Source organism: Phyllostomus discolor, chromosome 4, assembly GCF_004126475.2.
Source record: "Phyllostomus discolor isolate MPI-MPIP mPhyDis1 chromosome 4, mPhyDis1.pri.v3, whole genome shotgun sequence".
NCBI lineage: Eukaryota > Metazoa > Chordata > Mammalia > Chiroptera > Phyllostomidae > Phyllostomus > Phyllostomus discolor.
Window position 1 is genome coordinate 52,956,259 of NC_040906.2, and position 288,358 is coordinate 53,244,616.

The 288,358-nt window shown below is 38.0% G+C and overlaps 7 protein-coding genes, 1 non-coding gene and 1 pseudogene across 21 annotated transcripts; 3 read left to right on the forward strand and 6 right to left on the reverse strand.

The window, feature by feature from the left end:
- Positions 1-13,156: 13,156 nt before the first annotated feature.
- Positions 13,157-46,859, reverse strand: LOC114494737 (kelch-like protein 23). 3 transcript variants are annotated; one of them, XM_036023335.1, is made up of 4 exons: positions 46,772-46,859; positions 24,936-26,150; positions 21,204-21,356; positions 13,157-14,282 (listed from the first exon to the last, which is right to left on the reverse strand). In XM_036023335.1, the coding sequence occupies exons 2-4, from the start codon at positions 26,146-26,148 to the stop codon at positions 13,972-13,974; spliced, it is 1,677 nt and encodes a 558-aa protein (XP_035879228.1). In that variant the 5' UTR covers positions 26,149-26,150; positions 46,772-46,859; the 3' UTR covers positions 13,157-13,971. The 3 variants fall into 3 exon arrangements, with proteins under 3 accessions (XP_035879228.1, XP_028365853.1, XP_035879229.1); XM_028510052.2 differs by lacking the exon at positions 46,772-46,859 and adding an exon at positions 27,010-27,272; XM_036023336.1 differs by lacking the exon at positions 46,772-46,859 and adding an exon at positions 27,006-27,273 and having other exon boundaries at positions 13,972-14,282.
- PHOSPHO2 (phosphatase, orphan 2) lies at positions 42,600-48,716 on the reverse strand. Of its 3 annotated transcripts, XM_028510703.2 has the most exons (4): positions 48,424-48,716; positions 47,945-47,978; positions 46,772-46,947; positions 42,600-43,361 (listed from the first exon to the last, which is right to left on the reverse strand). In XM_028510703.2, exon 4 carries the CDS (start codon positions 43,334-43,336, stop codon positions 42,611-42,613), a length of 726 nt encoding a protein of 241 aa, XP_028366504.1. In that variant the 5' UTR covers positions 43,337-43,361; positions 46,772-46,947; positions 47,945-47,978; positions 48,424-48,716; the 3' UTR covers positions 42,600-42,610. The 3 variants fall into 3 exon arrangements, with proteins under 3 accessions (XP_028366504.1, XP_035879235.1, XP_035879234.1); XM_036023342.1 differs by lacking the exon at positions 46,772-46,947 and having other exon boundaries at positions 48,488-48,592; XM_036023341.1 differs by lacking the exons at positions 47,945-47,978; positions 48,424-48,716 and having other exon boundaries at positions 46,805-46,934.
- On the forward strand, positions 48,717-84,691 carry CCDC173 (coiled-coil domain containing 173). Of its 5 annotated transcripts, none has more exons than XM_028509937.2 (9): positions 48,807-48,961; positions 58,254-58,480; positions 61,293-61,466; positions 61,568-61,761; positions 64,747-64,903; positions 69,520-69,659; positions 71,935-72,127; positions 73,448-73,612; positions 80,118-84,691. In XM_028509937.2, the coding sequence occupies exons 1-9, from the start codon at positions 48,913-48,915 to the stop codon at positions 80,460-80,462; spliced, it is 1,644 nt and encodes a 547-aa protein (XP_028365738.1). In that variant the 5' UTR covers positions 48,807-48,912; the 3' UTR covers positions 80,463-84,691. The 5 variants fall into 5 exon arrangements, with proteins under 5 accessions (XP_035879230.1, XP_035879231.1, XP_028365738.1 ...); XM_036023339.1 differs by having other exon boundaries at positions 48,878-49,131; XM_036023340.1 differs by lacking the exon at positions 48,807-48,961 and adding an exon at positions 49,281-49,394.
- A 2,709-nt stretch (positions 84,692-87,400) lies between these two features.
- Positions 87,401-133,258, reverse strand: PPIG (peptidylprolyl isomerase G). Its single transcript, XM_028508603.2, is given in 17 exon segments — positions 87,401-89,167; positions 89,170-89,486; positions 89,675-89,709; positions 89,711-89,816; positions 94,354-94,417; positions 94,420-94,436; positions 96,041-96,208; positions 97,075-97,285; positions 109,530-109,669; positions 109,757-109,786; positions 112,626-112,713; positions 116,269-116,313; positions 116,968-117,075; positions 117,664-117,738; positions 117,827-117,904; positions 118,185-118,232; positions 133,136-133,258. Coding segments are annotated over 15 exon segments (2,241 nt in total). The 5' UTR covers positions 117,888-117,904; positions 118,185-118,232; positions 133,136-133,258; the 3' UTR covers positions 87,401-88,391.
- LOC114495765 lies at positions 113,101-113,207 on the reverse strand. The gene has a single exon (XR_003684442.1). It is a non-coding gene; the product is annotated as a U6 spliceosomal RNA (small nuclear RNA).
- Positions 133,259-190,090, forward strand: FASTKD1 (FAST kinase domains 1). 6 transcript variants are annotated; one of them, XM_036023332.1, is made up of 15 exons: positions 133,259-133,341; positions 151,753-152,268; positions 155,496-155,564; positions 162,981-163,106; positions 165,254-165,652; positions 167,367-167,477; positions 168,976-169,107; positions 173,321-173,807; positions 175,101-175,215; positions 178,186-178,314; positions 179,081-179,212; positions 179,574-179,687; positions 184,809-184,947; positions 185,546-185,660; positions 186,179-190,090. In XM_036023332.1, the coding sequence occupies exons 2-15, from the start codon at positions 151,934-151,936 to the stop codon at positions 186,272-186,274; spliced, it is 2,499 nt and encodes an 832-aa protein (XP_035879225.1). In that variant the 5' UTR covers positions 133,259-133,341; positions 151,753-151,933; the 3' UTR covers positions 186,275-190,090. The 6 variants fall into 6 exon arrangements, with proteins under 6 accessions (XP_035879225.1, XP_035879226.1, XP_035879224.1 ...); XM_036023331.1 differs by lacking the exon at positions 133,259-133,341 and adding an exon at positions 149,321-149,623; XM_036023330.1 differs by lacking the exon at positions 133,259-133,341 and adding an exon at positions 149,321-149,609.
- Positions 189,935-204,149, reverse strand: KLHL41 (kelch like family member 41). Its single transcript, XM_028511038.2, has 6 exons — positions 202,799-204,149; positions 199,265-199,422; positions 199,034-199,141; positions 195,794-195,979; positions 194,323-194,469; positions 189,935-190,276 (listed from the first exon to the last, which is right to left on the reverse strand). The coding sequence occupies exons 1-6, from the start codon at positions 203,906-203,908 to the stop codon at positions 190,165-190,167; spliced, it is 1,821 nt and encodes a 606-aa protein (XP_028366839.1). The 5' UTR covers positions 203,909-204,149; the 3' UTR covers positions 189,935-190,164.
- Positions 204,150-206,160: 2,011 nt separating this feature from the next.
- On the reverse strand, positions 206,161-235,603 carry BBS5 (Bardet-Biedl syndrome 5). The gene is made up of 12 exons (XM_028509390.2): positions 235,413-235,603; positions 233,104-233,186; positions 225,797-225,862; positions 225,018-225,067; positions 224,759-224,886; positions 218,498-218,633; positions 215,748-215,843; positions 213,101-213,163; positions 211,432-211,566; positions 208,703-208,786; positions 207,737-207,760; positions 206,161-207,587 (listed from the first exon to the last, which is right to left on the reverse strand). The coding sequence occupies exons 1-12, from the start codon at positions 235,517-235,519 to the stop codon at positions 207,486-207,488; spliced, it is 1,074 nt and encodes a 357-aa protein (XP_028365191.1). The 5' UTR covers positions 235,520-235,603; the 3' UTR covers positions 206,161-207,485.
- Positions 235,604-273,736: 38,133 nt separating this feature from the next.
- LOC114494833 lies at positions 273,737-275,257 on the forward strand (annotated as a pseudogene).
- Positions 275,258-288,358: the final 13,101 nt, after the last annotated feature.

Below are 288,358 nucleotides of genomic sequence, written 5' to 3' on the forward strand. Positions count from 1 at the left end.
AAAAACTCAAAAAGGGAATACAAAGTCACAAAATGCACTTGAAGACTAAAGTTATGTCCAGCTAAGAGAATAATGATAATTTACATTGGGTGCAATTTTGGTTTAAATTTTCCAGCCATTTCATAAGCCAAATGTTTTCTGTGATTTTTGGTGAGCTTGGACTAATGGGGCTTCTGAACAGTGTGCAATTCCTAAACTTAGAGAAGTTTTTTGTTGTTGTTATTCAAAGAGACAAAGGTTGTAGACTACATCAAGTTGCCTCCTTAATTTCTTTTATAAGCAGAGGTATCAAGAGAATATATACATTTTAAAATCAATAACTTTGGGTTTCTATACTGACTTACAAACACTGGGAAATTGTTTTGTGTGTCTTTGCATTCAATGGACACCCTAATGTGTTGACAAGGAGTAAATGTTATCTTGAAGAGTCCCCCTGTAAAAGCTTGGCCAGGCTCCCCAAGAATAAATGCCTTATGCTAGAAATTGAAGGACAGAAAAGCACAAAAATGGTCTATGACTTTTTCAAGGACCTTCAGAAATTATGGAGAATATACTCCTATAAAACTATCCTATTTTTTATGTTAGTTTAGAGTTCCTGGGGGAAATTCATTACCATTATCTCCTTCCACCTGACTAAAAACCCAAGTCCCAGTAAGGCAGGTTAATAAGAATCTAGGAAAATTCTCTGGCAAGTGGAGTGAGAAAACTGAGACAAGTGGCTGAACCAATGGCCCGAATGGTTGAACAATTAACAGCAAGCTGATACACCCAGAAGACTCTGTCCCCCTAACTAAAGATACCTAAGAGCAGGTAGTTTAAACCTGTCTGTGCCAACCAAAGATACCTATGAACAGGTGGTTTAAATCACCTTCTTCAGGAAGATAGATAATGAAGAAAAAAAACAATTAGAGCCAGACTAATTCAAGATAGAGGTGAAACTAAATGGAGAATGACCCCAAACTTTATTATATGAGGGGAACCCCCCCCCAAAACTGGAATAATCTTTTGGAGGGTGGGCCCCTCGTAGTAAAAGTTTCTCCTGCTAGGTGAGGGATCTGGGAACCTATCTGTATCAGTGTACAAGCTGGTGTTGTTGTGAGAGTCTGCATTCAGCTTCAGTGAATTATTTTGAAGAGTCTTTCAACGTATTTGCCCATTTCATGATGAGAGACTTATAAGCACACCTGCCCACACCACACTGAGTGTTCAGCAGTTTTTGACCCAAAAATGCCATGAGCCTCATGTCCCAACCTCCCTCCCTATTCACCCGATCTCACCCCCAAGCAACTTTTTCTTTTATTTACCCTGATGGAAAAATCCTAGAACTGAAACAAACAAACAAAAAAAGGCAGAGGCATTAAAAGGCATCAAAATTGATGAACTCAAAAACTGTTTTGAGCAGTGGAAGAAAATGTCTTGATAGGTGAATTGTATCAAATGGAGAGTACTTTGAAGGTAAATGAAGTTTAAACATGTAAGAATAAATACACACTTTTTATAAATAAATTCGATTTTTTTTGGTTCCCCCTCGTATGCTCATTTTAGTACATGAGCATGCTAAACAACACAACCAGAAATCTAATGACTATTCTGTTGAGATCCTCCCCTGGCAACTCCTCTAAAATTCCCACCCATAGAAAATAGATAAAACCCTCAGGAGAAAGGACACCAACGCCTTCTCTTCTTTGAGCACACCCACACCCCCTTTCCTCAGGCGTGCACTGTGCTTCTTCTATCCCAAGCTCGAAGGGTCCGAAGAGACTTGCTCACAGGGGAGCCATGGGCAGCGGCCCCTCAGTCAGGCTCACCAACTAACCCTGCTTCCGCGGGCCCTTCTCTTACCTCACCGTCCTGAGCTTTAATAAACTTACTCTCACTTTCACCTGGACTCAAGCTTCACCTAGACTCCTGCCTTGAAATTGCTTTTTCACAGTCAAAACCTGGAGGTTTTGTCACAGGCCAAGGCCCCAGACCAGGCTGAGGCAGGGCCAGCCCCTGGTGTGGAAGCAGTTCAATAACACCAAGATGTGGTTCACCAGTGTCAACCCCACTTTCCCTTTTGCTCTTTGTTTGGAATTTTGAAGATGTCCAAAATTATTAAAAATTCATACCCAAACTGCGTGTTGTATTGTTATTCTGAGACTGGGATGTGTGTGAGAGAGAGTTGGGTTAAAGCAAATGAGTTATAAGATGATAATCTAATTCTGTTATCCTAGCTGACATTGAGAGGCCAGTAGTTTCTATGGGCAAAGGGGCTACAAATGTTAGGAGAGAGGAAGTTGGGTAAACACCCTGTGGTGCTTTTACCATTTCCCTGATAATGTCAGGACCTTAGAAAGTTTTAACTCTAATCACCCTTCTGCCTTTGTGTTATGATTATGCATTTTGATTTCAGCCTTGAGATTTAATGTCAATAAGCATCCCTGGAGCCTAAAGGTCTTGCAATACCATTTCCCACTAACAGACACCCAAGCTGCTTGGAGAAATGGTTGATCCTAATACCACAGGTAGTTATTTAATTATTAATGTGGAAGGGAGCAAAAGGAATTGGACATTGTTGAGCCTAATGGGCTAGGGAGCATAAGGCTATGGCTTCACCAGGAAGCTTCACCAGAAAGCTACAACGTCACACGCTCCAGTGATCATAGCATGGCCCTGCCAGGGATTAACAACCCTCCGTTCTGCTCCAGTACCAGACTGTTGGGGAAAGGAAGGGGAGGTAAACACATGCTCAACAGAAGTCAAATAGCACAGGGGGAGGTGCTTGACCATGGAGGCCTGCCAATCTATCCTGGGAAAGGGATCAGTTGCCTAGACAGGTGGAACCATCAGAAGCCCACAAAAGCTTGGGAAGTTACTTTGAAAAAGTTCCTGGTCCCTCCCAAACCCAAGATACTCTAACCCCAGGAAATAAAGAAGAGCTCTTTCTCAGTGACCCACACTCCCCTGTGCACTTGCGTGTTCTTTCTCCATAACCATGTGGCCCTAGCAGCCACGTGGCTGACAGCTGCGTGGGCTCCAAATGCAGGCTCCAGGTGAGAACCTGGGTACCACAGCATAGCAATGGATTGCAGCCAGAACACAAGCTAAGCTAGCTGGATGGTGAGAAAGGCTGGAACGGACGACGCTTTAATGTAGCACAGAAACTCTGGACACTGGCCTTTGTTTTAGCCTTGCTGAAGACTTGGTTGGACTTTTTCCATGGTGGTATGGACAGATATGGGACATTGGGAACCCGGGAAGGGCACTATTGTGATTTTGCATCTGATGCTACAAATAAATCTTGCCACATCTCATGCTTCCTTGTAGGTCTCCTGGAATGTTTTCCTCGTGACATCCCAAGAGGCCCACTTCTACCAGCAAATATTCCAGGTGTAGGTGCTAAAAAAGATATTAATACTTTTCCTCCTGCACGCAAAGTTCTTCTGGCTGGGCTAATATATTAAGAGACAGGTTAACAGGAGAAAAATCAAAGTTTAATACATGCGCATGGGGAATTCACATAGGCATAAAAATTCCAAAGGCAGGGAGGCAACATTGGGTATATAAGACATTTTTAGACAAAGGAGAAAGGAAGGTGGATGGGGCATTAGATTCAGAAGTGAGAATGGGCAACTTGCTGGAAGCTGAGGAAACGGTGAACCTGCAGAGCAGGAAAATTCCTGTTAGGCTCCTCAGAGACAATGGAGCCCAGGGGGTATCTAGCTAACAGGCACTCTATTGTTTACCACAGTTAATTCAAATTAGGCTAAGGTAAATATCCTAAGACTTCCTTCCTGGGGCCGGTCTTTCCGTCTGACCGTTTTTTATGCAGAAAGTTTCTCTTAATAGAAATATTTTTAACAAATACATCAAGTAGAAATGACAGCCTGGTGAATCACTACTTTGTAATCCCTAAGAAATTAGGATCTGGGTATTGAGCATCTGGCTGCTAACATGAGAAAGGAGCGATTACGCGTCTTTCTGTTACCAGACCTCTCCCGCACCGGCGGCTGCTTCGGCCCTGGCATGTCCAGGACGTTTCACTTGTAAGACAACCTCCAGGTTCTTGACTCGCGCAGGAAAAATTTTAAGACACCAGTCCAGGTGAAAGTGAGAGTACGTTTATTCAGGTAGAGAAAAAGAAAGAGGCCAGGGCCTGGCATTGCTATAAAAGAAGCAAAAAGTCCAGGTCCAAGTGGATTCCGGCCAACTCCCCAAAGAATGCATGTGGCTGGTTCTAGAAATTTTGTGTTTCCAAGGGGTGGAGGGTTGTCTCTAAGCTTTGTGGCGCCAAATTCTGACTCCGCCTTCTGACTGGGAGAGGGTCTTTTTCCTAATAGGGTCCATTCTGGAAGTGTCACGGCTTTTGTTGCCCTCAGCCTCCCTGCTACTTGTGGTGGCAATTTTCATTATGATGATAGTGTAATGAGCTTTGGGGATGTTCTCTGGTTAGTTTCATCTCTGTCTTGGATTAGTTTGGCTCTAATTGTTTTTTTGATATCCATCTCCCTGACTAAGGTGATTTAAACCATCTGCTCTTAGGCATCCTTAGTTAGGGAGGGCAGGGTCTTGTTATTTTTTAGCTGGACGTTAATTCCTTGACCGTTTGCTTGGCCATTTGTCTCTGTTTCCTCATTCCCCTCACCAGGGAATGTTTCTAGCTTCTTACTCACCTGCCTCATTTTGATCAACACACCACCACCTATGAAGTAGTTTTGACAAACAAACTTGAATCTGATTAAGTGTCTGGATGTTACTATCAATGTATAGGAAACACAGAGGACAGAGGAACATGCTAAATAAATACACTACACAACAGGAACACAGTCAGTACAATCCCAGCTTTGGGGAACCAGGATAAATGATCCAGCTTCCTTGACAAAAAAATTACAAGGGGTTAAAAAAAAGAAGAAAAAAATGTTACAGAACAACAAGGGCGGGGGGCGCTGGGACGATATACTATTACGGAAAGGAACCCCCCAGGTTTGTTATGTCCATCGCCAGAGGAAAGATGTCTTTCAATGCCAGAGATTTGTGAAAAGGAAAGGAAATGTTTATTTAATGCTATACAGACTTCAAGTAGTGACCTAATGTCTTCATCAAAATCCCAAAGTACCTTAAAACACCCACAAACACACACAGTCCTTCCTTCCCCCTTTGCCCAGTCTGGGGTACCATATCTCAGGAAAAGAAATGGAAGTCCGAGGCTCAGGCAGCCCCCAGTTCTTCCCAGTAATCTATCTCGGCTGGGAGACCTCCCTCGGTTCCCGGCACCCTCAGCTGTGTCGCCGGAATCTCTGCTAAAGCCGGGTGGTGATTCCCCCTTCTAAAGCTGCAGGGGTCCCCACTCTGTCAAAGCCACATGATTCTCCCTGCACAATGGCTGCCACATCTGGGTTTAAATCCCCATGTCAATCTTCCTCTGCAGCCCCATTTCTGACTCCTCCTATAATCAGTTATACCTGCCAGCACTCATATCCTTCCAGCTTTACTGGGCTGCCATCATGAGTCCGGGTAGGCAAGGCCCCATGTCATGGAGCCAATCTTCTCCAAGCTCGCACTCAGGCGCTGTAACTCGGCGGGGGTGGGGGGGGAGACCTGCCTCCCAGTTACATCTTGGTGGGGAAATTACTTGTATCCCCCTGGCTCAGAGCATGGCCACAGCTATTTAACATATCTATGTAACCAGTTGAAGGTTATAGATGTGTTAAATGATCACACCAGAGGTTAGCTGCAAAGCTGTTGCTATTCAAAACAGCTCTCAAAGGCCCTGCTCCATTTGTCCTTTCCTCCAACCCACACCTGTGGGGGGTGGGGGCAGTGGTGAGGACATCCTAATATTTCCTGAACACCTTGAGTTCTGGACCCCATTCCAAATCCCTATTTGGGGTCCCCCTCTTGGCTGCACCCTGTTACAAAAAGAAACTAGCCCTTCCTTGTGTGGCTCAGCTGGTTGGAGCATCATCCCATAACCTAAAGGTTGCAGGTTGGTTTCCCAGTCAGGGTACATGCCTAGGTTGTAGGTTCCATTTCTGGTCAGGGCACATACTGGAGGCAGCCAACTGATGTTTCTCTCGTGCATAAATATCTGTCTCTCCCTTCCTTCCTCTCTCTCTAAAAGCAACTAAAAAATGTTGGGTGAGGATAAAAGAGAAGAAATTTAAAGAAAAGAAAATATAGGTGGGGAATTTATTGATTAAGAGACCTGAAAGCAAAATAAATGCACAGTTAAGTACAGTGTATAGAGATTTACACTCGGGTGATGTAGTGTGTGAAATGGTGACCCCTCCAGAAATATGTCCACATCCTATTCTCTGGAGCAGGTGAATGTTACCTTAATTGGAAAAAAGGGGTCTTTGCAGGTGTAATGAAGGATTTTTGAGATGAGGAAGTCATCCTTGATTATCCAGGCAGGCCCTAAAGCCAGTGTCCATGTAAAGAGTTGGGCAGAAGCAGATTGGACACAGAAGACGAGACAATCTGACCAGGGAGGTGGACACTGGGTAGTTGTGGCCCCAGGGTAAGTAAGGAATGCTCGCAGCCGCTGGAAGCCGGAGAAGGCCGAATTCTCCCCTAGAGGCTTCAAAGGGAGAGCAGCCCTGCAGGTGCCTTGGTCCTGGATGTCTGGCCTCCAGGGCTTTGAGGGGAAATAATTTCTGTTGTCTTAAGCCACCCAGTTGGTGGTGATTTTTTGATAGCAGCCACAGGAAACTAGTTGTACAGGTGATGCTAGCCAGAAGGAGAAAGAAAATCATCACAGCGGTGAGGACAGAGTTGTCCACAGAGGTGGGTGTCTGTGGCGTTTGGCAGGTTCTCTCATCTGACAGAGATGTTGGTTACAAGAGGATTTGCCTTTTATTTATCTTTTAAATGAGTTTACTTACTTATTTTTAGACAGAGGGGAAGGGAGGGAGAGAGGGAAAGAAACATCAATATGTGATTGCCTCTCACGCAGCCCCCTACAGGGGGACCTGGCCCGAGACCCAGGAACATGCTCTGACCGGGAATAGAACTGCTGACCCTTCGGTGCGCAGGCCAGTGTTTGAGCCACTGAGCCACACCAGCCAGGGCAGATTTGCCTTTTAATGACTCAGACTATATATGTGTTTCATGTGTCTTATACATGTGTTTGATAGTTTAAAAAATCATACCCAGCACTAGCGAAGCTGTTATCTCAAACGTCTGTCTGTGCACACAACACTATAATCTCTTGGCTGGGAAGGTGTGTCACACTTCCTGGATGAGGAAGGTATGAGGAAGAAAAAGCTAAAGCACGGAAGAGGGCTGTCACATTCAGGAGATGACAGATGCCTCTTTTGTTTACTCATCTTTCCAGAAAAGAATCAGAAAGTTTCTATATGTATAGTGAGAGTCGTATTTAGCAAGTTTCAGTGTCTGGCAGGGTTGGCTACGTGTTCACAGATTGCACGAGCCCAGCAGCCTTACAAACGTCGGTGAACGAAGGTGGTGAGGGGTGATAGGCGGGTACGAAGCATTAAGAACATTTGGCTCCCCTCTTATTAAGTACACAGAGCTGATGTTTCCCTTTCTCCAGTGTAACCTCTGTAGCACTTGCAGTCCTACACAGGTAAAATCTTGTAGTCTGCTTTGGGTTTCCAAGGTAAAGATAGAAATAACTGTCAGTCTTGTGCATACAACAAGGCACAATTTGCAATAACTCTGCCTAAACCAGCACGGAATACCCCAAAACTGCGGCTAATTGGAATCCTAGCAAGAAGTTCATCACCACCCCAGGGAAGGCCCAAAGAGAATACCAACTCGGAGGGCTGGAGTAGGAATTCAGTTTATGACTCTCAACTGCAAAATAGCTTTGGAACTCAAACTCGGAGTTCAAAGCTGTATGATAATGCCTTTGGGTGATGAGGAGACAGTCCCACTGCTAACAGTTTTATGTTCATTGCCACCACGTATTCCATGAAATTCATGTCATGTCAAAAGTGCTCTCTCACTTTTTAAATTTTTATAATTTATGTATCACTGATTTCACTAGGCTACTGCAAGTTGTTAGGTGACACTTTATGACCTTCAGTAAAAATTAAAATTAACTTCTTGACAATGGAATTAATTTCATATTGAAACTTCAATAAGTATTGGTAAGTTATGTTCTTGACTATTGTTAATGCTTATGCTGCTCTACTTTTTAGCTGTTCAACTGTTTCCACTATAGCTAAAAAACTTACGAAATGAGGAAACTTGATATGAGGAAGTACTTTGGGGTTGTCCTATATGTATTGACATTTAATAATAATTAATGAATAAATTATATTAAAAGACTTTGTAAATGAACCTCAAGAAAGACCAAATATTTCCCATGTTCAGTGTTCCTATCCATTTCCCAGGAGCAGCAATCAATCAATTGATCTTCCCTGCTGGAAAACCCCCAGCAGAATTCTCCTGTCTTCCGGGATAGAACTGCTTCACACACATTCCCAAGCCAAGGACTGATAAGGGGGGAATAGCCATAATTGTCTTAGACTTGACTTAGACATGTCTTCCTAATATACAGAAGAACTGGGAGCGCTTTCCTACCAGCAAAGAAGGGTTGTAGGATAGACAATCCACATCTCTGAATTAGTTGGTGATTTCCTTGCAATATATTTTATTTCCAGGCTAGAAAGGCCAGCCCTTCACAGAACGGTCTAATGGTCAATGATACCATCACTAATTCCTTTCTCTCTCTCTCTTTTTTAGTGCATCATCTTCCCTCCAGTCCTGGGGGTCCCAGGAGCCCATCATGTTTTATTCTTTTTCCTTCTATCAGAACCTCCTCTCAAAGTAAGATCAATTCAGCCATATGGAATTGCAAGTCAGGGTAAGACTTAATATATTACTATCTATAGCAGGCAGAATAATGGCCCTCTAAAAATGTCCATGTTGTAATGTCCAGAAACTGTGAATTTGTTATGGTACATGACAAAGGCTGCAGACTGAACTAAGGTTGTTAAAACTGAAACAGAAACTCAACTCAAAACACAAAAGGACCTGCCTGGCTGGTGTGGTTCCCATTGGTTGTCATCATACAGATCGAAAGGTCACAAGTTCAATTCCCAGTCAGGGCATTTACCTGAGTTTCAGGTTCCTGGCCCAGTTGGGGCGTATATGGAATCAGTCTCTCTCTCTCTCTCTTTCTCCCTCTAAAGTTAAAATTAAAATAAAAACAAAAAGGGACCTATTTGTTCACATAATCAAACTGTGGAAAAGACAGGAATTGAGCTACATCAAGAAGGCCTGGAGATAAGACACCAGTATCATCCTCCCCCAAACCCTGCCCCGTCACTGTGCATTTAATGTATCAATTCTCTTCACTCATATCAGCTTAGTCTCCATAGCAGGGAACTTGCCTACCATGTATCTGGACTGATGATCTCTGTGGCTGGGGATGAGATGCTGCAATAGCCCAAGTGTAAGTGTTCCCAGGGAGAGAGTTAGGGCATCAGTACAGACATGGTCTTTGGGAGAACAGGGCAGATAGAAACCCTAGCTCAGTGATTTTCAACTGGTATGCCACAAGAATTTTTAAATTTTTGTTTATTGATGAGAGAGAAACACCAATTTGCCATTCCACTTAGTTATGTATTCATTGGTTGGTTCTTGTACGTGCCCTAACTGGAGATCGAGCCTGCAACCTTGGTGTATCAGGACAACACTCTAACCAACTAGACTACCCTGCCAGGGCTGTGCCATAAGAATTTTTAAAGCATGCCATACTTGACTATTTAGTCAGGGGCACCGACCTCTTTTCCCTTAGATTGTCAAATAAAAAATAACAATAGCCAATGTAATAGTTGTCCAGTATGAATGAATTAAAATTATACATATTTTTTTGTCAGAGCAGCAAAAAATATATTTTTGGGTGTGCTGTAAAATTTTAGTGGTTTATGTGTGCCATAAGATGAAAAGGGTTGAAAATCACTACCCTAGCTGCATCTACTATAAAACCTAAAAAATGAAGCTGTATTTATAGAGTTCTAGACATTTTTCAGACTAACACAACAGGTGTTTTTGGTTGCTTTATGTGGGAGGAGGGCTGGGGGAGGAAAGGGAAACTAGGGAACAGATGTAGCTGATCCAGCACCTAAACTGCATCACATAAAGGGCGATCTCCTTGCAGGCTGTATTAGTCAGCCCAGACTGCCATAACAAAACACCATGGGCTGCATGCTAAAACTATAGGAATTTTTCTCACATTCTCATGTGGGAAGTCTGAGATCAGGGTGCCAGCGTGGCCGGCTTCTGGCGAGAGCTCTCTTCCTGGCTTGCAGAAGCCTACCTTGCCAACTCGTCCCCATAGTGGGGAGAGAGAGAATGCTCTCTGGTTTGTCTTATAAGGATGCTAATACTGCTGGGATCAGGGTCCTACCCTCATGGCCTCATTTCACTTTAATTACTTCCACATGGGCCCTATCTCCAACTATATTTGCATTGGGAGTAAGGGCTTTAACCTATAAATTTCAGGGGACACAACGTTCAGTCCATCACCGCATGTATTGACATAAAGGTGACAATAGAGGCTAATGTGCCTTAAAAAGTGCCCTAGATGTTGATCCTCTATCAGTTAAAGCTAAAATTTAAAAATATTAATTGTGAGAAACAGCAGATTTTAAAATTTGGATACTTAGAGCTCTCAAGTAATGCTTAAAATTGCCTCCACAATTTTAATCACTTGGTAAAATAGTGTTTGCCTTGCAACAGCAATGGCTTGCATTCAATTATAGTAAAATAGTGTTCATTCATACCACAGTGACTTGGAACTTGGGATAATTCTGACAGAAATGTTTACCTTCTTTAATCCTTTTTTGGGGGGGGGAGAGAAACATCAATTTGTTGTTATACTTACTTAGGCATCATTGGTTGATTCTTGTATGTGCCCTGATGGGGGATCAATCCCACCAACCTGGCTTATCAGATAGATGCTCTTACCAACTGAGCCACATGGCCAGGGCCCTTAATATTTTCTTGAGTGCACAAATCAATAGTGGAAAGAATTTTACAGAAAACCAGAGCTGCAAATTAAATACCTCAGATCAATAGGAACAAATATAAAAGACACATGGACAAAAACTAGGGGGGGTGGAAATGGGAGGGAGGTGGAGACAGTGGGGGTTGGCTGGAATGGGAGTAAAAGACAGAAAACTGTACTTGAACAACAACCAAAATAAAAATAAAAAATTAAAAAATAAATGTTAGACTAATAAATAAAAAAACACCTCAGATCACAAACTATTTTCAAGATCCTCCAAGTACCTCTGAATACTTTTCTGTAAAAATAATACCATCATCCTTCAAAAAAAGTATGCTCTCAATAAAATTTTTAAAAATACATTTTAAGAATTAAAGAAAAAGTACATTGGAGCCTGGCTGGGGTGGCTCAGTGGGTTAAGCATCATCCCAGACTGAAAGGTTGCAGGCTGGATTCCTGGTTGATCCAGGCATGAATGCTTGGGTTGTGGGCCAGGTCCACAGTTGGGGGTGTGGAAGAGGTAAACAATCGATGCTTCTCTCCCCCTCTTTCTCCTTCCCTTGCCCTCTCTCTAAAAATAAATAAATAAAATCTCTTTAAAAAAAAAAAGAAAGAAAAGTATGCTGGATATACAAATGAAATGCTAAACTTTGAGAATACTAAGAAGAATAAGATGTGATCCGTGATCTTAAAATTAGCTAAGAGACATACTATGCATATGTAAATGATGAATCCTTTAAATGTGACAATGGGAGTTTACTGTGGCTGAAACAGCCAGGAAGCATTCCAGAGGTTGGACTTGAACCAGAATTGTATAGCGTCTACACAAGCTGAAAGGAAGGAGGTGAGAGCAACTATTCTCATCTGTCCCATAAACCAGGTCTCTAAAGCATGACCGGGCAACATATTGGTCCAGAATTAATTGCTTAATGTTCTTGAGAGCAATAAAGTAGTCTGAATTCAGTTATAGGTTGAAATATTCTATAATTCAGTTGTTTCACTAACTCAAACTGCCCTTCAACTCAACTGGCGCAAATTCAAAGTTTTACCACATATACAGTGATTGACTTATTTTTATTGAAAATACAAAGTAGTATTAGAGAAAGGCATTGAAATAAATTAAAAATCATTCCACATCCCCCTACACTAACACAATGAATTTCAGTTTTGCATATTATCTCCCACATGCATAAACATTTTCAAAGTCACAATCATAGTGTGCATACTTATTTTACATTGTGCTTATCTTACTTACTGTATTACAGACACATCCATGTTTCTACAGTCTTCCAAATAATTATTTTAATGGCAGTATAACATTTCACTATTTTTATTAGCTCACTTTCTCCTTTGACATGTATATTATTTCCAATTTTTCTGTTATAATACAAACAAACATTCTCATGAATTTACCTTTTTTGTTTGTTTGTTTGTTTTGTTTTGATAGTATTCTTTAGGAGTAGAGTTTATGGGCAAAGGAATGGTCTTGTTTTTCTCTTTAAACATATGCGCCCTGACCAGCATTGAACCTACAATCCAGGTACATGCCCTGACCAGAAACCAAACCTCCAACTTTTTGGTGTATAGGACAATGCTCCAATTAACTGAGCCACACTGGCCAGAGCGATGCAGTCATATTTAAGGCTCTTTCTTTGCAGTACCATGTTGCAATGGCAAGAATTGCACCTATTTAAAATGTTATCTAAAGTGAATGCATTAAACAGTTTCTAAAATTTTAAAAAAGAAGCATTAGATAATTTTAAACTTCTGTATTTAAATTTTAAAATAATTGCTATCTCTTTTTTTAAAAAAGGAAGGGTGTGGATAGATAGTTTAACAGATTACTAAAAGTTTAGAGGAGTTAACTGGAGCAATGCTTCCCAACTTTTCTCAGGTTATGGCACACACTGACAGTCATAAAAATGGGCAGAGGTGTTTCTGGCCCAGAAGCTCCAGCCACCCAGGCCACCTCTGACTGCCCCAAGGGTTATAAGGATCCCTTGGACCCAAAGGACCCAAAGGACCCGAAGTGCCAGTGTGTGTGGGTTGGGAACCTCTTAATTGAGGGGAGCTTAAGTGACTCAATCCAAGTCACAAAATCTTGTTAGTGGCCGAGCTGGAAAATGAATGCAAACATCTTCTCATCAGGGTATTTTCTACTGTATCATAACTGTTCTACCTTCTTTCTGGCTTTATGCAGATGTGTCTACATTTATGAATAAAGAGGACTTTCTAACATACTTAAACTAAAAATACCTAATTGAGTAATTTACAACAAAGCTAAAAATTAAAAATAATTCTTACCATCAGCAAATGTTTGACTATTTTCTCTGACATTTTTCAGATCTGTCATTCTTTTACTTTGTAAACTCTCAAAAGTACTTATACTTTGCACAGTATTTACTCTCAATAGTAATAATAATCATTTGCACAGTATCCTGTATATCTGTTAGTCAGTAAATAAAGGATAACAATAAATTATACACACAAGGGGAAAAAGTAAACTTAAATCTACACTCTAAATAATCCTAAAGGTGATTTAAAAAAATTTTAGTGTTGATTTTGTAGAGGTAGAGAAGATTCCCTCCTTAAATTTCAAATTCCACACAGCTAAATGGAACCTTAATGTGCACTGTCTATTACATTGCAGGGTCATAAGAGACATTTCATTCCAAAGAATAATTCTGACCTATACCCAGTGTTCGTGCTACCAGGAGAAAAAAATCACTACAAAGGCATTTCACATTTACCAAGCATCCAATATTCCAGACAATCTTCGAAAAGCAGAGATTTTAAGATGTTAACCCCACTGATGCAACTGTAAATATATATATACACACCAGATTTCTCTGGATCATTAATCACTGGGTTAGGGTGTAGAGTGGGGTTTAGGAATGAGAATTTACCTGTTATGTGCCAGGTCACAAGAACAGGCAAGGGACTCCAAACCGTGCATTTTTTTACTATACCCCAAAACAGTGATTACTTGGCCATTTCTACAAAGTCAGTCAGACATTGTACACACAAACGCATCCGTGGGACCGCATGGCACTTGGAAGATTACCCACTATCTCCCACTTATTAAGATCTGGGTCATACTTTTCAATGCTCTGAAGGTATGTTCCCTTCGAATAGGAATATCCCCCAGTGACATAAATACACCCATTCATGATGACAGCACCACACTCCATCCTTCTTTCCATCATGGGTGCTATCTCTCTCCACTCATTTTGTTCCGGGTCATAGCATTCCGTGATTGTCGTCTGTCCACCAACTAGATAGAGCTTACTTTCAAATGGAACTGAACACAATCCATATTCTGTTAGAAAGAAAAAAAGCAAATTTTATTAGGACACCAGACAAAAGAGATACCTTAGGGTGGTGATGCACTGATCCTTTACAACCGAACATACACAAGTAGAATGAGTAGTCAGGACATTCTGATTCCGCACACATAACTACATCACTGAGCCATGAAACCCATCACCGGTCCCCTGCTGTTCTCTCAGCCAACACTCGGCTGCCTTTCAGACCACTACCCTTCTGAAAACTCTCCAGCACATACACCTTTTATTCTCCTCCCATGTGTAAAAGATGGCAGCAGTAGTCTCCCTCTGACATGAAGACATTCTAGGCAGCTGGTGTAGGTCCCTTCGGGTCTTAGCTGCTCTCCCTGTAACCAGTGATAGGCGATCTGTAGTGTCTGTTGCCACAGCTGTCACACAGATTACCTTGCTTGTCAAGTCTCACACTGCTGGCCAAGTTGAGGACCCAAGCAGTTAGAAAAACACACAACCAGATCAGTGGGGAACTACAGTCTATCATCTGAAGAAGCTGGGAAAGGTTGTCAAAGGCAGAGGGCTGCTGGGTGAGGTCTGGGTCCTAAGGCTCAGTGTTTGCCTTCCAGCTGTTTTAATTTTTCCCATTATTTATCTCCCCCGTACATCCAAACCTGCCGGCTCTTCAAAGCACCAGGATCTTTTGCAATTTCACTCCCACGCCTTCCTTGCCAGGGCTGTGCCCAGGGCGAGGCAAGTGAGGCGCTAGGTATAAAAACATAGGAAGGCTCTCCCTCTGAGCGGCTTCCTCAATTTTGTGCCTCAAGAGTCTTCTTCCCTTCCTCACCCCAGTCCCAGCCCAGCGTTTCCTCCACGCCTCCACTTCCAGCTTCACTATTCGCCCATGAGTTCCTTCTTTGGGAATATCAACCATAAAATCACACTTCTAGCTGCAGACCTGAGAAAAGAGCAGGACTTGTCAGAGGCACTAATATCACAGCAAATGAATGAAAATTTACTTCTTCATTTATGTGCCATTGTTTGCCATCACTGAACTGTTCTTTCCAGCTGAAAGTCTCGTCTTTTTCCAGGGCTTTCCATAGCGGCCACCTTCTTGCCATTCAGGTCTCATCCTACTGTCACCCCCTTTGAGGAACCTTCTCTGATTATCTAACCTGAAGCAGCTAGCTAGGCATCTCTACCACATTACCCTATTTTAATTCTCTTCACAGCGCTGTTTATCCCCAGGTGTGTTTGTTTACCGGCTCTCTCCCTCAGTTAACAGTGCAGGAACTGAGTCCTGCCCTCTGCCCCACTCCCCACCTTGAAAGGACCCAATAAATCTTTGCCGGATCAATGAATAAATTGTACCTTATACCCTCTGCGCCTAATATGCACTCCCATTATTTTGTGGAAGAAAAGCTTTATAAGCACCTCTTTAGAAAGAGAGAATATAAGATCAGAAATGTAATTTCCCCTTTAAGAATGGAAGACAAATTCTTATCAGTCAAGTTCTTGCTATCTAGCTTTTGAGGGCTAAAAAAGTCTCAGAAGATGGGCGTTTCTGCTTTGAATCCCCATTCTGTTGTTTCCAAGTATCTGATGAGAAAATAAGAATTCTCCCACCTTGAATAAATCCATTGGTTACTTTCCAGTTACATACATGTAGAATTTCTATAGCATTTAGTTGTTTAAGATACTTGTGCAACATTGTTTATATAAACTATATGAATTATTCCGTTAAATATTTATTGTGAAAATTCATGGTAATGCAAAATTTTTATGAGTTCACGTGATTCAACAATGAGTTTCCTAGGCTTTCCTTAAATTCAAAGTTTACCCCCAAATCCTCAATTTGAGATTCTTATGTGAAAAGAGATATCTCAACATTCCTATATCAGTAAAAATGTTTCAAATAAAGTGATTCCTGAGCATTTCTCCCGTTAGCCAAATACAACTTAACGTTCTGTGACTATTCACGGAAACTGCTTCTCCTTCAGCTGTAACTGCCTTTTTTCCTGTTGGTTGCTCTGTGAAGTTACTGAGGCTAGCGGACTGGATCTGGTTAACTGAGCTCCTCGCACTATACCTAGCACGTAGAAAGCACTCAGCAAACATCTGTTGCACAAATGAGTGAAAGAACAATTTGAAACCAACATGGGAATGGCACCACCTCTCACGGCTCTGAGCTTACACATATATTCACTACAAATTCATGGCACTCTGTAATCAGTATTACATGAGTGACATGAAGAAACCCACACAGGGATTTACAGACCACCACAATATTTTCATGTATTAAATATCCATTGAAATGATTAAAAAACTTTTTCTTAAGAGTTTTCTGACTGGCAAACTCTGTAAAGCTTATCTAATGTAACTTCCTTATTTTACAGGAAAGTAAGAACCTAGAGCTTAAGCTGTTGCCCAGTCTGAGGCAAGTAAGTAAACGAGGGAGCCAGGAGAGAGCTCTCTTCCCACAGGACACAGCCCTCCCCAGGTGTTCCTCCTTTATCACTTACAGCTAGCTTTCCCCCTGTGCTCCGTGCTCTTCTTTCGCAGCTCACCCCTTAACTCACGCTGTTTCCCAAGGTTCTGCCCATGGCTGTCCTTGGTCTCACCCTCCTGAGACATCTCAATCATCCCCACACCCACAGCCACCATCTCCAAGCAAACCACCCCCAGATCTACGTGGGGCTGCGTTCTTCCTCCTGAGTTGCACACCTGCAACTCCTATTGCTTTCTGGACTGCTCCTCTGGGTTGTCCAATTAGTTTTTCACATTTATCTATAAAACTGAGCTCATCATCTCTCTACTTCTCCCTTCTTATTGGCTGCTCCTTCAATGCTCCCTGTTCTCCCAGTCAACCAGCCAGAGACCTTGGAATGAACTGTCAACTCCTTTCTCTCTCATCTCCTGTATCTAACCATTCAAGATCGCAATCTCTACCAATTCAATCAATGTTGACTCTATAACATTCCTCACATCCGCCCGTTTTCCACTCCTACCACTTGAGGCTTTCAGCATTTCCTACCTGGTTTATTACCAATAGTTTTAGTAGATTTTGCTGCTGTCTTTTCTCCCAATCTATTCTAAAAGGAGCTCTCTTCTTAAAGCTAGAACTGATCACACCTCATTCTCTTGCTTTGAAATCTCTGACAGTTCTCCATTTTAAAAACTCGTCTGCCTGCCATTCAAAGCCCTCCATGATACGCGCCTCAGTTGAACTCTCCCATCTAGAGTCTCATCCTATCCCCTTATATCATCTCATTCATATACATCTACTCCCAGGTACTGAAATAAACCTGGAACTTTCCCTTCTGCCTTCTTTCATTGGCTATCTTTCCGCCAGAAAACCGTTTCTCAAAAACTACCTTCCTTAACTGAGCCATTCTTTAAGGCCTACATCATAACTACCTACTCCTGGAGGCTTCTAGGTTCTCCTTAATTAGACTTAAGCTCTCTCTGGCCTCAGTTTCAATAGCACTTATTTGTAAGATTCTTGTGTTCCCAATTATGAATGTATATTTGCTACTAGAGTCTGAGTTCCTATGGTAGTAAAGACTATTACTACCCTGGCTGGTGTGGTGCAGTGGATTGATCACCTGCCTGGGAACCACAGGGTCACTGGTTCAATTCCCAGTCAGGGCACATGCCTGGGTGGCAGGCCAGGTCCCCAGTAGGGGGTACATAAGAGGCATCCACACACTGATGTTACTTTCTATCTCTTTTTCTCTCCCTTCCCTTCTGTCTAAAAATAAAATAAATAAAATCTTTTTTTAAAAAAGACTATCACTTAACTATATCTGTGTCTTTTTAATTTTTTTTAATTTACTAATTTTAGAGAGAGAAGAGGGAAGGGAGAGCAAGAGAAACATCAATCTGTTGTCCCACTTATTTATGCATTCATTGGTTGATTCTTGTATGTGCCCTGCCCAGGGATCAAACCTGCAACCTTGGCATATTGGGATGACGCTCTAACCAACTGAGCTACCAGACCAGATCCACCTTTGCATCTTACATAATAACTAGAATTCATTTTTCCCAAGGTAAAATCTCAATAAATATTATCTTCAGTTTAATGGAATTATAGTCCCCTGTTTTTCAACTATACAAAACTTAAAGGCATTAAGTAAAAAAGATAACCCTTATATTGTTTTAAAAATAAGTCATTTATTTGTATTCTAAGCCATTTATCCATTCAGTAAACTCAACACTGACATTTTATGTTCTTCAGGAGATGCTCCTAAAAAGCTAAGAAGCACACCTTGCAATAACTCTGAGAGTGTAGATCCAAATGCCTCAGGGACGAGGAGTCAACAGACTAGGGAATGAAGCGGCCTAGGGGTGAAACCAGCAAAGGGCACGGCCCCAGGCCTGTGACATGATGAGAACGGGAGCGACTGTGGTGGCCCGGAGTACACACCGTCTCATCTACAGGCCACAACCACTACCTGGCCCCTGTGACTGCTGTCAGGGAAGAATGTGATCCCAGGTCCCCAGGTCTGCCAATTTCTCTAAGGCCAGAAATCATGATTTTTATTGGAAATCTCCTGAATTTTAACTATTGGTAACAAGTCCTTTAAAAAATATTTTAAACACTGCACAAACTAAACAGAAGATACAGTGCAGGGTGCTAATTTGATGACTTTGTTTCCTTTATTACTTCAGAGAAAAGTCCAATGTAAATTAAATCTCTATAAGTGGATTTATCCTGTAATTTAATACTGTAATACTGATTTATACTGTAATTTAATATTTATTTCTGATTGATTTTTCCATTTGTCATACTTTGGCTTAAATCTCATTGACTTTTAGACTCTCTTTCAAGCAGTAAACAAGTTATATGTAATTTGAACATGCTATGGGATATTTTTTTAAAGATTTTATTTATTGTTAGAGAGAGGGGAAGGGAGGGAGAAAGAAAGGGAGAGACACGTGGATGTGAGAGAGACACATCACTCAGTTGCCTTGGGGACAAGGCTGCAACCCAGGCATGTGCCCTGAGAGGGAATCAACTGGTGACCTTCTCTTTGCAGAACGGGGCCCAGCCAACTGAGCCCTGCTGGCCAGGGAAGGATATTTATTTGTAAAAGAACCCCTTTATGAAATACATTTTACTTACAATGTAAATAACTGCCCTCTACTTTGTTAGTCTGACTTCTCCTACACTGGATTTTCTTTGTAAAGCTAAATCATGGTTCATACCTAACTCAGAAGGTTCAGTGAGGCTCCAAGGAGACAACAGCCCAGTTGTTCCGAGTGCAGCATTCCCAGGCAGACGGCCTGGGTTTAAACCCTTAACAAGCACTGGCTGGCTGACCTGGGGCTATTTATTCACTATCTGCATGCCTCACAGGATTGCTGCGAGGTTTGAATAGATGAATACAAGTAAAACTATTAGAATAGTTAGTGCCTGGCACATAACTGCTGAATAAATGTTTGCTATTACTCAATGTGAGCTGTTATTATTTTCCATTATAACTTCGGTGGTCAAACCGAAAGTGGTGGGAGTTGGAATAAACACACTTGGGCTACTAGGAAAGACAGCCTAGCCAGCCCACGCTGTCTTCAGAGCCAGGACGGCCCGCGCTGCAGTCTCTTTTCATGCAAAGCCCATGTCCTATGGAGATGCAGCACCTGGTTCGAGTGTGCTCTACCTGGACTGTGAGATGACACGCATGACAAGTGGGCATTAGTAGCTGCGCTGGTCAAAACCAGGAGAGTTTGCTCCTGAAGGAGAGGCAGATTGCTGGGTAGTTACAGCACTGTTTATGCAGTCAGACTCCTGAACTGAATCCTGGTCTATCACTTTTAGACTGTGTGACCTTGGCAAGGTTACTTACCCTTTCTAAGCCTCCATTTCCAAATATGTAACAGGGGTAAACAACACCTACTGACAGGGTTGTACTTAGAGTTTAAGGTAACATTACAAGCAAAGTGCTTAGTCAATACTTAGCCTATGAAAAGTGCTCCAGGTTAGCTGTTACTCCTACTCTCAGATGGTTCGAGCTTGTGAATTTTAGTTATGCTCTCTAGTAACCCACAGAGAAGCCTTATGCCATAAGGAAAATGACTCAAAGTAATGTGGTGATTTGGTGATATGAATCTTCCCTAATGAAAAACTGAAACATAAGGAATGACTGTAACAGGATGTAGCTTATGTTTTCCCAGAGCTCTTCAAGGAGACATGCCAAAAAACAAGACACCACAGAAAGCAGGTTATTCCCAGTGAACAGACAACACGTTTCCTTTATGACTGTTAAAGTTAAGGCCAACATAAGGCTCTGCACATTGTAGGAGTGAGTACTTCCTAGTTACTGAAACCCAAACAGAGCATGCTTCTGAAAGAGAAAACCATCTCCTGCTAAACTGCATCAGTAGGTGCCCTCCCCAACTATTGGATAGACCAGTGCTTCCCACCTAGCTATAAAAACTGTTTTATATAATGCAAGTAAATGAAAGAAAGCGCATAACAAAGGAATAGGAAATAAAAAAAGAATCTAAGTGAAAACATTTTTTAAAAGAAACCACCTCTAGCCCTGGCTGGTATAGCTCAGTGGATTGAGCGCAGGCTGCGAACCCAAGTGTCACAGGTTCGATTCCCAGCCAGGGCACATACCTGGGTTGTAGGCCACAGCCCCCAGCAACCGCACATTGATGTTTCTCTCTCTCTCTCTCTTTCTCCCTCCCTTCCCTCTCTAAAAATAAATAAATAAAATCTTTAAAAAAAAAGAAAACACTTCTTTTAATCACAACAGCTTAAAATGTATGTTGTGTAAAGACATGAGGGAAAGAATTTGCAGACATGACCTAATCTGAATAACGTAAACTGTGATTATTGTTCCATGGACGCATGAATATTTTGAGCCTTTTCTATTTCCAGCCCATTTTTAGCCATCTCTGCAATCATACTGATAAGCTGTGTCACAACATGTGCTGCGAAGACATTGTGTTGTTACCTGGGTGTGGACTGGAGGTGATGAGGCTCCACTCGTTGATGTCTGAATTGTAGCTCTGGACCTTGTCATAGGTGCAGCTTCCTCTGTAGCCACAGTGTCCGCCAATGACGTAGATAACTTCATGTAGGACACAGGCAGTAGCATTTCCCACGCCTGTGTGTTAATTAAAATCACAGCTTCAGATTGATCTTTCATTCTGCTTTGCAATGAATATTGTATTGTTTTTGTTATTACTGTTTAGTAGATGTAAGGCACTGTGCTAGGTGCTATGAGGGATGGAAGAATGAAAAAGAAAGTCTCCCTGCACTCTTTTAAAAGAGGATGAGCCCTGGCTGGCGTAGCTCAGTGGATTGAGTGCGGGCTGCAAACCAAAGTGTCGCAGGTTCAATTCCCAGCCAGGGCACAAGCCTGGGTTGCAGGCCATAACCCCCAGCAACCGCACATTGATGTTTCTCTCTCTGTCTCTCTCTATCTCCCTCCCTTCCCCCTCTAAAAATAAATAAATAAAATCTTAAAAAAAAATAGAGGATGAGACATTTACACAAATCGCTGTTACATAGGGTATAGCACTACCGTGGATGTGCAGAGCAAGATGTTGCTTTTGACTAGGAAAATCATGCAAGAGGTGGCAAAAGTTGACTTGGGCCTTAGCAGATAGGACTTTGGAAGGGAGAGGTGAGAGGAAGCCACCTTGAGTGAGGGCAGGGTAAGTGCAAAGGCTTCCTGGCCAATTCAAGTAGCTGTTTTGATTTTGCCACCCTGGGTTGTCCTGTGGAAATTAACACTGGCAAGGTGAGACAGAACCATGTGGCAAAGTATCCTGATGCCCGACTAAGAAATCTGGACTTAATTCAGCAGGAATTTTAAAGGTTTTTAAACAAAGGAAGGGAGGGACTACAAAGGCAGGAGGGTAGAACGGGTCCAGGTGCAGAGAGTTCAGTGCCTGAGTTAGAAGGGTCGTGGGTACAAGGGGGAGACGCACGGAGTCTGGAGAGACCAGTAAAACAGAAGGGCCTTGACGGCTGACTGAGCTGGAGACAAGACGGATTCTGGGGTCCTAATCTCAGAAAACTGGGAAACGCTCATGCCACAGAAAAATGAGGAGGAAGAGAAAATGGTTTTAGCAGGGGACAAGAATGATGATGAGGCTCATTTTATTTGAAATGTCAGTTTAGTCTTCAAACCACCTTTTACTTAGCACTCTTACACTGTGGGTTCAGTTCAATTTCCTTGTTTATTTCTACTCCAAAACAAAAGTGAGTTCATAAGCAGGGCAGTTATGATGGGGGGGAGGGGAGGAGTTCCTAAACAGCTATCTATTTATTTCTTCTCTGTAGCTCCCTCAACCAAAAAAGGAAATAAAATTGAAATTTGACTCTACCCAATTTAAGTTCTCATTACCAGGAAAAGTAACTAGTTCACTTCAAGGCTACAAAGCAAAACAGACTTGGAAACATAATGTTATCCTTTCGACATGAAAACGGGAAACTAAGAGTTCAGCGTGAGTCTGATCATCAGAACTAGCCACAGGTGCACATAACTGACAAAGTGTTACCATTCCTGACATGATTAGATGTAACCAGGAATCAAACCTTCAGGTTAAAGTATAAACCTTTGAAATTTCAGACCCAGCTGTTAGGCGGGGGAGAATTTTGGCAAATGAGGGTCTCCCATTGCTCTTAAGGCTCAGTCAAGAACACATTCAGCTTCCTTTCACAGTGGATATACCATTGTAGCATTTTATTTTCAGCAACCATTGCTTCAAATGATTTAACAAAATTTTAGTAAAGTAATACATTTTCATCCTCAAAAAAATATACTGTTAGCTACAAAACCACTGAAACTTATCTCATCATTAAGAAACAGAGGTTGCCCTGACTGGTGTGGCTCAGCTGGTTGAATCATCTTCTCGTAGACTGAAAGGTCATGAGTTTGATTTCCAGTCAGGGCACATGATCATGTTGCAGGTTTGGTCCCTGGTTGGGGTGCATATGGGAGGCAAAAGATCAATGTTTCTCACATCAATGTTTCTCTTTCTCTCTCTGTCTCGCTTCCTCTCTCTCTAAAAGCAATGACCTTGGGTGAGGATGAAAGAAAAAAGGAAGGAAGAAAGGAAGGAAGGAAGGAAGAAAGGAAGGAAGGAAGGAAGGTAGCAAGGAAGCAAGGAAAGAAACAAGCAGAGGCAGCCCTGGCTTGGCAGCTCAATGGGTTGGGGCATCATTCCATACACCAAAAGTTTGCGGGTTCAATTCCTGGTCATGGCACATACCTAGGTTGCAGGTTTGTAAACGAGACAGACAGGACACTGAGAACCTCCTTGGAGATGGGACTGGGAATCAGTAAGTGGAAGTCATGTTCAGGTAGAGTTAAAAAAAAAAAAAAAAAGAGCAACAACAGCTGTGGGCTTTAAGCTACCTTCTCCCACCCTACCAACCAACCACTAACGAGCCTTGGGGCACTCAGAAAAGTGGTAATGATTTAATATGAAAAATTCTGCCCTACCAAAGCTGATATGTTCTATGACGTACATGGCAACATGCCTAACACCAAGTACTTACCACTGTTTTGCACACTTCATATGCATAAATTCATTTAATCCTCTCAAAACCCTCAACTACTTAATGTCACCCCCATTGTACGGATGGCAAAACTGGAGCTTGAGGAGAGTAAACAATCCGCTCAAGCTCTCCAGTGAGTAAAAGGGAGGCTGGGATCGGAGCCCAGGCAGCTTGACTTCAGGAGCAGTGTGCCGGGTCACAAGCCTACTCTGCCCGTCAGGCTTCCTGCTTGTCGTCCAGGGATCACGCTAGGTCAGATTCCCGGACCAGGTCAGATTCCCACACCCTGGCCAGTGTTAAAAAAGAAACAGAAAGGCCTGGGAAGAAACATTTGGGATAAAATGACACAAATTTGGTAACAATGTACCAATTGTTTTTGTGCAACTTCCCAGCACCAGTGAATAAATGTAATTAAGTACGATTCCAATTTAACTTTTTTGCCCCCAGTGGGAGGGAGGGAGAGCAAGGCTAATCTAGTACCAAACAGCAGAAAATACAGTGTTTATCAGACAGATACTGAAAGCCAATAGTATGCCTGGCTCTGGGGCCACACGAGGGGAGGGTATGGGATCTGCCCCTCTCTTTAACACTATGAGATAAGACTTGAACCAAAAAAGCAGAGGTTACTTGTCCCTAGTTTCTGAAAGAATGTAATCTGTTACACCCCACAGGGACCAAACCTTTCAAGGTTTTAATGAAAGACCTTTTAAAAGAGAGAAAATCAGATGATGAGAGGAAAAAGCAGAATATTTAAAAGCACAATAAAAAGGGGCTCAATTTCAAGAGCAAACCAATATAAATAAATAAGCACAAACTAATAAAACTTTCTCTATTTAGCCTTTGACTTAAATGTAAATTTTTAAGACTTCAGTAAGATCTAGGCTCAAAACAGGTTGTAGAGTAAGAAGAACAAATTATACTGGTTTCCAATGTAAATATTTCTTTTCTAGCCTGAGTATTCTAAGCACACAAATCTCAGACAAATTAGGGACTGCTATACTGTGTTTTTACTTGGTACATTCTGCAGGATATTATTTGTATAATCCACTATAGTTCCTAGATACCATTCCAAAGTGATAGATTCCTTTTCTAATCTATTAGATTTCTATTAGTTGAGGATAGATTTCTAACCACAAACACCTAAAAACACAGAATAAGCATAACCCACACTTACCTTTAATCATGTTTGCAATGGGAATCCATTTCTCTTTTAATGGATCATAGAACTCAGCCTCTTCTGCTGGAGCCCCTTTTCTGTAACCGCCTAAAGCATAGACACAGCCACCTAAGGTGACTGCGCAGTGGTAATACCTGGCATTGAGCATTGGCAAACCTTCTGTCCATTCATCGCTTTCACTGTTATAGATCCACACGGTGTCAAGAGCTTCTATGTTATCTGTCCTATAACCCCCAGTTACATAAACGTTGGGTCCCAAACAGGTAACACCATAGCTCTCCCTGGTATAATCTGGTATTTCTGCTCCCTGAATCCAAACATTTGTCAAAGGATCCCATATATGAACCTCTGACAAAGGGTGCCAGTAATAGCCTCCAATGATATACATGGTGGCTGTGGACCTCTGGGAAATCTCTTTATGCATGGGATTCAGGGCATTATATATTAGAGATCGTATCTTATTTTCTGTTAGCAGGCAGCTTCTTTGAAGGCCTAAAGCTGTTTTTAAATACACTGGGTCTATGTCTATGTTGATATAGCTCAGTAGATTGTACAGGCATTCAATTCGATTTTCTACATCATAAGCAGTCCACTTAATTACTGGCTCTATGATGGCTTCTTCTTTCCAAACGCTGAGATTCTTCCTGGACAAGATAAAGACAAACTTTTCAAGGCTGATTTCCAGAAACTCTTCTTGTTGCCATACTTCCTTAAACCTTGAGCACAGAATTCTTTGAGATTCCTTCTCTAGTTCTGGACACATGTGAAATTCTGCAAAGGAGTGCATTCCAATACAGTTATCTATATCCAGGTGCCTCACCAGAAACTGCTCACAAGCTTTCTTTACTGAAAGGAACTGTAGCAGATCTGCTGCTTCAAGCAGGCTTTGAACGTTTCTTTTAGTTATTTCAATTTGGGAAGTGTATGCATAATTGACAAGACCTTCCAAAATATCATGGTGGATGCCAGAGATTTTTATTTTATTTTTAAACTTTTCTTTCATGTCAGCTGTGAACATTGCCTTAAAATAATTGCTGCAAGCAGCTAAAACAGCCCGGTGACAATGGAAGATTATGCCTGAAGGACACTGAAGGGTAATATCAGTAAATAATCCATCCAAGTAAAATGTTTTGAATGCATCCAGAAAATCCACTGGATGTGCTGAATCCTTGAAAAGGTAAATATAATCTTCTTGTCCTTTTAGAGCCATGGCTGCAATAAATATGAAATAAACGTGTTTCAATTTTGCTTGTTACTTCAAATAATCAATACTATCTATTCTAATCATTAGAATGATTGATTACTATCAAATATACTCCAAAACTAGACTAAGCTCAGCATTCTAAATGCAAAATGTGGATGGACTATTTCGTAAATGATGGTCAACTTAAATTCGGGGTAGCTCGGGGCCTTCAAGCCCCCGAATTTTTCAACAGTCCTTTCTAGAAAAAAAAGTAAGTGTTGATTTCCTACTCCAATTACTCTGTGTCCAGTCGGTCCTGAGTCGGCGGCCCGAGAGGCATCCCACACTTGGCAAACCCAGCGGCCCAGGGGTCACCCGATTCCACCGAAGGGGCCGGCCTCTGTTCGATCCCCATTCAGTCTTTCCCCTTTCAAGAGGCTTCGAGATGCCAAGACATAGATGAACGAAATACATGGGACTAGAAGCAGTCTCGGAACAGGGAAACCCTGTGTCTTTCCGCCGAAGGAAAAAGATACAGGAAAACCCCGTGGCCGCGGCTCCCCAACTCCAGGCCCCCTCCTCCGCGGTGCCGCAGGGGTTCCCGCCCGTGGACCGCCCGGCCCCGGGGCCTGGAGCGGGGACTGGACTCCAGGGCGCCGCGAGCCTCCCCCCGGGCAAGGTGCCCAGGTCCCTCGGTCCCCGGGACGCCCCACAGGTGCGGGGAGGGCGCCGCGGGCGGCCCCATGCTCAGCCCGGCCCCCGCGCCCGCGCAGCCATTGTCTCCGCGCCTCTGCCGCAGGCGGGCTCAGAGCGCGGTGCGGCCTCCCTCTCCCGCGCTCAATCCGGCTCTCCCACCGCCCGCGGGCAATGGGGCAGCAGCTCACCAACCTCCGGCGGTGGCGGCTTCGGGACGCGGCGCGGGCCGGCGGGTTAGCAGCTAGCGGAGGCAGAGGCGCCTCGGGACCCTCTGACCATCTTTGGAAGAGGCGCGGCTTAGGCTGCCTGCTAGTGCAGCTCCAGCCCACAACGGCTCCTATTTTGGTGCCCCAGCTGCTCCCGCCTCCAAACGTACAGCCCCCCGCGCGCTCCGGAGCTCCCGGCGCGGGGCCACTCGCGGGAACTCCAGGGCGGCGGGGCCACTCTGTGGGCAGGGGCGGGGCCGGGCAGGCCGAAGGCGCAGGGCTGCAGCCCCTCCTGGCGGTGCCCCCCACGGCAGGTGGGACAGCTTCCCGGAGGACCCCGCCTGGGCCACCCCCTTTCCCCTCTGCTGGGGTCTGCCTCTCAAGCACATACACCCCTTGAGCATTTGCTCTCTAGACAAACTCTGTAGATCAGAATTAATGGCATAAAGCGGGCTGGGAGGGGGGTGCCCTTTACCCTCCCTTCAGGAGCTCTCGCCAGACCCAGCAACTTACGGGGGAGGAGAAGTGGAGAGGAAAATGTGAAGAGAATGCACCAAACTGAAGGCGTCGAGGTTGTCTTTAAAATGCCCGAAGTAGCTGCGGCTTTCCTACGAACGCCACCCTGTCCCTAGCAGAACACTCAGGAGGGAGCCCCTGGGGTTGATTTGCACCATGTGGGTTAGGTAACCGGGAAGCTTTGAGCAGCTTACACGGAGCAGCCGGGGCCAAGGATTCAGGTTTCCGTACGCGGAGCTGAGCAGCTGGAGTCACCAGTCTTTCTTCCTGGTGACAGCCAGTCCAATCACATAAAGATAGATATCCATGTGCTACAGAAGGCAGTTCATCTTAAAAAAATTAGATTTTAAAATTTATTTATTGATTTTAGAGGGAGAGGAAGAGACACACAGAGAGAAACATTGATTTATTGTTCCACTTCATTCATTTATTGGTTGATTCTTATACGTGCCCTGAACAGGGATGGAACCTGCAACCTCGTGTATGGGGAGAACACTCGAACCATCCGAGCTACTTGGCCAGGGCAGAAAGTTCATTGTTCCAACAAAAGCCAGTATCCAATATTTTCATTTCTCATTCATTCTTTTATTTGTAGGATTTTATCAAGTGCCTGATAGGGCTAGGAACTGGTAGTAGAGTGGTGAATACAGCTGTCATGGAGCTGAGAGTCTAGCCATCTTAAGGGAGGAAGGACACTTGAATAAGAGGACCACCACACACCCAGCGTGTTTCTCAGAGTACTGTCTGAAAGACAGGATATGCAAATGGACAATGGCCAGATTGTATATGACAACAGACCTCCAAAAGACATAAGCAGTCCAGGAAGCGAGACCACAACCTCTGCAGCAACTGGAGCAGAACGGCACCATTGGTCAAGACTGCCAACTTCCCTATTTTTACCCCTGCTTCCAACTCAGGACCACCAGAGAAAGCCAAATAGGCTTCTTAAACCGACATAACATAGCTGCTGCTTCTAGCAGCCCTGCCTCCAGATTTCCCCGGGCCAGCAACCTCCAATTAGAACAGACCTAAGACCTTCCCCTTTTATTCTCTCTCATGTAAAACTTTCCCACTCCCCTGCCTGTCTTTGCGCCTTTGCCAAAGGCAAGTGTAGGTGGCTGACTCTCGCTATAGCAAGATCTGAAAAAAAAAAAACAAAAAAACCCCACTGTTTGTCTCATTTGGGTGATTTTAGCTTAATTTCACACTAGTTAGGCAGCACCCCACACCCGCTACCCCACATCCACCACCACCATCTTCTTGGGAAAGGAGACCTAGGAATCTGCATTCTCATCAAGGCCATCATGTGATTTTTTTTTTTTTGTTGCAGTTAGAAGAGTGTATGTTGGACCCAAAATGGAAGGAAAAATAAACATTTAAAATCCCAACATCTGGTAAAGAGTTTAGTGGAGAAGGAAAGTAAATGAGATTTAGTTTCAGTCTTAAAAGTTCATCTCTGCCATTTATCTAGCATGTAACTTTAAACAAGTTATTAACCCTCTCTGATCCTTAGTTTTCTGGTCTGTAAAACACCCCCAAAATTCAATACTTTTTCAACCTAGCATAAGGTTTTTGGAAAGATAAAATTACAAATGGGAAAGCACTTAGGATGTGGCATATAAATGTTAGCTATTATAATGAAAGGATATTTGCAACCTCAATTTGGAAATTAGCATATTAACATTTCTTCAAAAATTTATGAACTTTGTAGTTAATTGTAATTGTGGAGTTTGTCTTGTCACTCAAGGACAAGATTGTGACTGAAGATAAGGCATTCTTTCCATGTTTATCACTGAAGTGTGGTGATGGCCGTTTGTGGCTATGATGATGTTTGATGTGCAGAAAGTATTATAAGTTCTGGCTAACTCAGAGTAGGGGCTTCTGGAATCATAGTTGCATGTGATAAATGATTCTTGAATAATAGAATTCACTGTTTTCATTTGTGCAGAGTTATTTCAGATTGCAGCAGAGACCGATTAAAACTTTTGCTTCCTTTGCCTAATGTTGCCTAGTTGTGAATTATTGCTTCATAGTGTGTATCGGTTGTATGTCAACTTTTTAAAAAGACCCCCCAAATGAATATCTGTATACATTAGACTGCTTCAACTTGCCGAGAGAAGAGCAGGTCCTCAAGGGTATTGCCAGTGGCTCCTCCTTCCCACATGCTTTATTAGAGACACCATTGCAAATGCTAATATATTTGATGCACTCAGAAACATAAAATTAGCATTCATAAGTTAAATAAATGACACTGTTCAAGAAAACAACTCTGCCATCTGTGAATCCAAGTCTGAAGGAGATAAAACATAAGCAACTCTTGGCAGATATTAAGCTTGGCGTGGAGTTAGATGCTATTTGACATCACACTTGGCTTTTCAAAAGACTCTCGGTTTCTAAAAATAACAATTTTATTTATTTGTTCATTGTTTTTACCTGATTAGTACAGCTGTGTCTTTAAATGTTTGATATGCTAATTGTGTATAATTATCGGTGTGTGTAAATGACAGATACATACAGGAAATTTTGTATGCTTCATTTACATACTGAATTAAACAAGTTGCTGTTAAGTAAAAAAATAGTGAGTATAATTTATAAGGCCACAACATACAGCTGTGTAGGTCATGCACGGCACGACTCCAGCTCACTCCACTCAAGCAGAGTGCAATATGAACTCCAAACAGTACCCAACCAGCACAGGTATATGTGGCCGTCCAGGAGCTGATATGTCCCGGAAAAGCCTTTTTGGTATGCTTCCTGGAAAATTTTCATTTTTTTAAATATAAATGAGTCTAGTACCCTGATGCGGACTCTGGCCAGTGGGGTCTGTGTGTTGTGGCTGTGATGAACAAATTCACTTGGGCTACAGCAGTCCTGTGGAGAAAAAGGGACGGCATGGCTGATCTCTAAGTGAGAGAGAGGGCCCCGACCCCTGCGTGGACAGGCTTTTTCTTTTCTGGGTGTATCATATGGAGGATGGTCCTCATTTACTATGCACAGGTTTGCTTTAGGTGATTACCTTTTACAGATTACAAAGGAAAGGATGTTGCTAATTACTTCAAAGAAGGGATGTTTGCAAATCAAGGGGCAACATAGTAGAACTGGTTACACTCCATACTTGGGAGGTTTTAGCACAGATTTTAGGAAGTTGCTTTAAATATATGCAGTAAATATTTGCTGCCTCAATTCAGGGTGAGGGAGTTTTAGCAAAAAGCAAGCCTTACAGCAGCATAGGTACAATGCAGGCCTGATTCCACACGGGAAAACCGATCCATGGGCTCAGGTCCTGTGTGCTCACTCACTCCCCACCAGTTTTCCGAATCAGGGGCTGGGCTACATTCACCATGCCACGCAGATAGTTTCCGTATATTACCCACTTGGCACCATGCATATTTATTACAATATCATTGGCTATATTCCCTATGCTATACTCTACATTCCCATGACTATTTAGTAACTACCAACTTCTACTTCTTAATCCCTTTGTCTTTATCACTCAGCCCCCCAAACATTCTCCCCACGGCATCCATCAGTCTGTTCTCTGAATCTGAGTCTGTTTCTGTTTTGTCATTTATTTTGTACCTTAGATTCCACATACAAGTGAAATCATATGGTATTTGTCCATAATACCCTCTAGGCCCACCCATGTTGTTGTAAATAATAAGATTTCATTCTTTTTAATGGTCAAGTAATATTCCATTGTAATATGTATCAATTCTTTATCCAATCATGTACTGAGGACCACATAGGTTGCTTCCATATCTTGGGTATTGAAAACAATGCTGCAATGAACATAGGGGTGCACTTATCTTTTCAAAATAGTGTTTTGGATTTCTTTGGTTAAATACCCAGAAGTGGAATTGTTCAGTCATAAGGTAGCTCTATTTTTAATTTTTTGAAGAACCTCCATATTGCTTTTCATGGTGGCTATACCAATTTGCAATCTCACCAACAGTACATGAGGGTTCTCTTTCCTCCACATCCTCACCAACACTTGTTGTTTGTGGATTTATTGATAGCCATTCTGTAAGGTATGAGGTGATATCGCATTATATTTTTAATTTGCATTTCTCTGATTATTAGTGATGTTGAGCAATTTTCATGTTTGTTGGCCATCTGAATGTGCTCTTTGTGAAGTGTCTATTCAGATCCTCTGCCCACTTTTCAATTGGATTGTGTTTTTGGTGTTGAATTGTATGAGTTCTTCATAAATTTTAGATATTAACCTCTTGTCAGATATATCATTGGCAAATATTTTCTTCCATTCAGTAGGTTATCTTTTTGTGTTGTTGATGGTTTCCTTTGTTGTGCAAAACTTTTAGTTTGATGTAGTCCCATTTGTTATTTTTTTTTGTTTCCCTTGACTTGAGTAAATATATAAGAAAAAAATACTACTACAAGCAATGCTAGAGAGTTTACTGCTTATATTTTCTTTCAGGAGTTTTATAGTGTTGGGTCTTACATTTAAGTCTATAATCCATTTTTAATTTATTCTTGTATATGATGTAAGACAGTGGTCCAATTTCATTTTTTGCATGTATCTGTCCAATTTTCCCAACACCACTGATTTAATATACTGTCTTTACCCCATTGTACAGTATGTTCTTGCATCCTTTGTCATATATCAATTGACCATATAGGCACCAGTTTATTTCTGGGCTCTCTATTCTGTTCCATTGATCTATGTATCTGTGTTTATGCCAGTGCCATGCTGTTTTGATTACTATAGCCTTGTAGAATTATTTGGTATCAGTGTGATACCTCTAACTTTGTTCTTATTTCTCATAATTGCTGTGGCTATTCAGGGTCTTTTGTGGTTCCATATAAATTGTAGGATTATTTGTTCTAGTTCTGTGAAAATGTCATTGGTATTTTGATAGGGATTATATTGGATTTATGGATTGATTTGGCTAGCATGGACTTTTTTTAAAAGATTTTAATTTATTTTTAGAGAGGGAAGGGAGGGAGGGAGGGAGGGAGGGAGGGAGGGAGAGAGAGAGAGAGAGAAACACATCAATGTGCGGTTGCTGGGGGTTATGGCCTGCAACCCAGGAATGTACCCTGGCTGGGAATCGAACCTGAGACACTTTGGTTCCCAGCCGGCATTCAATCCACTGAGCTACGCCAGCCAGGGCCTAGTATGGACATTTTAATGATGTTAATTCTTCCTCTCCATGAGCACTGTATGTGCTTCTATTTATTTGTATCTAATTCAATTTCTAAAAAAGTAGATATTCTAGTGACTGGGTAGAAAGTACTTTTACAAGTCAGAAGGCTTCCAATTCCCTGTTTTCAATAAAAGTCAAAGAGCATTTTGGACAAATAATTTGGAAAGAGTCCATGAAATGATTGGCATTTCTGTAATAAAATTTCTCTCATTATCATCTACTTATGTGTGTGCACACTTCTCAGGGATTACATTTATAGAAATTAAAAACAGGAATATCATTGATCCAAAACTCTCATTCCAACAGTAGGCAATACTCAGCCAAAGATATGTAGTCTAAAGCAGCAATATTCCATGAGTGTGCCACAAGAAATTTTAAAGCATGTGCTGCCTGACTATTGAGTCAGGGCACTGACCTCTTTTTCCTACATTTTCAAATAAAAAAATGACAACAGCCAACACAACAACAGCTATCCAGCTTGAATGAATAAAAGTTATTATACCCATTCTTGGCAAAAAATATATGTTTTGGTGTGCTGCAGAATTTTAGTAATTAGTTTATGTGTTACATGAGATTTTTAAAAAGTTGAAAAATGCTAGTCTAAATGAAAAGAAAATAGCTGAATTCATCAGGTTGAAATAACTTTTGATAAATTTTTACTTGATTTAATTTATGTTTAATAAATTATAGTAATTGCAACATTAATAAGCCCACACATTTTTTTACTACTTAAGAATCAAGGCACTGGGCCAGGTTGCTCATTTGGTTAAAGTGCTGTCCCTAACACCTAGGTTAGGTTGTGGGTTTGATCTCCGGTCAGGGCACATACAAGAAGCAACCAATGAATACATAAATAAGTGGAACAAAATAATTGATGTTTCTCTTACTCTTTCTCTGTAAAATCAGTAAATTTTTTTATTTAAAATGCATAAAGGACATAAAGTAATTAAAATTTTAATTTATGTACATTTTTGTTGTAAAGGAGTTTAAGAGATGATTAATACAAGATTTTCAAGTATAAAAATATTTAGACAATCCTTTCTTTGAATGATTCCAACATAAATGAATTTCAGTTACCATGGTTAGGTTATATAACACCAATCCCTAAATACGGTACAAATTTCAATGACTATGGCATATTAACTGTAATTTCATAAAACACACATTTTTTCCCATAGCTCTTCAGTCCACAGATCACTACATAAATAACAGATAAGCACCATGATCAGCGACCAATCATGCCTCTTCTTTCAAAATTGCTGGTGTCAGGTCACTGTACATTTGCTATTCAGTTCACAAAGAGAGCAAAGCTTATAGCTGTGTTACGTTCTTATCCACCAGTGATAAGTGTAAGTACACTTTACAAAAACAGATCACTGGTAGAGAGCATTGACCAACAAAAATGAAAGTTAGCAAAGAAATGAAAAGTGGCAATGCTGCAAGAGAAATTTGAATTGAACACAATGATGTCCTACAGGATGACGCTGCCGCCATTGGCGGGGCTGGACAGGCAGCCAGCAGAACTTGGTGCAGGTGGACGACAAGGCTTAAGTGAGGAAGGTAGTTACCAAAAGCGATCAAATATTCCAGAAGAAGCAATGCTGGCAAAGAACACTAAAGGAACTCTTAGAGATACTTCATGACATTGAGAGTACAAAAGATAAAATGTTGGAAGTTGATCCAAACTTAGGAGTATGGCAATTCACCAGGGCATAGAAAGACAGTTGCTCCATAATGTAAATTATATGACAAAAAGAAGGTAAAAACTGTTCTTATTGCAGTGGTACCTCAGTTCTCAAACTTAGTTTGTTCTGGAAAATTGTTCAAGAAGCAACTTGTTTGAAAATCGAATCTCCTTTGTCAGTCACCTGAGAGACGCGTGGCTGGTCATACAGGTGTCAGCATGGAAGGGTTGTCAGGTAGAGGACTGAGACCCACAGTTTTGCCAGACAAAGACGTTTTTGTCCATGAACAACTTGGTCAAGAAGTGAATTGTTCGAGAACCAACATTCGACTGTACTCCTATTAAGTTTTTTACAAAGAGATAAAATACTTTAATTCCCAATATTTATAATAGCAGTACTCTAAGTGAATATGGTCTATGTTTTTCCTTTTCCTATACATTTATAACTGACAGTAGTAGAGTTTTTAGTGTTCCAACAAAAAAATTTAAGTGCTACAGGACAATTATAATTTTTCCCACTGATTATTAAGATTACTTTGCATGGCAATCTTGCATGATCATTTTTATGGTCCTGCATTACCATGCAAAGTGAAGACTGCCTGTATTTTCAATATGACAACATTTTCTTGGAGAAATGGAACAGAAATATGAGATTAAAAAGAAAAGGGAATGAGATAAAAATTTCCCGCTGTTAAAGAACAATTTGTTTATGTATTTTCATGTATTTTTAATGAATGATGGTCAGTTTCAAATTACTACAGTTAGCTTTTACTAAATAGATTTAATAGAGTTATTTTAAAACCTATTAAAGAGCCTATTAATTACAATATGTTAGAAATTACAGCTTTGGCAAATGTTTGAACTTATGGTGAAAAGTTTTCAATATCGATCTGAAAGTGTGGAAGTGAGTGCACTTTTTTAAAGTTATTTTGGGGGTACTTGTTCAAAAAACATGAAAGACCACTGGTCTAGTCTCAAAACAGGGACTAGCCTACTACTCTTTGGTGGAGGGAGGGTCATTTAAAAAATAGCCATTTACTGAGAATGTTTTTGTGTGCCTCAATTAACATTAAATTCCAGATAAAAATTAATACAAGACAGAGGATCATAAGCTAGGATTTTTTTCAACTTCAAGCAATAGAAACCCAATTCTTTCAGTGAGAAAAGAATAACTTTGACTTAAATAAACCCAGAAAGCTTGATATTCTTAAATGAGTTAACGGTTAAAACTCTCAAAGACTCTCTTTCCCTGACTTGTGTGGTCAGTTGGTTGGGCATCATCCTGCAAAGCAAAAGGTTGCTGATTCAATTCCCCATCAGGGCACATGCCTGGGTTGTGGGTTCAGTCCCCCATGACGGTGCGTGCAAGAGGCAACCAATTGGTTTATCTTTCACATCTATGTTTCTCTCCCTCTCTTCCTCTTTACTCTCTTCCACTCTCTCTCTAAAAATAAATAAATAAATAAATTTAAAAAACTCTCAAAGACTCCCTATCACATTCAGTAAAAGCTGTAGTACTTACAATAAATAGCCTGCCCCCTGGAGCCCCACCCCAGCCCTGCTTCTGTCTTACCAGGAACTATGCCGACTCTGGTCTTACTACTAGCTGTTACTTTTGCCTGCACTGCTCTTTTACCAGCTACTACTACCTGACCTGCTTGCTCACCTCCATCAAGTTTTTTTTTCCTCAAATGCCAGCTTCCTAGTGAGGTCTTCTTTTATCAATCTGTTTTAAATGATCTCCCTACCACACCTGCTATTCACTATCCCCCTTCCCTATAACTGTTTTGATCTCTAGTACTTATTAACATCTGTAATTTGATATATTTTGCTTGTTTATCAGTTTATTGTGTGATTTCTCCCACTAGAATGTAAGCTCCATGATAGCAGTGATTTTTATGTTTTGTGCATGGTTATATCCCTAGTTCATTCCTGTATCCCCAGAACACTGTCTGCCACATAGGTGCTCAATAAATAAGATTTGTGGTATAAATGAAAACGTGAATGGATTATATGTAAGACTTTCAGAATTTTCTTTAAAAATGTGTTCTATTTTGCCCTACCCAGTGTGGCTCAGTTGGTTGGGCATTGTCCTGTAAACTGAAAAGTCACAGGTTCGATTCCCGGTCAGGGCACATGCCCAGGTTGCGTGTGGGTTCCATCCCTGGTACAGATGGATGTTTCTGTCTTACACTCATGTTTCTCTCCCTCTCTGTCTCCCTCCCTTCCCTTCTCTCTAAAATCAATAAGCACGTCCTTGGGTGAGGATTTAAAAAATGCTCAGTTTCCTTAAATTATATATATGACTTAATCTGCAGATATTGCCCTTCTGCAGCATGTGGTTTGAAATTTTGTGCTTTTTAAAAAATTTTTGTTTTTTATTTCAAATTCAAATCATCTGGTTTATCTATTCTTTCTTTTTGTTCTGACATCACTCTTTTCAGGACTTTATCACTTCTCACGTGGCTTACTGAAAGATTTTTCTGTTAGTCACCCTTTTTCTCCCAAGCTGTTCACCACATTTATCCTCCCTAAACACCACTTTCTTCACATCACTCCCCTTTTACTCAACTGATTAGCTTTCATACCTGTCCATAAATTAGCCAAATCCCACTTGCAAAGCTTTATTCCACTATTTCCGAATTTCAATCCTTAATTTATTTCATCTGGCCAGCTACCTCATCACTACCTTATGAATCTGCTGTGCTCCCTCCCACTTTATTCCCTTTCACCTGGGAAGCTCTATCAAGTCCTTCATCTTTCTCCGAATCCTTTCAATCCTTCAAGGTGTAGATCACAATCCACCTCTTTCAAAAATCTTCTCTGATGTCACATCAATCAATCGACTGAGTACAAAACACAGTTCTTGCTATATGGTCATCTAATTCTTCCTTGACCTAAGTACCTTCTGTTTATGCTGATCACTGAGATGCTTTATGAAACATGCACTGGTATTATAAGTTACATATGTACATTTCCCACTACCGTTTCAATCAAATTGTAAGTTCTTTGAAGGGCATCATTCTTTGTAAGACATAGTCCTACACTTCTCATCCTTCCATAGGTTTCTGTTTTGTTTTGATCTTTCCCCCTAGTATCCCCAAATATTTTTAACTTGATTTTATTTTTATTTATTTTTATAAAAACCAAAAATATTTGTTGAATGAAGTATTTTAACTCTCAAAATTGTGCAATAAGATCTTTCTTTGGACTTAAATGTGAAAAGGGCTAAGTTGTTCATAGATCCCTGAAAAAATATACTTTCATATTGAATAGAGGATAATAAAATGTTAGTATTTTTACTGGTTGTTTAGGTATATAACTGAAAATTTGTTAATTAAATACAAAAGACAAACTAATGTTTCACTAAGTAGTATCTTCCATAAATGGGAGTTTCTAAGAATTTCTGCATCAGGAAACATCTGTGTTAGTATTTGGTTTCCATATGAACCATCATCACACAGACATTGGTCTCCATGACATAAACAAGTAGGATAGATTTGGCTTTTGGCCTAGAATGTACTACTCCATAAGCCTTATAAAGCATATCAAAAAGATCTGTCTACAACAGAACTATCATACTGTCTACCTAAAAAAGAAACTCAACAGAGTGTACAAAGTGACATGGGATTAGATGAAAGAGTTGAGTCGATTCCCTACAACTGGTCTCTTCTGAAGGTGTGCTGTGGGGTTATTAGGTCAGTAAAGAACTCTCCCTCTTATCCTCTGAATAAAAGCGCATCTGATAATTGGGAGAGTGAAGTGGCTATAAATTCCAGTCTCACTCACAGTACTAATAGAGCTCCTCTGCCCTGTACAGTGCCAGCCTGCAGTTGCCCTATTGCTGTATGAGTGGTGTCTTGAAGCAGCTTATGAGACCATAAGGGAAAATATTCTCTAACATTTCTTCAGGGCTGGTATAACCCAGGAGCTAAAAAAAAAAATCCAAAAAATGTTGTGAAAGTATGTGGGCATATTAGAGATAACATTTTTAAAAAGTAGAATTAAGATGTATTATAATTTGCACCACAGAAGATTTGAACTAAAAGATGTGTGCCACAATACGTGTAACACCTAAGTAGGAAAAAAGCCTAATATGTATCTTATACAGGAAGGATGTGTAAGTTAGGCATCAAAAATATGTTAAACATTCAGATGGTGATTGCTGTTCTGTGACCAGGCTATGGACTTGCTGATAAGAAAATTTTTATATGGGGAAAAATATTCTGGATCTGTAGCTCTAAGAGTAGCGGTATTTAGTATGTACAATTGCTATATCTTCACTTGATCCCCATTTTCTCTGCGTTCTGAGCCTGACAAATTATGCTGTCAGTCTTGTCTGGGCTACTCAGCTCTGGCCCATTCACTAGTAGAGAGTTGTGGGGTGTGCTCTGTCTCTCAGGAAGTTTGCTTTATTTCTTTAAATTTGTTTATCTTTTTTTTAAAAAAGTACAATCATATTATAAAAATTATAAAATAGGTTACCAGAAAAATTAAATCACCCTGAAAACTCTCAAAAGCAGAAACATTTTAATTAGCATCTCTTTATACATCATAAGCTGTTTGGTGTCTAGTCAGAAGAATAAAAAGCAGGCCCTGGCTGAACAGTTCAGTTGGTTAGAACATTGCCCTCATACTCCAAGGTTATAGGTTTGATCCCTGCTCAGAGCACACACAGGAATCAACCAATGAATGCATAAATAAGTGGAACAACAAATCAGTGTCTCTCTCTGTGTCTCTAAAAACCAATAATAAATTTTTAAAAATGATTCATTATTAGTATGGTATAAATTGTCAAACATGTGATTAAAAAAGCTGTGCACGTGAAAGTAGACTATTACTTGAGAGATGGTGTTAGCTACTGTATTAATTTCCTATTGCTATATATAACAAATCATCACAAATTTAGCAATTTAAAACAACACAAATAACATATTTTTTGGACTATAAGACACACCGGACCATAAGACACACATAGGTTTTAGAGGAGAAAAACAGGAAAAAAATTTTTGAAGCAAAAAATGTGGTAAAATATTTAATTACATAAATAATATAGGCCGCTGCCCCCTCCACAGCAAGCCAGGTAAGCTACAATAGGACTATAAGATGCACCCCTCCCTTTCTTCCCAAATTGGGGAATGTGTCTTATGGTCCGAAAATTATAGTAAATTATCTCACAGTTCCTGCAGGTCAGAAATCTGGGCATAGTGCGACTGGGTTCTCTGCTCAGGGTCTTACTGGGCTGAAATTCAGCTGTCAGCCTGGGCTGTGTTTCTCACCTAGGTCCTATCCAAGCTTACATGATTGTTGGTAGAATTCATTTCGTTGCCGTTATTGTAGGATTGAAGTGCCTGATTTTTTGTTTGCTGTCAAGCAGGGGCCGTTCTAGGCTCCTAGAGGCTGTCCACATTCCTTACTACACACCTCCTTCCATCTTGAAACCAGCAAGGGCATGCTGAGTCTTCCTTTGTGCTGTGAATCACTGACTTCCTCTTCTGCTACCAGCCAGGAAAACTTTCTTGCTTTTAAAGGGGTCATGTGCTTAGGTCTGGTCTACCCAGATAATCTCCCTACTGTAAAGCATAACCTGATCACAGCATTAAAATACATCAAGCTCACAGTACTGGGGATGAGCCATAGCATGTACACCAGGGAGTGGGAAATTTCAGGGGCCATTTAGAATTCCACCTACCAGCACAGGAGATTCCTCCGTCTCTGTTCAATCCTATTATGACTTTAATACTTAAGTCTTTTTCAATTCACATTTAACTCTACCATATTTATTTTATAAGCTCACATTTCAGTACCATAAAAAATAGCCATGAATAATTTGCTTATCATTGGGGGAAACATAAGGATTTTTTCATTCACAAAGGAAAAATTTTAGAGAACAAGAATCTTAAATTTTAATAAGCCTAGTTAGCATGTATCAATATATTTGTTTCATTAAATCTAATACAATCTAATGAAATTAATATCTTAGATGCTTATATATAAAGATTAGGACCAGATTATCTAGAAATAAGCAAACATAAGATTTGGAAAAAATTAACACAATGCAAACAATGTCATAAATATGGCACTATTATATCCTCCATATATGTACTCAGAAAAATAAATAAGAACACAAGACTCTGTAGATAAATGAGAAAACAACATTCCCAGACTTTTTAAAAGGAAATAGAAATGACTAAGTTGGACCTCCCTAAGTTAACATTTATTGAGTGCATATAACTTTTGTGAGGGGCTCGCACATATGACAAGTGCAGGGCTGCTGTTTGGGTATAAGCACTTCCAGGTTTGTGGCCAGATCCATTCTTATTGTTTGGTAATTGTGTTCTTGCAACTGTGCAGCTGCTTGTCACTGCACATAAGACCTGCAGATTTGTGTTAGCAATTGTTCATTGTTATCAGGTCTCTCATATCCTTAGGCAGATGTTTTAAAACTCTTGTTTACCTATCAACTTTTTTAGATATGATTATTAGAATATCTGGTCCAAATTATTGGGTCTACTATCACAATAAATGAAAGTTTTAGTTTTTTACTTCCATAATTTGTCATTTGTTACTGGCCTCCACAAGTAGAAAAATGATTAATATATAAGACTAAATGTGTTTAAACATAATCCAACCTATTTAAAGATTTACTTTTTCAGCCTGAAAAAACAAATTAGAAAGTACCAAGTTTTTCACCGCCTGGCTTATTTTGCTTAGCATAATGCTTTCCAGTTGCATCCATGCTGTTGCAAAGGATAGGAGCTCCTTCTTTCTTTCTGCTGCATAGAATTCCATTGTGTAAATGTACCATAGTTTTTTGATCCATTCATTTACTGATGGGCACCTAGGTTGCTTCCAACACTTGGCTATTGTAAATTGTGGGAAAGTTTTTTCCCATTAAATTATATTGATCATTTCTATTTCTGGAGCTGTTCATAATGAAAAGAAAATCCTGATATTATTATATAATGGATATATATGCCTAAAACATGAGCCTAGAAATTAGCATGAAATTATAATACATTTTTTAAAAGATTTACTTGTTTATTTTTAGAGAGGGAAAGGGAGGGAACCATCAAGGGATGTGGTCCACAGACCAGGCATATGTTTTAGACTGGGAATCGAACCAGAGACCCTTTGGTTCATAGGTCAGCACTTGGTCCACTGAGCCACACAAGCCACAGTAAAACTATAAAACTTTTTACATCATTTGATATTTTGCTAATATCTCTACATTAAAAAGTATTTCAAGCATTGAGTATTCCTACAAATTACATATCACTCAAGACTTCACTGCCAAGTATAATATACGTATTAAACCAGTGTAATGGAGTTATAGTTGTGATACTGATATAAATTTGAAATATTTGAGAACATTAAGTTGTATTTAATTTCAAAAGGAAAGTCTGAAATAGATACTGCATTCCTATCTTTAAAATACACTGACTTGGGAATAGACCATTATATGTATATAATTGGGCTTCTGTTCATAAAACATCAGGCTTATTTTTAAGATCTTTAACTACTGGACATGATTTTGAAATATCTAATAAAGTAAAATATAAGACTACTCTCTCTGAGAATAAAAACAGTATAACCTATCAACCACCTTTGGTAGAGACAACTAGTTGCACTTACCTTCATTCTGTACTCCTCTTTTATCCAAGCTTTCCTAAGCATATGACCATCTGGAATAAAAAGCTGTATTTTTCATCCTGCCTTGCAATTAGGTGGAGACATTGTGACTAAATTTTGGCCAATGCAATTGAAATGAATATACAACTCACTGCGTCCCTTCTTGCTAGCCAGAATGTTGCTGTGAGGGTTGGAGCCTAAACAACAATCTTTAAACATTTTTTTTAAAGATTTTATTTTTAGAGAGGGAAAGGGAGAGAGGGAGAGAAACATCAATGTGTGGTTGCCTCTCACACACTCCCTACTGGGGACCTGGCCTGCAACCCAGGCATGTGCCCTGAGTGAGAATTGAACCGGCAACCCTTTAGTTCGCAGGCCAGCACTCAATCCACTGAGCCACACCTTGTATCATGAGCTGGTAGCCAAGTGCTGAAATTGGTAGAGCAACATAGCAGCCTTGAGAGATACCTATGGAATTCTTTTAAGGGAGAGGAAAAAAGTCTTTTTTTTAAAGCCACCGGTATTTGGGGGTCTTGGTTTTATGCTACTGTACCTAATCTTAATTGATACACATTTCCATTGTTGGCATATTATTCCTTTATTAGAAATTGTAAGTGAGAAATTATTTCAACACCTGAAGACCAAGCTACAACACAACATTCCATGGGCTCCAGATTTTGAGACATTCTGGAAAGCGTTTTCTGTAAAGCATATCCTTTCCGTGGCATGGCAACATCATTCTTCTTTAAAAAGGTTACTGGGCAAAGATCATTTCCACCATCACCTACGTAAACAATTTGTGTATAATTCACTCCCTGTTGTAATTGTTTATCTATAAATTCTACCAAAACTACATTTTTGCAAAGATTTTTGGGACACCTATTGCAAGAATGAGCATGATAATTTTTCACAGTGAGATGACCACTGCCATCAAAAGCTGCTGGATTTGTAAACACTTTATCAAACACATCATGAAAACTGGCAGCTTCTAAAATCCAATCTATGAAGACTGAATTTGAATCTGAAATAATGATGCAATCAAATTTATCCTTGTTCTTACTTATAAAGTTTAAAAGCTCCACCATCCCTGGAGTAAAAGGCATTGATGTCACTGTTCTTTTCATCTCATCTTCTCTTACACCTTCATCTCCCAAATACTGAAAGACTCTGCCCATAAACTCTGTCCAAAATCCTTTTTCATAAGAATCTTGTAGTTCAATAGGAAGCTTTTTCTCTGGAGCACACCGTACAATCCAGGTGTCGCTATTGTCATCTATGATTGTATTGTCAAAGTCAAAAGCGAGCAAAATTTTCATGGTTGTAAAACAGATTTGGGTTATCCTGAAAAAGAAGAAATATTCCCTAAACACTTTTTTGTAAACATATCTAGTTAATACTTAACAAACATTACTAAGTGTTAATCTGCTAAACAAATTATAACAAATTAAATAAATTAATATAAACAAATTAAAATAATTGAGCATTTTAGGACAACCATTTAAGCATTTTTCCTAAGAATCAAAGCTCGTATTTGAGTATTTTACGTGAATCAAAAGCAGAGTATCTAGAAAGCATATCTGCAGTGTCATCACGTCCATGTGGGGACTCCTCCTTAAGCACCTCAAATTACCCACTGAGAGAGGGAATGACACAGTTATTCTCTTACAGTCTGAGAAAAGTTTTGAGTAATACAGAAAAAAGTGTAGGCTAATCACTCTTAGTGTTCTTATCAATCACAGCCACATTCGTTTTTTATTTTTATTTTTAAAGATTTTATTTATTTATTTTTAGAGTGAGGAGAAGAGAGGGAAAAAGAGAAGGAGAGAAACATCAATTGGTTGCTTCTTTTAGGCACCCCAACTGGGGACCAAATCCACAACCCAGGCATGTACCCTGACTGGGAACCTAACCAGTGACCTTTCTGCTTTTCAGGATGATACCCAACCAACCGAGCCACACCAGTCAGGACACAGCCAGACTTATTAGTTTGAAATATTTACAATAATCTTCATATTAAACAGGTCTCTGTGTATTAACCAAAATTCAGATAAAATTTAACATATCATGAAATCTTGCAAACTTTAAATTTTTAAGAAGGTGTTTAGCTTGAAATCAATTTCTAACATCAATGCCAATGTTATAACTAAATGGTTGCATGATGCTATACTTGAAATTCTAAACTAATTACTTGAAGTGGAGGTCAGTTCAGTTCTCCTAGACTAGTAGTAACTTTTGACAATAATTTTACATTTCTTTATATTTTCTCCAAATAGTTTAGCTCTGGACTGACAAATAATCTGGATATACTTGAATAATCACATTACTTATGAAATAACAATTACTTAAGTCTTTTTACATTAAAAGATATGTATGTCATTAATTATAAATCTCAAGAGAAAAGAATAAATTGATCAACATGGTACAGATAAAAATTATGTTAAAATGATAAATAATTATAGATTACCCAAATAAAAGCTGTAATTAATATGTGTAGACAATTAATTTTTTTTCTTTTTATAAAAGATTTTATTTATTTATTTTTCATGGGAAGGGAGGGAGAAAGAGAGAAACATCAATGTGTGGTTGTCTCTCCCATGTCCCGCACTGGGAACCTGGCCTGCCACCCAGGCATGTGCCCTGACTGGGAATTGAACGAGTGACCCTTTAGTTCGCAGGTTGGCACTCAATCCACTGAGCCACACCAGGCACGGCTCAAGAGTAATATTTTTAGAGAGATCATTATACACAAGACACTGAACTAAGAACTTTATAATTATCTCATTTAACTGTCATAATCCTATTAAATAGGAATTATTATTATCCTCATCTTAAAGATATATAAACTGGTGCTTAAATATTAGTTAGGTTGGTTAATATTAGTTAAGTGGCAGAGCTAGAATTTGGAGTCAGGTCAGTTTGACTTCAAAGTTCATGCTTTTAAGCACCACACTCTAGTATCTAAGAAATGGAATATTTTTAAAGACTATTCATCAGTTAAAAATACTAAGGTCATTTTGTCAAAAAGATGTTTAATTACAAGAAAACATTCATTAGTCTCAAAGTAAATTACTAACTATAACACTAAATCTGTAATCTATTTCATAACCATTTTGAGGTTTTAGCAAGAAATTCAAACAAGTGAAGAACCCCACAACCAAGAAAAAAGAAGAGACCAGCCCTGGCTGGTGTGGCTCAGGGCCTGAGTGCCAACCTGTGAACCAAAGGGTCACTGGTTCAATTCCCAGTCAGGGCACATGCCTGAACTGTGGGCCAGGTTCCCAATAGAGGGTGCAGGAGAGGCAACCACACATTGACATTTCTCTCCCTCTCTTTCTCTCTCCCTTCCCCTATATCTAAAATAAATACATACATAAATAAATAAAGATAAAACTAAATAAATAAATAAAAATAAAATCTTTAAAAAAAAGAAAGAAAAAGAAGAGACCAATTAAAAGTGGAAAACATGTTATTAACCAATGTTACCCCAATAAGTTGAATTACATTTTAAAAATAAAATGCAAAACAGGGTGCGTAAGCACATGCATTCTCTAGTTTATAACAATTGACAGCCAGAAGGTGAAGCTAAGAACAGAGTTCATTACTCATGTAAGTATTCCATCTCTAAATTTAGAATATATGGAGAATAATTCATCTTAAGGGTAGCTCCTGTTGTGTGAATTTAGACATATACAAGGTGGAGTGAAAGTAGGTTTCCAGTTGTTCATATCAAAAATACAATAATTAGTAAATAATAATATAAGCTTAACCTCTGTATAAACCTAATTTCACACTATCCTGTAACATCCTGATACTCTGTATCTTCATTAAGTATCTCTGTATCTCTAAATGCCTAATCTAGGTGTCTCTGACTGGCTCTCAGAGATTTAAGTACAGAATTCACTTTCCCATAGAAATAATGTGATAAATAGCAATAAGGCATAGTTGACAATCACATTAGGACTGTACCTGGGCATATTTTATTTTATTTTTTATTATTGTTCAATTACAGTTTTCCTCTTTTTTCCCCATCACTCTCCCCCTGCCCTATCCACCCTCCACCTCCCAGGTTCAATCCTCCCTTCCCCTCCACCCATTGTCTTTGTCCATGGGTCCTTTATATGTGTTCCTTGATGACCCTTCCCCTTCTTTCCCCCCTTATCTCCCTCCCCACTATGTACCTGAGCATATTTTAAATTAAACACACCTTTTTAAGGATTTAATTTAAATATTTTAATTTAAATTTAAAAATCTGAATTTAAATTAAAAATCTGACTTTAATTAAAATTTTTTTTCAAATATAACTCATTGTTGGTTAAAAACTGCTTCAAGTCTAGATTTACTTAGCTATGACTTACTAAATTCCTGAACTATTAACCTAAAAATAAAGATGTGTCATAAGCTTGAAGTTAATCTAGTTCTACTGTTGACTATTAATTTCTATCTAAAAGTGGACTTTTCTTTATTTCATATCTTTTTATATTAGTTTTTCTCACCACTCAACATAAATCTTTATTAAAAATACTTACCCCCCCTAGCTTGTGTGGCTCTGTGGATTGAGCACAAACCTGGGAACAAAAGGGCTACTGGTTCAATTCCCAGTCAGGGCGCATGCCTGGGCTACAGGCCAGGGTAGGCCCCCAGTAGGGGCTGAGCAAGAGACAAGCACACAGTGATGATTCTCTCCTTCTCCTCCTTCCTTTCCACTCTCTCTAAAAGTAAATAAATAAAATATTAATTAAAAAAATACTTACCCAACTTAGTATTTCCAAGATAATTGAACTTACTTCAGCATACAGCTTTGGTTAAATAGTCAATGACAATCTTCAGTTTTCAATGACAACCAGTTTCTCACCAGTACTATTCCTATTCTATATGTGGGGAACAAAGCCTTCTGGTTCGGAGCAAAGGAACAGAGACTTCTTAACTCCTAAAATGAATAAAAGTTCATTTAAGATATTTTAAAATTCATGTTTATAATGATGCTATTTTCTCTTACATGAGAAAAGCACCTATTGGCAACAAGAGAAACTAAATTTTGGTGAAACAAAAACCTTAAATACAAAACAGGGAGTGTTATATAAACATAAGTTTGTATCAGTGGATAAAATCACAAGCGTTAGACTGATTATGTTGAGAATTACAGATTCTACTTTTTCTTCTTATTAAATAATAGACAAATATCACATTCTGCCATCAATAAACATTAAAAGATTTGGCGTACTTGAAGTAAAAGTTTCAAACAATAAGGATGTGCACAAAGATTCAGTTTTAAGAATGTGAAGCTATTCTGAAACCAAGTTATTAAGATACCCAAAGTAGTTATTAACCATCATCTCCAAAAGCAGTAGCATTCTATATTTGGTATATCTGCAATGATTCCATCATCTAACAATAACCTATATGCTTTTAACAATCATGGAAATGAAAAACTACATGGACATCCAAGAATCAGGGACTGGTTAAATAAGATATGCGGCCTTGAAGTTCTTATTCATTATAATAAAGATTTGGGTTCCTTAGCTTAACTCTATGTGCAGGTGACTTCTGGCCCTGTGTGGACTGGGATGAAATTGTTGATATTCTGACTACTGCTACTGCTGTAATTCATCTCTGACCTAGGGGTCTGCATCTTCTACAAAACTGTAGCAGGCAAAGTTGTTAGCTTGCAAGTAGGGTGAAATCTCTTTCCCAGTTATTGACATTTTAAAAACATATACTTTGTAAAGTGTATGACTGTCTAACCACTATGTTGTACACCTGAAACTAATACAAAATAATATTAAACATATACTGTAATTGAAAAATAAAATTTAAGTTAAAATAAAAACTGTGCTTCCTCCCTTCCCCCAAAACCCCTCACCAATACTGTGTGTGCAAAAACTAATTTTTGTTAAAAAAATTTTTATTAATCCTTTCATACTTACCAGCATTATTATGGTAGAACATCTGATAGAAAACCTGAAGAAAAACAGTACAACTATGAGTTAAAACTTTAGTGATTGAAAATCTTACCTCCTTCCATTCTAAGTGACTCCAATTTAGCGCCTACTAAGTAGTGTTGTAGCCAACTAACTTGTAATAAAGTCATTTGTACCTCCGTGTGTTAGAAAAATGTCTTTAGAAACCAACCCCCCATCTAATCTTAACAGATTTTTGGTGTTTTTTATAGGTCTGGTTGGTCCTCCAAATACATTTACTTTACCGTATTTACCAAGCAATTTAAAATATCTAAAAGGTCCTAATACTAATGTTCTGAGATAACATTCAAGTTTTAACATTACTATGTTTAAAAAATTAAGCCCTATCTACCCCGGATCATGCCTGAGAAACTAATTTAAAAATCGATTTGCTGTGAACTAATAATCCCTGGGTTTCTATAGTTAAGGGAGAGCTTTGCCCTTACCTTCCACCCGCAAGGAAGTCTGTGGGCCGCACGCACCAAGCCTAGGCCCCGCTCTTGCACACACCTGCCGAGTCCCCCGGGAAGGTAGGCGCAGGAACCTAGTTGGGGTCATCCGGGGTAGGGCATGCGATGAATGAGGATGGAGGCACCAGGCTGGGGCGGGTCCCCAGACCTCTCCACTGCCGGAGGCCAGTAGTCAGCAGTGGCCCTAGCCTCCGTCCAGCTCCCGCGGAGTGTCCCTTCGCCAGAGCCTGGGGACTTCCCATTTGCACACTAAGCTCGTCCTCCCGCGCAGGCGCAGCCTATGGGCGGCAACATCACAGCCGACAGCTTAGTGTTCTCGGTTCCACAGCTACAGCAGCCGTCACTTCCGGCGGCGTTGCCAAGCAACTGCGCGTTGTGTCAAACACGCCACTGGTTGGAGGCTGCAGCGCTCTGCATCCGAGTAGCCTATCCAAATCTTAGAGCTCCAAGGGCACTTCGTCAAAGATGCTGGTGCGGTTCGGAAGGCGCAGTGGACAGACCAAGGAAAGCACGGGTGAGCTAAACTGACCCATACCCACGTGAAGATTGTTTCTGACCCCTGGGCATGGGGTGAGTAGCGAGAGTACCACGTGAGGGTGCCTAGTTCAGGTGAAGTGGAGTCCACCAAGTCGAAAGCAGCTTGGGGTCTGTATGAATTAGACAGTTTTTCCCTCCAGTGAATTGGTAGGTGAAAAATGTTTACATAAATAGAGATGGAGAAAAAATATATAAGAAATAGGCTGACCCAATTGACCTGCACGGTTGCAGTTCCAAGAGTCTGGTGTTTGCTGAATTTTCTTGTGCTTAAACTTTGTTATTCATTGAGTGAATTGGAACATCTTTTGGAAATACCGGTATCCTCCTTAGAGTCTTGGCTGAACCTAGTGAGAGCTTTTTATGAAAGTCTCTGAAGTAAGTGCCTCAGTTTTCTCATATCTGAAGTGAAGGTAAAGTCTCACCCTAAGACAAATGCTTTGATAAAATGTAAAAAATAATGCTACTTAAGGTACTGTATTCAGGTGACCTATTATAAAATTTAGATTTTGGAATAGAGATAGCATAATGGAACATCTAAAGAGCTCTTTATCAATTCCTACTATTTTAGTTTCTTAGTCTGTAAATTCCCAATTAATGTAGTCATGGTGACAATGAGAACCTTGGGAATTTGGAATATCTTCATGTCAGTGCCTGAGCTTCTGTCACAGAGGAGCCCCTTGTGATATGTGCAGAGAGCCATCCATTCTCCACTAGTGGATTCTTATGCAGTGTAGGGTTTATGAAGAAGCAACAGAGGGTCATGATATGTAGGAGAGTGACAGTACCCATGTGGCATGTACTGGAGAGACACAATTACTCCAGTATATTAACTTCCCTATACGAGGCCTGTCTGGAAAAAGTCCAGCCATTGTTAATATAACAAGAACAGTTTGTGTGATATCGATGTAACCTAGCAGCCAAGAAGAGTAGATTGGAATGCACATGCGTGAAATATGATGCCTTCACTGTACTAGTGTACTACCAGAGTGGGGGTGGTAGGCACCATTGAGTGAACATGTGTACTGTATGGTCATCACATTTAAAATGACTGAATCTGCATCAAATTTTGCATTAAGCTTGAACATTCCTCTGAGGAAACTATTCAGATGATTCAGAAGACCACAACTATGGGCAACTGGTGATTGGCAGCTTCACCACAACAACTCGCCCACTCATGTATCACATCTCATGCACTATTTTTTGGTGAAACATCAAATCACCCAGGTGACTCAGCCCCCCCTAGAGCCCAGATTTTCTACCCTGTGACTTCTGGCTTTTCCCAGAACTAAAATCATCTTGAAAAGAGAAAGATTTCAGACCATCAGTGAGATTCAGGAAAATACAACAGGGCAGCTGATGGCAATTGGGAGAACTGTGTGAGGTCCCAACGTGCCTACCTTGAAGGGGACTGAGACATCCTTGTCCTATGTACAATGTTTCCTGTATCTTGTTCAATAAATATCTCTATTTTTCATAGTGCACGGCTGGATACTTTCTGGACAGAACTTGTATATGCAGTACTGAACTAAAAGACTTAGATTTACCAGATAGGTGTTTTGTAGCATTGGTCTAAAAGTTCCATCTGCACTCACTGCTCAATGTAATCTCTGTTTGGAAGAGGGTGAAGTGAGAGAGGAATTCAGATATGTAAACAGCTATCTCTGTAAAACAAATAATTCTATAAAGATTTAGTGGGGTGATATCAGCCAGAGTGGTGGAATAAGGATCTCTAAAAATCCTCTCCTCCATTAAGTTAAAGAAAAGCAGTGGCAAAATAGTCAAAATCAACTTTTTGAAAAAAATATTGGTTTTAGGGAGAGAGAGGAAGGGGGGCAGAGAAAGAGAGAAACATCAATTTGTTGTTCCACTTATTTATGCATTCATTGGTTGATTCTTGTTATGTGCCTTGACTGGAAATCAAACACCCAACATTGGCATATCGGGCCGATGCTCTAATAACTGAACTACCCAGCCAAGGCCAGAATCAAGTTTTTGAGAGCTCAGGAAATTAACCAAAGGCTTGCAACAGTTGGGGCGTTTGTCAAGAAAAATAGCTGAATCTTGACAACAGCAGGGAGGTTTTTTCCATTTTAATTTGCTCTAGTCCCATACTTTTCTCCCAGCTTTATGGTAATCTAGTTCCACTGCAATCACAGTGAAATCTAGTGGCTTACCAACCTGTGGTGAGGGAAGAACAGGGTTGGATCCCCTTGAAAGCCCATTTCCCAGGTAACTTATTACTTGACCTGTTGGGCCCTGGAAATGCCTGCTTACAAAGTTTGTGTTTATTTGACCTGACTCAGAACTTACCAGGTATGTTTGTTAAAACAGTCTGTCCTTTTTGCTCTGACTTCTGTGGCTTGGTTGGGCATCATCCTACAAACTGAAAGGTCACCAGTTCAATTCCTGGTCAGGGCACATGCCTCGGTTGCAGGTTCAGTCCCCAATCGGGGCATACATAAAACAATCAACTGATATTTCTCTTTCACATCAATGTTTTTCTCCCTCTCTTTCTCCCTCCCTTCCCCTCTTTTTAAAAGTAAATAAATAAAATCTCTTAAGAAACAATCAGTGCCAGTTTTTAAACATCACAGCTGGCTGCCTAAGGCAGTTAAAACATTTGGGTACAAACAACAAGATGACCAAGAAACTTAAAAGGAATACCTGGGATATGAGATGCCCACTGGGGACTCTGAAGAGATCCTTATATATTTCTGAGAATCCAGAAGGTCAAATGCATGCATAGGGCTATGCACATGCCCAGAAAAATACCTAAGAATGCCTGAAGGTTTCACTTCTGGCTGACTTTAAGTCTCTATTCAAGAAAGAAATAGGAGCTAACAGAGTTGTAAACTGCGTGTCTGAGCACTGAGGTTAAGCTCTACCACTCACAGAGAGTTCCTTGACAGAGAGTACCTTATTTAAGAAATTTAAGGAGGCCTGGCCAGTGTGGCTGAGTTGGTTGGAGCATTGTCCTGTAACTGAAAATTTACAGGTCAGGGCATGTACCTGGGTTACGGGTTTGATCTCTGGTCTGGCTGCATATAATCATAGGTCTGGGTGTGTACAGGAGGCAACCAATCAAAGTTTCTCTCTCTTATATCAATGTTTCTTTCTTTCCCTTCCTCTCTCTAAAAGCAATAAAAAAAAAAGTCCTTGGATGGGGATTAAAAAGAAAAATAAACTTAAGGAAACTCTATCCAGTCATTACCTGACAACTGAGATAACCAAGCTGACATTCCAATAGCCATATACGACAAAGAATATAGACTTTACAGATTTAGTTCAAGAAATTTAAACAAAAAGTAATAGCAACAGCAAACTGGGTGTGGGAAGAATCTGACATCTAGAGTTACCACATATTATTTAAAATGTACAGTTTTCAACAAAAATGACAAAATATGCAGGAAATAAGCATGGTCCAAACACAAGGAAAAATTTTTAATAGAAACTGTTCCTGAAGAAGCCCAGATGTTAAATTTAAATTTAAACAGCTAACTTTTTATAAATTTACAGCTATTATAAATATGTTCAACAGACTTAAAAAAAAGTCAAAGGAACTATAGAAAAGTATTAAGAATGCTGTGAGACTTCTGGCCAAAATGAAGGTGTAGACAGACACATGGTGCCTCCTTGTGCAAGCAAAAGAAGGACAACAACAAATTTAAAAACAAAAAACAACGAGAACTGCCAGAAAATTGAACTGTAAGGAAGTCTGACAACCAAGGAGTTAAAGAAGAAACATTCATACACACCAGTAGGAGGAGTAGAGACCAGCAGCCAGGTGGAGAGGACTCTCGAGGCAAGCTGGACAACAGGGTGAATTGGTAGCTGGTGGACTGGGTGGTTCCACATTTGCATGCAGATAAACCAGGAGCAACAACTGGGGAGCAAGATGGACCGCACAACCCAGGGTCCCAGCATGGGGAAATAAAGCCTCAAATCCTTTGACTCAAAAAGCCTTTGGGGTTGAGGTGGCAGTGGGACAAACCCCCAGCCTCACAGGAGAGCTTGTCAGAGTGATCCATGGGGTCCTAGAATGTACACAAACCCACCCACCTGGGAATCAACACCAGAAGGGCCCAATTTTCTTGTGGGTAGCCGGGGAACTGACTGAAAGGTGGCCCAGAGCCCAGCAAGTAGCACTGTTCCCTCTTGGACCCCTCCCCAATATACAACATCACAAATAAGTGACATGGGTTGCCCTGCCATGGTGAACACTTAAGGCTCCACCCCTTACTACATAATAGGTGCAGCAAGATGAAAAATTGTCCCAAATGAAAGAACAGATCAAAGCTCCAGAAAAAATACAACTAAGCGATGAAGAGGTACCCAACCTATCAGATGAATAGTTCAAAACACTGGTCATCAGGATACACACAGAATTGGTTGAGTTTGGTTGCAAAATAGAGGAAAAAGTGAAAGCTATAAAAAGTGAAATAAAGGAAAATGTACAGGGGACCAAGAGTGATGGGAAAGAAACTGGGACTGAAATCAACAATTTGGACCAGAAAGAAGAAAGAAATATTCAATGAGAACAGAATGAAGAAACAAGAATTCAAAACAATGAGGAGAGGCTTAGGAACCTCCAGGACAACTTTAAACATTCCAACATCTGAACCTAGGAATGCCAGAAGGAGAAGAGAAAGAGCAAGAAATTGAAAACTTGTTTGAAAAAATAATGACGAGAACTTCCCTAATCTCGCAAAGGAAATAGACTTTCAGGTAGTCCAAGAAGCTCAGAGTCCCAAAGAAGTTGGATCTAAGGAAACACACACGAAGGCACATTATAATTACATTGTCCAAGATTAAAGCTAAGGAGAGAATCTTAAAAGCAGCTAGAGGAAGGGAGAGAGTTAACTTCAAAGGAGTTCCCATAAGACTATGAGCTGATTTCTCAAAAGAGGCCTTACATGCAAGAAGGGGCTGGAAAGAAGTATTCTAACTCTTGAAAGGCGAGGACCTCCATGCAAGATTACTGTATCCAGCAAAGCTATCATTTAGAATGGAAGGGCAGATGAAGTGCTTCCCAGTTAATGTAAAGTTAAAGGAGTTTATCATCACCAAGCCCTTATTATATGAAATGTTAAAGGGACTTAACTAAGAAAAAGAAGATGAAAATATGAACAGTAAAATGGTAACAGACTCACAGCTATTAACAACCGAACTTAAAAAAAACAACACAAAAACAAAAACAAACTAAGCAAACAAGAACAGGAACAGAATCACAGAAATGGAGATCACATGGACGGTTATCAGTGGAGGAGTTGGGGAGGCAGGAGGGGGGAAAGGTACAGAGAATAAGTAGCACAAATGGTAGGTAGAAAATAGACAGGGGGAGGTTAAGAATAGTATAAGAAATGGAGAAGCCAAAGAACTTATATGAATGACCCATGGACCTGAACTAAAGAGGTGGAATGCGGGTGAGAGGGGTTGTGCAGGCTGGAGGTGAGTGAAGGGGGGAAAATGGGACAACTGTAATAGCATAATCAATGAAATATATTTTAAAAAAGATTTTTGAGTGAATATTCATTTTAAGTTCCCTGTTACAATAAAATGTTTGCTGTAAAAAAGGGTATTGAGACTTCCGGCCAAGATGGAGGCATAGGTAGACACACTGTGCCTCCTCACACAACCAGGATAAGGACAATAACAATTTAGAAACAAAATAACAACCAGAACTGACAGAAAACTGAACTGTATGGAAGTCTGACACCCAAGGAGTTAAAGAAGAAACATTCATCCAGACTGGTAGTGGGGGCAGAGATGGGCAGCTGGGCAGAAACGGCAAAGTGGCGGTAGAGGACTGGGGCGGGCAAGGCAGCGGCTGGTGGACCCAGCGAGATGGCGGATTGTGGAGTGAGGTGTGCACAGCTGCAGCTAGCTGGCAAGGCAGCAGAGGGTGGACCAGCCACGTGGTAGGTTGTGGACTAGGCAGTCCCCCATTCCCATTCAGATAAACCGGGAGAAACAACTGGGGAGCGAGACAGACCACGTAACCCAGGGCTCCTGTGTGGGGAAATAAAGCCTCAAGCCACTAACTGAAAACACCTGTGAGGGTTGAGGTGGCAGTGGGAGAAACTCCCAGCCTCACAGGAGCATTCCTTGGAGAGACCCACAGGGTCCTAGAATGCACCAAACCCACCCACCTGTGAATCAGCACCAGAAGGGCCCAATTTGCTTGGGGGAAGCAACAGAAGTGAATGAAATCCGCAGAGAGCAGAACAAACGCTATTGTTCCCCCTCTCGGACCCCACCCACACAGACAGTGTCACAACCCAGCCATGTAGGTTGACCCTCCTGGGGGAACACCTAAAGCTCTGCCCCTCACTATGCAACAGGAGCAGTAAGACAAGAGAAAAAATGGCCCAAACAGAAGAACAGATTAAAGCTCCAGAAAAAATGCAACTAAGCGACAAAGAGATAGCCAACCTGTGAGATGCACAGTTCAAAGCACTGGTGATCAGGATGCTCACAGAACTGGTTGAATTTGGTCACAAATCAGATGAAAAAATGAAGGCTGCGCTAAGTGAAATGAAAGAAAATGCATAGGGAACCAATAGTGATGGGAAGAAAACTGGGACTCAAATCAACAATGTGGACCAGAAGGAAGAAACATCCAACCAGAAAATAATGAAGAAGCAAGGGTTCAGAAAAAATGAGGAGAGGCTTAGGAGCCTCCAGGACATCTTTAAACATTACAACATCCGAATTATAGGGTACCAGAAGGAGAAGAGGAAGAGCCAGAAATTGAAAACTTATTTGAACAAATAAGAAAGGAGAACTTCCCCATTCTGGCAAGGGAAATAGACTTCCAGGGAGTCCAGGAAGCTCAGAGAGTCCCAAAGAAGTTGGACCCAAGGAGAAACACACCAAAGCACATCATAATTACATTAGCCAAGATTAAAATTAAGGAGAGAATCCTAGGATCAGCAAGAGAAAAGGAGACAGTTACCTACAAAGGAGTTCCCATCAGACTTTCAGCTGATTTCTCAAAAGAGACCTTGCAGGCAAGAAAGGGCTGGAAAGTATTCCAAGCCACGCAAGGCAAGGACCTATATCCAAGATTGCTCTATCCAGCAAAGCTATTATTTAGAATGGAAGGGCAGATAAAGTGCTTCCCAGATAAGGTCAAGTTAAAGGAGTTCATTATCACCAAGCCTTTATTTTATGAAATGTGAAAGGAACTTATCTAAGAAAAAGAAGATAAAAATATGAACAGTAAAATGACAACAAACTCACAGTTATTAACAACCACACCTAAAACAAAAACAAAACCCCCCAAAACTAAGCAAACAACTAGAGCAGGAACAGAATCATAGAAATGGAGATCACATGGAGGGTTAGCAACAGGGGAGCGGGAGGAGGAGAGAGGGGGAAAAGGTATAGAGAATAAGTAACATAGATGGTAGGTAGAAAATAGACAGGAAGAGGGCAAGAATAGTATGGGAAATGTGGAAGCTAAAGAACTTATGACACATGGACATGAACTAAATGGGGGGAATGTGGGTGGGAGAGGGTGTACAGGGTGGAGGGGAGTGAAAGGGGGAAATGGGACAACTGTAATAGCATAATCAATAAAATATATTAAAAAAATAATAAAAAATCTTTTTAAAAAAGTGTACCAATTTTGGCAGCAACATTGGTGAAGGTTCAGATATATAGTATCCTGTGAACAAGTTTTAAGTGGGGCAAATTAAGGTGTCTACCCATTGCCACTTACCATGAGCCTTCACTGGAACCCCATGATGTTATCTGTATGATGTTTCACATGTATAGCTTCCAAAGATTACACTCTGGTCTCTCTGAGAATTTCAGTAGACTACTTAGTATCCCTTAGTGAATCCCTTTTCTGTTTAAACTAGCTAGAGTGGCCCTAGCTGGTGTGTCTCAGTGGATTGAATGCCAGCCTGTGAACTGAAGTGTTGCAGGTTTGATTCTCTGTCTAGGTCACATGCCTGGGTTGTGGGCCAGGTCCCTAGTAGGGGGCATGCCAGAGGCAACCACACATTGCTGTTTCTTTCCCTCCCCTCCCCTCTCTAAAATAAATAAATTAAATCTTTTAAAAGAAAACTAGCTAGGGTGACTTTGGTTATTTATAATTAGGAACCTCAGTTGATGAAAAGGGTATTTCTCAGAGAGGAGCTGTTATCAGCTTCACCGTGTTAAGATGTGTTTGAATTCATATAACAGAATGCCCAACTCAGTCATGCTTAAAAGTAAGGAAATATATTTGCTCATACAGGGTGAGGCAAAAGTAGGTTTACAGTACCTTGTATGGAAAATAATACAATAATTAATAAATAATGGTACAAGAAGGGACTCCAGGCTTCAGGTCTGCTTGATCTGACTGATCTCAGCATAATGAGATCTTCGTTGCCCCAGGTGCCTCCTTTGTTTACTCTTTGTGGCCCACAGGAAGAACTTCATATAAGGTTGCTTCCTCCTACGGTCAGAGGATGGCTGCCTGTCTAGCCTTTCTTCTTTCTTGTTCATTTCTAGCTTGAGAGTCACTCTCAGATGTCCTTATCAGAAGAACAAAGAACTTTTTAAAAAGTTTCAAATAAACCTCTCCTATTTATTTCCTTATTACAAAAATAATTATTGGCAAGGGAGATGTAAGTATTAAACTAATGAGGCCCGCCCTCAGAACTGCATTCAGTTCTCCAAATCACATTGCTGGCACTCAGTTAGGAAGGGGTTGAATAGAATCAACAACAATGTCTACAACCCCCAAAGATAATCATCCCCCAATTTCTCCATCTATAAACTTCTACCCGCTTACATTTGAGAAATGCTCTTACATCAACCTGTTTCGGTATGTAAAATTGATCTTGACTTTAAAGATGTTGGTACCAAGCCTCCAAGAAGTTAAATGACTTGCCTAAGTTTACACAGTAAGGAAATGACCAAGCAAGGACTCAAATCTATGTCTTCTGATTTCAAATATATGATATTTATTGGGAACATATTGTATGCCAGTCACTCCAGGTTAGGGCAAAAGTAGATTTACAGTTGTTAGTATGGAAAATAATACAATAATTAATAAGTGACATAAGAATAAACTCTGTGTTTCATGTACTCACAATGGTAAACCTACTTTTGCCCCACCCTGTATTATTTACTTTCCCAGCTGTTCTTAAAATAACAAGAATAAAATTATTATTTGAAACGATTCCTAGATATCATGCCAATGTAGAAATGTCTGAGAAAAAGTATCACACATTCATCTTGAAAGTCTTTAATATTTATTTTTTAAACATTATTAGAAATAAAGAACTCTGAAGAAGATCAAGCTCTCTATCCACCTCTCCTGCCTAGCAACGTAGATCTCCATCAGGTCACTGTAATTCCACACAACGAGTGGAAAAGGATTCGAGACAGCCTTGACAGTTTGACGAGAAAAGCAGCATGCCTTCGTGCAGAAAGAAAAGCAAAGAAAGAAATGCACCTCAGATCCCAAGAAGTGGTAAAACACTGGACTAATACATATGCAGTAAGTATGAACCACCCAGGAGTACAGAAACACTGAAGGCTAACTCTTTTCTCTTAGCACTCATAAATGTTTTTTACATGTAAAGTATAAAAATGCATTGAAACACATTTTCAACAGCTTTATTTAGGTATAAGTAATATACAGTAAAATGGACATAGCTAAAGTGTACAATATATGTTTTGACATATCAAATGTCAAACCATCATTGTAATTGAGATAATGAACATACTCATCACCCCAGGAAAGTTTAGTCATAGCCCATTATACTCCCTCTCACTTGTCCCTGCCCCTCCTCTCCTGGCTCTAGGCAGTCACTGATCTGCTTTCTGTTCATAATTATACTCAACATGAAATTCTGTCATGTTGTTGTAAGTATAAATTATTTGTTCATTGTTGCTGTTGAATGGTATTCCATTGTATGGATATACCACAAGTAGTTTATCTGTTCAATTGTTGATAGTTTGACATCAACCAAATGTTGATATTTGAGCTGTTTCCAGGTTTTGGCTACTACAAATAAAGTTGCTTATGAACATTCATGTGTAAGTCTATGCCTGGACATATTCTTTCATTTCTCTTGGGTAAATATATTGGTGTAGAATAGCTGAATGATACGATGGATGTATGTTTAACTTTGTAAGACGCTTCCAGACTGTTTTAGAAAGTAGTTTTTATATTCCCACCGGGAGGGTATGAGAGTTCTGTTGCCTCCACATTCTTACCAACTTACTATGGTCAGACATTCTAATATAATTTTTAATTGTAGACATTCTAATAGGTATGAAGTAGTATGTCATTGTAGTTTTAATTTGAATTTGTTTGTTTCTATGTATTAGGTGGAGCTGCTATGACTCACTGTCTTGGCAGTGTGGTCCAATGTAGTAGGTGTCCTGTATGGTCCAGTGGCATAGCCTCCCCTATCACCCAAGCTGGACACTTGATGTGCACCCTTCATGTGGGCTGAGTACACCCTCCTCTTGTAGTTGAGCCTTGATTACTATTGGCAGGTTAAAGGGAAGGATTTATCAGGGCCAGTCAGCTGCAAGGACTGGCTGTGACCACTGACACCCCAATCTCCACAGCTAACCCTCTGTGAAGGATTAGCTGTGCCCCAGGGGCAGGGTGGTAGCACTTTGTCCTGGTCTGTAGCTGTCCACAGGGTGTGTAGGCTCTGGAGTTTCCCAGGCCAAGGTCAGCCCCCACCTGTGTTTTGCCTGGGGCCACGCTGCAGGAGCTTTAAAGCAGTCTCACGTGGCTGCTACTTGTGCTGGGCTTGGAGATTCCCAGGAGAAGCCAAATTGTGAATGTAGACTCCTTGCTGCTAGTGCTGGTCCTGGGGCCTCTTAGCAAGAGGTATGGGGGCTGGGGACTCACTGAGGCTTAGCTCTTGCTTGTTTGTTTGCAAGGATTTAGGAAGTTGTGAAGCAGGAGCCAAGACCAGCCTTTCGTATGGAAAAGCAGCTTGGGTGGGCCAGTAAATTGGGTGGGGTGGAGTCTCTGGGGATCTCCAAGGTGGGGCAATGTTAGCGAGGATGATGGAGTCTCAGATTTCTGGAAAGAGACATAGAATGCTTGTGATACCTTGCTTTAGGGATAATGTTCATAATTTATTTTTATCCAGAAGAGGGAAGAATTCTGTCATGACTGATATCACACTTGTAATATAACATTCTGAAAAAGGCAAAACCGTAGGGAAAGAAAACAGATCAGTGGTGGCAGAGGCTGCAGGTGGGGGAAGCGATTCACCACAAACAGAGGCTGAGGCAGTATTTTTGGAGGATGAAACTGTTAGAAGTGACTGAACGCATTTTTAAAACTATGTATCAAAAGGGTGTATGTAAATTATACCCTAAAAAAATCTCTGGTCTGTAAAAGAATAGGGGAGTGGAATATACCCTCTATTTTTTTATGCAGAAGTAGCACACTATACATAATACTCTACATTTCATGGTTATTAAAGGAAAAAAAGAAGAAATGTACTAAATGTAGTAGAAATGTAGTAATAAAAAACTGCAATATAGGTACAGAAATTGACAGAACACTAGATCAGAAGAGAGAGCCTGGTAACAATCCCATGTTCTGTATGGGAACTGGACCTAAGACAGAAGGGTCATTGCAATTTAGAAGGGAAAGGACAGGAATTCGGTAACTGATACTGAGATAATTGGCCTATGAAAAAGATAAAATTACAACCCTAAGGCACAGAACACACAAAAATGAACTTCAGCTGGATTAAAGACCTAAATGTGAGAAGCAAACCAGTGAAACTCTTAAAATAAATTACAGAATATTATCAGGATGTCAGGGTAAGGTTTTCTTAAGACATAGCAAGCATGACCCGTGAAGGAGAAGAAAGCCTGCCTCTGACGTGAGACATGGGGGAGACCCCGCGGAGGGGTAGGAGAGCCATGTAAAATATAATACTGTTGTTTCTTCTAAAGAAGCAAAAGCAGTAACATCTATTTATTAGGTAGATATATAAAGGAACTTGGGAAGTAAACACAAGAAACTAATAATAGCTGTTATCTTAGAGATTGCAGATAGAAATTAGTATTGGAGAGTTTTACTGTATACATTTATAATATTTTAGGGTTTTCCACCATGTAAATGTGTTACCTACCTTAAAAATTCAATGAAAAAAATTAACTTATGAGTGTAACATCCTATTTGATTCATTAATGATAAATGCAAATAAAATAAATGAAAGCTTAAATGATCACAATGTAATGAGATCATTACATTTGTAATGTTTAATTTTGTAAAGTTTAATGGAAAAATGAAAACAGGAGACTGCTTTTGTCTTTTTTTACAGGGTATGAGAAAACAGAAACTTGAAGCCAAAAAGAAGCGTGATGAAGAAATAGAGGCAGAAAGACAAATTCTTGATGTGGAAGAAGAAATATACAAACAGGGAGAAAGAAAAAAGGCCATCGAATATGCAAAGCAATATCAATTTTACCAGACAGACAGAGTGAAAAACTTTCATGTACTACTTGGGTTTTCTTGTGTTTATATCTATATATATATTTGACGTATTTATAGATAATTAGACTTCGTTTTCTTAAAATGTTGCAATTTTTTTTGTAGTCAGGACTTCTTCTTAGTAGAGTTATGAAGGAACGTGATGCACAGATTGAATCCCAAAAGAGTAGAATAAAATCGGATAACAAATGGGACGAACAATCGAAACTCAGCATTGAAAAAGCTATTAAAGAAGAACAAGAAAAAGCAGAAAAACGATACAAAGATAGATTGGCTCTTGCCAATGATCATTTAAAACAGTATGTATTTATAAATTACCTTTTTTGTACCTTCCTTTTTATCTTGTAATGGATATAACTTTTTTAAAAAAAATTATAAAAGTAAGACCAGTGCGGCTCAGGTGGTTAGGCATCATCCCACAAAGCGAAAGGTCGCAGGTTTGATTCCTGGTCAGGGCCTCGGTTGTGGGTTTGGTCCCAGTTGTGGGTTTGGTCCCGGGTTGGGGCATGTTCCGTTCGAGAGGCAACCAGCCCATGTTTCTCTCTGACAATGATGTTTCTCTCCCTCCCTTTCTCCCTTCCTTCCCCTCTCTCTAAAAATAAGTAAGTAAAATCTTTAAAAAAAAAAGTAATACATGCAAAAATACCTAATAAATAGAAAAATACAAGGAAAGAGGTTAAAAATCATTATTACTTCCTTACTCAAAGTTAATGTATTGGTTAATAATGCTGCAAAAAAAACACAACCACACAATCTAGTGATATTCACCAATAAGTATTTATTTCTCATGTAACTGTGGGTTGCTTGGGCTTGGCTGGAAGCTTATCTTCAAACTGTAGGACTGGCTGGGTTTACTTGTTGGCAGGGCCCTGGTCTGCTCCATGTGTATTCATTCTAACGGATGAAGGGACAGCAGCCATCTGGGGAAGCTTTCCTTATGGTATTGACAGAGATGCAAGAGAATGAGCCCAAACTTGAAAGAACATGGCTAAACTCAAAATCAAAGGCCAAGGAAATACATGATTTATCATGAGTCTAAAGCAAGTCACATGGCTCAGCCTAACAACAGTGGAACAGAGAGCTAGATCCCCATGGAAGTGGGGAGTGAGAGAGTGAGCCATTTTGAATAATCAACCACAATAATCTGTTATTGTTTTGGCTTTAGCCGTACAGACCTTCTTTGATGGTGGTGGTGGAGGGGGTTGGATCCATTCAGATTAATTTACATTCAATAACATTCACCTTTTTAAAAGCATAGAGCTGTATAACCACCCCCAAATCAGGGTATAGGACATTGCCACTACCTGAAATATGTTCCCTCATGCCCCTTTGCACTAAATTCTAACCCTGACCCTCAGCCCATGGAAATCACTGATCCACTGATACAGACTTTTTTTTCCTGAGCATATATATTCACATTTTATACAATGAAATTGGATTACCCTGACCAATGTGGCTTAATTGGTGGGGCGTAATCCCCTAAAGCAAAATGTCATCAGTCTGATTCCTGGTCAGGGCACATGCCCACGTTATGGGCTTGGTCCCCAGTTGGGGCTCGTTTGAGAGGCAACCGATTGATGTTGCTCTCTCATGCTGATGTTTCTCTCCCTCTCTTTCTCCTTCCCTTTTCCTCTCTCTAAAAATAAATAAATAAATGAAATTGGATCAAGTATCATTTTATTAAATGTTTCTTTTTTCATTTACCAGAATGTCATGAGCTCTTGTGTCAGTAAATTGAAATAAAACCTGATCTTTTTTAAAAAAAGTAGTGTATGTAGGGGATTCTATTTTTATACAATTATACTTACTTTTGTAAATAGCTGATACATTCAAATAGTAAAAGGCACAAAAGGGATTCAATAAAAAGCCTCTTCTATGTCCACTGGCCACTGTTTCTCCAGTGTGAGATTTAACAATTTCTTTACACTGCAGCTTAAATGTGCATAAATTGCATAAATGTATCAACAATTTTAAACAATACCCTATTGGTTGACATTTTGCCATTTTTAAAGAATAATATTTTTTGTAGTTAAACATTATATCATCACTGGGTGATCATTATAGCATTACAAAATATAGTTAAACAAAATAAAAAGTAAGTTACAAATCACCAGAAACTATGGAATCCAGAGTAGGCACTGGGCGTACATTTAGGTGTATATTGGTCTACTCTTAAAAATTATTTTTGCAAATAAATGCATATATGCTTTTATTTAAGTAATAAATTCAAGTAATACAGAAAAATATGGAGTAAAATTTAATTTAAAAATTATAGGATTTTACTTATTTTTCAAGAAAGGGCAAGGGAGGGAGAAAGAGGAGAGAAACGTCAATGTATGGTTGCCTCCTATGCGCTCCCGACTGGGGATATGGCCCGCAACCCAGGTATGTGCCAACTGGGAATTGAACCAGGGACCCTTTGGTTCACAGATCAGTGTGCAATTCACTGAGCCACACCAGCCAGGGATGGAGTGCAATTTGAAAGCTCTTCTTCATATCCACCTTATTCAATGTCTGTCTCTTTTATTTCCATTTTCCTCTTCCCAAATAGCCATTATAAAAAGTCTTGTAACTATCCTTTCAGAATGTTTTATTGAAGTTACTAATAATTATATAAGAACATATTTAAGTATGTATATTTTTAACATGGATGTTATACAATATATTTTTCTGTGACTTCAGTCTTTCACTCAACATTATACCTTGAATATCTTTTGATGTCAGAATATATGAATTGGTCACATCTTTTAAAATCATATTGTGTACTAAGCATGTACTATTATTTATTTAACTATATTATTATTGGATAATAATTTGGAAATTTAGATTTTGGATTTTGGATTTGGAATCCAAAATCCAAATTTGGATTTGGAAATTTGGATTTTGTTCTTCCCCCATTTCACACAATGCTACAGTGAACATTGCTGCAGGACTTTTCTGAAAAATAATGTCACCATTCTACCATACAGTCCTTCAGTTGACTGGTTCTTTCTCAAGGAAAGGAATATTTGAAGTCACAGTGTAGGACTTAATTTTGGTGAGGGATGAAACAAATTTCAAAATAAGGGAAATACTGGCAATTGTGGGCTAGCCATTTTGGATTTGACTTAACCACTGCCCTCTGTATATCTGTCTTGTCCCCGTGCCCCTAAATCCACAAGTTCTTCCTATAGCTTCAAATCATCCCTGGTTAGAATCTAACTCATTTCTTTAAAATATAAACTTTTCTTTTTTTTGCTTTGCTCTCAATTATAATTATGAGTTTGGTTTTTTTTTCTCTTTAGAATAGAGGAACATAAACAGGAAGAAGAAAGAAGGAGGAAAAGTGAAGAAAAGGATGCTGAGGAAATAAAGCGACAGAATTTATTATATGAAATAGAAAAAAGAGAAAAACAAGAAAAGAAAAAAGAAGAGATAAATGAACGAAGGAAACTGTTTTTTGTAAGTTGGAAATACATTATCTCTTTAAAATATACAAAGGCCAATGCTTAAATTTTAATATATTTTTATAAATAGTAGTGAAATAGAAAAAAAGATGCCATTAAATTGGGTTTTTAAGTATACTGTGGGGTGCTATATTTGCTATGGGTTTATGTGGATATGCTGTCATGCATGAGCAAGAAAGAGAATGAGACTTTTTTCAAATAATTTTCCTATTAAAATGAGAGTTATCGTATATACAACATTAACTTGTAAAGATATAGTATATCTTGATATCTCAATTCTAGACATTTTCTATGTCTTTGCCCTAGTAATTGAGTATTTAGCTCAACTGAGATAGCTTCTCTGTGTTTTAAAAAATATTTTGTTTATTTTAAAGAGAGGGGAAGGGTGGGAGAAAGAGAGGGAGAGGAACACTGATATGAGAGAGAATGATCAATCGGTTGCCTCTCCTGTGCACCAAGACCAGGGACCAAACCTCAACCCAGTCACATGACCAGGAGTTGAACCAGTGATCCTTTAGTTTGCAGTGATCCTTTAGTTTGCAGGCTCAACTGATTGAGCCACACTGGTCAGGGCTGAGATAGCTCCTCTTTTTCTGCTTTGCTGTTCTTGGAACATAGATGGCTTCTGTCCTCAGGGTTGCCTTATGGCCCTGAATAGCAGCTGCTGGAACTCCTGCCTCATGTCCACCTTCAATGCAGCAAGAAAGAAGAAAAGATGAAAGAAAAAAAAATGCCCTGTCTATTCTCCTTTTAAGGAACTTTTCTGGAAGTACCTCTTAACAATTTCCATTAAATCTCACTGATCATAATTTAGTTACACCTAGCTGAACCGAAAGCTTGGAAACAGAGTCTTTTTACTGAACAGATTGCCACCCTGAACAAAAGTGGGGTCATGCTACTAGTGCAGAATACAAGAAAGAATCTTGGGTAGGCAATTAATTATTCCTGCCTTTTTTGTTTGATGTTGAGAGTTTCCTCAACTTTGTCTTTAAACCTTCTGTTGAATTAAAAAAAGACTTTATTTATTTTTAGAGAGAGGGGAAGGGAGAGAGAATGAGAAGGAGAGACACATTGACATGTGAGACAAAATCAATCAGTTGCCTTTCTCATGCACTCCAATACACCCCTGCAACAGACCCAAAACCCAGGCAGATGCCCTGACTGGGAATCAACCAGCAACCATTCACTTTGTGGGACAACGCTCAACCAAATGAGCCATGCCAGTCAGGGCACCTTCTATTGAATTTTTAATTTTAGCTATCAAAGTTTTAATTTCTAAGAGTTTTACCTGTAATCTGATTGTTCTTTTTGCACAAAATGTTATTCCAGGTTCGTAGATGCAATATTTTCATATCTTTGAGTCACTTTGGAATGGGACAGACCTTGGTTTGAATGCTAACTCTGCCACTCACTCCTTTTATGATCTTAAGCTGAGGCTTTCAATTTTTAAAAACGAGAATTAACTTTATGTTAATTAACTCTATACTTTTCTTATTATAAAAATATATATAAACATTGCAATAAGCTTTGAAAAAATAAATCTTTTAAGAAATAATTCAAAACAATCATTTTAACAATTTCGTATTTTCATTAACTTTTCATGTTGACTAATGCATCTCCTTAACCATATTACAGGCTTATAAAAGTAACGACTCATAAAATAGAAGAGTAATTAAGAGTGCTAGGTATATAGTAGACCCTGAGTTATAAATATATTGGAGATTTAATGGTAAACCTAATAACTTTTACCTTGAATTGGTATCTAAGTATAGTAACAGAATACACTAATGTATGTATATATCCAGGCTATAGTGTTCAAAGGCATCTATTTTTATGATGAATAACTCAGGCTGGATCATGGAATATATGCTGATATAAACAGATTTTTATATTTTGTTTTTAAAAATACCTATTTAAAAAAATTTTGTTAGAATATACATCTGTGTACTTTTAAAATATATATTTTATTGATTATGCTATTACAGTTGTCCTATTACCCCCCTTCATTCCTCTCCACCCTGCACACCCCCTTTCACCACATTCCCCCCCTTTAGTTCGTGTCCATGTGTCATAAGTTCTTTAGCTTCTACATTACCCATACTATTCTTGCCCTCCCCCTATTTTCTACGTACCATCTATGCTACTTATTCTCTGTACCTTTCTCCCCTCTTTCCTCCTCCCACTCCCCTGTTGCTAACCCTCCATGTGATCTCCCTTTCTGTGGTTCTGTTCCTATTCTAGTTGTTTGCTTAGTTTGTTTTTGTTTTTGTTTTAGGTGTGGTTGTTAATAATTGTGAGTTTGTTGTCATTTTACTATACATGTTTTTTATCTTCTTTTTCTTAAATAAGTCCCTTTAACATTTCATATAATAAGGGCTTGGTGATGATGAACTCCTTTAACTTGACCTTATCTGAGAAGCACTTGATCTGCCCTTCCATTCTAAATGAGAGCTTTGCTGGATAGAGCAATCTTGGATACAGGTCCTTGCCTTTCATGGCTTGGAATACTTCTTTCCAGCCCTTTCTGCCTGCAAGGTCTCTTCTGAGAAATCAGCTGAAAGTCAGATGGGAACTCCTTTGCAGGTGACTGTCTCCTTATCTTTTGCTGCTCCTAGGATTCTCTCCTTCATTTTTACCATGGCTAATGTAATTATGATGTGCCTTGGTGTGTTTCTCCTTGGGTCCAAGTTCTTTGGGACTCTCTGAGCTTCCTGGACTTCCTGGAAGTCTATTTCCTTTGCCAGATTGGGGAAGTTCTCCTTTATTATTTGTTCAAATAACTTTCCCACTTGTTGCTCTTCCTCTTCTCCTTCTGGTACCCCTATCATTTGAATGTTGGAACATTTAAAGATGTCCTGGGGGTTCCTAAGCCTCTCCTCATTGTTTTGAATTTTTGTTTCTTCATTCTTTTCTGTTTGATTGTTTCTTCCTTCTGGTCCACATTGTTGATTTGAGTCCCAGTTTTCTTCCCATCACTATTGGTTCCCTATGCATTTTCTTTCATTTCACTTAGCGTAGCCTTCATTTTTTCATCTAATTTGTGACCAAATTCAACCAATTCTGTGAGCATCCTGATCACCAGTGCTTTGAACTGTGCATCTGATAGGTTGACTATCTCTTTGTCACTTAATTGTATTTGCTGTGGAGCTTTGATCTTTTCTTCTGTTTGGACCATTTTTTTTTGTCTTGTTGTGCCTGTTACGTATGAGGGGCAGAGCCTTAGGTATTCACCAGGGTGGGGCAACCCACATAGCTGGGTTGTGATGTTGTATGTGGGAGTGGGGTCTGAGAGGGAACAATGGCACTTTCTGTGCTCTCTGTCAGACTTCATTCCCTCCTGCCACTTCCCCTAAGTAAACTGGGCCTTTCTGGTGCTAATTTCTGTGTGGGTGGGCTTGTACATGTTCCAGGACCCCGTGGATCTCTCCAACGAATACTCCTGTGAGGCTGGGAGTATCTCCCTGTGCGTCAGCTCCCACAGGTGTTTTCATTCAGTGCCCCGAGGCTCTATTTCCTGGTGCTGGGACCCTGAGTTGCACGCAGTGGCTCACTTCACTATTGCCACCTCGCTGGGTTTGCTGTTTGCCACCCTGCACCCGGGGTCTGCCAACCACTGCCTGCACACCCAGGGTCTGCCCACTGCGGTCTTGTGTGCCCTGGATGCCCTCTCTGCCTGGCTGCCCAACTCCGCCCCTCCTACCGGTCTGGATGAACGTGTCTATTTTAACTCCTTGGTTGTCTGACTTCCATACAGTTCAATTTTCTGTCAGTTCTGGTTGCTATTCTATTTCCAAATAGTTGTTGTCCCTATCTTGGTTGTGCAAGGAAGCACAGTGTATCCACCTACGCTTCCATCTTGGCCAGAAGGTCCACATCTGTGTATTTTCTTATATATGTGTGAAAACCAAGTCTGGGCTAGGAACTAGTTTCTCAGAGAGTCAATCCGAGGGGCAGAGTCAGCAATGGGCAAGTAGGTAGTGGGTGCGGTAGGTGTCTGTTAAATATTTTTAATGTGTGTTCCATGTGACTATATTAACTATTTAAACATTAAATTAAAATTGTATGTGTTTAATATATTCTTCTGATTACAGAATTATTTTAATTATACATTTTAAAGAGATGAGATATTTGAAAAGAAATACAGAAGAGCATTAAGAAGATGTAAAAGTCACCTACAGTCTCATACCCCAGAGATAACCAATGTTAACATTTGATACCTTTCTTCCAGTTACATATACATTATAAACTTGTCTTTGTATATATTTGCTAAAGTATGCTATGTAGTGTTTATATTCTGTTCCCCCCCGCCCCCACTCACTGGGGGATATTATTTGTATTCTTCCTGTGTCACTGAGGGTATAATTTATTTAACCATTTCTCCATTATTGAATATTTAGGGGTTGTTTCCAACTTGTCACCATTATAAATAACTTTGAGATGAAGTACATGGTACATAAAAGTTCATGCATAATTTTGATGATCTCTTTAGGATAAATTTCCAAGAGAGAAATAACTGGGTCAGAAGCTATGGCCATTTGTTAGGTTCTTGTTAGATATTTATATATTGAAAGATATTTTTCTTGATCCATAATACATAATTTTTCCCTCAAGGAATATATGAATGATAAAAATATCATCAAAGCTGTAGAACAGCAGCAGCAAGAGGAAGAAGATGAAAAGATTAGAAAATTTATCAAAGCAAAAAAGCGTCTGACACAAATGAGGAAAGAAAAAGAAGCTGAAACACACAGGTAAGCTTTTAAAATAACTTACGTTATTAATAAAGTACTATCTGAAATTATTTCATTATAAATCAGAAGTTGTGATGTGATAGGAGTCGTTAGAATACAGGTCTCATTATTTTATGCATGACTAGGGCATTTAGTAACATGACGATTTCAGTCAGGGCATGTGAGCTGGGGCTTCCTTGGAGTACCAAGGGCATCTGTCTGGTAGATAGACAGATGATAAACAGCTGGAAACACTGGAGACATCTGCTCTAGAAGAGGGCTATGAGGTGGAGATGGCTTTGTGTGTCATTGGTATATTAGTGGTTGTTGGAACTGTAGACACAGGTGAGCCACCTAGGGTGAATGGGTAAGAAATGAAGGGACATGCCTACGGACATCCACACTTAAGGATCAAATAGAGAAAGAAGGTGATGAGAAGACCACAGAATCGTTTCTAGAGGTTGGAGGAAACCAGAGAAATAGTAAGGGAGGAGAGTTTTAGTAAGAAAAGAGCAGTGATCACTGTTAAATAAATAAAGGGATTAAATGAGATTTTTCAAATTGTTTATTAGATTTAGCAATCAGTTTACTGAGCAGTTTGGGGTGAGGTGAGTGGAGGGTGAGAAACCAGTTGCAGTACCTTGTGCTTCTGTCTGGAAATCATGCTTTTCCCTTGTGCCAAATCCTCTGACGTCAGGCCCCCTTTGCTGTGGCGCCCGAGGATCTACACCCATCCTAGATCCCAGTTGCCTCCAGCCTCACCTCTCAGACCTCATCTTACTGTTCTCTCCTTCCTTCCCTCTTCCTCACTCACACTGGACTTCTCCTGTACCCTGTCTGGGGAATGCTCACCTCCCTTAACTCTCTCAGATCACTCACTACTCGCATACTGCCTTCTCACTGAGGCTTTCCCTGACTACCTTATTTAAAATTATAACCCCACCCCCCAACATGGCTTATCCCTTTAACTGATCCCTTTTTCTTCATTGCATGATATAGCCCTGTTTTAATTATTTATGTTGTTTCTTGTCCCCCTACCCCAGTTATAAGGAAAGCTCCATGAGGGTAGAGACTGAATGTTGTTGTTTACTGTTATGTCTCCAGTACCTGCAATAGTGTCTGCCACACAGCAGACAATCAAACAAGGGTTTAAAAGAGTGTTTTTGAAAGCCTACATGAAATGTCACCTTTTCTATGAAGCCTGCCTGCCTGCCTCCCTCTTTCCCTCCCTCCCTCCCATCCCTTCTTCGTTTGCTCATGTTATTTTCTAGCTTTCTCATGGCATTTATCACCCTTCGCCGAGAAGTGTCTTTTCTCCAGTTTAGATTGTAATTTCCTTGGGACATGCACTGTGTCCTTTCTAATCATTTCTCCTACATTGCTTTGCAAATTCACTCAGTAATGTACTGAATCTGTCACATTTAAATTTAAAAGTATTTTTTGCCCAATTTCCCAAATAAAAATGCCCCATTTCTTTAAAAAAAAAAAAAGGTAGTCCCCCCTTTTATCCACAGTTTTGCAGAGAGTAAGAGGATGGATTTATTCAGAATTTTATAAATTTTACCAAATCTTTTTGAGATTTTATTTAAAGAAAGGCCTTTGATTTATTTTATAACCCAAGCCTCCAATGTTCGAGTAAACATGGTAGTATAATAAAATATTTAAAATATTTTTCACTGTGGAGAATTTTAACACTTTATTTCCTATACATATTGTACACACATATACATGAGATCCTATTGTATGCATTCCTCCCTTTGGATTTTTAGAATACATTACTATTCTTATATGATAGTATTTGATCTGGAACTAAAGTGGCCACTAAGTGACTAACAGGCAGGTATACAGCATGTATATGCTGGACAAAGGGATAATTGATGTCTCCGGTGAGACAGAGTGAGATTTCATTACACTACTCAGAATGACGTGCAATTCAAAACTTAACTGTTTACTTCTGGAATTTTTCATTTAATATTGTTGGACTGTGGTTGACCATGGGAAACTGAAACTACAGAATGCAAAACCACAAATAAGGGGGGGACCACTGCATACTTTATTCTAAGAATGAATTATTAAAAAATAATTTCCACTTAAAACAACATATACTTAAAATACATACTATATTTTATTATTATATTATATATTATATAATGTATATTATATATAATATATATGGAGCAATGGGGCTCCTTTCAGTTTTGTAAAAAACTGTAAAAGATCTTGTCTCTTCAAATTGTATTTGGCTCCATTGCAGATCTATTCCTGAAAATTTGACATGATGTTTATTTTGTTATAGGCTAATGGAAGAACGTCGAGAAAGAATAAATAACTTCCTGAGTGACCTAATAAAACAGAAACTTGACAATGAAGATTTGATTACTGCTAGAGATATTACAGAAGCTGAGGCTACAATGGAAAAAAGAGAAAGAGAGAAATATGAAAAAAACAAAGCAGAATTAAAAGCAATCGAAGAATATAGAAGCATTGTGGTAAGCAATTCAATTTTGACAAATTAAACAATAAACCCTGGCTGGTATAGATCAGTGGATTAAGTGTGGGCTGCAAACCAAAGGGTCGCTGGTTCAATTCCCAGTCAGGGCACATGCCTGGACTGCAGGCCAGGTCTCCAGTTGGGAGCATGTGAGAGGCAAGCACACATCAATGTTTCTCTCCCTCTCTTTCTCCTTCCCTTCCCCTCTCTCTAAAAATAAATAAGTAAAATATTTTAAAATAAGTTAATTGATTCAACAACAAAAAAATTTAAGCCCTGGCTGGTGTAGCTTAGTGGATTTTGAGCACTGGACTGCAAAGCAAAGGGTCACCTGTTCGATTCCCAGTCTAGATTCAATCTAGGTTTTATTTATTTATTTTTAGAGAGAGGGGAAGGTAAGAGAAAGAGACGGAGAGAAACATCAGTGTGTGGTTGTATCTCATGTGCCCCCTACCAAGGACCTGGCTAGCAACTCAGGCATGTGCCCTGACTGGGAATTGAACTGGCGACCCTTTGGTTTGCAGGCCCACACTCAAGCCACTGAGCTACACCAGCCAGGGCTAAATAAAACCTTTTAATAAATAAATAAATAAATAAATAAATAAATAAATAAATAAATAAATAAAGTTGCTCTTTCTTTAACAAAAAAAGTTAAGTTCTTTCACTATAGTTTACAGTTCCTCTGCATCTCTGACCAAAAAAAATAAAATATCTGAAAAACAATATATGAATTAGCCTTCTATACTCCTGAAATCAGACCATGTTTACTTTCTAATAGAAGATAAAATGACAATCAGCTACAAATGATATATTTACAGATGCAAAGTAATAATCTCGTCTGTTTCAGAACCATCTGAAATGCAAAAATTTTTATTCATTTAATATATTTTTAATTTGAATGTTTTCAAGACATCAAGTAAAAATTACCCTATTGAATTTCTGTATTTCTTAGTCTTTCAGACTTTATTTCCTATATGACTATCCTAACATTTAAATTGGATAATTTTATAAACATTGTAACAATTAATTTTTTTACCTACAAATAATCTCCTTACCTTGAGAAGATCTTGCTTTTTTCTGTTTCTGTATTTTCTTTTTAAACAAATATTCAAGCTTTCATTGTGTGTTTCCTGATATTCAGGAAATAAAACCAAAGTAGATTGTCGGCATGGGGATCAGCCCAGGTTCATACAGTGTTCTACTCTTGCATTGCTCCTGGCTGACTTTCTGCGTGGAGCTTTCTGAATCCGTTCCTCATCTGGAGAGCACTGACTGCTAAAAATGGCTTTAAAACTTTTCTTTGCCTTTTAACATCTAGATGAAAAATAAAGAGGAAGAAGAAATACAAAGAAAAATAGAGGCTAAAGAACAATTGCTGGCTGTCATGAAAGCAGACCAGATTTACTGGGAGCATGAAGAGGAGAAAAAACGCAAAACTGATAAAGAACGTCATGAAGTTCAAGATGCCCACATTCATCAAATGGTAATGATCACTAAATGTCTGTACTTACTTTAACAACAAATATGTATATAGTGTTCCTGCTAGTTTTCTTTCCCAAGCAGCTTCTTTTGTCAGGTAAGATCAGCTGGTCATTATGCTTACAACACAATGAAATATGTAAGAAATGTAAAGAATTAGTTTCTGTTTTTATCTGTGTTGAAGTTCTCATACTAAATTTATGTATTTTACAGAAATACTTGCCCTTCTTTAGTGTCCATTGTGCTTTAGTAAATGTAAAAAAGAATGCACAGACATACGGCAGGCTGTGAGGTCTATCTTCTTTGTTTCACTTTCCCCTCTTTGTAAGTGTAACCCAGAAACTATACTCATCAGGATCTCACAGGTCTTGTATCTCAGGTGAGTAGGGGTGCAGGAAACCTCAGAACATGTATTAAGGGCCTGGCATTCAATCATTTGTAACTAAACACTGTTTTCCAAAATGGCTGTACCATTTCCATCACTCCCAGCAACCGATATGAGGACAAGTTGCTCCATATCCTCACTAACACTTGGTATTGTTGTTCTTTGATTTCAACTGTTCTAGCGTACTGATAGCTTACATTGTTATTTTGATTTCCCTAATAACTAAAAATATTGGGTATGTTTTCATGTTCTTCTTAGTCATTTGTGTGTCTTCTTTAGTGAACTGTCTACTCAAATCTTTAGGTAATTATTTGATTGGGTTGTTTGGTCTCTTATTGTTGAGTTTTAACTTATTTTTTTAATGTGGTAAAATATATATAACATAAATTTTACCATTTTATCCATTTAGTTTAGGGCATTAAGTATATTCACTGCAGTGTGCCACTACCACCACTGCCCGTATCCATAACCCTTTTTTCCTCCTGCACTGAAACCCTCCACGTACCAAACTGTAACTCTCTGTTCTCCCCCCTCCCTGCCCCTGGTCACTCTGGTTCTGCTTTCTGTCTCTATGAGTCTGATTATTCCAGGGGACTCATATTGGTGGAACCGTACAATGCTCGTCCTTTTGGTCTCTTCTCTCACTTAGCATAATGTCCTCAAGCTCCATCCATGTTGCCGCATGTGTCAGTTTCATTCCTCATTAAGGCTGAGTACTATTCCATTGTACATGTACGCCACATTTTGTTTATTCATATGTCCATGAATGGATCTGAGTTGTTTCCATTTTTTGGCTATTGCAAATAATGCTTCTGTGCACATTGGTATACAAATATCTGCTAAATTTCTCCTTTGTTTCCTTTGTTTATATACGTAGAAGTGGAATTGTTTTTTTCCTTAGAACTACGTAACACTTACCCATTTCTCTGCAAGTCTAGTAATTGTTAATTGAATGAAAACCTGACATTATATAGAATATGTTGTAGATTCTGTTTTGTTCTAAGGGTTATTGCTTGTTGTTTTAGTAGGCAATTACTTTCCCTGGATGCAGGCTATGAAATTTGACTTCACCACAATAGGTAGTCTTTGATGTTACTGCTAATGTTTTTTTTTCTTTGCTTCTTTTTTTATTGTTGTTCAATTACAGTTGTTCAATTTTCCCCCATTAGTCTCCCCTGCCCCGTCCACCCTCTACCTCCTACATTTAATCAATGTCCCCCCCACCGTTGTCCTTGTCCATGGGTCCTTTGTATATGTTCCTTAACTTGACCCTTTCCCTTCTTTCCCCCCTTATCACCCTCTCCCATCCTCTCTGGCCACTGTCAGTTTGTTCTTTATTTCCATGTCTCTGGTTCCATTTTGCTTGCTTGTTTGTTTTGTTCATCTGGCTCCACTTATAGGTGAGATCATATGGTATTTGTCTTTCACAGCCTGGCTTATTTCACTTAATATAATGCTCTCCAGTTCCATCCATGCTGTCACAAATGGTAGGAGTTCCTTCTTTCTTTACGCTGCATAGTATTCCATTGTGTAGATGTACCACAGTTTTAATGTTTGTTTTTTTAAGCCTGGCCCTCTAGGTCTCTAGGGTTCTTCACTGTACTGGCACTGACAGTCAACCAATAATGTGGGTAGAGTTTATCTTCAGACAACTTAAGCCAGCAATGCTTTTACCTGCTGCACAAGCTGTGTGTGGGTTGAGATAGAATTCCAAAGAACAGCAAGTTCACAATTTCCTCCAGGCTTTTAATTTTTGCTAGGATCCTTGTGATCGCCTGTGTGAATATGTAGTCTATCAGGCAGGGATGTCTGAAGGTTTATTATCTTATTCTTCTATAACTATCTTGCTTCCAGAATCTCCCACTTAAATTTCTAGCTCCTTTGCTACCCAGCCTGAGTGGAATCTGCCATTATTGTCCAGTAAATCTGCAGGTTTCACCACCTAAGCTGAAGGGATAACAATGCCCTAAGACAACAATGCCATCAGTTGCAGGCAGTTCTTCAGCGGAAATTTTTCATGAAGACACTTCTCAAGTATTTGCCTGCACATGATCACTTTCTAGTGCTCTGAAATATTTGATTTTAATAATTTTTAATAATAAACTTGATATCTGTGGAGGGAAATTGGCCAACCTCCTTATGCAGCCATTACCAGAAGTAGGACCTGCTATATTATTTTGGAGCAAATTCCAGAGATCATATAATTTTATTAATATATACTTCAGAATGCATCTCTAAAACTCAGGGACTCTTTAGAAATTAACATAATCACAATGACATCATCACATCTAAGACAGTTATCATTCAGTGTTTTTTATTGCATTTTTCCCACTACCATGTAGTCCACTTATATACACCCCCAGCAATTACCACACTGCTGTCCATGTCCCTGAGTCCTTTTCCCTTTTTGCTCCATCCCTCCACCTCTAACCTCCCCACACTCCTTAGTTGTCATCTGCTCTCTAAGAGTCCATCCCCGTTTTCCTTGTTAGTTCGTTCATTAGATTCCACATTTGAGTGAAACCATATAGTGTTTGTCTTTCTCTGGCTTATTTCACTTAGCATAATGTTCTCCAGGTCCATCCATACTGTTGCAAAAGGGTAGAATTTCCTTTTTTTTTGTGGCCTAGTAGAATTCCAATGTATAAATGTCCCATAGTTGTTTTATCCACTCATCCACTGATGGACACTTGGGCTGCTTCCATATCTTGGCAATTGTAAATAATGCTGGAATGGATGCAGGAGTGCTTATATACTTTTGAATCAGTGTTTTGGGTTCCTTCAGATCTAATCCCAGAAGTGGGATCACTGGGTCAAAAGGCAGATTCATTTTTAATTTTTTGAGACATGTCCACATTGCTTTCCACAGTGGCTGCACCAATCTACATTCCCACCAATAATGCAAAAGTGTTCCGCTTTCTCCACATCCTTGCCAGCACTTGCTATTTGTTGATTTATTGAGGATAGCCATTCTGACAAAAACAGTTAAGTGTTTAAATTCCCCCGAATTGTCTCATTAGTACTTTCTAAATTGTGTTGTTTGAATTGGGATCAAATAAGGTCCATGTATTCTATCTGGTTGGTATGTCTTTGAAGTCTCCTTTAATCTGTAACTGCTCTTCCACCTCTATCCCCTCTTTTTGTCCTAAGTTCTCCCTCCTGGTCTTTATTGTGTTTGTCTTGTAATTTTATTTGCTAAACAAACTGGGTTCCTTGTCTTTTAGATTATAGTCTGACTTTTGCTTTTTGGATCCATATGGTGTAGTTTAATGTGTTCCCTGAATTTTATGTGAAATCTAGTTTAGATTGGACTCAGGCTCAAATATTGTTTTAATCCTCACCTGAGGACACGTAGACATGTTTATTGCTTTTGCCGGGGTGGGGGGAGAGAGAAGTGAGAAAGAAATATTGATTGTACGTGACCTGACTGGGGATGAAACCCACAACCTAGGTATTATGTACCCTGACTGGGAATCGAACCTGCAACTTTTTGGTTTATGGCACAACACTCCAACAAACTAAGCTACCTGGCCAGGGCTTAGGTTCAATTTTTTTGGTAAAATTCCTTATAGCTGGTATTGTGTACTTTCATTAAAAGGCATATAATGACTGTTGTCTCACTTTCTGTGGTATAAACAGCCTTTGATGATTATTGCCTTAATCTCTTAATTTATGAGGTGGCAAAATATCGATATTCTCTCATTCCTTCTTATTCCTTTGTCAATGTCTTCAAAAAACTTTTCATGATCAGCAATTTGGTTTCTCTGAGGTACAATTTTTAAAGAAAAGACAGGATACTTGATTCTTTAACTTTATTTTCCAGTTTCCAAAGTATGAGCTCTTTTTCATCTTTCACATGTGTGCTTGTTACTTTACACCCCGTTATAATTTTTTAAAAAATATTAGTTTTTTTAGGTGTTTTTATTTATTTTTAGAGAGGGAAAGGAAGGGAGAAAGACAGAGAGAAACATCAATGTGTGGTTGCCTCTCGCACCCCTCCAACTGGGGACCTGGCTCACAACCCAGGCATGTGCCCTGATAGGGAATCGAACTGGCAACTTTTTGGTTCGCAGGTCAGCACTCAATCCACTGAGTCACAGAAGCCAGGGCTAAATTTTAAATAAATATTTTAAGTTTTTTCATGAGTCTGTATTCATGCTTAATGCATATCAAATTTGAGGCACCAGTCATATGATCCATTATGTAATCCTTCCCCTCCATTGTCACTTCTTTTTGTACACTACTTAATGTTTCTCCCTGTTCCCTCAATATCTTTCTACGAACTACCACCAAATCAACATATCCCAATTGCTTCTTGTTAACATCCCACATTATAGTACATATTTTACCTTTGATGAGATAAGTTTATGGCTTTTCAACTTTTTAAAAATATTATTGAATGTCATTTTCTATTTTTTTTCAAACTAATGGTACTCTATCACCAATTCAACAAATAGCATGCAAGCCTTAAGCGGACCTAACATATGATGACAGAAGATGGTTTGACTTTGGGCAGTGGGCACACAGTGCAATATACAGAGCTAATATCATAGAAATGTACACTTGAAACCTCTATGATCCTATTAACCAGTGTTAATAAGATCACAAAAAAATTGAAAAAAAAGATTTCCCTTTATTGCCAAACCATATATTTATAACTCTTGAACTTAATGAAGATTCTAAACCAGATAGAAAGCTTAACAATTAGATAAAGCAGTATAACTATAACTAAAATGAACCATGGAAGATGACGTGATAGAAATATGATTTGATACCTAGTAAATGTTTATTAAAATTTGGTATTCCTATGGTTGCTTTATTTCCTCATAAATTTTAATTTGTATTAGATACCAGGTTTGGGCTACTAGTTTATACAGAAATGTTGGTCACTGACTTTGGAAACAATTTTATGACTATTAAAATATATTCATGAGTATACAAAATCACTGAAGTTTTTACAAACTCGGCATTTAAAAAATTGCCATTGAGAAGACAAAATGAAAAAATTGTTAACCAGAACCTCATAGTAATTTTTAAAAGTCATGGAAATCCCACCATGGCTAGTGTGGCAATTGGTTGGAGTGTCGTCTGTAACCAAAAGGTTGCAGGTTTGATTCCCTGTCAGGGCACATGCCTAGGTTACATGTTCAATCCCTGGTCTGGGTGCATATGAGAGGCAACTGATGTGTCTCTCTCATATTGATGTTTGTCTCTCTCCCTTCTTTTCTTTCTGAAAGCAGTGGAAAAATGTCCTGGGATGAGGATTAAAGGGAAAAAAATAGTTAAAATCCTTTAGCCCTGTTTGTTAGGCATCGTCCCACAAAACAGAAGGTTGCCGGTTTGCTTCCCAATCAGGGCACATTTTGGGTTGCAGTTTCTGTCCCGTCAGGATGCATAAGAAGCAACTGATTGATATTTCTCTCATATCCATGTTTCTATCACTCTTTCCCCTCTCTTAAAAAAATAAACAACTCATATAAACGAACGATCTTTTGTGTAAATATCAACTGTTAAAATTTTTTATGAAATGTTGATAAATCAACTTTTTGTAGACTGTTTTGTGTACTACTATTCCACCCAGCTCCCGATTGATCTACATTGATAAATGCCACTTGTTCCAACTTCAGATTAGGAAACAGAGAATGTAGTTGGTTTAATTTAGTTCAGTCACTGGTAGTTTAATCTTACGTGCCAGGGGCCTGTGGTATATCAGGGTGACTTAGGACAATGGGTTTGAGTGAGTTCCTTCAGAACAGTGAGTGGACTGGGACAGTGATTGATGTGTCTTCTACATCTGCCGTGGTATACACATTGGTAGAAAGAGGATTCTAAACTTGGTTATTTGGTTTTGTCTAAATTTCATTCTTTTAATTATTTTGCTGTATTGTCTGAAGGCATATTAAGTTTCGCTTACCTTAATAGTCATGACTTTTGAGCATGATGATACTGTGAGAAGCATGGGAAAGTTTCTGAAACAAATTACAGTGTACAGCTTTTAAGTCAGAACTTGGTCAAGTATCAGTGAGTTTAGAAAATCATATTTACAACTTCAAATGCTATATATATTTAGAAAATTGGCCTTGTTTGCTAATCTGAAATTGTATTTTCTTTCTTTCCCTATTAGGCCAAAAATAAGTTTAATGCAAAACAAGCAAAACAAGCACAATTAGAATATTGCAGACTTACTGAAGATCTTGTGGAAGAAAAGGAGCAAGAATTTCAGGATTATGCCAGAGAAGTAATTGAACTTGAGTCTGAATCAACAAATAAATATATTTATCCTCTTGTGAAAGCTGTCCAGGCAGGCCCTGGAGGTGGCCATGGACCAGTTCTTAAGGACAGAGGTGGAGTAAGACCTAGTTACCAGGCAAATGATTGCTCTGGAGTCCAGCTCCCTTCTTATAGCTGTCAGGGATCAAAATGTAATAATTTTCAAAAGTCTAAGGGAAGGCTAGGTTTTACATGGTAGAAAAGTTTATTTGTAAGATTGAGTCTAAACTGTAACTAATATTGTAAGCTACAAATGTGAGTGAATTTCAGGTTCATAATTTAATAAAGCTGCTCTTCACCTAAGTATAATCATGTGTGATCTTCACCACTGAAGGTTAATTCAATTTTAAAATTTTAATATACATATACAACATGAAATGTATAATTTTAGCCACTAAAAAAATGTGCTCAGTTGCATTTCATTTAGCATAGTTTCAGAGTTTATCCATATTACTTTAATCAGAACTTCATTCTTTCTTATAGCTGGATAATATTCCAATGAAAGTTGTTCTTTTCTCTTCAGAAAATTATCATCCAATTCTTAAATTTTAGTTTCTAATAACACTACCAATATTACTAACAATGATTACTGAATGCAATTTATGGCTTCTTTGTGATTTTAGAGTGTATCTCACTAGATATGCAAATTACCATGTTTTAAAGTCAATGGAAATAATTCCTCTACATGGAGTTTGGTAACCAAGTTGATACAGACTCTGGTTATGAATTACATTCCCCTCCTCTTTTTTTTATCTTGATATAAAATGCAGAACACAAATGTTACCATCTTAGCCATTTTTAAGAGTACAGTTCACTAGTGTAACTCACTCACATGGTATACCTGATCTCCTGAACTTGATCATCTCGGGAAACTGAGACTATACACCCATTAAACAACTCTCCATTTCCACCTCCGGTCAGCTCCTGGGATCTACCACTCTATTTTCTATTTCTCATGAATTTGACCACTCTAGATACCTCATTAAATAGAATTATACAGTTTGTCTTTCTTTGACCGGTTTATTTCCATTAACATAACGTCCTCCAAGTTCACCTAATGTTGTAGTGTCAGAATCCTTTCATTTTATAAGACTAATACTAAATTATGTATGTGCCAAATTTCCTTTATCCATTCCTTCATCAGTGGACACTTTGGCTACTTCTACCTCTGGTCTGTGGTGAATAATGCTACTGTAAATACTGGCGTGCAGGTCTCTTTGAGACACTGCTTTAAAATCTTTTCAATATATGGTCAAAAGTAGAATTGGTGGATGACATTGTTTACAATTTTTTGAGGAATCATCATACTGTCTCCCATGAACTGCACCACTTTACATTCCCAAGATTGCACGAGGGTGCACTCTTCACTAGCCCCTTTGATGGTAGCCATCCTAATGAATGAGGTGGTATCTCATTGTGGTTCGGATTTGCATTTCCCAAACTGTTGATGTTGCAATTTATTATCACTGGATAAATGTCTACTTGAGTCTTTCTTTTCTCCTCCCACTGCTTTTGCTGTTCTTTACATAATGTGGATATTAACCCCTTATCAGCTATGACTTGCAAACATTTTCTCCCCATTTCCTCAGAAAAGTTACCTTTTCACTGCTGTCCTTTGTAGGTTACCTATTGCTTCTTAATATAAGCAAATATATACACACATTTGCATTTTATTCTTGCACGAAATCTTGTTTTCATTTACTACACCCTATACATTACAGTCCAGTATATAGCCCCCCTCCCCAACCCAATCTGGCATGGCATTTTGTTACACATTATGTACTAGTTTATTCAACCAGTGGTATACCAATTTAACGATCTCCAGTTTTGGCTATTAGAAATTTCTGCAATGAACAGCTTTGTTTCATATTTCCATCAGTGTACCTCTGAGATAGACTTCTACAAATGGGAATGCTGAGTATAGGTATAACTTACACAGACTGTCTTTCTCTCAGGGGTCAAATCTTATAGCAAAAGTATTTGATGTCATGATCTCTGAGAAGCCTTGAGCAATAAAATGTACTCTCCCCCCATGCCCAATTTTGCATGTAACTTCAGGACTTCTGCACCACCCTCTCACAGGCTGTACAGGGCAGTGGCTCGCCATACCCAGGACTGTGATTAAGTATATCTGGGGTGAGGACAGCCTCCTATACTTTTTAAAAATGGTATAGATGATTCTGTAAGCTAAGCTATTATTCTTACCCATAATTTCAGGGTTTAAAGACCCTGGGTTAAACAATTTCTGTTAAAAGACTAATGCAGCTGAATATTAAAAATACTACAGATTCCCAAATTGTGTGCCAAGGTGATCTAAGGGACCCTAGTGAATTCACAAATGTAGAGCTGGTAAGTTATTTTAAAAACTCGGAAGGGAAACAATATTTGCCATCTATTGGACTCTATAGGTTTTACTAGTTTTAGTTCAGTTTCAACGTATTAAACATGCCATCCCTTTAATGACATCCTATCTGTAAACCTGGGTGTTCAGTAGTTGCTGGAAAAAAATTGAAGTATGACACAAAAATGTAAAAGAAGACGGTGATCGCATCCAGTCTGATTCCAAGGTTTTAGTGCAATGACTTAAGTTGCATACATCCCATTAGTAACTAACTGTTTTGGAGGCTTAGGGTTGCCATGCAAAGGCACAATGAACTAATCAAGTCTGGGAACCTGTTACATATCCTTTCCTTTAAATTGTTTTAGGGAGTATATTACATAGCAGTAATGACTAGATTTGGATAAAGTTATCTTCATATTATAAAACAGAAAACAAGTTTCTACAAAATGGTAAGTTGTATAAATGTTTTATAACCAACTTACTTCAATGAAAGATAAAATAAAAGACCAGACATTACTAGCTTTTCTCCTTTACACAATTTGACTCAACTGGGCTAGGCTTTCTACTAGAGTTAAGCACACTAAAGAGTCTATGCAGCTTGAAAATTAATCATAAACAATTCAGTGTAAGGAATGAAATGGCAACACACACTAAGCAGTGGAAACATAACTGCTCTGCTATTTAACAAACCAAGAACTACAGTTTGTGGCAAAATGTAAACTACAACCAACACAATTTGGGTATTGAGGACTTTGAGGGGGAAAAAGCCTTTAAATTATGAACCAGCACTTACAAATAAAAAGGATATATATTATTGGATTAGGAAATGTTTAGGATAGAAACATTCTTAGAAAGCAATAAAAATAGGAAAAGCAAATTGATACTAAAAGTATTTTAATACACAATTTGCACAGTCCAAGCACTCAACATTTTACATATTCTCCTGGCTAAATAAAGCATTAAAAAACCCCAAAACACTCCAGAATTTCAAAGTTCAGTAATATTCATGTCAATACATACAAATAACTGGATGGTCAGAACGTTCTTACCTAAGCATATGTATTTTCCACGACTAACTCTCAAGTTAGGTAGGTGCATTTTCCTTACATATGTCTAATTTAAATTTAAAAAGAAAAAGGGAAACTAAGCAAAAATCCAAAAACTAGAATCGATTTTTCTTACAAGTCAATCAACATTTATATGGCTTTACAACAGTTTTAAAACTGGCAGGCAAAGGATATAATACAGTGTTCCCAATGCTGAGAAAATTTGGAGGAATTAAAAAGCAAGTGGGCTTTTCTACTAGATAGTAATGCAAATTCCAAGTGTAAACTTAAAAGTTTGCTGAGGCAAAGACACATTGCAATAGAAAGCATCATGATTAAACATTTATACTAGGACTTATTCCCAAACCTTCTGGAAATTGTCACTGCTGGCTAAATTCTTAAGCTCAGTACTGTTCAACTCTGCTCAGTTTTTGCCTAATACAAACTCTATATCCCTGTGGGTAAAATAAAAGTATATTTTAGTTGATTTATCTTCATTATTTAGCTTTTAATAAAAATAAACGTTAACTAATACAATAATTTTAAAAATACAGAAGCAAACTGTTACCATAGCATAGTTTATTTAATACAATGTTTAACTATAAAAGTTGATAGTCTGAGTTTATATTCTGTACAATGCAGTTTGCAGAAAACAGTTCAAGTTACCAGACTAATGATAAAAGAAGCAGCATTTTGAAACATTTTACAATTGTGACAAGAGCTTTATTCCTAAATTTCATTAAAAAAATATACATCACAGTGACTTTGAGCTTGGAAAAGAAGTGCATTAACTTCATTTGTTTTTCCCTTCCACAGAGAGCAGCCACAACTTTTAACATCCCCACATACAAATACCCAATTCATTTATCAATCCTTCAAAACACTATAAACACAGAAAGGAGAACAATATACAGCATGTGCTTTTGATAAACAGGAATTTGCTTTAAGCAAGAAAAAAAAGGAGGGGGGGAGAAAACGCAATTCAAATCCACCACTTACTCCCGTGCCTGAACAACTCCCTTCTACCTTGCTGATGGAATTTTTAAAATTTATGATTTTTTAAAAAATATTTACTTCTTGTGTCATGTCACAGCCCAGAATCTACCATTGCCCGAATCCTTTAAAGGCAGCTGGAAAGCCCATTATGGGCATGAGTCAGCCAATACTGTACTTTCTAGAGTTTATTTTTAAATATTTGTAATACATCTTTTCACAATTAACATTATAAACCTACAGTCCTTGGAGACTTTATTCAATTCTAAGTGTATAAATACTAAACTGAATAATTTTAGTAAACACGACCAAAAGGAGACAGAAAAATACCCATTTTTGTTCCTTTATAATTATCAACTATATGGTATATATTTAAAGTACTTCTGGTGAAGGTAAAGGCTTGGAACAAGTTTCTGTAGAAACTTGCTAAAGGTTCAAAGTATGAATGATGAAAAAAATTGCCACCCAAGTTGGAGCACAATGAACTTACAAAAAAAATTACTATGTTCCATATACTAACTTGAAAAGAAATTAGAATTGTCAATACCACTACTCAAAATACGAGAAACCTAATATGCTCTTATCTGTAATATTATTAATATTTTACTTTTCAGGTTCCTATCTACCACTGGGTATAAGAATCAAAGGTGCCCTGGCTGTGTAGGTCAATTGGTTAGAGCATCGTCCTGATACACCAAGGTTGGGGGTTCGATCCCTGGTCAGGACACATAAAAAGTAACCAGTGAATGCATAAATAAATGAAGCAACAAATAGATGTCTCTTTCTCTCAAACAAACTAAAATCTAAGGCAATTCAGCAAACCCAGTATGAATCAGTATCACACTTGTGTAGAGAAATACTGATTAAATTCTTTGAAACTTCTGTGAAGGCTTTGATTTAAGGAGTTTAGAAACTACAATGGTCTATGTATGAGCTCTTTAACTATATACTTTTAAAATGTTTTAAATCAACCAAGCAGCTTCTCTACTGCTCACTTAGCATCAGTCTATTTCTTGGGTATTGCCAATCAAACAATAAGGACAAACCAATTTAAATATCTTTAAGAAGGCATTAAGTCAAAGACAGTTTGAGCTAAACTATAAGCTCAGGCATAACAACAAAAATCAATGACAAGAGGTATCAGAAGGCTGACTTTTAGGGAAACTGAGTGTGTTTAAAGTAACAACTAAAGGTAGTTCAACTATTAAAAATGCAGTGGGAGAAAAGGACCATTTGTGCCATTTTGCTATTCAGATGCAAAGGAAGGTATAGTAAATGCTGCTTATTCATTTTCTAAATGTTGTTTATATTCTGAATATAAAATCTAGCTGACTGTCACCTCTCATTTCCTTTGCCATTATATGCTCCATTGTTAAAAATAGCTAACAAAGCTTAAAAAAAAAAAAAGGACCTATAGCCCTGGCTGGGTGGTTCAGTTGGTTGGAGTACTGTTCCATACACCAAAAGGTTGCAGATTTGATCCCCAGTCATGGCACATACCTAGGTTATGGGTTCGATCCCCAGTAGGGACACATATGGGAGGCAACTGATCGATGTTTCTCACACTGATGTTTTCTTTTCCTTCTCTCTCCCAAATCAATACACCCTCCGGTCAGTATTAAAAAAAATAAAAAGAAAAATACATGTAAATAATGCTTAGCATGGGGCTGCTCTTCTGATAACCAAAATAAAAGACTATTACTTACAGAAATTACTAAAATTTTCCCCCCAATTGTTACTTGCCTATAATTCTCAGTAGATAAAGCTCTGGGTCATCAGACAACATAGAAATATGTTTACCTATCATGTGTTTTTTAAAATATAACTGTTTAATAGAAATCCTTTCTTAAATAGCACCTCTCTCAAAGCTCCAATAATTTATAACAAAGATTTTAAAAATGCAATTTACTGAATTTAAAACAAACATTAACCAATTTAAAATACGTAACAGATTATACAGCTTGGGCACTCAAGACTCAACTATTCCTAAGGTAGGTGTGTGGTCAAATTTTCAAAGGAATCAATCATTCTAAATTATCATAAATATCTACTTTATAATCAGGAAAACAATCTGGAAAGACTCCATTGTGGATATTTGTTTCAATATATTCTGAACAATTGTATAATGATTACCCTATTCATTATGCAAACAGCTACCATAATATCATCAATATATTAATCAATAATGGGAAATATGTTAAGCATTGCTTTGCTCAGTACAAACAGCACTGAGTAGCTACTGTTTTACCAAGAAGCTGCCCTGGTAATAGACTTGACACTATACCGACAAATATTAAATTACAAAACACTGTAGAAGCTACTTATTCATTGGAATTCTGAAATTTCTTTTCAAATGAGGCAGGTTTTGTGTTTGCTGGATGTTCAATATTTTATTTAGAAGAGAAATTACAGAATAAAAGGCCACACATCACAAAAATAGCAATATACAACACATAAAATTCTAAATGGACTTTAGATATCATTAACGTTTAACTTTGTAAGCTATAAAATTTTGCAACTTTCTACTCTATGTGGCAATGTTATACATGCCCAGTTAAAATAATTTTAACAGTACTGCTATAAACCACCTGAAAAGAAAGAAACCAGAGTCATAAACATGCTGAAGCCTACTGTGATACATATATAGAAAAGATGCATTTTTCTTGTCATTTGAATCTCACAGCTACGAGAATTAGAGAAGTCAGTTTAAAAAAAAACAAACAAAAACCAAAACAAAACAGAAAAACACATGCCGAGTTAACACTCAACTTTATATAGGTCAGTGGCCAAAAAGAAATCTTGGAAGTTAATGTGGCAATACTAACAACTTTTAAAATCTGTCTAATGTATAAAGAGTTGCACAAGTGGTATGCTTTAGTAAGAAAAGGGGTTTTTTCCCCACTTGGGAGAAGGATAATAAAACAATGTTCTCAAAAAGCAAAAGTTTAATCTCTTTAGAGCAAAAGCATCACAGATTGAGAATCACAGTCTGATCTTCCAAGGTTAACTTGTCAGATGCTGTATAACAGCAAGTCAAGCTCACTCAGTACATCAACTGAAAAAAATACTCAACTATTTTACAGACAGTTAAGTAAAACAAGAGTAGACATGAAAAATATTGATATGAAACAAGCTACATGTGGAGCTATAAAGAACAGCATATGAAGTACAATATAAATAAGTATTTTAAAGCACAAATTACTATAAAATCAAAAGTGATGACTTCAGATCTCAAGCTATTAGAATCCTGCTTCTGCATACTTAAAAGCTGCTGCCTCTATTATAAATCAATCAGAAAATCTTTACAAGATTTTGTCTATCTAGTGGCTTCTAAAGTTCCTTTAATCATGAGAAACACAGGCTTTTGTAACAATATATTCCAACAATCAGTTATGCTTGTTTTCAAATGATGATTACACAAGTTAGGGTACAGAATAGCATGTTTGCCATGGGCTGATTGTTGCAACACAGAAATGTATACAGGAAATAGTGAAACACAGCACACAGTATTACACCAAAGTTTTTCTCATTTCAAGTTTATTAAAACTTTAGCAGTACAAATTATCCAGGTTGCAGATTATCAAAAGATCAACTCAAGGAAGTCCACATTTAAAAAAAAGGACAAACATAAACCAAAAACAACGAAAAAGGGAAAACAACATAAAGATCCATCAGCAAAAGTCTCTAAAACTTAAAATTCAAGACAGAATGGAAATAAGTTTATACAACTCACTCATCCACTTTGTCTTCATCTGTTTCCAGGGCTTGATTCATGATCAAATTTTTTATTTTTATCATGTACATGGTCATTTTCTTGACCCTTTGATTTTTGGTTTTCTTTTTCCACTGAGGATCTGGTCTTCCCATCCTCCTTATTTTTCAATGTGGAAAACTTTAATTCATTGTCCTGACTACTTTGTTTTATTTTTGAGAATGGACTTTGATCTCTATCAGCCTTTTTATCCCTGTTATTATTTGAACTACTATAATCACGATTTTTAGAGTACATTCTCTTTTCACCTTCAGAATTTTCTTTTCTGTGTGAACTCTTACTTTCTTGGTTTCTGTATTTTTCTTTGTTTCTGCTTTGACTTTCTTCTCTCTCTGAGCTCCGTGAATCTCTCCTCCTTCTCTTTCTATCTTTACTTCTTGATCTTCCTGGTGTTGCTCTTCTCTCTCGGCTTCGTGACCTTCCTCTTCTCCTGTACTCCTGTTCTCTGTACCTATGGTACTCCTTGCTCCTGCTACGATCACGGTCATGGCTTCTGGATCGCACTCTCCTGCTCCTGTCCCTACTTCTGCTTCGTTCCCTTGTTCTACTATTGTAACTGTGTTTGCCTTTAGTTGCATCACGTTCTCTACTCCTAGACTGTGCATGTCTTTCCTTTTCCTTACTTTTATTATGATCATGCTCATTACTTTTTGATTCTAACTGTTTAGACTTCTCTTTACTTCTACTCCTTTCCTGATCTTTTCCTTTAGAATCAGATTTTTCCTTTTCTTTAGCATTCTCATGATCCTTCTCTTACTCCTTGACCTCATCCTCTTTTCTTCATGTCTACTATGCTTTGTATCTCTTTCCTTGCTCTTTGATTTCTCTTTGCTTTTACTCCTACTTTTAGATTTGGCTCTTTTCTTCACCTTGTTTTTATTATACTTATCATCTTTTTCTGAATTTCTTCTGACATCTCTCTCTTTGCTGTTAGATTTATGGTCTTTAACTTTCTTTTCCTTTTCACTTTTTCTATTTGGACTCTCAGACACATGCCTGTGATCAGTTACTTTCTTCTCTTTTACTCTAACTGGGCTTCTCTGATTTTCTTTTATTTCATTTAACTCACTCCTAAAAAATAAGAAAAGAAGTTTTGAAATTTTATTAAGACTGGTATCCATCATAAGCTAAAATGATATTCTACTTTCATTAAGATATTCAGAAACTTTATGTGTAATAGTAAAAAAAAGAAAGAAAAAGCAAAAACAAAACAAAAAACAACTTGTCACTACATTTGAAACAATACAGTTAAATCTTACTTATCCCCTTTGATCCATCTTTCACCACTTGATACTCCTCATTCTTTGAGCTCTTTGCATCTCTTGCCTCCAATGTGGAGGAGTCTCACTACGTCTGAAACGATCCCTTGATCTGGATCTAGATGGAGTTCGATAACGCTTAAGAAAATAAAAAGGGAAAAAATTAACATAAAAATATAAAGGCATTATGTCACAGCTAAAGTGTATGTATTTCTAGGTTCCAATAAAATGTCTGATATTTCAATGCCTGATAAAAATGTCCCAATTTTCAGATAGGAAATCAATGAGGCAGAAATACTTTAAAATAGTTATACTGTAAGTTCCAAATAAAAAGCATTAACCATAGAAACTCCAGCCACCCACGTCTTTTCTATGGAACTGTCCTATTTAAGTGATGCTAAAGCATAATAGGTGCAAGGAACCCTTACAAGTTGCCAAGTTCCAATTTGAAAATATGTACGAGTACTCTTGATGTCTTAAAGCAAATAGTTCCATATTATGAAAAAACTGAGTAAGTGCAGAGATGCTCGTTTTTTCAATCAGTATTTACTCAACTCTTAGGATAGCCAACCCCTCTACCACATACTGAGGAAACATCAGGAAGCCAAGACACACCTGATTTTGCTCTGTTGGAACTTATATTCTACAAGGCTAGGAAAACACAGGGACAGGCATATTATCACACATGTCAAGATATATAAAGCCACAATTAGAATGAATGTAAAGCAGCAAAAGACATTCAGATAATACATAAAAAAGTTGTCTGATCTAGTATGGGTTAAACAATTAAAAGCTGAGAACTAAAGAATATACATGAGCAGTTTCCTAGGCAAGGGTGAAAAAAAAGAGGCAAAGGTAGTGAGGATAGATGCATGAGAAAGAACATGTGAGGAATATGAAACATACCACGTTGAAGGTCCTGAGATAGGAAGAAACAGCATGTTTTAGAAATGATCAGAAGACAGATCAAGTGTGGGCTAAAGACAAAAACTAAAAACTAAAAGGGAAGGTAATACTTGATAATACTGATGATGAGGTAAGAACTAGATTTTGTGAGGTCTTGTAGGCCATGGTAACAATTTTGGATTTATCAAAAGGTCAATGACAACAGAGTGACATATTAGATTTCCATTTTAAATAAATAACTACTCTGAATATAACTGAGAAAGGGTTATAGTGATTCTCGAAGTGTGGTCTAGGGATCTCAAGACTTGGGGTCAAGGGGGAAGGTGGGAATCTGTGAGGTCAAACTATTTCCATAAGGGAGCTGCTGCGGAGCTCTGCAGCAGTTATGGTGCAGCAGCTTTCCTGGGAGGAGGTGTCACCCTGTGTGGGAGTGCCAACATCGAGGCTGAGTTCTTCTCGTTTGTCACCAACAGCATTTTATATCAGCGTGGCATTTATCCACCTGAAAACTTGCCTTAATGTAGAAATATGACTCATCCTGCTTAACTACGGATCCTGAGCTCATGAAATACCTAAATACTAATGTGGTAGAACAACTAAAAAGATTGGTTATACAAGTGTTCTAAAAGATTGGTTATACAAGTGTTCAGTTTAGAAACTGGTGGTAGTCATCTCGAATGTTCAAAGTGGTGAAGTCCTGGAAACATGGTAGTTTGATATTGAGTGTGACAAGGCTGCCAAAGATGACAGTACGCTCAGAGAAAGTCTCAGAAAGCTATCAAAGATGAAATCTGCTCAGCAATCAGACATATCACAGCTACGGTGACATTTCTGCCACCGTTGGAACTTTCTTGTTCATTTGATCTGATCTATAAAAATTTGATTGTACCTGAAAAGTGGGAAGAATTGGGAGCACAGTTCATGACCAATTCTGAGCAAGTCTATCTGCGTTCATTCACTACTACAGTCCACAAAGTAACAGTGCAGTGGGTGGCCTACAAACCTCTATCCTTGACTGAAGATAAGAAACCTAATGTAATTTTCAAATGTGTGGTTTACTGAACAAAGTCAAGTGTAGTTCATGTTGTATTTCACTGATTAGCTTTTAGAGGGAGAAAACTTAACATTGTACTTTACTGAACTGGGCATAATTGTTCCATTTTCTGGTACCTGTTTAACTTTCCATAGTGTTGACATACCGTATTTTTTGGACCATAAGAAGCACCTAGGTTTTAGAGGAGGGAAATAGGGAAAACATTTTTAGGCAAAAAATGGGGTGAAATATTTACTAACATAAATAATATTTTACCAATGTAAATGGCATTAACCACCATTATTCCTCCCAAACTGGGGGTGGGGGGGTACATCTTATAGTCCAAAAATATGGTAATTTTTTGCACACCGTTCTAAAGGGAGCCAACAGGGTATATCAGCACTGTAATGTCAATTCCTTTGAAGGTGGAAACTGTAGGTGGAAAAACTTTGCTATAGAGCTAAATACGGTCTTAAAGCTATAAAGGTCTTCCTAAATATGACCTTTTGGTCAAGTAGCTTTGACTCAGAATATTGGTAAATATGGCACATGCCAAAGGAAGTCTGAATGAATATCAGAATGTTTGTTTAGATCCTAAGTAACTGCTAATCCACAATAACAAAATACTGCTATAAGGTCCTTTTGCCATTTATTTTATTTGTGCAGTTTCCATGTTGAAAAAAATCTTCAATTATTTGACTTAATGTGTATAAGTTATACTTACAAAGCTATCATTATTTCTGCTGTTTAAATTCTGGTGAAACAGAACTCTTACAAATGTCTTTTTGTATTTTATAAAATCAAACTTTGAATAAAAATGATCAAGTTAAATGTGTATGTTTAAAAATAACTGTTTTCATAATATCACATTATTTGTCTTTTCCACATTCATTTTTTCATTATACAGTGGAATTTTTTAGAGACATGACATGTTTTGATATCTTTGTTTTCATAACTGAAGGAATATGAGCTTATATACAGGGTTGGGCAAAAGTAGTAGTAGGTTTAAAGTTGTTTGTCTGGAAAATAATACAATAGTTAAGTAATAATAATACAAGAATAAACTCTTTCATATACTGACCACTGCAAACCTACTTTTGCCAACCCCTGTAGTCTGTTTTAAATACTTCTTGTTTTAATTTCCAGAAGAGTACATATTGATAGATACAATCCACATCAGAAAAAACTCTTTTGAATCCTTGATAACTTTTAAGAGTGTAAAGAGGTCTTAAAACAAAAAAGTTTAAGAACTGACATGAGAACAGTTTTGGAAGCTATTTGTAGTTCTGAGACTATACAGTGAATTGAACTAAGATGACTGGAGCTTGAAAGAAGCAGATGGGATTCAGAGTATTTAGGAGGTTAAGCTGAGAGAATTTGGTGATAAGTAAGATATATAATACAGGAGCCCTGGCTAGTGGTGGCTTAGGTTGGTTGGAGCATCATCCCAGAAACTGGAAGGCCACAGATTCGATTATTGGTCAGCCCACATACCTAGGTTGCAGGCTTGGTCCCACTCAGGGAGCATGCGAGAGGAAATTGATTGATGTTCTCTCACATCAATGTTTCTCTCCCTTTCTAAAAATCAGTAAGCATGACCTCAAGTGAGGATAAAAAAAAACAGATATATAATATAGGAAAGAAGGAGAAAACAAAATGCTGCTTTTTATAAAAGGTTTATTTATTTATTTTGAGAGAGAGGGGAAGGGAGGGAGACAAACATCGATGTGACTGGGAATCAAACTGGTGACCTTGTGGTTTGCAGGCTGTGCTCAATCCACTGAGCCACACCAGCCAGGATGATTCTTGAGCTTTAGGTTTCAGTAACAGCATAGGTGGTAGTGTTTGTCATAAGACCAGGAAACTAAAGGAGGATCAGCAAAAGTGCTTATGCTCACCATTATATATAGTGAATCTGAAGTGCCCATTAAACAACTAAATGACTGTCAAATAAGCCTTGATGAGAGTAGAGTAGATGAAAATTTGGAAGTTATCAGCATATAGGTAGCCACTGAAGCCGCAGAAGTGATAAGATTGTCCAAGGAGCATAGGCGGGGTGAGAAGAGTTGGAACACTGAAGTACTATAAATATTTAAAAGTGGGATAGAACAGTATAAACCGATGCTGGAAATTCAAGATAGACTGGTCAGAGATAGGAAGAAAATATGGTGGAAACAGGCAAAATGACTATTACAAGGAGGGAGATTAAGTAAGACAAGGAATGAAGGGATCCCTGGATTTGTGACATGAAGCTGATCACATGGCAACTGCTATGTTTCAGCAGAATGGCAGAAGACAAATGGAAATGGTTGAGGAATGAGTAGGAAGTAAATAGTTAATATATTAAGTACAGCTAAGTTTCTAAAATTCTGAAAACACAGTAGACATTTAAATTCTGATGAGGACAGTCTAGTAAAGAGAAGAAGAATGGATCATAAGAATAGTTGATTTTTAACAAGAACAAGATGTAGTGGTCAGGAAGTAACAAGGGGGCAAGAGAAAGCTCTCGATCTCATTTTACACCACACACACCATAAACCCATGAATGTTCCATGGATTTGCAGTTTGGAAGTACTAAACAACAAGTTACTAATCAAAAGAGAAGATAACAATTCAATATACACTTGTGCTCTAAATTGTAGTTACTTATATATCTAACAGTATTTAAGAAATAATCTAAAATTATTTTAAAATAAATTAATACTATTAAGACTCATGGTAAAAGAATGACCTACCCTTGGTCCCTCTTCCTTTAAGTTTCCTGCCAGACCTAGTAACCAAAAGTCGCCTCTGGTATGAAGCAGTTGGGGGTTAGGCGGATTACTAGAAGGAAGTGAAAATTAAAATACATTATTTCATAAAAATAAATCTAGGAATACAGTTTAATGATCTAAAGTAATAAATTTAAAGTCTTATATATAATCAGTGGTTCTCAACCAGGTGTGTTATCAATTCCTAGCAGGTATCTGGAAAAGTATGGGAGCATTTTTTTTTTTCACTATCAATGACTAGACAGGGTGCTGTTGGTACTAAGTGCCCAGGAGTCAGGAATGCTAAAACCTTGTAATGCACAAGGATGAAGAACTATTCTGCCCCCAAAATTCCAACTGTGACCTGTTGAGAAACATTGTTGTATCATCACTACTAAAGATGAAGTTAACTTGATATTGCTAAGGAAAATCAACATAGAAGAGTTCAGAGTAGCCTGTACGTTGTTGAGAAGATAGTTTTAAAACTTATTCCAAAGTATCCTATTATCTTATCAAAAGCTGTTCATTCGGTAATAAAACTATACCAAAGAGTAATTAATGGCGAATTAAGTAGAACAAGGTAGTCTGAATTAAGATGTTTATATCAAAGAAAACGATTTTCAAATAACGATTTAATATTGATTAGCATTAGCATTACCAAGTTATATTTGAAAAGTTTGTTCTTAAGTAGTGCAAACATTTTTCCTTTAATATTTTCTTCCTTAGAAACATCCTTGCTTAAAACACAAAGAAAAATAAAAGTTCAATCCATCAATATTAAAACTAAGATTCTTTTTACATTTTTACTGTATTAAAGAAGTATAAGAGGACTGCTCAGAACTTATTACTTTTATAATATACACTTGATCATAAATAATAGACTTCAATCTTTATGTAGAAAAATTTTGAAAGTATTTGAACATGATACCATTACTAAAATTTCACAAATCATGAAAGGAAAACAGCATTATTTTACCTATCAGAGGACTAAGAAAAGGTTTTTACTTGCTCAGAAGTTTAATGTATACAACTACACAGTAAAAACACTTATCTAGCTCTTATGAGGTAATAAAAATGAAATCTGTGGCCTTCCAGTTTCTGGGATGATGCTCCAACCAACTAAAGGCTGAAATTGCTTTCTGCCACAAGAATTATTTAAAAAACACTGGGTATATAAAATATTGTAATATGGGGCTACCTAAGCAATAACCAATCAGGACAGAGGATGGCCTTACATGCTTGGTTGAGAATGTAGTGGGGAAGGGTTCCACTTATATATTAGTCCTAATTAGATACCAGTCTCCCAAACCATTAACAAAAGAAAACACCACACTAGCCAGAGCTCCTGTATTATATATCTTACTTATCACCAAATTCTCTCAGCTTAACCTCCTTAATGGAATTGGTTTAGAATTTGCTTAACATCATTTTGGCATTTGCAGTGCTTTTTTTTTTCCAAAGAAAGTTTTACTCAAAATCTGTTTGAATTAAGTCAATCTATCCTTTTAGCTATGTGGCTAGCAAAAAGAAGCTTATGAACATTACTCTATAAAAAGATTTCAATCTTGGGACAAAGTCACCAATTAAATCTTGCCTAAAATAAATAAACACTTTTTTAAGAAAAAAGATTATGGTAAAGATTGTAGGGAACTCTACAAGACATATACATTCACATACCACTCTCTCTCTCTGTCTCTTTCTCTGTTTTTCCTTTCTTTTTCATCAGCTTTAGGAGGACTTTTTCTCATTAAAAATCTATTTTCAGGTATAGGAGGGGTCTCTTCTGGACGGACAGTAGACTGGGGTTGTGTGTCAAGATTTTCAGCCTCACTTTCACTAGATGCGCTGAATAGAAACACAAAACAAATTTCATTCAGTTACTGACTACCCCAAATATCTGATTGTTGTTATTACTTTCCTTTTTTTAATGTTATAAACTCTTTTTTTAAGGCAATGATTTTTTAATCATTGTTCAAGTACAGTTTTCTCTATTTCTTTTCCTTTAAGATATCAATATATTATGCCATCTAGTACCCCCCAAAGATATAGTTACATGGGAAAAATGTGATTCCTTCCTGTGACAAACCAACCAAAAATTAAAACAAAATGTTTCCATTGTCACATTCTCAAAAAATATGTCCCACTAAAATGGGTCCAAAATATGAAACTCCATGGCAATGTACTCTGATAAACTTATGATACTTTAAAATGAAGGTAAAGAAATTAATTGCTTTAGAGGCAATAGGCATATAAAAACAAGTTTTAGTACAAACACATTATTTCAGACAAAAACGGAAAAAAAGAAAAGAAAGAAACACAATGACATCTGCCTTTTACCCTTATGTCCTTAGAGGAGCAAAAGAAGTACAAGACAAAAGAGCAAGAGAGACTGTAGAGAAAATAAGGAACACAATCATTGGTTTTCCCTTACTCTCACTAATCCAATATACCTCCCATAATACAAACCTACAAAACCAAAAGCATAATTTCATTGAGATCAGATAAAATAAACTGAAGTTTGTTAAAAATGGAAATGAGTATGACCCAAATTTAATTTACAGGCTGTAGAATATCAAAATGGTTTTATACTTCATGCTATAACATATTTCTATTTTAATGTTTCCATATAATTGATCCAAAATCCCAACAGATTTATTTATAAACAGAAGGGAATTAGAATATAACATTAGTGACAAAAATAAAATGAAGACCTTTTCTTGCTTTTCTTGCGCTTCTTCTTTTCTTTCTTGTGTTTTCGGGAATTTTTCCTGTGTTTCTTTTTTTCTTTTTTTGATTTCTCTTCAGAAGCACTTTCAGAATCAGAAGAATCAGAGGAGGACTGAGAATCACTTGAGCTATCTGAGTCACTGGATGATGAGGAGGAGGAAGATGATTTATGCCTTTTCTTTTCTTCTTTCTTAGCTTTTGTTAAAAAACAAAAAGGTTTTTGGTCAACGCTTTTAGACAAACTTTGTAAGTGGAAAATTTATATTTTCTAAGTCCAGTATTTAACACCTAGCTCACCCACCTATTTGAATTAAGGGGTAAAGGAAAGGAGTCAGAGTCAGGATTAGAATCCAGATCCCCAGGACTTCTGGTCAAGATGGAGGCATAGGTAGACATGTTTCACCTCCTTGTGCAACTACAAGAACGAACCTCAAAACAAATAACATCCAAAACTCCCAGAATATCAAACTGTATGGAAGTCCAACCACTAAGGATTTAAAGAAGCCACATTCATTCAGATGGGTAGGAGGGGCAGAGTCAGAGTGGAGAGGCAAGGACACAGGGTCTGGTGTGGAGAGGTGGTGGAACGGGCAGTCCCACATTCATGATTTGCAGATAAAAAGGATGGCAGGAGGGACACCTTGGGAATGAGCAATCCCAGCCCCAGGCCAGACCACACAGCCCAGGATTCTATTGCTGGGAAGATAAGGACCCACAATTTCTGGGCGGTAAAAACCAGTCTGGCGGTTGACACGGTGAAGCAGAAGGAACTGCCAGTTCTTAGGAAATCCATTTCAAGATCCTGCATGGACTCAGAGCATATGTAAACCCACCCACTCCGGGATATACCACCAGGACAACAGCTGAAAGGGTACCAGTCACATATAGGAAGTGGGTGAAGTGACTGGAAACAGGATGAGTGCCCAGAAAACCTCCAGAAGCCAGGCAGCAGTTCTATCCCCTCCTTGAGCCCTCCCCCAACACAGAGCCACAAAGTGGTGGGGTGGGTCACCCTGCCCTGGTGAATACCTAAGGCTCTGGCCCATACAACTTAACAGGTGTGCTAAAACAGGGAGTCAAAGCAGTTCTACCTAATACACAGAAACAAAACACAGGGAGGCTGCCAAACTGAGGAGATAACAAAATATGGCCCGAATGAAAGAAAGGAACAAAATTCCAGAAAAAGAACTAAACCAATCAGATGCAGAGTTCAAAACATTGGTGATCAGGATGCTCAGAGACTCACTGAGTATGGCAATAACATAAAGGAAGAAATGAGTGTTATACTAATGAAATAAAGAAAAATCTATAGAAAACCAACAGTGAAGGGAAAAAGCTGGGATTCAAATCAGTAATTTGGCATATAAGGAAGAATAAACATTCAACCAGACAGAAGAAGAACCAAGATTTGAAAAAATGAGGATAGTATAAGATGATTCTAGGGCAGTCTCCAGAGGTGCCAACATCCCAATCATAGGGATGCCAGAAGAAGAGTAAGAAATTGCAAACTTATTTGAAAAAAGAATGAAAGAAAACTTCCCTAATTTGGCAAAGGAAACAGACAGCAAGTCCAGGAAACAGAGAGAGTCCCAAAGAAGTTGGACCCAAGGAAGCATACACCAAGACACATCATACTTAAGTTACCAAAGATTAAAGATAAGGAGAGAATCTTAAAAGCAGCAAGAGAAAAGCAGAGAGTTACCTACAAAGATGTTCCCATAAGACCATCAGCTGATCTCTCATAAGACACTTTGCAGGCAAGAAAGGACAAGGCAAGAGTATTTAAAGTGATGAAAGTCAAGGACCTAATAAGCTAGATTACTCTACCTGGAAAGCTATCATTTAGAATTGAAGGGCAGATAAAGTGCTTCTCAGACAAGGTAAAGCTAAAGGATATCATCACCAAGCCATTATTACATGAAATGTTAAAGTGATTTAAGAAAAAGAAGTTCAAAACTATGAACATTAAAATGGCAACAAATTCACAAGTGAATCTAAAAAAACAAACAAACTAAGCAAACAACCACAACAGGAACATAATCTAGATATGGAGATCATTTGGAGGGTTATCAGTGGGGAGGGGAGAGAATGTGGGAAAAGGTAAAGAGAATAAGAAGCATAATTGGTAGGTACAGAACAGATAGGGGGATGATAAGAATAGTCTAGGAAATAGAGAAGCCAAAGAACTTACATGCACCACTTGAACTAAGGGCAAGGGACTGCTGGAGAGAAGAGGGGATACCAGGCAGAGGGGGGCAAAAGGGGATAAATTGGGACAACTGTAAAGCATATTCAATAGAAATATACTTAAAAAAAAAAAGAGAATCCATATCTCCAGATTCATGGGTCAGAGTTGTATGCATTAAACTAATGAATTCTGGAAAAGTAACAGGCAAATCTAAAACAATAAACTAATTTTAGGAAACATTTGATAATACAGTTTTTTTAAAAGGCACAGAAGTAACATTTAAGAGTCCCAGATCAAATCTTACAGTGTTTGACTTTTTCTTTAATTGCAACTGAAAGTAGAATTGGAGGAGAGAAATAGAAGAAAAAACACTTTACATGAATGTGGAAAGATAAGGAACACGATTCCATTAGCATGGGCTTATGTTTCCATGCCTATGCATTCTCCTAAGATTAAGAAATGTAGCTTTAGTTGAAGAGAAGATTTACAACAGAGGGTGGTCATTTGCCAATGATTAATAATATTTTGAGGTATCTACCAAAAAATTCAAATTAAAATTTTACTTGGGCTTAGGAAATGTTAATTTTAGAAGGGGTACCAAAACTCGAATACTTAAGAACTAGGCAAGTAAGTGAAGTTAACCAGGTACAATAAAACAAAAATTGGGGAAAGATATGACAAACTAGATAGAGCGTGACTCATCTAAAGGTATTCTAATTCAAACCATGGTGGCCTTAAAAAATGAAATCAAGCCAAAGATGGGAGACCATTGATATACAGATAGCTACTATAAACTGGAACACATCAACTACATTAAAATCTATCAGTTCATAACGACATTGGTAAGTAAAAAATACAAAGCATCTATCCTTCTTCTTTTCCTAGCTGAAACTGTACCACTGACTGACTAAATAGCAGCTGAAGATGCTCTTATCAAAAGTATTCTAGGAATAATGTAGGAAGCAGATTAGAATATCATCATTTCACAACTAACTCATCACTAATGGACACTGCAGAGCACAAAGACACCTGTCTTATGTGACTTTGTGCTCCTATCAAAAGGACTAAAACAAAAAAACAAAAAACAACAAAACAAAAAACAACTGCATCGATCAATTTTCTAGGACCACAGTTTCATGAAATAGAAGTACAGAAACAACACATTACAAAATATACAGGTGCAACCAGTAAAATCCAGTGTGTACAATATTGGAAAACAGGACAAATGATTTAGGCTGATCAATAAATCTCAAAGAAAAATATAAAGGAAGATGGGATTGGCCTCTATTGAAAAAACACAATGAAAGCCTTGTAAGACCAGCCCTAATGTTTAAACTTTATTTGGACTGAAATATCAAGAAATTAACATCAGCCCTGGCTGGTGTGGTTTGGTTGACTGAGATGCTGGTCTGTAAACCAAACGGTTGCTGGTTCAATTCCCAGTCAGAGCACATGCCTGGGTTTTGGGCCAGGTGCCCCAGTGTGGAGCATGTGAAGGCAACCACACACTGATGTTTCTCTCCCTTTCTTTCTCCCTCCTTTCCTCCCTTTCTAAAATAAATAAATAAAACATCAAAAAAAATTAACATCAATAAAACAATCAGGAATTTGATTATTATCAGATTTTTTATATTTAGAAATGTGTGCATATATGTTTTCATACTATGGTGTTGGTTATCTTTTAAAGTCATCTTTTAGAGATAATATTTATCAATAAAATGTTATACCAGAATTTGCCTCAAAATAACAGAAAAGAGAGAACTGGCCAGGAATAGGTAAGAAGAGACTGTCTATAAAATTAATTTTTGAAGCTGGTTATTCATATGGGTGTTTTTGTTATACTGTTTCAATCACCTCTATATATGTTAATGTTTTCCACAATAGGCAAATCAAAGAGGACAAGGAAAATATATCTTTGGACTAACTGTTGGCTTTCTGTTTACATAACTTTACTGAAAGGTTTAACAGTTTGTAATCTTCCTTCTTTAGCTCTAGGAATACCTAAGGATTGGCATTTGGCCAAATCATTCTTGACACTCTTAACTCAAAATATACAGACATGTACTAATTCACAGTAAAAGTGAGAATCTGGCTGAAGTCACTATATATTTGGTTTGAGGACTTGTGGTTCACTGTCAAGATAGCTCTTCTAGTATCAATGACAAGCTGCTGCACTAAAGATAGGAACAAGGTAAAAAAACTGAAGTGACCCCGAGGTAAAGGCTTCTTCAGTCAGTTGTGCTCACAACAATGAATATGTCAAGTGTGAGATGCCCGAGACATACACAAGCTCTGCCTAGAATTTATGAGGTCTCCCATGATGTTGCTCCTGTACAAGCCATGCAGTTTTGTGTCCTATATCATTTCTTAAAGGTAAATAGATTTACTTCTGAGTGAAGCCCATCTTGTTCCATTAGGTCAACTATTAATCTGAATGCAAGGCCACTGTTACTGGTGAGGCAGAGTGGGTACACAAATATGTATAACCTGAAATATCTACTTATATAGACTAAAAACCTGAGGGACATTAGGAGGGTAGGTGGGGATCAGACTTAAAGAAATCTAAGGGGAAGAAAATAAATTCATAGTGATTATGTATACTTCTAAATAAAAATACCTCAGACCACATAATATGAAAGCAAAATAAAATTTTCCACATAAGTATAAAACACAGCTGTTAAAATTACTTGACTAATGCTTACCCCATGATTAACACAGTTTTATTCACCAATTCTAACTTTTCATTTATTTGCATTGGGATTCTTTCCAATGAGAAATACTCTGCCATTTGTTTCTTTAAAAAGCAAGCCTATTCTCCCCACCAAATATATTTCAAATAGCACTGTTTAGTTTACACATCACCTATCAGGAAAATATCTGAGTGAAGCAAGATACCACACTAATATGGAAGGCTAGAAAGAGATTTTAACTATTTTTATGGTAATATAATCTGCCTGAGTATCATATGAAAACTAAAAAAGGAAAATAAACTGTGTTTAAGAAAAAATGCATTGGAAAACAGCGCTATGTTACCCCCCTTCAATATTTGTCAGCATTGTTTCATGTGCAAAATTTAATTTTTGTGCCCTTTTCCTATGTATCTGTTTAGGGAAGAAAAAAAAAAAGAAATTGATTGAAAAAGAAATGGTAGTAAAGAGCAGATGAGTAAAAAGTCAAAAATTAGAGACATGGCATTGTCAACATTATATTCTATTCGTAGAACGTAGCTTTAGTTTCAAAATCTGTCTTACCCTAAATTTAAAAATATGATTTAGAAACAATGTAAATCTAACTGAAATTTTATCTTTCTGAATGAACAAGTATGTTTAAGTGATTAGTATCAGATACATGTTCAACATGATGCCAAGACATGGAAAGAAAGAACTGTGGAGTATATAGGGAAGTCCACAGAGAACTTTTTAAGACATGCACTCTACCCTCAGAGTTCACAATCCATTTGGAGAATAAGAACGAGTGTGAACTGAATAGCAAACGGCATCAGAAAATACATGCTTGATAAGTTTTTTAGAAACTCTGACTATAAATTGTATCTGAATTTAGGAGTACAGTCAATAAGGATAAAAGTAAAGTGGAAATGCTTTGTAAAACTAGTCACTTCCTTACACAACATATGTATTCCTATAAATCACCATACAATGAAAAACTGCACAATAAAACCACATGGCTTATGGGAAAAATGGAACCGGGGCACAAAATTCAAAAACTTCAGCGACACATTAAAAAAAAAAAACACCAAAAAACAAACAACTAATAAAATTGCAGCAGAGTGTTGAATGTCAGATGGTAAACAAACAAAAAACAAAAAAGACAATAAGGTACTTTATTTTGAAAAAGACCGCGGGGTTGCTTGTGGAAGTGAACATCAGAAGGGCTGCAGCTTGTGAGTTACTGTAATGTAGTGGAGAAGAGTGATCTGAAACCAGATGGGAAGTTTTAGCAAATTGTCCTTAGGTGTAACTCATCATAAGTGATGAACTGAGGTAGCTGAATACATGTTTGAGGTGCATGCATGTATGATATTGGTATATTCCCATGGAGCTATCCAGCTGGATATGATTTTCTGTATTCACTTAGTGTCTCTTACAGACAAAATCATGTACAAGCAAAGCTGAAATTTGTGTTATGTTCAAACTGTTTTCTAATGTATCAATCAAATGGAACAATGTATGTTTTCAAAAATAAGCACTGGGTATTATTAGGGTTAGAAACAGGGTCAAGAAAAGTAGTGAGAATTATCTGTAGAGTGGCTAGGAATCTCTGGAGGATGACATGGCAGTTTTCAATTTGCCTCCAATATACCCTAGATTTCATGCTGGAGAACCAAGTCAGAAATACCAATGTGTACATATTCTTAAAAGCCCCAAGAAAAGCTCTCTTCAGACAAAGGATTGGAAAAAAGAATGATTTAGCAGGACAAAAAAAATTATTACTAATGCCTGCCCTACTCTAAGCAAACACAAGGAAAAGAAAGGATCACCCACTCCCTCTTGGTTATGCCAGCAGAGATGAGTTGGTGAACTTGAATTTCCAATATACATCATAATACTCCCCCGACCCCCCTGCCAGAGTGATGTCAGTGGGCACCAAGGAGGAAGCCTATCCCTGCACTGGCAAATGGCATGGATTTCAGAAAGAAGGAAACTGAAGAAAGGGATTGTTTAAACATATATGAAGTCTTGGGCAGACCCCCAAGTGAAACTGACCAGAACTAATACAGCAAAAGGTTTGAGAATTAAACTATTGTGTTGAATACATCAAGGTTTTCAGCAGGGTCACTGGGCAGCCCACAAACGAAGCACACCAGAAAGGACACTGCAAGGACTCTGAAAACTGAATTATCATTGAAACCACAGTCCACAAAAGTAGGCCAGGGCCTACATGTTAAACCCAAGTAAGGTGATTGCCCGATAAAATAGAAAATACAAACAGAATCGAGAGTCTTATAATACCCCAAATGTTGAAGATACAGAAAAAACAAACAAAAAACCACTAATAATACCAAGAACCAGGAAAATCACAACTTAGTAAGAAAAGAATAAAAAAATGCCAACACCCAGAAGACTCAGATGTTAAAATTGACAAGGATTTAAAGAAGCCATCTTAAAAATGCTTCAACATGCAATTATTAATACTTTTTAAGCAAATGAATAAAAGTAAAAAAAAAAAAAACCTCTCAGGAATAAAGAAGATATAAAATGTCAAACAGAAATTTTAGAAATGAAACATAACTAAAATCTTCTAAATTTGGTTAGGGGAGCAAGTTTATAGCAGAGTGGAGATGACAGAGGAAAGTCAGTGAATCAGAAGAAAGACCAATAGAAATGATCTAACCTGAATATCAGAAATATATAAAAAAACAAAAAATGAGCACAGACTGAGAGTACCGTAGAACAATAAACAAAAGATCAAACATTTGTCTTATTGGAATCTGAGAAGGAGAAAAACTTTAAGGCTGAAAAAAATAAAATAGAATGGCGACAGAAAATTTCCCATGTTTGGCCCAATCTATAGACCTACATATTCAAGAGGCTAAGCAAACCTAAAAAAGGATAAATTCTAGGTAACCCACAAAATCAAATTTCTGAAAACTAAATACAAAAAATACATATACATTGAAAGCAGAGAGGAACAGTTAAGTTAACTATAGGGGAACAATGATTTGGGAGACAAAAGACTTCTCATTTGAAACTAGAGAGTCCAGAAGAAAGTGTCATAACACTTTTTTATATGCTGAAAGAATGATCAACCCAGATTTTTGCAACCAGTGAAAACACCCATCAAATGAAAACTAAATAAAGACATTTTAATAAAACTAAGATAATCTGTTACCAGCACTCCTATCCTTAAAAAGTGGTTAAAGAAAATTTTCCAAACAACAGAAATAACAGAAGGACTGAAATTTCAGAAAAGAAGAACAGAATGAGTAAAAATGGGGGCTGAGGATAGCAGTTACCAATAAGTTAATACAAAAATAATTACAAATAGGTTTTTAAGAAATGCTAATAAGCACCTTAGAGAAATGAAAATTAAAACTGGCTTTTTAAAAAACCTATTAGGCTGGCAAAGATTAACTAGTTTGATAATATGTGGTTCTGCAAAAAGGCACAAATTTATTTTCCTATATTCTAGTAGCAATGTGTACCAAAATTACAAATGCAGGACTCCTATAATCTGTTAATAACATTTCTAAAAATGTACCCTACACGATCAGCATTCACATACATATGGAATGCTGCACAAAATTTGGGAATGGGAACTGATGGACAGAGATGGGGAGAATTTTTATTGACTACTTTTATGTTTTTAAAATTTTGAACCAAATGAATTTACTGTTTAAAAATACAAATTTTTAAACTTCCAAGTATGACAACTGTTTCTACCCCTTTCTCCAAAAAACCCTACCTCTCTGCCTAACCACTTACACAAAATCTATTTCAAAGTATCTTACAAGCATCAATATCCTTTAGGCAAAATGAAACAGTAGTAAAAGCAACACCTCAATGAAAGTTAATTAAAATGGACGAAAAGGAATTATAAATGATAACACTTTCAATTCTTGGACCATTTATGGTTAGTTTAGAATTATGCAGTTTGCTTATCACTATGTAAAATAATTTCCCAAACCTGTTCACTGACCTTTGGCAGGGAGCTAGGGTAGGATGTGGTTCAATCTTACTAATTAGCAATTGACTTTACTGACAACAAACATAACTCCACAACATTTTACTCTTAAAAATCTAAGGTAAGAAAATGCTGTCTGAAACTTATTTGTTTTTCTTTTTTTCCTTTTTTATCCTTACCCAAGGACATGCTCACTGATTTCAGAGGGGAAGGGAGAGAGAAAGAAAGGGAGAGAAACATCAATTGGTTGCCTTTCCTAGGTGACCTGACTGGAGATTGAACCTGCAACCTAAGTAAGCATGTGCCCTGACTAGGAAGCAAACCTGAGACCCTACAGTTTGCGGGATGATGCCCAACCGAGACACACTGGTCAGGATATGCACCAGTGAATTTCACATGACACCTTTACAATACGAAAATTTCTGGGACATTATGGAAATAAATTTTGAAACAAAGAGTAGAAGTATCCCTAAAATGGGTCGCCTTTAGGTATTTTTGTTCCACAACTCTGCTCTCCTCTTTTCAACAATTTCCTACTGCTTTCCCGTAAAAGTGCCATGACCACAATCCTTAATTTCTGAATAAATGGGACTCTGACACCACAGAAACAACTCGGGTGTTCTCCACTGTCTCCCGAGTACAACATTTACCAGCTGCTTCCTCTACTGTGTTGTTCTTTCTGAACTGCCAAGCAATCTGTTTCTTACCACGTATGTGCAAAATTTCTGCTCATATAACTATTTATTTATTGATATGTTGCCACAATTCAGAACTAGTGTTTTTGTGTACTCTGTAATATAGCAATGGCTTCGTCTCTTGTTGGATGGCCATGGTGCACAGGCCTCTCTTAACAACTGAACTCTGAAGGGATCAGCATGACTTGAGTTCATGCCAACTCTCAAAAACACAGGGAATACCTTATTCTACGTAGTGTCTGGAGCTCTGTGTTCTACCCTCTACTATGTCCCCTGAAAGCCTCAGAGATGCAGCTTTTATTAGTCTCCAGTGTTCTACCTCAGCATCTATTGGAAGGTTCTTCTCTTTGACTCTGAACCTTCTCAAGCACATTCAAACAGCCACAAAAAGCAGAACTGCCTTAACAGCAAAAGGAAGAAAGGCCCAAGAAGATTGTCCAGACTCACCAAGACTATTTACAGGTGGGCCCAGACAGTCAGATTTCTTCAGAAGTCTTTTTGTTTTCTCTCAGGAAGTTAGAAAAAGGAAAAAAAAAAGATTCTGCATTTATTTTTTAAAAACTGGGGTGTTAATCTCTCAAACAAGGTTTTAAATGTAAGCTTTCTGACTATTCCGAATTTAAAATACAAAAAAAGATTACATAGGTGCATGACAAAATCCATTCTGACCAATGGTAATTGAAGAACTATAAAATAAGTTGCCAAACTGTGTGATCTCAAACATAAAGATCTTTTCCACAGTGTTATCCTGAATACCACAGGCATGGGAGATATGGCTAGAAACAAATCTGACTTTAGGAACTACTGGACAGACACTAATAAAGGGCAATCTTCCTTTATTAGTTGAAACTGATTAAGGGCAAGGCATGTTTCTTTAACATGAAGTTGAAGAACACAAACTAAGACACACTACATCAACTTTCAGTACAACTTCCTGGCCAGAATGCCATGGGCAAAAGTAGCATTCATCTCTTCAGGTGAAAATAAGGGCACGAATAGAGTGACATTCATTCACATTCTCATCCTTTCAACAAATATTCAAACACTGACCTTTTAATACCCAAAGAATCTCCACACCAACATTACAAGAGTCTATGATAACAGTTTATGGCTGAAAATATAAGCTTTTTTAGTACCCCAATATTTATTCTAAATAAACCACATAGTATTCTTAACTTTTTAATTTGTTTTTAGTCCTCACCTGAGGATCTGTTTATTGATTTTAGGGAGAGAGAGAGAGGGAGGGAGGAAGGAGGGAAGAGGAAGAAGGGGAGAGACAGAGACACACACACACACACACACAGATGTGAGAGAGAAACATCCATCAGTTGCCTCCTGGATGTGCCCTGACTGGAAATCAAACACCACAACATTTTGGTGTACAGAACAACACTCCAACCAACTGAACCACCAGGCCAGGACAGCATTCTTAACTTTTATAAGCAGAGAATGGATCTTAGCACAATTACTTTAAAGACTACAAAATGTAGTAAGAACAAGAAGAGGGAAAAAAACTAGCTGTTAGAGAATAAAAGATGAAGATTTCCTAGATGATATGGGAAAAAATATTGTTTTAAAACAAAATATTCCAATCGTACAAACAACACTCTGAAGTGTTAAATATCATTAAGTTCAAGGTCTAAAATCTGCATACATTAATATAGACGGCTTCTTCCTTTTTCCTTTTTAAAGCAGTGATTAGGGTATATAAATGTTTGTCTTATCACCATGTTATATTCCTGAAACTCATGTTAACTGTAACTGAAAAATAAATTGAAATATAAACTTTTTAAAACAAATTCACGATACTCAACATCGCCTCATTCTTTATTGAACTGTCAGAAACACAAAGCATTCATTATACCTGTTGTTTGTAAATAAGGGATAAGCAGAGTCATGAACACCAAGAAGTTATATACACAGTCCCATTATTAGTTGCATATTCCTGCACTGGTTTATGAGGTACATATTTGATATGACAGAGAAGAAAGGGAAATCATCAGAATCAAAATGGAATGCAGAGACAAAAAATAAAAAATCAGAAGTCTCTGTGACCATCTGGGGTCTTTTAAAATTAAAACAAAACAAAACAAAACAGAATGTGCATATTTCTAATGTTACAGAGGAAATCAGTATACCCAAAACTTCAGAACAGAATGTTCTGCTTAGGGCAATTCTGAAAGAAATGTTAATGCACAATGAATTAGCAACATAACAGTAAGAGCTCTAGATCTGGAATCAGCATACTTGGGTTTGAGACCTAGTTCCCTGATGTGGTAAATATATCTTCATCTATAAAATAGGGGAAATAATATTAAAGGACTACTGTGAGTATCACAAAATATTACAGATGAGTCTCACCTTTGTTAATCATGAAAAACTAAGGATTGATGTTATTGGTCCCTAGACTAGTAAGAATGGAAGAGCCAATTCAATATTTTATTGCTTTCTACACAATTTTAAAAGTAATCCCATTATTTTAGAGTGTCAGACCTAATTATCTATAATAACTATAAGAGTTACATAAACATGCCAGATGCAATGCATGAAGGGGAAATAATTTATTCCCCTAAAATTTCCTAGTCTATGTTATTCACTTCAATTGTCATCTTCTTTACATTGTCTCTTTCCTTAGAAAAGAACCTGTTTTCCATTCTATTTAGACAACTGAGTTTTTTTTTTTAAAGGCAGAAGCAGGAGGACAAATTACTGTAAACTAGTAATAAGAAAAAGCTAAGTGGTTCCAAGTTAAATGAAAGTATAAAGATAAAACATTTAAAAAACAAAAATATGTTCAAAACACAAAAACCTCATATTTTTATACTCACTTTAGTGTGACTTTTATGCCAACTATTTAGAGTGTCTGCTTGTTGTATATGCATAAGAATTATCAGAAATATGTACTTGTTCTTACCTTTCGACTTGGGGATTAGCTCTCCACAACTGAGTATCCGCACCTCAGCAAATGGTTTGCTAGCTGCATCTGTTTTCTGGTTTTCTATCTCCCTCACAACTTCTTGACCAGAAATCACTTGCCCAAAAACAACATGATGCCTAAAGAGTCAAGTAACAGTGATTAAATAAAAGCTTCTTATTTTAATATTAATTTAAAGTAGGTTATAAAATTAAAGTAATCTTTACCCATCTAAATGAGGAGTTGGTTTCGTTGTTCTTTTGGAAATCATCAGACAGGAGGATAAAAACAAAGTCAGAGAAAAACAAAGTTAGCATCTCTAAAAAGGAAAAGAAAATAACTGCATTGGAAACAAAGTAGCAAACAAATCATATAATATATTAACATAATAGACTCTCACTACATTAAGCTTAAGTAGAATAGAATGCAAGATGCTTTTCACATAATGAATTTTCAAAAACTTGCTCTGATTATAAAAGTAATACCTAAACACTGTTGAACACTTACATGTATTTAAAGTTAATATTTTGGTGTATTTCTATCCACCCATGTTTCTTGCATATGACTGGGTTCTTACTGAATATTCAGGGCTGTATAATGTTCTCCTGTCTGGACATACCAAAAGTTGTCAAACCATTCCACTAGTTTACGGGTTTAACAATAGTGTTTTTAATCTTAACATTTTAAACAGTTAAAGCACAAATCATCTTCTGATGGCCCTCATCTATTTTCTTGTTGAACCTGAAGTGAAATAATCCATATAGTATTTATAAATTATTAAATTACCTACCAACACACTTAAAACTTTTGCATACTTTCACATAAAAGTCCAAATTACAGATCCTTTGGAAACCTGGAAGATGTGGCACCCAGCATGTGAAAATAATTGGCCAGGCTGAGAATCCCTGTCATCTTTAATACAAGATTAACAGTTTAGTTTCTTGTCCCAACCATCTTTACTTATGTTACTTGCCTGAGATCTGTAGCCCTTTGAGTTTGTTCCCCCTGACATAAAGTAAATTTCATGCTGAAGAAAAAGATCTTGATTAAAACTCTGAAGGAAATCCCAAGAAAGAAAAAGTATCTTTTTGGAAATGAAATAATTTTTTTAAATGTTTTCTTTCTCCATATCAGCCTTAAAAAGCTTTGTCATTAAGAAGGCTGCCACCTGAGTAGCCAGCTACTAGGACATGCTGGTACAATAAATTGGAGATGGGCATTGTTTAAGATTTATTATTTTTAAAAAACCTTATCTCAAAACTGAGTCCTGGCTGGCATAGCTCAGTGGATTGAGCATGGGCTGCGAACCAAAGCATCGCAGGTTTGATTCCCAATCAAGGCACATGCCTGGGTTGTATCCAGGTCCCCAGTGGGGGCATCATGAAAGGCAACCACACATTGATGTTTCTCTCTCTCTTTCTCCCTCCCTTACCATCTCTAAAATATAAATAAATAAAATATTTTTAAAAAATGGATGTAATTGTACATTAGACAATTCTTAAAAAAACTTATCAAAAACAACATAAAATTCACACTAAAAAATAATAATCCAAGGAACTGTTAAATGCAGGAGACTGTTCTGTGTGGCGTGGGCTCAGCTCCCACTGGGAGATGCACAGGACCCATGCCCACAGATAGGTTCTCCCATGGGGAATCAGGCCTGCAATGTACCTAGGCCGCTATGAGTCTTGCTTTTTGCTCAAACTCCCTCACCCTTAATTGAGGACAGTTACTGCAAAGTAACTTCCTAAAATCCATGCTAAAGCTTCCAAAGATTCAACTGGTTCAACCACTTTTGCCTTTTCACTTGCAAATATCCTTCTTCTGTGATGTGATTAGCAGCATTGGCTCCTTTGTCTTCTGTAAAAGGTAATCACCTAGAGTGAACCTGTGCATGGTAAATGAGGACCATCATGTAATGGGCGGAGAAATCCAACAAAGGCCTTTCAGGGTGGAGGCGGTGGCTTTTGCTCCCCTTGAGAGAAAAGCCATGCTGTCCCTTTTCCTTCACTGGACTCGGTAGTCCATGTGAATATCTCATTTTATCCATAATGACTCGGACACTGCAGGCCAGTGTCTGCATCATTAAACATGGTATTTTAACTATATACTGTCTAAAGACAAAAATAGCTATAAATTAACAGTGAACTCTAGCTGACAGGTTACTTTTCAGTGATATAGGGTGGCAAATTTTTGGTTTTAAGATTCAGCCAATGAGTACTAATTTTGAAGATAATGGGAGCCAGGTTTTTCACTGTTGAAGAAGAGAGTTACAAATATAAAATAAAAAACACTAGAATACACTAGTGCTAACAGATTAAATTTTTCTAACACCAGGAGAATTTAAAGTTCTTGAAAGGGAGAGCAAGTCTGTACCCAGAAGACACAATAAAAAATATGCATTGCTGACAAGAGCACTAATCACAATTGTTTTGTAGTCAGAATTGGAAAACATCAGCAGTATTGACTTTGGGGTTAACAAAAATATTTTAGTGAGTAAGTGAATTCACAAATATAGAATCTTTAAATAATGAGGACTGTTGTATTTAACTCTTTAATTAACTAATTTATGAAGAGACACTGGAAATACCCTGTTTCTTATTAAATATGCCCTCTAAATTTACCACCACAGATAACGCTTTCCTGAATCAATTATTAGTGAGAAAAAATGGTGATTTTTCTACTAAGGGATTCTTTTTACATTTATGAATTGACATTCTACTATGAAATGGTTTCTGCTTTTCCCACTACTCATTCATTTTTCATATGTATATGGAATCCTGGATTTCTGTTTTATTTGATAATCTGATACTACCATTATTTTGATGGTCAAATTGTTCTGATGTGGCCAGTGGGAATGTCATCCCTTCAAGCTGGCTTCTGTGTCTCCTTGACAAGTTTTCATCACTGAAAACTTTAGCAGTACAGTTCAACTCCCCTTTTAACAATATTCCCTTCTTCAATTTTTTGTTTTCCTTTCTTTAAAAATTCTCTCCCTTATGGGCCCCTCCTCTATTTATTAGGGATCAAAGGCAGGCACATAGAGAAAGACACACTGAAAGAATATTTTAAGGTGTCAGATCATAAAAAACTTACATGAAAAACTGTGAACCATTTGTATCCTTTCCTCTGTTGGCCATTGACAAGAGAAATTCCTTGTTGTGTTTGACAGCAAAACTCTCATCTAGAGAGAAGCAAAGTTTTCAGTTACATAACAGGCATAAACTGCCCCCCCCAACCATTTTCACTCCTCTTAACTTGTGCTATAGTTAAGAGCCAAACAAAATTTAGATAAAACCGAGGTTAAAAGAAGAATCAAATATTAACCAATTCCTTCCCCCAACTTTTCTGATTCAAATATTTCTAATTTTCAATTCCTTGCTAGTCTACCAACACTCTTTCTTTCCATTTACATCTGTCCTTAACTTTTTTTTTTTAAGAAAAGACAATACAACTTTGTTTGCTTTTTTAAACAAAAATTAAAAGTCCCCTAAAAAGCAAGAGAAAGAATCCAGGTAGCATTCTTTTATATTTCATTTCATTTGTTTCTTTAACTTTTTTAAGGAGAATTAAAACTACAGAATATTTCACAAATTTGCATGTCATCCTTGCACAGGAGTGATGCTAATCTTCTCCGTACCATTCCAATTTTAGTATATGTGCTGCCAAAGAGAGCACCATTTATTTCATTTCTGGACACAAAAGGGCACATATTATTCTGAGCACAGAGAGGTACTCATTAAATTAATCTCTGCCATAGTATCACTTATTGCAGAGAGAACAGCTTATATTCTCCTCTTGGATTAGGATAAGAACTAAACAAGTGAAATCTGAAACAAAATTCACTGAATCCCAAAGGTTTACAGTCTTTCAAGTGATCTTTACAGTCTTTACAGTCTTCACATCAGTAAAAAATTCCAGTGAGAAAACTTAAAATTTGGGAAAAACTATAGCTAAATTTGAGAATATCAAAGTTTTAAAAAATCATAGAAAAATGACCCACTAAAATATAGTTACTAAGAAATACTGTTCAACCTCCTTTAATAAAGGTCAAGATTATTCAATATCCATTTATGATAAAAACACAACAAAGTGGGTATAGAGGGAACATACCTCAATACAATAGGCCATGTGTGACAAACCCACAGCTAACATCATACTCAATGGTAAGAAAGCTGAAGGCTTTCCCTCTAAGATCAGGAACAAGACAAGGATGCCCGCTATTGCCACTTGTATTAAACATAGTATTGGAGGTGCTGGCCACAGCAATTAGGCAAGAAAACAAATAAAAGGCATCCAAATTGGTACAGAAGTAAAACTCACAATTTGCAAATGACATGACACTATACGTAGAAAAGCCTAAGGCTTCACCAAAAAACTAAAACAAAACAAAACTATTAGAACTAATAAATATATTTAATAGAGCTGAAGATAAAAAAAATTTATATATTAAAATCTGCTCTGTTCCTATACACTAATAATGAATTAACAGAAAGAAAAATTTCCCATTTATAATTGCTTCAAAAAGCACAGAATACACTGGAATAAATTTAACTAGGGAGGTGAAAGACCTGTACTTTGAAAACAATAAAACACTGATGAAAGAAATTGAACATGACACAAATAAATAGAAAAATATACTATGCTCATGTACTGGAAGAAGTAATATTGTTAAAATGTATCCTGCCCAAACCAATATACAGATTCAACAGGAAATACCAATGGTATTTTTTAAAAAGATTTTATTTATTTTTAAAGGGAGGGAATGGAGGGAGAAAGAGGAGAGAAACATCAATGTGTGACTGCCTCTTGAGTGCTCCCTATTCAGGACCTGGCCTCCAACCCTTTGATTTGCGGGCTGGCACTCAATCCACTGAACTACCCTAGTCAGGGTGATTTTTTTTAACAGAACTAAAACAAATAATCCTAAAATATGTATGGAATCAGAAAAGACTCTTAAGCAGCCACTGAGAAAGAACAACGAAGCTGGATTATCATGCCCCCCCCCCCCCCAATTTCAAACAAAGCTATAGTAATCAAAACAGTTTGGGTCTGACACAAAAACAGACACACAGATAGATGGAACAAAAGAGTCTAGAAATAAACTCATGCTTAAATGGTCAATTAATGTACAGCATAAGGAATATAGTCAATAATGCTGTAATAACTTGCAATGGTGACAGATGGTTACTAGATTCAATGTAGTGATCATTTCTGAAGATTTTTAAATGTCAAATCACTATGTTGTACACTTGAAATTAATATAATATGGTATGTCAAATACATTTCACTTTAAAAAATTTTAAATTGCTTTATAAAACAAATTAAAAAAGGATTAAGATCAAGCTATGGAAGTTCCCGTTCTAGCATTATAATTCTAAGAGTTTATTATAGACAAAGAGACAGGAATATACAATAAGAAAGATGTGTCTTCAATAAATGGTGATGGAAAAACTGGACAAATAAAGCAAAAAAGGAAACTAGATTACTTAAACAATATAGAAAAATAAACTCAATGAATTAATGACTTAAATTTAAGACCAGAAACCATAAAACTCCCCAAAGAAAAACATAGGCAGTAAATTTTGTGCCACTGGTCATAGCAGTAATTTTTTTTGGATCTGTGTCCTCAATCAAAGGTAACAAAAGCAAAAATAAATAAAACTATGTCAAACTAAAAAGCTTTTGCATTAAAAAAGGAAACCGTCACAGAACAAAAAGGTAACCTACCATTCTGTGAAAAATATCTGCAAATTAATTATCTCACAGTCAATATCCAAAATGTGAAGAACTCATAAAACTTAGCACACACATACACACAACACCCCCTCCAAACAATCAATTACCAAAAGGGCAGAGGACCTAAATAGACATTATTCCAAGACATACAAATGGCCAATAGACACATGAAAAGATGCTCAATATCACTAATCATCAGGGAAATAAAAACCAAAACTACAATGAAATATCACATCACATGTGTCTGAATGGCTAGTATCAAAAACACAACAAAACAAAAAAGTAACAACTGGCGAGGATGACAAATAGAGAAAACAGAACCTTTGTGTACTGTTGGTGGGAATATAAATCGGTACCACCACTACGAAGAAAAGTATGGAGGTTCCTCAAAAAATTAAAAATAGAACTACCATAAAATCCAGTGATTCTACAGATATATGCACCTCTATGTTCACTGTAGCATTATTTACAATAACCAAAATATGAAAGCAACCTAAGTGTCCATCGATAGACAAATGGATAAAGAAGATATTACTCAGCTCCTTCCCTGCTACCCTAGAGTTGAGTGGGGGCAGAGTCTTGAGTGCATTAAAGATTCGGCTCTACCCATAACTCATTTCCATGGCTGCAGAATGCACTGCTGATGGAGGTGCAATGCATGTTAATACTGATTTACAAAGGTGCTGAAGATTGCCCATAGATACAATATAGAGATATTCTGAGGGTTGCCAGATAGGAGTGGGGTTAGGGGGATGGCTGAAAAAGGTGAAGGGATTAAGAAGTACTAATTGCTTGTTATAGAACTGCCACGGGGATGTGAAGTACACAATAGGGAATATATTCCCTATAGATAGGTCAATTATATTCTACTATCACTGGGGTATACACCTGAAACTCATATAACAACTGTATTTCAACTGTAATTGAAAAACAAATAATGATTAAATGGCAAAAAGAAAATACACCCCACAATTTAAAATAAAAGAAAACCCTTTTTTACCTTCAAAAAATCCTCCATAAATAGATTCCCCTCCTCGTCCATTTCCTAGGAATGAAAAACATACACTCTCAGAACTCTCAAGATAATAATCTCCTTGAAGGTGCTACCTAAACAAAATGTTTCTTAGAAAGTTAGTGCCTGGGTTACTTTGAATCAATAATACTTAAAGGTTCACAGAAAATCATGAAGTCAATACTGACAAGATCTCAAATTACATACTTCCCTTATAATAGTAAGAATATGACCAAGTCTATTAAGATATGTGAAAAACAAACAAAACAGTCAGATTCTAATGATGATTATTCAGGGTTTTTAAAATAGAAATTACATTTTCCAAAGTGTCTTTAAAGTAGAATTCCAATGTTTTTATAATAAAAAAGTAGAGGTAAAAACTATATTGTAGTTAAGAATCACTAGCTGTGACAAAAACAAACACATACGCTGATATGATACTAAAAGATAAATACTGTATTTTATTTTTTTATGCAGGAGCAAATTTCTGAAATTCATGCATCAAAGGTGAAATTATTTCCTGTGCTTCCTTCTTTTTATGTATTTCTATGAGTACTTCTAATTGTTAGAGAAAAAACTAAGTGGGATGAGAAGAAAACTGAATAGTACCTCTAAAACTTGTCTAACTTTGAGATCTATACTTAACAAAGAATATAAAATTTTCTTTTTTGGGAACCAAAGTCTTACCTTCACTGAAGTCACCACCCTGAACCATAAAATCTTTAACAACTCTGTGAAAGAGACAACTCTTATAGTGTAATGGCTTCTGAGTTGATTTGCCTGTCCCCTTTTCACCTATAAAGAAGGAAAAGTAGTAGGCCATTCAGAAGAAAATCATGGAAGTATATTAAAGCATAGTTAATGATGAAAACTTTCACCCTCTAAAACATACCTCTCTTGAACCATACACACTTTTTTAAACTATAAAAATTTCACTTTCCTCGGGAATTTTTAAAAAAGATTTTATTTATTTATTTTTAGTAAGAGGGGATGGGAGGAAGAGAGGGAAAGAAACATTAATGTGTGGTTGCCTCTCACATGGCCCCCACTGGAGACCTGGCCTGCAACCCAGGCATGTACCCTGACTGGAAATTGAACTGGCAACTCTTGGGTTTGCAGCCCACACTCAATTCACTGAGCTACACCAGCCAGAGCTCCTCAGGAATTTTTTAAAAATTTATTTAAAAAATCACGTTTTCCTGGAGAGTGTAGAAATCAATGTCAAATAAAATCCCATTATGACTAATATTTCTAAGAATTACTTTGATATCCTAGTCAATGTTGTATAATCTACATGTTAAGAGAAAAAAGGTACATGCATAAAGAAGTCTATATGTTTAAATAAAAATGGGACTATTAGGGCAATTAAAAATGCCAACAAACCTGTACAAAGACAACGAAAGTTCTCGCATGTTTTGGGGCACACATCAGAAAACAATTCAAAGACAACTCTTCCAGCTTAAAAAAAAAAAAAGGTAGTTGATTTAAATTTTCTTACTACTTAAAAATATTTATAAATGTTAAGTGGGAAAATTAATCTTCTCACCTGGTTGATTATTAATGGCGATGTCAAAAAAACATCGTGGACGCTGAACTTTTATTCCCATGGCTCTAATACTTCAACCTATGAGTAAAATACAGCTTCAGGAAAACAGACTAAGATTTTATATAAATGTCTGGAAAATGTATTCTGTGGAGCATAAACTAGAAATGTAGTTTGAATTTATTTTGATATTTACTTCCATAGCATAAGTAAGTCATATAAATTTTGTGAGGCAAATAAAAAGGCATAAAAGAAAAGGCTTACCTATTATGTGGTATAATTTCTATTTTAACAACCAAATATAGATTGTCACCCCAAACAAAAAAGTCTGTATGACTAGTAAATTCTACAAGCAAATTACCTTTAAACAGAGAAAAATCAAAGACAAAGTGATCCAAACCTTTTTGTTCTGGAAAACAAAAATATGAGTTTTGATTAAAATGGTGGTTTAAAAAAAAACATTCAAATCCCTAAAAAATTACAAAAAATAAACCATCAAGGAAGAAATGGAGATATTTTAACAACAATAATATGTGACAGATTTATATTTTGAGTAAAAAGCACATTAAGTTTTACATATGGTATTTTCTGATCATGAGCAACAACCTTTACTGAGTGTAGACACAAAAAAATACCAGTAAGTGATATAATGTAACAGTTTTATCTACACAGTAGATCCCTATTATTTAACAGACATTCTTTTGATAAAGCATTTATTTTAAGGACTTAGAACATTTGAATTATAATACTTGATGTGGAATGACAGAGTAAGGTGAAGGCAGCAGAAACAAAGTACTTCGTGTAAATAGTATCCAAAATGAATTATATAAATAAGTTAAACCTGTTCAGAACAGAGACTAACTGAAAGGTATATGCTTTCCTGAAAATTATAATATCTAAGTTGGTAGTTCAGCAGGCAGTGAAAGATCTATATCCTTCATCCTGAATAGATCCCTCCCTTTTTCAATTTTTAATTGAAATTTTTATTCAAGACAATTCTCAAGTCAGACAGAGCTATAGGAAACAATGCAGAGATACAGTGAGCAGTTTACTCAGTTTCCCCTACTTGTAACATTTTACAAAACTGTAGTATAATAGCAAAGACAAATACTGTATGATCTCACTTAAATGTGGTACCTAAAAAAGTAAAACATATATACATATATATATATATGGAAATACACACAATTAAATATTATTCAGCCACAATAAAAGGAAATCTTACCAGATGCTCTTTCAGTGACTGAGACTAACAGGCAATAGGTAGGCAGAGGTATACCTTGGGGTGTCTTAAACCTTTTGCTGACCTGCCAAAGGGTCTGGTGCTGGTAAAGGCTGACCTTGGTGTGCAGCTTGGCCCTCCAGTGTGCACCTAGGCCCATTAGAGACAGCCACAAACTGGATCACTTTGTAGCTCCAAACAGGTAGCCTAGGGCCACTCACAGGCACTATATGACACAGACCTGCACTAGAGTCTCTCCCTAAAGGCCCCAGAACCAAAACACTCAGTGGTAGGCTTCACCGACATTAGAACAAGACCCAATTAACTCCATAAGTGGCACACTCAAAGGAAGATCTCAGCAGGAAACTCACCCTTCTGGGGCAAATTTAGCTTCCTGGGGTCTGACCCAGCATAGCAACTTGTACACTGTGGTTGGGATCAATGCTCACTGTCAGTCATCCCGAGGAACAACCCCAACCCAAAGGTAGGCCAACAGCAATCAAGACTCCACAAAAGTAGGGTTCACATAACCCGCACAAGGGACATTCCTGGAGCACCTAGCTTGGGTGATCAGGGAGATTGCATTAATGAGTTCCACAAGGACCCCTACTACACAAGGCCACCACACCAAGACTGGGAGACATAGCAGATGTACCTGATATATAGAAACAAATACAAAGAGGCAGCAAAAACAGGGAGAAAAGAAACATGCCCCAAACAGAATAGGAGAAATCCCCAGAAAAAAAAACAACAACAACTAATTAAACTGAGGCAACCAATCTGGATACAGGGTTCAAAATGATGTTTGTAAGGATGCTCAAGAAACTTAGGAAAAGAATGGATGAACTCAAAGAGAACCTCAACAAAGCAACAGCATAAAAAAAAAAAAAAAAAAAAAAAAAACCATAAAAAAGAACCAGTCAGAAATGAAGAACACAGTATCTGAAATGAAGAAATCAACTACAGATTAGATGAAGCAAAGAACTGAACCAGCAATCTGAAAGACAAGGTAGCAGAATATCCAATCACGGCAGCAAAAAAGGAAAAGGAAAATATTAAAAAAAATAAGGCTAGCCTAAAGGACCTCTAGGTCAAATATCCACATCATAGGGGTACCAGAAGAGAGAGAGCAAAAGATTGAAAACCTATTTGAAGAAATAATGGCTGAAAACTTCCCTAACTTGAAGAAAAAGCCATACAAGTCCCAAACAAGATGAATCCAAAGAGACCCACACCAAGACATGTCATAATTAAAATAGCAAAGGTTAAAAATAAAGAGAGAAACTTAAAAGCAAGTGAAAGGTAGTTACCTACAAGGGAGCTCCCATAGGACTATCAGTTGATTTCTGAATAGAAACATTTCATTTCAGAAGGAATTTGCATGAAATATTCAAAGTGATAAAAAGCAAGGACCTGCAACCAAGACTACTCTACCCAACAAGACTATTATTTAAAACTGAAGGAGGAATAGCTTCCCAGACAAGAAAAAGCTAAAGGAGTTCATCACCACCAAACCAGTATGACAAAAAATGTTAAAGGAACTTCTTTAAGAAAATAAGGAAGAAAAAAAGGGTAATATAAAGAATAAAACAGCAATAGATACATGTACTTATCAATAATCACTTTAAATATAAATGCATTAAATGGTCCAATCAAAAGACACTGGGTAGCTGAATGGATAAGAAAGCAAGGCCTATGTAGTATAGGATGTCTACAAGAGACCCACCTCAGAACAAAAGACACACAAAGACTGAAAGTAAAGAAAGGGATAGAAAAGGATTATTTCATGCACATAAAAAAGAACAGCCGTGGCTGATGTGGCTCAGTAGATTGAGTGTTGGCATGTGAAACAAATGGTCACTCGTTCAATCCCTGGCCAGGGCATGTGTCTAAATTGGGGGCTGAGAGGTAACCCACTGATGTTTCTCTCATATACTGATGTTTCCCTACCTCTCTTTTCTTTCTCTCTTCCATTCTCTCTAAAAATAAATAAATAAAACCTTTTTAAAAAATGAAAATAAAGGCAGAGTACAATACTTCCATCAGACAAAACAGACTTTAAAATACAGGCTATAAGAGTCAAAAGGACATTACATGATGCTAAAGGAATCAATCCAACAAGAGAATATAACCCTTGAATTTATGCAGCCAACACTTTTTTTTTTAATAGGGTATTTTAACACCTCATGGACATCAATGGATACATTCTCCAAACACTAAGAATCAAGGAAACAGTGGCCTTAAATGGCACACTAGACCAGATGGATTTAATTGATATTTTCAAAGCATTTTACCTCAAATCAGCAGAATATACATTATTTCAAATGCACATGGAACATATTTGAGGATAAACCACCTTAGGACACAAAACGAATATCAATAAATTTTTAAGGATTGAAATCATACCAAGTATCTTCTCCAAATGCAACGATATGAAAGTAGAATCAATTACAAGGGAAAAAACTAAAAAAACACAAACACGTGGAGACTAAATAACATGTAACTAAACAATGAATGGGTTAACAATGAGATCAAGAAAGAAATCAAGAGACCTAGAGACAAATGAAAATGAAAACACAACCCAAAATCTATATGGGACACAGTGACACCAACCATAAGAGGGAAATTCACAGCAATACAGGCATACCTCAATAAACAAGAAAAATCTCAAACAATCTAACCTTACACCTAAAGGAATTAAAGTGAGTAGAAAGAGGGAAAAATAAAGATCATAGTGGAAATAAAAGAGCCTAATAAAACAGTGTTAAAAGGTCAATGAAACCAAGAGGTGGTTTTTGAAAAGATAAACAAGATTGATAAACCTTTAATCAAACTCATCAAGAAAAAGAGAGGACCCAAATAAATAAAACTGGAAATGAAAGAGAAGTAACAACAGACACCATAGAAATATAGAAGACTATCAGAAGATATTACAAACAACTATATGCCCACATATAGTTGGATCATCTGGAAGTAATGGATAAATTCCTAGAAACATACAATCCTCCAAAACTGAATCAAGAACAGAAAATCTTAACAGATCAATTACAACCAACAAAATCGAGGCAGAAATCAAATAACCTCCAACAAATAAAACACTTGGACCAGGTGGCTTGACTAGTGAATCTTACCAAACATCCAAAGAACACCACCTATCCTTTATAAACTATAACAAAAATTCCAAGAATAGGGAAAACCCTCAAGCTCATTTTATGAAGCAAGCATTATCCTTGTTTCAAAACCAGATAGACACTGAAGAGGAAGAAAATTATAGGCCAACATTCCTGATGAATATAGATGCAAAAAATCCCCAACAAAGAATTAGCAAACGGTATTCACCAATACGTTAAAAAGATCATACACCATGATCAAGTGGGATTTATTCCTAGGATGAAAGGGTAGTGCAATATCCTCAAATCAATTAAAGTGATATACTACATAAACAAAATGAAGGATAAAAACCATATGATCACGCCTTGGCTGGCGTAGCTCAGTGGACTGAGCGTGGGCTGGGAATCAAAGTGTCCCAGGTTCGATTCCCAGCCAGGGTACATTCCTGGGTTGCAGGCCATAACCCCCAGCAACCGCACATTGATGTCTCTCTCTGTCTCTCTGCCTCTGTCTCTCTCTGTCTCTCTCTCTCTCCCCCTCCCTTCCCTCTCTAAAAATAAATAAATAAATAAAATCTTAAAAAAAAAAAAAAAAAAACACCAAAAAACCATATGATCATATCAATATATGCAAAAAAGCATTTAATAAAATTCAACACCCACTTATGATGATTCGAATCAAAATGGGAGTAGAGGGAACATATCTCAAAATAGTAAAGGTCATTCATCCATACAAACTCAGAGCTAACATCATAATCAATGAGGAAAACTAAGTGTTTCCCTTAAGGTTAGGACAAAGACAAGGATGTTCACTTTCACCACTCTAATTCAACACAGTAGCAGAAGTCTTAGCCATAGTCACCAGACAAGAAGAAATAAAAACCATCCAAATTGTAAAAGAAAAAGTAAAACTGGACTTCTGGCAAGATGGAGGCATAGGTGGATGCAGTGTACCTCCACGCACAACCAAGATTAGATCAACAACAATTTAGAACCAGAATAACACCCAGAACTGACAGAGAATTTATCTGAATGGAAGTCGGATGGCCAAGAAGTTGAAGTAGACCCGTTCATCCAGACCGGTAGGAGGGGCTGAGAGGAGGAGCAGGCGCAGGTCCTGGCGCGTGGAGATCGAGGAGAACTGGGCGCATAAGGCAACCAGGAGCGTGTTAGCCTTCCGGGACGTAGCAGTGGACCCTGAGTACGCAAACGGCGGCTGGCGGACCCAGTGAGGCGCGGTGATTGTGCACCAGGGCAGAGCACGCAACCCAGGATCCCAGAGAAGGGACTGAGATCCCAGGAAAACGGAGCTACCGCCATTGTTCCCTCCCGCCCCCCAAGCCCGCCCCCACATACAACATCACAATCTAGCGACTGGGGTGCCCAGCCCTGGTGAACACCTAAGGCTCCACCCCTCACCGTAACAAGAACGACCACACCCCGAGGAAAAAAAAAAAAGGGAGAGAGAGAGAGAGAGAGACATGTTTCCAACAGAAGAACAGATCAGTCCCCCAGGACTCATCCTTTTGAGCGACCAAGAAATAGACAGTCTATCAGATGTACAGTTCAAAACACTGGTGATCAGGAACCTCACAGAATTGGTTGATTTTGGGCACAAATTAGATGAAAAAAATGCAGGTTACCATAAAAGAGATGAAGGAAGATGCACGGAGAACCAATAGTGATGGGAAGGAAACTGGGACTCAAAACAACAGAGTGGACCAGAAGGAAGAAAAAAACAACCAAGCAGGAAAGAAAGAAGAAATAAGAATTCAAAACAAAACAAAACAAAACAAAAACAAAACAAAACAAAAAACGAGGAGAAGCTTAGGAACCTCCAGGACATCTTTAAATGTACCAACATCCGAATTATAGGGGTACCAGAAGGGGAAGAGAAAAAGCAACAGATTGAAAACCTATTTGAACAAATAATAAAGGAGAACTTCCCCACTCCGGCAAAGGAAATAGACTTCTCTAGGAAATCCAGGAAGCTCAGAGAGCCCCAAAGAAGTTGGACCCAAGAAGAAACACACCAAGGCACATCATAATTACATTAGCCAAGGTAAAAATGAAGGAGGGAATCCTAGAAGCAGCAAGAGATAAGGAGACAGTCACCTACAAAGGAGTTCCCATCAGACTGTCAGCTGATTTCCCAAAAGAGACCTTACAGGCAAGAAGGGGCTGGAAAGAAATATTCCAAGTCATGAAAGACAAAGACCTACATCCCAGATTGCTCTATCCAGCAAAGCTCTCATTTAGAATGGAAGGACAGATAAAGTGCTTCTCAAATACGGTCAAGTTAAAGGAGTTTATCATCACCAAGCCCTTATTTTATGAAATGCTAAAGGGACTTATCTAAGAAAAGAAGATACAGAAAAAACATGTATAGTAAAAGGACAGCAAACTCACAATTATTAACAACCACACCTAAAGCAAAACCAAAAGAAACTAAGCAAACAACTAGAACAGGAACAGAATCACAGAAATGGAGATCACATGGAGAGTTAGCAACAGGGGAATGGGAGGAGAAAAGAGGGGGAAAAGGTACAGAGAATAAGTAGCATAGAATGTAGGTTGAAAATAGGGGGAGGGTAAGAATAGTATGGGGAATGTATAAGCTAAAGAAATTATAAGTATGACACATGGGCACAACTAAAGGGGGGATATGGGTGGGAGAGTGTGTAGAGGGTGGAGGGGAGTGAAGGGGGAAAATGGGACAACTGTAATAGCATAATCAATAAAATATATTAAAAAAAGAAAAAGTAAAACTGTCATTATCTGCAGATGGTATGATAATATATATAGAGAAACTTAGAGATTCCACCAAAAAACTACTAGAACTGGTAAATGAATTCAGTAAAGTAGCAAGATAGAAAATTAGTAACTAGAAATCAGTGGTGTTTCTATACACCAATAATGAACTATCAAGAAAAAGAAACTAAGAAAACAGTACCATGTATAATTGCAACAACAATGAAAAAAATAAGGTAACCAAGAATAAATTTAACCATGGAGGTAAAAGACGGGTACTCAGAAAATTATAAGATACTGAAGAAAGAAGCTGAGGAAGATACAAGTAAGTGGAAGCATATACCATGTTCATGGATAGGAAGAATTAGCATCATCAAAATGTCCATATTACTCCAAAGCAATCTATGGATTCAATGCCATTCCTATCCAGATACCAATGGCATTATTTCACAAAACTGGAACAAATATACCAAAAACTTACATGGAACCACAAAAGACCCTGAACAGCCCCAAAAATCTTGAGAAAGAAGAACAAAATTGGAGATATCATGCTACCTGATATCAAACTACACTGCATGTACATAGTAATCAAAACAGCACGGTACTAGCATAAAAACATCAATGAACAGAACAGAAGGCCCACATATAACCTCATGCCTTTATAGTCCATTAATATTTGACAAAGGAGACAAGAATATACAATGGGGTCAAGACTGTTAATTCAAATACGGTGTGGGAAAATTGGACAAATCCATGAGGAAAAAAAAAAGGAACTAGACCACCTCCTTACACCATATACAAGAATAAACTCAAAATGAATTTAAGACTTAATGTAATATACAAAACCAGAAATCTCCTAGAAGAAAACATAAGCAGTAAAATCCCAGACATTTCTCATAGCAATATTTTCTCTAACATATCTCCTAGGCAAGGGGGGAAAAAAGAATAAAATTCAAAAAATGGTACATCAAACTAAAAAGTTTTTGCACAGCACAGGAAATCATCAACAAAACAAAAAGAATGGAACCAACTGAATGGAAGAAGATATTCACCAATGATAGCTCTGATAGGGGTTCATATTCAAAATTTATAAAGAATTCATACACTCAACACCAAAAAACCAAACAACCCAATTTTAAAAATAGACAATAGATCCAAATAGAGACATCTCTAAAGAGACCATATAGATTGATGGACAATAGACATACTAAAAGATGCTCAACATCACTAATCATCAGAGAAATGCAAATGAAAACCACATTGAAATTACCACCTCACACCAGTCACTAGGGCCATCATCAGTAAATCAACAGACAAGTGTTGAGGATGTGGAGACAAAGGAACTCTCATACACTGTTGGTAGGAATGCAGATTAGTGCAGCCATACAAAAAATAGTATGGAAGTTCCCTAAAAAATTTAAAATGAACCTGCCTTATGACCCAGTGATTCCCCTTTTGGGTATTTATCCAAAGAAACCCAAAACACTAATTCCAAAGAATACATGCACCCCTATGTTCACTGCAGCATTATTTATAATAGCTAAGATATGGAAGCAATTCAAGTGTCCACCAATAAACAAATGAATAAAAAAGTTGTGGTACATATATACAATGGAATATTACAAAAAATAAATAAAATCTTACCATCTGCAAAAGCATGAGTGGCCTAGAGGTATTATACTAGTTGATAGTCAGAGAAACACAAATACCATATAATTTAACTTATATGTAGAATCTAAAGAACAAAATAAATGAACAAACAGGCCCCTGGCCAGCATAGCTCAGTTGGTTAGAGCATCATCTCAATATGCCAAGGTTGTAGGTTAGATCCCAGGTTACGGCAAGAATGAACCAATAAATGCATCAGCAAGAGGAACAAGAAATCGATGTTTCCTTTTGCTCTTACCCTATCTCTCGATTTCTAAAAATTATAAACAAAATAGAAACATGGCTCATAGATACACAGATTAGAGTGATGGCTGCCAAAAGAAAGGAGAGTTAGGGCACTGGGTGAAACAGATGAAGGGATTAACAAAAACAAATTGGTAGTTACAAAATAGACATAGGGATGTAAAGAACAGCATGGGGAATATAGCTAGATATATGCCATATTTTAAGGTCATAATGGTACATGTCTGAAGTGCTATTACATTTAGGTTATACCACATAATGATATTTTTCATGGAAATAGATTAAAATGTTTTCCTGAAATGAAAAATATGCCTTAATTCAAGAAAGCAAATTATCATTAAAAGCAGTATACAAATCTCTCTCTCTCTTTTTTTTATTTTTTAGAGAGGGGAAGGGAGAAGAGAGGGAAAGAAACATTAATGTGTGGTTGCCTCTCGTGCGCCCCCTAGTGGGGACCTGGCCCATAACCCAGGCATGTGCCCTAGACCAGGGATGGAACCATTGACCCTTTGATTTGCAGGCCGGCACTCACCCACTGAGCCACACCAGCCAGGGCACAAATCTCGAGTATATAAATGCTCTAATACTAATAGCTAATGAAGAACAATGGTGACACAAAGGATGACTCAGCACTATGTCTCTAACATTATTGAAATGAGATTTTATGAGATCAGAAATAGGACAGAGTATTTCCTCTATGATTGCTTGGTCTTATTCAAGTATCTAAAATCAAAGACGATAAATATCTGGTTAATTTTTCATTTTTTCAAGAAAATGTAAAGAGAAAACAATACCAAGTGATACCAAAAATACAATTCAGAGAAAAATCAAGCCTATGAAGTTTTCGGTAAAATAACTGGTGAAATTCCCTAAGAACAGTAAATAATGAAAGCTTTCAGATTAGTAGTCTACAGATGATCTGTTTGCTGCAAATTGTTTAATCTAAGTAAGTTGTAGCTATTTGTATAAAATCCAATCACCCCAATAAATTTAATAAAAATTATTTTAAAAATATTATCTAGCCTCATTCCTGTACAGCAGTCACCATAGTCTGTCCCCATTACATGAGGTATAAGTTTCAGTTTGACCTAGTTTCCACTATTGCCTATTAGCTGTTACCATTTTTTATGTACTTGACCTCATGCACTCACTTCATCTGCCCCACCCCTTCAGAAATTTGAGTTTAATACTTAATTTTATCTACTTTATTCACAATAAGAATATTTTTAAATAAGATAATCAATAAAGTTAACAAGCTGCCTAAAAAATATCACACAAAAATTACATAAAATCCTGGCACTTAGCTGTAACTCCTAATATTTTTTCGTATGTTCTACTTTTTTTCTAAGCAGACAGAATCACAACATGTTATTTTAAATGTTTAGCAACAATATCATTGTTACTTTTTAGAATTTTTAAGATTTTATTTAATTTTTAGAGAGAGGATAAGGAAGGGAAAAAGAGAAGAAGCGAGACATTGATGGGTGAGAGAAACATACATTGGTCACTTCTGGCATGCCCCCAACTGAGGACTTGGCCTGCAACCTGACAAGGAATTGAACCGGCAACCCCTCAGTTCTCAGGCCAGCACTCAATCCACTGAGCCACACCAGTCAGGGCTTTTTTGTTTAATTAAAAAAAATGTTTTTAGTTACTTTTGTATGTCAACAATAGACAAGTTATAAGATTTCAAAATATAAATGCTAAGATTATAAACTTCTACAACATATACATATACATCATTAAAAAATATCAGAGGGGTAACAATTCATATGTAAAAGTTAAATCTTGTAGATGCATACATAAAATAATTTCCATATTCACCCTAAAGTAACATGAAGAAGGGAGGACAAAGCATATGGGCAACTAATCATTAAAATATTCGATAAAGGACAAGGTTTTTGTAATAAGGCAATAAATAATACAGCGACTTTACTACATTCAAAGAATTATTTGGCAGCTTTACACAGTATGAGGGAGTCAGCATAGTATTGAATCTTGAAAACGTAGACAGCAAATCCTTCTAAACTATTAATACTAAGATGATCAGCAGGTCTTTGCCCTTTCTGACTCCCTTGGCTAACTTCTGCTTGTCCTTAAAGATTCATAGAGCCAGAGTACACTCTGGGAGCTTCACCCTAGCTCTTTAAAGCGTAAATGATCCTCCTTTGTTGAATCTTCCTTTATCACAAACTGCTCTGTAAGTTCCTCAAAATAAGAACCTTTGTATCTTCAACACAAAGCAATGACTGGCCCAGGGCTACATTATCAAATAGAAAGAATGCTAGTTAATCAAGGCATGAGTAGAACTAGACTCCTTTACTAAAACTCAGTACCTTTCCTCCTCACATGCGGCATTGTCAATATTTCTGTAGTTAGAAATTCTTGCAGCCTACTAGTAACCATTCTTTCAGCCTATCTCACAATTCAAACAGTCTAGACCTGCCTACTGCATTTTATTTTTAAAAAGTGTTCCTTTCACCATGGCTGGTGTGGCTCAGTGGACTGAGCACCAGCCTGTAGACCAAAAGGTTGCTGGTTCGATTCCCAGTCAGGGCACATGCCTGGGTTGTGGGCCAAGTCCCCAGTTGGGGGCATAAGAAAGGCAACCGATTGCTGTTTCTCTCACACATCTCACTCTTTCTCCCCCCGCCCCGCCTTCTCCTCTCTCTAAAAATGAATAAATAAAATCTTTTTTTAAGTGTTCCTTTCCTTTCTCTCTCTGTGCCCTCCCTCCCTCTATCCCTTCCTACAGAATCCACTATAAAAGGGCATATTCAGTTCAAAACCAAGAAACAACAGTGGGCATCTGCTTAAGTTTAATAAATAGGTGACAATTTTCATACAAGATTTCCATCTCTAAGTGTAATCATGTTGTATAAGTTAAACTAGTAGACTACAGCCAATCTTGAAAATTACTTTCAAAGATGGCAATCTAACATCCACATAGGCCTCTTTTACCCTACCCCTAACGTAGTTTATAGAGAACAAATGAGAAAAATGAATTGTTTCAAAAACGTTTAAATACACTTATGAATGCCACATTGCTAATGAATTAAGTACAATTTAACATTCTGAGGTGTCAGGAAAGGCAACTACTGTATGCTCTTCCATATAGCGCCTCCTTCCCTTAGTGTCTCTGACAGTCACAAACCACAGTGCTGGCAGAACCACAATTTAACAGTATACGCACTTCCCAAAATCTCCAATCCTTTAGAAAACAAAAAGAAATGGTGGAATGTTGCCAAGTTCAGTGTTAAATAAAGATATTATACACTTTCAACACATACAATCCAAGAGACATAAAAATATAGTACAATTGTGTTAGTACTGAACTGAAAAAAGCATATGCTAACCGGGAAATCTCTGCTAATATTCTTAAAATTGTACCTGCAATTATTTACATTCTTATAATGATAAATTTATTTCAATGTCTCCAGAGCTATACCTACACCATCCTATCAACATTATTCAATTCGGTAATTCGTATAGAACTACAAACTCCTGAAGTTAGAAGGAACTTTAGAGATAATCTGGTCCAATATTCTGATTTTATAGATTTAGAACCAGAGGACCAGAGACTTAAAGTGACTGGCTCAAGGTCACGAGGAACCACAAAATAAAAAAAAAAAGAAAAGCAAGAGTTTTCTGTTTAAGTAGTCTATAGCTTCACTGTGGAAACCAGCTTATTCACAAACATTCTAGGTAATGGCTTATTGAACTTTCCAGCATATGACCATAATGCAATGACTAAATAAACTGTGTAAGCTCACGTTTTATGTCACAGTGGCTTCATATATAAGCAGGGTTTTTATTCATTTTAAAAATCAGTGAGTTAAGGAATCATTCACATTTTGAAAATGACCATTTTAATATCAAAAATTGATGCCTATATTTATAAGTATGATGTAATTAAATTTCAAAAAGAAATTGGTGACTATTTTAGGCCACCACTCAAACTAAAACCAAGTTCAAAAGATTTCCTCTCTAGCACTAAAAGTACAAAGTCCCAGATACAACAGTTTTCTTTGAGTATTTATGATACATGCCCATAGCAAATTTCAAGATATAAGATTTGTCTTAAATCAAATGAAAACTGAAGATTGATGCTAATATTAAAGCAGGAGAAAAAAAATTCAGTAACACAACATAGCAGAAAGATTTGCAACAAACTCTTCAAGTCAATTGAGTCAATTATCTATGGCTCCCCAAGTAAAACACCTTAGTACATTAGGATACTAAAACAGATAATACATAATTCTGTTGAACTATCTTATTAATAAAATAATAGGGAAAAACATCAACCCGTATTTCTTAAAAGAGCAATATTGAAAGAACTGCAGATGGTGTCCTGATAACAGAACTAGTTCATCCTATTATGAATGGCTACCAATTTCCCTTGATTATAGAATGAATGCTGCCCAACAGAAAATCTAATTTAAAATATGCAAAAGGACAAAGATCTTACTTCAAGGCCACAATACTGTAAGACCACAATGAAAACCACCAAGAACTAAGGATCTTTAATACATTCCAATAAACGTAATGTATGTTTTTCACTCATAGGAGAACCACAGAATTCTTACTGAAGGTAAATACCACCAAAAAACTAAGGGCCTTTAATACATTTCAATAAATGTAATGTATGCTCTTCACTCATTGGAGAACCGCAGAGTTCTCACTGAAAGCCCATTGTAAACAGAATTTTAACAAACTTGAATATTTGTTTTTGAACCCTAGTTTCATGATAGTCTGAAATCAAAATATCATTCTATAAATGAAGAAACTGAGGTTCAGAAAGATGTTTGAGCCAGAAACAAAAATTTCTAACCTAAGGAATTTGCAAACTTGTCCACTCCTGACAAAAAGAACTGACTCTGACAAGAGCCTACAACGACCAAAACAAACACAAAACAACCAACCTAAAAAGCAAACGCAATTCCAAAAAAAGTACAGAATCCTACAAGGCAAGACCCATTACAATCCCAAAGCACCAATAATCCTGAATCATAAAGAAAACATTAAACAATATAAAATGAACTCTGGTTAAAACAAAATGTAATTTGGTATAAAATAATCCCATCTCAAATGGTTAAAATAAAATAAAAGGGGAATAGCTAGATCGGGTAAATTTTCTGATACAGAACAAGTCTCAGTAAAAGAAGCGACTATGTAGATATCTGTGCCTTTTCTGGATTTTATGGCACAGTTTCAAAAATGTTTACACATAGCCTCCCCATCATCATTCCGAACTGATAAATTACTGGTCATTCTTTGCCAAATGGGAATACATACAGACACACATATATTCCCCCTATGTGATTTTAGCTACTGGAAGTTAACATATCCCCAAATTTCCAAAATATTTAATTGTTCCTTGGAACTACTTGTGACCATTATTGCAAAAACTTGGTCATGCACAGAATGTACTGTTGTGAGGAGAAATTAAAATCAATGCACAAAATGATGCTTTTTATAACATCTCTAAGGCGACTGGCAGTTCTTCGTGCCCGCAGACCTCGATTTAACACTTTAAAAGACTAAAGATAAGCCAAATTCGCGTACTTCCCCCAAGGCATATGGAGCTCAGAAGCCATCACTTGCTTTCTAAAGTAATCTTCTAAAAGGCCTGCGCTGCTCACAGATCCTCGGAAACGTGGGAGAACTTCGAGACAGCTCTGGGACGAGAGAAGAGGAGCCTTGATTTGAGTTTTAGAAGAATGCTTAACTAGGGGACCTGGGCCACTTTATTCACGACAGACGCTGTCTCTATGAGGAAATAAAAGGTCGCAGTAGAAGTAAAGCCTGTCTTCAATCTAATCTTAACTCCTGTGATCCAGGCTCCTCGCCCGCGACTCTCCAACCCTGACAGGATGTCAAGTTACGCGTCCCCTTCCCCACCAATCCTCCTACCTACCCCACGTTAGTGTTTAGTCTTACAATTTCGAAGCATCAAAAATCACCCCGGCTCCCTAGAGTTCAGGCCGCCGTCGCTGCCGCCATATTACAGCTTGTGCGGCAAAATGCGTCAGGGAGGGAGGCGTGCGCCCGAATGGAGAGGGCGGGGGCTGGCAGGGGGAGGGCCGTTCCCCGGGCCCGGGTGACAGAGCTGAAAGCCTTCTCCAAGTGTTAACATGCGTCAAGGTCCTCGAGGGTCCCCTCTGGAACCAGGCAGCCCCGTTACCTCGAGAGGAAGACGGTTAACTTGGCAGGGCCTATCGCGCCGGCTCCGCCCCTCTTCTCCGGGCCTTCCCGCTCTCGCACAGGCGCCTGTAGCGAAGGAGGCCATTGAAACAACACGGGCTTTCCGCTACTTACCTGCACCAGTACAGTCTTCTCTTCCCCCGGTCCCTTAAAGCGCTTCAAATCTACCGCCGCCAGAAAAGGCGCTAAAGCCCACTACCCGCCTCCCTCCCCCACAACCCCTTCTCGGCGTGGAGGAAAAGCGTCGCGCCGGAAGTACGTCACCGGTTGTTTGCCCTTATCCCCTGATGTGCCCCTGATGGCGTCACCTAGTTTAATAGGTAAGTTTAGTACTTTATGTGTGAGTTGATTGGGAATGTTTGTAAACGTCAGGATGTCATATTGTTGGCGAGAAGAGTTTCACTTAGTAGACGTTTATTGACCGCCTGCCACAATACTGAGAAGAAAGCCCTACCTTCCAGAAGCTTCCAGCTCAGGCCCTAACCCGTGTGCCTCAGTTGGGCGTGGTCCAGCAAAGGTCACTGGTTAGATTCCTGGTCTGGGCACAAGCCTGGGGTGTGTAGGAGAGGCAACCAGTTGATGGTTTTCTCGCACAAATATGTAATATGTTTCTTTTGCTCTCTTTCTCTCTAAAAATAAATAAAATCTTAAAAAAACAACTCCCAGTTAACACTATGAAAAAAGTGCAATTTGAGGAAAAAGGGGAAATAAAAAGGCATTGATGTTCCTTGTGGTTTTATTTTTTTAAGATTTTATTTATTTTCAGAGAGAGGAGCAGGGAGAAAGATGTCGCAGGTGTCCACAGGTGACCAGGTTCCTGGTGATCGTGGGCAAAGAATTGAACTGAACACACAGAGTGTTTATAGCAGAAAGAGAGAGAGCAGATTTATTGAATAATGGTACACTCCACAGAACATGGGAGCGGGCCAACTCTCATCAGGGATTGACCTCAAGGGCTAGAGGGATTCTATTCTTATAGGGCAGATATTTCCTGACTAGTTTTGGGGGATTTCTATTGCACATGTACAAGTAGTTATATTACTTTAAAGCTGCTGTACATGTGGTCTCCCATGATTTTTCTTGATTGGCCACCAGGGAATGGGGTCCCACAATATTAATTTATTATAATGAATCAGGGGTCATGTAGCATCTTCTGTGAAGGTGCATTCATGATTCACCACGATTCTGTGCTTTTCCAGAAGTCGAGAACAACCAGTCTTAGAACAGGGTCTCTGTCCTATATGGCTGTCCTTTATCTTAGCCCTGGGGCACCTCCTTAGTTTCCTCTCTCCTGACTATCTTCTGCCTCAAAGAGAGGAGGAGATACAAATATCCGTTGCACACGCCCCCAAGCGAGTACCTGGCCTGAAACTCAGGCATGTGCCCTGTCTAGGAATCAAACCAGTGACATTTAGCTTTGTTAGATGATGCCCAACTAACTGAGCCACACCAGTCAGGCCTGTTGTTTTTTATATTCTCACAACAACCCATGATATTATTATTGCTGTTTTGCACATTAAGAAATGGAGGCTCAGGGAGGATGAGTGGCTCCCTCCCAAACACAGTTTCTAAATATCAAAGCAGGTCTTTGACTCCAAATTCAGTACTCTCTAGGGTGGGGGTGTCCAACCTGTGGCATGTGGGCTGCATGCAGCCCAGGATGGCTATGAATGCGGCACAACACAAAATCATAAGTTTACTTAAAACATTATGAGATTTTTTTTATTACGTGTCCCAATGTATTTTATGTATGGCCCAAGACAACTTTTCTTCTAGTGTGGTTCAGAGATGCCAAAAAGTTAGACACCCCTGCTGTAAGGGAAAAAGGACACATATTATTTTTTTAAGATTATTTATTTATTTATTTATTTCTTAGGCAGAGGGGAAGGGAGGGAGGAAGAGAAGGAGAGAGAAAAAAAATCAGTATGTGGTTGCCTCTCACATGCCCCCTACTGGAGACCTGGCCAGCAACCCAGGATTATGCTCTGATTGGCAATCGAATGGGTGCCCCTTTGGTTCCCAGGCTGATGCTCAATCCACTGAGCCACACTAGCCAGGGCAAGGACACATATTATTATTTTAAGAAGTAAGAGTCCCCACTAGGCCAGGTAGCCCAGTTGGTTAGAGTATTCTCTGGATACAGCAAGGTTGTGGGTTCCATCTCTGGTCAGGGCACATACAAGAAGCAACCAAAGAATGTATAAATAAGTGGAACAACAAAACTGATGTTTTTTTCTCTCTCTCTCTCTAAAAATCAGTAAATAAAAAGAGTCCCTAGATTATGTTAGAAATTACTGCCTATTGCTATTTGAGGGGCGGGGTGCTGGGGTAAACCTTGTGGGTATATGAGACAAGTTTTAAAGAAATTGGCTAAGAGAACTTAGATTTTATTATTGTGGAAAAAGAACATACATTATGATTTAAACTTTTCACTCATTTATATTCTGTGAATTAATTATCAGCAACAATTAGGCATGTAGTACATGTTAGGGTCTTGACGAATTTCACATAGCTGTAAAACTGAGAAGAGAACTCCTTAAGCCATTGATTGCCTTTATTGCAGGGGAGCAACAGAAGACTCATCTTTGGACAGTTCAATGGTTGTATAATTTACACTTTTCAGTGAGGAGGGCAATTCTACAAGACCTTTAAAAAATCTGATTTATATTAAGCACTATATTAAGATAGATTTTTTGTTAGTATTGGTTTGTTTGATTTTTGTTTCTTCAGCTTTCATCAGAATATATTTTTATTTAGCTTAGGTTAGTTTCCCAGACTTCTACTTACTGATAGAAGTAATGTATAAGTGATATGCTCTTACATTGGTGTATTCTTCCTCTTTCTCACCTACTTAGGGACATTTTTGAGGATATGTTACAGATCCTCAAGTAAGGACACATAGCTGAACACAATGGCCGAGCAATTTATAGCCAGGTGCGGATGGTCACCAGGGCTGAAGGCCTCTAGTGCCTGGCAGGGGTCAAACTGGGAAAACAAGGACCTCACCTACAGGGAAACCTTTCCTCCCTGGAGATAACATTTAGACTTCACTTGTATTTCACCTCCAGCACCAGAAAAGCAGCAAAACCAGGCAGATGACTCCAGGACCAACTACAATGACTAAAAGACCCCCTGCCCTGTCACTGACCAATCAGTGGAGACCATGACCCTAAAATGGCACACCTGGAGAGCTGGTGAATATTCTGCTGAAACCCTCCCCTAAGATTCCCAAACTGCAAGAGAGAGATTAAAGCCTCAACACAAAGGACCAAGCATACTTGCACTTTCTCTCATGGGAGAGCAGCCAGTGCCATACCCTTTTCCCTCTTTCCCCCCAGTTCTTTCCCCAAAGGTAGCCATCTCCTAAACTCTAAGGCACTGGGCAGCAGCAACTGGTCCCCAACCTAATCCCCAAAGTTCCCTTTTCTCTGACTTCCTAGTGAGGCTCTCCTGTTGCTTCTTCTATGCTAAGCCCTTCCTTATTTTGCTCTTCCCAGCTCTCCCCTGTAATAAATGGATCCCCATAGTCAACTGGACTCATGTTGTGAAATCTTTCATACATAAAGTCAAGAACCCACACACTACCATCTGGCTCTAGGCAAACCCACTTAGGGCCAGGTCCCTGGTCCAGTAACAATCATACCATAATTAACATGTTGGAGTATACAAAGGTAATGTCACTAATTTTGTTCTGTGGTATACCATCTTCCAAAAGAAATGAATGTATCAATGTAAGAAACACCTAAACCTATAGAGAATTTTTATGAGTTTAGTTGAGCCAAACTGACAATAGCTGGGAGGAAAATCTCAATGAATTGAAAAAATGCTCCAGGGAATGGCGGTTTTGAAGTATATTTTATACATTAGAATCAAAGGAGGAGAGGTTAAGGGCTACATGAAATCCATTGGTAGTAGATTAAGAGGATGGAAGAAAGCAAAATGGGAAAATCTCTGATTGGATAAAAAATAAAATTACATTGTTGGGTACAGCTACAGGATAGTTAATCATTAATATTTGTAGCACATAGAGTTGGTATTTGGGCAATAAGAATACAATAAGGGGTTTTGTCTAATTTTCTAGAGGTGAGTTTTCCCTGAGGGGTGTAGAAAATGAGATCACTCTGACATTTCAAAGTTATGGTGTCTTAGATGGAAAAAGACAATAGACAGGCTCACTAAAGGTAAAGATAGACCTTTGTTAAGGAAGCCACAGGCCTAGGATGTAACTACTTGACATAATCTCTTTTAGTTAGAATGTGGTTACTTTCAGTCTCTGAGTTTGTAAGGCCCATCAGACAGGCCTCTCCTGAGCTTGTCAGGGTTAGTATGTGACCCCTTTTTAATCCACAATATGAAGTGACTGAGAATTATTTAATAGTAAAATAATAAAAAGTACATTGGAGGAAAAAATAACACCTTCCATCCAACCTTCTAAGTTCCTCTAACTGGGCTAAAATCAAATTAACAAAGACAGATTAATAGGAGAAAATCAAAATTTTAATACCTGTGCATGGGGAATTCACACAGGGTTGAAAATTCCAGCAAAGCAGATTTAAAAGAACCTATATGATTAGTTACTATTCTTGTTGAAGTTACACAATCAGACCAAAAGCTTGCTGAGTAGCTCAGTTGGTTAGTGCATCATTGAGGTTGCAGGTTTGACTCCTGGTCAGGGCACATACAAGAATCAACCAGTGAATGCATAAATAGATAGAACAGGAAATCAATGTTTCTCTTCTTTCCTCTCTCTCTTTTCCTTCCTTTCTCTAAAATCAATAAAAATATTTTTTAAAAGACAAATAATCAGGCCAAATTTATTGAAACTAGACTTATGCATTAAAAAATTAGTCTTGCCCTGGCTGGTGTGACTGATTGAGTGCTGGCCTTTGAACCAAAGTGTCACTGGTTCAATTCCCAATCAGGACACATGCCTGGGTTGCAGGCCAGGGCCCCAGGAGGGGGCATGTGAGAGGCAACCACACATTGATATTTCTCTTTCTCCCTCCTTTCCCCTCTCTCTAAAAATAAATAAATAAAATCTTCTTAAATGCCAATAACCATCTGGTATGAATGAATCACAATTATACTCATTTTTTGTCAGATCAACAAAAACTATATTATATATAACATATTTGTATATATAACAATATAGTTTTATATACACATTTTTATATATACATATATTTAATATATATAACATAATACAGTTTTTCATGTGATGCAGAATTTTAGTAATTACTTTATGCATGCCATGAAATGGAAAAGGTTGAAAATTGCTGCTCTGAATTAATGTTCCATTTTTCTCCCATCCTTTGACTTGGAATTATTGAACTGTAACTTTTTTCCTGAGCCTTGCAATTATAAACTACAGCTGGAAGACATGATGCAAACTTCAGAGACATCACAACTCATGCTTAATCTTAGTGACTGATGCTGTGTAAGCCAAACTGGAGAGTGTACCTGAGTGCCTGATGATGTCATCGAAGACTTTCAAACTGCAGACCAGCAGAACCTATCAGATTGTCACTGCCTGCCCACATTGTCTACTGACTGAAGGAAAGCAAAGTTTTACCACCCTGAAGCGGTCTTTTTAGCATATTGATTTTAGCTGGATATTAAGAAACAAGACAGAGAACCCTTGACCCTTCCTACTTTCCTGCCCTAGAGATTGACAGAAAAACCTGCTTCTTCAGGAAGGAAATTTTAGGAAGGAAGGGCCTAAACTAGGCCCTGTTAACTAGACACCCACGGTGTTTCATTGTTTCTGAGTTGCCTAGCAAGAATTTGTCTGCCTCTTTCACATCTACCAGTTCTCACTTCTGAAATCTAAGACTATGTTGCCCTCCTTTTCTCCTTTGCTCAAAATGTCATCTACACCCAATGCTGACTCACTGTTCTTGGAATTTTCATGCTTGTGTGAATTTCTCCTGTGCATGTATTATTAAAACTTGATTTTCTCCTGTTAATCTGTCTCGGTTAATTTGATTATTAGCCCAGCTAGAAGAACTTAGAAGATGGGAAGAAAAGTATTAATTGTTTTTAGCTCCCACAGTATTTGTTAGATTTAGTGTATGTTACAAAAGGTGAGGTTTTAGAAGATTCTTGAAAGAAGTTATGAAGCAAAATTACAAATGTAATTCAAGGACTGGTGGCTGATGCTAAGCCATGACAAAGTTTTCACTGCTCTTTTCTTAGGAGATATTGCCTGTGTTTTTAAATTGTCACAATTTCTTAGTGTAAAAATATCCTTTTATGAAATAATGGTTATAGAATGTGATAATTGTTTTCATTCTCTAGATGTCCTTACTTGGAAATGAAAAATTGAGAGTTTGCTTTGTTTGGTGATATTTTGGTGATATTTGATGACCAAATATCTTGAAATTTCACTGGTCTGTGAAATCCCAAACTTTCCCAAATGGATTTGATGTAGATTTGTTGTTGCGAGAAGGAAGCTGTTGCTAGTAAAAGGAAGTGTTATCTCCAACAATACTGTGGCTTCAAGAACAAAGGATTTATTTCTCTCTTACATAATAGTTCATAGGCAGGTGAACCAAGTCAGAGCACAACTCTGCTCCATACAATCATTCAGAAACTTGAGTTCCTTTCATCATATTATTTCAACATACTCCAGAGCCTTGACATTGCACGATTAGGATGTTTTACCTTGGGTTCAGCTGATAGGAAACAGAAAGAAATAGTAATATCTTTTTTTTTAATTGTTGTTCAAGTACAGTTGCCTCCATTTTCCCGCCACCACTTTCCCTCACTTTACCTTTAATACCACCCCTCTTTGGCTTTGTCCCTGGATCCTTTAAACATGTTCCTTGACAGCCCTTTCCATTTTTTCCCGTTATCCCGCTCCCCACTACCTTCTGATTACTGTCAGTTTTTTCTTTATTTCAATGTCTCTGGTTATATTTTGCTTGCTTTTTTGTTTTGTTGATTAGATTCCACTTATAGGTGAGATCATATGGTATTTGTCTTTCACTGCCTGGGTTATTTCCCTTAGCATAATGCTCTTGATGTCCATCCATGCCATTGCAAAGAGTAGGAGCTCCTTCTCTCTGCTGTATTCCATTGTGTAAATGTACCACAGTTTTTTGATGCACTCATTTACTGATGGGCACTTAGGTTGCTTCCAGTACTTGGCTATTGTAAATTGTGCTGCTATGAACATTGGGGTGCATAGGTTCTTTTGAATTACTGTTTCAGGATTCTTGGGGTATAATTCTAGCAGTGGAATTACTGGGTCAAAAGGCAGTTGCATTTTTAGTTTTCTGAGGAAATTCCATACTGTTTTCCACAGTGGCTGCACCAGTCTCTGTACCCACCAACAATATACTGGGATTTCCTTTTCTCTATAACCTCACCAGCACTTATGTTTTTGATTTGTTTATGATGGCCATTCTGACCGATGTGAAGTGGTATCTGATTGTGTTTTTAATTTGCATCTCTCTGATGGCTAGTGATACTGAGCAACTGTTCATATGTCTCTGGGCCCTCTGTATGTCCTCCTTGGACAAGTGTCAGTTAGGTCCTTTGCCCATTTTTAAATTGGATCATTTGTCTTCCTGGAGTGGAATTGTGTGAACTCTTTATATATTTTGGAGATCAAACACTTGTCTGAGATATCATTGGCAAGTATATTTTCCCTTACAGTTGATTCCCTTTTCATTTTGCTGATGTTTTCTTTAGCCATGCAGAAACTTTTTATTTTGAAGTCCTATTTGTTTATTCTTTCCTTTATGTCCCTTGGTCTAGGGGATATATCAATGAAAATATTGCTGTGTGGAATATCTGAGACTTTCCTACCTATGTTCTCCTCTAGGTTTTTATGTTGTCACCAACTTATATTTAAGTCTTTTATCCATCATGAGTTTATTTTTGTGTATGCTATAAGTTGGTCGTCATGTTTCTTTCTTTTTTTTTTTTTTTTTTTGCATGTAGCTGTCCACATCTCAACACCATTTGTTGAAGAGGCTATTTTTGCTCCATTTTATGCTTCTGCTTCCTTTTTTGAGTCTTAATTGACCATAGAGACTTGGGTTTATTTCTGGGCTTTCTATTCTGTTCCATTGATCCATGTGTCTGTTCTTATGCCAGTACCAGACTGTTTTGATTACAATGTCCTTGTAATATAGTTTGATATCAGGTACTCTGATTCCTCCTACTTTGTTCTTCTTTCACAAAAGTGCTGCGGCTATTCAGGGTCAGTTATGGTTCCATATAAATTTTTGAAATGTTTGTTCTGTATCTGTGAAATATGCCATTGGTATTTTATGAGGGATTGTGTTGAATCTATAAATTGCTTTGGGTAGAATGGACAGTTTGATGATAATTCTTCTAATCCATGAACAAGGTATATGCTTCCATTTATTTATATCTTCCTTAATTTCTTTCTTCAGTGTTGTGTAGTTTTCTAAATACAGGTCTTTTACCTCTTTGGTTAGGTTTATTCCTAGGTACTTTATTTTTCTTGTTGCTATAGAAAATGGGATTTTTCCCTCCTGATTTCTGTTTCTGATATTCTGTTGTTGGTATAGAAAAATGCCTTCAATTTCTGAGTATTGACTTTGTATCCCGCTGCTTTGCCAAATTTACTTATTAGGTCAAGTAGTTTTTTGGTGGAGTCCATAGAGTTTTCTATGTACACTATCATGTCATCTGCAAACAATGACAGTTTTACTTCCACCCTTTCAATTTGGATGCCTTTTATTTCTAGAAGAAGGAATATCTTAAGACCTAAACCAGGAAGTAGTACATGCCACTTTAGCTAGTGCCATCAATGAGAACACACCAAAGTCAGTTACAAGGTGCTGGGAAATGTAATATTGGCGTGTCTCCAGAAAGAAGAGGAAAAGGTGTTTTGGTGGAAAATTAACAGTTTGGGCCATATATCCCATTAAAGGGTAGTTGTTGCACAATTAGTTTGCATGACCATTCTACACTGTGGGCAGACACACAATTTGCTGTGATGTTTCTAGAATTTTGAAATATGCTTAGCCTCCAACACCCTTAGAGGAAGTATCACTTAAGGTCACTTGATATCAGATTTAAAGACAAAAAAATAGTTTTATAGCCATCAAAACAGAGGTTTTCAACAGAGACTTCAGTTAGTTCCTTGACTAATTTTCCATATCTTTTTAAAAGGTAGGATAAATTAAAGTTTCACGTATATTCACAAACCATAAGTTTAGCTCAATACATTTTACAAAGTGAGCATACAGGTGTAACCTCTACTAGATTAAGACATAGAGCAATATCAGTATCCCAGAAGCCTACCTCATTCCTCTCCTCAGTATTTCTATTACCTCACTATGCTCCAAAGATAACCTGTATTTGGAGTTCCAACAGCAGACATCAATTTTGTCTATATTTGAACATTATATAAGTGGAATTATGCATATGTAGTCATTTGCGGCTGGCTTCTTGCTCAGTTTTGTGTTTGTGAGATTATCAATATTGCTGCATGCAACAATAGTTTGTTCTAATTTCTGAATAGTACTTCATTATGTGGGTATATTAGGTTTCTCTAGAGAAACAGAACAAACAGGATATATATAGGAAGGTATTTATTAGAACTAATTGGCTCATGTGATTGTAAAGTCTGAGAAGACTCACAATCTGCTATCTGCAATCTGGAGACCCTGGAAATCTGTTGGTGTAATTATAGTTCAAATTTGAGATCCAGGGGAGCTGATAGTGAAAATCCCAGTTCAAAAGGAGAGGACCAATGTTCCTGCTCCATCAGGCAGGTGGAAAGCAAAAGGGGTGAATTCCTCCTTCATGTGTGTTTTTGTTCTATTTCTGTGCTCCATGGATTGGGTGATGCCCACCCACATTAGGAGGGCAATCTACTTTTACTAAATCCATCAATTCAAATGCTAATCTCATTCAAAACACCCTGACAGAAACACCTCAAAATAATGTTTAATCTGGGTAGCCCCTGACCCAGTCAAGTTGACATAAAATTAACCATCACGTCCTGTCAAGTGTGGCTCAGTTGGAGCATTGTCCAGTAAACCGAAGGGTCACTGATTTGATGACTGGTCAGGGAACATGCCTGGTGGTGGGTGCATATGTGAGAGGCAGCCAATCAATGTTTCTCTCTCCCTCTCTCAATAAACATATCTAGGTTTGGTGGGCATGTCCTTGGGTGAGGAATAAAAAAAGAAATTAACCTTTAGCTTGGGTAAAATTGGGAATGTATGTTTCATGAAACAAAACTGTTAAGACAGTGTGATCACTTTAAAATATGTCCATAAATTACTGAATGTGACTTTCCTCTAATGAATAGAATAAGATAGACTGACAATATGTGATTTTGGGGACTAGGTTATAAAGTGCATTTTGATTTCTTCCTTGCTGTGTTTCTTGAATCACCCACTCTAGGAGAAATCAGCTGCTGTGTCATGCATACACTCAAGCAGATGAAACAGATAAAGAGTGAGAGGGAGAGAGAGAGCAAGAGATATCAAGGTGAGAGAGAAACATCAGTTGTTTGCCTCCTGTACATGCTTTGACCAGGGATTGAAGCTGTTAGGATGGTTGGTGCTGTGAGCTGTGAAAGAACTCACAAAGAGAAAAAAAATGTAGAGAGGAAAGTTTTTATTCATTTTCCAAGAAAGGAAAGGGGGTAGGTGTGAAGAGATATACCAGCAATGAAAGGTTGGGGCTCTGAGTTTTTATTGGGTGATAAAAGAGAAGGGGGTTGCAACTGGGTAGTCAGGGCAATTAGTTGTAAATCAGGTTTCTCGCTGATTGTGTAGGCTTCAGTTGGTTCCAGTGTTATCTTGGGTTCAGGGTCAGGGCACTCCAATCTGATATGTCCTGTTTGTATACATTTTATTATTATTTTTTAAAATATATTTTATTGATTATGCTATTACAGTTGTCCCATTTCCCCCCTTCACTCCCCTCCACCCTGCACACTCCCTCCCACCCACATTCCCCCACTTTAGTTCAAGTCCATGGGTCATACATATAAGTTCTTGTCTTCTACATTTCCCATACTGTTCTTAAGCTCTCCCTGTCTATTTTCTACCCACCATTTATGCTACTTATGCTCTGTACCTTCTCCCCCCCCCTTCCTTCTACTCCCCTGCTGATAACCCTCCATGTGATCTCCATTTCTGTGATTCTGTTCCTGTTCTAGTTGTTTGCTTAGTTTGTTTTTGTTTTAGGTTCAGTTGTTGATACTTGTGAGTTTGCTGTCATTTTACTATTCATAGTTGTGATCTTCTTCCTTTCCTTAGGTAGGTCCCTTTAACATTTCACATAATAAGGAATCGGTGATAATGAACTCCTTTAACTTGACCTTGTCAGAGAAGCACTTTATCTGCCCTTCCATTCTAAATGAAAGCTATGCTGGATAGAGTAATCTTGGGTGTGTGTCCTTGCCTTTCATGACTTGCAGTACTTCTTTCCAGCCCCTTCTTGCCTGCAAGGTCTCTTTTGAGAATCAGCTGAATCTTATGGGTACTCCTTTGTTGGTAACTGTCTCCTTTTCTCTTTCTGCTTTTAAGAGTCTCTCCTTATCTTTAATCTTGGGTAATGTAATTCTGATGTGCCTTGGTGTGTTCATCCTTGGATCCAACTTCTTTGGGACTCTCTGATCTTCCTGGCTTCCTGAAAGTCTATTTCCTTGGCCAGATTGGGGAAGTTTTCCTTCAATATTTGTTCAAGTAAGTTTTCCATTTCTTGCTCTTCCTCTTCTCCTTCTGGCACCCCTATGATTCAGATGTTGGAATGTTTAAAGATGTCCTAGAGGTTCCTAAGCCTTTCCTCATTTTTTTGAATTCTTGTTTCTTCATTCTGTTCCAGTTGAATGTTTCTTTTTACCTTCTGGTCCACACCATTGAGTCCCAGTTTTCTTCCCATCACTGTTGGTTCCCCGTACGTTTTCCTTTATTTCACTTAGCATAGCCTTCACTTTTTCATCTAATTTGTGGCCATATTCAACCAATTCTGTGAGCATTCTGATTATCAGTGTTTTGAACTGCGCAGCTGATAGGTTGGCTACCTCTTTGTCTCTTAGTTGTATTTTTTTCTGGAGCTTTGTTCTGTTCTTTCATTTGGCCCTTTTTTTGGGGGGGGGTCTCTGTGTGACAGTTACATAGTAAGGGGGGAAGCCTTAGGTGTTCACCAGGGTGGGGCAACCCTGGTTGCTGCATTTGTGGGGGAGGGGTCTGAGGGGGAACAATGCCACTTGTTCCACTTTCTGTCAGTTTTCAGTCACTTCCCCTGCTACCACAATCAAATTTAGCCCTTCTGGTGCTGATTCCCGGGTGGGTGGATTTGTGTATGTTCTAGAACCCTGTGGGTCTCTCCAATGAACTCTCCTGTGAGGCTCTCCTGGGAATTTCTCCTGCTGCTGCCTCACCCCCCATAGGTGTTTTCAGTCAGAGGTTTGAGGCTTTATTTCCTGGCCCTGGAACCCTGGGTTGCTCCCCAGTTCTTTCTCCTGGTTTATCTGCACTCGAATGTGGGACTGCCCAGTCCCCAATCTGCCACCTTGCCAAGTCTGCCACCTGCTGCCTTGCCTGCACAGCTGCAGCCTTGCCCATCCTGCTCCACCAGCCACTGCCTTGCCCATCCTCGCCCTCCAGCTGCTGCCGTGCCTCGAGTCCTCTCCGCCCCACTGCCTGTTTCCATCCCTCCTACCGGTCTGGATGAATGTTTCTTCTTTAACTCCTTGGTTGTTAGACTTCCATACAGTTCGATTTTCTGTCAGTTCTAGTTGTCTTTTGTTTTTAAATTTGTTGTTCTTCTTTTGGTTGTGCAAGGAGGCAGAGTGTGTCTACCTACACCTCCATCTTGGCCAGAAGTCCTGTTTGTATACATTTTAAAACACTTGTGCTGGGTATAGTTTCAGTCATCTCTTCAGTTGTGAGAATAGAGGCTCTGAAAACAACAGTTAATTATGCCTAACAGATTCAAGGAAAGAGAGATAGTAGCTCTGGTAAAGAAGGCCTGAATGGGGCCTTTTTGTCCTTTCAGCAACCACAACCTAGATATGGGCTCTGATCAGGTATTGAACCCTCAGCCTTTTGGTGTATGGGATGATAACTCCAACCAAGTGAGCCACCTGGCCAGAGCAGAGGTTACCTCATATCTTAATAATCTAAGTCTAAGATTATGTGCCAGATCCAATTATAAAATGCCAGAGAAGTGTTTGATTAGCTTTGCAGTGACAGCCAGAAAATTTGTGCTCCCACCTACATAGTAAGGGTTGTCACTGGGAAATAACTGTTCTGCTAAGAACTATGTTTTCTAGTTGTCCCCTTGCATCTAAGTAAAGATATGTGAATGCTTCTCATCGGTGGAAAGCATGTAGATGATGTGTATTACATTCAAGTCAAGATGTTTATGAAGTGCTATGGTTTTTCTGTGTCTTCTCTTCCTGTTTTTGTTGGCTAGATCCAGAGGGCTTTACAGCTCTAGGAAATTGTGGAAGAAGCCTGGTCCCCTGAATCTTTGTGTGCAGAAAAGTCTACAAATGTCCAGGGTTAAAGCACAGTTGAACATGATATAATTGAGAAATCATATTTCTCTTTTTTCCCAGTCCCTGGCAACCACTGTTCTTTTTGCGAATGGCTGCTTTAGGTACCTCACATAAGTAGAATCAATATTTGTTCTTTTGTGTCTAGCTTATTTCACTTACCATAATGTTTGAAGTTTCATCCATGTTGTAGCAAGGGTCAGAATATGATCCTATTGTGTGTATATATGACAGTTTCTTTATCCATTCATCTGCTGATGGACACTTAGGTTGCTTCTGCCTTTGGCTTTTGTAAATATGCTGCTATGAATATTTGTGGACAAAAAGGGGCCACATACTAAACCTGAGGAGCTCAGGGAGGCCTATGTGGTGGCCTTATTAACTCAGAGACCTAGAGTAACCCACAAAGGATGGTCTGAAATTAAAACTTATTAAGTAGAAGCAGTTTATGGCAGGTAGTCATGTCCTAGGCTAGAATCTTCCCTGACAAAAGTCAATCTTTCCTTTATTAAGGCTACTGTCTACTGTGTTTTTGCATCTGTGATAACATACCTTAGGAATGTCAAAATGATTTCCTTTTTCCAGACCCCTCAAAGCACAGATATCTCACCAGAGAACCAAAGGGAAGACCACAAATCCCCTGATTGCTATTGAGTTAGTTGTTGACTGTTAACTTTCCTGCACCCACCTATCTAAAGGAAGTGTGTATTTATTGTTTTGCTTTTTATCCAGTCCCAGAAGTTCCCCACTTCCTGCCCCTCCTTAGCTTTCTCCTGCCTCCCTAATCTATCACCAGTGAATGTCTTTTTTCTTTGATTTTAATGTATAAGATAAGTGCAAAACTGCTATTCTCTGGAACATTTTCTCAATCTGTTGAGCATCTGGTCTTGGTTCACAGTTTGGCCTCGCCTGGGCATCTCCAAGCCCAGCAAAAGTAGCAGCCATGTGCAGATCACTTTGTAGTGAATGCTTTGTGACCACGGAGAAAATATAAGCAGTGGCTGATCTTGAATGTGCCAACAGCAATCTAGGCTCAACTGCAAGAGGAAGGTGTACACAGCCCACACAATGAGTATACCTTGAGTACCCAGATTAGGTAATAGTGGGGGCTGTGCCACTGGACCCTACAGGATGCCTATTACATTAGGCCACTCTACCAACCCTGGGAGACATAGTAGCTATACCTAATACATAAAAACAAATACAAAGAGGAAGCCAAAATGAGCAAAGAAACATGGCCAAAATGCAGGAACAACAAAACTCCAGAGAAATAGCTAAATAAAATGGAGGTAAGCAATCTATCAGATACAGTATTCAAAACACTGATTATAAGGATGCTCAGGGAACTTAGTGAGGACCTCAATAGCATAAAAAAGATCCAGTCAGAAATGAAAGATATCTTAATGGAAATAAAAACTGATTTACAGGGAATCAACAGTAGAGTGGATGAAAATGAGTATCAGATCAGTGATTTGGAACATAAGGAAGCAAAACAAAATAAAACAACCAATCAGAACAACAAGAAGAAAAAAAGAATAAAAAAATGAGGATAGTGTACGGAGCCTCTGGGACAACTTCAAGCATACTGACATTCGCATCACAGGGGTGCCAGAGGAGAAGAGAAAGAGCAAGAGATTGAAAACCTGTTGGAAAAAATATTGAAAGAAAACTTCCCTAACTTGATGAAGAAAATAGACATACAAATCCAGGAAGCACAGAGAATCCCAGACAAGATGGGTCCAAAGAGGCCCACTCCAAGACACATCATAATTAAAATGCCAAAGATTAAATCCAAAGAGAGATATTAAAAGCAGCAAGAGAAAAGCAGTTAATTACTTACAAGGGAGTTTCCATAAGACTATCAGCTGATTTCTCAAAAGAAACTTTGAAAGCTAGAAGGGATTGGCAAGAAATATTCAAAGTCATGAAAAGCAAGGACCTACAACCAAGATTACTCAGCAAAGCTGTTTTATCATTTAGAATCATTGAAAGGCAGATTAAAAGCTTCCCAGACAAAAAAAAATCTAAAGGAATTTATCATAACCCAAACAGTATTGTATGAAATATTACAGGTCTTCTTTAAGAAGAAGAAGATTAAAAATATGAACAATAAAATGTCAATAAATAGATATCTATCAACAACTGAATCTAAAAAGCAAAATAAACAAGCAGAACAGAAATGGAATCATAGATACAGAGGATGTTTTGATGGTTGCCAGATTGAAGGGGTGTCGGGGGATAGGTGAAAAAAAGTGAAGGGATTAAGAAGTACAAATTGATAGTACAGAATAGTCATTGGGATGTAAAGTACAGCATAGAAAATAGGATAGCCTAGGAACATGTATGCATGACCCATGGACATGGACAATGGTGTAGGGATTGCCTGAGGGACTGCCTGAGAGGGGGCTGGGTGGAATGGGACAAAAGAGGATAATTTGGGACAACTGCACTAGCCTAAACAATGAAATATAATAAAAGAAGAAATAAAAATAAAATAGAAAAAACTTAATTGTTGATTTTGGAGAAAGGGCAAGGGAGAGAGAGAAACATTTTATTGTTCCATTTATTTATACATTCATTGGTTGTTTCTTGTATATGTTCTGACTGGGATTGAAACCCTCAAACTGGGTGTATCAGGAAGATGCTCTAACCAACTGAGCTACCCAGACAGGGCCTCCTGGTGGTCTTTGAAGAGCATTGGCACAGATCATGGTCAGTTTCATCCCTATAGTAAGAAAGAAAATTATATACGTCTTTTCTGTGTTCACGTTTTGAAATTTCATTTTTTAATATTAATTTTTACTGTATAAAATAAAAAAACGCCAGTATTCCATGACTGATGCAAAGCCTCAGTAGAGAAACACAGACTTAAAAGACCTATAACTTGAACAATTTTAAGACGCTTTGCCCCAGTGGCTTTCTCAATGAGGAACTACAATGCCCAGAATTCTTCCAGATGCGTAAGCAACGTCTATTACCCCTACTCTTCGCGACGTCCACTGGGGCTTGTAGTGCGTGAGTGTGCTGGGCACGCTGCCCTAGCCCGGCATTTTTTCCGGTTTGCTGAGGATCAGCGCCACGGGAAAGGTGATGACTCTCGAGTGAAGGCTAAAAACTGTGATACGAGTAAGGGGTGAGCAACACAACTGAGCCTGTGGTTTCTTTGGTTGGGGATCAGGAATAGCCTTGACTTCTGAGCTATCGTTACTCTTTTTCGCTGGGATTGTCTTGGAAAGTTGCAAGGCATCGAGGGAAAAACTTGCCGGCAAGTTAGGGCCAGATTTTCTTTTTCCACCCACCACTTTTTCATGCCCTGGTTTCAGGTTGACTGAGAAACTGAGGCCTTTCAGGTGTTGGATTTTTCTGGAGCACGAAGGTCGAGGGCAAGGGCTGAGACCACCCTGGCAAAGACAGGAGAGACCGCAATTACTCGTTTGGCGCTGCTGTATATGGGGTACTAGGGATACCAGTCATTTGCAAAGGGTATCACTGTTTATCTTGCAGTATACCTGTTCACAGCTGGTACCTATCTCTCATGTACAGTCCTAAGGCTTCTCCTTTGGTTAAATATCTTCCCCAAGGTCACTTAGGTGGGGCAGAGCTGGGGACTTGACATCTTCATACTCTAACCATTGAATTGCTTCCACTTTGAATTGTGGAGAGACTGGAAAATCTTGAAGATAATTTTGCTTTATGCAGTGTATTCTGTGATACGTATGTGACCCAGACAGCCTTGGGTCAGGTTGCTGTATTAACTGCTACACAGTAGTCAATACTGTTCATCTCTTTTTCCTGGGAGCTTAGCATATATAGAGAGAGGAGTCTAAGTGTACTTTTAGGGTTGGTTTGTTGCTGTAATGAGGCTGTTCAAGTTGAAGAAGTCAAAATAGCTAATGGTTTATTCCAGCTTCACTAGTACTAGAGTAGTTTTTAGTCTTTTTGAATCTAGCTTTTCTTATCTATAAAATGCAAAGGATGATATCTACCTGGAAGTTTAGTTCAGAAAATTTAATGGCAAAACATATTTTTAAAGTCCTTCGTAAAATGTTGCAGAAGTATTTGGATGATATGATTTTAGTCCTAGCTTTTAAAAACATTATTTCTCAACTGGAAATGCAAACATTTATAATATATTTTTAAAACAAGTTAGTTTTCGTAATTATCTTTGGTTCATATAGTGCTTCACCATGTCTTGTTACAGTACTTGATTGTTTCGTATTTTCTTATTGGACCTCTAATCATCTTGTTTATTGGTTAAAACCTATCTAAGGTCAAAAGTGACTAAATTGTTTGAGTTATTTTGGGGCTTCAGGAGAAAGGAAAAAGAAATCCTGAAAGCATATATACTTACCCTTCTGAAAAAAATTTTTTATTGTGGTCCTGAATTAATGGCTGTTCTTTGTAGGAACTTCAAAGGTGATTTGTTTGTTTGTTTATTCATTTATTTATTTATTGCAAACACTTTTACTCTTTTATTTAAAAAGACAGCTCTGCTGTGGCCAGGTGGGTCACTTGGTTGGAGTGTTGTCCTGCATGCACAAGAAAAGGTTGAGGGTTTGATTTCTTTGATCTCAGGTTAGAACACATACGGTACATACCTACGCTGCATTCCAGTGGGGGCATGCAGGAGGGAAGGCTACTACTCTATGTTTCTCTATCACATCGATGGTGTTTCACCGGGGTTTGCTTTGTCTCTGTCTGTCTCTCTCCAACCCTCTACACACACCCCTTTCTCTCTCTTAAAAAAAGGAAAAGTTCTGAATTTGGGATTTTTCTTCCTTTTGCTATAATGGTCCAATTTGAAAACTGTATGTAAATTATTTTAAATTATAGTTGACATGCAATATTTCAGGTGTAGTGTACAACAGTGTTTTGACATTTATGTGCCTTATGAAGTGATCACTGCAATAACTTTAGTACCTATTTGTCACTGTACAATATTCTTATGGTATTATTGACTATATTTCCTAATAGGTATTTTTTAAATGTAATGCAGCAAGAAGCCTCATTTCTTGGACATTTAGTTTTGAATCAAGCCCTACTATCTAATTCAGACTAAGAACAATGCCTCTAGTTAGTGCAAAAAACCAAAAACAGAAAAAAAAAAACAAACACCAAGCCAAACAAAAACAAAAATACCGAAGAAAAACTTGTTACTTTCATTTGAATGTTAGAATTAATTTGTTATTAATAATATAAGTGTAACCATCTTAAACCAATTCTTTTACAGAAATTGTATACTGGAATGGAATTTGGAGCCATCATAATGGAAGCAAAAAATATGAAGGAAAAACAGTTATTTTTATATCGGCATATTGGACCTTGCTACTAGTTGCAAATGGCTTTATTTACCCAAGAAAATTTGTGATATAAATGAAGATACCTTGTTCCTAGACTTGGTGTTTATAAATATGCTTCGTCTAAAAGCTATTTGTCCATTCTCCTGGAGAGTGTTTCATTTTCGACCCTTCAGTTGTGAACCATTAATTAGCCAGATGGAGAAATGTAAAGATGAAGAGCAAGTTTTTGATCTTATTGAAAAAAACAAAGCCATACTTTCAGAAGAGCAAGTGGGATGTGCATTTAATACACTTTGGCAGTTTCAAAAGCAGAAGACCAGCTCGTTAAAAAATATTGAATGTATCCGAGACCATCCCCAATTTCTTACTCTTTACAATTTAACTGTAAATAAAATGGAATTTATGAATGATGATAATCTGGTGAATGTGTTGTACCTCACAAGACAGTAAGTAATACGCAGTAAGTAATATATTTTTAGATTTTATAGAAATGATTATAGTTTATATTTTAATTGCTAAACATCTCTTTAAGCCCTGGCTAGGTAGCTCAGTTGGTTAGAGTGTTGTCCTGATACACCAAAGCTGTGGGTTTGATCCCTGGTCAGGGCACATAGGAGAATCAACCAATGAATGCATAAATAAGTGGAACAACAAATCAATGTTTCTTTCTCCCTTCCTCTCTCTCAAATCAATTAAAAAATTAAACATCTTTTTAAAATGGAAAACAATATTTTTTTCCTTACAAATAGTTTTCCTAATCATCTAATATTTTTAAGATGCTTAGAAGATATTCTTTGGTTTTGGTAATCATTTTACAATATTTGTGTATGAAAACATGTGCAACCTAAATAGATACAGTTTTTTAAAAAGATTTTATTTATTTATTTTTAGCTAGAGGGGAAGGGAGGGGGAAAGAGAGGGAGAGAAACATCAGTGTGTGTGTGATTGCCTCTTAAGTGTCCCCCACTAGGGACCTCACCTGCAACCCAGGCACTTGCTCTGACGGGAAATTGAACTAGCAACCCCTCGGTTCTCAGGCCAGCACTCAATCCACTGAGTCACACCAGCCAGGACTAAATATGTAGTTTTTATTTGATAGTCATAAAGCTAGGAGAAAGTTTAAAAAAGAACATCGTTTGCAAGGGAATCCAGCCTTCAGAAGAAATTAATTCCCTAAATAGAGGATTCAGTAGTTATATAATGGGGGGAAAGCACACAAAAGTTAGTCTTTTTATTAGTTTCATTGTGGAAAAATAGCAGTTTTCTTACATCCAACCTGCAAGGGCTGTTTAAGTAGCTACAGATGTTAAAATTGCACAGTTAGAGATACAGTTATTAGGGAGTCAGCATACATTAAAGAGACTTGAAGCTTTACTTATTTTGGGGATTGATGTTAGACTAAAAAAATGGCTTTCCCTTTTTTTTGGTGGTCTTTCTCAGATTGCAGTATTTTTTCTCAGGTATATGAAAAGAAGTATGTGATGACAATAGGCAAAATACCTGGTTTGTTTTCTCAGTGGGCATGTTAGTTTAGAAAATGCTGAACCAGGCAAAATTTAACAATCTTTATTGCAGGGCTCTTCAGAGCCATTAATATGCCAGTGTATATTACGAATCTCTAAGCCGGGGCATTTTCCAAACTTATTTAATCACAAAGCATTGGTTGAACACCTCATAGGACTGAATGATGTGTGTTAGGCATAGATGGGGAAATGCTTGGTAATAATTTGCCTAAAAACTGCATTTCTGTGTTTCCCTCAAATCATATTTTAATAAGGAAAGGATTTCAAGAGTAGAGTATAATTGTGGGTCCTGACCATTGTGGCTCAGTTGATTGGATGTTGTCCCACAAAGCAAAAGGTCAGTGGTTTGATTCCTAGTCAGGGCACATGCCTGGGTTTTGGGTTTGGTTCTCAGTCAGGGCGAGTACAGGAGGTAACCGATCGATGTTTCTCTTCTTAGCTCTCTGCCTCCCGTCCCCTCTAAAACTAAATAAAATCTTAAGGAGAAAGAAGAGAAAGAATATAACTGTGCTTCCAAGTTTTTAAAACAAGATGTAGTTTGATTTTGCTTTATGACTCAACCTGAAATTCTTTGACTTCTAGGAGACAAAATAATACAGCCTTAACATTATAAAGATATTGAAATTGGTTAAAAAGAGAAACTTTTATACATACAATATATAGTCCATGTGGTTTAATTATATATGTAAAATATCCCTTATTACTGAAAGTATACTGGAACAGCAACTCTTATATGCTGTTGGTTGTATAATATCATGAACTTTATGATTTTTTAATTTAAATTTTACTTTTCAGTTACAGTTTACATTCAGTATTATTTTGTTTCAGTTTCAGATTCATACACTTTTCAAAGTGTTTTCCCTGGTATTTCCAGTACCCACCTGGCATCATACACAGTCATTACAATATTATTGACTACAGTCATTATTGCTGTAGTCTACATTCTTGTGACTGTTTAGAACTACAAACTTGTGCTTCTCAGTTCCCCAGGCCCCTTCCCCTCTGGTAACCACCACCCTGTTTTCTGTATCTATGAGTGTTTCTGTGTTGGTTGTTTATTTGTTTAGTTCTTTAGATTCCACATATAAGATAAATCATATGGTATTTGTCTTTCTCTTACTGACTGCTTTCACCTTCCTAGAAGGATGGACCTTCTAGGTCCATCCATGCTGTGTAGCATGAACTTTAAAACTATCCCTGGACCCAATAATTTTGCTTATAAGATTTATCCTAAAAGAGTAATCTAAGATATATATGAAGATTCTTGTACATGGATATTCATCTCAGCATTATTTACAATATTGAAAAACTAAAATCCAAATAGTAGATGAATGTTTAACCAAATGATACTATATTCACTTAATAGGATTGTATAGTCAAAACCATATTTTGAGGAATATATAATGACTTGTACAAATGCCCATAATACAATGTTAATTTACTGGAAATATAAAAGAAATATGAGTTTTTTTTTAAGATTTTATTTCTTTATTTTTACAGAAAGGGGAAGGGAAAGGAAGGAGAAAGAGAGGGAGAGAAACAACAATGTGTGGTTGCCTCCTGCGTGCCTCCTACTGGGGACCTGGCCTGCAACCGAGGCATGTGCCCTGACTGGGAATCGAACCAGTGGCCCTTTGGTTTGCAGGCCTGTATTTAATCCATTGAGCCACACCAGCCAGGGAAAAATATGAGTATTTTATATGTGTGTAGGAAAAAATAATTGGAGAGAAATATTCCAAAGTAATGATGGTAGCTATTTATGAGTAGCAGTTATAACTGATTTTTATTACCCTATTAAAATTTTTCTTTATTTTACAAACATTATCCTATAGAAATATTTTTATAATGAGAGCAAAGTAATGTCATGTACTTTTAACATGAAATGCATCTTCGAGCATTCATTGTTCAGTGGAGAACATTGAAGTGAGTAGATAAAAGAGTAAGAGGGACATGAGATAAAGTATAGATGTTTATTAGATTGTACCAGGAAATCAGAATGCTGAAGTTGGAGCAGACCAGAAATAAGGACTGACTGTGTAAGAGTATAATAATGTAGGGTTCACTTTTATGTTATAATTCTTACTACGTGTGTTTTTAATCATTTAAAAATGCATATGTGTGGAAAATTATTTTCTCTTGTTTTTATTGAGGTTTGCTGTTGAGGCCCACGACCCACTAGTTGAAGCACTAGTGACTGAGGCTTGGAGAAGACTGGAAAGGCAAGTACCCTGGGTCCTTCCTCTAAGAGCAGGGCTATCTTTTTCAGGATTAGCATAGTGAAATTTTGTAGGAAAAGAATGGGGACTGTGTTTTTCTTTAAGAGAGAGAAAACAGTATTTCAAATGTTTCCTCTTTAAATTAAGAGTAGGGAACATAATGTGCTTGTTCACATTTATAATCAAAATATAAATGAGGTAGAGTCAGCTATTCACGACTGGCTTTTTAAAAAATATTTATTTTTATTTTTTAAAGATATTTTGTTGATTGTGTTATTATAATTATCCAGTTTTTTCTCCCCTTTATCCCCCTCTGCCCAGCACCCCCCCATCCTTCAGCATCACCCCCCCCCCCCCCTTAGCTCATGTCCATGGGTTGTACATGTAAGTTTTTTGGCTTCTCCGTTTCCTATACTATTCTTAACCTTCCCCTGTCTATGTTGTGCCTACCATTTATGCTTCTCATTCCCCGAACCCTTTTCCTCCCATTCCCTCCCCCTCCCTACTGATAACCCTCCATGTGATCTCCATTTCTGTGATTCTGTTCCTGTTCTAGTTGTTTGCTTAGTTTTTGTTTTTGTTTTTTAGGTTCAGCTGTTGATACTTGTGAATTTGTTGTCATTTTACTGTTCATATTTTTGATCTCCTTTTCTTAGATAAGTGCCTTTAACATTTCATATAATGAGGGCTTGGTGATGATAAACTACTTTAATTTGACCTTATCTGGGAGGCACTTTATCTGCCCTTCCATTCTAAGTGATAGCTTTGCTGGATAGAGTAATCTTGGGTGTAGGTCCTTGCCTTTCACTACTTGGATTACTTCTTTCCAGCCCCTTTTTGCCTGCAAGGTTTCCTTTGAGAATTCAGCTGATAGCCTTATGGGAACTACTTTGTAGGCAACTGTCTCCTTTCCTCTTGCTTTTCCTTCTCTCCTTCTAAGATTTTCTCTTTATCTTTAATCTTGGGTGACTTGATGATGATGTGCTGTGGTGTGTTCCTCTTTGGGTCCAATTTCTTTCGGACTCTCTGGGGTTCCTGGACTTCCTGGAAGTGTATTTTCTTCGCCAGATTGGGGAAATTCTCTGTCATTATTTGTTCAAAAAGTTTTCCATCTCTTGCTCTTCATCTTCTCCCTCTGGCACCCCTATGATTTGGATGTTGGAACGTTTAAAGTTGTCCCAGAGGTTCCTCAGCCTCTCCTCATTTTTTTGAATTCTTGTTTCTTCATTCTGTTCCAGTTGGATGTTTATTTCTTCTTTTTGTTCCAAATTGTTGATTTGAGTCCCAGTTTCCCTCCCTTCACTGTCGTTTCCTTGTTTATTTTGCTTTATTTCACTTCATATATCCTTCATTTCTTCCTTCATTTTGTGACCCAACTCAATCATTTTTGTGAGTATCCCAATTACCAGTGTTTTGAACTCTGCATCTGATAGGTTATCTATCTCCTCTTTGCTTAGTTCTTTTTCTGGAGTTTTGACCTGTTCTTTCATTTGGGCCATATTTCTTTGTCTCAGTGTACCTGTTATGTTCTAAGGGGCAGAGCCTTAGGTAGATACCAGGGTAGGGCAACCAGGGTGGGGCAACCGTGCTGTGTTGTGGCACTGTATATGGGGGAGGGATTAGAGGGAACAATCCTGCTTGCTGGGCTCTTGCCTCACTTTCTGTCACTTCCCTTGCTTCCCACAAGCAAATTGGGCCCTTTTGATGCTGATTCATGGGTGGGTGTGTTTATGTACATTCTAGGACCTTGTGGATCTGTCCAGTGAACTCTCCTATAAGTCTGGGAGTTTCTCCCACTGCTGCAATACCCACAAAATTTTACAGCCTGAGTTTTTAAGGCTTTATATTCCAGAGCTGGAACACTGGATTGCACAGTTTGTTTTGCTCCCCAGTTGTTCCTCCTGGTTATCTGCACGTGAATGTGGGAAGTTCTGCCTGTCAGCTGCCGCCTGGCCCACGTTGTCCACTGTTTTGCTGTGTGTCCTCTCTGTCCAGCTTCCCATCTCTGACCCTTCTACCAGTCTGGATGAGTGTTTCATCTTTAAATCCTTGGTTGTTGGACTTCTTTGCAGTTTGATTTTCTGGCAGTTCTGTTTTTTTGTTTTGTTTTGATTTTAAATTGGTTGTTATCCTTTTTTTGGTTGTGTGAGGAGGCAAAGTGTTTCTACCTATTCTCCATCTTGGCAGGAATCTACTTTTTTTTATCCTAGGATTTGTTTATTGATTTTATTTATTTTTTTAAAGTTTTTAAAAGATTTTATTTATTTCTTTTTAGAGAGGAAAGGGAGGGAGAACGAGAGAGAGAGAGAGAGAGAGAAACATCAATGTGCGGTTGCAGGGGGCTGTGGCCTGCAACCCAGGCATGTGTCCTGACTGGGAATTGAACCTGCGATGCTTTGGTTCGCAGCCTGTGCTCAATCCACTGAGCTATGCCAGTCAGGGTTGTTTATTGATTTTAGAGAGAGAGGAAGGGGCGGGGAGAGAGGTGGGGAGAGAGAGACAGAGAGAGGGAGTGAAACATCGATTGGTTGCCTCCCAACCAATTGTGCCCCCTCCCGGCATGTACCTGCAACCTATGTATGTGCTCTGACCAGGGATCAGACCTGCAACCTTTTGGTGTACTGGATGACACTCCAACCACTGAGCCACCTGGCCAGGGCCATGGACTTGCATTTTTTATCTTCTTTTTTATAAGAGTTCTGCTTCAGAAAGAAAAGATTCTCTGAGTGATAGGCAGTTAGTTGAAACCTAGAAATTCACGAGCCATAAAAAGAGAAAAAAGAAGATAGCAGTTTACTAGAAAGGAAACACTTTAATAGTCTATCCTTCTTTCTTTATGGAAAGGCAAAGAACAGAGCTCATAGATGACTTAGGAGCTTTCAGGTCCATTGCTGAATTGAATAGTATCAATTCAGATTTATTTTCTAATTTACAAACACAGCTCTTTCCAGTGAGTTATAATCAATAATCATCTAAATAATGTGAAATTTGTTCAGGCTATTTTAAAAAATATTTATTTATTTTTAGAGAGGAGAAGGGAAGGAGAAATGGAAACATCAATCAGTTGCATCTTGCTTGCACCCTGACTGGGGGCTGAACCCTCAACCCAGGCATGTGCCCCAACTGGGAATGGAACCCTTACTCTGCTGGAGGACACCCAGCCAGCTGAGCCACACTGGACAGGGCTGTTCAGAGGTTTTTTTTTTTAAGATTTTTTAAAAAGATTATTTATTTATTTATTTATTTATTTTTAGAGAGGGGGATGGAAGGGAGAAAGAGAGGGAGAGAACCATTAATGTGTGGTTGCCTCTCATGTGCCCCCACACTGGGAATTTGATCCACATCCCAGGCATGTGACCTGAAGGGAATTGAAACGGCAACCCTTTGGTTTGCAGACTGACACTCAAATCCACTGAGCCACACCAGCCAGGGCTTATTTTTTTATAATACAAAGTTATACAAACTCTAATTTGTATTTCATATATAGAATTTCTAAGAGTCAAAGAATAAGCATTAATTTATGATTTTTGAATAGTCTCTGTGCGCTGTGATATTTTTTCACTACAATAGCTATTAATCAATGATTTTGTTAAATTTATGAATTTATGTTACATAAATATAATTTGTAATGATTCATATAGGATAGATTATTATGATTGCACTGTGATGGATCTCAACAAGGATAATAACATATACTTGAAATTCAAATGGAAGATTGTTTTTTAAAGATTTTATTTATTATTTTTTTTTTTAGAGAAGGAAGGGAGGGAGAAAGAAGAGAGAAAAACATTAATGTGTGGTTTCTGGGGGCCGTGGCCTGCAACCCAGGCATGTGCCCTGACTGGGAATTGAACCTGCTACACTTTGGTTAGCAGCCCACACTCAATCCACTGACTACGCCAGCCAGGGCAAAATGGAAGATTTTAAATATTTATAAAAATAAAGAGATTAGTTTAATGAACTCCCATGTACCCATCATTCAGTTTATCCAATTACCAACGTATAGCAGTCTTGCTTTATCTATATCACCTCCCATTCCCTATTTCCTTTTAGTATATATATATTTTAAAATTATATTTTATTGATTATACTGTTATAGTTGTCCTGATTTTTCCCCTTTGACCCCCCAGCATTCCTTACCCCTTCAGGCAATCCCCCCATCATTGTTAATGTCCATGGGCCATGAGTATAAGTGTTTTGGCTACCCTCTTTCCTATACTGTACTTTACATTTCCATGGCTATTCTAAAACTACCTATTTGTACTTCTTAATCTTTTCACCCATTCTCCCCTCCCAACTGGCAACCTTCTGGTAACTAACTTCTTTTTTCTCGCTTTTAAGAGTCTCTCTTTATCTTTAATCTTTGCCCGTTTAAGAATGATGTGTCTTGGAGTGGGTCTCTTTGTGTCCATCATAGTTGGGAGACTCTCTGCTTCCTGGACTTGCATGTATATTTCCTTCACCAAATTAGGGAAGTTTTCTTTCACTATTTTTTCAGATAGACTTCCAATTTCTTTCTCTTTCTCTTCTCCTTATGGCACCCCTGTGAGACAAATGTTGGACATCTTTAAGTTGTCCCAGAGGCTGTTTCTACTATTCTCATTTTTTTGGATTTTTTTTTCTTCCTTTCTGTGTGGTTGTTTTTTGCTTCCTTATGTTGATTTGATTTCATTTCATCAAATCATATCATTGATTTGATTCTTGGCTTCATTTATTCTACTGTTGTTTCCCAGTAAATTGTTCTTCATTTCAGTTAGTGTATCCTTTATTTCTGACTGGATCTTTTTTATGCTGCTGAGGTCCTCACTAGGTTCCTTGAGCATCCTTATAACCAGTGTTTTGAACTCTACATCTGATAGACTGCCTATCTCCATTTTGTTTAGCTCTTTTTCTGGAGTTTTAATCTGTTCTTCATTTGGGCCATATTTCTTTATCTCCTCATTTTGGCAGTCTCTCTGTGTTTGTTTGTATTAGGTAGAGCTGCTTTGACTCCATGTCTTGGTTGTGTGGCCTAATGTAGTAGGTATCCTCTAGGGTCTAAGCTTGGTACTTGAGGTGCACCCTTTGTATGGACTGAGTACATCCTCCTCTTATAGTTGAGCCTTGGTTGATGTTGGCAGATCAATGGGAGGGACTTACCCAGGCCAGTTAGCCGCAAGGATTGGCTGTGACCACTGTCTACTAATCTCCACCCTCTGTGGAGGATTAGCTGTGCATGGGCAGGGTAGTGGTGCCCTGATGTGGTCTGTAGCTGTCCCCTAGGTGCATTGGCCCTGGGGTTTCCCAGGTAGTGCAGGCCAAGGGGAGCCCCCACCTGTGTTTTACCTGGGGCACCCTGCCCGAGCCATAAATCAATCTGAGATGGCTGCTGGGCTTGGAGATTCCCAGGTGAAGCCAAGCTGTGACTCTAGTCTGGGCTCACTGAAGCCAGCTATTTCTTGTTTTATAGAATTTAGGAGCTAAGACCAGCCATTGATATGGAAAAGCAGCATGGGTGGTCCTGTAAGTTGGGTGAGGTGGGTCACATAGTGTTAGCCAGGTTGATGGATTCTCAGATATGGCAGCAGTCTATGGGCTCTGTGGGTGGAGGGCTCAGCAATGGGACCATGTCCTCTGCTCACCTTCATGCCATACACTTAAGTCTCTTCCTGTATACCACTGGCCACTGGTGCCTTTCAAGCTGCTACCCTGGTGCTGGAGCTCAGAGGGAGTGAGTCTGAGTAGGTGAGTCTGTGTGTGGGTTCCCCAAGAGGAACTGCGTAGGGCTCTAGCAGCCTCCTCCACTCATTCAATCCCTACTGGTTTTCATAGCCGGAAGTTGTGAGGACTTACCTTTCTGGCACTGGAACCCTGGGCTGGGGGGTCTGGTGTTGTTCTGGGACTCCTCACTCAGATATCCCTCCTGAATTTTTATCCATGTGGGTGTGGGACCATCCTGTTCTGCCTCTGAGCCCCTCCTACCAGTCTTGATGGATGTAGTTTCTTCAATCCTGTAATTGTCAGACTTCCATTTAACTCTATTTCAGACATTCCTGAGTAATGGTTGTTCTGTATTTTAGTTGTAATTGGTGTGGTGCGAAGAGGCAAACCATGTCTGCCTGTGTCACCATTTTGACTGGAAGCCAATAATATTTTAAATTGTTATTTAATTTATAAATACCTTAGTATGTAATTTTAAGAGATAGGTACTCTTTTAAATATATATATTATCTCAATGCCATTATAATACTAAGAGTGTTAATAATAACTTAATATCACCTAATACCTGTTTTGTGTTCAAATCTCTTTCATTGTTCTATAAAGGTCTTTATAGGTGATTTATTTAAATTAGTATCCAAAGAAAGTCCACACATTACATTTGGTTGCTTTGTCTCAAGGTTTTCTCTTTTTGTAATTAAACATTTGATTGAAGAATATCATATAAAATTCCACCAATCATAAATGTACAGCTTGATGAATTTTCACATACTGATCACTTCAGTGCAATAGCACGAGATTAGTGAACACCAAAACTTCCTTTTATGCACTCTTCCAGTCATATCCTTTCACCCCAAGGGTAACTAACCACTGTCTTGATTTCTCAAGTATTAGTTTTTCTAAAATGGAAATGGAATCCTATAGTATGTACTCATACCTAGTTTAGTTCACTCAGTATATTTTAAAGAGTTATCCATGATGTTGTATGGTTCAGTAGTTTGTCCTTATTGTGGTGTGGTATTCTATAAATATGTGTAACTTATCCATTGTGCCGTTAATGGACATTTGGATTATTTGCAGGTTTTTGCTATTATGTGTTGTGCTGCTGTGAACTTCATATGTTTATCTTTCAGTGAATTTGAAGTCTTTTAACATCATGACGATTCTCGTTTTCTCACTTTCACCTTGCCATTTACTTGTTGAAGAAATAAGGTCATTTTTCCCTATAGAAAAATTCTGAAGTTTTTCATAGCACTCTTGTAGTAGTGATTGTTTTTGTTTGTTTGTTAATATACAATCTCCAATTGAAATTGTTCTGTCTCCTCAAAAATAAGTAAATGATTCAAATAATTTTTTATTTATTTTAATCATTGTTCAAGGACCAGTTTTCTCCCCCCTACTCCCATTCCAGCCCACCCACTCAACCCTCCCCCCTTCCCCCCCATTACCCCCCCCAGTTTTTGTCCATGTGTCCTCCAAATTTGTTCCTATGATTCAAATAATTTTGAATAATTTTTCCCTTTTTAAAATCTTCTACTAGTATCTGATTTTTTTAACTGTTAGCATGGGCTACCTTTATAATAACAAATCATCAACATTTTAGAAAATTTCATTCTAAAGTAGTAATGTATTAGTAACAATATAAGTATTTTTATTGCTTTCTATTTTACAACTTTTTTATGTTTTAAGTAAAAGTAAATATTTTGTATCTTTCCTCAATAGGTTTGATATTCAGGTGCTGTCAAAATTTTCCTCTTGCCTAGTAGATCAACATTTATATTTTAGTCCGTTAATGGGGAAAATAGCTGATATTGTACATCGGAACTTGGAAACCATACAGGACTTAAGGTAAATTTATTTAGAAGCTTTGTGCTGTGGTGGAAAGATTCTGGGCTTTGGACACATGCATACTTAGTTTGGTCATTTCCTTTTCATGTGACTTTAACTGTTTGGGAAGTTTAATATCTTCATTTATAAAATAGGGATAGTAGTGTATCTACTTTGCAGTGTTGCTGTGGGAATTAGCGATAAAGTATCTAAAGTATAACACAATATTGTTGAAAGGTTTGAGATTTTACCTTCCTGGCAAACTAAATTTGCCTGTCTCCCTTATGACCTCATCTAACCTTAATTACCTCCCTAAAGGCTTTATCTCCAAGTTTAGTTACATTGTGGATGGGGCTTTAACATAAATTTTTAGGGGACACAGGTCAGTCCATAAACATACCAACGTTCACAGCAGTATTAGTCACGATTGCGAAAAGATTTGGAAACAGCCTAACTGTCTATTAACAGATGAATGGACAATCAATATGTGGTACGTATATACAGTGGAGTTATTCAGTCTTCACACGGAGGGAAATTCTGATATCTGCTACAACATGGGTGGTCTGCTAAGTGAAATAAGCCAGACACAAAAGGGCAAATACTGCATGGTGCAGCTTAATATGAGTTACCCAGAGTAAGTAGTCCAAGTCATCGCAACAGGGTAGAATGTCTGTTTTGGGGTTGGGAGGGGAAGAAAATGGAGAGTTACTGTTTCATCAGTAAGGAGTTTAGTTCAAGAAGATGAAAAGATTCTGCAGGTGGACGGTGGTGATGGTTGCACAGCAATGTGAATGTACTTAATACCACTGTACTGTACACTTAAAAATGTTTAAAATGGTAAATTTTATATTATGTGTATTTTCATGCCCACATGAAAGTAGCTTGTAAAAGCAGACAATAAAAATTGTAAATTATGTTAACTTTTAAAAATTCTTGAAGTCCTTTGAGAATCTAACAAGATCTTTGGACATTTTCCCACTCCAAACTGCAGTTACAAACATTAAAAACAAAAAATCATTTCAGGGGTCTTTATGGTAAAACTAAATAGCAGTGTTAGGTTACTAATTAATGTTAATGTTAACATTAAACATTTTGATTAGAGAAGCCAGAGTCTTGTACAACTGGGTCTTTAAAAATAGATTTATTTTATTGAAAAGATTAAAGAAATTTGGAAACAAAAATAATGTAAAAGTTCCACTATGCTAATGGTTGAGATCATTTCAGATTTATATTTTGTCTTTTTTTGTATTGTTTTGTTATCATCCCCAGTTATTTGTTATATGTTTTTTCCATTTTGCATTCTTTATTCATGATGAATGTATTCTTGTATTTGTGGTTTTCGGATTTTTGTATTATGTAAAAACTGCCATTTGAAAGCAGGGACCTCACTTTTGTAATTTTGGTGTCTTCCAGGTGCCCAGAAGAATGATTTATGTTCTTTAAAAGTATTTATTTAGAGAGCCCTGGCTGGTGTGGCTCTGTGGGTTGAGCACAGGACTGCGAACCAAACAGTCCCTGGTTCAATTCCCAGTCAGGGCACATGCCTGGGTTGCAGGCCAGGTCCCCAGTGAGAGGGCACATGAGAGGCAACCATACTTTGATGTTTCTCTCCCTCTCTTTCTCCCTTACCCTCTATCTAAAAATAAATAAAAGCTTTAAAAAATTTTTTTAAGTATTTACTTAGTGAATATGTAGTAAGTGCTACTTTATGTTTGGTGTTGTCTGTTATATTAATATTAATCTAGCATGAAACATTAAAAATATAAAATTATTAGTGAGATATTTTGCCAAGATTTTATTGTTAAATTACAGATACACTGAGAAAGGAGTAATAAAGTGAAATTCTACCAAAAATATAAAATGAGACTTGTCATTTAGTGTAATATCTGAGTAAATTACACTAAAATATTCTCCTTCAAAGCAGATAGCTGTAGAATGAGATATTGTACAGTCTCAGTAAAAGATATTATTTCAGTGCTGTTTTTGTCCAAAGGGGTTCAATTACTGGAAGATCTGAGTCAAGTCCTGCTAGTGTTTAAAAGAAAAATTTTGTGTCATGAAACCCATAATATTTTTACTAGTTCCTTTCTATATCCTTTTAGTCTTAGAATTGTTCATGATTCTTATATAATGTAAAAAAAAATCTTTGCATCTTTTTTCTTTTTCAGGTCCTTGTCTGTTTTGATGGTCAGCATATCTTCTTTAACATCACAACATTTTCAAGAACAATTAGTGAACAAAACAGAATGTCTTTTTGACACCATAGATTCTTCCCAGGTCAACATTGCAAGAAGAATAGTACAATTTCTTCGAAATATTAAATACAGTTATTACCCATTATTAGAAAGGTGTAATAAGATGTTTTTAAGCAACATGAACAACCTTGATTTAGAGTCAATCAGTAAAATACTTAGTCTATACCACTCTCTACAGTTTCATAGTTTTGAATTTGTGTTAATGGCCAAAAAGAGCCTAACCGAAATGATTCCTCTATTTGATCACCCTGCTAGCTTTGTGAAATTGTTTGTAGCATTGGGACCCATGGCAGGACCTGAAGAAAAGACACAGTAAGTTTAGTTAAAAATGCTTTATTTTTTCTGTGGAGAACATACGGAGTCTTTAAGCTTAAATCATCCTGCAGTCCTGGAAGGCACAAAAATCAACCCATTCATCCAGGGAATGGGAAATAATCTTACATGCTCTGTTTCTTGATTCTTTCTCTGTGATTATTCTAATTTTTACCTAAAACTCTTATTCTGCTATTGTGTTCTGAAACGGGGCCAGTAACCCCCTGGTGGTCAACATAATGGTGCATGGGGGAGAACACCATTTAAGTGTTTTTATTTTCATTTAGTTTTTTTTTTATTGACTTTCTTGGGACCACTTAAATGTTTTTATTTTCTGTTCCTGGGCCATGAGACTGGCTTTAACACAAATATAAGACTTCCCAACCCAGTGCAGGCTGTGGACTATTGAGAATTATAATAGCCATTAACAATGGACCATTTTTTGCTTTGGCTTCACATTCATCATCAGAGGCACTTAGTATGCACATTGGCATATATTCTCATGTCAGGCTTCAGTGCATTTGATCTAGCTCCCATATTTGAAGAATTTCCAGTATTTCCAGATACTAATGTAGATAGAAATTTTAAAGATATAAAAATGAGCAAATACTATGTATGTGATTACTGATATGAGCAAACTTAAAAGTCCTATTAGTGGGTTAGTTAAGTAGGGGTTCCAGAAAATTGCATAATAGAAGTATCAGCATCATTACTCTGTTAGCCAATACTTCATGGAGAGTTTTATTTTTAAGAATCCTTTGAATTGTATTTGAAGAAATTTAAAGATACAATTTAAGAAACTGTATCAAGATGAAGTCATAATTATTTTACAAAATTTTGTTGGAATCTCTTTTTTGTCACAAAGTATTGTTAAAATCTCATGCTAAAGTAGTACAAAAGTTGAATATAACTGGGTCCCTGCTTTCGAGGACTTCATAGTCTAATTGGGAGGAGAGAAATATATAATTTAAATATGTGAATATAATGACACTGCAATATAATTTATGATGAAGTACCATATTCAGATTAGTGATTCAGATAGTGAGTGCTGTGGGCAGACCGAAAAGTGAGGAAAATGTGGGCTGCAGTGGTGGGGAAAAGCTGTTAGTAGCTGGGCTTTATGAGGCTGCTGAAAGAGGAGGTGTGGAGTAGTGTGAGTAGAAAATTAGTTGATCCTGGTGTCTTCAGATTTCATGTTTTGGGCTTGTCTTCTAAAAGACATGTATTCAAATACTTTTTATTACTACACTACTTTGGATGATTTCAGAATGGATCATCTTTATAATTTTTCAGTGTAGAGGGTTACAGCAACTACTAAGTATACAAGATTTCTGTTAATGTGCAGATATACTGACCTGATCAAATCTTACTCAATTTAAAAAAATTGGGATATTATTAAAATGTCAGTTAATTCTTTAGCTCTCATACTGAATCATTTCACTGAATTATTTTTATTATCATTGTAACCTTATCTAATTTGAAAATCAGCTTAAAAAACTTGTCTATTTTTAAAGACAGTTTAGGATTAGATTATACTAGACCTTACTTTGAAAAAAAAGTATTTTTATCTGATTTTGAAACTATATACATATTTGAATTCAGTTTTTCTTCATATTATTTCTTTTCTGTTTGTTACCTGAGGACTGTTACTTAAAATATTTTTAGTAAACTAATATCATTTTTTCATCATAAAAATATTTCTCTTTGCTTCTAGACTTGAATCAACTATACTACTGATGTCAGAGGAGCTGACCGGCCAGCAAGCCCTGGCAGTGATGGGAGCAATGGAAGAGATGGAAACCAGAGATTCACGTCTGATCAAAAAGTAGTCCTTCCTGAAATTCATGCTGCTAAGTTTAGTTGTCATTCATAAGTAGTAGCTATGTTTTTGAGGGAAAATTATGTTTTTTCCCCTATAATCTAGCTGTTGGTTTTGCAGAAATGAGGAATTAACACTTAAGGTATTGTTTATTTCCAAAAAGGCTGTTTTTCAAAATAGAGATTCTAAAGTTGTTTATAGCCTTTTTCATTTCGTGTGCTACTGTTGTTATTCTGAAGCAGAGTGTCATAATCTAGGAAAGCGGAGAGCATAGAGCAGGACACTAATTTTCAAAAGGACAGTTTCTGCTAAACAGTTAACATGTCTGTGAGCTTGAATTGTTTCACAACACAGTTGTTACCTTGAAATCACATACCATATCTGGACTTTTTTGTTAACTTGAAATTTAGGAAGGAGAATTTTCATAGTTCAGTTTATATATAGGGTCTGGCAGAAGTAATGGCTGCTCGAGTGTGGTTGGTAGGGTGATAATATGGGTGTGATAATTTATTGTTTTAATTTGAACATTTCACCTGAAATGTCATATGGTGTGCTTGAATGTGATATTATTATATTATAGAATTACTTATGATTTCATAATGAAAGATTTTGTAATTAAAAGATATTATTTGTGTCATACCCTGTATATGTAATTTTTTAATTATCATTTTATATTCCTTTTTAAAAATATTCCACCTGTCCTATTCCTTCAACTTACTGTCTCTTAGCATTTCCTATTGCTTTAAAGCATCTGTATTAGAGGGCCAGTAGATTTAAGGAAGAAAATTAAATCAGTTTTGCTAATTGTTAGTAACTGTTGGTAAAGATTTTTGAGGGGGGAGGTTTTGGAATTTAATGGCTCTGTTCTGTAAGATTTTTTTATTTAGGAAGTAAATCTATGCTTTTCTCTCTTCTTACTGTTGATAATTAAATATTTCCCACTTCATTGATAGCTCTTACCTCATTCTATTTTGTTACATTTCTATCACCATCTTTTTAAATTAATTTTTTAAAAGATTTTATTTCTTTATTTTTAGAGAGGGAAGGAAGGGAGAAAGAGAGAGAGAGAAACATCAATGTGTGGTTGCTGAGGGTCATGGCCTGCAACCCAAGCATGTACCCTGACTGGGAATTGAACCTGTGACACTTTGGTTCACAGCTCGCACTCAATCCACTGAGCTACGCCAGCCAGGGCTTAAAATTAATTTATGTTTATTTTTCAGTTACATTTGATGTGCAGCAGTATTTAGTTTCAGGTGTACAGCATAATGGTTAGATACATAACTTATGAAGTGATAATCCCCCTCCTCCCCACTAAGTCTAGTACCACCTGGCAACGGTTCTGTCACCATCTTGAACAGCTCTACAAGAACACAAAATCTTGTCTCATTCATTGCTGTTTCTCTAGCACAGAGCATGTCTGGCGTGGAAGGAGCTCCTCAGTAAATGTTTAATAAATAAATGAATGAACTGGTTATAATGCATGTTTTATCATTCTTTTTAGAATTGCTTCAATTCTGCATAAGAATTTGGATAATTATAAACCAATAGAGTTATTGAAGATAAGTCAAGCATTGACTTGTCTACATTTCCAAAGTAAAGAGCTCTTTGTGAGACTTAGAGAATTACTGCTTAGGTAAGATTAAAGTAGAATTGTTTGTTGAGTCTTTTATTTATTATCTAATCTTTCAAGTTGTAATCTAGTTTTGTTTAATTATGTAAAGAGTTGTGGAACTTTTGGAGTTAGAATTAGGTAGCTTATTAAAAATGTTGACACTTACTTTCCCCATGCCCATTCTGCCAATGCTTATACTTGGTATATTTTGAAATGGAAATGAGGCCAGTAAGGTGATGAGTTCCCTAGGGGCATGAACAGTAAAAGTCAAGCCATTCTCTTGCCTGCAGGCATAGAATAATCATGAAAATATTGGAGCTGCTGAAGAAGGTGATATGAATTTAGGAACATTCATATTTATGGGCCTTCAGTTGTCTTCTTGCCTGTTTTAAGGAAGATGATTTGAGTTGCAGTGGTGGGTACATAATGCAATATACAGATCATGTATCAAACATGTATATTTCAGACCTCTATGATCTTACTAACCAATGTAGTTCCAATAAATTTAATTAAATTTTTATGTGTAATTTTAAAAATAAGATATATAAAGGAAATGTTAGTGAAAAGGTATTTTCATACAGAATTTTTCCTTTATAATGTAAAATTCTCTGCTTTTTTATGAATGTAGCATTCACATTTCAGCTAAGGAGTTACTCAGTTTTCCATTGACTTTCATTATTGTGAAGTGGAGTTTCCTATTACAATTTTCCATTTTAAAGGTCGGAATAATAACTTCAATGAAATGATATAATTCAGTTTGCTATAGGTATGTTAATAGAAAAAAAATAAGATAGGAGTGGGAGTGTCAAAGAAGATTTCACTTCAACTATAATGTTTCATTTCCTTTATAAAAAGATTGAAGCAAATGTGACGATGTTGAAGTTTACGATTTCTTTTTTTAATTTTTAAATTTTAAAAAAATCCTCATCCGAGGATATGTTTATTGATTTGAGAGAGAGGTAGGAGGGCGGGGAGAGAGAAAGAGAGAAACATCACTGTGAGAAACATTAATTGGTTGCCTCCTGTGTGTGCCCTGACCTGGGATCAAACCCACAACCTTTCAGTGTAGGGAACAACACTGCAACCAATGAGCCTCCTGGCCAGGGTGAAGTTTAGTAATTCTTGTAGCGAAAGCCTTTATATGTCTGTATAATTTAAATTTTTTCAAAAAATTAGTTGGGAGATGTTATGTAAGATCATAGGGGCTTATGCTTCAGAATTACCTGTCCCCACTTAAGTACAGATTGTGTGAAAGCACTTAACCTAATTAAACTAGTTCACATAAATGTTTATATAAATAGCTTCTGGAATTATATATTTATTTATTTATTTATTTAAAGATTTGATTTATTTTTAGAGAGAGGAAGGGAGGGGGAGAGGGAGAAAACATCAAAAAGTAGAAAAATACATTTTTTAACATACTGAATTATCTACATAAAATATATATCCCCTCATCATCCTGTTCCTTTCAAATCCCGCCCCCAGGTTAACTACTACCCCTACTTTTAACTCCTTGGATTAATTTGCCTGTTTTGTGTAGATTCTTTTGCTCAATTTTTTATGAGGTTTACCTATGTTTTTGCAGTGTAGTATTCATAAGAATATAACAAAGTTAATTTTTTTATCCATTCTACTGTTGATGTATATCTAATTTATTTCCAGCTTTTGGCTATTATAAGTAGTGCTATTATGAATAATATCCTTATACATATTTTTTGGTGAACACGCGTATGCATTTCTGTGGATATTTACCAAGCAGTATGCAGTGACTGGACTAGCCACTTCCCACGTACGGAATGTGAGCGTTCCATTTGCTTCACAATATTCCCAACACTTGGTCTTTTTTCCTAATTTTAGCCATGCTGGTGGCTATGTGGTGATATAAATAAACACACATGCAGATGTAAATTTTGGAATTTGAGGATGAATCTCACGGAAAAGCATCAGTTGGAGGTTAGAGAGATTTTGTTGGGGGTTTATTTTTATACAAGTATCACAAGTATTCCCAAGTGTTGGGAAGTATTGAGAGTTCTATTCCTTGAGTCAATTCTGCAATTAGATATGGCTTTGGGGGGCTTTCTTTTTTATATATAAGACAGTGTATTAATTTTTCATGGTTATAAATAAAATACTCATTGAGTGCTTACCCAGTACTTACTCAGTACCGTCTCAGGCACTGCACCAAATATTATGTAAAAATCATAAGGGTTTTTTTTTTAGTTCAGAGGGCAATGATTGGGTATACATGATGATTGGGTATTCATGCTATTATCTCCCTCTGTTCCTCAAACTTTTTTTAAAAATTAAATTTATTGGGATGACATTGGTTAATAAGATTATATTGGTTTCAAGTGTATAATTTTATGATATGTCATCTTTGTATTGTATTGTGTGCTCACCATCTAAAGTCAAATCTTCCATCACCACATATTTGACTCCCTTTACTCTTTATTACTCCCTTACCCCCCTTCCCTCTGGCAACCATCATACTGTTGTCTGTGTCTATGAATTTTTGTTTGTCAGATCTTTTTATGATGTCAGTATGTTACCTGTCTGATATGAAAAAAAATTTGAAAGAAAATAGAAGTCATTTATAAAACTGTTCATCTACTGTGAACATTTGGTTTATTTCCTTGTGGTATATACTTACATATATATGTATGTACATACACATTTTTTTCTTTCATAGTTAAGAATCATGAACATGCAGTTTTGATTCTTATTTTATTTCCCTCATTTAACCTTACCACCATTTCCCTACATCATTTAGAACTATTTGTAAATGATTTTTTAAAAAGATTTTATTTATTTAGTTTTAGAGAGGGGAAGGGTAGGAGAGAGGGAGAGAAACATCAGTATGTGGTTGCCTCTTGCATGCCTCCTACTGAGGACCTGGCCCACAACCCAGGCATGTGCCCTGACTGGGATTTGAACTGACAACCTTTTGATTTGCAGGCTGGCACTCAGTCCACTGAGCCACATCAGCCAGGGCCTATTTGTAAATGTTTTTAACGACTGTATATTACCCATCATATGACTACTGTAATTCATTTATGTATTTTTCCATCACTGGGTAGATTGTTTTCAAATTTTAGCCACATTAAAGATATGATTAATAATGTGACACAAATCTTTGCCTACATTTTAGATTATTTTCTTAGAATAGTTCCCTCAACAGGGATCATGTCAAATGATGTACTTGTAAAGTTCTTCAACCATACTGTTAAATTACTTTCCAGAAAGGTTATAGCAACTTTAAAGTTTACGAATAGTGAATGAGAATGCCTGTATCAGTGTACCCTTGCTAGCATTGAATATTATGTTTATGTCAATATGCTTATTTACTACTTTAAAAAGTAACTTAATTTTGTTTTAATTTAGATTTGACTATATCTTCTAGTACTCCTAAACCTAAAGATTCTTTAAAAGCTCCCAGTTTTTTATTTGATTTTAACAGCTGCTGTCCTGGTGGTAGGAATCTTACCATGGAGGTTTGGGGAAGTCAGAATAAAGAATGGAGTCAGCCCTGGTTGGTGTGGCTCAGTGGATTGAGTGCTGGCCTGCAAACCAAAGGGTCACCAGTTCCATTCCCAGTTAAGGCACATGCCTGGGTTGTGGGCCAGGTTCCCAGTAGGGGGTGTGCAAGAGGCAACCACACATTAATGTTTCTCTCCCTCTCTTTCTCCCTCCCTTCCCCTCTCTCTAAAAAATAAATAAATAAAATCTTTTTAAAATTTCAAAAAGAGAGAGAATGGAGTCAATTGTATGTGTTTTCTGGGACTTTTTAAGGCTAGACTTCCTGTATAGCAAAAGTAAAATAAGAACCAATATAATTGAGTGATTACTGTATGGCAGTGCCTATACTAGGTACCAGCTCCTGACAGGTCATATCAGAAATTCTTTAGTCCAAATTCTGTCTCTAGCAACAGCACTGGAAAGAAATATTCTGATGTTCTGACATTGACCTTTTGTTTGCAGCAACTGTGGTTTTGTTTTTGCATAAAAAGTTTGGAATGTGCTTTAGATTACCTTAGGGTTTCCCTTAGTAACTCTTTATGGACCTGTCATCTTTGAATGAGTTAACCCTTCCTAAATTAACTTGTATTTTTAGCCTATCCCACCTATGAATTATAATAATTACATACTCATATTTACTTATATATGTTACTTGTATATGTTTTGGCTTTTGTTACTGATGTATTAATTTTGTTCTTTTCACTTTCCCTCTTTATAGTTACTTGAAAATTAGTGTCAAACCTAGTGAGATCTCCGTCCTGGTCTCTGCTATTTCTATGCTTCCATCTCCTCGCCTAGATGAAGCGGGGATATCTCGAATTGAAGCAGTTTTACCACAGTGTGACCTAAATGACCTGAATAGTTTTGCCACATCTGTTTTGAGATGGATTCAGTGTGGTCACATGTATCTGGATAATACTACTGGAAAACAGCTGAAACTACTTCAAAAATTAGATCACTACAGTCATCAGAGACTACAAAAATACAACAATCTGAATCTGTTATGGGAAGAACTTAGATCTTTGAAAGGAGACTGGTTTGCTGAGTCACTTCTTGAAGATACAATTGCTACTTTACAGTGTTTGATGGATCAAATTAATTACATAAATGTTGCAGGAATTGCATCCTTTATCTCTAGAAGTAACTACCTCAATACTTTGCTGCTTGATAAGATAGCCTCAGTGGCCCTTCAGCAGATTGAAAAGGTGAATTTGAAACTTCACACAGTTTTATATAGTTGTCAACTTGTAAAAACATAAATGTTTATCATGAAAACTTTGAGAACTTGATTAGAATTTGAAGTTTAGAAATTAAAGTCTAGTTTTTGGTTCAATAATTTGTTGTTTGTTTCTCTCCTTAAGCCCTTTTTCTCCAGCATTGCAGCTAGGGGCAGACTGTTAAGATCAGTAGTCAAATTTCATTGACTAGAAAGAAATACTTAAAGCAATACTGGTTGTATTAGGATATTAGAGTATGAATGATTCTTTTTCCCTTTTCCTTATTTTCTGTAATCCTGTGATACTACTTTTACTGTTTAAAAACAATTACATTCAAAAGTGTGAAAGTAGTGTGAAACAGAAAATTATAAGGTATCTACTGACTTCAGTACAGCTGACTATTGAATAATGTGGGGCAATCCTCATAAGTTTTAACTCCCCCAAAATGTAATCACTGATAGTCTGTGGTTGACTGGATAACATAAACAGTTGATTAACACATATTTTGTATGTTATATGTACTATATACTGTATCCTTAAAGTAAGCTAGAGAAAAAAATAAGACTATAAGGAAGAGAAAGTACATTTATAGTATTTATTGAAGGAATTCTGCAGATAAGTGGATCTGTAGTTCATTCAAAGCTGTGTTTAGGGTGTACTATATCTTAAATTGTCAGTGTGTCTTCCTACAAATTCATTCCTGGAACTTACAAAATGCTGCCTTTTGTGTTAAATGAGAAGCTCACAAAATTTACTGTATATATAAGGGTAAGGCTTTTACTTAGTATTTCTCTCAAATGAAAATAAAAGTGTGTCTTATTTGCTTAGCATATTTCTTGGCAGTATTGGATGAATGAGTAAATAGTGAAATAAAGTGAATGAAAGACAGATAAATTTTGGTAATTATAAACTAAGAAACTCCATTAATTACATTATGTAAGTCTATAAAATGCCCTGATACATATTTTAGTGATACTGTTTCCCATTCATTTTTATGACTAGTGAATTTCTAGAGTGGGATTTTTATACCTAACAAAATTAATTTGTAAATTATCTGACTTAACTTTTCTTTATAATACTCAGAGTTACTAGAAATTAATGGTAGGGTAGAATAGATTATACCAGGGTGGAAAAATTAATAAACAGAGTGATACATTCATTGTTTAACTATAGGCATGTTCATTTAACTATAGACATGTTAGAAAAACACTCCTACCTAAAATAATTAGGTTACAATTTTGTTTTACTGAAGTTTAAACATTTTTTGTTCTGTTTGTACAGATCCATCCTTTTTCGATCTTTTCTATTATTCTGCCTTTCAGCATCTTGAACTATGATCCACCTCAAAGGGATGAATTTTTTGGAACTTGCATTCAACACCTTAACCCTTACTTAAGTAGGTATATTGTTTGGTACTAAGTTGAATGAGTAGGTGGGAGGATACTGTTGCTGATACTTCTCATTTAGAGGGCAACTGTAATAGCTCTGGGTGCTATACCTAAAAAAAGTTTGTATTCATTTTTGAAACTTTATTAGTAAGAAAAATGTTAAAGTTACAGATAAAATTGAAAGAATGAACAAGAAGCACCTATATACTCATTGAATAGATTTAATAATCATTAACATTTTACCATATTTGCTTTACTGTTTGTCTCTCTTGCTCTGTTTTTTTCTGAGCCATGTCAAAGTAAAGTACAGGCATTGTGACCCTTCACCTTTAATTACTCAGTCATACACCTTCCTAGGAATAATGAACTTCTATATCACCACAAATCTGTTATCACACTTAAGAAAATTAGTACTCCCCTAATATATGGCATACAGTTAATGTGTAAATCACCTTCATTCCCAAAATACAAAATACTGCGGTTGTTTACCCAGGATCCATTCTAGGTTCACTCATGTGGCTGCTTTTTTTTTGGATCTCTTGGAGTCTAGAATATTCTCTGGGGTTTTGGTTTTACTTTTTGCTCGAGATTCACTTGGGGGAAAGGTGTTTGTATTGTTCTAACATTTTCTTACCAAAGCTTTCAAGTTATACAGAAAAATTGAAATAACAATATAACAAACTTCTGTATACTGTGTGCCCAAATCTGTCTTTTGAATAGTGACTAACATTTTGCCACAGTGGCTGTGTGTGCCTGTGTGTACACATGCGAGCATGTATGATGAGCTATTTGAAGTCTCAGCCTCAAATACTTGAGGTTATAAGGACATTCAATATCATACTTAATGAACAAGTACCATCTATAGCATAATCAGATTTACCCAAATCTTACCAAATTGCCTTTTATAACCTTTTTTTTTAAAGCAACTAATATTGAGTTGTTACGTCACTTTCTCCCTTTTTTCTTTGGATTTTTTTTTTTTAATAAAAGATATTGGCCATAAAAAAGATATTGGCTATTTATTGTGGGTTATTCACATTATTGATTTCTCTGATTGCTTTTTGTTAAAACCTTGCTTCTTTGTCTCCAGTATTTCTAGTAAACTATAAGTTAGGAGTAGATGCTTGATTAGATTCAGATGAAATATTTTTAGCAAAAATGCCTTGTATGTGGTGCTGTGTATATAATATTTGTATCACATCTGGAGACACATAGTATCTGATTCTTTCTCTCAGTTTTAGTAGTTAAGCTGGCGTGAGACCAGAGCAAATACATTACTTGTATCAGTATCATGTTCATAGACTTGGCTACATTTTTGTGGGATCTATAAGCCAGATAGTATCTAACCGTATCTGATTATATTGTGTCTGCTAATAGTTAAGTAAAATGGGACTGTGAAAAGTCTGTTTATATATGAGTGAGTGTATGCATGTGTGGCATTTATATACATTCATTTTTAGTAACAACTGTACGTAGAAAGATGAGACTTGAAAGTTGGTCTTAGAATATGCTCTCTTAATTCAGTCATGTTTCAGAAGGAACTGAAAGTACATCTCTTCCTATATTCTCTAAATAGAGGCTTAGATACTAGATTTTTTTTTCAGAATGAAGGGTATAAGACCAAAAAGGTTGAGAAGTACAGCTTTTATTTTTTTAAAAGACTTACTGAGAGAATGTTTGAAAATTATTGGAGATCTTTATGAGTACAACTTAAAATAACTAATGGAGTAATAATTTATTTTGAGTAAATGTTTGTTTTGACAGATCAGCTTTGTTGCTAGAGATTGTCACTATGAGTATTTTCCTCATTTACCTTGATCTTGCTTTATTAAGTAAAGTCAACAAAAAATCCAAAAGAAAATACTCAGGTTTATTTTTGTACTTTGCAAAAATATTGCTGCAATAGGGCCTTCTGGATGACCCCCTTCCCTTTTCATCAGAAATGTCTCTGGAATGAGGCAAATCAGCTAAATTATCTCAAGCCTTATTCTCTGGGATGTGTATCAGGCTGGTGGGTGGCAGGTAAGGGAGGCGGTGCCAGGTGAGATCTGAGCTTCATGCATGTCCACACTCAGCCTGAAAATCTGAGATCCCTACTAAGAAGCACAGTATAGTGGTCCAGGCTCCAGGCTGGACTGTCCAGGTCAAATCTTACCCTCCACTTGCTAACCATGTGACTATGGGCAAGTCATTTAACTTCTGTGTATCTCTGCACTCATTTGTAAAGTCGAGATAGTAACCATTTCTACTGTATACTGAAGTGAGATGTAAATGAGTTAATGTTTGTCCTGGCTAGGTAACTCAGCTGGTCAGAGTGTTGTCCTGACATAGGACTGCAGGTTCGATCCCTGGTCAGGACATGTACAAGATTTGACCAGTGAGTGCATCAGTAAGTGGAGCAACAAATTGATGTTTCTCTCTACTTGTCCCTTCCCCTCACTCTCTCTAAAAAAACCAACCTAATCAATTAAAAATGTATTAAATAAGTTAATATTTGTAAAGTGCCTACAGTGAGTGATACTTAACACATTCTGAGCACTGTTAGTATCATCAGTACATAGACACCGGGATCACTTCTTCTTATATACACTATTGACTTTCATTTTTGAATTCTTTTTCTTTTCAAGGCAATTGAAAAAACTTTTTATGAAGTTTCTGTAATAATAAAGAAACATTTACTTATCCTTAGCACATAGTATGAATTTATACAAACTGAGTCACCTGGGGAATCAGCACACAGGCCACGAAACAGAATATCACCGCAGTACCCTTCTCCCTGTCCCCTTTCCTGTTCCACCCCCACCCAGAGGTGCCACTTCACCGCTGATGAGATTGTGACAATATAGATTAGTTTTGGCAAGGTTGTGTTTGCATCATTTTTTAAAAACCTGGTCGTACCTGAATAAAGTGTTTGCTTATGTATATGTGAGGTGGCTGTGTGTTATAATTTTTTTTAAAAAATCTTACTTTTGTTTTAGGTATATTGGATCCTCTCATGTTAGTGTTCCTTGGTTTCTATTTGGCCATACATGAATATTTTCCAGAAAATCTCATAAAGACAATTTTTAACATCAAATTCTTAGGCAGATTGGATTCTCAACTTGAACGTACGTATCTACATTTTATTAAATTATCATTTGTACTTGACCCAAGTTTCAGTTCTACCTATACTAAAGCACTTAAATGCTGGTTTTTTTGTTTGCTTGTAGAAGTACTTCTCACTTGTTGTAGAAAACTCAGAAAACACAGAAAACAAAAGATCACTCAATCTTACCACCATGTGAAACTACCATTTTTAATGTTTTGAGTGTTTCTTTTCTGCCTTTCTCTTGCTCTTATGTGTATATCTATATATCTATTAAAACAGAATTTGGATTGTTTATGCATTCACTTTTATAAGTTACCTTTTATCATTAAACTGTTTTTTGAATAATTTTCCATGCCATTAAATAGTTTTTGATGTCATGATTTTTTTGTGTGTACATAACCTGCCATTATATGGAGGTAATAAAGTTTATCTATCTTAGAGGTTGTTATTACAAATAATGATTGCTATACATAAATCATTGACCTCATTTTTCTTCCCTGGAGATAGATTCCTCAATGGGGAATATTAAATCAATGAAAATTATTTGGTAGTATTTTTGAAATGTAGTCTTAAAGTTAATAATCAGTGGAAGCAACATAGAAGTTGGTCCTAACCATGCCTCTGAATGTAATAACTGAAAAAATGTAAAGTATGTGTGTGCAGCTGAAATGATTTTATGAGAATAAAAGTATCAGCCAGTAATGGGCATAAGTGAATGTGAACAAGTGGATTGTCTTTGCTACGTCCAAGCCAACAAAATCCATTAATCTATACTTTTATTTCAGTTTTATGTTCATCGCTAAGTACAAGGGTCCAGGTTCGTCTTATGGAATTAAATAGAGCAGTCTGCTTGGAGTGCCCTGAGTATCAGATTCCGTGGTTTCATGACCGCTTCTGTCAACAGCATTATAACAAAGGTTTGTGTTTTCTTTGGGTCAGAAACTAAAGTTTAATTCTGAAGTAAATTATTATGGTAGTGCATTGTTACTGTTTTTAAGCCTATGACACCAGAGTTCCCAACAGTGTCATGACCTGTTTAATGGAACCATTTTGTAAGTGAGATTTGGGTTACAAGAATTTCTTAATATTTCAAACACGAAACCTCTTGGTAGAGTGCAAAGCACTTGTGTTATACTGCATTTAGTGTCATTTCATATACTATTGCATTGAAGCTCTTGTTGGAAATACTACTCTTTATTTTTCACTTTGTAGAACTGGATGATTTTCATTCAAAAACTGATTATTTTAAGTGAACTAATTGTTTTTATTTTCATGAAGATACTGGCAGCCTGAATGGAGCACAGCAGCAGATTTATAAAATGTTAGCAGAGGTACTAGGAGGAATGAATTGTGTAAAAGCCTCGGTTCTTACACCTTATTACCATACAATAGGTGAGTCTTTAATTATCTCATCAACTGCTTCATCCACTTATTGATGCATTCACTGGAATTTTAAAAAGAAAGGTTTTAAAGAATTTTTTTTCAAATTATCTTGAGAATTTCCAAAGACACAGAAGTAGAAAACAACAGTGAAGTTCCCATGACCCAGCATTTTGCTGTTCTTCAAAAAATTATATTTTTAATTTTTATTTATTTATTTTTAGAAGGGAAGGGAGGGGAGGAGGAGAGGGAAACATTAATGTGTGGTTGTCTCTCACGTGCCCCCTGCTGGAGACCTGGCCCACAACCCAGGCGTGTGTCCTGATGGAATAGAACCAGCAAAAAAAAAAAAAAAAAAAGTTTAAGGTCAGTCTTTCACCAAGTCTAAATACATAAAACCCAGATTTAGATCCATTGGACATTTCTGGATCTTCAAGAGATTCTGTCCTTTCCACTCAGTATCTTTATGTTAGGGAAATTATTTACGTGAGTGTCATTGTTTAAGTTCATCTCAAAAACTATGTTGGATTATCACCCTGGCTAAGGATCTCCATAGGTATGTGCTCAGCTCTAACCTGGCTGATCTTATTTCTCGGTGTAGTTGTAGAAGTCATTCTGATTTAGTTGAGGATGACAAAGCTGATAGGCCAGGTGATATGTTTGATGGCAATAAAAAGTTTTTTAAAAATGGCACAATTCAAGTAGTAAGCATAAGTGAAAAAATGAAATTTTAAGAGAATTAACATAAATTTTCTAAAATTAGGTTTAGAAAACATCTGCATACACACAGAATATTTTAAAGGATTATAAGCTTGATAAAAGCTAATAATATAAATGGTTGGCAAAACTCAAATACTCCTTTAAACTATATTGTTAATAATAACAAGAAAACTGGCAGTCTTACTGTATTCTGTCCTTTGGACACATCTTAATATTGTCTTCTTATTTTCAGTGTTCATTTTGTGACAGATAAGGCCTAGAAATGAAGGCCTTCAAAGAACTAGGAAAGACTGGGGCTACATGGATTTCAGTCCTTGAGCAAGGTCCTAAACTAGACCTCTGAACCTTATTAGTTGTTTTACCTGTAAAAGGAGGATAACAACATCTGCTTAATAGGATTAACCAACTTATTGCATGAAGAGCATTTAGCACTGCCCTTAGAACATAGTAAGTGCTCAATAAATTTTATTTTAGCCCTGGCTGGTGTGGCTCAGTGGATTGAATGCTGGCCTGCAAACCAGCAGGTTGCCATTTTGATTCCTGATCAGGGCACACACCTGGGTTGCGGGCCAGGTCCCCAGTTGGGGGCTTGCTGATAGATGTCTCTCTCCCACATCAGTGTTTCTCCTCCTTTTTTTTCCCTCCCTCCCCGCCCTCTAAAAATAAATAAAATCTTTTTTAAAAATTATTATTATTTTTTAAATTTTATTTTAATCATTGTTCAAGTACAGTTTTCTCCCTTTCACTCCCATTCCAGCCCACCCACCCAACCCTCCCCACTTCCCTCCCATTACCACCCTCCCCCTAGTTTTTGTCCATGTGTCCTTTAAATTTGTCCCTGTAAACCCTTCCCATTATCCCTTGAAATTCTCTCTTCTCTCCCCTCTGGTCACTGTCAGTCTGTCCCCTATTTCAGTGACTTTGGTTATATTTTGCTTGTTTCTTTGTAAAAAATTATTTTAAAAATAAATTTTATTTTAAAAAAGCTGGGGATATTAGTCTGAAAACAAGTAGTCTTATAGAGAGCATAAAACTTAAAATATTTGAAGGATTGTATATGTTATTAGAATTGTATATCTGAAGCCTATATAATTTTATTAACCAGTGTGACTACAATAAGTTCAATAAAATTTAAAAAATATTTGAAGGATTGTTACCCGAAAGGAAATTAGATATCTCTATCTCAAGGATAAGTATGGTAAAAATTATAGGAAGCAGATTTGAATTCAGTATATGGAGAAGTTTATGAAAGACTTGTTGAAAGTTGAAAATGGGCTGCCTTGTGAAGCAGTGATATTCAGGCAGCAGCTGGATGATCCGATGATGTGTGTGTGTGTGTGTGTGTGTGTGTGTGTGTGTGTGTGTATCGGTGATTTCTGTGCTCAGCAGGAGGCTGAACCAGGTAATCATTATAACCCTCACCTACAAAACATGTAACCTCAGTTGTTTGGTTTTGTGTTAGTATCAGGTTTGGCTATGAGTGACAAAAGTCCAAAAATAATAGGGATTTAACAAAAATTATTTCCTTCTCCCATACACATGGGATGTCCAGGGCTGGGGTGCCAGCTCCGCAAACATTAGAGATCCGGGATCCTTCTATTTTGTTATAATCTGACATGTAGCTTCCACTTCCTGGTCCAAGGTGACTGCCCCAGTTCCAGCCAACACATTTATAGTCTGAGCAGGAGGAGGAGGAAGAGGAAGAGGAAAAGAAAAAGAAGAGTGTCCCTTTGAGTACAGTTCTCTAAAGTTGTACATACCATTTTGAAATTATACTGTGTGGCCTCATTTGGTTGCAAGTGACTTTAGAAAAGGTAGTTTTTACTCTGGGTGGCCACATACCCAGCTGACAGGTAGGACTCTTTTAAAAACGAAGAGAAGAATTGGGTATTGGGCAACAACTTGTAGTCTGTGCCAGAGGGTTGTTTTAAAAGATAGATCTACTCTTGTTTATATCTCTACTGTTTGCCAGATAGACTATACTCCCATAAAGGTAATGCTCACAGAAGGAGACACACTAAAATATGAATATGAAAATGATCTGTAACCCCATCTCATATAATTTAAAATTATTGAGCATCAAATTTGTGACAGGCACTGTGGCCGGCTCTTTATCCCCATTATTGCACTTTATTCTTTTTGTTTGTTTGTTTTGTTCATGTTTCTTTCAAACTAGAAATAATATATATCCATTGTAAAACACTTGGCAAATATAGAAAAGTGAAAAGAAAAAAGTCGCTTATAACCTGTTGCAAAATCATACATATAATTAGTATTGAAGTTACGATTATTGCATCACAAGCCCATTGTAGTTTGGTTCTGATTGTACATCTTGTTGTCAGGCTTACTTTTGTGTAAAACTATGTTAATCATTAGAAATAAGATTTAATAGGTAATATTTTATATATAAGAATGTGGTATAATTAAGATAATATGTAGTATGAGTAAGAATTACGGGTTGGAAACATTACTTTTTAGGTATTAAAAAACACTCACTTAAAAAAAATCATATGATGCATGATTATCAGAAAAACCAGAAAGGGTAGATAATAAAAAAAAAAATCACCCATGATATAAGCACTGTTTACTTTCAGTGTGTTTTTCTATTTCTAACTGACTTTTTAAAAATAAAAAATGGCCTATTTTGTAGTGTTTGTAACTTTCTGTGCGTATATATTGTGTATATTTTTCTATGCCAACAGTGATAATACACTATTCTTAATGACTGTATAACATTTTATTGAATGAATGTTCTGTAGTTTATATAATTGGTATTTCACGGGTTTTTTGCTGGCATGTATATCTGTCCAACAATGCCGCAGTTTCGTATAACAACATAATAGTAATTGATACACACATATTGCTTATGATGTTAGACACTGTCTTAAGTGTTTTATAGATAATAAACTTATTCATGTCTCTGTAAGGAGCATAAGTTATGCTATTTTACAGATAAGGCCCAGAGACAATATTGTTTTTTCAAGGTTATATAGCTGGTAAATGGGATAGCCGGGGTTAGACCTAATCATTCTAGCTCCAGAATTCATTCTCTTAATGAGAGAATTATATTTCATCTTTAGATTTGAAAAGGCTTCATTTACCCGGTTTCTCTTACGTGTAAAAAGTAGATAATTAAAACTACCTTTTCATTCATTGTTTCTTTTTTTCTTGGTTTAAATACTTTTATGATTGTTTTTATTACGGGAAAATTTCAAACATACAAAAGTGGAGAGAATCAACATTTAGCAGAAATAATTATCAATGCTCATTCACCAGAGTCCCATTTGCTTCTTTTCAAGCAATCACAGGTTATGTATCATTTTAGAATGGGTGGCTAAAAAATAAGGATGGTTTTCTAAAAACTTAAACACACCACCATCACCACCCCTACCTACAGTAGTTTCACAGTAGTTTCTCAAGGTCAAGTAGCTTGCTAATGCCCAAATGTCTCAATTTTCTTTTACTTTATAGTTGATTTGGTAAAAGTGGGATCCAAACATTGTATTCAGTTATTTGTCCTTTTAAGTTCTACCTTTCTCTCCTTTTCCCTTACAATTCATGTATTTCAATTTTTTTTAAATATTCTAAATTTCTCCAGTTGCAACCCTATGGTGTCATTTAACATGCATCAGCATCCCCTGTTTTTCCTGTAAGCCAGGAGTTAGAATTAGAGGTTTGATTAGATTCAGGCTAGATTTTTTTTTTTTGGTCAGACTATTTTTTAAGTGGTATGTACTTTTTATTGTATCATATCAGCAGACACACAAGGCTGGTTGTCTTCCTCTTTATTATATTACGATCCATCAGTGGGTTTGTATGTCCAATCAGCTCATCCATTAGGAAGTTCTCCCGTCAGCATTTCACCTACTGATTTTAGTGGCCATTAAAATCATCGTCTACATCCATGATTCATTGGAGGGAGCAAAGTAGTGATATTCTACATCTAACATTCCTTCTGAATTTATTAGCTAGAATTTGTCTAAAAATAACTTTGTATCGACTATTTATGATATGTACACTTCAGATAGGAAAGACAGGATACATGCTTGAATCTTCCCTTGTTTTCAGATCAGTTGGCGTAGCTCCCTCCAAATGTGACCAACAGAATTCAGGGGATTAGAATAAAACTCTTTAATGTGATTTGACCTAGTCCAGTGCTTAAATATAGCCCCATGCTAAATATAGTTTACTGATACCTGCTGATTTATATTTATTAATTGATTTTCAAACAGAGGTGCCGTTGGACCAAATCTTGTAAGTTGGATAATTAGGGAGGTACATCATTCTTTGTGTGTGTGTGTGTGTGTGTGTGTGTGAGTGATGCATGTGTGTGTGTGTGTGTGTATTTAAAACATATCTTAAACTTTTACCTATAAGAATTTACCTTCATACTGTTGATTCCTGTACTTACAGATTTTGAGTGTATCTTGGATAAAAGGAAAAAACCTCTTCCTTATGGAAGTCATAATACAACTTTGGGAAAAATGCCAGAAATGCACTGGGAACCAAATACCCCAAGAGTTGGATCAAGGCTGCCACCAGGAACTGAAAGGTAACTTATTTTTTAGTTTCAGATTTTGTCATCTCAATATTGTACTTGAACTCATTTATGTAAGATTTACGGAGTAGAAGAATCTGCTTCTCATCAATGTCATGCATTCTACCTCTGTACCTTTGGTTTTCTTTGTGCTTTCAGCCTTAATGGCTGTCTTTGGTTGTCTAAAATCTAGCATCTCTCTAAAGTCCTAATCTTCTAGTGACTTCAGCAGAAGCAAATAGTATCTTCTTTGGAGGCTCCATACCTCTCTACTTTTCTGATAGCATTTAGCCACTTAACACTGTTCCAAAGCTGTGTTGCTTTAGCTTTGTATTCTTCACTGTGCCTTCCTTACATATAGTAGGTGCAGAGTAAGTATATATTAAACAGAGAAACAAATGGATGAAAACATGGAAATGCTTAGTATAATTTGTTATAATTATAATAAATAGGCATATCATTACTAATTTAGGTAGAAAATAACTTGGTATACTCATTTATATTCATTTGGCTGTTGTTGGTTTATAAAGGTACATCCTTGTTGCTGAAAGGGTTATAATTATTGTTTCTCATTTTGATTTTAGAAGTAATTATTTATTTTTATCTTATGTAGAATTGCTTTGGAATTTTTGGATTTAAGAGCTTTTTGTAAAAATGTCCCTCATTTAAAAGGAAAATCTGCAATGAAAAAACGACATTTGGAAATTTTGGGCTATCGTGTAATTCAGGTATGAGACACTCAGGAAAATCAGCTTCTAAAAAACATAGGAGACCTTACCTGTACATTTATTTCCTTTTAATGTTAAAGTTCTAGACTTACATCTTTTTTATATTAAAAAAAAGTTGTATTAAAATATCTGAAATAAAACATCCTCCATTTTTTTAAGAATAGTAAATAAAAATAATCATTTCTTATTTATAGAAGATCTGTTGATTTCTGTTCATACATTTATCTTACCAGATGGATAGAGCTATAGGGAAAAAGGCTAGGGCATGAAAGTAGGGAAGGCACCCAGAAAAACCGTCTGTTATTGGTGTCATAGGAAGCTGTGAGGCAGAAGCAGGTCTTCTGGGCTTGGTCAGGAAGAAAGACCCACTTGGATTCCAAAAAGGGTTCAAAGACTTATGTTTATGTAAACTAATTTCATAGGGTTCCTGCGGATATGCTCAGTAGTGCTTAGAAGTCTTATGTTTTTTTTGTTGTTGCCTTAAAATGTCCATTTATACTACATTATTTGTTTTACAGATCCCTCATTTTGAATGGAACTCTATGGTGCTGTCAACAAAGGGTGCTCGGATGGACTACCTGAGAGAATGTATATTTGGAGATGGCAAATCATGACTGTAATTTTTATTTAAACAGTTATCATGGTGTGTCACATATGATCTTATTTTAATTAAATCTCCTGACTCAGTTAAATACTAATATAGAATTGACTGGTTTCAAGGTCAGTCAAATCCCTATTAAAATAAATACATATTTTACAGTAGAATATCGTCTCTACTGTCGTGCTGGAAAACTGTTTAAAATTCTTAATATAAAAGACACGTAGCTTTTAAGAAACTTTAATAGTTTACAATTCATCTTTGAGTACATACTGTGTGCCAGGAGAATACCTCAGTGAATGTACCATATCTACCAGGGGTGGAGTCAGACAAAATACATGATACTAAGGGTTATAGAAAATAATACAGAGGAGGGTACAGGAATATTGTGGGGGGTGTAATTTTAAATAGGGTGATCTGGGAAAGACAAGGTTATCATTTGATGAAGACTTAAGGAGGTGAGACTATTTGGGGGTAGAGTACTCTAAGCAGAGGGATGAGTAAGTGCAAAGATCCTGAGGTACGAATGTGCCTGGCATGTTTGAAAATAACAAGTAATCTATTGTGTCTAGAACAGAACAAGTGGGTTGGAAGCATATTAGGAGACAAGTCACACTTAAATGCTCTCATGGCTACTCTGAGACAAGAGGCCATTGGAGAATTTCTAACAAAGGAGTAAAGAACTCACATTTTAACTGGATCACTGTGACTATTTTGTTGAGATGAGAAAAGACTGCAGTGGGGCAAGTGTATAAGCGGGGAAACCCATGAAAAGGTTATTGCAATAATCCAGACAGGAAATGGGTGGTGGCTTGTACAGAGTGCTGGCAGTGGAGGTAATGAGAAGTGGTCGTAGTTTTAAATGTATTGTGGAGGCAAAGGCAACAGAATTTGCTCAGTGATTGGCTATGAGGTATGAAAAAAAAGCGGGGGTTAAGGATAGTTCTACATGTTTGTCCTGAGCAACCAAAAAGATGACATTGCCATCGACAGAGATGGGGAGGTCCACGAGGAGAGGAAGTGGAAGTGTTGGTTGTGGTGGTGAGGATTACAAGTTTGGTTTTAGACATGTGGAGTTTGTGGTGCTTTTTAAATATCTAAGTGGAGATGTCAAATAGGCACTTTAATAAATGAGTTTGGAGGTGAGAGGAGAGGTCCAGACTCAAGAATTTGAAAGTTGTCAGTAGTATTTAATGTGATGAGACTAGAAGAAATCACTAAAAAGCAGTTAGAGGAAAGAGTGAATGAGGGACAGGTCTGAGGACTGAGCTCCGGGGGCTGTGACACGAAGAGGTCGAGGAGAAGCAAAGGAGACTGGATAGGATGGCCAGTGAGGCAGGAGAAAAAGTCATAGGTAGTAATACTTCCTAGAAGCCAAGTAGAGAAAGCATTTCAAGAAGGAGGAAGTGAGCAATTCTATGAGATGCTGCTGAAAGGTCAGGTAAGATGAGGACTGAGAAATATCCATTAAATTCAGCAATATGACAAAATCACTGATAACTGAAAAGAGTCATTTTGATGAAGTGGTGAGTTTGAAAGCCTGATTGGTTCAAGAGAAAGGAGGAGGAGATAAGATTTTCTTATAAATGGAAGCAAAGAAATGAAGATAGGTGAGGGGAAGTGCACCATTCTAGACGTGGTCTGATCCTTCAAATACTGAGGAGGGAAAGTACGATTTTCTCTTTGTCTTACAACACATTGATTCAATAAAATAGTTACTAAGGGCCTACTATGTGAATAATTCCCAACTCTTCCAAGACTGGTATATACGTGCTCAGCTGAAAGGCACCTGGTGGGGGTGCAGGTAATTGGCCATCTGAAGTGTGTTGTCCTCTTGACCCTCTAAATTCATTCTGTCTCAAAATAAGTTGGTAGCTAAAGGGCCTTGCCTCTTAACTGTAGCTTTACAATGTGTGTTCTGCATGAAAATCGCCACACTCATATTTAGTTTAGGTTTAAAGTGCTTGTTTAAAATATCCAATTATTTTGCATGATTTAAGCCCCAATTCTGAATGATTTTGCAAAATGTGAACTTCTCATAATCTTTTGTGGAAAATAGAATCAGAACAGTAAGTAAATGAAAGATATCTCTCCTTACTCTCCCTAATTCTGAATTTCCTCATGATATTCATTTCCATTACCTGATATGCTAAATGCCGTTATCCATTTTATGAATGTGTCCTATTTCCCAAGCAAATGATTACTGGAACTAAACCTCTGAACAGGTTAAAATATTTTATTATGTACCTTTTGGAATAAAATGATTAGACTGGTGAGGGTTATAAATTAGATTGAGGGGAGTTATAAATTGGATGTAAATAAAACCCCAGATGTTGTATATTTTAGATACATAGAAGTCTTGATTAAATGACCCTGATACACTTCCCAGTTACTGTTATACACAATCTGAATTTTCATGTACCACATCGCTTCCCCGCCCTTGTCTAGGCTGCCTGATTCAGATGGTGTGTGTGTGTGTGCGTGTGTGTATATATTTGTATTTATTTATATTTTTGATGGCTTTTCTGTCTAAATAACTGGAATTGTTATAAACAAAAGCATTTTTTTCATTAAGGTGTAATGCGCATACCATAAAATTCGCTGTTTTGAAGTCCCCAATTCAGTGATTTTTAGTACACTCACAAGGTTGTGCCACCAGCAGCACCGTTACCTAGTTCCAGAACATTCTCACCATCCCAGAGCATTATCTTGACAGCTGAATCTCATGCCTGCGTCACTCAGCCTTCTCTCCCCTGTCATAGAATCCTCCCCGTCAGTCCCAAGTCAGGTTTCTCAGAAAACGGCGTGTGTCAGGGGAGACGTGAAACAATTCTGAAAGCACGTGAGGCCCATAAGCTATGATGAGTTGATGACTGGGGTTGAATGTGATGGTTGTGGACAGACCTGTGAGCCAACTTGCTATGGATAGGATGGGGCGAAAGTAGGTTTACAGTTGTATGTGAAATAGTTTATTATTGTATTAGTATTTATTAATTACTGTATTATTTTCCATGAAACCAACCGTAAACCTACTTCTGCCCTACCCTGTTGTATACACTAAGAACAAACTGCTTGAATGTAAGGGTGTTATGTACCAGAAAGTGGAATAATACAGTCACCTTTCTTTCAAAAATTTGCAAATAGTTCTTTCTTGGAAAGTATAGATAAACCAGTGAATACACACCATCCTCCGTGCCACCCACTACTTCACCCACTACTTCACTTCTGCCTCTGCAGTTTCAGGCTGTAGTTAATGGCTTGAAAACTGATTGGCTGCTTTTAAGTTAAAAAAAAAAAGCATTTGATTTAAATCACAAACAGTATACCAATGTCAGAAAAAGAATGGAGAAAAAAAGACCACTTGAATTTGACTGCTTTTTCTTAGAGAGTTTTCCCCTTCAAATGAGACCCATTAATTATACTCCTTAAATAGCATTTCTAAAGTCTTATGACATGTAATCTTTAATACGATACACAGAATTTTTGTCATTTTGAGGCATGAGCAAAGGCTTTTGATGTTTTAAACATTTTAAAAAATGTAGATGAACATATTTCATTCTTTAATTCATTTATAATAGAAAATGTGTCAAGTTACCCTACCAATGCAAATGAAAGGATTCACAACTCAAATTTAGGAATCTGCTTTACAATTAATTGAGAGATCTCAAAACATATTATCTGTTCAAGTTAATATTTAATTTCTCATTAGAAAATCGTTTTAAGCTCTGATCATTACATTGAAGATTCAGGGACTTTGAGGTTTTGATACCCACTGCTAACCTCTTGGACAGTAACTTATTAAATAATTTCTACATGAATCTCGATAGGCTTTTAAAAAACAATAAATAAAGCCCTATTATCCAAACAAAACACCTCCCATTCTATTGCAGTTTTTCACCTTCTTGTTTATAGCTTAGACAGTTTGAAGAGATTTAAACGTGTTGCGAGGCAACTAGCTCCTGAAGCATAACGTATTTCCTTCAACATCCCAGCCCATTCCTTTTTATCGTCTTCATACCTGGTGGAGAAAAACAGTAATCAATAGCAGTTTTTACTTGGATAGTTCTTTATGTGTCAAATACACAAATGTGGATCTTTGAGAAACCCTACTGGTTCTCAGCCAGAGGAGGATGCCCCTGACTGCGGGAGAATAACTCAAAATACACATCCTTTGAAGGAGTATGCCTGAACTACAGCCACGGTATTTAATGTGGATGCTCAGGCAGTTAAGCTCCCTCTGGGAATTAGAGACTGTCCAGAGATGAAGAGTGATATATAGGCAATTGATCATTCTCTTTTGGACTGATAAATATGGCTGGTCTTTATGAGCCAAGGCCAACAGACTCTACCTTAACAGTAAGAATTGGGACAAGTTGGGACCGATAGTTACCTTGATTATGATTTCAGTCATTTTTATACACTATTGCCCAGCACAGAACCTGACATTCGTGGTCACTCCATAAAAATCCGTTTTCCTTCCCCCTTACTGTCCTGTGTGAGTACTACTCTTAGCCTGCACTTGACATTAGGTAAGATCTGGTTGTCCCCTTTGAGTGTTCAGGGTCATAAAGATAACAGACAACTTGAATTCCTTCGAAGGGTGTGCCTGTCCTCTGCCTGGTGCCCGAAACACTCCTCTTCCTTTGCCTGAGGAACTAATGCTGCCTTCCCTCTGAAGCCTTTCTTGCCTTCATCAAACAGAGTTTGTTTTCTCTTTGTCTCACATTGTCCTTTACATAGTATTTATGATAGCAATTACTCTTTTTTTTTAAAAAATTTATTTTTAGAGAGAGGGAAGGGAGGGAGAAAGAAAGGAAGAGAAACATCGATCAATGGTCTCTTCTACACCCCCAACTGGGGACCTGGTCCATGACCCAGGCCTGTGCCCTGACGGGGAATGGAACTGGCCACCTTTCAGTTGGTGGGTCAATGCCGCAATTACTCTGTTTTAATTTCCCCTTATGTTATGTCCTGAACAAGCTCAAAGGTATTTGAGGACAAATCTTACAGACCTTATCCACAGTCATTACTTGGCATAAGGAAACAAGCCAAATCATTCTATGATGAATGGGATTTAAATTTTGCTGATACCTATGTAAGAGATGGGCTATCTGAATGTCTTCAATCGTCCAAATATACTGTATTTTACCACGTGTAATGCACACTTTTTTGCCCAAATTTTTGAGGGAAAAAGAAGGATGTGCATTATACATGGGTTTAATGATTACATATCATGGGTATCATAATTCTGTATATAATGCACACAGAAACTGTGTGTGTGTGTGTTATGTACAGCAAAATATGGGTAATTCTCAATAGTTATACTGTGCATTGAGTGATTTTTATGTGGAGAAAAGATAGGCAAAAAATATTTTACTACTAATGAAGGGAAGAACCTTAATTATCTAAATGAAATTTGGGCCAGCAAATTAACATAACATTTTAAATGACCTAATGAAAAAGTGACCACATAGAAGCAACAGGAGGTTGAGGTTCCTGGCAGTTACAGTTTTACTTCCAGTTTGGCCAATCCTAAGTATTTCAGTGACTTCAAGAACAAATAGAAAAATTAATTTTTTTATCACATTAACAGTGAGAGGGCCCATAGATTTAGAATGCGGTATACTGATAGTTTTCATCTCTTTTTACATCTCTGCATGTGTGAATATTCACTTGGAAGCTGAGGGCAAGTAGGCAGCCACTTTTCTATTGATCAGCAGCTTTCAACCAATTCACACAGGTCGCTGGGCCACACCTGCACACTTTGAGTAGGTGTGAGGTGAGGCCTGAGAATTTGCATATGGGACAAATACCCAGGTGCTGCTGTTGCTGCTTTGGGAACCAGTGCTGATCATTGGTTTACAAATTTGACTGCACATTGGAACCACTTAGGGACATTAGAAATATTGATGCCTGGGTTCCAACCCTGAGATTGAATTATTGGTATTGGAGTATGGCCTGGGTATGAGGGTTTTTTAGAAGTTCCCCATAATTCTAATAAACAGCAAGGTTTGAGAATCACTGTTCTAGACAGTATTACCCACATGGAAAATGCCTGTACCTAAGTTTAAAATTTTACAGCTAAGCAGATAATGATGAATGCCCCTCTTGCCTTTACCTAATCCAGTGGCTCCCAAACGTGCTGGCACATTAGACTCATCTGGGGATCTTTCGAAAGTTTCAAAGCCCAGACCATACCTGAGACCAATTAAATAGCAGTCAATAGAGATGTGGCAGAGCATCAGTATTTTGGATGCTCCCTAGGTGATTCCAGTGAGGAAGCAAGTTTGGGGACCACTGCCCTAATTGTAAAATAAACCATTATCAGAGCAGATCCCTCTTTCAGACTCCCCCCAGCAATATAAGGGCTACTTTTAGCAGGAGATGCTGCCTGCAACTTCCTCCTGCTGAAGCAACTTGGCTTTTGACCACCATTAGGAGCCAGAGTGGCTCATGTGGAGTTCAGCTCGTGACTGCACCTTCCTTAACACCAGTGGCTACACATTAGAATCACCTGGGAAGATTTTAGGACCTAGTGATGCCCAGACCCTACCTCCAGAAACTCTGATTTAATTGTTCTGTATTAAGGCCCAGTTACCAGAATATTTTTAAAAGCATCCCAAGTGATTTTAATGTGCAGCCAGTGTTCAGAGTCGCTACCTATTCATTCTTAGTTCCTGCCCGTTTTCCAAAACCCCTAACATTTCCAAGTATTCATTATTCCATCCCTTTTTTCTATTGCTTCTAGACTTTCCCCATCTCACCCTCTTGCTGAGTCAAGCCTTTTTCCTTCCTGGAAATCTTCAGTTTCTCTTCCTTTTGGGGGGAGCGGTGGGGGAGTGAGGGGTTATAGTTCACTTCCTCTTATAGCCACTTTTTTCTTGCTCTGTACACAGCTAGTTACTATTACAACAATGTAAGGAAATGATAGATGCACGAAATGTTTGGTTAAGCTACTGGCCTTTTAGCCTTCCAGTTCACCAGCTGGGAGTAAGGCATGCACTTGTCCAGGTATAGAACAAACAATATCTGCTTTTCACTTTCAAGCTTAGTGGTATGCCTTTGCTGATCACTCGAACATAGCTGTATCTATCTATAGACTTAAACATGCAAGTAAATCACCTGGGAATCTCGTTAAAATGCAGATTCAGGTTAAGTCTGGGTGGGGCCTGAGATTCTGCATTTCTAAGGAGCTTCCAGGAGATGCCAACACTTTGAGTCCTAAGGCTCTGGACAACCTGACAACAGGCCAGGGAAGGGCATCCGGACTCGGGAGTAGGAATTGGCCTGCAAGCTGAGAGGGAAAGCACGGATTTGGCAGTGCCTGGATGGGGGTACAACACGAACTCACTTAGGTTCACCTCAGGCAAATGAGAAATGCTTCCTGTAAACTCAGAGCAGCAAGCACAGTGCCTGGGCGGGAGGCAGCAGGTGCCATTCAGCAGACACACGGCTTCCTGGTGGTGACCAGACACGCATACCCTATTCACTGTGCCTCTGACTGACGTGGCTCTGTGTGACACAACTTACACTTATCTGGTAGGTGAAATGGACTGCTATGTTTTGCTCTTTTTCTTTTTAAAAAATCTTTTGTAACTATTCTCAAAAAATTGTGAAACCATTTAAATTAGATTTAAAATAGAGTTAATTTATGGAAGGCTCAGGAGCTTAAATATTTCTTCAGAACTCTGTTTTCTTAGGAAATTAAAGTACTGTCTGATAGAAAGGTAGGTGGTTTGGAAGTAGGCTTTACTCTGTGGATGCCTAGAGCATTGTATTTGCAGAGCTGGAATGGAGCTTAAAGGGTACACAGTCCAATTCTCATTTAATTAATGAACAGGCCCAGGTGAGTTCTTTTCCAAGGTCACAGCTAATTAGAAGCAGTATGTGACTCAGTAAGTGGCAGATATAATATTTCAATGAGTTCCCAAGAGTGTACCACCAATAAGTAGCTGACATGTTGGGAAAATCTGGGTTACTATTTACTTAAAAATTGTTTGCTTTATCAATGATCACTTACTCATTTGACATTTAGTTCAGAAAATTGGAGTGAAGGAAACTTACTTCCATATGTCATTGACTTCAGTGGGTGCGAACTCTTTGGACTCCAGCTGAATCATGGCAAACCCACCAATGGCATACAGGGATCCGGCCAGATCAACCAAACTGATGGAACTTCTTTCTTGGGGAAATTCGGCCATTACGTCCCATCTAGGAATTATTGAGAATATAGTCAATGTGAAACTTAAAGAAATGCCAAATACTGACCAATTATAGGTAATTATAATAAAGAAATTCAAGTGGCATAGACACCCAAAATTAGAAGGTTAAGTTTGCTACTAGAAAATATCTAAATATTATTTCTTTATTTGAAAGATGAAACCAGATTAACTACAAAGCTCTCAATATGACGAAACTAATTATAAAAACAGTATATGTATATTGTAGAAAATATGGGAAATACAGAATGTATAGAAGAAAGCAAATATCCCCTATGATTATACTGCCCAGACATAAGCAACATTTTGGTGTCATTTTGTCATTTTTATAAAAGCATACATTTAAATATAAACATCCATCCATACATATGAACAAAACTAAGAAAATATTTACAATTTGTGTGTGGCTTCTTTAACTTCCTAAATCATAAGTTAACCCATAGTGTATAGTTTTCAAAATATGATTTTTAATGATTGTTTAAGTCCTCTCCATGAAAGTTCCTTGTATTATAATTTTTGGATAATCAGGCATATATGGTTTAAAAAATAATAACAGCACTCCAATTTTCCCTCATTGCTAAATTAGGAGTATAAAAACTATATGTAATTCAGATGTGTGAGCTCAATATTTTGAAAAAGACTAGTTTTATATAAATATTTATCAAATATCTTTTTATATTGAATTTATTGGTGTGACATTGGTTAATAAAATTATACAGGTTTCAGGTGTACAGTTCTATAATACATCATCTGTATATTCAGCACCCCAAGTCTCCTTCCATCCCCATTTATCCCCCCATTTACTGTCTTCTACCTCCCCCACTCCCTCAAATATTTTTTCACATGAACTTGAAGCCAATAAAAGCTTAAAAGTGAAAATTTTAAGACTTATGAAAAGCATAAAAAGTTAAACTGAAGCATTCTCGTCTTACAAACATCACAAGCTAAGATGGAGGTCTTTTCCTTCTTGAACTGCCTATTTCAAATCAGATTACAGAGATGTGTGTCCCCCTACGTGTAGATAATTGCTCAGAAGTGTTACCTTTGCATGACTGAATTCACAAGGTTAATAACAAGTACACACTGAGCACGCCAACATCACCTGGAAGGTCATGTGTTCTAGGTTACAAACACATGCACTGCAGCAAGAGGTTAGGCATTTTTACACCCAGCAACAGGAAAACAAGCCCAGATGAAGATATTTCCTCTTTAATCCTTACCTGTCCTTTCACCATGGCCTAATTAGAAACCTTAATATTTATCCGAAATTAAAATGTACAGTGATTCCTATGCTGTAGTAAGATACAGTAACTCACTTATTGGTTGTGAGATCGAGAGCTTCCACCGAAGCTGACAGACCGTCTTCAGTGACGCCTCCTGCAACCACGATTTTGCCTTTGTGGACAGCCACCCCGAACATCGAGCGGGGCGTTTTCATCGGAGGCATATCTTTCCAGTCTCCTTTTTTAGGGTTGTAGATAAACACTCTGTTCGTACACTTTCTGTAAACATAGAAGACAACAAAATGGTCCTTTTAGAAACATTTTTTTTAAATCCTCACCTGAGTATATATTTTTACTGATTTTTAGGGAGAAGAAGGGAAAGAGAGAAACATGGATTGGTTGCCTCCCAAACGCGAGGATCAAATCCGCAACCTAGGCATGTGCCCTGACGCGGGGTTGAACCCACAGCATTTTAGTGCACAGAAGGATGACACTCCAACAACTGAGCCACCTGGCCAGGGCGAGCCCTCCTTTTTTGAAAGAACCAGCTTTGCTAGTCATCTAGCTTTGCTTCTCATATGAAATATGTAGTATATAGCAGAGGGTAAAAAAAAAAACCCAAAGTATTATTTTTAAAAACTTAATATATGTTTCCTTTTTATTGAACTTATCGGTGTGATAGTGGTTAACCCTAAAGTATTCTTTTTAAAAATTTTAAAATTTTTATTTTTAAAGAGAGAGAAAGAGAGGGAGAGAAACATCGCTGTGCCAGATGGATCAGTTGCCTCTCATATGCCCCCAATCTGGGACCTGGCCCACAGCCCAGACATGTACTCTGACTGGGAATCGAACTGGCAACCTTTAGGTTTGTGGGATAGTGCTCAACCCACTAACTCATACCAGTTAGGGCCTTTAAAGTGTTCTTAATCTGAACATATGCTATCAACCAAAGGATAATTTCAAGCGTGAGGACCAAAACTATTTTATAACTTAATTCTACTACTGGAAAGTAGGATACCTTTATTTTGGCAACTGCCTAGAGACCCATGCAAAATACATTTTAATCCTGTTACTAAATTTAATGGAAGACATGCAGAGAGCAAAAATAAATAAATAAATAAATATTAACCCTTTATTGTGCCTCAGTAACAAAAATATTTATTTAATTATCTGAATATCCTAGGACTTAATCAACTAGCTTAAAAAATTAGAAGAGAATGTGCCAATTTAAAATTTAACTATGTAATATGATAGCTAATTTCATTTTAGTCTACCATTAATATTACAGTGTATTTTAAGAACTCTGGGACTACAGATGAGACAATGAGAACAGTTTTATATGCTGAATGCTACCAGAAAAACCTGGGCTTATCTGAATTATTATTCTTAGTATTTCCTTATGTTTCTTTAAAGTTATCCACAATTCACTAAATTCCAAATGATAAGTGATTAACTGGTTCTATTTGGTAAAGCCAAAAAGCAAACAAATAAAACTGCAGCTTTTTGTGAAGACAGTTTTTTTTTCTTTAGTTATGTAAAAGACCAAATACCTGAAGTAGAAGCATTGCCTCTAATATTTGACTATGAGTATTACTCTAAAACTTCTTGATTTGAACATGATACAAAGTCATGTTCTTCATATTCAGTGTTGATAACTAGTGCAATTCAGTGCTTTTATTTCTTTTTTAAAGATTTTATTTATTTAGAGACAGGGAAAGAGGAGAAAGAAAGGATGAGAAACATCAATGTGTGGTTACCTCTTGCACGCCCCCTACTGGGGACCTGGCCTGCAACCCCAGCATGTGCCCTGACCAGGAATCAAACTGGTGACCCTTTGGCTCACAGGCCAGCACTCAGTCCACTGAGCCACACCAGCCGGGGCTCAGTGCTTATTTTTAGATAATGATTCAATTCAAAGTTCTTGACTTCAGCATTTGTCAAGCAATGTCTTGGTTAATCATATTCTCAAGATTAATATATTCTTACTGACAAGACCTGTATGCTTCTTACTGACATATCAATTTCCTACTTACTAATAGTACTTGAAGGAAACAATTTAAATCATTTGGCAGGGTCATTATGTTTCCAAAATCAGAAGCTGCTTAATAGATTTTCCATTTCATTTACTCAGGAAAAAATGCCCAATGTAAGATATTTTTTTTTCCTATAGAACTTTTATATCGTGGGTAGTAGATTTGACATTTAATCTTGAACAGAAATTTTGGTCCTCCAAAAATGATTTTATACTGTGTGAGCTTATAATATGGCCTCTTTTAAATATTAATTTGATGGTAATATCTAGCATTAAGGATTTCAAAATTTCAGAATATTATCTTTGAATGCAAAACTACTGTATAAAAACTCATTGCTTTTTCAATAACATTTTCTGTGCTGTATTTGTCATTATAACTGAATATTGATCATTAATTACTAACTCCAGAAAACAGAATTCTTTACTTCTAGCACATTTCTATGTTTTATTCTTTCCTGTTTTGCCCTTATAACCTTTAATTCTGGCTCCCTTCCCAGGACAGGGCATCTCTATTAATTAACCCAGAAAAATGATGACAAGCCCAATTAGAATTTTCACGGACAGGAAATTAGTTCTCACTATTCAAACTGAAAATCTTCATTTTGTCCGACAGGCTAACAGCATAGCTGACTGACTTCTGGAGTACTCTGAACTCAGTTCTCCCTTCGAGTTATATTTTTCTTAATTACTGATCCCTTGAGAAGTGCCCAGAAATCAAGTCAGGTTTATACATGAAGCTTCATTCTGCTTTTGTCATAAGCAACTGGGCACTAGTAGGACTCCAAGGTTAAATATTTTGAAAACCACTTCTGCTCAGGAGTAAATAAGTGAAATATTACTGAAGAAATAACTGTCCTATTTTCAGTCACCATGCTTTTGTTTTAAATGCACTTATCTGAATTCTCTAAATGTAAAGTACAAATCTGATATTTTTATGTGCTATTGTTAGTAATTATATTTTAAATACTAAATTAAAAGGTATACTTATGACTAAATGAATTTTTAAAATCCCATTGGTTTTAATGTAAAATATAGTTATAAATTAGCTAAAAAATACTTGATTATGTTCCTAAATGCTGTTTTTCTACTGTAAGAATGTTATGTTGGAGGTATTATAAACTCACTTATAATATACTGCAATAGCTTTTCAAAATTTTATTTACAAAATTTATTTCCAAAAAATTATGAGTGCGAAAGAACTAAGTTCTATTTCAGTATGTAGACTTAAATAAAAAGAGGAAGGAACGATTGTAGTAAAAAATCATCTGGATATAAGCACAAGGAGATTTCAGGGAACTTACTTGTCATCTGTCTTTCCTCCTAGACAATATATCATCCCCTTGTGTGAAACCACATTATGGCCATAGACCTTGATTGGAAGTTTCTTTACTTCATTCCATTTTGCAGCCCTAAAATCAGAAGAGGATAGAATTCATACGTTTTCAATAAATTCCAGAGTCTAATAGTAGGAATGTTATAGGCACTCACATACACCCGAGTGCTTAAGAAATGAGAATGCGATGCCAACTTACACAGGATCATAGCATAACACTGAGTCCAGCGAAGCCTCTGTCTGAAGGTCCTTGCCTGCAACTACGTAGATCTTGTCATCCACCTCCCCCAGACCGAACAGACACCTCGCTGAAGGCAGGGGTGGAAGTCCCACCCACTCAGATGCCACGTTATCGAGCTGGAAGAAAGGATATATGAGGGAATGTGGAACTTGTGCCAGAAAACATGCTGTACTGTGTGTTGTTTAGAATCCATTGAGATAGTCAAGGGTCTTGTAAGTAAAATAAAACTATAACCCAAAAGTATTATATTTTACCCAGAATTACCTGGAAAAATGAGAAAATCTACTGGGTGTGCTGAAATAGCAGAAAATACTAAAATGTGTAGGACTTCAAGAGAGGAAGGAGAATAAAACAGTCACAAGAGGTTGGTTAGAACTGTGAAGTTTTTGTCAAATTAATGCTTCCCATGTTTCCTTGTTCTGGTTTGAACAAGGAATCATAATGCTTTTAGGACACTGGAGAAAGAGAGGTTTTTTCTGCAGGGAGGGTCACAGTATGTGAATGATCCCCTCATGCTATATTTAACATGCTCCCCACGCTGGCATCCGGGACAGCTGGGCCTGTCGCTCAGTCCATAGACAACTGACACATTAGGCAGTATCTTCTTGCCTTTAAAAATTCTTAGATTTGCTTTGTTACCTTATGGTGCAGGCAGGTGTTATAGCTTATCACCTCCTAGCCTTTTGTTGAGAGACTTTGCTGTCCCACTTATTTATGCACTCATGATTCTTGTCTGTGCCCTAACTGGGGATCAAACCTGCAACCTTAGACATATCAGTACGACGCTCTAACCAACTAAGTTACCTGGTCAGGGCCCACCCTGCTCTTTTTTTAAAAAAAATTATATTAGGAAGTAACTTTGCTTATTTGTGCCACTGCCACTTCTGCAAGCCTGAGACAGCCCTCTAAGTGCCCATGCACGTAGGTGATATTTGGCATGTCTGAGATCAGTTTCAGCTTGCTACTACTATTACAACTTACTATTGGTAATTTTAATACTTTCCACTTTGCATTTAGGACACCAAGGCACAAGAAAACTACTGTCTTCAGAGAGTGTAGTCACAGATTGTGCTCTCTAGTGCTACTTCTATATAGAAGAAGAAATAAGGAGTAAACCCAGAATAATCGGATACCAAGGACAGATGCAGGTGTTAAAGGCTGTGGTATAGGAGGGGTCCCTGTAGAAGCCTGTCTATATCTGTTCTAGTGACCTTGGTTACAGCAAAGCACTATTTAAACTAGATAAGATAAGTGGTTTAATTATTAGCTTTGCATTTACTAATTTCAATATCTGGATTGTGATTGCTAATGTTTCATTTTTTAAAAAAAATCCTTTGATCAAGAAAGTGGTGTGTAGTATAGCAGAAATAAAAGTGAACATTTATGGGTTTTGACTCTGTGACAGGGTTCGTGCTAAATGCCTCACACAGGTGGTCTCACTTGGTGTCCAGGATAGGCATTTCATTATCTCAATTTTACAGGTGAGGAAATTGAGGCACAGAAAGATTCAATAGTTTGCCCAAGTTCATAGAGCTTTTAAGAGACATTCAAATGCAAGCTACATAAATCTATAGTTTTTTGTTTCAAAATGGAAACAGAAGTCGTTATAGCCCCATGCTGACAGGTCTCGGCCACACTCTGCAGTGAGGTCTGCATCCTGTCCGACCCCCGATGGCGCACTTCCTACAGCAGGTGAAACAGCAGACTGCCTGCCAGACTCCTCCACAGACGAGCTGTCAAGCTGTTTAACCACTCTGGCCCCAGTTTCCTCATCCTTAAAATTAGGGTTTGGACCTGGATTTTTTTAAGATGTGGTGCTGTTCAAAGATTTGATGAATCTATTAAGCCTGTGAAAAAACCTCTCTGTTACCTATGTAAAAAGTTCTCCTAATGTACAGTATACAACCAAAGGTTATAGTACTCCCAACTTAATACATTTTAATAAATGTCACCAAGAAGAAAAATTCAAGACCTAAAATTCTTATACCTATATTTCTTTTTTAAATTTTAAATTTTATTTTATATTGTATTTTTCATTACCATTTATCCTTCCTTTTCCATCTTTACCCACCCCGTCCCCTCCACAATCACCACATTGTTGTCTGTGTCTGTGAGTTCTTTCTTTTTTTTTTTCCTTTTTTTGCTTCATCCCTCCTCTGTTCAAACCCCTCATACCTATAATTTCTTATGACTCGAGCCCTCTTTTATGATCAGGTGTTTTTATCCTGGCGTTTTGTTGTACTATTTGTGCCTTTTAAAAGGAGCAAGGCATGGGCAATGACAGGGAGTTGACGCTTTCAACTTTGTATAACTGTTTTTGTGGCTGTAAAGACATGAAGTGGGCTTCTCGAGCCAGAGTGAGGGGCTGTGCCAATGAAACTAAGGCAGTAACAGGGTAGAGCAGGATAACAACAAGGCTGTAAGTACTCCTTGGATCTATGATTTCTAGGTATCTGTCTGTGTTTTGATATCATTTTTACTTCCTTGATATAATGATTGCCTTTTAAATTGAATGTGCCCTTTTTTGAAATTTATCTGAATTTAAAATTAGGGCTCAGGAAATTTTCTGTCCCATGCTCACATACTTATGATTACAGCTTCTATTTTATTTTTATATTTCATAGTTAACATTCTTCAGTGGAACTTTCAAAATTAAGAAGCATGATTAACATGTATTATTACATTTTTCAAGATTAGAGAAAACTGGCTAAATGTAGTAGTTTGTGAATGTATAGCATTCACCACTTTGAGAATACACAGTTACTGCAATATGACATTTTACACTTATCTCTGGCGTTTCCAACTCAAGTGTCCAGAAGTCCCAGGCCATGACTAGGTATGACCTAAACAAAACCTTTTGAGCTAGCAGTAAGCTACAAAGCATTGGTATCGGCAAGCCACTGATTCCTTCATAAACTGATAAAGTACAATGAGTTGATAATACCAAAAAAACTCCTTTCAAACAAAGTACAAAGATTCTATTAGTTTAGAATTTGTTTTCTTGGAAACTTCTGTGGTTTCACAAAACAGATTAAGTTGTAATTATGACTAAGTACAACTCTGATCCAAATAGATGTGATAATTTGTCATATATAAAAAATTACCGTATTGGAAATAAAAATTTCTAAATACTGTTAATTCAAATTAGTGACATTTGTGCAGACAATTTTTCCCAGAAGGTAATTCAAAGTGTGAAATATATATAGAAGTTCATGTTCAGTAAAGTTATATTATAGGAAGTAACCATAAAGAAGAGATAAAATGCTATCTCCAAGAATTTCAAAGCAGTTCAAGGCAACTTGGAAAAAGGTAGAAAATCTGTTTGATTATAGCTTTTTTGGGGACTGGAATAGGACATCAAGTAGAATAAAATGCAAACACCTGCATTTCATTTGTGAATTATTTAGAATAAAATAATTTGCAAATCAGCTAACAGGACCATAACAGCCTTTCTTTTTATGTCTCTACTTATGTTGAAATAGCCTTTCTTACCTGGAAGAAGTAGGACTGTAGAGGTTGATCCTTGTTTTCCTCATCCACATACAGTCCCCCTACCACGTATACCTGATTTTGTTGGGTAACGATGCTGGAATGATTTCTGGGAATCTGTTCAGCCAATGCAGTAAGGTAGCATTCATTTTCTGTGGGATCATAAGCCACTGCAGCTGTGTCATTGACCAAGAGGATGAGGTCTTTGACAAACATTCCATGCCTGGGAATGTCGTTCAGGTAACCAGGGAGTAAATCTTCATCACCAACATCTCCATTCACCTCACCAGCCCCAGCCTTCTCTGCATTTTTGCTGGGTTCTGGGAGCTTGCCTGCGAAAGCATCTTTGAGAACTTTGATTTTTTTTTGGAGTTCTGGGTTGCTTTTAATTATATCATCTTTCTCAACATGATCTTTAAAATATTTTTCTGTCATAAGGCGAAAGCGGATACAATCAAACACTTCATTAAGGCTTTTAACCCTGTTTTCTTTGTCTGTTCGCACCCATTTCATCACTGCCTCAAATACTGCTTCTTCTTTTTCTATGTTTAGACTGTCATTTGAAATGACAGAGATCAGCTCCTGTGGAGATAGTTGCATGAAGTCCTCTTCCTTACAAATCTGTGCAAAGCGATCAGACACAAATTCACGGGCAGAGATGGCAAGTCTTGGGCAGTCAAGGAGAAGCCCTAACCTTAGGATGGCTAGGCAGTTACCAGGAGCCAGTCTCTTCTGAAGGTAAGAAACACAGACGGTGAACACGGAGGGGATCTGAAAGCGGCTGGCCAAGGCAAAAATGTCCTGCACGTTCCCGTCGTTGAGATCGATACTGGCAGAGTAGAGGTACCTGATGATTAAATCCAGTACGGCAGCGTCCACATTATCTAGTACTACCTCCTTTTTTTTCGCCTCATCAATTTCAGATAAAAAATACTCACGGAAGTAAGGACTACAAGCTGACAAAATCAATCTGTGGCAAGGAATACTTTTGTCACCAGCTTTTAGGGTGCAATCGATGAATTTTTTCTCATCCAGGAGATCTTTTAGACCATCCTGAAGAAGGGTGGACTGGTAAAGCCGCAGCTCCTCTGCGAGTTCCCGCTGGGAATCCATTCTGTGAGTAACCTGGGTAAGGAAGGGGACACTGAAGGCCTTAGCTCCTTGCAGCACACAGGTCTAGCTGTAAAAAGGCAGATCAGTGTGCTCTGCCCAGCTTGTAGCCTGTGCAATTTAATCCCACCAGCTAAATATAGATACCAGCTCTAACAACGGGAATTTAGGAGTGCCAGTTTGGAAAGAAGAGTTGTTCCTGCAGCTGTTAGAGATTGAAAGGGACAACTGAAACTTTTTATCACTAAGGAAACAGCTAGGAAACAAGCAATTTAAATGAAGGGGGAAGCTTTAAAATACTTAAATAATTAAAAGATATGCTAATAAAGGGCACCAAAAGAAAAATATTTATTGAAGTAACAGAAAACTGAATCATAAAAATGAGTCAGTCCACTAAAAATGGCCTGGTGGCCAGCTCCTTGACTATTTGGACTAATGATGCAAAGGTCAAGAATATGAGGTGAGTTGATCTGAATACTCATAGGCAATATCCCCTTTCCAATAACTGTTACTCACAACATTTTATTTTCAACTTAAAACAATGAGGTATATAATTTTATTTTGGAAGTGGGAAACTTAAAGGTTCTACTTATGTGTTATAATTATAGTTGTTTTGGAGAAACCTTAAAAATAATACCCTCATCTTAATTGAAATTATAAATGAAGAGAAACTGTTAATTTTCTAAGACACTCTAAATTATCTTTAGTAAGTGAAAAAAATTTAATTAGTATTGAATTAAATTTTAAAATGATCTTATTCACACCCTGCCTCAGTTTACAAAGTATTTGGCGTTTAAAGTATTTACAATAACAATACCACAAATAAAAGGAATCAAAATCAAAGGAAGGAAGGAAGGAAGGAAGGAGGAAGGGAAAGAGAAAGAAAGAAAGAAAGAAAGAAAGAAAGAAAGAAAGAAAGAAAGAAAGAAAGAAAGAAAAGAAAGAAAGAAAGAGTTTCAAGTCAATACTATGGAAATAAAAACCCACACACAAACAATAGGGTCACTCAAGATATCCTGTGATTTAAAGTGTTTAAGATGATCTTTCATTAAAGAAAAAGTTCAGAAGAGCAGACAGAACTCATGAGAACCATGTTATCAGCAGAACAGAGGAAGAAGTGCATCAGTTGTACAATTTGGAAAATAGGTCTTATATGTGAAAAAGAAAAAAGAATGTGTAACTGGAGCCATAAGTTGTTGATTACAATAAAACACCACATTAATCATGAAATGCAGAAGGTATAATTTGGAAGAAAATTGATCTTTTGTTTATATACAGATAGCATCATATACTTGTTTATGAAATATTTTATTACAAAATTATATTGTCACATTTTCTGAACTCAGTGGGGCTGTAGAAATACAGTAATTTTTTATCTTTAAATAATTTTTTACTTTTCAATTACAGTTGACATAGACTATTATATTACATGCATACAGCTCTGTGATTGGATGTTTATATAGCTTACAAAGTGATCACTCTGATAAATCTACTTCCCACCTGACATACTTGTTCCGATATTACCATGCTCCTGTGCTGTATTTACAGCCCACGCCTACTCCAGAACTACCAATTTGCACTTCTTAATCCCTTCATCTTTTTTACCCATCCTCTCAATCCTCCATCAAAATGTTCTCTGTATCTATGAACCTATTTCTCTTCTGCTTTTTCATTTATTTTGTTTTTTAGATTTCATGTATAAGTGAAAGCAGCTGGCATTTCACTTTCTCTGACTAGTTTCACTAGCACAATACCCTCTAGGTCCATCTATGTTGTTGCAGATGGCAAGATTTCTTTTTTTATGGCTGAGCCATATTCCATTACATATATGCACTACTTCTTGGTAGTCTTAAACGTGTTCAAAAGAACATAAGCTCCATGAAGACAGGAATTTTTGGGGTGAGGTTGTTTTGTTTAGTGGGATTGATCCAGGGCCTCGTGGGTGCTCCATAAATATAGGGTCCAGCAGAAGTAAGGCTTGCTTGAGTGGTAGGGTAATAATATGAGTATAATAATTTATAGTTTTAATTTGAACATTTTGCCCAAAATGTCATATGGTGTGCTTGGGTGTGATATTGTTATGTTACAGAATTACTTGTGATTTTGTAATAAAAGATTTTGTAATAAAAAAGGGACATTATTTGTGCCAGATCCTGTATTTGTTGAATGAATGAATGCCCCCACCCAGATCAGGGAATTGTGTATTTTTAAACTTCAAGATCTCTGTCCACGAGTAAAGGTTTCTCTCTTTTTTCACATCACGGTGAAGTCAGTGGTGCTGTCAGCTGCTAAAACAACAGCTGAACGAAGAGCTCATTGACTCCTTTTCCATTTATAGACGCCACTGAAGTTTTCACACACTAGGAAAAACTAACAGCTGCCCTCTTGTTTGAACAATAAATGACTCACTTCTCTCTACACGTAACACCTAACATTTGAGAAGATTAATGAGTCAGATGCAAACAGCATGATTTGAGATTATTCCTTACTAGTTGGCAATTTTATAACGTCACTTTTGCTTGTAAACAAATTCCTGCTAGGATTTTGTGACCTGTATAAATTTTTCCAAGAACTTTTTTCCCCTAATATAGTTGTTCATTACAATCCCATCCCTTAAAAATGTAGAAATCCTTTCCTGTTTAAATAAACCACTTTACAGCTTTTTTTCATTGGTTTTTATTAGACTCGAGTTAGTGCTTCATTGTACTATATGTTTATGTTTAACCTTATTTTAAATATTTACACATGTACTCCTTTCCCTCTAGAGAAAGAGGCTCCTTTGGCTACTTTCAATGATTTGACAAAGGTTCCTTATGATGTCTCTATACACCGACGCAGTGCAAACAGCACTGATGCCGGAGCAGTTGCCAAATCTTACCTAACCAAGAGATCAGAAAATAATATCCTAGGTTTGAAAACGTCACATAAGTTTCAATAATACAAACAATGAAGACAATAAATGAACTATTTATTTACAGATTATTTACTTATAAAATAAAACATATTCTCGCCAAAACTATATTAAAATTATTTACAAAATAGTGCCCAAAACTTTACATGAGTTGATATATTCTATAATTAGTTATAACTTACTTTTTGCAGAAATGATCACCTAAAAATGAGAAGTTTAAGGGTTGTAATTTATTTTAGAGATGGCTTACATTTGGAGCTATATGGTAATATAGTTAAAGCAGAGTTTTATAATTTAAAAAGCTGTGTTTTGATTACTCCATAAGAATAGTCATATTCTTTTAAGTAATACTTTTAAAACATTAAATGGTGCTACATAAATTCTTTATTAAAACTAATGTGATAATTATTTAATATCTGCAGACTAATAATTTACAAGTATTAAGTACAAAATATGCATATTTATAAACCAGATACATTTTGATTACAATTTTAAATATAATTTTTAAAAAATGACAGTAAAATCCTAGATAAATGAATTTTTCCTTAATCATTAAAAAATTCTTCCTTAAAAGCTTTTTCTGTAAATGTGAAAACTATTCCATGCCTTATAGCAGGCAACTGGTATCTTTAATCTTGAGATATCTTTAAACAGAAATCCAGCTCAAGATCAACTCATTACTTCCCAAAGTCCCTGTAGGGTGAATCCATCCTTCAATTTCTCTATTGCAAGCCCCAGTTCTTCTGAAAATACAGGTTCACGATCTTGTTGCTTTTTGGGAGATAAGAGGGTAAGATGGGAATAGAGAAGGTGGGCAAGGAAGAGGAAAAAAACAAAAAATAGGTTTCACATAAGTTTGTGAATACTAAATGTTGGAAAATAAAGCTTTTTTTCATATACTATAGGTAAAATATCCTTACCTTATTGCCATCAGCAAAATAAGCCTATAAAACAAAGAAAATTATATTTCACATACGTGACTTAATATTATAATAGCTAAGTGGGCTAAGGAACAGGCAATTAATTTAAAGAACAATTCTGTGACTAAATGTATTTTATATTCTGTTACTATGTGTCTAACGGCTTTCTCAATTATCTTTACAATGCTGGAAGTAGAATTCACTTTTTCTGTCAGTCATTATTAAGGTCTTCAAGAGTTGTGCTTTAAGCTTTAAAAAATGTGCTTTGTCATTAGTGTGTCATTAGCATTGTTAACTTGAAAGGAGATAAAAAGAATGACTTAGAAGGTATGAAATTTCATCACTACTTTTTTGTTTACAAGATGATGCTGGCAAAATAGAACAAAGCAATCAGTCAGCAAATGCATAAAGTTTGAGGTGGTAGTAGTAGTATTTTATAATTAAACATTTTATACTAATTTTACTTTCTGTTTAAAAATATTTGTTCCCAAAGAGGTATTCTGGTCAGATTAACAGACCACAATATAAAGTAAGCATTTTTATTATTTTGGCTATTAATTAAATAATAAAAATGTGGAAATGGGAAAGTTTACTGTTCAAATAGATATTTAATATACCTAAGTACTGAAGGGAAGTTCATCTCATAAAAATTAATTATAGAAAGTATAGATTTTAAATTAACTATACGTAATATGTTCTATTATTCTAAGGTATGAAAAAAACTTTTCACATATCTGAAATCCTCTGAATAATTCTGTTCTTAAACTATTTCCCAGTTTGGTAATTCAAAAGTATTTTTGCACATGCAACTTCCAAACTTAAAAAAAAAAAATAGTACTCACCAACTCATCTTTCAAATGTTCTCAAGTTCAATGGTGTTGTACATACTTAATCTATTATTTAATAAAACATGCCCCAGATAAAAATAATCATAAGAAATTTCGTAGCCTCCTTTGTTATGCTCACCACAAAAGCATCTGGGTGATCATCGGGATCTATTTCTACATCATCTTGAATTTGTTCAACCGTCAGAGCTTCCAGGGACTGTGGCTGAAAATCAGATGTTAAAAATGCATCAAAGAGACAATATTAATTAAATAATTTAGTAAAATATGCTGAGAGAACTGTAAATACCTGTAAAAGGATAGCACAAATATAAACTATTCAAGTCTTATAAAAATCATTGTATAACATATTTTATTAAAACTAACTTGAGCAATAAGTCAGTTAAACCTAAGCTTTTAAATCTGAAGTTGATATCATCAAAAGAATTAAAATAACAAATTTATACAAACTCCATTATGATACTTAGAGATAACTGAGTTTATTTATTTTTTTTAAGAGAGAGGGGAACGGAGGGAGAGAGAGAGGGCAAGAAACATGGATTAGTTGCCTCTTGCACATCCCCAACTGGGGACCTGGCTCACAACTCAGGCATGTGCCCTGACTGGGAATGGAACCCACGACCTTTCGGTTCTCAGGCTGCTACTCAATCCAGTGAGCGACACCAACTGGGGCTTAGAGATATTCTTAAAGAAAAAAGTCTCATTGGACTTTGTCTGATTTTCTTTCATTTAGTTAAAAAGAAACCAACAAAGCTTTGTATAATATTGATTTTTCAATTTTCCCCAAAATAGTCATTAAAGAGAATCTGTGAAAAGTAAAAGAACTAAGATTTCTATGAAATATTTTTAAAGTAGAACAGAATAAAATATAATACTTATATTTATGAGTATATTATTCATAAAGTATATTATTTTCAAATATTTGAGTATCTGTGGTGTACTAGGTCCAACACAGGAAAACAGCTGTAACAAAAGCGCTATCTATTATAATCAGAGAGTTGGAGAAAGCACAGGTTCTGGCTTGTGACTCACAGAAACCTCCCTGATGTAAAGACTGAGTATCTGTGGTGTACTAGGCACTATGCTAGTGCTACCAAGGGTATGAAGTCCCTGCCCCTACCCAGAAATTGTTTGTACTCTAGTGGGAGTGGAGCAAGAGATAAAACACAATTATTAATAACTAAATAGTAGGTTGAGCCATATGAAGTTGCCATATTTGTTAATTGAAAGTGGTAAATATTAATAATATCATATGGTCCAACACAGGAAAACAGCTGTAACAAAAGCGCTATCTATTATAATCAGAGAGTTGGAGAAAGCACAGGTTCTGGCTTGTGACTCACAGAAACCTCCCTGATGTAAAGACTGGCCTATGGTCTAGGGCTTTAGGATGAGGGTAGGAGTGTGCTGCTTATCAAGATAGTGACCTGACTCCGTGCTCGGAGGTCAGCACAGTGCTTCAGCTACGTTCAGAGCTGTGTGGCTGTGTACAAGTAAGGTAAGCAACCTAAGCTTCAGTCTCTTTAACTGTGAGATGATGATGATGATGATGATGATACACTTCATCTTCATAGTACTGAATTAAATGAGATGATGCATATAAAATTCTTAGAGCAGTGAATGGCAAACAGTAGGTGTTCAACACAGTCATTCAACAACTATGAATATTCACTAAGAGTCTATTACGTGTCAGTTGAGACTGCTGGAGATACAATGGTTAAAGAAAAATAGACCCCCCTCTCCCCAAAAAAGACAAAAATCTCTGACTTTATGAGGCGGGTTGCCAGTTGAGATGAACAGTCAGGGAACACCTTCCTGAGGAGGTGGCTGTTGGAGCAGAGAATTACATGAGGTGACAGAGTGGCTATTCTTATGTACCGGGGCCAAAGAATGGGAACAGTGGAGAAATGGGTAGGAGAACTAACATACTGAGTGCGTCCCATGTGCCAGGCATTTTATGGACATGATCAGTAACTTTTTTAATCAATAGCTTTTTAAGGGAGAGTACCTTCACTTTATAATGAGAAAACTGACACTCAGATTTGCCTAGGGTAACAAGAACACCTGCAACAGAGAGCAGTGCAGGCCCCAAAGACAGACAGCGAGAGACCCTGTGCTGGAGCAGTCAGTGGGGGCACCCGGGAGTGCGCCTCTGGCAAGGGCGCCTCTGGAGGGCAGACAAGGAGGACATCCCTAGTGCAGCGGCTAGTCAGCACACAGCGATAAACCCCACGACAGGGGTCCTGACTGGAGAGGCAGAAAGCCAAAAGAGAACAGAGCAGACATGTGGAGTGCTGACCGTGTCGGGTACCTGGAGAGCAGAGACTGGTGCAGACGTGGGGAAGCAAAGAGCAGACATGAGGGGTGACATTCAAAATATTCCACAGCTGACACGACAGAGGGACTGATGGACAGGAATGGACACAGGCCATACTGGAGGAGCAGACTCCTGCAGTTGCTAAACTGTAGCACGTTGGGGGAGGAAAATGGCACCCATGCTAATGGGAGGCTGAAGTAGAATAAAAATAAAGCTGACAGAGGGAGATTCGAGCCTGTCTACAACAAGGAGCCTCGCATGTGGAGACTTCTCTGGACAGGCTGCTCGCCTAGAAGGGCAGGAACAGACGAGGAAGCAGCCAGTGAGAAGGCAGGCGGTGAGCACAAACCAGTGAGGGCCCAGGGGCTGTGTTCACCGAGCAGAGCTGGTGTATTCATAATTTTAAACACAGCTTATTTATTTTTTAAACATAGTTTAAAATTAATTTGTACATAATGTATTTATGTCTGAATTTTATGGATTGTGTAAAACCAATTTCACAAATACTGTATTTCATGTAGTGAACAAGGTACCTTTTCTTCCATCTCATAATCCACTCCAAATATGGGACTGGCCGAATACACTTTGTGAAGGGAATTGATTTCCTTAACTGATGCTTGTAGTTTGTCCACAGGATCTATTCTAAAGCCAAGAACATACCCTCCACTCTACAAGAAAAATAATGAATAAAAAACAAGCCTGAGAAATGGTATTTAAGTATATACCCATAACAAACTATAGCTCTAATTGTCATTATTTCAGAGCATATTATATTATGTAAGCAGATTTTTATTTTTAATTTAATTTTTTATTTTTTCCATTTTTAAAATTTTATTGTTGTTCAAGTACAGTTGTCTGCATTTCCTCCCTTCCTCTCCCCTACCCCAGCCATCTCCATAAAGCAGATTTTTTAAATTAAAAATTTTATTATGAAAAACTTCAAACACACACATAAATAGAAAGAAGAGTGCAGTAAGTGTCCATCATCCATCGAGCTCACACAAGTGATGAAACGAGGCCAGCTCTGTTCCTTCTGCAACTGTGCCCTCCCTCAAATCTCCTCCCTTCACCACTCAGAAGCACTTTACAGCATATCCAGATACCACATCATTTCATCTGTAAGTATCAAAGCTGATATTTCAAGTCCAAAAATACACTGTAGATATTGTGAAAGCTAAGGGAACTAAGTTTTTCTTGAGCTAGACCTTGAAAAGGAGTATACTATATATTAAAAGAAGGGAATGGTCTATGTGAAACTATCTCCTTGAAGAATTAAGAAAGAAACTTGACTGTGACAGGGTGTTGAAGAGTGTTAAAAAGTAGCACACTGTAACAGGTGAGAGCACATGCTTTGGGTTGAAGACATAAGTTTTGGGGCTCAATTCTGGTTTTACAACACATTTACTAGCTGTACAATGTTGGGAAACTTCTATTTCTGAGCTTCAGTTTTCTATTTTCTAATCACAAAATGGTTAACAAGTTGTATTAAATAATGTGAATCTGACACTTCGTGCAGTTCCTAGTATATAGCAACCACTCAATACTGGCAGCTACTAATCAATAGGCCAGGGGAAAGAAGTGAGTGGACATTCATCATGTTTAAACTTAGAATTTAGGAGAGGAGAGATTTTATAAAGAAGTAAATGTTTTATTTAAAAGTATTTCTTAAAAACCTGGCATAATGGGGCACAGCAGTTTATCATCAGATACAATATAATCTTGTGAGAGTGTAACATCTCAATGCATCTGCACAGACCTGTGTTCCTCAGACAGTCTTGTGAGTCAGTCAGATCTGCAGTCAAAGCCTAGACCACCTCTCACTGCTTGTGAGAGCATGGGTGAGGTTCCTAAACCCTGCAGGCCTCAGTTTCCTTGACTGTAAAATGGGGAGAGATAGTAATTGTATCACAGGGCTGTGCAAATATTGAGATAATGCATGAAGAGTACAGTGACTTGACTCTGTCACTACACGTGATAATTAATCATGGTAATAATGAATAGGTCTGTCCAACAGAGAAACATAAGCAGGATTCTTCCTATAGGGACAATTACTATATGACTTCAAACTTTTCATGTGTCTTCATGTTATAGCCAAAATTCTTCTTGGATGTAAACTGGTTACTATATGAATAAAACTGAAAGTAAAGTGTTACATAGTTTTAAAAATCTATTAAAGATTAATAAAAATATTAAGTATCTTACCTGCTGAGAGCTTTCTATGACAAGAGCTAAACCAAATTTTGAATCTCTAATCTTTATTGAACGCTAGATGTAAAATGAAAAAGAAAAAAATGCTCATTGTTATTATCTGATAATAGTGAATTTTTAAGATACTTTAGTCAATTTTCACACAGCAAACTACTTTTCATAGTCTAAAGAATTCTTCCTCTTTATTACACTCCCACAGAGATCAACTAGATAAAAACTTTTATATTGGAAATAGGGCAAACTTGTAACACGAAGATGGCACCTCTAAAACACGCACAAAATTCTCTGACTTCTAAGGAGTTACAACTTTTCTGGGTATTTTGAACCGAAGGCCAGCAATCTTTTACTTATGGAGAGCCAGTGTCTTTCGGGGCTCCAAAGGCTGGGTTAGCTTTTAAAAGTCTTATGTGCCTTCTGTTTCTTACATCATAAGTGGCTACCTTCCTAAAACATCTCCATTCCTTTTATTAAAAGAAAAAAATAAGTTATGGGCATTCATCACAGGGCGTCAAGGAAGGCTGACACAGTCAAATGTGACTAGCATCAACAGGTAAGCATGACAGGGGCATGAAGCTTGCCCAGCGGAAGCGGAAGGTGAGCAGTGGCATCAGCGGCCTGGGAGAAGGGAAGAGGGGTAGAGGCTCAATGGCGGGCAGGAACTGCGTAAAGTGACATAAAAGGTGCTTGCTGGCAGGGTTAGAGAGGACTGTGGAGGATCTAACATTATGACCAGCAGACCAAAAGGCAGAGAAGGGTAATCTGTGGTAGGTGATGGCGTATCATACTGCCAGACAGATGGGCATTGGATGATGAAAAAGAGAGAAAAAGAAAGAAGAGGGAGAGGGAGAGGGAGAGAGAGGGCAATGGAGGGAGGAGGGAGGAGGGGAAAGGGAGACTGATTAAATGGTGGTTGCTATGGAAACCTGGCCTTCTATCTAGACTACTTCACACCCCACCAGGAGTATACACAGTCCTGGTCAAGAACTATAAACTCTGGCAGCACCCCGGCTGTCAGTAGGTAATCTAACCAGGAGAGTGTGGGCGATGCAAACTGGTAAGAGAAACTGGCAAGGAGACACATATTGATACATGGCTACAGTACAGGACGGGGGCAGGGCAATGGCTGGGGTGCAGAGCTGAAGTCAGACTAGGACTGCCTCAGTGACAGACTGACGGTATCAGACAGCAAGCTGTTTGGCCTGGCTGAATTCCTTCCAGAAGCCTTATTTGGCAACTGTATTCTTAAATAACAAAAAGTACCCTATTTGAAGAGCAGAAAGCACAAGGTTATTTACTACTCAGTAGTTATTTGGCATAATGGAGTTTAGGTTCAGCAAGCCAAAACATGTGTAAATACAACCAATGTAAAACAGCAATGAATAATATAAATACCCATTTATAAAACACCTATGTGGACTCTGTCACATCTTCTCAGCCATGATTATAAATTCGTTTATTTTGTTAGATGGCCAGAAATAATTTTATTCCTGTCAGAATCTATGATTTTCTGTTTAATGTGTTGCTTTTTACCACCTGACTGAAAGCTCCTTGAAGGCAGGAACTGCGAAGCACTGGTAAGTGATATGCAAGAATGTATCTCTAGCACCTAATAGCACAGGGCAGCTTTTCAGTATCTGGAGAATGAATGATTAGATATTTTAAAGTAACTCAGAAATCAAACAGTTTAGCAAAAGATAGGCTTGAGAATATTTTTAAAAGAATTATTCTTCACATAGGCCTAGAAGTCCCTTAAAAAATGACATTTTCCAGATACAGATACATTTTATCTACCCCATAAACATTTATTAACGAAACTGCTTAGTCTTAAGATTACTTCTATACAGTACTACAGTAAGGGCTATTATCATAGGATAACCTCATAGGATTTTCATTAAGTATTTTTAAGTTCTGTGTGATATATGCTAGAGTCTAAAGTAGTTTTTATAAATAAACTTCTTCAGTTTATTGAAGTTAACTATTGTTTCACCATATCACATACTTATCATAACAGCAGCAGCAGAGTGAAAAGAACCACTTTTATCTACTCCCAAAACAAAGTGATCTTAGATGGAGTTAGTTCTTATTCTGGGGTTTAACAGCTTTTTAACTTCGGCTAAAACCATTATCATTAAACACCATCTTGATTTCTTTCACCGAAACTGTATCTGAATACAATGAAAACAGTTCATTCACAGAATTCATCATTTCGTTCTGGCTTAAAAACGGTTCCAGTGGAAAGCAGCAAGAGAGCCAAAGAGAAGTGTACAGCACGGTGTGCCGAAGCCCTGCCTAGGAGCACCGCGTGCCTGCCTCAGGGAGAGGTTGTGGCCCTTCGAATGATATCTAAGAAACACACACCTTAATCTGTATGAAAACTAATTAAATTTTTAGAATCCAGTACATTTCTCTCTTAATAGCAAGTTGATAATGGTGCTGTTTTCCTTGAATGTAAAGTAAAATTCGGTCTTTCCTATGTTGAAATAGTAAACTATCGACATTTTTAAAAGTTTGCTCTCCGCTAAACTGCTGCCACTTAAAAAGGGAGAAAGAGAACTTATCTGATTCCCAATGTCCCATTAACTGTTGAACAGAAATCATTTATTCTGCATTAAAATGACACCATCAAAATGCACACACTTACAATTTGCAGGTATGGTATGCTGACATTAAAGCTGTCATTCATATTTGCGTGCCACACGATTCTCACATTGGTAATAAAAAAGGTTCCTAAATTTCCCTGTAAAGGACAGTAATGAGAGATACATCAATGATCACTTGTTTGAATACATGTTCTTTATTTTCTAAACACCAGAATAATTCTAATTATCAGAGCAACAGCAAATACCGCAACTGAGTATTGTGGAGTGTTTTTTAAAAAACATTTTATTTATTTATTTATAGAGAGAGGGGAAGTGACAGAAACATCAATGTGCAAGAGAAACATCAATCAGTTGCCTTTCGCATGCCCCCAACTGGGGACACGGCCTGCAACCTAGGCATGTGCCCTGACTGGGAATCGAACCAGCGACCCTCTGGTTCAAAGGCCGGCTCTCAATCCACTGACTCACACCAGCCAGGGCATTATTACAGAGTATTAATGACTTCATCATTCATTGCATGGCAGAACAATTAGGGTACTGAGAGCACGGACTCTGGAGTTAGAGAATCATTACATCATCAGTACTTAACAGTTGTATGACTAGGGGCACATTTCTTTTTGGTGAGTTGTGTCAAATGTAAAATGAATATTTGATTAAATAACCCATGTGAATAAAGCCCACAGCACAGTATCTGGCACGCAGTAAGCATTCTACAGGTGTTAGATCTTGTTATAACTGTTACTCAAAACCTGGGATATGTTAAGGCAAGGGAGTGGTAAGAGACAAAATACATTTGATAACCGCCATCAGTCCATAAGAGATATGTAATGGCTCTTCCACACTAACTATGGATCGAAACTGTTCTCTAGTTACATGGCCTTCAACATCTCTCAAGGGTATCCCAATATAGTAGCTGAGTAGCTTTAAAAAATCTTCAAGGCCTAATAACATGGCACCAAAATTATCTGCCTCTACCATTTATCTATCATTCTCCACCTCCTCCCCACCACATACACCAGAGGGATTTTATTTTATACTTTGAGGTTGCACATAAAACATTAACTAACAAACCCCAAACCTAAAAAGTCTTCTTTTGGGATGTCCAAGTTTGAAAAAGCAGGAAAGATGACCTACTCCCAATTACAATTAAATTACTAAGTATATGTATATCTATTCCCCCCTCTACTTTTATCTTGTAAAAAGTTGTTATACAAAAATTTTAGCCACCATTACTCCCAGCCCAAGCCCCATTAAACAATACTAAGTCTCACTTTATAAGGAATTCTTTATGTCATTGTTTCCTCCTTATTTTAGAAAAAGAGAACTGTAAAAATATCCTAAGGACTTTTTTAAGTAGTAGGAGTGCATATTTTGTTTTGTTATTTTTCAATAAACATTAGTTAGGTTGACAATAACATCTCTATTTTCAATAAAATGATGTACCTGATCATTCTCAAACATCTTAATTAATTAATTTAAAATGCCAGGTGGTGTGCTAGGTAGTAAGGATCGACTATGAATAAAGTAACTCCACCCCTACTCTCATGAAGCCTACAGTTTAATGCGGGGGCACAGACAAGCTCTGTATGTCAGAGCGGCAGTAATGCAGAGTGGTAACTGAGTGCAGTCTGCATAAAGGACACACAAAAAGCAGCTTTCAGAAAGTGACATCTAAGCTATGGCTTAATGCAGGGCTGGCCTGCTGCCTCAGTTTGTATGGCTCACAGCCTAAGAATAATTTTTACATTTTTAAATGGTTGGGAAACAAGTCAAAAGAACAGTATTTCATTACACATGAATACTGTATGAAATTCAGACTTCGGTGCTCATGACAAAGTTTCACTGGAGCACAGCCACACTCACGTGTTTATGTAGCATCTGTGGCTGGTTTCACACTACAACGGCAGGACTGAGAGACACTGGGGCAGAAACTGTAGGGCCTGCAAAACCTAAATATTTACCATCTGGCCCTTTACTGAGTGAACTTGGCTGACTCCTGATGAAAAGGAGTTATTCAGATGGGGAATGTCTGTCTCCTAGAGAACCTTTATCAGTTTAAAACTAGAACTTTTCAAATGAGCAAAGTTTATTTACAACTTAAGGTCATGGTCCAATGTTTAGCAAGAAGCTCTTCATTCAAATGCTGTAGCTTGACCACAGTGGTTGTTGGGCTAATCTAGGTTGTAACACACACGAAGGCTGGAAACTATTCTTAGAAAAACAAATTTTTCTTTGGAAATTAATGTTACTTATTTCAATTATTAGTTGCTTACACATTTCCACTGGTAATCATTTCAAGAGCAAATGAAAAGTTACAACAATGGAGAGAGGGGTCACCAAATGAATCATATGTTTAACTCCACGAAGACCAAAGTAACAATCTCCTGTGACAGTCCACCCCTTGGGTCTCCCTTCTCAGCAAAGGTTATCAGGATTCACAGTGTGGTGCAGCAGTACAGGGGGACGACCGTGGCTCTGGGACGAACTAGGTGTGCGAGGTCACTTAATTCTTTGGGGCCTGAGTTTTTCATGTATAAGTGAATAAAGATTGAACTAGAGATGATCTTGAAGGCCCAGTCCAGCTCTAAATTCAATGTAGAACAAATGTCGCAAAACAGAAACCATAAAAATGTGAAAAGTAGATTATTTTATATCAAGAGCTAAAATGGTAACTTATCAAGAGGTATGATGATACTTTTAATAGTTAAATGAATATACAAACCTAAAGATAAATGGAAAAGTGATTACCAAGGCAATGCCCCCAAAAAGTCACTAATTTTTTACACAATACCTGATCACTGGATAAATTCCACACTCCATTGATTTTGTCGTATAAGTGTTCTTGTGGTAATAATCTTAGTTGCTTATTTTGAATTAGTGCACTTCTCAATTTAAAATCGCGATACATTTTAGAAGTTTCATATGCTCTATGACAGAGAATAAACAAAAGGCTAACTTGAACATGCAGTTTTCTTCGGTTATTTTTACTTATCTACTAAAATATAAAGTTGTTAGTACTTACATACATCACTCAAATAATTACAGTAAAAATTTTTCCTTTTTAAGCTGATGTCCTTAAACTGGTATGATTTTTTTTCAGTCAGTTTTGCTGATTATAGTATTTTGTAGACTTTGTCATTTTAATGTAGTGCTTACATATTTTATCTCAGTAAACTATTTTTTCAATGTTTAATTTTTAAGGTATTAGACACAGCATGAAGACACAGATTTTTCTCTTGAACTGGAAAAACAATGCTTGTATATAATAAACACAGAAATTATTTTTTCTATAAAAATGCTTCCCTTCATTTCTGTCTTAGTCAAAAGCACCATTATTCTTTCTGTCACTACAACCTGAAAAAATTGTGCTCACATCTACCTCTATACAAGAAGTTAGAATGGATCTGTAGACTTTGTCCTTTAGTGTAGCATTTACATTTACATATTTTATCTCAGTGAACTTTTAGGTGTTTAATTTTTAAGGCACTATATATCACACAGCACAAAGAGAGGACAGAAATTTCTCTCAAACTGAAAAATAAGCCTTGCATATAAGGATATGGAAATTTGCCCTGGCTGGTGTGGCTCAGTGGTTGAGCACCAGTCTGAGAATCAAAGGATTGTGGGTTCCATTCCCAGTCTAGGGCACATGCTTGAGCCTGGGACCAGGTCCCCAGTAAGGGGTGCACCAGAGGCAACTGCACATTGATGTTTCTCTCCCTCTCTTTCTCCCTCCTTTCCCCTCTCTAAAAAATATATATATAAATAAATAAAACCTTAAAAAATGAAAATTATTTTAAAAATAGGCATAGAAATTCTTATTTTTTGTCAGAATGCTTCCTTTCATTTCTGTTTTAGTAAAAGGCACTGCTGTCCTTTTTCTCACTACAACTTGAAAAAAATTATGCCTACATCTACCTGTACACAGAAAATTAGAATGAATCTGTACCACCTCCACAAGTAAGCCTAGGAAAGAGTCTAGGACAGACAGTGTGTATATCTGTGTGTGTATAAAATCCCTATAACTTTGTTTCCTTTCTATGTCTCCCTATTAATAAATAAATATAGAAGTAAAGTCTTTTCTTTTTTTAAGGTTTTATTTATTTTTAGAGAGAGGGGAAGGGAGTGAGAAAGAGAAAGAGAGAAATATTAATGTGTGGTTGCCTCTCACACGCCCCCTACTGGGGACCTGGCCTGTAACCCAGGCATGTGCCCTGACTGGGAATTGAACCAGTGACCCTTTGGTTTGTAGGTCAGTGCTCAATCCTCTGAGCCACACCAGCCAGGGCTAGAAGTAAATTCTTAACTTCTAAAAATTTATTTTTAATTACATTTTACATTCAATATTGTTCTGTTTCAGTTTCAGGTATATAACACAGCGGTTAGATAATCACATACTTTATAAAATGATCCCTCCAATATTTTCAGTACCCACCTGGCACCACACACAGTTATTACCGTATTATTGACTATATTCCCTATGCTCTACTTTACATCCCCATGACAATTTTGTTACTGTCAGTTTGTACTTCTCAATCCCTTCACTTTTTTCATCCAGTCCACCAACTCCCACCCCTCTGGAAACCATCAGTCTATTTTTTGTAGCTATAAGTCTGTTTCTATTTTGTTTGTTCACTTATTTTGTTCTTTAGATTCCACATATAAGTGACATAATCTGGTATTTGTCATTCTCTGTCTGACTTATTTCACTTAACATACTGTCTTAAGTCCATCCATGCTGTCATAACTGGTAAAATTTCCCTCTTTTTTATGGCTCAATAATATTCCATTTAATATATGTACACAACTTTTTTATCCACTTGTCTATTGATGGGCACGTGGTTTGCTTCATACATTGGCTACTGTAAGAAAATTCTTAACTTTTGATTTGTTAGTTCTAAATATATCCATAAAAATATAGGTGAATTTACCCTATTATTTATAGGCTGGTGTGGCTAAGTGATTTGGGCTTCGTCCAGCAGACTGAAAGCTGCTGGTTTGATTCCCGGTGGGGACACATGCCTGGGTAGCAAGCCAGGTCCCTGGTAACTGACTGATGTTTCTTTTGCACATCAATATTTGTCTCCCTCTCTCCCTCCCTCCCTTCCCTTTTCTCTAAAAACAAACAAACAAACAAATACAATCTTTTTTTAAAAAATAGGCTAATTTACCCATTTAATGAAACTATGTTTTCTTAGCCTAAATAACTTTAGAAGTCATTCATATAAATTATAATACTCAATGTTAAACTTCTGATTTTTACTATAACTAACCTTCTAATATATAAATGGTGAAAAAGCAGGATGTGAGTATTTACTTATAAATCTTGATTTCCTTTAGTGCTGTAATTATCAATATTTAACGGGGGGAGGGAATGAAAACTATTTATGCCATAAATTATGTTGTGTGGGGGGGACATAACACTTTTATATTATTAAAGAAAAGAAGCTTAAATGGGCCCTTCCAACTTGATTTTATATTACTTCTCTAAGTAAAGTAAAATAAAAAGCTAAGGTTTATGTATCTTCCCAAGAGAACTAAAAAATGTTTTTACTCAAAACTTGTACATGAATGTTTATAGCAGCATTATTCATAATAGACAAAATTGTTTATTAACTGATGAGTAGATAAAATATGTATACTTATAAGGCAATATTATTCAGCTATAAAGAAGGAATCGACTTCTAGCCAAGATGGAGGCGTAGGTAGAGACACTGTGCCTCCTTGCACAACCAAAAGAAGGACAACAAATTAAAAAAACAAAACAAAACAAAAAAACAGAACTGCCAGAAAATCGAACTGTATGGAAGTCTGAAAACCAAGGAGTTAAAGAAGAAACATTCATTCAGACCGGTAGGAGGGGTGGAGATGGGTAGCCAGGTGCAGAAGACTTGTGGCAAGGCAGTGACTGAAGGACCAGGTGGTCCCACATTTGCATGTGGATAAACCAAGAGGAACAACTGGGGAGTGAGACAGAGCACACAACCCAGGGTTTCAGCACAGGGAAACAAAACCTCAAATCCTCTGACTGAAAAAATCTGTGAGGGTTGTGTCAGTGGGAGAAACTCCCAGCCTCATAGGAGTTCACTGGAGAGACCCACAGGGCCCTAGAACGTACACAAACCCACCCACCCGGGAATCAGCACCAGAAGGATGCAATTAGTAGGTGAAGTGACTGAAAGCTGGCCAAGAGCTGAGCAAGAGGCATTGTTCCCTCTTGGACTCCTACCCACGTACAGCACCACAACACCCCTATGTGGGTTATTCTGCCTTGGCCAATACCTAAGGCTCCACCCTTTACAAAATAACAGGTAAACCAAGACAAAGAAATATGGCCCAAATGAGAGAACAGATCAAAGCTCCAAAAATAGAACTAGGCAATGAAGAGATAGTCAACCTATCAGATGCACAGTTCAAAACACTGGTAATCAGGATGCTCACAGAAATGGTTGAGTATGGTCGTAAGATAGAGGAAAAAGTGAAAGCTATGGAAAGTGAAAGAAAAAAAAATATACAGGGAACCAACAGTGAAGGGAAAGAACCCAGGACTCAAATCAACGATTTGGACCAGAAGGAAGAAATAAACATTGAACCAGAACAGAATGAAGAAAAAAGAATCCAAAAACATGAGGAGAGGCTGAGGAACCTCTGGGAAAACTTGAAACATTCCAACATCCAAATCATATGGGTGTCAGAAGGAGAAAAGGAATGGCAAGAAATTGAAAATTTACTTGAAAAAATAATGAAGGAGAACTTCTCCAGTCTGGCAAAGGAAATAGACTTCCAGGAAGTCAAGGAAGCCCATAGAATCCCAAAGAATTCTGGACCCAAGGAAGCACACATCAAGGCACATCATAATTATATTATCCAACATTAAAGATAAGGAGAGAATCTTAAAAGCAGCAAGAGAAAAGGAGACAGTTACCTGCAAAGGAGTTCCCATATGACTATCAGTTGATTTCTCAAAAGAAACCTTGCAGGCAAGAAGGGGCTGGAAAGAAGTATTCCAAGTCATGAAAGGCAAGGACCTACATCCAAGACTACTCTAGCCAGCAAAGCTATCATTTAGAATGGAAGGGCAGATAAAGGTTAAGTAAAAGGAGTTCATCATCACCAATTCCTTATTACATGAAATGTTAAAGGGACTTACCTAAGAAGATAAAAAATATGAACAGTAAAATGACAACAAATTCACAACTATCTCCAACTGAACCTAAACAAAACAAAAACAAACTAAGCCAACAACTAGAACAGGAACAGAATCACAGAAGTAGAGATCACATGGAGGGTTATCAGCAGGAAGGAGGAGGGGTAAATGGGGGAAAAGATACAGGGAATAAGAAGTATAAATGGTAGGAGCAGAACAGATGGGAAAGTTAAGAACAGCATAGGAAATGTAGATGCCAAAGAACTTATATGTACAACCCATGGGCATGAACTAAGGAGGGAGGAATGCTGGTGGGAGGGCAGTGCAGTGAGGAGGAGAATAAAGGGGAGAAAAAAAATGGGACAACTGTAATAGCATAATAAATAAAATATATTTAAAAAAAGGAACAAAGTACTGATACATGCTATAACATGGATGAACCTTGAAAGTGAAAAAAGTCAGACAGAAAAGGTCAGTCAACCATTTATATGTAATGTCTGGAACAGGCAAATCCATGGAGATGTAAAGTAAATCAGTGGTTGCCAAGGGCTGTGGTGGGGAGGGAATGAGGGTGACTGCCTTGGCAGTTCTTCTTAGGGTGGTGGGAATATTCTGGAATCAGGCAGTGATGACAGTTGTACAACCTTGTAAATATACCAAAACTACCAAACTGTAAACTTCAAAATAGTGCATTATACCTCAAAACAAAAACAAAAAAACAAAACCATTATTTAGATTAAAAAATCAACAAAATTAATAATCAACAAATTAGGAAACTAAGAAATACATTTGCAATATATATAACTGATAGGGATATAATTTAGAAATTTACAACAGAATTATAATTAACCAAAAAAAAGAGAAAAATTTCAGCATCACTAGTAATAAATGTAAATTAAAACAATGGTATATATATACTTGTGTGTATATGTGTATTCACTTGTGTATATATTTATCTTGCCTGTCACCTTAGCCAAACTTTTTTTTTAATCATAGCACTTAGGACTGATTACAAAAAAAAAGGAGCCAAGGCCCTAGCCAGGTGGCATCTTCACGCACACTGACAGGTTAGGTTCAGTGCCTGAGTTGGGGAGCGTACAGGAGGCAACTGAGGGATGCTTCTCTGTCACGTTGATGTTTGTTTGTTTCTCTCTCTTTCTCGCTCTCTCCCCCCTCCTTCCTATCCCTCTAAAGTCAATAGCATATCTTCAGATGAGTATTAAAAAAAAAAGAGCTAAGGTAGTGAAAAGAGAAGAATTTAGCAAAGAAAAAAACCAACCCCCTAGACACCACAAAAAGCAAACCCAAAACAACCACAAAACAAAACAAAACAAAGCAAAACTCTTTGGGGAAAACACACAAACTTGACTCTACTATTAGAGAAATAATCTTTTTAGGTCATTCATTAAATTATATAACTTGGTTATTTACACTGAATGAATTTTCTATTGCCTTGTAACTACCTTCAAGGTTAATTTAATAGAATCTTCAGGAGAAATTTTTATGAACTGTCAGTACTCTTATGTGTTTTATGAATCCCTTCAAAGTATTTATTAAATGGTAATACAACACATTCTTCTATATATCTTCAGGATATTGCAACAGAGCTTGGCGGAAGATGGCACCCCACTTGTAAACTTTCAGGGGTGTCCAACCTTTTGGCATCTCTTGGCCATACTGGAAGAAGAAGAGTTGTCTTGGGCCACACATTAAATACACAAACACTAATAAAAACTGATGAGCAAAAAAAAGATTTTAAGTAAATTTACAATTTTGTGTTGGGCCATATTCATAGCCAGCCTGGGCTGCATGTGGTCTGCAGGCTGTGGGCTGGACACCCCTCTAAATGTTTATATCATAGAATTACTGTAAAAATATTCAATAACCCACAAATTATTACCGTACCTGTGTACTGCAATCACAGAAGTAAAAAGTCTAGGACTTCCAGGAACCAAATTTGTAAATATAAACTCAAAACGAGTACTGTTACATTTTGTTAGTATATAAAGAGCTTCAGTTTGGCCTCGTAATTTCTGTAAGGACAAATTTATTTAAAAGTTCAGATTTTTAAAGCAATTTCTCATTTACAGTGAAAACAAACACCAACTTCAAATATCTAATGTTTCTTCACTGTATATATTTCAATAATATTTTTCAGACTTACGGAGTTAGCAGTCCTTGTTGTAATATTCATTACACAGTTGTAACCGATAGCTAAAATTCAAAAGCAAAGAATTTAAGGAACATAATACAATAAACAGAAAAATCTATATACAGAATTTTTAAGTTTTAAAAATTAAATATAAAAAACTTTTAAACATTTTAATAAAACAATTACAAATATAAGTTAAATAATGAAAAGAAATGTAAAGTCAATTCTGTCTCTTTGACAAAACATACTCAAAACATGGGAATAAGAAAGTTAACTTCTCTAAAACTTACACAGGATTATTTACTGAAAAATCTTAGTGTTACTACATCAAGAGAAAAAGTCTAGGTGGATAATCTAAAATAGTTTTAAAAAATAAGTTATGAGATTTAATCCAATACAAGGTTGGGTTAAATGCTAATGCTAATGTAATGCTAATTTGCTATTACAATTTAGATCTCCCTTCTTTGGGATTACTTGAAACAGCTTATAGCAATGTCAGAGATAAGCAAAACAAAACAAAACTAACAAAAACAAATAAAAAAACAAAAAAAATCATTCAATGTAAAAGCACTGGTGTTCTACATGTCCAGAAGACAAAAGTAAACAAACTGGAAAACATTTCTTTTGCATTATGATGCAGTCAGTGGTTAATCAAGGATTTCTGAAATTTATATCAATTTAAAGATTTCTACGTATTTCATGGTGTAGCTTTTTTGGTATCAAAAGCCACTAAGTAAGTTCTCTTGACAAAGTACTTTTTCTTTTTAGTGATATCTAACAAAGATACTTACAGAGATTGACTCTAGGTAATGCCAAAGAGTGCCAGAGAATCCTTAAATTTGTTACTAAGAGTCTACCTAAAAGCAAACAAACAAACAGGTTACCTTAAGTAAGGACTAGTTTTTGCCATACAGAATGAGTTGGACATGAAACTTCTGGCCCAGTATCAGCAGCAACACCCATAGCTGTTTTTCACACATTTATTGATTGTGCATATTTTGCTCTATGGAAGGTATACAGTGTATGATTCAGAATCCCCCCAAAATAAATCTGATAGTTACAGAAAGGATACAAGTGTTCACTGCCAACACCTTGGTTTGACTGAAACTGATGGAGAAGAGAACTGGGTATTGGTTCTTTGTCTTGGTAGAAGCTGTTCTGGGGATCCCAGCAAGTCATATATGTACAACTAAGAATGACTATGGGATAGTATAATTACAAAGCCATTCAGTGAAATCACACTTCTCAAAAAACTCGCACATACACACTAATCCCTGCCACGTGAGTCATATACTCATATACCAAGTTTTTTTAAAATATATTTTATTGATTATGCTATTACAGTTGTCCCATTTCCCCCCTTCACTCCCCTCCACCCTGCACACCCTCTCCCACCCACATTCTCCCACTTTAGTTCACGTCCGTGTGTCATACAATAAGTTCTTTGGCTTCTACATTTACCATGCTATTTTTACCCTCCCCCTGTCTATTTTCTGCCTACCATCTATGCTACTTATTCTCTGTACCTCCCCCCCTTCCACTCCCCTGTTCATAACTCTTCATGTGATCTCCATTTCTGTGATTCTGCTCCTGTTCTAGTTGATTGCTTAGTTTGTTTTTGTTTTGTTTTTAGGTATGGTTGTTAATAATTGTGAGTTTGCTGTCCTTTTACTAAACATGTTTTTTATCTTCTTTTTCTTAGATAAGTCCCTTTAACATTTCATATAACAAAGGCCTGGTGATGATGAACTCCTTTAACTTGACCTTATCTGGGAAGCACTTTATCTGCCTTTCCATGCTAAATGAAAGCTTTGCTGGATAGAGTAATCTTGAATGTAGATCCTTGCCTTTCATGACTTGGAATACTTCTTTCCAGCCCCTTCTTGCCTGTAAGGTCTCTTGAGAAATCAGCTGACAGTATGATGGAAACTCCTTTGTAGGTGACTATCTCCTTTTGGCTTGTGCTTTTAAGATTCTCTCATCTTTAATCTTGGGTAATTATGATGTGCCTTGGTGTGTGCTTCCTTGGGTCCAACTTCTTTGGGACTCTCTGAACTTCCTGAAAGTCTATTTCCTTTGCCAGATTGGGGAAGTTCTCCTTTATTATTTGTTCAAATAACTTTTCCACTCGTTCCTCTTCCTCTTCTCCTTCTGGTACTCCTATAATTTGGATGTTGGAACGTTTAAAGATGTCCTGGAGGTTCCTAAGCCTCTCTTCCATTTTTTGAATTCTTGTTTCTTCATTCTTTTCTGATTGGGTATTTCTTTCTTCCTTCTGGTCCACACTGTTGATTAGAGTCCCAGTTTCCGTCCTGTTACTATTGGTTCCCTGTACATTTTCCTTTATTTTATTTAGCATAGCTTCATTTTTTCATCTAACTTGTGACCAAATTCAACCAATTCTGTGAGCAGTGTTACCGGTGTTTTGAACTGTGCATCTGATAGGTTGGCTATTTATTCATTGCTTAGTTGTGTTTTTTCTGGAGCTTTGATCTGTTGTTTCATTTGGACCACTTTTTTTTGTCTTGTCGTGCCTGCTACATAGTGAGGGGCAGAGCTTTAGGTGTTCACCCGGGCAGGGCAACCCAGTCTCTGGGTTGTGACACTCTATGTGGGGGTGGGGTCCGAAAGGGAACAATTTTCACTTGCTCCACTCTCTGCCAGATTTCAGTCACTTGTGTCACTTCCCCCAAGCAAACTGGGCCCTTCTGGTGCGGATTACCGGGTGGGTGGGCTTGTGTACGTTCTAGGACCCTGTGAGTCTCTCCAGTGAATTCTCCTGTGAGGCTGAGTTTCTCCTGGCATCTCAACCCCCACAGGTGTGTTCAATTGGTGTTTTGAGGCTTTATTTCCCCGTGCTGGGACCCTGGGTTGCGCAGTGTTTCTTGCTCCCCAGTTTCACCTGGTTTATCTGCGTGTGAATGTGGGACCACCTGGTCCACTAGCTGCTGCTTTGCTGTGAGTCCTCTCCTCCCGGCCACCCGACTCCACCCCTCCTACCAGTCTGGATGAATATGTCTTCTTTAACTCCTTGGTTGTCGGACTTCCATACAGTTTGATTTTCTGTCAGTTCCAGTTGTTTTTTGTTTTTAAATTGTTGTTGTCCTTCTTTTGGTTGTGCAAGGAGGCACAGTGTATCTACCTATGCGTCCATCTTGGCCAGAAGTCTCTTTCTTTCTTTCTTTCTTTTTTTTTTTTGCTGTGGGAAAACTTTTTGTTCATATGAAATTATAGCCAGGATGAAGTCTGCTTAACACCTCAGATTGATGTTCTTACACTACAACACAAAGTTAGATAAATTTCATTTCTTAATTGACTTTTTCCCCCTTGCCTGTAGATACGGCAAGGGGAAAAAGTCAAGTAAATCTGAGCATGGTAAACCTTGTGTCTTAGAGATTTATAATACAATTGGTATATTCCAATAGCTTTGAGATATCCTGCAATAATAAAACTCTCTGAACTTTGTTTAACACAATATTTCTTTAACACATTATTTTCACAGATCTCTTTTATGAGTAATTTATAGCCAGGTCATATTCCTTCCTCCCTGGAAACCCCTACAGAGGTGTCCAACCTGCAGGCCACAGGCTGCATGCAGCCCAGGATGGCTATGAATGTGGCCCAACACAAAATTGTAAATTTACCTATAACATTATGAGGTTTTTTTTGTTTTTGTTAGTGTCTGTGTATTTAATGTGTGGCCCAAGACAACTCTTCTTCTTTCAGTGTGGTCCAGAGACACCAAAAGGTTGGACAGCTATTGAATATCTGAAATCAAAGAAACTAAGCCTGTAAGAATGCTGGAGTGAAATGGGCTAAGAGATTCCAAAAATAAAGGAAGGCATTCTCAAGCGAATCTGCAGACCATTACATAGTATGTTTAACAAATAATAAGTAATCCCACCCTCTACCTGGTTAGAGTGGAAGGCTCACACAAGATCATAAAATTGTAGACCTTGCATCTATCAGCTGGAGTCAAACAGAAAATAGATGGCACACTTACATTAGGATACTTGAGGTTTCTATACAAATGTACTTATTACAAAGGTATGGTGGGATGTCAGGAACCACAAGTGAGTACAGCAGACCTGTACCACCTCAGGCCCAGGAGAAGGATGGGAAGCAGTTAACCAAGTCTGGAAGGAACAAGAGTCCTAAAGAGCTGAATGCTCCGAATGGGAAGAACCCAGGGAATAAATACCCGGACCTCACTCTCCTGCCTCCCTTTGATCTTCTGCCATGGCTCTTTCAGCTGGAAGTTAGAGTGCACAAGGAGGCCTCTGATGTAGACTATGCATTTTTTCAGGGCAGGGGATAAAGGGTAGATGGAAAAAGGTGCTGGATATGGATGGATGCCTGGTGGACAGGGGCACAAGCAAGAAAGGTTGTTTGTGGATAAACTAGAAGTAATTCAATGTTAGACCAAGAAATTCCAACATAATCTGTTAGCAATGGAGGCAGTGGCATTGGGTGGGGTTTAGAGTAGGGACTGGGGAGAAATGAAAAATTTTGAGAAGAGCATAATGTGATCAATCCTAGCAATTTAGAAAGTAATGTAGGCAATTTGGTTTATCACTTAGTAGCTATGTAAACTTGGAAAATTTAGTTAGCCTCTTGTTCCTCAGTTCCCTTATATGAAAAAAATAGCATCTATTTAATTTTTTATATTATTATTATTTATTATTGTGTGAGATTATACATATTATTTTAAAAATTTAGAACAATGACTAGTGCCCTTGCTGGTGTGGCTCAGTGGATTGAGCACCAGCCTGCAAATGGAGGGGTTGCTGGTTTGATTCCTAGTCCCAGCACATGGCTGGGTTATGGGCCATGTTCCCCAGTTGCGGGTGTGCCAGAGGCAACCAATTGATATATCTCTCACACATTGATGTTTTTCTCCCTCTCTTATGCCCTACCTTCCCTTCTGTACAAAAATAAATAAATATAATCTGTAAAAAAAACACAGTGACTGGCAAATAGTAAATATTCACTATGTTAACTGCTATTATTATTTTAAAAATATTTTAGTTCTTTACAAAGTTACTTTTAGAATTTTTTAAAAGATTTTATTTATTTATTAGAGAGGGAAGGGAGGGAGAAAGAGAGAGAGAGAGAGACATCAATGTGCAGTTGCTGGGGGCCATGGCCTGCAACCCAGGCATGTGCCCTGATTGGGAATCAAACCTGTGATGCTTTGGTTCGCAGCCCGAGCTCAATCCACTGAGCTATGCCAGCCAGGACTTTTAGGATTTTTTTAGAAATATTTTATTTATTTATTTTTAGATAGAGGGGAAGGGAGGGAGAAAGAGAGGGAGAGAAACATTAATGTGTGGTTGCCTCTTGTGCATCCCCCACCAAGGACCTGGCCCACAACCCAGGCACGTGCCCTGATTGGAAATCTAACCAACAACCCTTTGGTTCACAGACAGGCTTTCAACCCACTGAGCCACACCAGCTAGGGCAATGATTTATTTTACTATTGCAGATACATTGATTTATGTTTGTCTTATGCCATTTCACCTCAGTAACATTATATCTACAACTGGGCTATAAGCCCAGGGCATCTATCTTTTTGATATTTTTCTATTATAGAATTCCAGGAAAAATTATGAAGTGGGAAGAGTTTGCCTTATAAAACCACCGGCCAACTCTGTTTACCTATTTTTCTGTTCTTGGTACATCTCCTACAAGTCTCTAGCATTTTTATGTTGCCTCTGGCCAGCTAAAGGACCCCACCCTACAACTCCACACATAGTGCTCTAAGTGGACTTTTCACTCTGTCCCCCAAACACTAGAATATAATTGTCCCTGCTTCTCCTGGACTCCCAAACAACAAAATATGGCTGTTTCATTTTTACACATCTTCAGGGTGCAAAACTAATCTGATAATTTGATGTCAGAGTACTTGCAGTTGAAGTGGACTATTTGTTAATCTTCTAACAAATAGGGTATTTATAGTTTTAACATGGGGTGTTCTGAACTTGGGAGTGCCTTACTGGTGGTCATTTTCAAACTTCTGAAAAGGAGGGGAAAGTTATAGTTAGAAAACAGGATTTTCCTGCCCTTCTTACCTTCTTATTAACCAAAAGCTCTGCATACTCCTGTAAAATTCCATTTTCTGAACAACTGTTTCTGAGGCATGTGGACACACAGGTATTTTTATTAACAGTAAGATTTCTGGCCCTGGCCCAGTCGGTCGTCAGTGGGTTGGAGCGTCGTACACTGAAAAAGTTGCAGGTTTGATCCCTGGTCCAAGTGCATATGGGAGGCAACTGACTGATATTTCTTTCTCACATCAATGTTTCTTTCTCTCTCCCTGCCACCCACTCCTCTCTCTCTAAAATCAATAAATGCATATCCTTGGGTGAGGATTAAAAAAATAATAAAAATAAAAAAGTAAACCCTGGCTGGTGTGGCTCAGTGGACTGATTGGTGGCCTGCAAACTCAAGGGTCACTGGTTTGATTTCCAGTCGGGTCACATGCCTGGGTTGCAGGCCAGGTCCCCAGTGGGGCGCATTTGAGAGGCAACCAATCGATACATCTCTCACACAGTGATGTTTCTCTCCCTCTGCTTCTCCCTTTCTTCCCCTCTCTCTAAAAGTAAATACATAAACTCTTAAAAAGAAAAAGTAAGATTTCTGGCCAGGCAAATGTTTTTCCCTCGATACTTTGAAGGGCCATTGTAGGGTACTGGGCTCATTGTTTTTGTTTGGACTAATGGGTGAACTGTCGCCGAAGAGTTCTTGCCTATCTGTACGGGACCAAAACTTTCTCTTGGCTTCAAGGTAATTCAGGTTTTGTGAAGATCTGACTATCTAGAGATTGTTCCACCCCCAAAGGCACAAACTAAGACTTCTTGTTTGCTGCTGGATGTTGACACCTCATTCTCACCTGGGCTTGGCTGAGACCAGGAGGCATTTCAGAAAGGTGATCTAAGCACTCTTTTAATGATGGGCTCCAGCTATTGACAGGATCTGTCTGCAGCTGGTAATGACGATAAGTTCCCCTCACAGAAAAGAAAGGCTCACGAATAAACCTGCTGTTCACATACCATCCCAGAACAGACCAGAAGAAAGGCTCAGAGAGCAACTGGCTGCTCAAAATGCTGCAGTGAGCATGTTCTGCCAGTGAGGGTTACCTCTAGGAATTGCTGATCCTTCTTACTTGAATGAGGTCTGCTCCTTTTCCTCACTTTTTCTCTTTGATAAGAGGTTCTCCACCCTACTACACCTCTTCTCTCCCCACAAAGACTTTAAGATACACTAAGCTGCCCACTTCTCATTCCCTATTTTACCATGAAAAACAGCAGTGATGCTTCTCAGACTTGCTGATCACTGGCCCTTGGTTCCATGTACAGCTGCTGTATGTAGCCAGGCCTTTGGACAATTTGTTTTGGGAGGAACTCAAGTCCAGCCCTGGTTGCTCCTCAGCGACATTCAGAGACATCTCATAATATTTTCTAGTACTTAACCTATAAATAGACTTCACAACACATTTGCTCTCTGCATGTCCATCTCTAGGTGTCAGTGTTAGGGCATCACTCTTGGATTTCCTAAAAGAAAGCATGGCCCCACGCAGCCCAGCTATGACCTACTCATGTTCCACTGCTCCATAATCTTTTCTGTGGGAGGCAGATCCAGAACTCAGAACTATCCCATGAGCCTTGCAAACTGAGCTCCTAGACATTTTTTTTTCCCCTCAAACACTTACATTTTAATTCAGGTGTTTCTGTTGTAACCTACTGTGGTAAATATGACTGACTGCTCTTTTAAGCAATGTAAAGCAAAGTTTGGCTGAACAAAGACACAAAAAAAATAGTGGCAGTGCCACTAAATAAGCTCCTGGACTTTTAACAGTCACACTGGACAAAGCTGCTGTCAGAACTGGGACTTATGAGGGAAGCCAGGGTATTCCTGGCTACAGGGTTAATACCTGTCCTTCTTCTATTTAAGTCTGAGGAAAGTCTATGTGGATTTAACTCTTCCAATCCCACCATTATATTTGCATATAATGCTGTTTCATATCTTTTCCCTGGTTAATGACTTAACATTTGTAAATTAAACCAGAAACATAACATATATTAGGTAATATACTCACCTCTATCTCCATTATTTCCTTTGGTGTCTTCAATTGAATCTAAACAATCAATAAGGACTTCTCCAGGTCTTGTTTTCAGTTGTCTAAAATAAATATGAAGGCTTTAATTTTAAAACTATAGCCACTTAAATCTACTTAGGGAGAGAAAAGACATATGTCTATAAAACAGCCAACAGTATAAATGATACAGTGCCAAATGCTCATGCATTTGAAAATAAGGTTTTCAAGAACTCCAAGAACCTAGAAATCAGTAGGCCTGGAGTGGCCAAGTCATGTAGAGAAGCCAGAACTAGAAGGAGAGGTAGGATGTAGAGGGGAGGGAATTGGGAGAAAAGGGAGGTGGGGGGCAAGGGGAGATGGCGAGGGATATGTATGATGAAGACCAAAAATAAGAAAAGATAAGGGAATGTGCGAAGAGTGGCCTGGCTGGAGAAGAAGATCCACACTGAGAGGTAGTGAGAAATATAGCTGGATAAATAAGGACGAACTAGGCTATGGAGAACCATAAATGTTAGTCAGATAGGGACAGGCCTCATCCTGTGGACAGTGGAGTACCCCCAGATGTTTCTGAGTAGAGGAAAGGGGTCAGGCAGTTATGGAAGGAACAGGTTAAAGCAAAGCATCATCAGGACTTTGTAAACAATCAGAAACAGGAGACAAAAAGAAATAAAGGATGAAGAATAGTTTGCTAACTGATAGAATGTATTCCAGTGTGTCAAGGAAAGCAAAAAAAAAAGAAAACCTATCAGAGCATGTAGTATAGCCTTCTAACACATTCTCTATAGAGCCAATTCAATTACTTATTGACAATATGGATATATTTTCATACACAGATATCACTTCCCTGCTTAAGTCTTCCATGTCATCCCACTGCCTAGAAAACGAAGTCCAAAATCTTCCACTGAACATTTCACTGTCTGACTAATCTATTTTTCTATCTGTACCTCTATCCTCTGCCTGCCAGACATTACCTTCTAGCCAAAGGAGTTTATATGTCTGAGAGTCTGCTTTTCTCATTTTGTCTGGAATACTTTCCCTCCTGTCTTCCCTGACAAGGCTCTGCCCATTCTTCCTGACTCAGCTCAAATATCATTTCTTCTTTGAGGCCTTGCCCTAGGCAGAATCAACTATTTTGTTTATACAGTCCCCCAGCTTTTTGTTCATTTTTTTCAAAATAGTATTTATCAAACTTTAAATAACATTTGTCAATGTGTATCTCCTGCACTAATAGGATTAGGGAAGTGAGGAAAATAATTTCCTTATTTCTGTATCTCTAGCTATTAGCACAGTAACCAGCAATTAGTAAGCATTTGATAAATGTTTAATAATTAAACATGTTCATGAAATCGATTTTTTTATTGGATCAAGGATGCCAAGAATTACAGGAAAAGTCATACAATGTGTGTAATATGCAACTATGGTTTATAATTTTATAAATCCCCTTCTCGTATAACTTCTTAAAGGTTTTAAGATCATGCTAGTACTATCTATTTAGTCACAAATATGCCTTGAAAATTATTATTTCATTTTTCCATCTAATTAGGTTCTGTTCATAAGGAATCATAACTGGCTAATAAGCTCCATGCCATTAACCCAAGAACCTTAGCTTTACTGTTCCAACATTTAATACAAGAAGTTTCTAACTATTCTATCATTAAAGCATGAAATTTTCCTAAAACTTCTGTTTGAGAAGCTCCAAAAGGGGGGTTCTTCTTCCTGTTGGTGATTTAGATAAGTAAGTAGATGCAGGCTTGCCATCTACTTATGGAAATAAAGTTTGTGTGGATAGGAATTTCGGAGAATGCTTACTCCCACATCCCTCATTTTACAGACGAGAAGACTCAAGCATTGCATGGCAAAGTAGTTTACTTAAGGGCTCACAATGTATGGTATTATTTCAGGCTTAGTTTTAGAATCCTGGTTTTCTGAGTCTCTGTCCTACGTTCTTTCACCCACAGCATTGGCACCCCAAGCTCGCTTGGGTGTACTGAACGCCCAGGTCCTGCGTGGGGTTTGGGCTCAGCTTCCTGATAGGTCTCCAGGCCAGGGCTGGGCCAGGGCCAGGCCAGGGAACGCGCGGGACCGAGGCCATGCAGTCTAGACGCGCTCCCACTGTAACTCCGGCTTCTGCAGGGCGGCAGGGACTGGCCACTCTAGGGTTTCCCGAGGTGCCCACCACTGGCGTAAAACTGCTCCCACCCTAGCGATGGCCGAGAGCTCTAGGGAAGTCGGCTCCGCCCGCGGGTCCTGAAACTGCGCCTTGGCGCCCTCTACAGGCTCCAGGCCCCTGGGGAATATCGGGGACTCACTGCGATGACACGTCGAAGCGGATATCCCGGTCCTCCCACAGCGCATCCAGCACCGACATGATGACCCAGGCAAGCGGCGGGGCCTCTCCACAGAGGTGAAGGCCCATCCGCGTCTAGCTGGCTCCAAGGCAACCGGCTACTAGTCTCTGCGTCTACGGCGGGCGCCGAGACCCAAGCTTCCCTAAGGTAGGGTGCGCGCTTTCCCAGCCTTAACACGTCAGTAAGCGGATTTGAGGCACCAAGCAGGGTTCCTCTGCTCAGAGCAGCTAAGCTGGCCCCGGCCCAGAAGCGTGTGGTTGAGCGCCGAATGACCGTCCTGGCCTCCAAACACACGTGCTTAAGCCATTCCACCTATTTTCCCAATTTCTCTATACCAGGGGTGTCAAACTCATTTTCACGGGGGCGCGGGGCGGGGGGGCACATCAGCCTCGCTGTTGCCTTCAAAGGGCCGAATGTAATTTTAGCACTCTATAAATGTAACTAACTACTCAAAGGGCTGAAATTACATTCAGCCCTTTGAAGGCAACCTGGAGGCTGATGTGGTCCGCGGTGAAAATGAATTTGTTACTCCTGCTCTATACTGTCAAGATACTTAGACTTAAAACTCAAGCTACTCTCCTTCCTGCCTACTCTCCAGCCAGGCAGGGTCCAGAGCCTTTGGAGGGCACTCGTTTTCTGTCCAGAACTTCGTTTCCTCAGATCTCAGCATGGCCCGCTCGTGGTTGTTTAAGTCTCAGCTCAAAGGCCTGCAGAGGCGCCCCTGACCTTCTGTCACTCTGCTGTGAGCATCCTGAGGAGTGCGTCTGGTCTATCCAGTTCTTTGGAACAGTGCCCTGTGGAGGCACTCAGCACTTTTTGAATGAATCAAAGTGCTCTCCTTCCCTCAATTCATGACTTTTTTTTTTTTTTTTTGCGTTTAAATGTTTTATTGTGCGTTCTCCTTTTACAGGAATTCCAAAGAGTGGAACACGATCCTGTTTTCCCACCCTAGGCTTCTACCCCTATCTTGCTATTTTGCCACCTGTGACTCATTAAGGATCAAATCCAACATTGGCCCAGATGGATGCCAGAATTGTTATATACCTGCGACTCTTTTTCATCTTCCATTTCCCTTTTTTGAATGGGAATGTCTCTGTTTTCCTATGCCTGTTCCTCACCACTGTATGGTGTGAGTGTTGGGAAAAGACAACTGCTTTCTTCAGCTTCACAGGTCTGCCAAGAGAATGGTGCTTCAAGGAACTGTACTTACCCAACTACGGGCACAACTCAGAGACATTGTAGGTTCTTTTCCAGATCACACAATAAAGTGAGTATCACCATAAAGTGAGTCTTTTTGCTGGTGGAGGGTCTTGACTTCAATTTGTAAAAAACAAGACTACCTGTGAAGTGCAACAAGGCAAAGTGAGGTAAAATGAAGTATGCCTGAATATCCAGAAGCTCATTTACACTTGATATAGATGATTTAGATGATGAGATCTTGGATTTTTGAGCTGATGTGTTAATGGCATGAGAAGGAAAACTTGGGAGGGAGTGAATTTTTTTTTCTTTAGGAGGGGCATGAATTGTTGAGGGCCAGAGGGTAGACTATGGTTGGCATAATTCTAAGTGGCCCCTAAGGCACTGGCTGGTGTGGCTCAGTGGATTGAGTGTCCAGCCTGTGAACTAAAAGGTCAATTCCTGGTCAGGGCACATGCCTGGGTTGCAGGCCAGGTCTCTAGTTGGGAGCCATGTGAGGAGCAACTGATCAGTGTTTCTCTCCCTTTCTTTCTCCCTCCCTTTGAAACAGTGTGCAGCCAAGGGGGGGGGGCCCAAATAGGGATTTGGAATGGGGTCCAGAACTCAAGGTGTCCAGGAAATATTAGAAAAATATATAAGATGTCCTCCCCCCTCCCCACCACAGGTGTGAGTTGGGGGAAGAGACACATGGAACAGGAACATGCAGAGCTGTTTTGTACAGCCACAGCTTTGCAGCTAACCTCTGGCATGGTCATTTAACATATCTATAACCTTTAACTGGTTGCATAGATATATTAAATAGCTGTGGCCATGCTTTGAGCCAGGGGGATGGAAGTGACTTCCACCCAAGATGTAACTGGGGGGCAGCTGCCCCTGGTTGCAGTGTCTGCATGAGAGCTTGGAGAAGACTGTTTCCATGACATGGGGCCACATCTGCCCAGACTTACTATGGTAGCCCAGTAAACTTGGAATAATACAGGAATGTTGGCAGGTGTAACTGATTATAGGAGGAGTCGCAAATGGGGGTACAGAGGAAGGTTGCCTCGGGGATTTAAACCCAGACACAGCAGCCATGTAAAGAGAGGACCATGTAGTTTTGGTGAGAGTGGGGACCCCACAGCTTTGGGGTGCTCCCTTTGGCCACATGGTTTAAGAAGTAGGAGAGACTTTGCCTAGAAGAAAAACGGTGAAAAGACTCTTGCTGATGGGCCATGAGAAGGTGCCACATGGCTTTGGACTAACTGGGGATCCTGATGGCGACACAGCTGATGGTGCTGGGAGCCTGAATCATGGACTTCTACTTCTTTTCCTGAGATACGGTACCCCAGATTAGGGCAGAGGGAGAAGGAAGCACTGTGGGTGTCTGTGGGTATCCTAAAAGACTTTGATATTTTAATGAAGACATTAGTTCACTACTTTAAGTCTGTATAGCTTTAAATGAACAAATCTCTGGCATTGAGAGACATCTTTCTTCTGGCAGTGGACAAACGAACCTAGTGGGGGGTCCTTTCGGTAATAGTATATTGTACCTCCCTTGGCCCTGTTCTGTAACACCTTCACCCCTCCCTAACAATAAATAAACCAAAGAATAAAAAAGGAAAAAAAGAAATAACCAGATCACTTTCATAAAAAAAAAAGATGTTGAAGCAACTTAATCTTGTTTGTATAACCATCAGGATTTTAAAATGTGTTTGTATGGTAACTTTGTGTAGGCCTAGGTCTCATCCTGTTTTTGCTGTTGCCATTTTCAGATCTAACCACATCACATTTCACTCCCAGTGTTATTACCTTTCATTTCTTGCTGCCTTAGTCTTTGTTGACCAATTTCTTCATTTGATTTTCCATTTTTGTAAAATGTTGCATAGGTTTAATATAGAGAGCAGTTCTGTGTGGCATGGGAATGTAGCCCAGCCCCCACTCGGAAAGGCCAGAGGGGAGCCAGGTCCCAGCACACAGGAGTCACACCCACAGATCAGTTTTCCCATGAAGAATCAGGCCTGCATTGTACCTAGGCTGCTATGAGGCTTGCTTTTGCTAAAACTCCCTCACCCTGAATTGAGGCAGCAGGTGCTTACTGCAACTTCCTAAAGTATGTGCTAAAACTCCCTAATATGGAGTGTAACCAGGCCAACCACTTTTCCCCTTGATCTGTAACATCCTTTTGTTTGAAGTAATTAGCAACATTCTTTCCTTTGTTATCTGTAAAAGGTAATCACCTACAGTGAACCTGTGCATAGTAAATGAGGACCATCCTCAATGTAATATACCCAGAAAAGCAATAAAAGCCTGTCCACGCAGGGGTCGGGGCCCTCTCTCTCATTTAGAGATCAGCCATGCCATCCCTTTTTCTCTACAGGACTTTTGCAGTCTGTGTGAATTTGTTCATTGCAGCCACAACACACAGATCCTGCCAGCCAGGATCCTTACCAACCTTACCAACAGCTCCTACACCGTCTTGCACCAGGGAACTTGGTCCTGCCTCTCTGCTTTGCATTCTTAGGCTTGGCCTCACAAGAAACACGCTGGCACCTGATTCAGCCAGAGCAGGTGCAAACAGCAGGAAAATCTCAGGTTAATTTTTATAAGTGGTGTGAGGAAAGGTAGAGGTTCACTGTTGACCCTCATGAGGTTCCTTTACTTTCTATATGAATATTCAGTTATTCTATCACTGTTTGTTGAATTACTCTCACCCGCTCACACCTTTCAAGATAACCTATGTATACTTATCCCTAAAAGCAAAGTTAAGGACTTGAGGGGGGATATGTATAATGACATTAGAGCCCAGTGAGAGACAGCAAAGAAGCACAGGAAGATCAACACAAGAATAAAAATGAGTTGTTATCCTTATGTAATGGAGTCATTTCTTCTCCTTCCTTCTCCCATCTCCATTTTAAAATGATCACCTTCTTTATTAATGTTGAGAGTTCATATGGAAATCCAAGGAGTCAGCTTTCACCTTTCATCGTGTCCACAATATGTTGGATGTCCTACTGGTTGCTATTCTTATCCGGCAAGAAGACATAGCTTACTAGGAAGACATTCAGGAAGCCAAATATGTTTTACAACCTTAAGGCTTCAGTGCATATATTTTACTCATTGTTCTATCAGGTGGCAATCAATGTTGACTGAAATACATTTCTACCTCAAAACAAAATGATCGCATTTAGAAACAACTTTCCGAGTCCAACTACGGAAAATTGATACTAATTCTGCCCTTTATGGGCAGAATTAACTATATTTGTACTATTCCAACTGTTTGATGTATTCCTTAACAATTCTTTTTGAATTTTTACGAGTTTATTTGAGCCAGACTGATGACATATGCTGGGAAGTAAGATCTCAAATGCTCCTTTTCCTTAACCTCTATGTTGAGACAGTCATGAAGCACATGCCACGAGTTTCTCAGTAGTGTTTGCTGTAGGCTGTTTTAAAATATAAAAGAGCAACTGGAAGGTTTGAGTGTTATTTTAAACATTTTATTTAAAAATAATTAAACTATGCACTGAAATGTTGAATTTATAGGATGCTTTGTTCTTTGGTTGAACAAAGATTTTCCTACTATAAAGAAGTTGTGGAACCCACTTAAAGATTTCAAGCTTATGTAAAATAAGATGAAGCATTATGGTTTATGTACACAATGTTCTATGGGACGTATTCCTAGACATCATAGAGGATGCATTAAGAAGTGATATTCTATTATATCACTGAAAAGGATATCCAATTAGTTAGTCAATTGGATGAAACACAAAAATTCTCAGTGTATGACTAAGCTCATCAGCAATTAATACACACTGTGAACCCTGACTGGTGTAGCTCAGTTGGTTGGGCATTGTCCCCCAAACCAAAAGGCCACCAGTTCAATTCCCAGTTAGGGCATGTGCCTAGGTTGTGGGTTCAGGTCCTGGCTGGGGCATGTAGGAGAGGTAACTGCTGGATGTTTCCTTCTCACATTGATGTTCTCTTCCTCTTTTTCCCTCCCTTTCTCTGTCTCTAAAAAATAAATAAGTAAATAAATAAATTTTTAAAAAATTAAAAAAAATACACACTGTTAGGAACAATAGGCCGTACTTAAAGACATGTTTATTTTCTTAAGGTACCACATGCAAAGTAGATGTGTTTTTGCTCTGATAGACTGAGTTGACTTTTAGTGTAAAAGGTTGGCAGTAAATTGTGCAGAGAAGGTGAATCTCAGCTTTGACAGTGAAGGGTAGAGTGGGAAGCCAGGAAGGCTATGTACTTATCACCTCATGTCTTTCTACCAGGACAGCTGGTTTTCCTTGTAATTGCCACAGCCCCTGCTCTAGTAATGGGAAGAATCAGGCCTCTTCTTTTCCCATTGATAATAGCCCCATTAACCTCCAAAATAGTTGAATTGGAAATAAACCAATGGCTCCAGTTCAATTCACCATAGCTCAATATCCCTGACTGGGAATCAAAGCAGTGACATTTTGTCTTGTCAGCTGGCACTCAGTCCTCCAAGCCTCACCAACCAGGGCTCATCTCTAACTTTTAATAGAATGAATTCTTTTTGTAATTATCCTTATCAATATCACTATAAAGTCAGACGACTCCAGAACTCTAGCATTACATCCCCCTATCACCAGTGGTCAGGAGTTAGGAACTGTAGAACTCCTGATTCCTGGTACGTGCCCGTACTGCTCTTTGTGTGGTTTTCTGCTTGGATACACCCTCCTCCCCAATCTAAATCTCTTAGACTATCAAGTCATATTCTTAAATTCATACTTATATTACCCAAACTTCCACTAAAACATGGGCAAGGCTTTATATATTGGCCATCACTGACAAAATGATAGACAGTCCTGTGGCAGCCTTCCTGCCAAAACTGAAGTCATTTGTCCCCACATCGTGCAGAGTATCACACGCACTGCATGGCCTTGATCTAAGTCGACTTTCATCACAGCTTCTGTGTATCTTATATATAAAAGAAGAACAAGGAAAATGTCTACCATGACATATTTTATTATTAATCTGTTTTATGAAACATTTTACAAACACTTTAAACTCATACCTCAAAGTAGATCTATAACATGGTGCCCAAAGTTATTTGAATAGCACCTTTAGAAGGTTATTATTTTGTTTAATAACATGATTTGACACTCAAATTGAGCTTCAGTGCTCAGTGGGTTGACAAATTTGCAACTCCTCACAGCATTAAACATAAACATTATAAATGGGATGGGTTTAATTGTATTGTTCTTTCACGCAAATCCAAAATGTAAAAAGAATCTGATAATGTTGAAACTATTTATGGTACGTTAACCATTAGGTTAAATTTTAAAGATTAAAGAGGTTAGAGAAAGAAGAAAAAAGCTATTGTCTTTCTTAGAATTCCTGTTATCTATTGATTTTAATGTAACTAGTAAAGCTTAAAAAAGCCATTTTGTAAGCTATAATATTATCTGCACTAATAAAAATGTAAGTAGTATGAAAAATGCTTTCTAGAAAGCTGTCAGCTTATATACTTTCAGGGCACTCATGTGGTGAAGGGGGAGGGAAAAGAGGGAGAGGAGAAGCGAGAAGCCTGGAGGGAAGCTGAAGCAGAAATTGCAATTCCCACGTAATGACAGAGGGTCATTTGAATGGCATGGATATCTAATTGGATTTTAAGTTATTTATTGAATTCTGATGTAAACCCCATTCATCTTACAAAACTTTAAGCAAAATCTGTTAAAACTCAAAGGCTTTGTGTGAATATTTCTTTCCCTTCCCCCCAGAAACTAGGAGGATGTGCTAAATTTTATGTCTCAGAACAGGGACAGGGGTTTGTGAAGATGGGGCTATTCACAATCTGAACCAATTAGATCAGAGAAAGTTTGGATCTGTAGGTAACTATGGGATTATAAATCCTCTGTGATACCACAGACATTTTAGGGGACATTAATGGATATTGCAAAGTGTAGAATGAATGTTGTAGCCAATCTTATTTCATTGTTAATGTCAAGGTGATAATGTTGGCATCTGAGGTTCCTGTAGAGTAATACCTATTTTCACCTATGAAAATGATGGTATCCTGAGGATTTGGTAAAGATGTGGAATGTTCTTTCCCCCTCAGTAGTCATTTTCATAGGCTTCATGTTCAAACTCTGGTGATTCTTTGGCCTGTAGGACATGTATTTTCTTATTCATACATTTGCCACTTACCTCAGCTGGACAAAGATTGGAACTTGGACTCTTTCCTGGAGCCCTGGGAGTGGAGCTGCTCTTTATCTTTTCCAGTTGCATTTACCACATAGCCTGTCCTGTACTCAGTGCAACATTCGTCTCCAATTAATTAACAAATATTTATTCAGCTTTGTGAAGAAACATAGTCAAAGATTATATCTACATAAAGTCAGGGGGGAAACGTAAATTTACACTTAACTGTCTACATGTTGATAGAATTTGGCATTAATCACATATAACAATATTTTACTTATATTTCACTTCTCATTTACATGCTATCATTTAGATCCTAGATACTCCAACATCTGATATATATCCAGACTTCATCCTGGATTTGCCAGGAGGCCCGTGGACAGGCACTTGCCACCTAACTAGTCAACGCATCTTAACGTTCCTGCTGGAATTGACACTAAATTTTAGAGTTGAGAAAAGAGAATTCAAATTTAAAAGTAGCATTAAATTCTGTTGGCGTGATTCAAGTATTTTGAAGGTAAATGAAAGTAGAAAATGACTCATCAGAAAAGAGTTTTCTAAAGATGCTTAGTGTCAGGACTTCTTTATTTCGGGAGGAGACTAGAGCCAAGGAGTTTAAAGTTGCAAATTCCTCCCTAGAGCTCTCTCACCCTCTTTTAAATCATTTCTTTTCTCTTTTTTAATTAATAAAAACTTAAAAAGTGTTGCTGCAAAATTTCAAACAATACAGAACTATATAGAATAAAGAGTGAAAGTACTCCTTTATCTGACCTCTTTCTTCCAGTATATACTTCACTCCCCAAAAGTAACCATTGTTAATAGTTAGCTCTATTTCCTTCCAAACCTCATGTCATATTCCTAAATATGCATATTCCTAAATTTGCATACACACATGCATATCTCTAAACTGAGGCGAGTGTGTAAAGAAAGAAAAGGGATATGTATGTATTGTTCCACAATGTAAGTAGCAAATCAGGGGGTATGTGACATCAACATGAGTTATTATGGATACTGTCAACCTTGATCACTTGGTTAAGGTGGTTTCTGCCCCAGGTTTCTCCATAGCAAGGTTACTGTTTTTCTCTTTCCATGCTATACTTTTTGAAAGTGAGTCACTAAGTCTAGCTCACACTTAAGAGGAAGAGAATGAAGCTCCGTATCCTGGAGGGGAAAATATCTACATATATTATTTGTAATTCTGCAAAAAAGATTTTCCCTTCTCTTCCATTATTTAGTTATTCCATCATTTATTTACATCAGTATGAACTCCTGGATACTTAATTTATTCTTTGGGTTATAATCCAATACTATAGTGCTAGACACTGTTCTGAATGGTTTAGGGATTAACTTATTTGAAACTTGCAACCTCCCCATAAGGTGGGTATTATTAGCATCCCTTCCTTACAAAGCGACCTGAAGCACAGAGCGGTAAAGGAACTTCTCCAAGCAGAGGTGGTATGCTATAGAATCCAGGATTTGAATCCAGAAGCTTGTCTCCCAGTTCTGTGCACTTACCCATTACTCAGCACTTCCATGTACCCGGGGTGCAGTCTCCCGTGGGTACATTATCAAATCCCACTGAGCCTCACTCTCTCATTTTAATAGCACTTATCTTGCAGGATTGGTAAGAGGGAAATGGTTATTATAATGCCTGGCATGCTTTCTCTTTGTCAATGCTATTCTCCACGGCCCCGCAGATTGTTGCCAGCTCACTCTACTCTATGGGCCTGGGTGGAGATTTGGATGTTTATTTAATGATTAATTAAGAGAGACTAGTAGAGCCTTGTAGATAATTTTTCTTGTCTCTTACTTTAGAATATAAGGTAATAGATACAAGTATTGTACCCAGACAGACTCCACATTTTCTCAGACTATATTTAAAAAGTAATGATTTCAGAAAATGATTAACTTTGGTCACTTTTGTCCTTGGTAAAACCAACTTCCCTTCAATTTGGCTGTGTTTAGCTATGTTAAGAAACTTCCCCAAGGGAGTCCATGATGTATGAATATATTATAAGCATTTATCAATTTATTTATGGAGCACTATTCTGGAAGCACTTTTCTGGAAGAAGCAATCCACCTGATCAAACCACAGTAGTTGAAGTAGAGATGAGAGAATTGCTTCCCTTTGCCCCTGAAAAGGTCTCTGTTGTGACTCCATTTATCTGAAGTGTCCAGGATAAGTGAAATAGATAGTGGTGATGACTGCATAGCTGTCTGAACATGTTAAAAACCATGACTTGTGCACCTTAAATGGGCAAATTTTATGGTATGTGAATATCTTGAAAACACTGTTATAAGACAAAAGCATTCATGTGGATGTTGTTGGCTTTTTCTGTTGTACCTTCCTTCAGTGGTGCCCAGAAAGTAGAAGTCATGGGCCAAGTCAACATTCTGCCGATGACTGTTTGCTGCTCACCTTAGCAATGATGGGTGAATATTACCCCAGGCAGCTCTGTAGGGTGTAGGATTATGACATTTTTTTGGGGGGGGGGGTCCAGTAATTATGTAACTATGAATGGCTCTTTGGGGTGACCAAATTATCTGTGGGGATCTTGAACCAAATCCCTGAGCTATTGTGAGAGTGACCTGATATGCCCCAATTTCTTGGCTTACTGTGATGTGCAGGACGCCTTTCACACAGCAGGAACTCAGTAGATCTTTAATGAAGGAGTAAAGACCGAGACTCCCCATGGATCCTCTGGCTTGGAGTAAAGTCTCTTAAGCCAATTTTTAACTTTTTACACCCAGTCCTGCTGCCCAGTACTCCAAAATATAATGGTGCAGTATTTTTAGAACATTCAAATATAATGAATTACGTTACTATTACATTTATTTTTTTAAAAAATCCATCTGCATATAAAAGTAATCCCTTTCCCTCACCCCCTGCTCATCATGAAGACACTACTTAGGTCTTTTTAAATTGAGGAGGGTGGGGTGGGGCGAAGTTGTGGTGGGTGGAGTCTGTGCAAGCTTTTCTCTAGAACAGTAGTGACACCCTGTGGCAAGTTCTTATAATATCAATACTAAACAGTGGGTGTGGATTCTCTATTTGAAGGCAAAAATTACTATTAGCCATTAATCAGATCTGAATAGATGAGAATTTGTTGAGTCCCTACTATGCACCGGAACTAAGTTAGTGCTTTCATAGATATTATTTTTTATATTATTTTATATTCCTCCCATATGACCAGGTGTTAAATTAATTCTGCATGTATTTATGTCATAGAGCAGCTATGGCATCCAGAGCCCCTAAAATTGTGTGCAATAATGTGCGTGTGTGTTTTTAGGGAAATGGGACCTTAGCTTTTATAATATACTCCCATGGGCTCTGTGCTCCTATGAAACTTGACATTGGTACCTTGCAGTATGTTTCTAACAATGCCACCAGGATATACTTTGGACTAGCTTCATCAATCTCTTTTTCTCTGGAAGTTGCCATTTCTTCTGGCAAACCACATTCACCTGAGGTTAAAAAAAACTTTAAGATACTTGAATAAAAAAAAGAAAGAAAAGTAATGAAAACAAAAAGGCAACTGAATAGGGTTACATAGCATTGCAACACTATACAGTGGAAAGACATTGGACTACAAGTCAGCCCCAAATCCATCACTTCTGCCCACCTGAGCTTAGTCTAGTGAACCATCGAGTCTCAGTTTCCTCGGCTGTGAAATAGAGATACTAATGTCAGAGAATTATTATAAGAATCAAATGATGGTGATGAGCTTTTAGATACAATCAAAACTACAATCCATGGGTGTAGGATGTCAAATCCCTGCCCACAGTTGTGACATCAGCCAAACTCTGGAGCCACATCTGGGTGAGGGCTAGAAAGAGAAGGTGAATACAGTCCTTTGGAGTGTGCCTTTTGGCCTCTCTGTCCTCTGAACGGACCTTGTTTGTGTTTGGGTGCATGCACATGTACAAGTGAGAGTGAGTGAGCGCACACATGCACAAGGACAGTAGGAAAGAGGGCTGGGAGTCCAGGGCTGAGGCTTAGTGATGGCTCTGCTGGCTGCCCACCAGGCAAAATAGCTTGAGGAAGCTGTTGGCCAGGACTTTTGACATGTCTTTGGAACACTTTTATTAAAGTGTAACATAAATACAGAAAAGTGAGCAAATTGTGAGTATACAACTAGAATTTTCCATCTGAATGTACCTAAATGAAGAAATATTACTAGCACCCAGAACCCCCAGCTATACTTCCTTCCAGTGATTACCTGCCCCAATGAGGGGCTTCACTTCTAATACTATTGATTGTTGTCTGCTAACCAGACTTTTTTTCTATAGTGGACATGTAAAGCAAACTATTGTACCTTCCTGGGCATTCTGAAAAGAGTAAAGTTGCAGCTGATGTAAGTGATTCGCAGCCAGAGTTTCACCAAGGGAATGAGGCCTGTGGACTCTGATGTGGAAAGGCATCATTGCAGCATTGGCCTTGGCTATTGCAGGTCAGCTCTCTTGGAATCACTGGAGTGTCCCTTGCCCTCTGATGGAAGTCCTGTCTAATCCATGCTTTAAATCTTGCCCTTCCAACTTCAGCATACCAACACCGACCAGTTGCTCTAATTCATGTCCTGCCAGACAGAATTAATTTCCTTAGCCTCCTTGTCCCAGTCCTTGTCCGCTTGACAGGTGCTAAGTTGCTGCCTGCCCTGATCCTGTCCACTATGACCTCCACTAGGCACAATTGCTCCTAATTGGTAGCAGGACTTTTGAAAAGTCTAGGTCTAGATAATTCATACTGAGGAAACAAAAGAATAAAATATAAGGAACAAGATTCAAATAATTGAAAAGGATAGGAGCAAGCAGGTATATTTCTTTTTGCCTTTTGGTCATTTATTTTTATTCTTTTAAAGATTCTATTTATTATTTTTAGAGAGAGGGGAAGAGAAGGAGGAAGAGAAGAAAACATCAATGTGTGGTTGTCTCTTGTACACCCCCAACCCAGGAATGTGCCTTGACTGGGAATTGAACAGGCAATCCTTTGCTTTGAATGCCACTGCTCAATCCACTGAGCTACACCAGCCAGGGTGTAGCCTTTTGATCATTTTTAAGACATGGAACTTCCAAGTTTCTTTACCCAGGCTAGAGCAAAGACCAAACCAGGGAAGTCAAAATAGGTTACACACCTCATATTAGTCCATTTGGGGATGACATAAGAACTCATCAAACATACGTTAGAACAGATAAATTCCCTATACTTGTTGTTAGAAGTTATATATCTATTCTCTGCACAATTTTATTTTATTTTTTGCCATGTTCTGCATATCTTCGCTGTTGCTAGTTGGAAATCTTTAAAACAGCCTAGAATGCTGTTGTTTTACACAGTCAGTGTTAGGAGGAGGCCCTGAGCATTTTGTAGGCATTCTGTATATAATGTACAATCTAATGAGTTGCAGGAGTTGAAGATACACACAGGGCGAGGGTGATTTACACCATCCTTTATAATTTAGGACACAGGAGGTAGAGTTGGAAGAGACCTTAGAGGTTAAAGACATCAGCCGCCTACTCAGTGAAGTAATCCCTCTGACAATAACCTTGATAGATGGGTTTTAAACATCTGTTTGAATATTTTTCAATTAATTTCCGGAGATGGTAAGCTCACTGCTTATCTCGGCAGGTCATTTTATTTATTCCCAGTTTGATTTACCATAATGCTTTTCTTTGTAGTGATTTGAGGTCTGTCTTTCTTGGACTACTTCCAGGTAACCCGGTTCTCTCCTCAGGAATATTGCAGATAAAGCTTAATAAACTATTGCCAGGTTTTCTAATGTAGTAAGAGAGTTACCATGTCATTCTTCGCTTCTCCTGCCTAAATAACTCAATTCTTTTCACCATCCCCTGACCAGCCTGGTCTCCTTCCTCTAGGTACTGTTTCTTTTTTTTTTTTAATCAATGTCCCAGACAGGACACTAGAGATCTATAGTATTTTAATTTGTATGAAGTTTATAACCTTTTCTTTTATTGGTACAGTTTTTAATGTCATGAATTCTTTTTATATGTTTTGCTTCTAAGCATTGTTTAGTTTTATGTTCTACATTTAGATCTACAATCCATTTGGAGCTAATTTTTGTACAGAGTTCAAAATATGGGTTGAAGGTTTTTGATTTTTGTTTTTTGTTTTTTTCACACAGCTGCCCAATTGTTCCTACATCGTTTATTGAAAACAAAAACAAAAACAATAACAAAAACGATCCTTCCTCCCTTGAAATGCCTTTGCATCTTTGTCAAGGTTAATTATGTGTGATTTTTATTTCTGGACTCTATTTTGTTCTTTTTCTTTGCCAGTAATGCTCTCTCTTGATTATTGTAGCTTTGTAGTAGAGCTTTCTTTTTTAAACATTTTATTTACTTATTTTTAGAGAGAAGAAAGGAAGGGAGAAAGAAAGGTAGAGAAACATCGATGTATGAGGGGTATATTGATCAGTTGCCTCTCACATGTCCCCAGCTGGGGAACTTGGCCCACAACCCAGGCCCATGCCCTGACTGGGAACTGAACTGGCAACCTTTTGGTTCACAGTCCATTGAGCCACACCAGCCAGGGCTGTAGTAAATCTTAAAATAGAGTGGTGTGGCTCCTCCAACTTGGTATTTCTTTTTTAAAGTTGTTGTGACTCTTCTAGTTCTTTTGCTTTTTTTAATACAAATATTAGAATCAGATTGTCTGAATCTACCTAAAATCTAGCTGGGATTATGACTGGAATGCATTAAACCTACAGATCATTTAACATCTTTACTGTATTGATTCTTCTAATTCTTGAGCATATTATGTCTCTCCATTCATTTAGGTCTATTTTAAAAATCATTGTTTTTTGACCTGGCTGGTGTGGCTCAATGGATTGAGTGCCAGCCTGTGAACCAAGGGTTGATGGTTGGATTCCCAGTCAGGGCACATGCCTGGGTTGCAGGCTGGGTACCCAGTAGGGGGCGTGCAAGAGGCAACCAAACACTGATGTTTCTCTCTCTTTCTCCTTACCCTCTCTCTAAAAATAAGTAAATAAAGCCTTTTTTAAAAATTATTATTTTGAGGTTTACAGCAAGTAGTTCTTGTAAAACTTGTGTTAGCTTTATATTTATATATTCATTTTTTTGAGTTATTTGTAAGTGGTAGTGTTTCAAATTTCAGTTTCTAATTGTTTACTGCTGTTATAGGAAAATATGTTTGATGTTTATGTGTTGGCCTAATAGCCTGTGATCTTGCTAAATTCACTTATTAGATCTAAGAGGGTTTTTTTTTTTGTTTTTGGGGGGTTTTTTGTAGACTCCTTCAGGTTTTCTACACATTGTCTGTTTTATTTCTTCCTTCCAATCTGCATGGATTTTATTTTTTTTCTTGCTTTATTTCACTGGTTGGAGTTCTAGTGTGATGTTGAATTGAGGTGGTGAGTAGATATCCTGCCAAGTTCCAGACCCGTAAGGAAGCAGTCAGTCTTTCGTCAGGATGATGTTAGCTGCAGGTTTGTTCTCTAATATGCCTTTTATCAGGTCAAGAAAGATCTCATCTATTCTTAGTCAATTCAGAGTTTTAAATCTGGGACAGATGCAGAATTTTACCAGAGCTTTTTCTGCATCAATTGAGATGATCATGTGTTCTTTTTCCTTAGAATATTGATGTGGATTATATTAATGGATCTTTCAGTTATTGACTAAGTGTTGCTTTTCCCAGAATAAATCCCACCTAGTCATGTTGTATTTTTTTATATTGTTGGATTGCATTTGAAAATCTAATATTTTGTTGAGGATTTTTGCATCTATGTTCATAAAGGTTATTGATCTATAGTTTTCTTATACTGTCTTTAACTATTTTTGTCATCAGATTAATATCAGCTTCATAAAATTAGTTGAGAAGTGTTTCCTTTTCTATTTTCTGGAAAAGATTATGTAGAATTGGTGTAATATTTCTCATTAAATGTTTGGTAGAATTCACCAATGAAAACATTTGGACCTGGAAATCTTTTCAGAAGATTTTCAACTATAGATTCAGTTTCTTCAATAGTTATAGGATAATTGGGTTGTCTAGTTCATCTTCAGTGAGGTTTGTTGCTTTGAGGTTTTAGGAATTAGTCCATTTCATTTTACCTTCCCTATACGTGTGCATAGAATTATTTGTAGTATTCCTTTATTATTCATTAATAATGTGGAGTCTGAAATGATTCCATCTTTTTTTTTTTTTGCTGACATTGGTAATTGTGAGTCTTTTCTCCTTTCCCTTTATTGGTCTTGCTAGTGGGTTTTCAATTTTATTGATCTTTTCAAAGAACTAGCTTTTGGCTTTATTTTCTGTAGCAAGTCCTCCAACCCCTTCTCTCCTCTTTTTTGTCCTCTTGATCAGATTTAATTCACGGATATCTGTTATTAACTTTATTTTTTATTTTTTATTTTTTTAAAGATTTTATTTATTATATTTTTAGAGAGGGAAGAGAGGGAGATAGAGAGAGAGCGAAACATCAATGTGCAGTTGCTGGGGGTCATGGCCTGCAACCCAGGCATATACCCTGACTGGGAATCGAACCTGCGACACTTGTTATTAACTTTATTAATTCCTTCCTTTTGTATGCTTTCAGTTTGCTCTATTCTCCCCTCCCCCCAAGGTTTTTAAAGATGGAAGCTTAGGTTATGGGTCTCAGACCTTCCTTCCTTCCTAATATAAGTATGTAATGACATAATTACCCTGTAAATGCTGCTTTAGCTGTGTGACACAATTTTCTATGTGTTGTATTTTAGTTTCATTCAGTTCAAAATATTTTCTGATTTCCCTTGAGACTTCCTTCCCTGTTGATTCATGAATTATTTAGAAATACATTGTTTAATTTCCAGTGCTTAAAACTTTTTTTCTTGTTGTTATGGATTTTTTTTGTTTGATTCTCTTATGGTCAGAGAGCTTCGTATGATTTCAATTCTTTTCTATTTAGTAAAGTTTATTTCATGACCCAACATATATTCTTTCATGGTGAATATGCCATATGCATATGAAAGAAAGGTATTATGTTGTGGTTGGGTGGAGTGTTTTGATATATGTAAATTACAGGCAGTTTTTTTATGTTGTCATTCAGTTTTATATCCTTGCTGGTTTTCTATCTATTTGTTCCATTCATGGCTGAAAGAGGAGAGTTGAAGTTTCCAACTGTAACTGTGGATTTGTTCATTTCTCCTTTCACTTTGTTAGGGGCTGCTTCATGTATTTAAAACGTTTTTGTTAGGTGTATACCCACTTAGGATTGTTATGTGGTGAGTGGATTCCCTTTTCTTTATGTAATGTCCCTTTTTATTCCAGATAATTATCTTTGTCCTGAATTTTTACTTTGCTATTAAGTAGCCATTCAAGCCTTTCTTTTTTAAATTATGCTTCTATGATTTATATTTTTTCCATGCTTTTACTTTTAACCTACCTAATCTTATATTTGAAGTGAGTGTTCTGTAGAAGGACTATAGTTGGATCTTGTTTTTCATCCATTCTGAGAGGGGAAATAAAGAAAAAGGGCCCATTCACCAAGAATACATAACAATCTTAAGTGGGTACATGCCTGATAACAAAACTTTAAAATGTGGGCAAAAACTGAGAAAACTGGAAGGAGCAAAGACAAATCCACAACTATTTTTGGAGACTTCAGCCCTCCTCTCTCAATAATCAATAGAACAAGTAGGCAACATATCATAAACTTCGAGTACCCAGTTGGGTTCAGGCTGTAATTTCTCACCAGCCCACTGTGGGTTGTGGCTACAATGTCAGTTTAGCTTTTAAAGCCTTTGTAGTGCTATTTGGATCTGTCTGGGCAGATCAATGCCCAGCAGAGGAGCTGAACAGTACCCTGCCCGTGTTTCAGTTCTCAGAGTCTACTATATGCTGTTGAAGGTCAGGTCCATACACGTGCCACCCCGGGATGAGCCCAGGAGTCCATAAACCATTTTATTGGGTTGCTTTCCCTAGCTTCTCCCTCTCTGTGATATCCCCAGAATCTTTTGAATCCCTGGGGCTCCCCTTTTTGGTCCTCTAGCCAAAAAGCTGGGTTTTAATTATGTGGGTCTGCCTCATATTTCTATGCTTATGAGTGTGTCCAGGATCAAGTGGTGGAGAGCAGAGAGAGAGAAAACAGCAGCAGGAGTTTGCACTACTTTGGGGGACCACACCTCCTCTGACAGGAGAGGAAGTTTTGGCACCTCAGAGGCACCCATAGTCTCTGCTGCCACCACTGTCACTGTTGCCACTGTGGCCATGGGACTGTCCAGGTTCTGGGGCATGGCAGAACAGTGAACAGAGAAACATGGTGAATTTCCCCTCTCTTGCTGAGTTTCAGGAATACCCTTTCCACTCCTGAGTCAAAACCAGAGAGCTTCTCCTAGAGTTCTCTTTGTTCACCTCTAGGTGCCCACTCCTGAGTTTCCAGCTGTCTTGGGTTCAGGCCAGAGATACTAGAAGGAATAATAGGGGAACTCAATACTGACTTGGTGATACTTACAATTCTGGTCTTCTTCCCAAATCTTTCTGCTATTATTTACTTCATAGTGGTCTCAAATAGGTGCTGCGTGCACTCTGTCTAGGTTTTATAGCTGTATGGCCCAGTTGGGTGACACAGACTGTCAGAGCTTTTTAAGAAGTGAATTATCACCTTGGGCGATGTGGTTCAGTGGATTGAGTGCCAACCTGTGATGCTAAAGGTCACTGTTTCGGTTCCCAGCCAGGGCACAGGACAGTCCAGGACCCCAGTTGTGGGTATGTGAGAGGCAACTGTTCGATATATCTCTCACACATTGATGTTTTTCTCCCTTTCTCCTCTCCTTCTTTTCTCTAAAAATAAATAAATAAAATCTTAAACATATATTTAAAAAAAGAAGTGAATCATCTCATTCTGGGAACCCTCCTATCCTTCATTTCTGCATTTTTGAATATATGTTTAGTGATATTAAATTGTGTCCTATTTATATTGACCTATGATCTTTTTGATTCATTGTATTTCATCTGTTCATTGTTTTAGTGTGTGCAGTTCCAATAACTAATCCCTTGTTATAATATATCTTCAGCCAAGTAATTGATTAAAACATTGATTAGGTTAAGGCTAAGAAAAGAACTTTGGAACAATGTTGTAAAAGATCTATATGTTTGTTCATTCATCCATCCAATTTATTAAGTGTCTACTACATGCTAGGTACACTTTCTAATGCTCTGGAAATATGGATGCAAATATTGATAAAATAAAATCTGTTATAGAGATCCAGAAAATAATGCACTTTAGGTATTGCCCTTCAGTCATCAATGAATGCACCTAACTTTCCTAAACCAAAATGAATTGAGCCTGGGTCAGGCTCTGGGATGCATAGAGAAGATACAGCAGCCAACAAGTCACTGACAGTCCTCGTCATCATAAAGTTGTCAGTCTTATTGGTGCTATCATACTGCCCTGGGTTCTCCATTTTGCCTACCAGGTTATAATGAAAGACTTTGTCACATGGCTTTCTGAAATCCCTAACTTACATCAATGATCTATCCCTGATCCACCAAGGTAGACATCCTACCAGAAAAAAAGAGGTTAATTTGTGAAACTTGCTCTGAGTTATCTCCAGTTTCTCTTCTAAGTGCTAGTTAACTCTATGTTAAAGGCAGTTTACATTTTTTAGAGCTTGATATTAGGTAATTGTTTGAATCTAGAATCCAGTATTTCTCTTTCAGAAAAACAAAATATTTGTTTATCTTTAATTCCAACTACTTTCTACTAGCTTCAACTTCTTGCAACCCATTTTCCTCATGGTGGATCCTTCTCTGTCTTCTCTTGCCCATGTCCTTCTTATTAGGCTTTAGCTCCTCCTTTTCCTTTGGTTATATTCTTACCTCGCTTAGCAGCTTCTTTAGAGGGAGGAAGTGGGTAACCACAGTCAGAGCAATTGATTTTTAGAGAGAATGGAGCCAAGAGAGAACCAGAGAGATGATGAATCCTGTTGTTATTATCTATGCATAGGTCTTGCTTTGAATGTACATGTTGGTATTAGACTGATACTCTTTAGTGGTATACACACTCCTGGTGTGACTGTGTTTCAGGACTAGAAAAGTGGGTGCATATGGAACTGTTGGCAGAAAGGATTTATTTCAGGACATGGGATAACTTGAACAGAAATTATTCACATTTTCATAACATGATAGCACCTGTTCCCATAATGGGCACATTCTCAGTGCCCCTAAGATTCAGCTGAAACTCTGAATTTCCATTATAGAAAAAGTAATTACTGTTAAAACCAAAAGTTTCTCCTTCCTCTCTTGTAATGGGAGCACGATAATTTCTAAACAATGAGAATTGATTAATACCTTCTCTTCTCTTCTCTTGTCAAATTCCAATGCCAATAACTTCAAAAGGTCAGGTAAGTTTGTGATTCAGCCACTTTTCCATGACAGATATAACTATTACCTTACTACATATACTTTAGAACTCACAAGAAACAGCAATAAGAACAATAACAGAAGCAAGCAACAAAATCCAGTCTCTTACAAAATATTGATTCCACATCTAAGCTGTGCAAACTCAATATTTTCAAATGATTGCCTTATACTGCCCTCCCTCTTTCTCTCATTTTGCAATACAGAACTTTCCCACTAAAATCAATCACTCTTTGTTTCAGCTCATGTTTTCCTATGTACAAAAATTACAATGGTTCTGGACAGTTAATTACCTATAAATCAATCTCTAAAGCACAGAACATGTCAGCTGCTTTTGTAAACCCCTGATGTTCCATTTTGCCTCAGTGACTTTTTTATAAACCTAATTGTGTTAATGCACTGGCATATTTATTGCTCACCGCTTCACCTTTTATGTTTATCCCTGGCTGCCCACAAGGTCCTTTCAATTGATCAAAACCACAATCCCGTGGTGTAAGAAAGGTCACATTTGCACTAACAATGGGAACTCACAGCCGTGTTTCGTGGTATGGGTCGCCAGGGGCACATCAAAGCAAAGCGGAGGCAGACTCACATGGGTCCCTGAGGTTTTACTTTCCAAGTTTCTGAAACAGAGGCAAAGAAATGATACAAACAAACAAACAAACAAACAAACAAACTTGACTACTGCTTTACACTTATTCAGAGCTCTGAGAAGGCAAATAGAAAGTCTTTATTAAAAAGGGATGTCTATCTCTTTTTTTCCACTTAAGTTTAGACCAGAATTTTTTTCAACATAACCGAGGACAATAAAAGAGCAGAGTGGGAGAAGAGGCAGCTATGAGAATTCAGCTATTGAGGCTCCTGGCCAGCAGTTCACAAGTGGAGGATGTGAAGTCTGCTACACTAGGTTAATTTGTCTGTTTATCTTCCCTTCCTCCTTCCTTTCCTTCCGTCCTTCCCTTACTTGGCGAGAAAGTGTTAGAAGCAGAGATCATACACTTGAATACCTCCATGGTATGAATGATGTCTAAGGACTGAGAGAGGTGGAAACGTGTGAGAACTGGAGAACACAACTCCATCTTAGAGAGGTGACCACTACTCGCCCTCAGCTGGTTCTTTGTAGGAGTGCAGGGCAGTGTGGCAAGATTTTGTGAGTTTTCAAAAGAAACAGGAAATACAGCATTTTTTAAAAAGAAACCTCTTAAACTTTCAGTGTTGACAAGAACACTGAATCAAATCAGTTGACAAAAATCACTGTATGGCCTGGCTGGCATAGCTCAGTGGATTGAGCGCGGACTGGGAACCAAAGTGTCCCAGGTTCGATTCCCAGCCAGGGTACATTCCTGGGTTGCAGGCCATAACCCCCAGCAACCACACATTGATGTTTCTCTCTCTCTCTCTCTCTCTCTCTCTCTATCTCTCTCCATCTCCCTCCCTCCCTAAAAATAAATAAGTAAAATCTTAAAAAAAAATCACTGTATGGGCTGGATCTGCAGTCTGAAGTCAACCAGCCCTTCAGGGCCTCCAAAGCTCCACTGTCCTGAAGTTGAGGGTGAGGGGACTTGGGAAGGGGACTTGGGGAGGTCAGAAGTGATTATACTACAAAGCAGTGGGTGGTGAGGGCCCCAGGGTAGTAAAAAATAAGGATGATTTCAAGGAAAAAGCTTAATCTCAACTGGAATAAGCAAGGCTTCTTTGAAAAGCTAAGATTCGATTTAGTTCTTGAAGATGAAGAATTTTGATAGACAGCAATGGAGAGAAGGCACGAACAAAAGCACAGAAATAGGCAGTCTCAGGGAGAGTGTGCAGCTCTGTAGGGACTTGGCGTAAATCTGGAATGAGAGATTGGAGCTAGGTTATGGAGGACCCCAAAGCCAGATTCAGAAGTTAAATTTTATTAACATTCAATTGGCAATGGAAAGGCATTGAAGGATTTCAGAGAAGTGACAGGAAGAAAGTGGTTTAGGAAGGTTATTAGATACCTGTGTGTAGGATGATGAGAAATGGGAGAGACTGTGAGCAGAAAACTAGAGGCAACTGAAACAATCCAGGCATAAATTGGGAAGATGCAGTGGTGAAAGAAAAGAAGGGATGATGGAAAAAATCTTAAGAAGAAAGCATGAACAAGACTAATGGTGTCTAAAACATGGCAACTCCACACCTGAGATGTTTTTATTTCCCCTGCGGTTCTGGCCCTCTTCTAGCTAAGGGAGGGGGTATGAGGAAGTGATGGTCATAGAATGTGATACCAAGCATGGTAGCTGAGTACATGGCTTCCTGGTCCATAATCTTACTAATTCATCTACTACTGGTGTCTGTCCTGGGCCTGGTGGCAGTCTTGTGGGAGTCCAAGATTGGTGCAAAAATGTCAGGTAGGGTACAGGAGGGAAGGTGGGTACCCCTTCCTAACTAGCAGGGACCACAGATCACAGGGACCAGGATCATAGGTGGGTAATGCTGGGATGTAAAAGTTTATAGGCATTTGTTCTTGCATTCTTGGATGGAAGCACCAAGGCTAATCATAAAAGCACTCTATGTACTGTTTTAGTATTTCTTTGTTTTTGAGGGCTTGATTAGCAGTCAGATTTTGAATGGCAGATATCAAAGTAAAAAAATGCACTTTAATCTAGGAGGGTGTTGAAAAGGATGTTCCAGAAATAGGAGACAAATTTATATATATGGCCTAATATTATTATGTCCAAAAAGCTGTTTTTATTTTTTCTATAACTTTTCTTGTCTTTTCTTTCTCCTGCCATTATGGTTTTTAAAAAATTGAGATACAATTCACATGCCATAAAAGTCAGCCTTTTAAAAATGTATGGTTTAGTGGTTTTAGTGTATTCACAGAGCTATGTAACAATTACCACTGATTCCAGGACATTTTTAGAATCCCAATTTTGGATCATAAGGAAAACTACACATAACTTACTAAAGAGCTGCCAAACTGTTTTCCACAGTAGCTGCACCATTTTACATTCCTACCAGTGGTGTATGAAAATTTTACTTTCTCTACATCCCCGCCAACACTTGTTACTGTCCTCTAAAAAAAAATATTATGATAGCCATCGTAGTGGGTCTGGTCATATCTCACTGTGGTCTTGGTTTGCAGTTCCTCAATGGCAGAGATTTTGGGCTTCCTTTTATGTGCTTATTGGCTCTTTGTATGTCTTCTTGATGAAGTGTCTATACAAATCCTTTATCCATTGTTTCATTGAGTTATTTGCCCTTTTATTTTGAGTTTGAAGTGTTCTGCCATTTTTGCAGGCTTCCCTTCCATGCAAAAAAAGGATCATCCTCTTGCAGATACTCCCTGTGAATCCTTTCCTTCTTATGGTGAATTGATCAGTCAAATCATAAAAAGAAGAGAAAGAAAGGGTCCCACTTTCAACATGGGTTTATCACAGTGGCACTTGTGCAGACATTCTCAGAAGACCTGAAATCTTCCCAGATCAAGAAAAATTCTAGCCTTGGCCTGTCTCGATTTGTAATTAGGAGCCTAAGCTCTGACAAAGAGGATTCTGGACAGTGGTCAGAATCCTGACATCAGTCCTTGCTGACTAATAACCCTACGAGATCTAGACTTAGAAAGTATCTTTCATGTGGGTGTATCCTTGGGGAGTCAGTAAGATTCTCCGTATGTGGAATATTCTCCTGGATCTCTGGGAGAATGTTTGAGTTGTGATAGACAGGCTCCCTCAGCCCTGGGGACCTCAGCAGCTTCACCCTGATGTTTCCGTCCCGGCACAACCCTGTCTCGAACAGTGAAGACTCCCTCCCATTCCCACAGCCACATCCTCTCTGAATGCTGGCTCGCAATGTTGTAAAAGGGTTTCGGTTACATAGTCATCATTGAATAGAAAAGAAAGAACTAGTTTTTCCAGAGCCATAGGCTCTGGAAGCTTATGGGACAAAATAAACAGCTTTTCTGGAGAAGAGGAATGCCATTTCAGGCATCCTCTGTTAATCAAATGTATTGTTTGTACCTCACACATAAACCAAACAGGGAGCGATTGTAACATTCTAGCACAGACCAGCAAACCCTCCCCTCAAACCCCATGCCCATGCCCATCCTAGAACCCCAGAACTGGTCAGTGGGTACAGAAGGGTATTTAGGGATGAGGGTGCAGGGACCTGAGCATCCTTGGCTGCGACTTCCTAGGGGCGACTGCTTTTAGGTCCAGGAGGAATTCTACTGACCGGCCCTTTGTATTCCCCTTTCCCCTCCCTCTGGAGGCTGTTTCAGGTTTCTCCGCAGCCCTCCCATGCCTCATCACGTCATTGTGGGCTGGAAGATGCCCCCCAGCTTCCCCAACTTCCAGGGAAAGCCCTTCGTCTCAGCACCAGAAGTGGGTCAGGGCCAGCCTGGAGATGCTGCCAAGCCCTGCAGCAAGCGGTGCCCTTATGGTGGGAAAAAACTTGGATGTGGCGGGAGAAGGGGCGGGGAGGGGGAGGGATGAGGGGATGGGGGAGACTCACCCGGCCTGCAGGGTGCGCAAGTGGTGGACAGAGCAAGAGCTTGAGGAACCACAGGGACCTGGTGGCAGGGGTGGAGCCAGGATAGCGTTTTCAATCAGAAGAAACACTTTCCTGGTTTCTTCTGATTGAAAATGAGAGAATACAAAAAAAAAAAAAACAAAAAAACAAACAAACCCCAAAACAGTGCAACTTCTGAAATCTCAGCAGACACCCGTTTTCCCGGCTGGAGGCTGGGGGTGAGAAGGCTGGGAAAAGGCTAGTCCTTCCAGGATTCCACCGCCAGGAACAGCGTTCTCTCTGTTGTAGTATTTCAGGGTGCCGTTTAGAAGGCACGAAGTTAATGCTCTTGCCCAGCTCTGTCACTCAACAAACTCACCAACTCAACAACAAGCCTTTCTCTGCGGTCACTCAACACTCACAGGCTCTAAGTCACACTGGTGACTTAGTATATCATAATTTTTCATTGGATTTACACGTGTTGCCACCTTTGGAGTCCATTTGAAAATGTGTAAAATATTATGTCATGAGAATGTGAGATGTATTTTTAGCAGCCTCTGCCCCACCTTCCCCTTGTTCCAATACTAGGGCCGGGTTGTGCAACTGAGAACAGTCTGGCAGGACAGAATATTTGTTGTGGCCTCTTAATTTATGCCATCTGATGTAAGATTTGTTTTTAAAAATGCCCTGGCTGGTGTGGCTCAGTGGACTGAGCACCGGACTGCGAAGCAAACGGTCTCTACTGGATTCCCAGTCCAGACACATGCCTGGGTTGCAGGCCAGGTCCCCAGTAAGGGTGCAAGAGTGGCAACCACACGTTGATGTTTCTCTTTCTCTCTCTCTCCTTTCCCCTCTTCCTAAAAATAAATTAATAAAATCTTTTAAAGAATAAAAATAAAAGCACACAATTATAGGTGAAGATATTATGTATACATATCATTAAGACGTGTATAGTCTCATAATGTTCAGAAAGAATATGGGTATTTATAAGGAAGTAGATGTTTTTTAATCATAATTGCTTAAAATGATAATTGAATTTTCTAGTACTTTAATATTTATCCACTTATTTACTGGAATATCATTGTTTCAGTTCCACTTAAAAATTTGTTGTTTATTTAAAATGAGTTATCTTTAGACAGAGTAAGACAATTTAATGTAGGAAGTTGTTTTTCAGTTCTGAGTGATGACATGACAGAATCAACCTTTGTTCTGTGCCTCTCAGCCTGGTCCAAAAGTTGCTAAATTTCTAAACATCTAAAAAATGTTAAACACTGATATCTTTACAACTAATGTCAATATAAAGTTACAGATAATAGTAAACAATCCATTGACATAGTCATTGCAATGTTAAATTAATGTATTATATAACCTAAAAATGAATTGCAATATCTTATATATTAATCAGACTAGGTAAAAGCATTCTTTTTGCAAAATTAGTGATTTTATTAAAATACTACTGACCTTTTAACTTCTACTAGAAAACTAATTACTTGAAGTGGCAATAGCTAGAAATGTCTAAGTTAACTTTTTCTACTTGATAGCCAATTCTTGATGCCAGGTTATGCTGTTTTGGTAATCAGTGACTGTATTCTTTGGGACATTTCTGTGGTTCAGGAATGCTTACACACCGAGAGCCTCGCTCAGTTTGGCAGCATTTCAGTTGCCTGCATATGGTGTTTGGCAGTTCTCTCACTTGGACTCCAGGGATATGCAATAATCTCTCCGATGCTGCATGCTTTTTGACTTGTAGTCTGATGAAATATATCTTCAGCTATGACAGTGCGGCAACTAGCTAATGGTTACAATTGTCTCACATAAGTATTATTTTTCTCAATAATATTCAATGTTAACAAGTAAGATTTCTGAACATTTAATTTATTAATAATTATTATTTTATTATTATTTATTATTATTATTATTATTTAAGTACCATTGGAATTTATTTTATAAAATATACAATTCTTATGAAATGCATGGCCATAGAAATTAAATTAGATGTATTTTTATTAATGCATGAATATGGCTTCAGAAATGTACCTTTTACATTAAATGAAGGCAGTTAGTATAGAGGAACTCTTTAGCAGACATTTATTACATTTCTCTATTTAGAAACAATTACTAGTTGTATAAAAAAAGACTTTTATTTTAAGCAGAGGCATATAATAAATGCACATTAAAGAGAGCCTCTCCAAAATAATCTAAATCAGGATTCAGTCATCTTACATATTTATAATTTCAGATTGATTAAAAGAAAAGATCTATGTGGAAAATGTATTCATCTGGTCTTGAAAAATATTTTTTCAAAGTTCAATTTTTAAGCAAGCTGTTCTATTTAAAATTGTATTAATGCATGTACCAAAAAAATTCTTAACGGTGCAAAAGGTATACAATGGAATGTCCCAGATCCCAGGTTCCTTCATCAGAGGCCAATATTGTTATCAGCTTCTTATGTATGTTCCCAGATATATTCTTTTTTAAAAACAAGATTTTATCTATTTATTTTTAGAGGGAGAGGGAGGGAGAAAGAGAGGGAATGAAACATCAATGTATGGTTGCCTTTCATGTGCCCCTTACTGGGGACCTGGCCTGTAGCTCAGACCTGTGCCCTGGCTGGGAATCAACCCTGCGACCCCTTGGTTCACAGGCCAGCACTCAATCCACTGAGCTGCACCAGCCACAGCCCAGATATGTTCTTTATGCATGTATATATCCTTTTAAAACCATTTCACCAATACACTAAGGTCGTGGGCTCAATCCTTGTCAGGGCACATATAAAAAACAACCAATAAATGCTTAAATAAGTGACAGCACATCAATGTTTCTCCCTCTCTCAAATCAGAAAATAAATATTTAAAAAATAAAAAATAAAACCATTACAACAATAAAGAAGTATATAATATAAACATTGTTTTGCATTTTATCTTCTTTACATGTGTCTTGGTTATTATTTTTATTCAGTGGACAGAGATATCTAATTCATTCATTTTTCAAAATGCAACAAACATTATTTATTTAACAAAAGTAACAGGTAACATCAAATGGACACTTACATTGAGAGAAAAAGTAACTGGAAGAAATGTTATCTTACACACCTTACAGTAACCTCCTTGCAGTTGTATTTAGCTGAGCTCTGTTGCTGTGAAGAATACAGTTTATGCACAGGTATAAATGAATGGTTTGTATGTTTTTTCACCTATTCACTGAATACTACCTTATATACATATATACATTAGATTTGAAAAAGATTTAATTTTCAGTCCCCAGATATACTTGTTTTTGTTGGTCTTTTGGAAGAGGTCATCTAAAACAGCAATTTTCAAATGGTGGGCCATCAGAATTTTTAAAACATGCAATTCCTGACTATTTAGTCAGGGGCACAGACTTCTTTACCCTTAGATTGTCAAATAAAAAAAAAATGACAACAGCCAATAAAACAATAGCCATCCAGTGTAAATGAATCAAAATTATACCTGTTTTTTTTTTTTTTACCAGATTGGCAAAAAATAAAATAAAATAATATATATGTGTGTGTGCATATATATATATATATATATACATATATATGAATATATGAGTGAGGATGAACATTTCTTAATATGTTTAAAAATAATGTTTCTTTTTTCCAATTATCCATCAAATATCTATTGACTATATACATATATACTCTGCATTATGGTAGGTACTGTAAAATCAATCCAAATGCACATAATTCATGACTCATGGACATATTGTCTAGTGGGGGAGACAGACAAGAAACAATTCATGACAGTAATGATTATTCAGTTACTGCTGTGATAGGGGAGGGTGCTAGAAGAGTGCCTAGTGCGGGCCTATCCAAGTCTATGAGGACGAGGATGAGGAGCACTTCCTGGAGAAGTAAGCCCAAGGAGCATTGGCGTTAACAGGATGCTAACAAACATCACAAGTCCTTGGTCCCTCTCCCCTGACTCTCCCAGGCCCTAGGAAGTAACTGAACTTCCTCCCTGCACCAGTTTCAGGGCCCTCTTGTCAAGAGGTGGTCAGGGAACAAGATGAGAAAGCATATATGAATCAGTCATTTTCATTATTTGATCTGGGGAACAGTTTGATGGCCCATGGCTGAAATCACCAACATAATTAAAAATAGTCAAATGGCATCACTTCATCTCTCTGAAACTCTTAGTCCTACTCCTTAGAACCATGCACTATCTATTATTTTAGCCTTTTTCCCCAGGTATCTGCCCCTATGCTTCTAGGGTTTTATATTGCTCTATCTTGATTTAACAATTTAAGACAGTATATTACATATGTCCTGTCATGGTAGATGTGGATTTAGCCATTTAGTTCTCTGACTTTTGGGCTACATCCTTCCCCCCATCCCCACCTCCACCCCTTGAAATAAAACAAAATTGAAATGCTATTGAGTGCTGATTATAGAAAACCCTGACTCTACTGGCTTAATAAGGAAATTTATTATCTCCATTTAACATAAGCCTGAGGACAGCATCTGTCAAGCTTGTGTAATTCAGTGGCATCATCAAAGCCCAGGTACATGTTACTTTTGCTCTGCTGTCCATAGGCTGTTGACTTGGCCTTCAGGTTGACTGCACTCGTGACTGCTAGATAGTGGCTGCAAATATAGCAGTCTTTTCCCATATCCAGAGGAAGAAGAGGAAACTGACTTTTTCTTGCATTTCTGTTTAAGAAGCCCCTCAACAGACTTGGGTTTATGCCTCTTCCTAAAACAATCACAACTAAGGGGAATGGGACTACCTGGGTTTACCTTTTAGGGCTGGTGTTGAGATCAGACTCCTTTAAAGCACATTGCCAAAGAGAAAATGGTAGATACTTGAACGAAATCTAGATGGAGGAAGGTGGGAGAGGAAGGGAAGGAGTGTTGGGTAGGCAACAACATTTCACCATCATGATAGAATTCTATCACAATTTTTGTTTCAATTGATAGTCATGGATAACATCATATTATGTAAGTGTCATTCACTCCTGAACCAAATAATGTAAATTATGAATTAATTTTCTTGCTTTTATAGTTCTTGTAATTGCTTTTCCTGAAATTAATGATTTCCTGAAATATTTATTTTGCTTACATACTTTTCAGTACTTATCCTTAACTTTTCTCCATGAAATTTGTGAAACTACTGTCAGTATTTTCCCAAATCCTGAACATGTCAGATGGTCTTTTACCTTTATTCATTTTTGTGGGAAGTTTTCCATTACAGCCCTCTGGGGAGCACCCTGGACTGGTTGTTCTCCAGCTGTCCTCCTGTAACTGTTCTTTGAGTCATCCTTAAATTAGATGCCCTGTTTTTTAGGATCCATGGTTTCTCTTTTTCTTGATTCAATTGCTTATTTTAGCTCTCTAAGAAAAAGAGTAAATTTGTTTAGCCTTTGTGTGTCTGCAATGCTTTTAGTCTACTCTAAAGGTTGACCAGGTATAAAATTCTAGGTTAAAAGTCATTGCATTGCAAAAATTTTGCAGCTTCTGCCATCTAGGGTCATTAATGAGATATTTGAAGGCATTTTCATTTCTGTTCACCTGTATGTGATTTTAAAAATACTTTTTTAAAAAATTTATTTATTGATGAGAGAGAGAGAGATCAATTTGTTGTTCTACTTATTTATGATTGGTTGATTTTTGTATATGCCCTGACTGGGGATTGAACCTGCCACCTTAATGTATTGGGACGATGCTCTAAGCAACTGAGAGGCCGAGCCAGGGCTGTATACAATTTTTAAATTTCTGTCTTCTAAAAACTTTAAGGATTTTCATGTTATCACCAATAGTTAGAAATTGTATGATGCCATCCTTGGAATGGTACCCTTTAAATTAATGGTGTTGGTCACTTGGTGAGTCCTTTCAGGCTTGACTGGTGTCCTTCAGCTCCACTAGTTTTCTTGAATTATATCTTGAATTATCACTTTCATTTTCTCTTCTTGGCATTCAGAAATATTACATGTCCCATAACCAGGACTGATTTTCTGATCTTTTGAATTTTTCATCTTTCCCCTATTCCCTGCTCTCTCTTTTTCTCTCATTTTCCCATTTTCTGGTATGACTTTATTTTTCAAAACTTAATTTTTAAAAAATTAATGCATAGATTTTTAATTTTGGAGAGCTCTTTCCTGTTCTTGCATTATCTGTTTTCATAGCACCTATTCTTTTTTTTTTCTTCAGGATACACCTTCTTTTATTTTTCTGAGGCCAGTTTTTGTTTGTAATTTTCTATCTCTTTCCTGTATGATCTTTCTTCTTTTCCCTCCTCATTCCTCAATTTTTTTAGTTTTCTTCCTCCCTTTATTTTTATATCCTTTGTTTGTTTTGGTTTCTCTCTTCCATGTTTTGTCTTCCAGAAATATCTGATAAATCTTAAACATTCATTTACATATAAAGGCGGGACCCACCCAGACTTGTGTGGCTCAGTGGATCGAGCACCAGCCTGCAACCCAAAAGGTCACAGGTGGAGACCTTTCAATTCCCAGGAGAGCACATGCCTGGGTTGTGGGCAGGGTCCCCATTTGGGGGAGTGTGAGAAGCATCTGAAAGATGTTTCTCTCCCTCTCCTTCCCCCTCCCTTCCCCTCTCTGTAAATACATACATACATACATACATAAAAATAAATAAATAAAATTATAAAGGTAGAACACTAAGTAGTTGGCTGGAAGTCTTTGCATAGCCACTCCTTCTATGAGGTTTTTCATGATTCCTCTAACCTATGTGCTTTTAGTTTTTTACCCCCTGAAGAACTCTGAGTCTCTCTTAGGGCATTCACACTCTGCTCTACATTAGTTACCTCTACACTAGCCTTCTAAACGTGAAATTGCCTATGAGACAGGGATTCATTCCCCTGGGATGCATTACTTCCTATCAGCCTGATAACCCTGGAGCATTTTGTGTTTCTTCCATTTCACTGTAAATGCTGTTGATCACTGTCAATTCTCATTGGTCCAGAACATAGCTGAAATGCCTGGGTTATCCTTGCATAATCTGATAAAAACAACCATGGAATAATTTGGTGAATTAACTAAATAAAGGTTATAGATATTTTCTTTTTTCGTTTTTGTGGATTTGTGGGCAGGGTAACTATCCTCCAATGTGTCGGCTCTGCCAGTAATCAGGGGGTAACAGATGACACCCCAAGAATCCAGGAAAGAAGGCTTACTAAAAACTGGAGCAATTTCTGTGCACCCATTGTATCATAGTGCTGTGTAACAAATGTTTGTCAGCTCCAATGAAACATAATCAGGGAAAGATTTTTTCTTTTGAGGAGGAAGAGCTTCTAAGCTTTTTATTAACAGTTTTGATTTTAAAAAGTTTCAGAATGAATGCATTTTTCTCAGCTTCCTTAACAATAGTCATTGTTTACTTGCTATTAAGAATATATATTTTTAAAGAAGATTAGAATTATTATTATTTTTATTTTAATCATTGTTCAAGTACAGTTTTCTCCCTTTTACTCCCAATCCAGCCCACCTGCCCAACCCTCCCCACCTTCCTCCCATTACCACCCTCCCCCTAGTTTTTGTCCATGTGTCTTTTAAATTTGTTCCTGTAAACCGTACCCATTGTCCCCTGAAATTCCTTCTTCTCTCCCCTCTGGTCACTGTCAGTCTGTCCTCTATTTCAGTGTCTTTGGTTATAATTTGCTTGTTTCTTTGTTTTGTTGTTTAGGTTCCTGTTAAAGGTGAGATCATATGGTATTTGTCTTTCACTGCCTGGCTTGTTTCGCTTAGCATAATGCTTTACAGCTCCATCCAAGCTGTTGCAAAGGGTAGGAGCTTCTTTCTTTCTGCTGCATAGAATTCCATTGTGTAAATGTACCATAGTTTTTTGATCCATTCATTTACTGATGGGCATCTAGGTTGCTTCCAGCACCTAGCAATTGTAAATTGTGCTGCTATGAGCATCGGGGTGCAAAGGTTCCTTTGTATTGGTGTTTTAGTGTTCTTAGGATATAGTCCCAGCAGTGGAATTGCAGGGTCAAAAGGCAGATCCATTTTCAGTTTTCTGAGGAAGTTCCATACTGCTTTCCTTAGTGGTTGTACCAGTCTACAGTCCCACCAACAGTGCACTAGGGTCCCCTTTTCTCCACAACCTCTCCAACACTTTTTGTTTATTGCTTTGTTTATGATGGCCATTCTCACTGGAAGATTAGAATTATTTTAGTGCTATGGATTAAATATTTTACTTTTGTTTGGATTATAAAAAACATTTACTTTGAAAGATTGTTTATATAATTGTGTATCATGAAAAAATAGCTAATATGAATTTAATAATGTTTTTAAAAATTGAATCAAAGAATTAATAGAACTCTTGCTAAGATTTTCTGAATGGTGAAAAATGAAAGCTTAATTTATGTTGATGATGTTATGATGGACAATTCAAGATTTACCTCTTTGCAGCCAAAAATAAAATCAACTCTGCCAGTTTTGTTGAATCTTAATAAGTACAACAAAGAGAGTTTAATTAATTCCATGAAAATTGTGATGTGTGAGTATGTATGTTTATGTGTTTTTGTGTGTACTTGGCCAGGTGAGGTGATAGGGGGAGTAAAGCAGAGTGCTTAATCTTAGAGAAGTCTTCCCTTTCTTTGCATGGTGACTCCAAATGGGGAAATGACAAAAAAGAGACGTGCACTTAGGACATGACTGTATGTATTTAAGTGATGGTGAAGGAAGGTATGATATTTTTTAATTGATAAGACTTGATTTTCTTTTTAAAAATATTTTTATTGAATTTATTGGGGTGACATTGGTTAATAAAATTATAAAGGTTTCAAGTGTATAGTTCTATAATACATCCTCTATATATTGAATTGTGTGTTCACCATCCAAAGTCAAGACTTTTTCTATCACCATTTGCCCCCCTTTATGCCTTCTTCCTACCCCCCCTTATACTGTTGTGTGTGTCTATGAGGGTTTTTTTTTTTTTTTGCTTAATCCCTTTATTTTTTTTCACTCAACCCCCGACCCCCCTCTCCTCTGACAGCTGTCAGTTTTGTCTCTATGAGTCTGTTTCTATTTTGTTTGTTTTATTTATTTTTTTCATTACAGTATATATATAAGTTAAATCATATGGTATTTGTCTTCCTCTGACTAGCTTATTTCACTTAGCATAATACCCTCCAGGTCTATCTGTGCTGTAGAAAAACTAATATTTCTTTCTTTTTTTGCTGTTGAGTAATATTCCATTGTGTAATGTGGGGGAACTCTCCCCACAGGGCCCCCCACCAGCAGCCATGGGTGAGAATAAGTCTACCAGGACATGATCTTCTTGGGGTGGAAAGGTGGCTGATTTCTCAAAGGAGAAGGGCCTGGAACCTGTTCCTTAATAGGCTTTTATTGGGTTTAATTTGCATAGGAATACAGGGTGTATATATAAAAGCTCATCAATCACTGTGGGGCAGAAATGATTAAACAATAGATAACATTCAAAGAACTCTGAGGGCTTATTCTGAGTCAGGGTCAGATAGCTAAAGGGCCATAAAACTTTGGGGAACAAACTCACTTCATCCTTGGACCCTTCTCATTTAAATTGAGAGTATTAGCAAAGTAGGTTTCATAGGATTTTATGCATTCTTTCTTAGGCCTGATCACCCCAGGGAACCCACCCTTTCCAGCACAGGGCCGCACCCACCTCCAGCAAGGTTTCAGACTTAAGGCATTGTTTCAGGTTTACGTCAGGCAGGGGAAGTAAGGCAGCTAAGAGATTAGGAGACTTCTTGCAGACAGAATGAGGACTCAGGCTATGTCAGAGCCAAGGACTGAGGGTCCATCACTCACTTTTTCTTTAGCTCCCCAAGTCCTTCCCTGAGGGCCCCTCCATGACCAGGCCTGTCTTAGGTTGTCCCTCCTTTGAGGAATCTTACCTGTTATTGGCTAATCAGTCATCTGCCTGGGGCCAAGCAGGGTGAAGAGAAAGTGGGCAGAAGTGGTGCCCCTACAAAGAAGATAATCTTTGTCTCCTAAGTGGCTTATGGTCCCAAGGTCTTTCTACCCAGCCTTAGCCATGAGGGGTTACAGTTTCTGAAACCAGTCAGAGCAGTTCCCAACAGTGTAAATGTGCCACAGCTTTTTTATCTGCTCATCCACTGATGGGTACTTGGGCTGCTTCCATATCTTGACTATTATAAATAGTGCTACAGTGAACATAGGGGTGTGTACGTTCTTTCAAATCAGTGTTTTGGGTTTCTTTGTATATAGTCGCAGAAGTGGAATCTATGTGTCATAAGCAGCTCCATTTTTAATTTTTTGAGGAAACTCTATGCTGTTTTCTGCAGCGGTTGCATCAGTCTGCATTCTCACCAACAGTGCATGAAGGTTCCCTCTTTAAATCCTTACCAACACTTGTTTGTTGATTTATTAATAATAGCCATTCTGGCAGGTGTGAGGTGAAATCTCATTGTGGTTTTTAAAAACCGGCTGCAATTTCTTTGACACTTATCCCATCAAGAAATTGGGTGTATATCCCTTTTTACTCTCAACTGGATGTAACTCATTTAATAACCAATAGATGCAGCAGAAGGATGCTGTGTGACTTCTGAGGCTAGGTCAGAAAGGGCATGTAGATTCAGCTTTTGGAATTCTGAGCAACCGTGAAGTTCCCACGCTGCCATGGTGTCTGAAAATCCAGGTCACCCAAGACTCCAGTGTAGGTGCTCAGCTGACAGGCAGCATCCCAGGCCAGACATGTGAGTGAAGACATCTCCCGATGACTCTAGCACATCTCCCAATCCCCACTGTAGAGTCAGTCCCAACTGTTGAGTCCTCCCATCTGAGACCTCAAATATTGTGGAAGAGTGACAAGTCATATTTGCTGTGCTCTGTTGAAATTCCTGATCCACAGAATCCATGAGCATAAAAAATGGTTGTTTTAAGCTGGTAAGTTTTGAAGTGATTTGCTGCATGGCAATGGTAACTAAAATAGAAGGGATGAAAGGAGGTAGATTTATTAGGTTCCAGGGGAAGCAAGGTGGGTTGGGAAAGTGACTATGCTGGGCAGAAGCAACACTTCTAAGCACAGAGCTAGCCCAGGAGCAAATGTCATGTGACAGTCCTTAATTGCTCTGACACCATCCTGGGAAATCTCTTTCCTCTGTATTACTTTAACAGACAACTACAAGGAGGCAAAAGAACTAAAACACTAATATTCTCTTACTCTGTACAGTTTTTCATGAGTTCCTCCAACTTTCATGGAACACGGGTGGCATAGCTTTCCTTTCCTAGCACTCTTGGTGACATCTGAATCACAGGGTTTGTAATACTGACATGAAGTTATGGTCAGAAGATTAGCACATGGAACCGTGCTAAACATTAGAAGGGCTGACTTCACACAGAATTTGTGTAACTCCAATCTGTACAACTCATTTATCTAATTTGCACATAGTTCCTCTTGTAGGTAGGCGTTTAAGCCCTTGACACACTCAGCCTGTGCTCAGCCATCCAGCATTTCCTGAGTTGCCCAGCCAGTGGCCAGTCTTTAAGTCAGAAGTTTGAGTTCACTCCAGTTGAACCCTCATCTCTCTTCACAGTTGCTCCTTGTTCTGTCATCTTTTTTTTTTTGACTGTGAATATTTTACCTCTTGCTTCTACTGAAGATACAGATGGAGTATTAGCCATCAATTAAGCTAGTCTTCAAACATCACTCTTTTGACATTGTTGGAGGAGAGGACACTTGACTTTTTTGCAGATGGTTGCCAGCTTGTGTGCCCCTTCGCTTCACTGATTTCCCCTCTTAGCCAGAGTTGCTTTTGGTTTCCACTGAGTTCTTTGGGAACCCCTGATTCCCAGGACTCTCTCCAGTTTAGCACATATTGAACTGAGGGGGTAAATAAGAATCAAGCTGGGCCAACGTTTAGTCACAACTTAAATGTGTTAAAATTTAACTTTCTTTTTAAAAAAATCTATAACTGAACCCACCTTTTCATGAGTCTTTGTTTCCTTTCATAGTAGAAAATTCTTATAGGAGGATCTGTCCATGGAAGTTTAAGCTGAGGTCCTAAGATGACAAATACCACATGAGTGGACTGTGAGATAACTCTGTAGGATTTGTAAAATTTTGAGGGAAGTTTCTAAACCCTTTTCATATCAAAGTTTTAAAGGACAAGGTGGAAAGTGGGAAGGAAGGAATAGATAGAGGATGTCTTTGAAGAGAGCTCTGCCTGCCTACTTTTCTATCATTTCAAGCCTAGTGCTAGGAGTGCCTCAGAAATCTTGCTATGTGTCTAATGCATTTGGGGGAGCAGAAGGTGGCAGTGTGGACTAATGCCTGACTTTTGACCGAAGAATGTAGAAGGCAGGAATGTGGATTATCCGGCTAGCCCAAGGTGGAAGCAAAGGATGCAAGTGAGTTTCCTAGATTAGATATGATCATTGGGAGAAAGAACAGGCCTGGGGCTCTTTTTAATCTTATCCAAGCCTGGGCTGAGTGATGGGAACCCAAGAGAGACAATGACTATGGAATGCTGGGGTGGAGCAGCAAGCGAGAGGAAAATGCATCCACCAGGACTAGGAATTAAATTGGATGTTCCCAGTGAGGAATTCTGAAGGGATCACAAGAGAAACCAAAACTTACCTAGCCAGCTTTAAATATCTGTCAGACCAGAGAGCAAGGACCATTTTTTAAAAACATGTATTGATTTGAAAGAAAGAGGATGGGGGTAGGGGGTAGAGAGAGAGGGGGAGAGACAGAAACATTGAGTTGTTATTCCACTTACTTATGCATTCTTGGTTGATTCTTGTATGAGCCCTGACCAGGGATTGAACCTGCAACCTTGGTGGAGCGAGGTGACACTCTAACCAACTAAGCTACCCAGCCGGAGCATGACAGCTCTGATTAATAACTTTCCTTTCCCCTCTCTGCTTCCTTTTTCCTTCTTTCCTTCTGTTATTTTGGCTGTTGAGGAGTCAGAAAACACAGCTAGCAAGGTAGGGGTAGAAGCCTAGGGTGGGGAAATAGGATCATGTTCCACTCTTTGGTTGACCTACCTACAAAGACTCCAGTTGATAGAGGGGAGGACATTGTGTGTCAGGGTCATCATTATCTGAATTATAGTGTCGGGAGCTCCTTTACTATCCAGTTCCACAAATCCTATTCTTTTTTTTTTTTTTTTTTAAGATTTTACTTATTTATTTTTAGAGAGAGGGAAAGGGAGGGATAAAGAGAGGGAGAGAAACATTGATTGGTTGCCTGGGGACTTGGCCCATAGCCCAGGCATGGTCATAGGTTCAATTCCCAGTCAGGGCACAGATCCCACTCTTGTGGTATAAAAAAATGAGAGAACTTCAGGTGCAGAAGAGCAATGTCCCAAACGTATAGTTTTGGGCTGCAGCTTCTGAAGGAACATGGAATAAAATGGTTCAATCAGAATTCTGGAACTACTGATGTACACCATTAGACACATATTAGTATTTACTACTATTGTGGAACATGTAGTGGCATTTTAATGGTATGAAACTGGGAAAATCTTACTGGCCAAGCTCCTTGAAAGATCTTTGATAGTTTGTACCATTCTTTTAGACTCTTTACTTGGATAATAGTTACCTCCTAGCTCCTAACTCCTATGTACTAACTCCTTAATCTCAGCTTGGTATAAATATAGACTACTTTGTGCTTCAATGAAAATTATGCACTATCTAGGGAACACTTTCCATGTTATCTGATTCTGATTCTGATTCTGTGGAAGCTACTTTTAATTCTGTAAATTGTAGAAAACTGATAGAAATGTAAAATAATTCTTGTCTATAAACATGCAAATTCCCAACTGACTACTCCTCCCCACTCCCAACTGCAGAGAAGCTAGTTTTACCTCTATTGGTGCATTCATTTCAACATTTTTTAGTCCATGTAAATTTGTCTTTTTTGATTTCTCCTTTGAATTGGCTGTAACATCTCTTCAGTTTTCTCACTGAGATAGACAAAATCTTGAACATGCATTTATTTTTATATTGGTAGAAGAGTCATGATCTTACCTTTTTTTTGAAAATTATAATAATATGTTGTCAAAATATTAGTGTCTAGCAATCCATGTATTGCTAAACAATGACATGAAGCTGTGATTATTGTTGCAGAGGTCTGATATGGCACTATGAATTGTTGCAGAGGTCTGATATGGAACTATGAAGAAGTAAAAACTTCTTGGTCATTTCCCTTGTAAAATTAGTGGCTTTGGTGATTATGCTGGGGAGCCTGTTATTTATGGGCAACAGATTAAAAAGAAAGGAATGTGCAGGTCTAGGGCAAAAGAATTCTATGGCTCAACAACACCCTCTGCTCACCCTCCCATTACTGAGTGGAGGGACAACAGGAGCACAAAAGAACTGTAATATTGACATGATATTATAGCAGGCAAGGCCACCAGTACCTCCCTGTGCTCTAGGGCATCCAGAATAAGTTTCCTTCTGATGACATCAGCAGAGATCATTCCTCTTAGAGACTTAGGAAAATGTAAAGGCCAGTTTCTATATTTAACTAGAAGACTTCTGATGTTTTTTGATTGCAAATTAAAAAGAATCAGAGTGGCTTTTTCTGCCTGCTCCCTCCTTCTCCCTGGTGCCACTGGGGCTGTGAGCTCCTGGTTTCTGCTAAGCCAGCGCCACTGTTATCTCCTTCCAGCTGCCCTCGTGATCATCTATGGGAGGAACCTCATCAGCCACGCTGAGTTGTTCTCTGACATCTCCAAGATCTGAGAGATTGCTGACGGGCTTGCCTGGAGGTGGAGGGCAATATTATCAGTAGGACAGAGGGTAAGTCTGCCGACTTGCTTATTGGTGGAAAAAGCACAGTAATCACTGGTGTGGATATTGTCATGAACCATCACTTTTATGAAAGAAGTCTGCAATAAGTACATCAAAGATTATGTGAAATCAATCAAAGGGAAACTTGAAGAATAGACTAGAAAGAATAAAACCTTTAAAGACAGGGGCTGCAGATCAAGCACATTCTTGATCATTTTGAAAACGAGCAGTTCTTTTTTGGTGAAACAGTACATACAGATGGCATGGTTGCTCTGCTGGACTACCATGAGGATGGTGCAACCCCATGTACGATTTTCTTTAAGGATGGTTTAGAAATGGAAAAATGTTAGCAAATTTGGCAATTTGGGTCTATTATAACTGGTCATCATAATTGGCTGCTGCCTTTCATCCACACACCGGGACTTAGGACAATAGGATTGCTGTAATCTTGAGCTCTTTGTTTTATTTTGACCTTGATTTATTTGGAGTGGAGGCACTGTTTGTTTGTTTGTTTAAAGTAAAATGGGTCATGTAGGTTGTCTAAAAGTAAAAATGTATTTAAACGTAAAAAAAAAAAAAGAATCAGAGTGTTTCCTTGGCATGGAAATCTTCTCTGGAGACACAATATTATTATAAGAGCAAGTCATGAAAAGATGTGACACAGGTTGACATCCATGACCTTGTCAACATTGATGGGAACTTGTGTGGAAACCAACTTTCGTCCTCTTTGAAGTCTGAAGTTGTGAGTCGACTCAAGCTCTTTGCTGGGGTCTTGACACAGATTGGTTCCGATGTCTACCCTTTAAGATTCTCTTAGCAATTTGGCTGTTGTCCAAGTGCTGCCAGGGCTGTGTACTGCCATTTCTCACAAGCAGCGAAATGGCAAAAGTAGGTTAAATTTCCAGCCATCATTACCTAAAAGATAAATCACAAGTAAGGATACAAAATAATAAGAAGGAGACAAATAATACAAATAAATAATACAATAATTAACAAGTGAATAATAATACAAGCATAAACTCTGTGTTTCATGACTGCAAACCCACTTTTGCCCACCCCTGTATGGCAGGGCACTTGGCTTTACAGTTTCTGGCACAGAATAAAATGCCGACGAAAGAGAAGCACAGTCGCTTGTTGAAGTATAAACGTACTTTTAGGGACTATGTTTTCCCCATCTACCTGATCTGAAATCAATCTGCCTCAGACAAACTCCACCCTTGAGACTTGATTAGTGCCCAGACAGGAAGGGAGAGAGTGTGTGTGATCTTGAAGTCTAATTAGAGCAAAGGTATCAAATGGCCTTGGTACATTTCTCTGGACATTTTTTAAGGGATTGGAACAAAGTTACCCCCATCTAGCCTCGAAAATAGTTAAGTAATCATTGCATAGTTGCCTCATATGAAATGTATTCATGTGTTATTTTTTCAGTCCAGGAGTTGACACCCTGTAAGAGCCCTGTGCCTACCTTCTGCCATTGGTCTGAATTTTGTTAAATTAATTTCTAAATTCACATAATTGGGATCATAGGTGAAGCTCCAACTTTGAAGATTGCTTTGTTCACTAGAGCGTGAGAAGTGCAGGACATTTCCTTTAAATCAGGACTTGAAGTCTGCAGTAAGGTGACATACAGCAAATGTACAGTATCACTCTCGGACAAGATCTGCAAGGCTCATTCTTAGAACATCATAGTTAATTTCTGCTTTCTAAATAGTTTTTTTCAAATGCCTATAACAACATGATTGTGGTGCTTTTTCCATTTCTCTGAACTTGGAGAGTTAGGATGAACTTGTTAAAATTTTATGTAGATTATTGCCTTGCTGATACTTGATACCAATGCTCTTAAGTTTAAAAACGGGTGGTGATGGAGAGACCCATTCCATTCTGACCCCTGTGTATCCACAGAGGTTGAAAAGATTTTTGCACCCTGCCCAGGGTGGCTCAGTGGGTTGAGTGCTGTCAGACAAAGAGCAAGGTTTCCAGTTCCGTTCTGGGTCAGGATACAGGCCTGGGTTGCTGGCTAGTCCCCCAATGGGACACGTGTGAGAGGTAACTGACTGAAGTTTCTCTCACACACCGATGTTTCTCTCCTTCTTGTTCTTCCTTCCTTTCCTTCTCTCTAAAAAGAAATTTTAAAAATCTTAAAAAAAATAATTTTGCTTTTTTGATACAGATATTTTCAATTCAAATGACTATTTTGTATTTAAGAGACAAGCCTAAATGTCTGCTGTTTTTTTCTTAATGGTGAATCACAGTTATCCATCTAAATGAAATATTATTTCCCAATGTAGTGAAAACATTTTCAGTTCCTTAAATCATCATTTGAGGAAGATAATAAGGTGCCATATGTACTGTAACTAAGTCAGGCTTAGACGTGAAGCATGCTGGAACCTCAGGAGTCTAGCCGTGGTGAAACAGGAGAAAGCTGGGATTGAACTGAGAGAGAAATGGAAGTGTACAGATGGGAAAGCCATGCAACACGATTCCCTGGGCCTAAAGTCTGTAGTAATATGGCCTTGTTAGTGAATGAAGGTACGTACATTTGTAGGAGAATGCTCCCATGGGCTCCAATGTATCCTCCACTTAGTACGTAAGTCTGGAAGCAGAACATTATAGTGCATGCCAGTCCAGTGGTTCCTGGCAGGACCCCTGCAAGGGTATAAGAAACAGGATCTAGAATCTAGGAGTAGATTAGGCAGCTGCAGGGCAAAGAATCAGGATGTGAAATGTTTTAGAGAGAGCACGTGATTTGGAGCCAGATTGAAATGGTTATCAGGGCATTTCTTCTTTGCAGCTATGTGACTTTAATAAGTTACTTAACCTCTCTGACTCTCAGTTTCCATAACTGTAAAGTGAAATAATAATCAGCACTTGTAGGTTGTTGTAATGACTGGAAATACTCTATGCAAAATACCCAGCACAGTCGTAGTCCCACACTCAGGCATCTATTCTTTAATTGGTTAAGGCATCAGTCCTAGTAAAGGATGAAAGCTCCAAACAGGTGAATCAAGGCAGGTGCTCTTTCTTTTTACTTTCTGATGCTTAGTCTTAAGGATTCAGAATCCTTGGTCAGGGAGAGGTCAGATAGGAGAGACTGTGACCTGGCTATGTGGAATTGCAAGGCTCATTCCTAGCAAACAGTATATACCTCCTGGGCAGCCTGGAGGCCCCAGGGCTGCTGATAAGAACCGGTACAGGTTCAGAGTGGGCCTAGGATTGAGGCCAGGCCCTGTAGGGGTCAGAGGACAAAAAGGACAACCAGAGAAGTCAGAAAATACCAGTGCTTCTTATATTGCTTCCCTGTGACCTACTAGAGTGGTCTTTGGTTTCTGCTTTACAGAGAAGAGATCTTTTGGCCTGGGAGGATACTAAATTCTCCAGTAAGTGTGTGTGTGTGTGTGTGTGTGTGTGTGTGTGTGTGTGTTGCAGTTTTACTGTTGTGGGAAGGGAGGACATTAGCAATGATGATTGTTATTTGTAGAATCCTTTCACTAATCTATATTATAGTATACTATACTTGTAAGAAGTGTGACTCATCATTTTTGCTTAATACACTGTAGGTAACAACAAACTCCTGGCTAATGTCCATGTTTTCATTTTCTTACCTCCCCTTCCTGAGACCTAGCCTGGACCCCTCACTCTGGAACTTTAGATTGACACTGTGTTTCTGTACTAACAGGAGTTCCTGGCATCTTATAGTCTTCTTGTGTGGTGACTGAAGGGACACAAGGCAGTCTGTCCCACACAGGGACAGAGTCACACAGGTCAGCATCCAGAACATTTAGGGCTAGGGGACCCTCGGGACACTGGAGCAGCCTGGTCTCTGCCGCTGTCCTATTCCTAGCTGCATCCACCGTGTCAACTCCAACTGGTGTGATGTGGTGAGAGTCGCACTCAGTGACACAGCTGCTGCTGTAGGATGCCTCTAATACTGCGGAGCTGCCTGGGCCCTCATTCATCCAGGCGCCACTTCCAGAGTCTTTCTGCAGCTTATGTGGCAGCACATCGTCATCCCATGCTATCAGTGCGGGAAGGGTCCCCGGCTTCTGACCAGGAGGGTGCACAGTGACCTGAAGTCCGTGAGGCCTGCTGTGGAGTTTGCCAGCGTCTTCTGGTGCTTCTGGCTCAGGCAGGCCACTCTCAGTCAGAGACAGTGGAAAACAGAGCAGGAGGGGACTCAGTCTTACGGCACCACAAGGAGCTGGCTAGCTGTGAGTCCTGCACATCAGTTCCTGAGCCCCCATTGTATAGATTTAAAAATTAAATGTACTGAAAAACCTTTTAGTCTGGTAGTGGGGCATATTTTTCTCTGTGACTTGTGGTATTTTTTTCTTTTTTTAGCCATACAGTAATGATAATATGTAGGTAACTTTGAAGTGTATCTGTATGTAGATTACATATAGAGTAAAATTTACAGGAAATTTTATTGCAGATTTTAATTCTCAGTCCCAGGGAAACCTTGCCTGACCATATCTTTCCTGAGGCTGTCAAACAGCTCAGTAAAGAGAACAAGATGGTTCTGGATTTGCCAGTAGCCTGCTGTGTGGCTTTCAGCAAGTTTCCCAGACTTAAAAATCCGGGAGTCTGTCCTTCTAGCCTCAGTGTCCTAAGTGTCCCTTGAAAGCTTCTTTCAACTCTGAGTAATAATGGTGCTATGCTCCAGACTCTGTGTTTTATCAACAGTACCCTTTGTAGGTATAATCACCCTCCCATGATAAAGGAGGACCCTGAGGCTCAAGGAGATAGAGGGGCCAAGGCCACACCAGCCAGGAGAGGACGGGCAGTCTTCAGCACAGGGTTGGGGTCCTCAAAGCCCTACTGTGTTCCTCTGTGCCCAGTCATCAATAAACTAATTTGCGTATATCATCTATAAAGATTTGTGTGGGATGCAAATTTATTTCCCTGAAAGGAAAACAGTTTGGAGAATCCTGAATTCTCCAATCTAATTTTAATTTTTGATAAAAAATAATTGTAGAAGAAAATAGGCCACAAAAATATTGTATAATAACCCAGGTGTAAATTATCTTACTAGGATTATTTGAGCATTTGGACTATTTATTTATTCTTTTGGATTTTCTGGGACCACTGTTCCGCTGCATTGAAGCAGGCACTGGAAAGGTGATTCAAGGAGAGATGTCTGCCCTGTGTGGGTTTGACTTTTGTAACCTTGCTTTCTCTGGTATTCTGGAAGGAATAATAGCTACTGTTTTATGTTTATTTGCCAGGTACTGTGATAAGCATTTTAAATTGCATCTCATTTAATCCTCACAATGGCCTTACAAAATAGCTCCATTTTATAGAGAAGGGAATTGAAATGTTTTTAAAGTATATTTTATTGATTATGCTATTACAGTTGCCCAATTTTTTTCTCCCCTTTATTCCCCTCCACCCTGTACCCTCCTCCCACCAGCATTCCCCTCATTAGTTCCTATCCATAGGTTGTACACATAAGTTCTTTGGCTTCTATATTTCCTATACTATTCTTAACCTGCCCCTGTCTATTTTGTACCTACCATTTATGCTGCTTGTGCCCTGTACCTTTTCCCCCTTTCTCCTTCCTCCTCCCTCCACTGCTGATAACCCTCCATTTGATCTCCATTTCTGTGATTCTGTTCCTGTTCTAGTTGTTTGCTTAGTTTGTTTTTGTTTTAGGTTCAATTGTTGATAGTTGTGAGTTTGTTGTCAAACAAACTGTTCATATTTTTTACTGTTTTACTGTTTTTTTATTTTTTACTGTTTATATTTTTTATCTTCTTCTATTTCTTGGATAAGTACCTTTAACATTTCATATAATAAGGATGAACTCCTTCAACTTGACCTTATCTGGGAAGCACTTTATCTGCCCTTCCATTCTAAATGATAGCTTTCCTGAATAGAGTAATCTTGGATGCAGGTCTTTGCCTTTCATGACCTAGAATACCTCTTTCCAGCCCCTTCTTGTCTGCAAGATTTCTTTTGAGAAATCAGCTCGTAATCTTACGGAAACTCCTTTGTAGGTAACTGTCTCCTTTTCTCTTGCTGCTTTTAAGATTCTCTCCTTCTCTTTAATTTTGGACTTTTTTGGACTATAAGATGCACCTTTCCCCCAAATTTGAGAGGAAATGAGGGGTGCATGTTATAGTCCGAATGTAGCTTACCTGGCTCACTACGGGCGGGTAGGCGGCAGTGGAGCAGGGTCACAGGTTATTAAATATTTTACCACATTTTTTGCTTCAAAAATTGTTTTCCCTATTTTCCTCCTCTAAAACCTAGGTGCTTCTGATGGTCTGGTGCATCTTATAGTCCTAAAAATATGGTAATTATGATGTGCCTTGGTGTGTACTTCCTTGGGTCCAATTTCTTTGGGACTCTGAGATTCCTGGGCTTCCTGGAAGTCTATTTCCTTTGCCAGATTGGGGAAGTTCTCCTTTATTATTTTTTCAAATAACTTTTTAATTTCTTGCTCTTCCTTCTGGTACCCCTATGATTTGGATTTTGGAATGTTTCAAGTTGTCCCAGAGGTTCCTAAGCCTCTCCTCATTTTTTGAATTCTTGTTTCTTCATTCTGTGCTGGTTGAATGTTTACTTCTTCCTTTTGGTCCAAATCATTGATTTGAGTCCAGGTTTCCTTCCCTTCACAGCTGGTTCCCTGTATATTTTTCTTTATTTCACTTTGCATAGCCTTTGCTTCTTCCTCTATTTTGTGACCATACTCAACCATTTTTATGAACATCCTGATGACCAATGTTTTGAACTGTGCATCTGATAGGATGGCTACCTCTTCGTCACTTAGTTGTGTTGTTTCTGGAGCTTTGATCTGCTCTTTCATTTGGGCCATTATTTCTTTGTTTCACGCGCATCTGTTACATTATAAGCAGCAGAGCCTTAGGTATTGGCCAGGGCAGGGCAACCCACCTCGCTGCATTGTGGTGCTGTATATGGAAGAGGGGTCTGAGAGGGAACAATGCTGTTTGCTCAGCTCTCCATGAGTTTTAGTCACTCTCCCCACTACCCACAAGGAAATTGAGCCCTTCTGGTGCTGATTCCTGGGTGGGTGGCTTGTGTACATTCTAGGACCCTATGGGTCTTGCCAACAAACTCTCCTGTGAGGCTGGGAGTTTCTTCTGCCACCACAACCCCTACAGGTTTTCACAGCCAGAAGTTTTGAGGCTTTATTTCCCCACTGGAACCCTGGGTTGCACAGTCTGTCTCACTCCCCAGTTGTTCCTCCTGGTTTATCTGCACGCAAATGTGGGACTGCCCACTCTGCCAGCCTCTGCCTCGCCCACTCGGTTCTTTAACTGCTGCCTTGCCCTGCATCCTCTCCTCCCCTTGTACCAGTCCGAAAGAATATTTTTTCTTTAAATCTTTGGTTGTTGGATTTCCATACAGTTTGATTTTTTGGCAGTATTGGTTGTTTTTTTGTTTTTAAACTTGTTGTTGTCCTTTTGGTTGTGTGAGGAAGCTAAGCATATCTACCTATGCCGCCATGTTGGCCAGAAGTCTGGGAATTGAAATTTCTTATAATGCTGAGACTTGCCCAAGATAACCCAGTTGAAATTTGAACTTTAATTTTTCTGACTGTTAAGTTCACTAATTTCTTTTTTGGTGATGATGTTAAACATGTCAAATGTATTTGCTAAAATAATTAATTTCATGAAAATCAAAGTCTTTTTCTTTCTTCTTTAGAACCATGAAAATGAATGCCACAATGCACATTCATATAAACCAGATCACAAAGCTCCTAAAGTGCTGATATAAAGGTGTATATTTTATGCCTTTTATTCCTTCTCCTTAAATACAGGTAAAATTAAACTCTGTCAGGGTTCCCTAATTAACATATTTTATGAAACCCCAAGACTTTAGAATTATTCAGTTTTAAATTATTATAAGTAACTTATCAGGAATTGGTAATTTTGTTATTTGCTTTTTGAAAATAAATGATATAAATTATACTAATTAGTTTTGCTACATAATTCCAATTTGTCCTATCAGTTTCTATTGTACATTACCTACATTATTTTGTCAACTAAAGGATAATTGCTCTTTAATGTTAAGTAAAAAATGCAGACAAATAGGATACAGAAATAAATCTATTAATTGTGTGTTAAAAAGGATTTACTAATTTAATCTGGCTTTATAAAGTACAATTCACTTTCAGTGAAAAAGTAATAAATTTAAATAATATTTAAATCAAAAACAGTTGAAGGAAGATTGTAGAAAATGACTAATCACACAGAAAAAGGGTTTCAGTGAAGAAAAAAAAAGGATTAAATTTGACCACTGGGTGTCAATCTTGATCCATATTCACAAGCTGCAGAATGAAAACCTTAACTGACTTCAGTTTTCCTTTGTAATTCTCTCTCCAGAGAGTTAAGGGAGCAACTTTGTTTAATAACTGTCACAGTAACACATTTTCTCTTTTAAAGTCTTTGTAATTTGTCTCTCACCGCGATGAAGATTTTAATTTTCAGAAAATCTAAGGGAAGAAAAGACTCAAAACAGCAGCAAAAGAGAGTAAAGGGATCCCCTAAATGGTGAAGGAAGGAGACTTGACTTGGGGTGGTGAACACACAATACAATATACAGATGATGTATCACAGAATTGTACCCTTGAAACATATATAATTTCATTAACCAATGTCACCCTCAATAAATTCAATTTTAAAAAAAAACAGCAAAGAAAAACAGATTTAACAAAAAATAAACTGACATTTACGCTTTTCAAATCTTCTTGTGGTGAGCTTAACTGGCTGTGTACGACAGCATGGGGTGACTTTATTTCTGTATGGTACTCTGACCATGCAAAATTTCAAAGTCCCGTAGGTCACAAATATTAGTCTGGAAAGTATAGCTCTTAGTGAAATGGTGCATTTATTTTACAGTTACCTTTCAAAACAAAAAGGTAAAACTACAAAAGGTGTAAATCTCCTTTTACGCCTCTCACATCTCCAGGCACATCTCACCTCCAGGATCTTCTTATCATTACCTCTTTTTATTATTTTTTTAAAGATTTTCTTTATTTATTCTTAGAGAAGGGAAGGGAGGGAGAAAGAGAGAGAGAGAAACATCAATGTGTGGTTGCCACTCACACCCCCCCACTGAGGACCTGGCCTGCAACCTAACCATGTGCCCTGACTAGGGATCAAACCAGTGATTCTTTGGTTCACAGTCTGGCACTCAATCCACTGAGCCACATCAGCCAGGGTCTTTACCTCTTTTTGATGTGTCCTTCTAGAATCTAGATACACTGTGCAACCACAAGCATTTATGCATACATATCTCCTCCGTGTTTTATATACAATTGGCACAACATACATGCCATTCTGAAACTTTCATTTTTTAATGTTTAATAATGTATCTTGGAAGTTACTTCATATCAGGCAATATAGATCTGCCTCCTTCTGAATTAAGACAATCTTTTTTTTTTTTAAGATAATAAATAGTGTCTGATGTTCTCATCACTTAGGATTTTAGAAGTGGTACCGAATGCAAGAATTTGGTCAGACATGCCAATCCAGATTAGAGGAAGTGGAACGTAGAGAAGTTGGACGTCCTCCCCTCTGATGGTCTGCAAGTCTTTGATGCTACTTTTCCTCCTCCTTCCCTTCCAAACTTCCAACAATCTCAAACATACCTCTGACTTCTGTTTACCTTACACTTCCTGATAAGTCTCCTTGGAAGCTGGCAGTCTACGTAAGCCAAGCCACAGCTATATTAGGGCCCCTAAGACACACCATAGCATTGTAAGGGCCCAGCAGAAAATGTACCATAACATCAGATAAAGCTGGGGATCTGCAAATAACATTATAAAACCCCCTCTCATTTGAATTAAAACAATGCTGCTTGATTTCATTCATTTCTTAGCTACTGAACTGGATTGAGCATATTTTTATTTTTTCTAATTTAGTAGTTTAAGACTTAAATCTGTTATCTCATAAACAGGGCTGCCTCAAATGAGCTGATAGTTATTGTAGGTTGCGGTGGCCCCAGATTTACCCCTCCATTATGTTGGGCTGACATTGAGACCATGGTGGACAAAATGCCAATAATCTTTCTAAAACCAATGTAATCAGCATGTGTTGAGATATAGCTTCAACAGGGAGCCAGTATTTCTGAACTCCCTGGAGTCGCTGAGCTCTGCTGCTGGGTTTCAACATCCCCTCCTGTCCCAAGCACTGGATGAGGCTGTTCCTAGGTTTTAAATTAACTTGTTTTTGAGGACTTTCAGAATTTGCTTCAGATCCTTGGTATCATTAGAGATATCCTGGGAGTTAAGTGCTGGGGGTTACTTGTTAGCAAACGGTGTCCTCTTGCTCTGCACAGTATTTAGAAGCCTTGGTTAGTAACTGGCCCCTTGAAAAGCCTCTGGGCTTAATAATTCTACAAATGGTATATAACAAGCCTCTCTGGAGTAACTCTGCAGCATTACCTTCTAAGAGTTATGAGACACTCAGTGCTGGAGTCCTGGTGGGAATGTTAGACGTGTCATGCCCTGTGAGGATGTTCAGAGGCTGCCCTTGATTTGCAGCTGAAGTCCCTATTGGCCTCAGAAGCTTTAATAGCACCTTGGCTGGGAATGACTTGAAGTCAGGGACCCCTGGCAGGTTGATCTATAGGCCCTCCGGAGCAGTATTTCAATGTGTCTTCAGAATCTTGCTGCTATTTAACTTATCAGAGCCTTTGAAGCACTAATGCAGCTTTTGAAAGGGTGCAGCCCAAAGGAGGGCTGGAGGTGTTAGCACCACAAAAAAGAGTGGCTGTTTCCCTGCCTCTGAGGCCTCCACCACCAATGTCCCAGAAGAGTGAATTCCCTTGCTAAGATTGTTTTGGGGACTTTGGCCTTTAATTTCTACTTTTGGCTTTGGCTGGTAACTACTGCCACACCCAGGGTCTGACGGGCCTCTTGGAAAGGCAAATATGGGATTTAGTGCAATGTTTTTTTGTTTTTTTTTGCACGTGTGTGCCCTAGGGTTAGGTAACTTACAGCTCCTTCATCTGTGAAGTAAAAATGATGATAATAGTACCGCCTGGGGAAATAAACAAGATGATGTCTGTACAGGGATCAGTACAGTGTCATCCAATTGTAAGAACTCAGTAAGTAATGGCCACTCATGTTGGGAGAGAAGGTTGCTTTCATGGTTACCTGAATAGGGTGGTTTTAGTTGTTCCTTGTCTAAAAAAGGACCTGCTCTCCTGACTCTCTGATACTTGAAATTCTGTAACTAGAAATTCACTCCTTCAAATCAAAATGTCTAGACATATGTAAACACTTCTGTGAGAGAGAACATTCAGGCCAGGCATGTGATGCGGACACTGGCCCGCAGTATCCATGGCATTATGGATGAGACAAGACAAATTCACATGGACCACTGAAGTCCTGTGGAGGAAAAGCGACAGCAAGGCCACTCTCTTGAGAGCAGAGTGCCCTGACTCTTGCCTTGACAAACTTTTATTGGGGTTAATATGCATAGGAATACAGGGTGTATACATAAAATCTCATCAATCATAGTCAGGCAGAAATGATTAAACAATAGATAACATTCAAAGAACTCTGAGGGCTTATTTTGAGTCAGGGTCAGATAGCTAAAGGGCCATAAAACTTTGGGGAACAAACTCACTTCATCCTTGGACCCTTCTCATTTAAATTGAGAGTATTAGCAAAGTAGGTTTCATAGGATTTTATGCATTCTTTCTTAGGCCTGATCACCCCAGGGAACCCACCCTTTCCAGCACAGGGCCACACCTACCTCCAGCATTGTTTCAGACTTAAGGCATTGTTTCAGGCTTATGTCAGCCAGGCTAAGTAAGGCAGCTGAGAGATTAGGAGACTTCTTGCAGACAGAATGAGGACTCAGGCTATGCCAAAGCCAAGGACTGAGGGTCCATCACCTGCATTTTGTATAGGTTCCCAAGTCCTTTCCTGAGGGCCCCTCCATGACCAGGCCTGTCTTAGGTTGTCCCTCCTTTGAGGAATCTTACCTGTTATTGGCTAACCAGTCATCTGCCTGGGGCCAAGCAGGGTGAAGAGAAAGCAGGTAGAGGCAGTGCCCCTACAAGAAAGATAAGCTTTGTCACCTAAGTGGCTTATGGTCCCAAGGTCTTTCTACTCAGCCTTAGCCATGAGGGGTTACAGTTTCTGAAACCAGGCAGGGTGGTTCCCAACAGGTAGGTATCACATATTAATGAGAATAATCTTAATAACAGATTTTGATAAGATAGATAAGGGCACTGAGTGATTTGACAGAGAAAAAGAGTTCTCGCTGAGGAAAGGAACAACAAAGATTATTAAGGCTTGGGATAGATACCAGATAAACTTCTTCTACTTCAGAGTTCTGTATAAAGTTCCTCTTTATCTTTGAATTATGTGTCCCTTTGGGAAGAATTGTCACCTAATGATCCATATGTATTTAGTACTGTGGTTCTCTCCATTATTACATACTCATTAATTAATAAACTTTTGTTTTTAGATTTTATTTATTTTTAGAGAGAAGGGAAGAGAGAAACATTGATATGCAAGAGATACATTGATGGTTGCCTCTCATATGCACCCAACTGGGGACATGGCTCACAATCCGGCTTGCAACCCAGGTAGGTGCCGTGACTGGGAACCAAACCAATGACCTCCTGGGTCTCAGGCTGGCACTCAATCCACTGAGCCACACCAGCCAGGGCTAAATTTTTTGTAAGAGGGAGCAATCTTCCATTTTTAGACATGTTCACAAAGAGGTTTTCAGTACACAAATTTTCCAGTGGAGAAGAGCAAACAGAAATCAGCCTCCAGCCATCAGCAGCTGCTCTGCTCAGGGCCTAGGTCCTCCTTGCCCGAGTGGTGGGGTGGAGGCATGTACTTCCCTTCCCCAGTTAGCCTACCCTGCTGCCTCATGACGACACCCAGAAGAGTTTTCTGCGGAAGCAGACTTTCTGCAAAAGCACTGTGTTCTGTGTTGCACTCTTTCTCTGTGCGGATGCCACCACTTCCACGTGCACATTCTTTTTCAAAACCATGGCACCAGCATGGAATCTCATGAGGCTGCTGAGCACTTTGGATTCACATCCAGTGGTCTAAGTCAAGGCCCAGCCTTTTCTGTATATTAAGGTGCCCTTGTCTGCTCACAGGTCACTGGTACTGGGTAATCTCTCATTAATTTCTTCGCCTCGGTTAGACTAAGGCTGGAAACAGTGTGAGAGCAGGGAGTCCAGATACACTCTTATTACTGCATGTACAATGCCATAATGTCTTTGAGGAAAGGTAAATAGGCACGATATTTTTATAAGTCTCTCTCTCTGTTACATGTCATTATACATTATATTTATATAACTGAATCAATTCAATTTTAATATAAATGAATATATATTTACATATATATATACATATACACACACACACTTGAAAGCAATTCTTAATGTTTTAATTCTGATGAGTATATTTGTTCAGAAAAGAACTGGTACTATTTCTAATTAAATGTACTTATTTTACAAAGAGAAATTTAAGAGCCAATATGGAGAAGTTGCTCCATCTAGATCACAACTAATTACAGTACAGCAGGAACTAAATCTGGGTTTTTTAATACTTAGATGATCGTTACTATCATTAATGTAGGAAACATCCAAACCTGTGGGGAATCTTTATGAGTTTATTTGAGCCAAACTGAGGATATAGGTCACAGAGAAGGATCTCAGATGCTCTGGAAAAGAACAGTTTTGCAGCTTCTTTTCAGGCATTTGAAATTAAGGAGGGAATGTAAGGGGGATTACTTAGAGGTGAGTGAAGCAAGGCTGGCATCAGTTTACAGGACAGTTAACAGTTAACAAGATTATGTGTACTCTTGAGGGTCAATGCCTCCTTCTAGGAGTATTTTTCTGGTATTTCAAAGGTGTGTTAACCAAGATGCACAAGAACAATGGACAGGTTTGGCTTAAAACCTTTCACTGAAGAAGTTACAGTCTTGGGCATGGCTACCCACCATGACCTTCTCAGTCAGGAATTCATAATCAGATCATAAAC

What these genes read in the sequence shown, in the direction of transcription:
- FASTKD1 (XM_036023332.1), top strand. Translation starts at nt 151,934, where the DNA reads ATGCTTCGTCTAAAAGCTATTTGTCCATTCTCCTGGAGAGTGTTTCAT. An exon ending in GCTTGGAGAAGACTGGAAAG is followed by an intron (nt 155,565 to 162,980) that starts GCAAGTACCCTG and finishes TTTCCTCAATAG; the next exon opens with GTTTGATATTCAGGTGCTGT. An exon ending in GGACCTGAAGAAAAGACACA is followed by an intron (nt 165,653 to 167,366) that starts GTAAGTTTAGTT and finishes CTTTGCTTCTAG; the next exon opens with ACTTGAATCAACTATACTAC.
- LOC114494737 (XM_036023335.1), bottom strand. Translation starts at nt 26,148, where the DNA reads ATGGCTCTAAAAGGACAAGAAGATTATATTTACCTTTTCAAGGATTCA. An exon ending in CATTGCAAACATGATTAAAG is followed by an intron (nt 21,357 to 24,935) that starts GTAAGTGTGGGT and finishes ATTAACACACAG; the next exon opens with GCGTGGGAAATGCTACTGCC. An exon ending in CACCTCCAGTCCACACCCAG is followed by an intron (nt 14,283 to 21,203) that starts GTAACAACACAA and finishes TCTTTCTAACAG; the next exon opens with AATATGGATTGTGTTCAGTT.
- BBS5 (XM_028509390.2), bottom strand. Translation starts at nt 235,519, where the DNA reads ATGGGCCTTCACCTCTGTGGAGAGGCCCCGCCGCTTGCCTGGGTCATC. An exon ending in GGAATTTATCCAGTGATCAG is followed by an intron (nt 215,844 to 218,497) that starts GTATTGTGTAAA and finishes TGTCCTTTACAG; the next exon opens with GGAAATTTAGGAACCTTTTT. An exon ending in GCATACCATACCTGCAAATT is followed by an intron (nt 213,164 to 215,747) that starts GTAAGTGTGTGC and finishes TTTTACATCTAG; the next exon opens with CGTTCAATAAAGATTAGAGA.
- CCDC173 (XM_028509937.2), top strand. Translation starts at nt 48,913, where the DNA reads ATGCTGGTGCGGTTCGGAAGGCGCAGTGGACAGACCAAGGAAAGCACG. An exon ending in ACAGACCAAGGAAAGCACGG is followed by an intron (nt 48,962 to 58,253) that starts GTGAGCTAAACT and finishes AAACATTATTAG; the next exon opens with AAATAAAGAACTCTGAAGAA. An exon ending in AACGAAGGAAACTGTTTTTT is followed by an intron (nt 64,904 to 69,519) that starts GTAAGTTGGAAA and finishes TTTTCCCTCAAG; the next exon opens with GAATATATGAATGATAAAAA.
- KLHL41 (XM_028511038.2), bottom strand. Translation starts at nt 203,908, where the DNA reads ATGGATTCCCAGCGGGAACTCGCAGAGGAGCTGCGGCTTTACCAGTCC. An exon ending in GGAGGAAAGACAGATGACAA is followed by an intron (nt 195,980 to 199,033) that starts GTAAGTTCCCTG and finishes CTATGTTTACAG; the next exon opens with AAAGTGTACGAACAGAGTGT. An exon ending in CTCGATCTCACAACCAATAA is followed by an intron (nt 194,470 to 195,793) that starts GTGAGTTACTGT and finishes AATAATTCCTAG; the next exon opens with ATGGGACGTAATGGCCGAAT.